Source organism: Bombus huntii, unplaced genomic scaffold (genome assembly GCF_024542735.1).
Source record: "Bombus huntii isolate Logan2020A unplaced genomic scaffold, iyBomHunt1.1 ctg00000097.1, whole genome shotgun sequence".
In the NCBI taxonomy this organism is placed as follows: Eukaryota; Metazoa; Arthropoda; class Insecta; order Hymenoptera; family Apidae; genus Bombus; species Bombus huntii.
This window is the reverse complement of record NW_026099352.1, coordinates 1-267,437: the sequence shown is the minus strand read 5'-3', so window position 1 is coordinate 267,437 and position 267,437 is coordinate 1. Positions and strand designations below refer to the sequence as shown.

General features: G+C 36.4%; 8 protein-coding genes, 6 long non-coding RNA genes and 2 pseudogenes across 21 annotated transcripts; 8 read left to right on the top strand and 8 right to left on the bottom strand.

The window, feature by feature from the left end:
- Positions 1-6: 6 nt before the first annotated feature.
- On the bottom strand, positions 7-2,923 carry LOC126876824 (venom serine protease Bi-VSP-like). 2 transcript variants are annotated; one of them, XM_050639689.1, is made up of 4 exons: positions 2,778-2,923; positions 1,161-1,358; positions 895-990; positions 7-823 (listed from the first exon to the last, which is right to left on the bottom strand). In XM_050639689.1, the coding sequence occupies exons 1-4, from the start codon at positions 2,878-2,880 to the stop codon at positions 627-629; spliced, it is 594 nt and encodes a 197-aa protein (XP_050495646.1). In that variant the 5' UTR covers positions 2,881-2,923; the 3' UTR covers positions 7-626. The 2 variants fall into 2 exon arrangements, with proteins under 2 accessions (XP_050495646.1, XP_050495648.1); XM_050639691.1 differs by lacking the exon at positions 2,778-2,923 and adding an exon at positions 1,430-1,583.
- A 1,338-nt stretch (positions 2,924-4,261) lies between these two features.
- On the top strand, positions 4,262-5,970 carry LOC126876828 (omega-amidase NIT2-A-like). Its single transcript, XM_050639700.1, has 4 exons — positions 4,262-4,440; positions 4,841-5,009; positions 5,284-5,517; positions 5,669-5,970. The coding sequence occupies exons 1-3, from the start codon at positions 4,357-4,359 to the stop codon at positions 5,415-5,417; spliced, it is 387 nt and encodes a 128-aa protein (XP_050495657.1). The 5' UTR covers positions 4,262-4,356; the 3' UTR covers positions 5,418-5,517; positions 5,669-5,970.
- Positions 5,971-21,846: 15,876 nt separating this feature from the next.
- LOC126876826 (venom serine protease Bi-VSP-like) lies at positions 21,847-26,582 on the bottom strand. Of its 3 annotated transcripts, none has more exons than XM_050639694.1 (5): positions 26,369-26,522; positions 24,752-24,949; positions 24,486-24,581; positions 23,590-24,413; positions 23,070-23,179 (listed from the first exon to the last, which is right to left on the bottom strand). In XM_050639694.1, exons 1-4 carry the CDS (start codon positions 26,469-26,471, stop codon positions 24,391-24,393), a joined length of 420 nt encoding a protein of 139 aa, XP_050495651.1. In that variant the 5' UTR covers positions 26,472-26,522; the 3' UTR covers positions 23,070-23,179; positions 23,590-24,390. The 3 variants fall into 3 exon arrangements, 2 of the variants coding, with proteins under 2 accessions (XP_050495651.1, XP_050495653.1); XM_050639696.1 differs by having other exon boundaries at positions 23,096-23,172; positions 26,369-26,582; XR_007694542.1 differs by lacking the exons at positions 24,486-24,581; positions 24,752-24,949; positions 26,369-26,522 and adding exons at positions 21,847-22,050; positions 22,127-22,222 and having other exon boundaries at positions 22,435-23,179; positions 23,590-24,475.
- On the top strand, positions 23,143-29,561 carry LOC126876833 (uncharacterized). The gene is made up of 5 exons (XR_007694547.1): positions 23,143-23,181; positions 27,847-28,031; positions 28,432-28,600; positions 28,875-29,108; positions 29,260-29,561. It is a non-coding gene; the product is annotated as an uncharacterized LOC126876833 (long non-coding RNA).
- Positions 29,562-47,312: 17,751 nt separating this feature from the next.
- Positions 47,313-50,105, bottom strand: LOC126876827 (venom serine protease Bi-VSP-like). 2 transcript variants are annotated; one of them, XM_050639697.1, is made up of 4 exons: positions 49,891-50,105; positions 48,274-48,471; positions 48,008-48,103; positions 47,313-47,935 (listed from the first exon to the last, which is right to left on the bottom strand). In XM_050639697.1, exons 1-4 carry the CDS (start codon positions 49,991-49,993, stop codon positions 47,913-47,915), a joined length of 420 nt encoding a protein of 139 aa, XP_050495654.1. In that variant the 5' UTR covers positions 49,994-50,105; the 3' UTR covers positions 47,313-47,912. The 2 variants fall into 2 exon arrangements, with proteins under 2 accessions (XP_050495654.1, XP_050495655.1); XM_050639698.1 differs by lacking the exon at positions 49,891-50,105 and adding an exon at positions 48,543-49,265.
- Positions 50,106-73,996: 23,891 nt separating this feature from the next.
- LOC126876823 (venom serine protease Bi-VSP-like) lies at positions 73,997-78,248 on the bottom strand. 2 transcript variants are annotated; one of them, XM_050639687.1, is made up of 6 exons: positions 78,049-78,248; positions 76,432-76,629; positions 76,170-76,265; positions 75,944-76,098; positions 75,274-75,615; positions 73,997-74,863 (listed from the first exon to the last, which is right to left on the bottom strand). In XM_050639687.1, exons 1-5 carry the CDS (start codon positions 78,149-78,151, stop codon positions 75,460-75,462), a joined length of 708 nt encoding a protein of 235 aa, XP_050495644.1. In that variant the 5' UTR covers positions 78,152-78,248; the 3' UTR covers positions 73,997-74,863; positions 75,274-75,459. The 2 variants fall into 2 exon arrangements, with proteins under 2 accessions (XP_050495644.1, XP_050495645.1); XM_050639688.1 differs by lacking the exon at positions 78,049-78,248 and adding an exon at positions 76,701-76,814 and having other exon boundaries at positions 74,732-74,863.
- On the top strand, positions 74,827-81,241 carry LOC126876832 (uncharacterized). The gene is made up of 5 exons (XR_007694546.1): positions 74,827-74,865; positions 79,527-79,711; positions 80,112-80,280; positions 80,555-80,788; positions 80,940-81,241. It is a non-coding gene; the product is annotated as an uncharacterized LOC126876832 (long non-coding RNA).
- Positions 81,242-98,249: 17,008 nt separating this feature from the next.
- LOC126876822 (venom serine protease Bi-VSP-like) lies at positions 98,250-101,752 on the bottom strand. Of its 2 annotated transcripts, none has more exons than XM_050639685.1 (6): positions 101,607-101,752; positions 99,990-100,187; positions 99,688-99,783; positions 99,462-99,616; positions 98,792-99,133; positions 98,250-98,381 (listed from the first exon to the last, which is right to left on the bottom strand). In XM_050639685.1, exons 1-5 carry the CDS (start codon positions 101,707-101,709, stop codon positions 98,978-98,980), a joined length of 708 nt encoding a protein of 235 aa, XP_050495642.1. In that variant the 5' UTR covers positions 101,710-101,752; the 3' UTR covers positions 98,250-98,381; positions 98,792-98,977. The 2 variants fall into 2 exon arrangements, with proteins under 2 accessions (XP_050495642.1, XP_050495643.1); XM_050639686.1 differs by lacking the exon at positions 101,607-101,752 and adding an exon at positions 100,259-100,292.
- On the top strand, positions 98,349-229,255 carry LOC126876821 (organic cation transporter protein-like; the record flags this gene model as incomplete). Its single annotated transcript, XM_050639684.1, has 8 exons — positions 98,349-98,383; positions 218,256-218,439; positions 219,273-219,531; positions 225,568-225,866; positions 226,473-226,585; positions 226,777-226,991; positions 227,617-227,965; positions 228,251-229,255. Coding segments are annotated over 8 exons (1,635 nt in total), but the record flags the coding sequence as incomplete, so codon positions are not given.
- Positions 123,479-130,781, top strand: LOC126876834 (uncharacterized). Its single transcript, XR_007694548.1, has 2 exons — positions 123,479-123,572; positions 129,498-130,781. It is a non-coding gene; the product is annotated as an uncharacterized LOC126876834 (long non-coding RNA).
- Positions 164,735-165,487, top strand: LOC126876830 (uncharacterized). Its single transcript, XR_007694544.1, has 2 exons — positions 164,735-165,139; positions 165,215-165,487. It is a non-coding gene; the product is annotated as an uncharacterized LOC126876830 (long non-coding RNA).
- On the bottom strand, positions 170,702-171,947 carry LOC126876831 (uncharacterized). The gene is made up of 2 exons (XR_007694545.1): positions 171,211-171,947; positions 170,702-170,951 (listed from the first exon to the last, which is right to left on the bottom strand). It is a non-coding gene; the product is annotated as an uncharacterized LOC126876831 (long non-coding RNA).
- LOC126876825 (hematopoietic prostaglandin D synthase-like) lies at positions 202,975-211,377 on the top strand. Of its 2 annotated transcripts, none has more exons than XM_050639692.1 (4): positions 202,975-203,033; positions 208,889-209,092; positions 210,154-210,321; positions 211,267-211,377. In XM_050639692.1, the coding sequence occupies exons 1-4, from the start codon at positions 203,015-203,017 to the stop codon at positions 211,302-211,304; spliced, it is 429 nt and encodes a 142-aa protein (XP_050495649.1). In that variant the 5' UTR covers positions 202,975-203,014; the 3' UTR covers positions 211,305-211,377. The 2 variants fall into 2 exon arrangements, with proteins under 2 accessions (XP_050495649.1, XP_050495650.1); XM_050639693.1 differs by lacking the exon at positions 202,975-203,033 and adding an exon at positions 203,511-204,217 and having other exon boundaries at positions 211,267-211,374.
- Positions 229,256-234,763: 5,508 nt separating the features above from the next.
- On the top strand, positions 234,764-246,363 carry LOC126876819 (carcinine transporter-like; annotated as a pseudogene).
- Positions 241,710-243,884, bottom strand: LOC126876829 (uncharacterized). The gene is made up of 3 exons (XR_007694543.1): positions 243,798-243,884; positions 242,067-243,470; positions 241,710-241,849 (listed from the first exon to the last, which is right to left on the bottom strand). It is a non-coding gene; the product is annotated as an uncharacterized LOC126876829 (long non-coding RNA).
- A 2,838-nt stretch (positions 246,364-249,201) lies between the features above and the next one.
- LOC126876820 (carcinine transporter-like) lies at positions 249,202-266,112 on the bottom strand (annotated as a pseudogene).
- Positions 266,113-267,437: the final 1,325 nt, after the last annotated feature.

The window sequence follows — 267,437 nt, the reverse complement described above, 5'->3', positions numbered from 1 at the left end:
AAGTCGTGGAGGTTTATCGTGCGTAAAAAATTAGTGTCGTTTCAAAGTTACATTTCGTACATTTTAAGCCTATAATTTGTAACGTACAAAACAATGTAAATTTGAGCTGTTTCTTATCTCCACAATAAGAAAATCCAACTTTACGTTTTTTACACAATGATATTTATGGAACAGTAATATCATATTATTGCATCGCTTGGAGAATGAAGTCAAGGTACGATGTGACCCTAGTGTAAACGCTGGGATACCCAGCTGTGCCGCACTTATAAGCATAAGACACAATACTTATTAAATACGAGGTTAATTCATGTTGTATCAGCAGTGGTCCGCCGCGGTCAGCCTGAAAGGATCGTTAAATTTTTAATCAAAGATACTGAAATATATCGATCGAATTGTATTGAAATTATACTTATATACAGTAATAATCTTCTATTGATTTGTGTATTGAAATACTCCAATTTATAACGTACATGTTATATGTATTTTGAGCAAAACTAAGATTAGAAGGAAATTAGATTAAATACCATAACGAGGTGTGAGAAGTGGGCAAAACTATTAAATTGTGTTTATCTATTATTTTTAATGTTTAAGACGTCGATTTGATGTTAATTCGAATCGACGTGTCTTCAGATACCGTATAGTTTGTAGTAACTCTGTAACTTAATTACCGTACAAGAATCCTCTCCACCCTGAGCATGTTCGGCGCATATTATACCATCAGTGATATCAGGTGCATTAGGAAATTTGGAATAAGCTATTTTGCATTCGGCGTTCTTAATCACTGGCATTTGTACTTCCATTAATGCATTACGTCGTGGTCGTCCTACGAAGAAAATAAGAAAGATATTTAAGACTGGAACTATTTAATTTTATTATAAAATTGATATCACTTACTATATCTTAATGCTCCCGATCCAGCAACAAGGGGGTTATAGCCGACGAAGTTGCTCTTTCGTAGGGGCTCTTTCGTACAAATGGGATATACGTACCCTGAAAAATAAAAAAATAAATGAAAATGCAGGAAACCAATGACCAAAAGTATGAGAAAGAATTATACACGCTTTATGACACAATATATGTGTACAGTAAGAAATTTCAGGATATGATACTTCAGTAATACTCAATAGCATATATATATATATATATATTTGAGGACTTACTCGAAAATGGCACCTCCTCCACCAATCTAAGAATGGCAATATTATGATTGTGTATGTTTTCTATTCCATCCATATGTGCACAATGTGCTGCGGTCAAAACATGCCTAGCCGATATCAGGGAACCTCCGCACTTCCATAGTGGTTTGTCTGGGTTTCGGGGATTACGAAAACCTAATGCAGCGATCCATGGCCAAGCGCCTAAAATGCAATAGTCATAGTTGTGAATATACATAATTTTTTCTCACATAACGGGTAACAACGATTATTACCTATTCGATATTCGATCATACAGCAGACGATAAGTACATACGTACAAATACTCTGAAATAGAGATTTGATAAAGACAGAAATTAAATTTTTATTCCAGTGGAATACAAATTATTAAATAATTCTATATAATTTCTATTTGAACTATACTGAACTATAAAGTTCAAACGTGTAATTTCTGCCCTAACAGTTTTTGATCTCTATCCATATTATTACTCCTATATCAATTTTTTATTTCAAGCAAAAAGATACTCTTCCTAACATGAAGTAAAAGAAAGAAATAATTCAAGTTAATAAGTAAAGTTACTACCGATAAAATCATAGCATTATTATTTAGTCTAATTGAAATGTACATTGATGTGCTGTTTAATGCCTTTAAAGTTCATTCTTTGCAGTAAATGGCTTATTATTAATCGGAAAGAAAGACATAAAACGTACCAAGTTCAGCTGGTTTACCATCGACCACCCTGGTATGAGAGACGTTGCTAAAACCACAGTATGGTGGTCGCAAAGCCTTATACTTATACACAGTTTTTATTAAAATTTCTCTCTTCTCTTTGTTTGGATCGTTCGGACAGCAAACGATCGTAACATTGCCCTGGTATCTGCACACTGATCGTCTATAAAAATCGGTGGCTGTACGGTACTGTATCTGCCATATTTCTTGCAGAGGTTTACATTTTCTGTAGTCAAGGCACCTGCCTTCTTGATTGTCCGGTGTGGTACATTCTGGATCAAACAATTTTAAAACATTTATACAGTTCAAAGATGCGTAAGAAAGCGACACCGATTACTCAACTTTCGAAGTAAAAGGCCGATCAAGTCCACCGGATTGCCCTACAGACACGTATTAATCCGTAAGAGTTAGTCATCATGTTGATAATAATTATCTAAAGAAACTTTTCACGTGAAAATATAAAATTTTAATTGATTAGATATTGTGTTAGCCATACTTAAGAAAGAAAATGAAAATGAATGAAATGAAAGAAAAGGACTACCTTCAACCTCATGTTTTAAATAAACACTTTGTCAGTTTTGCGGTAAATAAATTCTTAGGAATTCAGGACAGTTTTTAGTGTGAATCATTTTGTTTCGACCGTTCGCGGAGAGACGCGATCGCGAGATAGCACGTCAACGAGAGTTGTAAGTTCCCGTTACGATTAAATAATCGACGCCACGAACTGATCGATCCCCTTATTTCGATTATGATAATAAGGGTAGTTCAACGAAATTCCACAGAATTAACACAAATAAATTAATGTTTATTTCAACAACTTATTAACTAGAAAGATATAAATGGAACAAAAAAAATGTAACTGCGTTTTGGTTGATAAGTAATGCGCGACATACCACATGTGTTGACGGTTCGACATCTCGAAAAGTTCTGAACGCCTTTCGATTTTTTTCGTTTTTTCTGGAAGGCGACCCCCACTACGTTCGGATCACGCCACATTCTTTTACGCGAGGTAAAATACGGGCCACGAGTCGACGTTTCTGGAAGTCGCCCTGCTTAATGAACCATGCGCTTGCCACTACAATGTTTGTTTGCCGGGCAGACACGACGATCCGTCTGCGACATTATAGTGCCGCGATCGATAGTTAAGAATATGACCTATGGTAAGCCGCATGGCGTAACATTCTCCCCCCGTTGAGAGGGTACCGATCAAACTAGGGAGGTGTGGTTGAAGTTCCCATCTTATTTCGTCTCGGTGGCTAGTTGTTCGGGTTTCTCGAGATCGGGTTGAATTGGCAGTGGGACAAGCCTTTTGACGCCCCGATCCAAAATGCTCTTTGCCGTCTGAACTGTAGCTGTCCGGATGACACCATCGGCGCCTGGATGAATCTTGATAACTCGGCCCAGAGGCCAATGCATGGAGGGAACGTTGTCCTCTCTGAGGATGACGATTGTGCCCTTTTGGATGCTGTGTCCACCCTTGCTCCATTTATTGCGGTTGGTTAGCTCGTTCAAATACTCCTTATGCCAGCGGTTCCAAAAATGTTGTTTAAGCTGTTGGATATGCTGCCATTTGGAGAGTCGGTTCGATGGAATGTCCCTGAAATCTCGATCACGTAAGCACATTAATGAATCGCCAATGAGGAAATGTCCGGGAGTGAGGGCTAGGAGATCATTTGGATCGGTGGAGATAGAAGTTAGAGGGCGGGAATTGAGGACTGCTTCTATTTCTATGATAAGAGTATTACGGTGTTAAGCTCATATGTTTCTGTTTCTCCACTCGCGCTGCGCCATAATATCCTTTGATATTTCCGATCCTCTGGTCGTACGAGGAATTGCCGATACAGGAATTTTCTCGATGTCGCCAGTGAGTACGTACTGATGAGCGCGGAATCTAATTAATATGCAAAATAAATTGTGAATTGATTCGAGAATATAGGATTTCCCCATTTTCATGATTATCGTGATTTTTGTATAAATATATTTTTTAAGATACTAATAATTAGGTACTTATAAATTAGTATTATCAATTATTTTGCATTTATAATTCCGCCTCTAGTATAAGTGTTAATTGAAAACTAACTTTATGTTTGAAAAAGTACTAGCAAAGTCGTTGAGTAACAAGCCACTGATGCTAACACAAATAGCATTGTCGTAATTAAATATTTCTAAATATTCATTTTTCATTTTGAACCTGTAGAAACAATTTATTATATATACTATTAGCTAAGTAATTGCATATTTAATTAAGTCGAAATATAAAACTTAGTTATTTTAATAATTTAAAAAATAAAAAACTGACAAACATTTCAATTTAATTTATGGTTGGAACAAAAGACAGTTATTTTTCATTAATTGAAATATTGCAATGCAGAGTACTTTCCAAAATACGCCGAGAGTATTCCTGATGGTGAAACGAGCGTTGCTTCATCGAACGCAGCTAAAGAAAACAACATCTATGTAGTTGGTGGTACGATGCCTGAAATAGGGGGCGATAAATTGTACAATACCTGTACTATTTGGGGTCCCGATGGAACTTTGATAGCAAAACACCGAAAGGTAAGTAATATATTCCTTTATGGCTTTGAATTTGAAAATATTGGGGCGAAGAAAGTGACTCTATCTAGGAATAATTTAGGAATATACATATGTACATACGTATACTATAACCAATTCTATAATTTACGGTTTATAAAATACGTTATGATACGGGAAACGCCCATTTTTGTTGTAATGTGTTTGTGTTGTATAAATTTTTCACATACTTAAAATATTATTATACTTATTTTTTCTCCTTTTTAAACATTATTAAATGATAGGATTTTTTAATAAAAGAAAGTGATAAAAACGCTGTCAGTTATTAAATAAAAAATAATTAAAGTTTAGGAGTTGGTAACTTTGATATTAAATTACAAAAGTTGCAGCAATAGAATTAGCGACTACATTTTTATGTTATTAGGTACATCTATTCGACATCGACATTCCTAATAAGATTACTTTTCGAGAGAGTGATTCACTCAGTCCTGGTAACTCCCTAACGACGTTCGATGTGAAGGGCTGCAAAATAGGTATTGGCATTTGCTATGATATTAGATTCGAGGAAATGGCACGCATTTATCGGAACAAAGGTACAGTAACTTAATCGATCAATACTTAACTAGCAAAAAATTAAATATCTTTCTTAAATATATTCTATATAAAATTAATATAATCTGTAACTCTGTATAAAAAGAAGCTTAATTTAAAAAACCAGTATATTTGCTGAAAATGAAACAAATAAAAGAATTAAAAGCACAATAAGAGGACTGTCCTCGCATATTCAGAAATGATGGAATGTGAATCGTGCAACTACGAAGTTAATTGGTATTCGGTGGCTTCATATTTCCTGCTTCTCTGGGTTAGGTTGCCAAATGCTGATATATCCAGCGGCATTCAATATGACCACTGGACCACTGCACTGGTCATTACTTCAGCGTTTCAGAGCGAATGATAATCAATTATACGTTGCCTGCATATCACCGGCTCGTGTTCCTTAAGCAAGTTACGTCGCATGGGGACATACACAGTTGACCAATCCCTGGGGAAAGATTCTTTACGATTTGGAAACTCAAGAGAATATGGCAGTCACCGATATCGGTAATTTACAGCTTAAAATTAAAAGCGAGAGATCCATGATGTAATTAATTTTTAGTCTCGTTAATTTATCGATTTAGCCATCTTCCTCTGTATTTGTTGAATTTATTAGTAAGCATTACTTATTACTTCGTATGTTTCTTTTTTCTATCAGATCTAAAAGTTGTTGAGGAAGTAAGGGCTCAGATACCTACATTTTCTCAGAGACGTACAGATTTGTACGACACTGTCTGTAAGAAGGAGTAACTCTACACTAAAACAGAAAATGTTTTTTTATAATATTTCTACTACGATATCCTTTTTTTGTGAATTATTACTAATTTCTTATCATTTGTACTAAATGAATGACTCAATTAAGAAAACCAAAACGTTATAAATAATAATCTGTATATCTTGTGTATCAACATGTAATTGGATATTATAATAATATAGGAATGCTATAATAATATAGGATAATAATATAGGAGAATAGTAATATAGAAAAAAACTACATGCTTTTAAACACCTTTAATATCGATCACATAAATTGTTATAATTCACAATGATTACGCATACATAAAAGACCCCTTGATAGTAAAATTTACGATCAAAAGGCAATTACGTATCGTTTAACAACATTTAATTTATAACACCTTTTAAACATTTAGACAGATTAACACATAACACTTCTTATATAGAAACATCAATTCGAAGTTATCAGCTTGGAGAAATTGGTCGATTAATACCTGTAGATTGTCTGTCTCGATGAAAGACTTAAAGAGAGCAAAAACATGATAATGCCGCTAATATAATATTCCTTCTTTCTTGTATCTGTCTGCCTCTCAGGTCGATTTACTAATTACAATAAGTAATTTCGCCTTCTTTGCGCTCTCTTTTAACGCATTCGAGACCGAAAGAAATTCATATCAGTCAGTAGGCAAGGGTATAATATACATATTTTATATATAACTTACGTAGTAATGTATATATCATGTTAATTTCATATTTTTTTCAATATAGAATTATTATATATATATATTTAACTGTACATAATACATTATAGAATAACATAGTATATAATTTTATATTTTAAAAATATGAGGCATACTATTTAAGATTGTCATCGATTTAAAATCAAAGTATGAAAAGGATACCCTGGAGAGAGTAAAACACAGAATCATTCTAACTAAACATTCAAATCGTAGCGACACCTAGGTATCGTCTTACAATTAAATCTCGGTCTCGAATGGATTAAAATGAAATACATACTTGCAGCTTCAACATCTTCAATATCGAGGAGATTCAAACTTTACAAATAAATGTAAATTGCGATGTAAAACAAAGCGATGTAAAAAGGGAAAAGGAGGAAAGAAGGAACAGGGAAGCAAAGAGAAGAAACGAATTTTTCATTTTCTCGAAACTGGATCAAGTTTCAGGAAGGCCATCCAAGTAATTGATGTCCTCTGTACTTATTTGTTAATCATGCGCGGAATCAGAACGATTCGACCTCGTTCCAAAGCAAATCGTTACTAGAGTAGAGACGGGAATTAATAATTCGTGTCAATTGTTCGATCGTGTTCACAAATTCAAATGCGGTTGAGTAGCGGAAACCATTTATAACACGTCCCATACAGCGTAGATCGCATACACGTCTTAGGATGTATTTTTGGTACTTATATATACTCTATATATATTCTTACTCTATATATACTTATATGTACTCTATGTATATTCTCTATCTTATATATACCATAAAATATTTCGTGAAATCGCGTATTCGTGTCTAATGTCAGGGATTCTCTTTCCATAAGTCTGCGTTTTCTATATTATCTTTCTTCCTTATCAGTAGGCATTCTCACAATTTGTGATTAATACTGCTCGTACAGGAATGTTAGGTTTTTGACGTTGTAAAATTTCACGTGAAATAATAATGCCTATATATTGACTAATTTATCAATTAATTAAATCCGTGTATATCAAGTTTTCTATAATTTAGTACTTTCGTGTAACTACAGAAATTTGATGCAATATAAAACTTGATTAAAACAGCGATTCATTAGGAAACGAGAATAATGATGCAAATATTTTTTGTAGCCATTATATAGGATTTCGATTGCATAATTAATCAGTATCAACTTACCAATCTTTAACTGAAGAATGTGAAGAAGGGCTGGCGGTATATAGACCGCAATTATGATCGTTTTCATGTAAATTGCCAAGCTGCTGTACATGTTTGTTATTCGTAAAAAGTTGCGATGACAAGCGGAAAGAAATAAACAATCCAGAAGTATCTGCAACAGAAATCAGAATACACTCAGAATACACGTTTTCGCATGGTTGGATCAATTTCGCGTGGGACTAACCTGATTGAACCTAACGCGGGATAATTGCTCAACTCACGACCTTAACCAGCCCGCTTGATTCTCTGTAAATGCTTGAAATTGACGCTTGGATTCTTTCCAGATTAACTAGCTTTGCCCCTCCCTCCCTTTATCTATTTTCTTAGATCAACTTAGAATGGATCGAACAAAGGCACAAAAGAATTCGAAGAAAACAACAACTTATTATCCAAATTGTTCATCGAGGGTAATCAATGCTGTATACTTCCTAGAATTAGGATGAATAGGGATTTGGAGAAACCCACCGGCCATGTCCAGAATAATAAAATATCTCGCTTTTGCAATCTCGCGACTTGATCCGCAGTGAGGGGTAAAGGATACCGATCCGCGACCGTATATTTATTTAGTTCTCGAAAATCTACCTATCATCTATCTGAACCATTGTTCGTCTTCACGAGTAACACGGGGCTCGCGAACGGTGAATTACTAGGCTTTATGATTTTTGGCTGTAATTAAGTCGCTTGTTCTATCACGTACTACTCTGCGCTCGCGAAGTCTATTAGGACTCCTTGTACGGCGATGTTAGGATCAATTAATTGTACTTCTAACTGTCCTGTATTTTTTTTGTACGAGTACGTAGGGAACCCGTAACGGATGAATCTCTGAATTTTCGAAAAGAAAGATTAATCGACTTTTATCACTACCACGTACCTCATTGTCAACTTCATTGACATCGATCTCGTTTTCAGCGGTTTTATTACGGGCATGAATTATTTTTGTTTTACACATAGCGAGGCTAGTTTGTGTAATATTACGTCAAGATCTTGGCTTAAAATTTGACGAGCAATCGCGATATCGTATTTTTAAATAACTATCAGTCAGGACATGAAAAATTTATCTCTAACCACTAAAAAGAAAAGAAAAGAAAAGAAAAGAAAAGAAAAGAAAAGAAAAGAAAAGAAAAGAAAAGAAAAGAAAAGAAAAGAAAAGAAAAGAAAAGAAAAGAAAAGAAAAGAAGAAAGATAATATGTTGTGGCAGTCTAAGTCGATCTAAGAAAATAGATAAAGGGAGGGAGGGGCAAAGCTAGTTAATCTGGAAAGAATCCAAGCGTCAATTTCAAGCATTTACAGAGAATCACTATTGAAAGTTCAAAGGCCGACTAGTGAGCTTCATCCTATCTCATTTTTTAATCAGGCGATGGATCGACGAATCGTATTGATTTCGAGGATTATTATAGTTCTGTGGGGATTTTAAAGCGTGGTTTGTCTAATCTTGTCTCGTTAGCTACAGACTCTTTGGCGAGCAGCCTGAAACTTGATCCAGTTTCGAGAAAATGAAAAATTCGTTTTTCCTCTTTGCTTCCCTGTTCCTTCTTTCCTCCTTTTTCCCTTTTTACATCGCGTTAAGACCCGTTAAATAATATTGACTGCCGTGGACGCTGGCTGAGAAGTGCACTTTATAACTAGCTTTAAAATCACTGACGTCGATGAGGACAAAGGTAAGTTAGAGGGTCATTTATCTGAGCTGGTGTTTCAAACTATTTCCGGCCAGTACCTTTTATGTACTTTCGCTTCCGCTAACAAGCAACGCGCCATGTCCATCACTGTTCTATTATACCTTTCCGCTGTCCCGTTTAATTCATGTACGTATGTTGGGCAATTATTTATTCTTATACCTTTATCCCTAGCAAATTTATAAATTCGATTATTTAAATATTCTTTACCATTATCGCATCTTAATATTTTTAACCTCTTGCCCGTTAAATTTTCGGCTTCATTTACGAACTGTACGAAAGAATCAAAGACCTCATCTTTTGATTTTATACAATAGATCCTAGCTATTTTACTATAATCATCGATAAATGAAATGAAATATTTTTCTCCATTGAATCCGGTAGTCTTAAAGGGACCACATACGTCCGTATGAATAATTTCCATTATTTCCCTAGCCTTAGTTCGATTATTTTTGAAAGGTAAGTTATGCATTTTGCTTTCTATACACACCCTACATTTCAAAAGTTCCTTTTCAAATTCATTCGGTATGCCAGTCACTAGCTGCTCTTTACCCAAAATCTCTAAATATTTAAAATTTACGTGTCCTAGCATCCTATGCCATCTTTCCTTTTTACTCATACCACTACGTTCGGCGCTGTTTACTAAGTGCTTCTTCCCTTTCAATATACTTTTTATTCTATATGTCCCATTCTCTTTGAACGCTACAGCTGTAAGTATATTATCCTCATCTATTACTTTCGCAATATTTCGTTTGGAAATAACCGTATTCTTATTGTCTGTTAGTTTACCTAAACTAATCAAATTTGCGGACATTTCTTTCGCGTAAAATACTTTCCTCATATTTATTTTATTTTGTTTTCCGAATGCTTCAAAATAACTTATAACATTCCCAACTTTTGTCGCTTTTATCGGTCTATTATCGCCTAAATATATATTTACCGGTTCTTTTAGGTCGATAGATTTATCGAAATAATTTATATTATTAATTATGTGATCGGTACAACCGCTATCTAATAGCCACACTATTTCGTTCTTACTTATTTCATTCGTCTCACTGCTGTTTGCTGCGTGCGCCGTTGCTGTCCATATGCCTGCTCTTGAGTTTCCATGCTCGCCCGTGCCGGTTCTTGATTGACGATGAAAGTTTCCACGTCCTCTGCTCGTATTGCCTTTGTTCTCTCTTCCTCTGTTTCGACCACGTGTTGGCCCATGCCAATAGCCGTTACTGCTTCCCGCTTGGACGCCATTTTGACACTCTCTCGCAAAGTGTCCTAATCTTCCACATCTGAAGCATCCTTCCTTTTTTGCAGAAAAGGCGTTGGTTTGCCTTTCTCCTCGATTGGATTTATTTTTCTTCTCTGCTATTTCTATTTTATTTTTCACATACGCTACCGTTTGATTCTCTTCTTTCAATGCGTCTATTATGTCCGCTATGTAGCTGTATTCTTCGGGTAACGTATTCAGCATGTAATTCAGCTTTTCCCTCTCACTTACTTGTGCGCCCGCACTTTTTAATTCATTTATTAATTTTTCGAAATCGTTAAAGAATGATGCTGAATCAGTGTAGTTCTCCAGTCTTATGTTTTCCAATCTCCTTCTGCATACGATCTGCAGTGCCGTCGACTCTTTCAAGTACATTTCATCGAACCTTTTTATTATATCATACGCCGTTTTTCCTTCCCTAACATACTCCAATTGTCTGTTCGATATTGCACTATAAATTATATTTATCGCCTTCAAATCCTTTTTGTCCCAGTCTTCATCGTCTCTTTCGTTCTTCATTCTAGTTGTAACAACCTCGCATTCCTTATATTTGAGAAACATCGTGATTCTTTGCTTCCACATTCCATAATCCTCACCATCGAATATAGGTATCATGATTTCCGATCTCTCCATTTTAATTGATTCTTCTTTTTTTTTTCTTTTCTTACTCAAGCGTTCCTACGTGCTCGAAGTATATTTTGTTCCTCTGAAAGTTTTTTTTTCTTTACTGAAAACTCACTCGCAAGATCGTAACCACGCACTAAATATCTTGCAAAACTAGTAACCACGCTCTGCTACCATGTTAAGGAAATTCGAGGATTTGGGAATACAAATAATTGACTATATTTCCCACGCAACAGTTATACATCTATATTACACTCTGAAGAACGTCTTGCACGCACGCTTGTCGCCAACCGACTATACTAGATTCTTCTAACATCTGGCAACAGTCTTTTGTCTCCACTAAGACCTTGACGCCCTCTGGCCCTTACACACACACTCTCATGTACAGTGTAAATGTATCACTTCCCTAACACAATTATCCCGCGTTAGGTTCAATCAGGTTAGTCCCACGCGAAATTGATCCAACCATGCGAAAACGAGTGTATTCTGATTTCTATTGCAGATACTTCTGGATTGTCTATTTCTTTCCGCTTGTCATAGCAACTTTTTACGAATAACAAACATGTACAGCAGCTTGGCAATTTACATGAAAACGATCGTAATTGCGGTCTATATACCGCCAGCCCTTCTTCACATTCTTCAGTTAAAGATTGGTAAGTAGATACTGATTAATTATGCGATCGAAATCCTATATAAAAACTATACAAAGATATTTGCATCATTATTCTCGTTTCCCAATGAATCGCTGTTTTAATCAAGTTTTATATTGCATCAAATTTCTGTAGTTACACGAAAGTACTAAATTATAGAAAACTTGATATACACGGATTTAATTAATTGATAAATTAGTCAATATATAGGCATTATTATTTCACGTGAAATTTTACAACGTCAAAAACCTAACATTCCTGTACGAGCAGTATTAATCACAAATTGTGAGAATGCCTACTGATAAGGAAGAAAGATAATATAGAAAACGCAGACTTATGGAAAGAGAATCCCTGACATTAGACACGAATACGCGATTTCACGAAATATTTTATGGTATATATAAGATAGAGAATATATATAGAGTACATATAAGTATATATAGAGTAAGAATATATATAGAGCCAAACCAACCAATTACTTTAATTAATGCAAGCTGTACTCGAGATTCGCGCATCTTGTGTATACACACCGGGTCAGACAAAAGTTTTCATTCATCCCAGTAGAACTTTCGTAGTCCTTGAATGAGTGGACTGATTCTTCGTGCGAAAACAAATTGGAAGCGCAGAGGGATGTATTGTTTCAGCGTATATCGATTTTAAAGCACGGTTTTAAAGCACGGTATAATCAATTCTTTTACATAAAATTATATTGTATAGGCTATTGTTATTTAAACACTTTAAATTGGATGGTTTTTACATATGCTAAAAAAATGGAAAATGATGATGATGAATCAATGACACGTAGAAAATTATAATCTATTGTATTGCTGTTATCTAATGGTGTTGTAATTGACTGTATGGTGGATGTATCTAATGGTGTTGTAGTTGACTGTATGTTGTTCAATATTGCCATGAAACTCTTCTGATTCATTGTCACTTATACGAAGTATGGAAGTATACGAAATTGATAAAATTATTAATAATATTTACGAAGAGAAAGTAAACTGTTGGATATATGACAAAATAATTCTATTTTAAATAAGAGACTGGTCAGCGTGGTTATTTTGTTTACAAAATCAAACGAATTTAATGAATGTAATGGTAAGGAAGTAACTATAAATGGCTGTTAAACTATTTTTATGCTTGAAAAGTAATTCGCAAAGTAATGTAAAGCAGTACTACTGAGTTGTACATAACCTCTTTCAGAATTTGTTCTTAACCTCTTGCTTCATAACTTCCTTAATTATACTCTTCAAACTTATTGACTACTTCGATGTTGTTACGAACAGAAACTGATAAAATATTAATCTTAAATATAGATTGAAATGAAAGCTTGTCACGTAAATATATATATATATATGTACTACTTACTCAAACTATGGATCACATAACCTATAAAAAAAAAAAAAAAAAAAAAAAAAAAAAATTATTGTACACTATAAAGCAAGAGGTTAAATCTTTAATCTGTTAAGAATTAAATTTTTTATTGTAACTGCGAAAATTATAAAAGTACCAAGCGAAGCAAGTACGGAATATATGCGGAATATGAATCGCTCAACTAACCAAAGAGCGGCACAGTGACAAAATTAGTAAAGTAAAGACCACAAATATTACAACATTATATTCTACCACAAAATAATTCTCTATACAAAAAAGGTACACAACGAATCGATTTTTCACAACGATAAGAGTCAACAGAACCAATCAAGACCAGGCGAGACTCTCATAAGACAACGATATCAGAGGGATCAAATCAGCGACTTCAATCTATGTTACAGAGTATAGTTATCAAGAAAAATTGCTCTTTTCATGAAAAGTATGGTAATGATACTCTTATAACACATTGTATATCTGGCAGTCGGGTGTGCCCGTGGCCATCGGAAATGTAAAGACGACGCTTTTAGAAAGTGATAGCGCCATCGCGTTTTAAAAACGCGTTAGAAGAAGGTCGGTTTCGCTATCCAAGGCGAATCGAAAAGTGTGCGTGTTGCGAGAATCAGAGTTGATCGAGACGTCGAAGCATAGAGCCGTTAGAATTGAGTTGCGAGTGTTGTCGAGTGTTAGAGTTGCTAGTGAGAGAGAGAGAGAGAGAGAGAGAGAGAGAGAGTTACCAAATAGTTGTCAAGTTATTTGTTGTAAATACGAGCGTTGCATTTAGTTTTCCTGTTAATCAAACATCGTTTCTCTGTCTAACTAATATCTGTATTTTCAATCCATTATTAATATATTCCGATATTACAAGTGGGGGCTCGTCCGGGATTGAATAAGACAGAGAAACGATACGATTTAACGGAGCTATTTCTGCGGGAGTAGAAAAGAATAGAATAAAATGGCAAACGTTGAAGACGAACGATTGTCGGGTGAAGAGGATTTGACGCTGGAGGAGCTGAGGAGTAAGCTCGCACAGATGAATCTGCCTATATCCGGTGCGAGATCAGTGCTGGTTGCCAGGTTGAACAGAGCGTGCAAACCTGGTCGATCTACTCCTAAGGATTCGAAGCGTGGCGAAGAACCAACAAACCAGCGAGATCTAAGAAGCAAGCAGAGAGCCGAACGCAGTCAAGAGGGAGAGGAAGACCTCGAGAAGCTGAGGACGAAAGAGCTGAGAGCGCGTCTCGTTAGCTTGGGGTTGAAGGTAACGGGAAGAAAATCCGAACTACGCGCGCGGCTACAGGCGGCCCTAGAAGGGGACGATGTATCGTCGGAAGAAGAGAGCTCCGACGAAAGTGAAGGCGAGGACGATAAACAAGGCGCGCGAGAATACAGGAGAGGCACGCGAGCGGTGTATCAGGACCGCGATGAGTAGCAGCAGAAGGTATGCGTCGGTTCGATGTTGAGTCTTAAAGACGTGGAAGACTCATTAGAGAAATTCAGCGGGGATGATCTGCTGAGGGTAAATCAGTGGGTGGAAGACTTCGAGGAAATGGCAGAAGTGTGGGGTTGGTCAGACGCCCACATGGTGGCCTATGCTAAGAAATTACTCGCAGGCTCCGCTCAGGCCTTCGTACGACAAAAACGATGCGCGAAGTCCTGGGCAAAGCTAAAAAAGGCGTTGAGGAATGAGTTTGAAAATGTAGTAAGCGACCAACAGATACATGGCGAGTTATCCCATAGAAAGAAGAAAGCAGATGAGAGTCTGCAACAATATATGTATCACATGTGCGGGATTGCAAAACAAGGAAGGGTTGATACGCAATCCTTGATAGACTACATTATTCAAGGCATTCCCGACGAGGTCGCGAACAAGACTGTGCTATACGGAGCCAGGAATATCGAGCAATTAAAAGAGCGTTTCAGGCGCTACGAAGCGATAAAAAGAGATATGGAGATGAGGACGAAATTTGAGGAGCCGAAGAGTAACAGGGTAAAGCCGGTGGCGAAGCTGTCCGAAACCGAGAGGAACAAGGAACCCGGTCGATCTGGAGATGCGAGGAAGACGCGATGCTACAATTGCGGTGATGCGGAGCACGTGTGTGCGGAGTGTCCGAGCAAGTCGAGAGGACCTAAATGCTTCAAATGTAGGGAGTACGGACACATCGCATCAAGTTGCGACAATTTGGGTGAGCCCTCAAAAAAAGTTTACAGCGTGTTTCGGTCGTTAAAAACAAGGCGTGGTAAGGATGTTAAGATGGAAAATTTCGAATTGAGCGCGTTGATAGACACCGGTAGTGAGCTGACTCTAATGCGAGCAGATCAGCATGTGAAAATCGGAGCGCCCAGATTAAGTCGGGAAATCGTTGGATTTCGCGGTGTCGGTTCCGGAAGGAATTTTACGCTCGGGAAATTTTCGACGAACATTATTATAGACAATGAGTCGTACTGTATAACCATACACGTAGTTCCAGACACAGTGATGCAACATTCGCTTATTATTGGCGCAGACTTTTTGGACACTGTTGAAATAAGTATAAAAGGGGGAGAATCTTTTATTAGTAGAATAAAGGACGAAAATCCCGATGAGTGTCCGGAAGTCCTCAAGATAGATGTAGAGACACAGGCGAGTGAGATAGATTTGTCACACGTTAAGGACATGCAACATAGGCTAAAAAGAGATTTGAAGAGAACCAAAGCATTGCTAAGAGACGCTCAAACGATGCTGGAGAGATCGAAAGGTGACTCGACGGGTAAAGCAGCTTTACGACAGCTGAAGAACCAGTTAGAAGATGCAGAATGCGCTAGAGCAGTTGCAGTTAAAGCGAAACAGGCACTGGAGCAAGAACCGAATGAGACGCTGGCTTCGTTGCAGGAAGTACTGCGGCAACGTTCCGAAGCAGAAGATCGTGTTAATGTAGCTAGTCGCGAACGAACTGAGCTACTGTCGCAATTGGAAGAAAATAAAGAAGAGTTAGCAGAAGTTTTGAAGAAGTATCGGGCAGCTGTGCAGCAAGTGTCGGAGGAACGGAGAATAGTGGCAAGACACGTGGTGATTGGTAAAGTGGACCAAGAGATGGTGTCCTCGTCGGATTCTTGCGGCCAGCAGGAGGACTTAGCGAACATCACGAGGAGGAAGAATCTGGCTAAGGATGTTGTTGATGATATTTGCGAATTTACTGAGAAGGATAGCGTTGCGGGTGCGAGGGTTGTTTCAAGTTTTCGGATAGACTCGAAGAGAGTGAATGCAAGGCGAACGAAAAGACAAGGGAAGTCGCACGTGCGGAATCCCTCCAATAATATCGATATACAGAGGATGTGGATGACGAGGACGACGATGGGATTGTCGAGGACACGATGAACATGAAGACCTTCGAAAAAGAAGAGATCATAGTCTCGGTAGATGGTAAGTTGTTAACGTCTTCCATGTACGAACCGAGCCTACGAAAATGTCACGATGCTGCCACGACGATCAAAGCCCCTGACAAGAGTGAAATGGGTAAACAAACAACGGAGAGGAAGATAGAGGAAGAGCGAAAGAGGAGCAGTAGCATCGAGGACGAACAGGCCGCGGTGTTCCAAGAGGAACGAGATCAGCTGCGTGCGGACGCAAAGAGACGGATTGAGGAGATCCAAATCCGAAACAAGCGGGCGTATAACAGGAGACGCAAGAAGGCGACAGCATACAGGACGGGAGATCTAGTGGCAATCGAGAGGATGCAGAGGGGTCCCGGGCTAAAGCTGCATCCGAAGTTTCTTGGACCGTATCGGGTGATAAAAGTCCTGCGAAATGACCGATACATAGTGCAGCGAGAGGGGGAGCACGAAGGGCCACGTACAACTTCCACGGCAGCCGATCACATGAAATGGTGGAATGCTGACGATAGTGATGTAAGTGCGAGCGGCGCTGATGAGCACATCTGAGGGCAGATGTGATTGTCAGGAAAGGCCGATTGTAATATCGTAGAATAGCTTTGATTGGAGATCGGCTGAAAATAGAAAAACCGTGTACGTCGTGTTTCTGTGGTTCGTTTACATTTAAGAGTGCCTACGTGACTAAAGGCACGTAGTTGGTAGTTCTTACATAGGTATGAGGGAAACAATAGACAACGTTAGAAGAAGGACGGTTTCGCTATTCAAGGCGAATCGAAAAGTGTGCGTGTTGCGAGAATCAGAGTTGATCGAGACGTCGAAGCATAGAGTCGTTAGAATTGAGTTGCGAGTGTTGTCGAGTGTTAGAGTTGCTAGTGAGAGAGAGAGAGAGAGAGAGAGAGAGAGAGAGAGAGAGAGAGTTACCAAATAGTTGTCAAGTTATTTGTTGTAAATACGAGCGTTGCATTTAGTTTTCCTGTTAATCAAACATCGTTTCTCTGTCTAACTAATATCTGTATTTTCAATCCATTATTAATAAATTATAATTAATCGAACAAAATTACACCTTTAATATATTCCGATATTACATTACCGTGATGTAATATTTATCATGCTTATTTTGTACGTAAAACGAATCGTTGGAATATTCCCGAAGCTAACGAAGCATTTCCCAAAAGTTAAACCGAAGAGATTAACGCGAATAGTTAAGTGAAATTTTTCCATTAACTTGCTGACCAACCGGCAAATAAAAAATCATAAAAATTGTTTCAATGTGTTGAGGTCACGCATAACTTCTTTTTTCATTGACGATTACCAAACAGGTAATTTTCGAAATTGTACGAAGGCCACGTGACCAGATCGTATTGGAATTTGAAGTGCATGGAAAAAGACAACTCGAAGTACAAACCTTGAGCTGTACTACTCGAAGTACAAACGTGAACTAATGGATGCAGAAAAGCAATTAACGCCAAACATCCGAACAGCATCTTGGAGCCCGTCATTGTTCTGAAATAAAAGAAGTGACGAATTAAAAAGACGCAGGACTAATAATAATAAAGGAAACTTAGTTCGTATTATAAATTGAATTTACATCAGAAAAGAAGCACGATCAAGCGAAACAGATCGTAGAAATGACAAATATCATCGATATACGTTTCAGTGTAATTTCACTTTTGAAAATTATTTAGTTTAATACGATCGTATTCATCGCTCCGAAACTTTCATTGTGCTGCAATTTGTGCTGCGTCTTTTTAATTTCTCTATCTTTCTGTGTTTTCGGAAAAATTACTTGAAAGATTAAGAATTGCTTGCCTTATTTTATTTTCGATTAGTTAGGATTTGATTATTCCAGGTAAGGTTTATTATTTATAACAGGTTTTATCACTTGTTTATTATTTAGGAGTTTGTTATTTTAGGATTAGTACCTTTTAGGATTTCTTATCCTTCGAGTTTCTGTTTCAGATATCTAGGTCTATTTCAAGATGTTTTATTACATTAGGATTATTTATTCGATTAAGATAATTTAAGAGTTTCACAATGTACAAAGAAATAATCGCGTGAAATTTAGATTTATGCTTTAAACGTATTAAACACGCGGTAATTTCAATGTCTATAGCCTCGAACGTGTTCTGATTAGTTGTGTCATTGTCTGTGACATTGAAATCACAAAAATCCATTGCAAGTGTGCTGTCATGCAATGTGGATGTAATTGGGTTTTTTGGGGTTAGGTTGGGGTTAGGTTGTATCATCTGATTTGTACAGTACTATTTTAACGCAAGGACAGGAAAGTTATTATATATTTCCCGTCCATTATTTGAATCGTTGTGAAGTGTAACGAATTATATTCGATTCGAGGAGATGTTAATGAATTACCCATTTCATATGTAATTACATGGAAATAAAAATCATTGCAAAAGTAATTGATCTAATGACAACGGAATTTCCAATATTTTTTTGTTTCGTCACCTCTTTTTCGTAATATATCTTTTATAGGTACGTGATTTATTAATCGTTCGAATGGAAATAATTATTCGTATAATATTCAAACGATTCTAGCCATAAAATAAATTAAAACGATACCTGTCAATGATATGCAATCTGCGTATGACGTCAACCTCGATCTATGCTTATACAAGAAATTTTATCAATCAATGACTAGATATACAATAATCAAATATTATAAAATTTCCTGAAAACCTTTAGGTGTTAATATCTTTAATATTTGCAAGTTATTGTTTAGCGCTAATTAGTTAGAATGTAACAAGTGGTGTACCAGAATTGAGATAATTAAGCCACACGAACAATCTTATTTAGATCTTTTTAATTTTTTAATTCTCTTTTACTCTAACACTTCGTAAAATTAATCTTCATTAGCTACTACACTTCATAGAATAACAAGAGATAATTTTTCTTATATAACGTTTCATTCATAAAATCTATCATTAAAGTATATCTTCATAAAAATATCATTCCATACTAACGGTATATTTGGCGTCATACGAGATAACAGTTACCAGTGATGACATATGTAACTTTATAAAGATATCTCGTTTTATTATATATTAAAAGAATGTACTCATTGCTGCTATATTTCAGATGAAAAAAAGGAGGCAATGATTTTACAGTAAAATCGTTCGTTTACAACTGATTCATTTACATTTCATGATAATACTGTGCATTCTGAATATGCTATGATTTGGTTTAAAATAATAAATAGTCCATTCTTGCATACTATTGCTCCAGCTTTACTTGTATTTTCGATATTGGTATAAATAGAAAGACAATTAATGTCGTTCGAGTCTATTTTCGGATCATTTATATTACGTTTAATCCATATAGTTATCATATGAGACATAGTATCGTAAAATTTGGAAGAATAAAACGTTCGTACAGGAAGTACATTTTATAAGAACTCCAACAAATCTGCGTGTGCACCTAAAATACAAACTGATAGTGATAGTGATTGTTCATAAGTTTATATACATTATCTAATGTCAATCGAAGGTATCAATTCTTTTTCTCCATAAGAGTACTTTTTCATTTATATGTGTTCAAAAATACATGTGTTCAACCGTGAAGCATATGTCACCTACAACGAAAAAGAGTTTTCCTATACTTAATATTTCCTTTATATACCTATGAAAGTCTATTCTTCGCGTAGTATGAAATTATGAATAAATCTGGAATATTGTTCAATCTGAAAAGAAAAATAACTTATTGACATCATTCATTGATACGAGATTCAGAATGTTTGTTTTGTCTTGCAGAAAAAGAAGGCAGCCCTCCCTTTCTTTTAATGTGAAATAGAAAGCGAAAATTTGAAAACAGATTTTTTGGAAATTTACTTGCAAATATCGTTTTCAATATCGTGATTTTCTTCCCAATGGTACTGTACTTTCAAATTTTCCAGTATCCCTCTAAAAACAAAAAGTCGAACCTCATTATTGTTAACGTAGGCATTACAAGGAAGCGAAGTATTAGAAAGCAGCTCCTTTTTATTATGGATTTCTCTATAATCATGTAAATAAGAAATTCCGGAAATTTTTTCCTCAAGAATTTAATTCTTGTGTTTTGATTGATAATTATTACACTGCATACTAACTTTTCGCATACTGTTCGCGTCTAACAGTTTCCTAATAATAACTACTTCAAAATTACATATGTTCTTGCACGAATTCAAAAGTACGTATGATACAATTACAATTGATTCTAAAATAATAATTATTTAAAGATATTAAGATACTAATTAAACGTTTCACTGTATTTCAAAATCTGGAACAACAAATTTTTATTTATAAAAAATGAAACTGTCTTTATATATTCTTTGTCATGATGCTATTTCTTATTACCGTGTCGACATTTTTTAAAATTCATTTTGTTATCTCTACGCAATAGGAAAATTCATATACTGCTTAATATTTTTTGCATATTATCCATCCACCGCATGATATCTTCTGAAAAATCAAAATATTAATGTTATATTATTACAATGCTTCTTAAATATCAATTTTTGACAAATTTGAAATCCAATATATTTTGCACAATTATTATTTATCAAAAAATTCCAAGTTAGTAACTTTCTTTTCAAATGGCAAATAACATATACTTTGACTTACCTGTAAGTTTTTGTTCCTAATCATCATTTCCTCTTATAGAACATCATTATTGTTCTTATAATTACTACCAGTGTCATAGATATTGTAGTGGCTACAACTGAATTAATAGAAAATGATAAATAACTGTGTATAACACTAACACATAATTGTGTATAACAATGACAGATAACTTTTACTTACATATCTGTCGATAAGGGATTACTTACTGTGATATCCTGTTGATGTTTCTTAAGGCACTTGATTAGGTGCGATACGGTATCATTCCTTATGGTATACTGTAGATAAGTATTTTAGAAAATAACAAGAATAAATCTAAATTATTCAGAGGTTCCAGTTTCGGCTTAGACATAAATACAGGACCATTTGCAAAGAAGAAAGGGTGCGTTTCTACAGCCTCGTTATAGTAACCATGAATACCAATCTCTGAATTACTGGTTACTAAACATAAATATCCTATAAAATTTAATATATTTCTTTAATTTTTAATACATACATGAGTTAGTAGTTCTAAATTATGAATCATCCTACCTGTGATATTACGCTTTTCCTTATAATATCATCACTCGAGTGAACAACATTAAGATCATGTAAACCATGTCATCCTATCTTACTGTGAAGATACTTAGTTATGTTATCTAACATTATAAAAATATCATCAAATTCAAGTCCTTTTATTCACATCACATGGCCACGACGATCTGGTTCTTCGTTATATAATGTTCTAAAATTTGTCGTATATATAGGATGTACAAACCGTGATATCAAGGTATCAGTTCTTCCTTCCCAAGGGACAGTTTCATTAAAATTCTGATAGAATTAAAAATTAATTATTAATATTCTAACAATCATATATGTTAAATACGTTATAGTCAACGATATATACCTGAGCGAATGTAGGGGTGATTCCTTGATAATTATAAATGTCATCAGCCCACATCATTGTGCCACTTCTTTGTACTCCAGCCTCTAGATTAACAGCCTAAACAAACATACGAAATTTTATAGAAGCTGTACAAAATATAGTATATATGCGCAATATTGAAGCGTTCAAGGGGATATAAAGGTAATGTACATCACATACACGTGTACTCTCATGCAACAAAATACAATTAGATTTAATAGTATAAGCTCTTTTATTCATCATAATAGATTGGAAATTTAAGTGTCTTACGAGGGTGAGTAAAAAGTTACCCGCTCTGTCGGTGTAGAATTTATTTTAAGCAATTGTCAAAAAAGACATACATCATTTTTTGACATAATCACTCGATTTCTGTATACACTTTGTCCATTTGCCGAAGGACCTTTGTATTTTCTCATTAAAAAATGTTTTGGGCTGAGCTGCGAACCACGAATGCATCGTCGTCTTCACCTTTTCATCAGCTTTTTCGGCATCCATCTCGCACAAACTTTTTAAAATCCAAATCTGTCCTGCACTATTGCATAAGCAGAGCCGTGGCTGATTTGCAAATGATTTGCCACATTATCCAGTGTCACTCGTCTATTCCATAGAGCATAAGTTCATGAGCACGTTCAATGTTGTCATCGTGGATGTGGACGGGCGTCCAGCTGTTTTTTCATAACACTCGTGCGATCTTCTTTGAACTTTTGTGCCCATTCAAACACACTTCGTGACAAAACACTTTCTCCATAATGTGCATTAAATCTTTGATAAATATAGGCATCAAACATAACCTCCGACCACAAGAAACGAATCACAGCATCCTGCACTGTTTTCCTGCAAATCACCATTGCAAAGCGCCATTACTCGCGCAACGGTCACAAACGAATTGACGTAACACAAAGAAACCTGCGCAGCAGCACTGAACAGATATTGACGTCATACGAAGAGTGCAGATGGATCAATACGGTCGACAGAAGTTTTAACTATCTGGAGTGCGGATAAATTTTTACTGAGAGTCGTATAGGAATCTATAATCTGTAAGTACACCTTTGGCTGAATGGAAATTTCTCTTACATATAGTCAAAAATGCTGAAACTGTGTATTGAATTGGAAAGTGATAAAAAATAAGTGAAGTTTCGAGGTTGCATGTGATTGCATGAGTACACAGGACGTTTTTAGCGAATAAAAAATAATTTTGAAAGACACGAGACTTATCTTGTATTTTATGCACTCTCTGTGTCCGAATTTCCAGAAGCTCTCTATCTTATGAAGTGTTTTAGATTAGCCGGAAAATTTTGTACGTACGTACAAGAAGTATACGATCTAAGTGGAATATTCCATTATTCTCTTGATACAACAGAAACGAAATTTACAGAACTTCTCAGAAAGTTGGTTTATTATTACCAAATTAATAGAATTAATACACGTTTATCATCTTTACATACCTAAGTCGTGGAGGTTTATCGTGCGTAAAAAATTAGTGTCGTTTCAAAGTTACATTTCGTACATTTTAAGCCTATAATTTGTAACGTACAAAACAATGTAAATTTGAGCTGTTTCTTATCTCCACAATAAGAAAATCCAACTTTACGTTTTTTACACAATGATATTTATGGAACAGTAATATCATATTATTGCATCGCTTGGAGAATGAAGTCAAGGTACGATGTGACCCTAGTGTAAACGCTGGGATACCCAGCTGTGCCGCACTTATAAGCATAAGACACAATACTTATTAAATACGAGGTTAATTCATGTTGTATCAGCAGTGGTCCGCCGCGGTCAGCCTGAAAGGATCGTTAAATTTTTAATCAAAGATACTGAAATATATCGATCGAATTGTATTGAAATTATACTTATATACAGTAATAATCTTCTATTGATTTGTGTATTGAAATACTCCAATTTATAACGTACATGTTATATGTATTTTGAGCAAAACTAAGATTAGAAGGAAATTAGATTAAATACCATAACGAGGTGTGAGAAGTGGGCAAAACTATTAAATTGTGTTTATCTATTATTTTTAATGTTTAAGACGTCGATTTGATGTTAATTCGAATCGACGTGTCTTCAGATACCGTATAGTTTGTAGTAACTCTGTAACTTAATTACCGTACAAGAATCCTCTCCACCCTGAGCATGTTCGGCGCATATTATACCATCAGTGATATCAGGTGCATTAGGAAATTTGGAATAAGCTATTTTGCATTCGGCGTTCTTAATCACTGGCATTTGTACTTCCATTAATGCATTACGTCGTGGTCGTCCTACGAAGAAAATAAGAAAGATATTTAAGACTGGAACTATTTAATTTTATTATAAAATTGATATCACTTATTATATCTTAATGCTCCCGATCCAGCAACAAGGGGGTTATAGCCGACGAAGTTGCTCTTTCGTAGGGGCTCTTTCGTACAAATGGGATATACGTACCCTGAAAAATAAAAAAATAAATGAAAATGCAGGAAACCAATGACCAAAAGTATGAGAAAGAATTATACACGCTTTATGACACAATATATGTGTACAGTAAGAAATTTCAGGATATGATACTTCAGTAATACTCAATAGCATATATATATATATATATATTTGAGGACTTACTCGAAAATGGCACCTCCTCCACCAATCTAAGAATGGCAATATTATGATTGTGTATGTTTTCTATTCCATCCATATGTGCACAATGTGCTGCGGTCAAAACATGCCTAGCCGATATCAGGGAACCTCCGCACTTCCATAGTGGTTTGTCTGGGTTTCGGGGATTACGAAAACCTAATGCAGCGATCCATGGCCAAGCGCCTAAAATGCAATAGTCATAGTTGTGAATATACATAATTTTTTCTCACATAACGGGTAACAACGATTATTACCTATTCGATATTCGATCATACAGCAGACGATAAGTACATACGTACAAATACTCTGAAATAGAGATTTGATAAAGACAGAAATTAAATTTTTATTCCAGTGGAATACAAATTATTAAATAATTCTATATAATTTCTATTTGAACTATACTGAACTATAAAGTTCAAACGTGTAATTTCTGCCCTAACAGTTTTTGATCTCTATCCATATTATTACTCCTATATCAATTTTTTATTTCAAGCAAAAAGATACTCTTCCTAACATGAAGTAAAAGAAAGAAATAATTCAAGTTAATAAGTAAAGTTACTACCGATAAAATCATAGCATTATTATTTAGTCTAATTGAAATGTACATTGATGTGCTGTTTAATGCCTTTAAAGTTCATTCTTTGCAGTAAATGGCTTATTATTAATCGGAAAGAAAGACATAAAACGTACCAAGTTCAGCTGGTTTACCATCGACCACCCTGGTATGAGAGACGTTGCTAAAACCACAGTATGGTGGTCGCAAAGCCTTATACTTATACACAGTTTTTATTAAAATTTCTCTCTTCTCTTTGTTTGGATCGTTCGGACAGCAAACGATCGTAACATTGCCCTGGTATCTGCACACTGATCGTCTATAAAAATCGGTGGCTGTACGGTACTGTATCTGCCATATTTCTTGCAGAGGTTTACATTTTCTGTAGTCAAGGCACCTGCCTTCTTGATTGTCCGGTGTGGTACATTCTGGATCAAACAATTTTAAAACATTTATACAGTTCAAAGATGCGTAAGAAAGCGACACCGATTACTCAACTTTCGAAGTAAAAGGCCGATCAAGTCCACCGGATTGCCCTACAGACACGTATTAATCCGTAAGAGTTAGTCATCATGTTGATAATAATTATCTAAAGAAACTTTTCACGTGAAAATATAAAATTTTAATTGATTAGATATTGTGTTAGCCATACTTAAGAAAGAAAATGAAAATGAATGAAATGAAAGAAAAGGACTACCTTCAACCTCATGTTTTAAATAAACACTTTGTCAGTTTTGCGGTAAATAAATTCTTAGGAATTCAGGACAGTTTTTAGTGTGAATCATTTTGTTTCGACCGTTCGCGGAGAGACGCGATCGCGAGATAGCACGTCAACGAGAGTTGTAAGTTCCCGTTACGATTAAATAATCGACGCCACGAACTGATCGATCCCCTTATTTCGATTATGATAATAAGGGTAGTTCAACGAAATTCCACAGAATTAACACAAATAAATTAATGTTTATTTCAACAACTTATTAACTAGAAAGATATAAATGGAACAAAAAAAATGTAACTGCGTTTTGGTTGATAAGTAATGCGCGACATACCACATGTGTTGACGGTTCGACATCTCGAAAAGTTCTGAACGCCTTTCGATTTTTTTCGTTTTTTCTGGAAGGCGACCCCCACTACGTTCGGATCACGCCACATTCTTTTACGCGAGGTAAAATACGGGCCACGAGTCGACGTTTCTGGAAGTCGCCCTGCTTAATGAACCATGCGCTTGCCACTACAATGTTTGTTTGCCGGGCAGACACGACGATCCGTCTGCGACATTATAGTGCCGCGATCGATAGTTAAGAATATGACCTATGGTAAGCCGCATGGCGTAACATTCTCCCCCCGTTGAGAGGGTACCGATCAAACTAGGGAGGTGTGGTTGAAGTTCCCATCTTATTTCGTCTCGGTGGCTAGTTGTTCGGGTTTCTCGAGATCGGGTTGAATTGGCAGTGGGACAAGCCTTTTGACGCCCCGATCCAAAATGCTCTTTGCCGTCTGAACTGTAGCTGTCCGGATGACACCATCGGCGCCTGGATGAATCTTGATAACTCGGCCCAGAGGCCAATGCATGGAGGGAACGTTGTCCTCTCTGAGGATGACGATTGTGCCCTTTTGGATGCTGTGTCCACCCTTGCTCCATTTATTGCGGTTGGTTAGCTCGTTCAAATACTCCTTATGCCAGCGGTTCCAAAAATGTTGTTTAAGCTGTTGGATATGCTGCCATTTGGAGAGTCGGTTCGATGGAATGTCCCTGAAATCTCGATCACGTAAGCACATTAATGAATCGCCAATGAGGAAATGTCCGGGAGTGAGGGCTAGGAGATCATTTGGATCGGTGGAGATAGAAGTTAGAGGGCGGGAATTGAGGACTGCTTCTATTTCTATGATAAGAGTATTACGGTGTTAAGCTCATATGTTTCTGTTTCTCCACTCGCGCTGCGCCATAATATCCTTTGATATTTCCGATCCTCTGGTCGTACGAGGAATTGCCGATACAGGAATTTTCTCGATGTCGCCAGTGAGTACGTACTGATGAGCGCGGAATCTAATTAATATGCAAAATAAATTGTGAATTGATTCGAGAATATAGGATTTCCCCATTTTCATGATTATCGTGATTTTTGTATAAATATATTTTTTAAGATACTAATAATTAGGTACTTATAAATTAGTATTATCAATTATTTTGCATTTATAATTCCGCCTCTAGTATAAGTGTTAATTGAAAACTAACTTTATGTTTGAAAAAGTACTAGCAAAGTCGTTGAGTAACAAGCCACTGATGCTAACACAAATAGCATTGTCGTAATTAAATATTTCTAAATATTCATTTTTCATTTTGAACCTGTAGAAACAATTTATTATATATACTATTAGCTAAGTAATTGCATATTTAATTAAGTCGAAATATAAAACTTAGTTATTTTAATAATTTAAAAAATAAAAAACTGACAAACATTTCAATTTAATTTATGGTTGGAACAAAAGACAGTTATTTTTCATTAATTGAAATATTGCAATGCAGAGTACTTTCCAAAATACGCCGAGAGTATTCCTGATGGTGAAACGAGCGTTGCTTCATCGAACGCAGCTAAAGAAAACAACATCTATGTAGTTGGTGGTACGATGCCTGAAATAGGGGGCGATAAATTGTACAATACCTGTACTATTTGGGGTCCCGATGGAACTTTGATAGCAAAACACCGAAAGGTAAGTAATATATTCCTTTATGGCTTTGAATTTGAAAATATTGGGGCGAAGAAAGTGACTCTATCTAGGAATAATTTAGGAATATACATATGTACATACGTATACTATAACCAATTCTATAATTTACGGTTTATAAAATACGTTATGATACGGGAAACGCCCATTTTTGTTGTAATGTGTTTGTGTTGTATAAATTTTTCACATACTTAAAATATTATTATACTTATTTTTTCTCCTTTTTAAACATTATTAAATGATAGGATTTTTTAATAAAAGAAAGTGATAAAAACGCTGTCAGTTATTAAATAAAAAATAATTAAAGTTTAGGAGTTGGTAACTTTGATATTAAATTACAAAAGTTGCAGCAATAGAATTAGCGACTACATTTTTATGTTATTAGGTACATCTATTCGACATCGACATTCCTAATAAGATTACTTTTCGAGAGAGTGATTCACTCAGTCCTGGTAACTCCCTAACGACGTTCGATGTGAAGGGCTGCAAAATAGGTATTGGCATTTGCTATGATATTAGATTCGAGGAAATGGCACGCATTTATCGGAACAAAGGTACAGTAACTTAATCGATCAATACTTAACTAGCAAAAAATTAAATATCTTTCTTAAATATATTCTATATAAAATTAATATAATCTGTAACTCTGTATAAAAAGAAGCTTAATTTAAAAAACCAGTATATTTGCTGAAAATGAAACAAATAAAAGAATTAAAAGCACAATAAGAGGACTGTCCTCGCATATTCAGAAATGATGGAATGTGAATCGTGCAACTACGAAGTTAATTGGTATTCGGTGGCTTCATATTTCCTGCTTCTCTGGGTTAGGTTGCCAAATGCTGATATATCCAGCGGCATTCAATATGACCACTGGACCACTGCACTGGTCATTACTTCAGCGTTTCAGAGCGAATGATAATCAATTATACGTTGCCTGCATATCACCGGCTCGTGTTCCTTAAGCAAGTTACGTCGCATGGGGACATACACAGTTGACCAATCCCTGGGGAAAGATTCTTTACGATTTGGAAACTCAAGAGAATATGGCAGTCACCGATATCGGTAATTTACAGCTTAAAATTAAAAGCGAGAGATCCATGATGTAATTAATTTTTAGTCTCGTTAATTTATCGATTTAGCCATCTTCCTCTGTATTTGTTGAATTTATTAGTAAGCATTACTTATTACTTCGTATGTTTCTTTTTTCTATCAGATCTAAAAGTTGTTGAGGAAGTAAGGGCTCAGATACCTACATTTTCTCAGAGACGTACAGATTTGTACGACACTGTCTGTAAGAAGGAGTAACTCTACACTAAAACAGAAAATGTTTTTTTATAATATTTCTACTACGATATCCTTTTTTTGTGAATTATTACTAATTTCTTATCATTTGTACTAAATGAATGACTCAATTAAGAAAACCAAAACGTTATAAATAATAATCTGTATATCTTGTGTATCAACATGTAATTGGATATTATAATAATATAGGAATGCTATAATAATATAGGATAATAATATAGGAGAATAGTAATATAGAAAAAAACTACATGCTTTTAAACACCTTTAATATCGATCACATAAATTGTTATAATTCACAATGATTACGCATACATAAAAGACCCCTTGATAGTAAAATTTACGATCAAAAGGCAATTACGTATCGTTTAACAACATTTAATTTATAACACCTTTTAAACATTTAGACAGATTAACACATAACACTTCTTATATAGAAACATCAATTCGAAGTTATCAGCTTGGAGAAATTGGTCGATTAATACCTGTAGATTGTCTGTCTCGATGAAAGACTTAAAGAGAGCAAAAACATGATAATGCCGCTAATATAATATTCCTTCTTTCTTGTATCTGTCTGCCTCTCAGGTCGATTTACTAATTACAATAAGTAATTTCGCCTTCTTTGCGCTCTCTTTTAACGCATTCGAGACCGAAAGAAATTCATATCAGTCAGTAGGCAAGGGTATAATATACATATTTTATATATAACTTACGTAGTAATGTATATATCATGTTAATTTCATATTTTTTTCAATATAGAATTATTATATATATATATTTAACTGTACATAATACATTATAGAATAACATAGTATATAATTTTATATTTTAAAAATATGAGGCATACTATTTAAGATTGTCATCGATTTAAAATCAAAGTATGAAAAGGATACCCTGGAGAGAGTAAAACACAGAATCATTCTAACTAAACATTCAAATCGTAGCGACACCTAGGTATCGTCTTACAATTAAATCTCGGTCTCGAATGGATTAAAATGAAATACATACTTGCAGCTTCAACATCTTCAATATCGAGGAGATTCAAACTTTACAAATAAATGTAAATTGCGATGTAAAACAAAGCGATGTAAAAAGGGAAAAGGAGGAAAGAAGGAACAGGGAAGCAAAGAGAAGAAACGAATTTTTCATTTTCTCGAAACTGGATCAAGTTTCAGGAAGGCCATCCAAGTAATTGATGTCCTCTGTACTTATTTGTTAATCATGCGCGGAATCAGAACGATTCGACCTCGTTCCAAAGCAAATCGTTACTAGAGTAGAGACGGGAATTAATAATTCGTGTCAATTGTTCGATCGTGTTCACAAATTCAAATGCGGTTGAGTAGCGGAAACCATTTATAACACGTCCCATACAGCGTAGATCGCATACACGTCTTAGGATGTATTTTTGGTACTTATATATACTCTATATATATTCTTACTCTATATATACTTATATGTACTCTATGTATATTCTCTATCTTATATATACCATAAAATATTTCGTGAAATCGCGTATTCGTGTCTAATGTCAGGGATTCTCTTTCCATAAGTCTGCGTTTTCTATATTATCTTTCTTCCTTATCAGTAGGCATTCTCACAATTTGTGATTAATACTGCTCGTACAGGAATGTTAGGTTTTTGACGTTGTAAAATTTCACGTGAAATAATAATGCCTATATATTGACTAATTTATCAATTAATTAAATCCGTGTATATCAAGTTTTCTATAATTTAGTACTTTCGTGTAACTACAGAAATTTGATGCAATATAAAACTTGATTAAAACAGCGATTCATTAGGAAACGAGAATAATGATGCAAATATTTTTTGTAGCCATTATATAGGATTTCGATTGCATAATTAATCAGTATCAACTTACCAATCTTTAACTGAAGAATGTGAAGAAGGGCTGGCGGTATATAGACCGCAATTATGATCGTTTTCATGTAAATTGCCAAGCTGCTGTACATGTTTGTTATTCGTAAAAAGTTGCGATGACAAGCGGAAAGAAATAAACAATCCAGAAGTATCTGCAACAGAAATCAGAATACACTCAGAATACACGTTTTCGCATGGTTGGATCAATTTCGCGTGGGACTAACCTGATTGAACCTAACGCGGGATAATTGCTCAACTCACGACCTTAACCAGCCCGCTTGATTCTCTGTAAATGCTTGAAATTGACGCTTGGATTCTTTCCAGATTAACTAGCTTTGCCCCTCCCTCCCTTTATCTATTTTCTTAGATCAACTTAGAATGGATCGAACAAAGGCACAAAAGAATTCGAAGAAAACAACAACTTATTATCCAAATTGTTCATCGAGGGTAATCAATGCTGTATACTTCCTAGAATTAGGATGAATAGGGATTTGGAGAAACCCACCGGCCATGTCCAGAATAATAAAATATCTCGCTTTTGCAATCTCGCGACTTGATCCGCAGTGAGGGGTAAAGGATACCGATCCGCGACCGTATATTTATTTAGTTCTCGAAAATCTACCTATCATCTATCTGAACCATTGTTCGTCTTCACGAGTAACACGGGGCTCGCGAACGGTGAATTACTAGGCTTTATGATTTTTGGCTGTAATTAAGTCGCTTGTTCTATCACGTACTACTCTGCGCTCGCGAAGTCTATTAGGACTCCTTGTACGGCGATGTTAGGATCAATTAATTGTACTTCTAACTGTCCTGTATTTTTTTTGTACGAGTACGTAGGGAACCCGTAACGGATGAATCTCTGAATTTTCGAAAAGAAAGATTAATCGACTTTTATCACTACCACGTACCTCATTGTCAACTTCATTGACATCGATCTCGTTTTCAGCGGTTTTATTACGGGCATGAATTATTTTTGTTTTACACATAGCGAGGCTAGTTTGTGTAATATTACGTCAAGATCTTGGCTTAAAATTTGACGAGCAATCGCGATATCGTATTTTTAAATAACTATCAGTCAGGACATGAAAAATTTATCTCTAACCACTAAAAAGAAAAGAAAAGAAAAGAAAAGAAAAGAAAAGAAAAGAAAAGAAAAGAAAAGAAAAGAAAAGAAAAGAAAAGAAAAGAAAAGAAAAGAAAAGAAGAAAGATAATATGTTGTGGCAGTCTAAGTCGATCTAAGAAAATAGATAAAGGGAGGGAGGGGCAAAGCTAGTTAATCTGGAAAGAATCCAAGCGTCAATTTCAAGCATTTACAGAGAATCACTATTGAAAGTTCAAAGGCCGACTAGTGAGCTTCATCCTATCTCATTTTTTAATCAGGCGATGGATCGACGAATCGTATTGATTTCGAGGATTATTATAGTTCTGTGGGGATTTTAAAGCGTGGTTTGTCTAATCTTGTCTCGTTAGCTACAGACTCTTTGGCGAGCAGCCTGAAACTTGATCCAGTTTCGAGAAAATGAAAAATTCGTTTTTCCTCTTTGCTTCCCTGTTCCTTCTTTCCTCCTTTTTCCCTTTTTACATCGCGTTAAGACCCGTTAAATAATATTGACTGCCGTGGACGCTGGCTGAGAAGTGCACTTTATAACTAGCTTTAAAATCACTGACGTCGATGAGGACAAAGGTAAGTTAGAGGGTCATTTATCTGAGCTGGTGTTTCAAACTATTTCCGGCCAGTACCTTTTATGTACTTTCGCTTCCGCTAACAAGCAACGCGCCATGTCCATCACTGTTCTATTATACCTTTCCGCTGTCCCGTTTAATTCATGTACGTATGTTGGGCAATTATTTATTCTTATACCTTTATCCCTAGCAAATTTATAAATTCGATTATTTAAATATTCTTTACCATTATCGCATCTTAATATTTTTAACCTCTTGCCCGTTAAATTTTCGGCTTCATTTACGAACTGTACGAAAGAATCAAAGACCTCATCTTTTGATTTTATACAATAGATCCTAGCTATTTTACTATAATCATCGATAAATGAAATGAAATATTTTTCTCCATTGAATCCGGTAGTCTTAAAGGGACCACATACGTCCGTATGAATAATTTCCATTATTTCCCTAGCCTTAGTTCGATTATTTTTGAAAGGTAAGTTATGCATTTTGCTTTCTATACACACCCTACATTTCAAAAGTTCCTTTTCAAATTCATTCGGTATGCCAGTCACTAGCTGCTCTTTACCCAAAATCTCTAAATATTTAAAATTTACGTGTCCTAGCATCCTATGCCATCTTTCCTTTTTACTCATACCACTACGTTCGGCGCTGTTTACTAAGTGCTTCTTCCCTTTCAATATACTTTTTATTCTATATGTCCCATTCTCTTTGAACGCTACAGCTGTAAGTATATTATCCTCATCTATTACTTTCGCAATATTTCGTTTGGAAATAACCGTATTCTTATTGTCTGTTAGTTTACCTAAACTAATCAAATTTGCGGACATTTCTTTCGCGTAAAATACTTTCCTCATATTTATTTTATTTTGTTTTCCGAATGCTTCAAAATAACTTATAACATTCCCAACTTTTGTCGCTTTTATCGGTCTATTATCGCCTAAATATATATTTACCGGTTCTTTTAGGTCGATAGATTTATCGAAATAATTTATATTATTAATTATGTGATCGGTACAACCGCTATCTAATAGCCACACTATTTCGTTCTTACTTATTTCATTCGTCTCACTGCTGTTTGCTGCGTGCGCCGTTGCTGTCCATATGCCTGCTCTTGAGTTTCCATGCTCGCCCGTGCCGGTTCTTGATTGACGATGAAAGTTTCCACGTCCTCTGCTCGTATTGCCTTTGTTCTCTCTTCCTCTGTTTCGACCACGTGTTGGCCCATGCCAATAGCCGTTACTGCTTCCCGCTTGGACGCCATTTTGACACTCTCTCGCAAAGTGTCCTAATCTTCCACATCTGAAGCATCCTTCCTTTTTTGCAGAAAAGGCGTTGGTTTGCCTTTCTCCTCGATTGGATTTATTTTTCTTCTCTGCTATTTCTATTTTATTTTTCACATACGCTACCGTTTGATTCTCTTCTTTCAATGCGTCTATTATGTCCGCTATGTAGCTGTATTCTTCGGGTAACGTATTCAGCATGTAATTCAGCTTTTCCCTCTCACTTACTTGTGCGCCCGCACTTTTTAATTCATTTATTAATTTTTCGAAATCGTTAAAGAATGATGCTGAATCAGTGTAGTTCTCCAGTCTTATGTTTTCCAATCTCCTTCTGCATACGATCTGCAGTGCCGTCGACTCTTTCAAGTACATTTCATCGAACCTTTTTATTATATCATACGCCGTTTTTCCTTCCCTAACATACTCCAATTGTCTGTTCGATATTGCACTATAAATTATATTTATCGCCTTCAAATCCTTTTTGTCCCAGTCTTCATCGTCTCTTTCGTTCTTCATTCTAGTTGTAACAACCTCGCATTCCTTATATTTGAGAAACATCGTGATTCTTTGCTTCCACATTCCATAATCCTCACCATCGAATATAGGTATCATGATTTCCGATCTCTCCATTTTAATTGATTCTTCTTTTTTTTTTCTTTTCTTACTCAAGCGTTCCTACGTGCTCGAAGTATATTTTGTTCCTCTGAAAGTTTTTTTTTCTTTACTGAAAACTCACTCGCAAGATCGTAACCACGCACTAAATATCTTGCAAAACTAGTAACCACGCTCTGCTACCATGTTAAGGAAATTCGAGGATTTGGGAATACAAATAATTGACTATATTTCCCACGCAACAGTTATACATCTATATTACACTCTGAAGAACGTCTTGCACGCACGCTTGTCGCCAACCGACTATACTAGATTCTTCTAACATCTGGCAACAGTCTTTTGTCTCCACTAAGACCTTGACGCCCTCTGGCCCTTACACACACACTCTCATGTACAGTGTAAATGTATCACTTCCCTAACACAATTATCCCGCGTTAGGTTCAATCAGGTTAGTCCCACGCGAAATTGATCCAACCATGCGAAAACGAGTGTATTCTGATTTCTATTGCAGATACTTCTGGATTGTCTATTTCTTTCCGCTTGTCATAGCAACTTTTTACGAATAACAAACATGTACAGCAGCTTGGCAATTTACATGAAAACGATCGTAATTGCGGTCTATATACCGCCAGCCCTTCTTCACATTCTTCAGTTAAAGATTGGTAAGTAGATACTGATTAATTATGCGATCGAAATCCTATATAAAAACTATACAAAGATATTTGCATCATTATTCTCGTTTCCCAATGAATCGCTGTTTTAATCAAGTTTTATATTGCATCAAATTTCTGTAGTTACACGAAAGTACTAAATTATAGAAAACTTGATATACACGGATTTAATTAATTGATAAATTAGTCAATATATAGGCATTATTATTTCACGTGAAATTTTACAACGTCAAAAACCTAACATTCCTGTACGAGCAGTATTAATCACAAATTGTGAGAATGCCTACTGATAAGGAAGAAAGATAATATAGAAAACGCAGACTTATGGAAAGAGAATCCCTGACATTAGACACGAATACGCGATTTCACGAAATATTTTATGGTATATATAAGATAGAGAATATATATAGAGTACATATAAGTATATATAGAGTAAGAATATATATAGAGCCAAACCAACCAATTACTTTAATTAATGCAAGCTGTACTCGAGATTCGCGCATCTTGTGTATACACACCGGGTCAGACAAAAGTTTTCATTCATCCCAGTAGAACTTTCGTAGTCCTTGAATGAGTGGACTGATTCTTCGTGCGAAAACAAATTGGAAGCGCAGAGGGATGTATTGTTTCAGCGTATATCGATTTTAAAGCACGGTTTTAAAGCACGGTATAATCAATTCTTTTACATAAAATTATATTGTATAGGCTATTGTTATTTAAACACTTTAAATTGGATGGTTTTTACATATGCTAAAAAAATGGAAAATGATGATGATGAATCAATGACACGTAGAAAATTATAATCTATTGTATTGCTGTTATCTAATGGTGTTGTAATTGACTGTATGGTGGATGTATCTAATGGTGTTGTAGTTGACTGTATGTTGTTCAATATTGCCATGAAACTCTTCTGATTCATTGTCACTTATACGAAGTATGGAAGTATACGAAATTGATAAAATTATTAATAATATTTACGAAGAGAAAGTAAACTGTTGGATATATGACAAAATAATTCTATTTTAAATAAGAGACTGGTCAGCGTGGTTATTTTGTTTACAAAATCAAACGAATTTAATGAATGTAATGGTAAGGAAGTAACTATAAATGGCTGTTAAACTATTTTTATGCTTGAAAAGTAATTCGCAAAGTAATGTAAAGCAGTACTACTGAGTTGTACATAACCTCTTTCAGAATTTGTTCTTAACCTCTTGCTTCATAACTTCCTTAATTATACTCTTCAAACTTATTGACTACTTCGATGTTGTTACGAACAGAAACTGATAAAATATTAATCTTAAATATAGATTGAAATGAAAGCTTGTCACGTAAATATATATATATATATGTACTACTTACTCAAACTATGGATCACATAACCTATAAAAAAAAAAAAAAAAAAAAAAAAAAAATTATTGTACACTATAAAGCAAGAGGTTAAATCTTTAATCTGTTAAGAATTAAATTTTTTATTGTAACTGCGAAAATTATAAAAGTACCAAGCGAAGCAAGTACGGAATATATGCGGAATATGAATCGCTCAACTAACCAAAGAGCGGCACAGTGACAAAATTAGTAAAGTAAAGACCACAAATATTACAACATTATATTCTACCACAAAATAATTCTCTATACAAAAAAGGTACACAACGAATCGATTTTTCACAACGATAAGAGTCAACAGAACCAATCAAGACCAGGCGAGACTCTCATAAGACAACGATATCAGAGGGATCAAATCAGCGACTTCAATCTATGTTACAGAGTATAGTTATCAAGAAAAATTGCTCTTTTCATGAAAAGTATGGTAATGATACTCTTATAATACATTGTATATCTGGCAGTCGGGTGTGCCCGTGGCCATCGGAAATGTAAAGACGACGCTTTTAGAAAGTGATAGCGCCATCGCGTTTTAAAAACGCGTTAGAAGAAGGTCGGTTTCGCTATCCAAGGCGAATCGAAAAGTGTGCGTGTTGCGAGAATCAGAGTTGATCGAGACGTCGAAGCATAGAGCCGTTAGAATTGAGTTGCGAGTGTTGTCGAGTGTTAGAGTTGCTAGTGAGAGAGAGAGAGAGAGAGAGAGAGAGAGAGAGAGAGAGTTACCAAATAGTTGTCAAGTTATTTGTTGTAAATACGAGCGTTGCATTTAGTTTTCCTGTTAATCAAACATCGTTTCTCTGTCTAACTAATATCTGTATTTTCAATCCATTATTAATATATTCCGATATTACAAGTGGGGGCTCGTCCGGGATTGAATAAGACAGAGAAACGATACGATTTAACGGAGCTATTTCTGCGGGAGTAGAAAAGAATAGAATAAAATGGCAAACGTTGAAGACGAACGATTGTCGGGTGAAGAGGATTTGACGCTGGAGGAGCTGAGGAGTAAGCTCGCACAGATGAATCTGCCTATATCCGGTGCGAGATCAGTGCTGGTTGCCAGGTTGAACAGAGCGTGCAAACCTGGTCGATCTACTCCTAAGGATTCGAAGCGTGGCGAAGAACCAACAAACCAGCGAGATCTAAGAAGCAAGCAGAGAGCCGAACGCAGTCAAGAGGGAGAGGAAGACCTCGAGAAGCTGAGGACGAAAGAGCTGAGAGCGCGTCTCGTTAGCTTGGGGTTGAAGGTAACGGGAAGAAAATCCGAACTACGCGCGCGGCTACAGGCGGCCCTAGAAGGGGACGATGTATCGTCGGAAGAAGAGAGCTCCGACGAAAGTGAAGGCGAGGACGATAAACAAGGCGCGCGAGAATACAGGAGAGGCACGCGAGCGGTGTATCAGGACCGCGATGAGTAGCAGCAGAAGGTATGCGTCGGTTCGATGTTGAGTCTTAAAGACGTGGAAGACTCATTAGAGAAATTCAGCGGGGATGATCTGCTGAGGGTAAATCAGTGGGTGGAAGACTTCGAGGAAATGGCAGAAGTGTGGGGTTGGTCAGACGCCCACATGGTGGCCTATGCTAAGAAATTACTCGCAGGCTCCGCTCAGGCCTTCGTACGACAAAAACGATGCGCGAAGTCCTGGGCAAAGCTAAAAAAGGCGTTGAGGAATGAGTTTGAAAATGTAGTAAGCGACCAACAGATACATGGCGAGTTATCCCATAGAAAGAAGAAAGCAGATGAGAGTCTGCAACAATATATGTATCACATGTGCGGGATTGCAAAACAAGGAAGGGTTGATACGCAATCCTTGATAGACTACATTATTCAAGGCATTCCCGACGAGGTCGCGAACAAGACTGTGCTATACGGAGCCAGGAATATCGAGCAATTAAAAGAGCGTTTCAGGCGCTACGAAGCGATAAAAAGAGATATGGAGATGAGGACGAAATTTGAGGAGCCGAAGAGTAACAGGGTAAAGCCGGTGGCGAAGCTGTCCGAAACCGAGAGGAACAAGGAACCCGGTCGATCTGGAGATGCGAGGAAGACGCGATGCTACAATTGCTTCAAATGTAGGGAGTACGGACACATCGCATCAAGTTGCGACAATTTGGGTGAGCCCTCAAAAAAAGTTTACAGCGTGTTTCGGTCGTTACAAACAAGGCGTGGTAAGGATGTTAAGATGGAAAATTTCAAATTGAGCGCGTTGATAGACACCGGTAGTGAGCTGACTCTAATGCGAGCAGATCAGCATGTGAAAATCGGAGCGCCCAGATTAAGTCGGGAAATCGTTGGATTTCGCGGTGTCGGTTCCGGAAGGAATTTTACGCTCGGGAAATGTTCGACGAACATTATTATAGACAATGAGTCGTACTGTATAACCATACACGTAGTTCCAGACACAGTGATGCAACATTCGCTTATTATTGGCGCAGACTTTTTGGACACTGTTGAAATAAGTATAAAAGGGGGAGAATCTTTTATTAGTAGAATAAAGGACGAAAATCCCGATGAGTGTCCGGAAGTCCTCAAGATAGATGTAGAGACACAGGCGAGTGAGATAGATTTGTCACACGTTAAGGACATGCAACATAGGCTAAAAAGAGATTTGAAGAGAACCAAAGCATTGCTAAGAGACGCTCAAACGATGCTGGAGAGATCGAAAGGTGACTCGACGGGTAAAGCAGCTTTACGACAGCTGAAGAACCAGTTAGAAGATGCAGAATGCGCTAGAGCAGTTGCAGTTAAAGCGAAACAGGCACTGGAGCAAGAACCGAATGAGACGCTGGCTTCGTTGCAGGAAGTACTGCGGCAACGTTCCGAAGCAGAAGATCGTGTTAATGTAGCTAGTCGCGAACGAACTGAGCTACTGTCGCAATTGGAAGAAAATAAAGAAGAGTTAGCAGAAGTTTTGAAGAAGTATCGGGCAGCTGTGCAGCAAGTGTCGGAGGAACGGAGAATAGTGGCAAGACACGTGGTGATTGGTAAAGTGGACCAAGAGATGGTGTCCTCGTCGGATTCTTGCGGCCAGCAGGAGGACTTAGCGAACATCACGAGGAGGAAGAATCTGGCTAAGGATGTTGTTGATGATATTTGCGAATTTACTGAGAAGGATAGCGTTGCGGGTGCGAGGGTTGTTTCAAGTTTTCGGATAGACTCGAAGAGAGTGAATGCAAGGCGAACGAAAAGACAAGGGAAGTCGCACGTGCGGAATCCCTCCAATAATATCGATATACAGAGGATGTGGATGACGAGGACGACGATGGGATTGTCGAGGACACGATGAACGTGAAGACCTTCGAAAAAGAAGAGATCATAGTCTCGGTAGATGGTAAGTTGTTAACGTCTTCCATGTACGAACCGAGCCTACGAAAATGTCACGATGCTGCCACGACGATCAAAGCCCCTGACAAGAGTGAAATGGGTAAACAAACAACGGAGAGGAAGATAGAGGAAGAGCGAAAGAGGAGCAGTAGCATCGAGGACGAACAGGCCGCGGTGTTCCAAGAGGAACGAGATCAGCTGCGTGCGGACGCAAAGAGACGGATTGAGGAGATCCAAATCCGAAACAAGCGGGCGTATAACAGGAGACGCAAGAAGGCGACAGCATACAGGACGGGAGATCTAGTGGCAATCGAGAGGATGCAGAGGGGTCCCGGGCTAAAGCTGCATCCGAAGTTTCTTGGACCGTATCGGGTGATAAAAGTCCTGCGAAATGACCGATACATAGTGCAGCGAGAGGGGGAGCACGAAGGGCCACGTACAACTTCCACGGCAGCCGATCACATGAAATGGTGGAATGCTGACGATAGTGATGTAAGTGCGAGCGGCGCTGATGAGCACATCTGAGGGCAGATGTGATTGTCAGGAAAGGCCGATTGTAATATCGTAGAATAGCTTTGATTGGAGATCGGCTGAAAATAGAAAAACCGTGTACGTCGTGTTTCTGTGGTTCGTTTACATTTAAGAGTGCCTACGTGACTAAAGGCACGTAGTTGGTAGTTCTTACATAGGTATGAGGGAAACAATAGACAACGTTAGAAGAAGGACGGTTTCGCTATTCAAGGCGAATCGAAAAGTGTGCGTGTTGCGAGAATCAGAGTTGATCGAGACGTCGAAGCATAGAGTCGTTAGAATTGAGTTGCGAGTGTTGTCGAGTGTTAGAGTTGCTAGTGAGAGAGAGAGAGAGAGAGAGAGAGAGAGAGAGAGAGTTACCAAATAGTTGTCAAGTTATTTGTTGTAAATACGAGCGTTGCATTTAGTTTTCCTGTTAATCAAACATCGTTTCTCTGTCTAACTAATATCTGTATTTTCAATCCATTATTAATAAATTATAATTAATCGAACAAAATTACACCTTTAATATATTCCGATATTACATTACCGTGATGTAATATTTATCATGCTTATTTTGTACGTAAAACGAATCGTTGGAATATTCCCGAAGCTAACGAAGCATTTCCCAAAAGTTAAACCGAAGAGATTAACGCGAATAGTTAAGTGAAATTTTTCCATTAACTTGCTGACCAACCGGCAAATAAAAAATCATAAAAATTGTTTCAATGTGTTGAGGTCACGCATAACTTCTTTTTTCATTGACGATTACCAAACAGGTAATTTTCGAAATTGTACGAAGGCCACGTGACCAGATCGTATTGGAATTTGAAGTGCATGGAAAAAGACAACTCGAAGTACAAACCTTGAGCTGTACTACTCGAAGTACAAACGTGAACTAATGGATGCAGAAAAGCAATTAACGCCAAACATCCGAACAGCATCTTGGAGCCCGTCATTGTTCTGAAATAAAAGAAGTGACGAATTAAAAAGACGCAGGACTAATAATAATAAAGGAAACTTAGTTCGTATTATAAATTGAATTTACATCAGAAAAGAAGCACGATCAAGCGAAACAGATCGTAGAAATGACAAATATCATCGATATACGTTTCAGTGTAATTTCACTTTTGAAAATTATTTAGTTTAATACGATCGTATTCATCGCTCCGAAACTTTCATTGTGCTGCAATTTGTGCTGCGTCTTTTTAATTTCTCTATCTTTCTGTGTTTTCGGAAAAATTACTTGAAAGATTAAGAATTGCTTGCCTTATTTTATTTTCGATTAGTTAGGATTTGATTATTCCAGGTAAGGTTTATTATTTATAACAGGTTTTATCACTTGTTTATTATTTAGGAGTTTGTTATTTTAGGATTAGTACCTTTTAGGATTTCTTATCCTTCGAGTTTCTGTTTCAGATATCTAGGTCTATTTCAAGATGTTTTATTACATTAGGATTATTTATTCGATTAAGATAATTTAAGAGTTTCACAATGTACAAAGAAATAATCGCGTGAAATTTAGATTTATGCTTTAAACGTATTAAACACGCGGTAATTTCAATGTCTATAGCCTCGAACGTGTTCTGATTAGTTGTGTCATTGTCTGTGACATTGAAATCACAAAAATCCATTGCAAGTGTGCTGTCATGCAATGTGGATGTAATTGGGTTTTTTGGGGTTAGGTTGGGGTTAGGTTGTATCATCTGATTTGTACAGTACTATTTTAACGCAAGGACAGGAAAGTTATTATATATTTCCCGTCCATTATTTGAATCGTTGTGAAGTGTAACGAATTATATTCGATTCGAGGAGATGTTAATGAATTACCCATTTCATATGTAATTACATGGAAATAAAAATCATTGCAAAAGTAATTGATCTAATGACAACGGAATTTCCAATATTTTTTTGTTTCGTCACCTCTTTTTCGTAATATATCTTTTATAGGTACGTGATTTATTAATCGTTCGAATGGAAATAATTATTCGTATAATATTCAAACGATTCTAGCCATAAAATAAATTAAAACGATACCTGTCAATGATATGCAATCTGCGTATGACGTCAACCTCGATCTATGCTTATACAAGAAATTTTATCAATCAATGACTAGATATACAATAATCAAATATTATAAAATTTCCTGAAAACCTTTAGGTGTTAATATCTTTAATATTTGCAAGTTATTGTTTAGCGCTAATTAGTTAGAATGTAACAAGTGGTGTACCAGAATTGAGATAATTAAGCCACACGAACAATCTTATTTAGATCTTTTTAATTTTTTAATTCTCTTTTACTCTAACACTTCGTAAAATTAATCTTCATTAGCTACTACACTTCATAGAATAACAAGAGATAATTTTTCTTATATAACGTTTCATTCATAAAATCTATCATTAAAGTATATCTTCATAAAAATATCATTCCATACTAACGGTATATTTGGCGTCATACGAGATAACAGTTACCAGTGATGACATATGTAACTTTATAAAGATATCTCGTTTTATTATATATTAAAAGAATGTACTCATTGCTGCTATATTTCAGATGAAAAAAAGGAGGCAATGATTTTACAGTAAAATCGTTCGTTTACAACTGATTCATTTACATTTCATGATAATACTGTGCATTCTGAATATGCTATGATTTGGTTTAAAATAATAAATAGTCCATTCTTGCATACTATTGCTCCAGCTTTACTTGTATTTTCGATATTGGTATAAATAGAAAGACAATTAATGTCGTTCGAGTCTATTTTCGGATCATTTATATTACGTTTAATCCATATAGTTATCATATGAGACATAGTATCGTAAAATTTGGAAGAATAAAACGTTCGTACAGGAAGTACATTTTATAAGAACTCCAACAAATCTGCGTGTGCACCTAAAATACAAACTGATAGTGATAGTGATTGTTCATAAGTTTATATACATTATCTAATGTCAATCGAAGGTATCAATTCTTTTTCTCCATAAGAGTACTTTTTCATTTATATGTGTTCAAAAATACATGTGTTCAACCGTGAAGCATATGTCACCTACAACGAAAAAGAGTTTTCCTATACTTAATATTTCCTTTATATACCTATGAAAGTCTATTCTTCGCGTAGTATGAAATTATGAATAAATCTGGAATATTGTTCAATCTGAAAAGAAAAATAACTTATTGACATCATTCATTGATACGAGATTCAGAATGTTTGTTTTGTCTTGCAGAAAAAGAAGGCAGCCCTCCCTTTCTTTTAATGTGAAATAGAAAGCGAAAATTTGAAAACAGATTTTTTGGAAATTTACTTGCAAATATCGTTTTCAATATCGTGATTTTCTTCCCAATGGTACTGTACTTTCAAATTTTCCAGTATCCCTCTAAAAACAAAAAGTCGAACCTCATTATTGTTAACGTAGGCATTACAAGGAAGCGAAGTATTAGAAAGCAGCTCCTTTTTATTATGGATTTCTCTATAATCATGTAAATAAGAAATTCCGGAAATTTTTTCCTCAAGAATTTAATTCTTGTGTTTTGATTGATAATTATTACACTGCATACTAACTTTTCGCATACTGTTCGCGTCTAACAGTTTCCTAATAATAACTACTTCAAAATTACATATGTTCTTGCACGAATTCAAAAGTACGTATGATACAATTACAATTGATTCTAAAATAATAATTATTTAAAGATATTAAGATACTAATTAAACGTTTCACTGTATTTCAAAATCTGGAACAACAAATTTTTATTTATAAAAAATGAAACTGTCTTTATATATTCTTTGTCATGATGATATTTCTTATTACCGTGTCGACATTTTTTAAAATTCATTTTGTTATCTCTACGCAATAGGAAAATTCATATACTGCTTAATATTTTTTGCATATTATCCATCCACCGCATGATATCTTCTGAAAAATCAAAATATTAATGTTATATTATTACAATGCTTCTTAAATATCAATTTTTGACAAATTTGAAATCCAATATATTTTGCACAATTATTATTTATCAAAAAATTCCAAGTTAGTAACTTTCTTTTCAAATGGCAAATAACATATACTTTGACTTACCTGTAAGTTTTTGTTCCTAATCATCATTTCCTCTTATAGAACATCATTATTGTTCTTATAATTACTACCAGTGTCATAGATATTGTAGTGGCTACAACTGAATTAATAGAAAATGATAAATAACTGTGTATAACACTAACACATAATTGTGTATAACAATGACAGATAACTTTTACTTACATATCTGTCGATAAGGGATTACTTACTGTGATATCCTGTTGATGTTTCTTAAGGCACTTGATTAGGTGCGATACGGTATCATTCCTTATGGTATACTGTAGATAAGTATTTTAGAAAATAACAAGAATAAATCTAAATTATTCAGAGGTTCCAGTTTCGGCTTAGACATAAATACAGGACCATTTGCAAAGAAGAAAGGGTGCGTTTCTACAGCCTCGTTATAGTAACCATGAATACCAATCTCTGAATTACTGGTTACTAAACATAAATATCCTATAAAATTTAATATATTTCTTTAATTTTTAATACATACATGAGTTAGTAGTTCTAAATTATGAATCATCCTACCTGTGATATTACGCTTTTCCTTATAATATCATCACTCGAGTGAACAACATTAAGATCATGTAAACCATGTCATCCTATCTTACTGTGAAGATACTTAGTTATGTTATCTAACATTATAAAAATATCATCAAATTCAAGTCCTTTTATTCACATCACATGGCCACGACGATCTGGTTCTTCGTTATATAATGTTCTAAAATTTGTCGTATATATAGGATGTACAAACCGTGATATCAAGGTATCAGTTCTTCCTTCCCAAGGGACAGTTTCATTAAAATTCTGATAGAATTAAAAATTAATTATTAATATTCTAACAATCATATATGTTAAATACGTTATAGTCAACGATATATACCTGAGCGAATGTAGGGGTGATTCCTTGATAATTATAAATGTCATCAGCCCACATCATTGTGCCACTTCTTTGTACTCCAGCCTCTAGATTAACAGCCTAAACAAACATACGAAATTTTATAGAAGCTGTACAAAATATAGTATATATGCGCAATATTGAAGCGTTCAAGGGGATATAAAGGTAATGTACATCACATACACGTGTACTCTCATGCAACAAAATACAATTAGATTTAATAGTATAAGCTCTTTTATTCATCATAATAGATTGGAAATTTAAGTGTCTTACGAGGGTGAGTAAAAAGTTACCCGCTCTGTCGGTGTAGAATTTATTTTAAGCAATTGTCAAAAAAGACATACATCATTTTTTGACATAATCACTCGATTTCTGTATACACTTTGTCCATTTGCCGAAGGACCTTTGTATTTTCTCATTAAAAAATGTTTTGGGCTGAGCTGCGAACCACGAATGCATCGTCGTCTTCACCTTTTCATCAGCTTTTTCGGCATCCATCTCGCACAAACTTTTTAAAATCCAAATCTGTCGTGCACTATTGCATAAGCAGAGCCGTGGCTGATTTGCAAATGATTTGCCACATTATCCAGTGTCACTCGTCTATTCCATAGAGCATAAGTTCATGAGCACGTTCAATGTTGTCATCGTGGATGTGGACGGGCGTCCAGCTGTTTTTTCATAACACTCGTGCGATCTTCTTTGAACTTTTGTGCCCATTCAAACACACTTCGTGACAAAACACTTTCTCCATAATGTGCATTAAATCTTTGATAAATATAGGCATCAAACATAACCTCCGACCACAAGAAACGAATCACAGCATCCTGCACTGTTTTCCTGCAAATCACCATTGCAAAGCGCCATTACTCGCGCAACGGTCACAAACGAATTGACGTAACACAAAGAAACCTGCGCAGCAGCACTGAACAGATATTGACGTCATACGAAGAGTGCAGATGGATCAATACGGTCGACAGAAGTTTTAACTATCTGGAGTGCGGATAAATTTTTACTGAGAGTCGTATAGGAATCTATAATCTGTAAGTACACCTTTGGCTGAATGGAAATTTCTCTTACATATAGTCAAAAATGCTGAAACTGTGTATTGAATTGGAAAGTGATAAAAAATAAGTGAAGTTTCGAGGTTGCATGTGATTGCATGAGTACACAGGACGTTTTTAGCGAATAAAAAATAATTTTGAAAGACACGAGACTTATCTTGTATTTTATGCACTCTCTGTGTCCGAATTTCCAGAAGCTCTCTATCTTATGAAGTGTTTTAGATTAGCCGGAAAATTTTGTACGTACGTACAAGAAGTATACGATCTAAGTGGAATATTCCATTATTCTCTTGATACAACAGAAACGAAATTTACAGAACTTCTCAGAAAGTTGGTTTATTATTATCAAATTAATAGAATTAATACACGTTTATCATCTTTACATACCTAAGTCGTGGAGGTTTATCGTGCGTAAAAAATTAGTGTCGTTTCAAAGTTACATTTCGTACATTTTAAGCCTATAATTTGTAACGTACAAAACAATGTAAATTTGAGCTGTTTCTTATCTCCACAATAAGAAAATCCAACTTTACGTTTTTTACACAATGATATTTATGGAACAGTAATATCATATTATTGCATCGCTTGGAGAATGAAGTCAAGGTACGATGTGACCCTAGTGTAAACGCTGGGATACCCAGCTGTGCCGCACTTATAAGCATAAGACACAATACTTATTAAATACGAGGTTAATTCATGTTGTATCAGCAGTGGTCCGCCGCGGTCAGCCTGAAAGGATCGTTAAATTTTTAATCAAAGATACTGAAATATATCGATCGAATTGTATTGAAATTATACTTATATACAGTAATAATCTTCTATTGATTTGTGTATTGAAATACTCCAATTTATAACGTACATGTTATATGTATTTTGAGCAAAACTAAGATTAGAAGGAAATTAGATTAAATACCATAACGAGGTGTGAGAAGTGGGCAAAACTATTAAATTGTGTTTATCTATTATTTTTAATGTTTAAGACGTCGATTTGATGTTAATTCGAATCGACGTGTCTTCAGATACCGTATAGTTTGTAGTAACTCTGTAACTTAATTACCGTACAAGAATCCTCTCCACCCTGAGCATGTTCGGCGCATATTATACCATCAGTGATATCAGGTGCATTAGGAAATTTGGAATAAGCTATTTTGCATTCGGCGTTCTTAATCACTGGCATTTGTACTTCCATTAATGCATTACGTCGTGGTCGTCCTACGAAGAAAATAAGAAAGATATTTAAGACTGGAACTATTTAATTTTATTATAAAATTGATATCACTTATTATATCTTAATGCTCCCGATCCAGCAACAAGGGGGTTATAGCCGACGAAGTTGCTCTTTCGTAGGGGCTCTTTCGTACAAATGGGATATACGTACCCTGAAAAATAAAAAAATAAATGAAAATGCAGGAAACCAATGACCAAAAGTATGAGAAAGAATTATACACGCTTTATGACACAATATATGTGTACAGTAAGAAATTTCAGGATATGATACTTCAGTAATACTCAATAGCATATATATATATATATATATTTGAGGACTTACTCGAAAATGGCACCTCCTCCACCAATCTAAGAATGGCAATATTATGATTGTGTATGTTTTCTATTCCATCCATATGTGCACAATGTGCTGCGGTCAAAACATGCCTAGCCGATATCAGGGAACCTCCGCACTTCCATAGTGGTTTGTCTGGGTTTCGGGGATTACGAAAACCTAATGCAGCGATCCATGGCCAAGCGCCTAAAATGCAATAGTCATAGTTGTGAATATACATAATTTTTTCTCACATAACGGGTAACAACGATTATTACCTATTCGATATTCGATCATACAGCAGACGATAAGTACATACGTACAAATACTCTGAAATAGAGATTTGATAAAGACAGAAATTAAATTTTTATTCCAGTGGAATACAAATTATTAAATAATTCTATATAATTTCTATTTGAACTATACTGAACTATAAAGTTCAAACGTGTAATTTCTGCCCTAACAGTTTTTGATCTCTATCCATATTATTACTCCTATATCAATTTTTTATTTCAAGCAAAAAGATACTCTTCCTAACATGAAGTAAAAGAAAGAAATAATTCAAGTTAATAAGTAAAGTTACTACCGATAAAATCATAGCATTATTATTTAGTCTAATTGAAATGTACATTGATGTGCTGTTTAATGCCTTTAAAGTTCATTCTTTGCAGTAAATGGCTTATTATTAATCGGAAAGAAAGACATAAAACGTACCAAGTTCAGCTGGTTTACCATCGACCACCCTGGTATGAGAGACGTTGCTAAAACCACAGTATGGTGGTCGCAAAGCCTTATACTTATACACAGTTTTTATTAAAATTTCTCTCTTCTCTTTGTTTGGATCGTTCGGACAGCAAACGATCGTAACATTGCCCTGGTATCTGCACACTGATCGTCTATAAAAATCGGTGGCTGTACGGTACTGTATCTGCCATATTTCTTGCAGAGGTTTACATTTTCTGTAGTCAAGGCACCTGCCTTCTTGATTGTCCGGTGTGGTACATTCTGGATCAAACAATTTTAAAACATTTATACAGTTCAAAGATGCGTAAGAAAGCGACACCGATTACTCAACTTTCGAAGTAAAAGGCCGATCAAGTCCACCGGATTGCCCTACAGACACGTATTAATCCGTAAGAGTTAGTCATCATGTTGATAATAATTATCTAAAGAAACTTTTCACGTGAAAATATAAAATTTTAATTGATTAGATATTGTGTTAGCCATACTTAAGAAAGAAAATGAAAATGAATGAAATGAAAGAAAAGGACTACCTTCAACCTCATGTTTTAAATAAACACTTTGTCAGTTTTGCGGTAAATAAATTCTTAGGAATTCAGGACAGTTTTTAGTGTGAATCATTTTGTTTCGACCGTTCGCGGAGAGACGCGATCGCGAGATAGCACGTCAACGAGAGTTGTAAGTTCCCGTTACGATTAAATAATCGACGCCACGAACTGATCGATCCCCTTATTTCGATTATGATAATAAGGGTAGTTCAACGAAATTCCACAGAATTAACACAAATAAATTAATGTTTATTTCAACAACTTATTAACTAGAAAGATATAAATGGAACAAAAAAAATGTAACTGCGTTTTGGTTGATAAGTAATGCGCGACATACCACATGTGTTGACGGTTCGACATCTCGAAAAGTTCTGAACGCCTTTCGATTTTTTTCGTTTTTTCTGGAAGGCGACCCCCACTACGTTCGGATCACGCCACATTCTTTTACGCGAGGTAAAATACGGGCCACGAGTCGACGTTTCTGGAAGTCGCCCTGCTTAATGAACCATGCGCTTGCCACTACAATGTTTGTTTGCCGGGCAGACACGACGATCCGTCTGCGACATTATAGTGCCGCGATCGATAGTTAAGAATATGACCTATGGTAAGCCGCATGGCGTAACATTCTCCCCCCGTTGAGAGGGTACCGATCAAACTAGGGAGGTGTGGTTGAAGTTCCCATCTTATTTCGTCTCGGTGGCTAGTTGTTCGGGTTTCTCGAGATCGGGTTGAATTGGCAGTGGGACAAGCCTTTTGACGCCCCGATCCAAAATGCTCTTTGCCGTCTGAACTGTAGCTGTCCGGATGACACCATCGGCGCCTGGATGAATCTTGATAACTCGGCCCAGAGGCCAATGCATGGAGGGAACGTTGTCCTCTCTGAGGATGACGATTGTGCCCTTTTGGATGCTGTGTCCACCCTTGCTCCATTTATTGCGGTTGGTTAGCTCGTTCAAATACTCCTTATGCCAGCGGTTCCAAAAATGTTGTTTAAGCTGTTGGATATGCTGCCATTTGGAGAGTCGGTTCGATGGAATGTCCCTGAAATCTCGATCACGTAAGCACATTAATGAATCGCCAATGAGGAAATGTCCGGGAGTGAGGGCTAGGAGATCATTTGGATCGGTGGAGATAGAAGTTAGAGGGCGGGAATTGAGGACTGCTTCTATTTCTATGATAAGAGTATTACGGTGTTAAGCTCATATGTTTCTGTTTCTCCACTCGCGCTGCGCCATAATATCCTTTGATATTTCCGATCCTCTGGTCGTACGAGGAATTGCCGATACAGGAATTTTCTCGATGTCGCCAGTGAGTACGTACTGATGAGCGCGGAATCTAATTAATATGCAAAATAAATTGTGAATTGATTCGAGAATATAGGATTTCCCCATTTTCATGATTATCGTGATTTTTGTATAAATATATTTTTTAAGATACTAATAATTAGGTACTTATAAATTAGTATTATCAATTATTTTGCATTTATAATTCCGCCTCTAGTATAAGTGTTAATTGAAAACTAACTTTATGTTTGAAAAAGTACTAGCAAAGTCGTTGAGTAACAAGCCACTGATGCTAACACAAATAGCATTGTCGTAATTAAATATTTCTAAATATTCATTTTTCATTTTGAACCTGTAGAAACAATTTATTATATATACTATTAGCTAAGTAATTGCATATTTAATTAAGTCGAAATATAAAACTTAGTTATTTTAATAATTTAAAAAATAAAAAACTGACAAACATTTCAATTTAATTTATGGTTGGAACAAAAGACAGTTATTTTTCATTAATTGAAATATTGCAATGCAGAGTACTTTCCAAAATACGCCGAGAGTATTCCTGATGGTGAAACGAGCGTTGCTTCATCGAACGCAGCTAAAGAAAACAACATCTATGTAGTTGGTGGTACGATGCCTGAAATAGGGGGCGATAAATTGTACAATACCTGTACTATTTGGGGTCCCGATGGAACTTTGATAGCAAAACACCGAAAGGTAAGTAATATATTCCTTTATGGCTTTGAATTTGAAAATATTGGGGCGAAGAAAGTGACTCTATCTAGGAATAATTTAGGAATATACATATGTACATACGTATACTATAACCAATTCTATAATTTACGGTTTATAAAATACGTTATGATACGGGAAACGCCCATTTTTGTTGTAATGTGTTTGTGTTGTATAAATTTTTCACATACTTAAAATATTATTATACTTATTTTTTCTCCTTTTTAAACATTATTAAATGATAGGATTTTTTAATAAAAGAAAGTGATAAAAACGCTGTCAGTTATTAAATAAAAAATAATTAAAGTTTAGGAGTTGGTAACTTTGATATTAAATTACAAAAGTTGCAGCAATAGAATTAGCGACTACATTTTTATGTTATTAGGTACATCTATTCGACATCGACATTCCTAATAAGATTACTTTTCGAGAGAGTGATTCACTCAGTCCTGGTAACTCCCTAACGACGTTCGATGTGAAGGGCTGCAAAATAGGTATTGGCATTTGCTATGATATTAGATTCGAGGAAATGGCACGCATTTATCGGAACAAAGGTACAGTAACTTAATCGATCAATACTTAACTAGCAAAAAATTAAATATCTTTCTTAAATATATTCTATATAAAATTAATATAATCTGTAACTCTGTATAAAAAGAAGCTTAATTTAAAAAACCAGTATATTTGCTGAAAATGAAACAAATAAAAGAATTAAAAGCACAATAAGAGGACTGTCCTCGCATATTCAGAAATGATGGAATGTGAACCGTGCAACTACGAAGTTAATTGGTATTCGGTGGCTTCATATTTCCTGCTTCTCTGGGTTAGGTTGCCAAATGCTGATATATCCAGCGGCATTCAATATGACCACTGGACCACTGCACTGGTCATTACTTCAGCGTTTCAGAGCGAATGATAATCAATTATACGTTGCCTGCATATCACCGGCTCGTGTTCCTTAAGCAAGTTACGTAGCATGGGGACATACACAGTTGACCAATCCCTGGGGAAAGATTCTTTACGATTTGGAAACTCAAGAGAATATGGCAGTCACCGATATCGGTAATTTACAGCTTAAAATTAAAAGCGAGAGATCCATGATGTAATTAATTTTTAGTCTCGTTAATTTATCGATTTAGCCATCTTCCTCTGTATTTGTTGAATTTATTAGTAAGCATTACTTATTACTTCGTATGTTTCTTTTTTCTATCAGATCTAAAAGTTGTTGAGGAAGTAAGGGCTCAGATACCTACATTTTCTCAGAGACGTACAGATTTGTACGACACTGTCTGTAAGAAGGAGTAACTCTACACTAAAACAGAAAATGTTTTTTTATAATATTTCTACTACGATATCCTTTTTTTGTGAATTATTACTAATTTCTTATCATTTGTACTAAATGAATGACTCAATTAAGAAAACCAAAACGTTATAAATAATAATCTGTATATCTTGTGTATCAACATGTAATTGGATATTATAATAATATAGGAATGCTATAATAATATAGGATAATAATATAGGAGAATAGTAATATAGAAAAAAACTACATGCTTTTAAACACCTTTAATATCGATCACATAAATTGTTATAATTCACAATGATTACGCATACATAAAAGACCCCTTGATAGTAAAATTTACGATCAAAAGGCAATTACGTATCGTTTAACAACATTTAATTTATAACACCTTTTAAACATTTAGACAGATTAACACATAACACTTCTTATATAGAAACATCAATTCGAAGTTATCAGCTTGGAGAAATTGGTCGATTAATACCTGTAGATTGTCTGTCTCGATGAAAGACTTAAAGAGAGCAAAAACATGATAATGCCGCTAATATAATATTCCTTCTTTCTTGTATCTGTCTGCCTCTCAGGTCGTTTTACTAATTACAATAAGTAATTTCGCCTTCTTTGCGCTCTCTTTTAACGCATTCGAGACCGAAAGAAATTCATATCAGTCAGTAGGCAAGGGTATAGTATACATATTTTATATATAACTTATGTAGTAATGTATATATCATGTTAATTTCATATTTTTTTCAATATAGAATTATTATATATATATATATATGACTGTACATAATACATTATAGAATAACATAGTATATAATTTTATATTTTAAAAATATGAGGCATACTATTTAAGATTGTCATCGATTTAAAATCAAAGTATGAAAAGGATACCCTGGAGAGAGTAAAACACAGAATCATTCTAACTAAACATTCAGATCGTACCGACACCTAGGTATCGTCTTACAATTAAATCTCGGTCTCGAATGGATTAAAATGAAATACATACTTGCAGCTTCAACATCTTCAATATCGAGAAGATTCAAACTTTACAAATAAATGTAAATTGCGATGTAAAACAACGCGATGTAAAAAGGGAAAAAGGAGGAAAGGAGGAACAGGGAAGCAAAGAGAAGAAACGAATTTTTCATTTTCTCTTGCCAGGAATATAAGATGCTAAGTAATCTTCCTAAGTAATCTCCTCCAGCTTTTTCTAGTTTGATCAATAATTATTAGTACATGTTAGGAAAACAAATAGAATTTTTGTTCTCAAGCGAGGTATAATCTAAATTTTGTATGTACACAAAAATGTTAAATATCTGTAATAAACATGGTATAATCAATTTTTTTACATAAAATTATATTGTATAGGCTATTGTTATTTAAACATTTTAAATTGGATGAAGAAAAAAAATGACGCAAATAAAACGTAGGACATTTTAATTAAAGAGACTAATATAGAGATTTATCTACTTAACTGTGATTAAATCATCTCCACTTAACGCTCTACCTCTTCTATTAATTATGCTTCGTTAAACTATGATTACAGAGGATGGGTTTTTTGATAAAATGACATTCTGACAAATATATATAGATCGATATATATAGATATAGATAGACAAATATATAGATTCTTACAACAGTAGTTATGAATGAACAGTAGTTATTGTATCAATTCCGTTCTTCAGAAGCTTCATTTGTGAAAAGACAATTCGCCAGAATATGGATTCACTGTAGTTATAGCTGTAGGATTTCAATCTAGTTGACAGACTTGCTTTACGTAGAGAATATCTGTCTCTTGTTCTACCTTATCGCGATTCTCTCCTCATCTTATACGCTTTGTCGAGCAAAGTAATATTGGCATATATCTCGGCTCTGGTTACAATCATTAGTTTCCGCCTAAACGGTTAGAATCACATAGCTCGCGCTCTACTCTCGTTTATTCAACATTCAGGCCATATGGTCGCATGCGACGAGTTTTATGTTAATTCCGACCGATTACAATACCTTTCTTTCGTTTACAAGGAACGACGAGACTGGCAGTTGCGTGATTTCCAATGCAAAAGCCGCGATATCTGCACGATAACCTAACCTCAACCGATTTTGTTGTACTATTCTTACGTGGACTTCGTTTGTACCACTTTCGTAACAAAAATAGAATACGTAGAACACAGCATTCCGTTATGCGATATTGTCGATTCCTAACATCCGAAAAATCAGAGATAATTATTTCCCTACAGTTGTACATTTGTGTGAAAAATTACGAACGTAAAGTTGTTTGGTGCATGCACAGTCCTCCCCTCCGCTGCATTTGCGTGGACATGCTAGAAAGATTCACTTTTCCACGGTGAAACTGTATGTATTATAATTTCATTTTTACAAAGGTCGAACATCCTACTATGCATAAATTTAATATTAATATAAGCAGGTTTCGTGTTAAGTATTACATCTGACGTATAAGCACACGTGTGTACGAGCCTTGGTTTTAAATGTCTTATAGTAGACACCGAAAAGATTATTCAGTTGGATATCTGACTCAATATCAATATTTTACTAGGAGATAACATGTTAAGAACACGTTGGTGGATGGCATGGGAGATGATGAATGAAGACATACTTCTGTGAGATACATAAAATAGTAGTCAGAACGTATTTTGGCGCTTGGGGACAGCAACAGCTTTTTTTTTTTTTTATTTATTTGTTGGAATTACAATCAATTCTCGCGTTGAGAATTTTCAGTAATTTTTCTGGCGTGGCGCAGTGACATGGCTGTTTATTTACAATAAGTTAATACTTATTATAGATAGGTATAATTTATAAGTATTATAAGTAAGTGCATTAGCTTAATTTGGATAATTAAATGAATCTAACGTTTAGGTCTAGCGGGTAGTGCCTCTTCAGCCTGCGAATCTGGTCCGTCGTATCGAGTAGTCCAGTGATTAGGGGGTTTCGGTGTTTCTTGACTCTTTTGCTATATCTGTCGCTATATTTTGCTATTTCCTCTTTGACTGTAGGTATCTTGAGGTCGCGATGGATGGTTTCGTTGGTAACATACCAAGGTGCGTCTATTAAGGCTCTTAGCGTTTTCGATTGGAATCGTTGTAGTATTTCGATGTTGGAGTTACTTGCTGTTCCCCATCGCTTCCTATATCCCTATATTCCGTACTTGCTTCGCTTGGTACTTTTATAATTTTCGCAGTTACAATAAAAAATTTAATTCTTAACAGATTAAAGATTTAACCTCTTGCTTTATAGTGTACAATAATTTTTTTTTTTTTTTTTTTTTTTTTTTTTTTTTTTTTTTTTTTTTTTTTTTTTTTGTATAGGTTATGTGATCCATAGTTTGAGTAAGCAGTACACACACACACACACACACACACACACACACACACACACACACACACACACACACACACACACACACACACACACACACACACATTTACGTGACAAGCTTTCATTTCAATCTATATTTAAGATTAATATTTTATCAGTTTCTGTTCGTAACAACATCGAAGTAGTCAATAAGTTTGAGGAGTATAATTAAGGAAGCTATGAAGCAAGAGGTTAAGAACAAATTCTGAAAGAGGTTATGTACAACTCAGTAGTACTGCTTTACATTACTTTGCGAATTACTTTTCAAGCATAAAAATAGTTTAACAGCCACTTATAGTTACTTCCTTACCATTACATTCATTAAATTCGTTTGATTTTGTAAACTAAATAACCACGCTGACCAGCCTCTTATTTAAAATAGAATTATTTTGTCATATATCCAACAGTTTACTTTCTCTTCGTAAATATTATTAATAATTTTATCAATTTCGTATACTTCCATCCTTCGTATAAGTGACAATAAATCAGAAGAGCTTCATAGCAATATTGAACAACATACAGTCAACTACAGCACCATTAGATACATCCACCATACAGTCAACTACAACACCATTAGATAACAGCAATACAATAGATTATTATTTTCTACGTGTCATTGATTCATCATCATCATTTTCCATTTTTTTAGCATATGTAAAAACGTATCTGACGTAATCTTACCTCGCTCTTTGAGTACAAAAATCCATTCAAATGAAACAAAGGGAAAAGAAATAAGAAAACAAACACTCACATACGAATCTTCATTACATAACTGTATGTACTCCTCGAGGTATAATTACTCAGACACGTTACAGCGTACCTTCTTCGTTCCCTGATGGCTGATGTTGATCGTTGACGTTTATAGTGAAAGAATTTCGTCAACGGCGCCATCTGGATCCCTGTTGAAAAATTAAACTAGCCGCAACAGCACCATTAAGCTCATCACCCAGAGTAGCTTTTGTTGCTGAGTCGTGGAGGAATTATTATCATCAACGACATAAACTTTACCAGTTCCGGTAATGTTCTTCATGTGGTCCAGGCATTCGAACTCGCAACATCGCTTTCCAAGACGAAATTTTTTGCATGTCTGTAGTAAAAAGAAATCGATCAATTGTACAGATCAATCGTCACTCGACTGCTCGAGAATTCAGATCATCCAGAGAATAGAATAGAGACGTGGAAAAATGTAGTGCGATCATCGCAGTGGGAGGAAATAGGGGGATAGGGACCAAATGAATGAACGAGATGTTAAGGACAACTGACGATAAGTTCTTCTTTTGTCGGGAATTGCATGTTTGTGAATGGTTTGTGGGTGGTTAGGTGGAGAGAATTGAAGAGTTTGGAGGTGACTGGAAGAGTGTTTTGGGCAAGGTAGATTGCAGAATGGTTGCGGTAGCATTGTGTTAATTATGGGTTTGTACATGTAATCTTTGTATGTATCACTACATACAACCTAACGTATATTTTTAATAATACATCAGAGTTTTAGTTATTTCATAGCTATGAATTTTATACTCTATAATCTTGACGTTTTATTTCACAGAAGCGTTTGAATATCCATAAAAATTAAATGAACCAATGTATTCATTATCTTATAGAGAAGATATATTATTTTTAATTATGTTCCAATTATTTATCATGATCCTGATTTCCTTATTCTGAAAATTTGAAAGGAAGTTTTGTAGTTTGATACTTTCAGCGACAAAGGGTCAATATTGCTTTAGTATATTTCGTCACATATACATGTATATCTATATGAATTGAGGACTGCTTCTATTTCTATGATAAGAGTATTACGGTGTTAAGCTCATATGTTTCTGTTTCTCCACTCGCGCTGCGCCATAATATCCTTTGATATTTCCGATCCTCTGGTCGTACGAGGAATTGCCGATACATTTTCTCGATGTCGCCAGTGAGTACGTACTGATGAGCGCGGAATCTAATTAATATACAAAATAAATTGTGAATTGATTCGAGAATATAGGATTTCCCCATTTTCATGATTATCGTGATTTTTGTATAAATATATTTTTTAAGATACTAATAATTAGGTACTTATAAATTAGTATTATCAATTATTTTGCATTTATAATTCCGCCTCTAGTATAAGTGTTAATTGAAAACTAACTTTATGTTTCAAAAAGTACTAGCAAAGTCGTTGAGTAACAAGCCACTGATGCTAACACAAATAGCATTGTCGTAATTAAATATTTCTAAATATTCATTTTTCATTTTGAACCTGTAGAAACAATTTATTATATATACTATTAGCTAAGTAATTGCATATTTAATTAAGTCGAAATATAAAACTTAGTTATTTTAATAATTTAAAAAATAAAAAACTGACAAACATTTCAATTTAATTTATGGTTGGAACAAAAGACAGTTATTCTTCATTAATTGAAATATTGCAATGCAGAGTACTTTCCAAAATACGCCGAGAGTATTCCTGATGGTGAAACGAGCGTTGCTTCATCGAACGCAGCTAAAGAAAACAACATCTATGTAGTTGGTGGTACGATGCCTGAAATAGGGGGCGATAAATTGTACAATACCTGTACTATTTGGGGTCCCGATGGAACTTTGATAGCAAAACACCGAAAGGTAAGTAATATATTCCTTTATGGCTTTGAATTTGAAAATATTGGGGCGAAGAAAGTGACTCTATCTAGGAATAATTTAGGAATATACATATGTACATACGTATACTATAACCAATTCTATAATTTACGGTTTATAAAATACGTTATGATACGGGAAACGCCCATTTTTGTTGTAATGTGTTTGTGTTGTATAAATTTTTCACATACTTAAAATATTATTATACTTATTTTTTCTCCTTTTTAAACATTATTAAATGATAGGATTTTTTAATAAAAGAAAGTGATAAAAACGCTGTCAGTTATTAAATAAAAAAAAAAAAAAAAAAAAAAAAAAAAAAAAAAAAAAAAAAATAATTAAAGTTTAGGAGTTGGTAACTTTGATATTAAATTACAAAAGTTGCAGCAATAGAATTAGCGACTACATTTTTATGTTATTAGGTACATCTATTCGACATCGACATTCCTAATAAGATTACTTTTCGAGAGAGTGATTCACTCAGTCCTGGTAACTCCCTAACGACGTTCGATGTGAAGGGCTGAAAAATAGGTATTGGCATTTGCTATGATATTAGATTCGAGGAAATGGCACGCATTTATCGGAACAAAGGTACAGTAACTTAATCGATCAATACTTAACTAGCAAAAAATTAAATATCTTTCTTAAATATATTCTATATAAAATTAATATAATCTGTAACTCTGTATAAAAAGAAGCTTAATTTAAAAAACCAGTATATTTGCTGAAAATGAAACAAATAAAAGAATTAAAAGCACAATAAGAGGACTGTCCTCGCATATTCAGAAATGATGGAATGTGAACCGTGCAACTACGAAGTTAATTGGTATTCGGTGGCTTCATATTTCCTGCTTCTCTGGGTTAGGTTGCCAAATGCTGATATATCCAGCGGCATTCAATATGACCACTGGACCACTGCACTGGTCATTACTTCAGCGTTTCAGAGCGAATGATAATCAATTATACGTTGCCTGCATATCACCGGCTCGTGTTCCTTAAGCAAGTTACGTCGCATGGGGACATACACAGTTGACCAATCCCTGGGGAAAGATTCTTTACGATTTGGAAACTCAAGAGAATATGGCAGTCACCGATATCGGTAATTTACAGCTTAAAATTAAAAGCGAGAGATCCATGATGTAATTAATTTTTAGTCTCGTTAATTTATCGATTTAGCCATCTTCCTCTGTATTTGTTGAATTTATTAGTAAGCATTACTTATTACTTCGTATGTTTCTTTTTTCTATCAGATCTAAAAGTTGTTGAGGAAGTAAGACAAGACGAAATTTTTTGCATGTCTGTAGTAAAAAGAAATCGAATCTGGTCCGTCGTATCGAGTAGTCCAGTGATTAGGGGGTTTCGGTGTTTGTTGACTCTTTTGCTATATCTGTCGCTATATTTTGCTATTTCCTCTTTGACTGTAGGTATCTTGAGGTCGCGATGGATGGTTTCGTTGGTAACATACCAAGGTGCGTCTATTAAGGCTCTTAGCGTTTTCGATTGGAATCGTTGTAGTATTTCGATGTTGGAGTTACTTGGACAGCAACAGCTGGTGATACTGTCATACACCTCCATTTATAAACTTTCGAAAATCGATGTGACCTTCAAACTTTAGTGTATTCTGTTTCACAGCACAAAATGTTTCCGAAACGTACGTTTATTGTTACAATAAACTTGACTAGTGGCTCTGAAATACTATCCTTGAAAAAACAATGGGGAAATTGGAGCAAAAGCAGAAGGAAATAAACAAAGACCTTGTTGGTTCGTAAAAATAAAATATGCTACAGGAAAAACTTTTTCCAACGGATTGAGATGCGACAAGCTTTAAAAGCTATGACGCGAATCGAGCGTTTGTCTACAAGAGCGCATTTTCGGTGGATATATATGTCGGAATGACATTGGGGATAGGGTTGTCGGTGTTTGAGGAGTCTTCATTGAAGGTAGCCATCGTTGCGGTGTAACGAAGATACGATTTATTGACACAGGTATGAATAACACAGGTTTGACAATCTACCACGGCGGTGAGACGTCCGCGACACTAGTGACAATGGTCTCCGGTTCGATAACGAATCCGCGGCCAACGGGATGACAGATGGGCGTTCTCGCTGAATCTAAGTCTGATTCGTAAAAATAATTGCTGAGCGTAAAGACGTTACTCTTTGGTCGACGGGAGCGCGTAAAAGAATGCCCGTCCCGTCCCGATGATGCCACAGAGGAAAACTATAATGGGGTGTGTCTAAGGACACGAGATCATCGGATTCGTCGAGGAAAGCCTTCGTTTAGGAAGTAAGGGAAATTGACGTTGCTGCTAATTGGTCAATCTCCATATCGGTGGTTAGAAAAAGATGGTAGCCGCCCTCGAGGGAAAGTTGCTAGTGGGAGACGTCGCTCGTTGAAAAATATGTCTCCCCTATCTTCCCGTAGTTGGGACAAAGACTGTTTGTCTGTTTGAAGGACTTTAGTTAACTAAACCTTAAGATTTATAACGGGCCCTCGGGCTAGCCGAACATGTACTGCGGAGACGCATCGACATCTGGCAATCATCTTACTCGAAGAATAGGGTCTGCGTGTGGCGAGCCACGGGACAGAAACCGTGGGAATGTTTACTGTCGCGTGTCGCCACGAATATTTCTTTTAAGGAGAGCTATAGAATTACTCCATACCTTTGTTAGGCAAAGCGTTCATCCTTTGACCGCGGCTACGTTGGGCGACAGACTGTCACCTCGAGCCAAAGCTCACCGTCACTAATCTCGAACAATTACAATCGGATTGAATAACTACAATAGTTTAGTTACAGTTATAGTAGACTTTAGATTGCAATGTTGCGGGGCTATCCAAAGGTTCCGGTGTCCTTTCATCTCCGACATATAGATATACATGTATATGTGACGAAATATACTAAAGCAATATTGACCCTTTGTCGCTGAAAGTATCAAACTACAAAACTTCCTTTCAAATTTTCAGAATAAGGAAATCAGGATCATGATAAATAATTGGAACATAATTAAAAATAATATATCTTCTCTATAAGATAATGAATACATTGGTTCATTTAATTTTTATGGATATTCAAACGCTTCTGTGAAATAAAACGTCAAGATTATAGAGTATAAAATTCATAGCTATGAAATAACTAAAACTCTGATGTATTATTAAAAATATACGTTAGGTTGTATGTAGTGATACATACAAAGATTACATGTACAAACCCATAATTAACACAATGCTACCGCAACCATTCTGCAATCTACCTTGCCCAAAACACTCTTCCAGTCACCTCCAAACTCTTCAATTCTCTCCACCTAACCACCCACAAACCATTCACAAACATGCAATTCCCGACAAAAGAAGAACTTATCGTCAGTTGTCCTTAACATCTCGTTCATTCATTTGGTCCCTATCCCCCTATTTCCTCCCACTGCGATGATCGCACTACATTTTTCCACGTCTCTATTCTATTCTCTGGATGATCTGAATTCTCGAGCAGTCGAGTGACGATTGATCTGTACAATTGATCGATTTCTTTTTACTACAGACATGCAAGAAATTCCGTGTTGGAGAGCGATATTGCGAGTTCGAGTGCCTGGACCATCTGAATAACGTTACCAGAACTGGTATAGTTTATGTCGTTGATGATAAGAATTCCTCCACGACTCAGCAACAAGAGCTACTCTGGGTGATGAGCTTAATGGTGCTGTTGCGGCTATTTTAATTTTTCAACAAGGATCCAGATGGCGCCGTTGACGAAATTCTTTCATTATAAACGTCAACGATCAACATCAGCCATCAGGGAACGAAGAAGGTACGCTGTAACGTGTCTGAGTAATTATACCTCGAGGAGTACATACAGTTATGTAATGAAGATTCATATGTGAGTGTTTGTTTTCTTATTTCTTTTCCCTTTGTTTCATTTGAATGGATTTTTTTACTCAAAGAGCGAGGTAAGATTACGTCAGATACGTTTTTACATATGCTAAAAAAATGGAAAATGATGATGATGAATCAATGACACGTAGAAAATTATAATCTATTGTATTGCTGTTATCTAATGGTGTTGTAGTAGACTGTATGGTGGATGTATCTAATGGTGTTGTAGTTGACTGTATGTTGTTCAATATTGCTATGAAACTCTTCTGATTCATTGTCACTTATACGAAGGATGGAAGTATGCGAATTGGGAGAAGTCAGGTTGAGAGATGCAAGATTTATACGCTCGTTCTGTCAGTTATCCCAGTGTCTGTTACGCGATAGAAAATGAACGAACTGAATAATAAATGCATTATCGGCATGAAGATTGCTTGATGTAGGCCACCGCTTTTTTTCTATCCTTCCGATACCATTTTTCTTTTTTTTCTTTTTTTGCGAAACACTTTGCTAGTCGTGAGAAGCAGCAATTCCCTTCTGCGAATCAATTACGGTTCACGAGAAATTGTATTATAGCCTGGAACGTATTCAAATTATCTTCAATTATTCTCGGCTGTTTCCATTTCCATTCGTCTCTTACGTAAGTACTCGTTTGATGTACGTACATAGTGAGACAATAATCGTTAACACCTTTAATGTCTTCAGTATTATAGAATAAGACGCGAAAATACGTTGAAACCTGACTTTTAGATTCGCGAGACTCTATAAGGCTTCGAAAGTCTCTTGTTTCAGGCCGAATAAAAAATTGTAGATGAAGAATTACATTGCGAGGTCTGTTAAGGAAAATTTTAAATCGTATCGTTGTAATAGGATTATTTCAGCGAGGGAAATTACGTGTTGCGTGCGAAGCCACGAGCTTTCTTTCAGGCTAATATACATAATTGTCCTATCGAACTTTCCATCTAAACCGTTGCGCTCACACGTGGATTTTGCATTTCAATTTTCTTACTTACAGTCCAGTCCAGTGAGACCAAGTTAAATTTTTCAGCCCTCCGAGGTAGAATATGTTTTATAGAGAGACGTACAACGCCATGAAGGGGAGACAGATCAATAAATTGGGTTATCTTTAAATTACTGACAATCATTTCATCGACGCGGTTTCACCGACACCGAGTCCCCCGGCAACGTCTGTCAAAGCTTATTTACCGATACACTGAAATCAACCACAATCATTTTACCGACCTCTTCCTTTGCTGACAGTTATTATACTCGCTGTCATATGTTATCGTTGATTATACATCTTTATTTACAAATTCGTTCCTGTGTATAACGAAACAAAGGAAGAAACGAAAATGATACGTTTCATGACGCATTGTTAAATTATTAATTAACGAGAGTTACATATCTACATGAATGCTTTGAAATGTCAGTTATAATTCATGAAAATGGATACAAGCCATTTTACTATACATAAATAGAATTATAAAGACATGTTACGTACTAATGCTTTTACGAAATATATTTCTGTATACGTTTGACGTTTCTGTATTATTCCTTATGTGCTTTCTGCTCTTGTGTTTAGCTCGTCGGAAGTAAAAATACGTTAAGCGAATCAGCTAATCTATTCGAGCGTTTCAACGGCTCAGTCTTCTCTTATGCAACTACCAAAAGAGAAGATAAGTCTTTGGTTATACAACATTTCATAACGTCCAAAGTAACGGGGCACTAATTAGTTGCAACTTTAAGACAGACCAGATATCAGTCATCGTCCGTAAATACATTTATTACGATCGTTTAAAGTTTAAAGAAACACCGTTATAAAGTCGTAATACGAGACAAAGCGAAGAGAAAGTAAACTGTTGGATATATGACAAAATAATTCTATTTTAAATAAGAGACTGGTCAGCGTGGTTATTTTGTTTACAAAATCAAACGAATTTAATGAATGTAATGGTAAGGAAGTAACTATAAGTGGCTGTTAAACTATTTTTATGCTTGAAAAGTAATTCGCAAAGTAATGTAAAGCAGTACTACTGAGTTGTACATAACCTCTTTCAGAATTTGTTCTTAACCTCTTGCTTCATAACTTCCTTAATTATACTCTTCAAACTTATTGACTACTTCGATGTTGTTACGAACAGAAACTGATAAAATATTAATCTTAAATATAGATTGAAATGAAAGCTTGTCACGTAAATATATATATATGTACTACTTACTCAAACTATGGATCACATAACCTATAAAAAAAAAAAAAAAAAAAAAATTATTGTACACTATAAAGCAAGAGGTTAAATCTTTAATCTGTTAAGAATTAAATTTTTTATTGTAACTGCGAAAATTATAAAAGTACCAAGCGAAGCAAGTACGGAATATATGCGGAATATGAATCGCTCAACTAACCAAAGAGCGGCACAGTGACAAAATTAGTAAAGTAAAGACCACAAATATTACAACATTATATTCTACCACAAAATAATTCTCTATACAAAAAAGGTACACAACGAATCGATTTTTCACAACGATAAGAGTCAACAGAACCAATCAAGACCAGGCGAGACTCTCATAAGACAACGATATCAGAGGGATCAAATCAGCGACTTCAATCTATGTTACAGAGTATAGTTATCAAGAAAAATTGCTCTTTTCATGAAAAGTATGGTAATGATACTCTTATAACACATTGTATATCTGGCAGTCGGGTGTGCCCGTGGCCATCGGAAATGTAAAGACGACGCTTTTAGAAAGTGATAGCGCCATCGCGTTTTAAAAACGCGTTAGAAGAAGGTCGGTTTCGCTATCCAAGGCGAATCGAAAAGTGTGCGTGTTGCGAGAATCAGAGTTGATCGAGACGTCGAAGCATAGAGCCGTTAGAATTGAGTTGCGAGTGTTGTCGAGTGTTAGAGTTGCTAGTGAGAGAGAGAGAGAGAGAGAGAGAGAGAGAGAGAGTTACCAAATAGTTGTCAAGTTATTTGTTGTAAATACGAGCGTTGCATTTAGTTTTCCTGTTAATCAAACATCGTTTCTCTGTCTAACTAATATCTGTATTTTCAATCCATTATTAATATATTCCGATATTACAAGTGGGGGCTCGTCCGGGATTGAATAAGACAGAGAAACGATACGATTTAACGGAGCTATTTCTGCGGGAGTAGAAAAGAATAGAATAAAATGGCAAACGTTGAAGACGAACGATTGTCGGGTGAAGAGGATTTGACGCTGGAGGAGCTGAGGAGTAAGCTCGCACAGATGAATCTGCCTATATCCGGTGCGAGATCAGTGCTGGTTGCCAGGTTGAACAGAGCGTGCAAACCTGGTCGATCTACTCCTAAGGATTCGAAGCGTGGCGAAGAACCAACAAACCAGCGAGATCTAAGAAGCAAGCAGAGAGCCGAACGCAGTCAAGAGGGAGAGGAAGACCTCGAGAAGCTGAGGACGAAAGAGCTGAGAGCGCGTCTCGTTAGCTTGGGGTTGAAGGTAACGGGAAGAAAATCCGAACTACGCGCGCGGCTACAGGCGGCCCTAGAAGGGGACGATGTATCGTCGGAAGAAGAGAGCTCCGACGAAAGTGAAGGCGAGGACGATAAACAAGGCGCGCGAGAATACAGGAGAGGCACGCGAGCGGTGTATCAGGACCGCGATGAGTAGCAGCAGAAGGTATGCGTCGGTTCGATGTTGAGTCTTAAAGACGTGGAAGACTCATTAGAGAAATTCAGCGGGGATGATCTGCTGAGGGTAAATCAGTGGGTGGAAGACTTCGAGGAAATGGCAGAAGTGTGGGGTTGGTCAGACGCCCACATGGTGGCCTATGCTAAGAAATTACTCGCAGGCTCCGCTCAGGCCTTCGTACGACAAAAACGATGCGCGAAGTCCTGGGCAAAGCTAAAAAAGGCGTTGAGGAATGAGTTTGAAAATGTAGTAAGCGACCAACAGATACATGGCGAGTTATCCCATAGAAAGAAGAAAGCAGATGAGAGTCTGCAACAATATATGTATCACATGTGCGGGATTGCAAAACAAGGAAGGGTTGATACGCAATCCTTGATAGACTACATTATTCAAGGCATTCCCGACGAGGTCGCGAACAAGACTGTGCTATACGGAGCCAGGAATATCGAGCAATTAAAAGAGCGTTTCAGGCGCTACGAAGCGATAAAAAGAGATATGGAGATGAGGACGAAATTTGAGGAGCCGAAGAGTAACAGGGTAAAGCCGGTGGCGAAGCTGTCCGAAACCGAGAGGAACAAGGAACCCGGTCGATCTGGAGATGCGAGGAAGACGCGATGCTACAATTGCGGTGATGCGGAGCACGTGTGTGCGGAGTGTCCGAGCAAGTCGAGAGGACCTAAATGCTTCAAATGTAGGGAGTACGGACACATCGCATCAAGTTGCGACAATTTGGGTGAGCCCTCAAAAAAAGTTTACAGCGTGTTTCGGTCGTTAAAAACAAGGCGTGGTAAGGATGTTAAGATGGAAAATTTCGAATTGAGCGCGTTGATAGACACCGGTAGTGAGCTGACTCTAATGCGAGCAGATCAGCATGTGAAAATCGGAGCGCCCAGATTAAGTCGGGAAATCGTTGGATTTCGCGGTGTCGGTTCCGGAAGGAATTTTACGCTCGGGAAATTTTCGACGAACATTATTATAGACAATGAGTCGTACTGTATAACCATACACGTAGTTCCAGACACAGTGATGCAACATTCGCTTATTATTGGCGCAGACTTTTTGGACACTGTTGAAATAAGTATAAAAGGGGGAGAATCTTTTATTAGTAGAATAAAGGACGAAAATCCCGATGAGTGTCCGGAAGTCCTCAAGATAGATGTAGAGACACAGGCGAGTGAGATAGATTTGTCACACGTTAAGGACATGCAACATAGGCTAAAAAGAGATTTGAAGAGAACCAAAGCATTGCTAAGAGACGCTCAAACGATGCTGGAGAGATCGAAAGGTGACTCGACGGGTAAAGCAGCTTTACGACAGCTGAAGAACCAGTTAGAAGATGCAGAATGCGCTAGAGCAGTTGCAGTTAAAGCGAAACAGGCACTGGAGCAAGAACCGAATGAGACGCTGGCTTCGTTGCAGGAAGTACTGCGGCAACGTTCCGAAGCAGAAGATCGTGTTAATGTAGCTAGTCGCGAACGAACTGAGCTACTGTCGCAATTGGAAGAAAATAAAGAAGAGTTAGCAGAAGTTTTGAAGAAGTATCGGGCAGCTGTGCAGCAAGTGTCGGAGGAACGGAGAATAGTGGCAAGACACGTGGTGATTGGTAAAGTGGACCAAGAGATGGTGTCCTCGTCGGATTCTTGCGGCCAGCAGGAGGACTTAGCGAACATCACGAGGAGGAAGAATCTGGCTAAGGATGTTGTTGATGATATTTGCGAATTTACTGAGAAGGATAGCGTTGCGGGTGCGAGGGTTGTTTCAAGTTTTCGGATAGACTCGAAGAGAGTGAATGCAAGGCGAACGAAAAGACAAGGGAAGTCGCACGTGCGGAATCCCTCCAATAATATCGATATACAGAGGATGTGGATGACGAGGACGACGATGGGATTGTCGAGGACACGATGAACGTGAAGACCTTCGAAAAAGAAGAGATCATAGTCTCGGTAGATGGTAAGTTGTTAACGTCTTCCATGTACGAACCGAGCCTACGAAAATGTCACGATGCTGCCACGACGATCAAAGCCCCTGACAAGAGTGAAATGGGTAAACAAACAACGGAGAGGAAGATAGAGGAAGAGCGAAAGAGGAGCAGTAGCATCGAGGACGAACAGGCCGCGGTGTTCCAAGAGGAACGAGATCAGCTGCGTGCGGACGCAAAGAGACGGATTGAGGAGATCCAAATCCGAAACAAGCGGGCGTATAACAGGAGACGCAAGAAGGCGACAGCATACAGGACGGGAGATCTAGTGGCAATCGAGAGGATGCAGAGGGGTCCCGGGCTAAAGCTGCATCCGAAGTTTCTTGGACCGTATCGGGTGATAAAAGTCCTGCGAAATGACCGATACATAGTGCAGCGAGAGGGGGAGCACGAAGGGCCACGTACAACTTCCACGGCAGCCGATCACATGAAATGGTGGAATGCTGACGATAGTGATGTAAGTGCGAGCGGCGCTGATGAGCACATCTGAGGGCAGATGTGATTGTCAGGAAAGGCCGATTGTAATATCGTAGAATAGCTTTGATTGGAGATCGGCTGAAAATAGAAAAACCGTGTACGTCGTGTTTCTGTGGTTCGTTTACATTTAAGAGTGCCTACGTGACTAAAGGCACGTAGTTGGTAGTTCTTACATAGGTATGAGGGAAACAATAGACAACGTTAGAAGAAGGACGGTTTCGCTATTCAAGGCGAATCGAAAAGTGTGCGTGTTGCGAGAATCAGAGTTGATCGAGACGTCGAAGCATAGAGTCGTTAGAATTGAGTTGCGAGTGTTGTCGAGTGTTAGAGTTGCTAGTGAGAGAGAGAGAGAGAGAGAGAGAGAGAGAGAGAGAGAGAGAGTTACCAAATAGTTGTCAAGTTATTTGTTGTAAATACGAGCGTTGCATTTAGTTTTCCTGTTAATCAAACATCGTTTCTCTGTCTAACTAATATCTGTATTTTCAATCCATTATTAATAAATTATAATTAATCGAACAAAATTACACCTTTAATATATTCCGATATTACATTACCGTGATGTAATATTTATCATGCTTATTTTGTACGTAAAACGAATCGTTGGAATATTCCCGAAGCTAACGAAGCATTTCCCAAAAGTTAAACCGAAGAGATTAACGCGAATAGTTAAGTGAAATTTTTCCATTAACTTGCTGACCAACCGGCAAATAAAAAATCATAAAAATTGTTTCAATGTGTTGAGGTCACGCATAACTTCTTTTTTCATTGACGATTACCAAACAGGTAATTTTCGAAATTGTACGAAGGCCACGTGACCAGATCGTATTGGAATTTGAAGTGCATGGAAAAAGACAACTCGAAGTACAAACCTTGAGCTGTACTACTCGAAGTACAAACGTGAACTAATGGATGCAGAAAAGCAATTAACGCCAAACATCCGAACAGCATCTTGGAGCCCGTCATTGTTCTGAAATAAAAGAAGTGACGAATTAAAAAGACGCAGGACTAATAATAATAAAGGAAACTTAGTTCGTATTATAAATTGAATTTACATCAGAAAAGAAGCACGATCAAGCGAAACAGATCGTAGAAATGACAAATATCATCGATATACGTTTCAGTGTAATTTCACTTTTGAAAATTATTTAGTTTAATACGATCGTATTCATCGCTCCGAAACTTTCATTGTGCTGCAATTTGTGCTGCGTCTTTTTAATTTCTCTATCTTTCTGTGTTTTCGGAAAAATTACTTGAAAGATTAAGAATTGCTTGCCTTATTTTATTTTCGATTAGTTAGGATTTGATTATTCCAGGTAAGGTTTATTATTTATAACAGGTTTTATCACTTGTTTATTATTTAGGAGTTTGTTATTTTAGGATTAGTACCTTTTAGGATTTCTTATCCTTCGAGTTTCTGTTTCAGATATCTAGGTCTATTTCAAGATGTTTTATTACATTAGGATTATTTATTCGATTAAGATAATTTAAGAGTTTCACAATGTACAAAGAAATAATCGCGTGAAATTTAGATTTATGCTTTAAACGTATTAAACACGCGGTAATTTCAATGTCTATAGCCTCGAACGTGTTCTGATTAGTTGTGTCATTGTCTGTGACATTGAAATCACAAAAATCCATTGCAAGTGTGCTGTCATGCAATGTGGATGTAATTGGGTTTTTTGGGGTTAGGTTGGGGTTAGGTTGTATCATCTGATTTGTACAGTACTATTTTAACGCAAGGACAGGAAAGTTATTATATATTTCCCGTCCATTATTTGAATCGTTGTGAAGTGTAACGAATTATATTCGATTCGAGGAGATGTTAATGAATTACCCATTTCATATGTAATTACATGGAAATAAAAATCATTGCAAAAGTAATTGATCTAATGACAACGGAATTTCCAATATTTTTTTGTTTCGTCACCTCTTTTTCGTAATATATCTTTTATAGGTACGTGATTTATTAATCGTTCGAATGGAAATAATTATTCGTATAATATTCAAACGATTCTAGCCATAAAATAAATTAAAACGATACCTGTCAATGATATGCAATCTGCGTATGACGTCAACCTCGATCTATGCTTATACAAGAAATTTTATCAATCAATGACTAGATATACAATAATCAAATATTATAAAATTTCCTGAAAACCTTTAGGTGTTAATATCTTTAATATTTGCAAGTTATTGTTTAGCGCTAATTAGTTAGAATGTAACAAGTGGTGTACCAGAATTGAGATAATTAAGCCACACGAACAATCTTATTTAGATCTTTTTAATTTTTTAATTCTCTTTTACTCTAACACTTCGTAAAATTAATCTTCATTAGCTACTACACTTCATAGAATAACAAGAGATAATTTTTCTTATATAACGTTTCATTCATAAAATCTATCATTAAAGTATATCTTCATAAAAATATCATTCCATACTAACGGTATATTTGGCGTCATACGAGATAACAGTTACCAGTGATGACATATGTAACTTTATAAAGATATCTCGTTTTATTATATATTAAAAGAATGTACTCATTGCTGCTATATTTCAGATGAAAAAAAGGAGGCAATGATTTTACAGTAAAATCGTTCGTTTACAACTGATTCATTTACATTTCATGATAATACTGTGCATTCTGAATATGCTATGATTTGGTTTAAAATAATAAATAGTCCATTCTTGCATACTATTGCTCCAGCTTTACTTGTATTTTCGATATTGGTATAAATAGAAAGACAATTAATGTCGTTCGAGTCTATTTTCGGATCATTTATATTACGTTTAATCCATATAGTTATCATATGAGACATAGTATCGTAAAATTTGGAAGAATAAAACGTTCGTACAGGAAGTACATTTTATAAGAACTCCAACAAATCTGCGTGTGCACCTAAAATACAAACTGATAGTGATAGTGATTGTTCATAAGTTTATATACATTATCTAATGTCAATCGAAGGTATCAATTCTTTTTCTCCATAAGAGTACTTTTTCATTTATATGTGTTCAAAAATACATGTGTTCAACCGTGAAGCATATGTCACCTACAACGAAAAAGAGTTTTCCTATACTTAATATTTCCTTTATATACCTATGAAAGTCTATTCTTCGCGTAGTATGAAATTATGAATAAATCTGGAATATTGTTCAATCTGAAAAGAAAAATAACTTATTGACATCATTCATTGATACGAGATTCAGAATGTTTGTTTTGTCTTGCAGAAAAAGAAGGCAGCCCTCCCTTTCTTTTAATGTGAAATAGAAAGCGAAAATTTGAAAACAGATTTTTTGGAAATTTACTTGCAAATATCGTTTTCAATATCGTGATTTTCTTCCCAATGGTACTGTACTTTCAAATTTTCCAGTATCCCTCTAAAAACAAAAAGTCGAACCTCATTATTGTTAACGTAGGCATTACAAGGAAGCGAAGTATTAGAAAGCAGCTCCTTTTTATTATGGATTTCTCTATAATCATGTAAATAAGAAATTCCGGAAATTTTTTCCTCAAGAATTTAATTCTTGTGTTTTGATTGATAATTATTACACTGCATACTAACTTTTCGCATACTGTTCGCGTCTAACAGTTTCCTAATAATAACTACTTCAAAATTACATATGTTCTTGCACGAATTCAAAAGTACGTATGATACAATTACAATTGATTCTAAAATAATAATTATTTAAAGATATTAAGATACTAATTAAACGTTTCACTGTATTTCAAAATCTGGAACAACAAATTTTTATTTATAAAAAATGAAACTGTCTTTATATATTCTTTGTCATGATGCTATTTCTTATTACCGTGTCGACATTTTTTAAAATTCATTTTGTTATCTCTACGCAATAGGAAAATTCATATACTGCTTAATATTTTTTGCATATTATCCATCCACCGCATGATATCTTCTGAAAAATCAAAATATTAATGTTATATTATTACAATGCTTCTTAAATATCAATTTTTGACAAATTTGAAATCCAATATATTTTGCACAATTATTATTTATCAAAAAATTCCAAGTTAGTAACTTTCTTTTCAAATGGCAAATAACATATACTTTGACTTACCTGTAAGTTTTTGTTCCTAATCATCATTTCCTCTTATAGAACATCATTATTGTTCTTATAATTACTACCAGTGTCATAGATATTGTAGTGGCTACAACTGAATTAATAGAAAATGATAAATAACTGTGTATAACACTAACACATAATTGTGTATAACAATGACAGATAACTTTTACTTACATATCTGTCGATAAGGGATTACTTACTGTGATATCCTGTTGATGTTTCTTAAGGCACTTGATTAGGTGCGATACGGTATCATTCCTTATGGTATACTGTAGATAAGTATTTTAGAAAATAACAAGAATAAATCTAAATTATTCAGAGGTTCCAGTTTCGGCTTAGACATAAATACAGGACCATTTGCAAAGAAGAAAGGGTGCGTTTCTACAGCCTCGTTATAGTAACCATGAATACCAATCTCTGAATTACTGGTTACTAAACATAAATATCCTATAAAATTTAATATATTTCTTTAATTTTTAATACATACATGAGTTAGTAGTTCTAAATTATGAATCATCCTACCTGTGATATTACGCTTTTCCTTATAATATCATCACTCGAGTGAACAACATTAAGATCATGTAAACCATGTCATCCTATCTTACTGTGAAGATACTTAGTTATGTTATCTAACATTATAAAAATATCATCAAATTCAAGTCCTTTTATTCACATCACATGGCCACGACGATCTGGTTCTTCGTTATATAATGTTCTAAAATTTGTCGTATATATAGGATGTACAAACCGTGATATCAAGGTATCAGTTCTTCCTTCCCAAGGGACAGTTTCATTAAAATTCTGATAGAATTAAAAATTAATTATTAATATTCTAACAATCATATATGTTAAATACGTTATAGTCAACGATATATACCTGAGCGAATGTAGGGGTGATTCCTTGATAATTATAAATGTCATCAGCCCACATCATTGTGCCACTTCTTTGTACTCCAGCCTCTAGATTAACAGCCTAAACAAACATACGAAATTTTATAGAAGCTGTACAAAATATAGTATATATGCGCAATATTGAAGCGTTCAAGGGGATATAAAGGTAATGTACATCACATACACGTGTACTCTCATGCAACAAAATACAATTAGATTTAATAGTATAAGCTCTTTTATTCATCATAATAGATTGGAAATTTAAGTGTCTTACGAGGGTGAGTAAAAAGTTACCCGCTCTGTCGGTGTAGAATTTATTTTAAGCAATTGTCAAAAAAGACATACATCATTTTTTGACATAATCACTCGATTTCTGTATACACTTTGTCCATTTGCCGAAGGACCTTTGTATTTTCTCATTAAAAAATGTTTTGGGCTGAGCTGCGAACCACGAATGCATCGTCGTCTTCACCTTTTCATCAGCTTTTTCGGCATCCATCTCGCACAAACTTTTTAAAATCCAAATCTGTCCTGCACTATTGCATAAGCAGAGCCGTGGCTGATTTGCAAATGATTTGCCACATTATCCAGTGTCACTCGTCTATTCCATAGAGCATAAGTTCATGAGCACGTTCAATGTTGTCATCGTGGATGTGGACGGGCGTCCAGCTGTTTTTTCATAACACTCGTGCGATCTTCTTTGAACTTTTGTGCCCATTCAAACACACTTCGTGACAAAACACTTTCTCCATAATGTGCATTAAATCTTTGATAAATATAGGCATCAAACATAACCTCCGACCACAAGAAACGAATCACAGCATCCTGCACTGTTTTCCTGCAAATCACCATTGCAAAGCGCCATTACTCGCGCAACGGTCACAAACGAATTGACGTAACACAAAGAAACCTGCGCAGCAGCACTGAACAGATATTGACGTCATACGAAGAGTGCAGATGGATCAATACGGTCGACAGAAGTTTTAACTATCTGGAGTGCGGATAAATTTTTACTGAGAGTCGTATAGGAATCTATAATCTGTAAGTACACCTTTGGCTGAATGGAAATTTCTCTTACATATAGTCAAAAATGCTGAAACTGTGTATTGAATTGGAAAGTGATAAAAAATAAGTGAAGTTTCGAGGTTGCATGTGATTGCATGAGTACACAGGACGTTTTTAGCGAATAAAAAATAATTTTGAAAGACACGAGACTTATCTTGTATTTTATGCACTCTCTGTGTCCGAATTTCCAGAAGCTCTCTATCTTATGAAGTGTTTTAGATTAGCCGGAAAATTTTGTACGTACGTACAAGAAGTATACGATCTAAGTGGAATATTCCATTATTCTCTTGATACAACAGAAACGAAATTTACAGAACTTCTCAGAAAGTTGGTTTATTATTACCAAATTAATAGAATTAATACACGTTTATCATCTTTACATACCTAAGTCGTGGAGGTTTATCGTGCGTAAAAAATTAGTGTCGTTTCAAAGTTACATTTCGTACATTTTAAGCCTATAATTTGTAACGTACAAAACAATGTAAATTTGAGCTGTTTCTTATCTCCACAATAAGAAAATCCAACTTTACGTTTTTTACACAATGATATTTATGGAACAGTAATATCATATTATTGCATCGCTTGGAGAATGAAGTCAAGGTACGATGTGACCCTAGTGTAAACGCTGGGATACCCAGCTGTGCCGCACTTATAAGCATAAGACACAATACTTATTAAATACGAGGTTAATTCATGTTGTATCAGCAGTGGTCCGCCGCGGTCAGCCTGAAAGGATCGTTAAATTTTTAATCAAAGATACTGAAATATATCGATCGAATTGTATTGAAATTATACTTATATACAGTAATAATCTTCTATTGATTTGTGTATTGAAATACTCCAATTTATAACGTACATGTTATATGTATTTTGAGCAAAACTAAGATTAGAAGGAAATTAGATTAAATACCATAACGAGGTGTGAGAAGTGGGCAAAACTATTAAATTGTGTTTATCTATTATTTTTAATGTTTAAGACGTCGATTTGATGTTAATTCGAATCGACGTGTCTTCAGATACCGTATAGTTTGTAGTAACTCTGTAACTTAATTACCGTACAAGAATCCTCTCCACCCTGAGCATGTTCGGCGCATATTATACCATCAGTGATATCAGGTGCATTAGGAAATTTGGAATAAGCTATTTTGCATTCGGCGTTCTTAATCACTGGCATTTGTACTTCCATTAATGCATTACGTCGTGGTCGTCCTACGAAGAAAATAAGAAAGATATTTAAGACTGGAACTATTTAATTTTATTATAAAATTGATATCACTTACTATATCTTAATGCTCCCGATCCAGCAACAAGGGGGTTATAGCCGACGAAGTTGCTCTTTCGTAGGGGCTCTTTCGTACAAATGGGATATACGTACCCTGAAAAATAAAAAAATAAATGAAAATGCAGGAAACCAATGACCAAAAGTATGAGAAAGAATTATACACGCTTTATGACACAATATATGTGTACAGTAAGAAATTTCAGGATATGATACTTCAGTAATACTCAATAGCATATATATATATATATTTGAGGACTTACTCGAAAATGGCACCTCCTCCACCAATCTAAGAATGACAATATTATGATTGTGTATGTTTTCTATTCCATCCATATGTGCACAATGTGCTGCGGTCAAAACATGCCTAGCCGATATCAGGGAACCTCCGCACTTCCATAGTGGTTTGTCTGGGTTTCGGGGATTACGAAAACCTAATGCAGCGATCCATGGCCAAGCGCCTAAAATGCAATAGTCATAGTTGTGAATATACATAATTTTTTCTCACATAACGGGTAACAACGATTATTACCTATTCGATATTCGATCATACAGCAGACGATAAGTACATACGTACAAATACTCTGAAATAGAGATTTGATAAAGACAGAAATTAAATTTTTATTCCAGTGGAATACAAATTATTAAATAATTCTATATAATTTCTATTTGAACTATACTGAACTATAAAGTTCAAACGTGTAATTTCTGCCCTAACAGTTTTTGATCTCTATCCATATTATTACTCCTATATCAATTTTTTATTTCAAGCAAAAAGATACTCTTCCTAACATGAAGTAAAAGAAAGAAATAATTCAAGTTAATAAGTAAAGTTACTACCGATAAAATCATAGCATTATTATTTAGTCTAATTGAAATGTACATTGATGTGCTGTTTAATGCCTTTAAAGTTCATTCTTTGCAGTAAATGGCTTATTATTAATCGGAAAGAAAGACATAAAACGTACCAAGTTCAGCTGGTTTACCATCGACCACCCTGGTATGAGAGACGTTGCTAAAACCACAGTATGGTGGTCGCAAAGCCTTATACTTATACACAGTTTTTATTAAAATTTCTCTCTTCTCTTTGTTTGGATCGTTCGGACAGCAAACGATCGTAACATTGCCCTGGTATCTGCACACTGATCGTCTATAAAAATCGGTGGCTGTACGGTACTGTATCTGCCATATTTCTTGCAGAGGTTTACATTTTCTGTAGTCAAGGCACCTGCCTTCTTGATTGTCCGGTGTGGTACATTCTGGATCAAACAATTTTAAAACATTTATACAGTTCAAAGATGCGTAAGAAAGCGACACCGATTACTCAACTTTCGAAGTAAAAGGCCGATCAAGTCCACCGGATTGCCCTACAGACACGTATTAATCCGTAAGAGTTAGTCATCATGTTGATAATAATTATCTAAAGAAACTTTTCACGTGAAAATATAAAATTTTAATTGATTAGATATTGTGTTAGCCATACTTAAGAAAGAAAATGAAAATGAATGAAATGAAAGAAAAGGACTACCTTCAACCTCATGTTTTAAATAAACACTTTGTCAGTTTTGCGGTAAATAAATTCTTAGGAATTCAGGACAGTTTTTAGTGTGAATCATTTTGTTTCGACCGTTCGCGGAGAGACGCGATCGCGAGATAGCACGTCAACGAGAGTTGTAAGTTCCCGTTACGATTAAATAATCGACGCCACGAACTGATCGATCCCCTTATTTCGATTATGATAATAAGGGTAGTTCAACGAAATTCCACAGAATTAACACAAATAAATTAATGTTTATTTCAACAACTTATTAACTAGAAAGATATAAATGGAACAAAAAAAATGTAACTGCGTTTTGGTTGATAAGTAATGCGCGACATACCACATGTGTTGACGGTTCGACATCTCGAAAAGTTCTGAACGCCTTTCGATTTTTTTCGTTTTTTCTGGAAGGCGACCCCCACTACGTTCGGATCACGCCACATTCTTTTACGCGAGGTAAAATACGGGCCACGAGTCGACGTTTCTGGAAGTCGCCCTGCTTAATGAACCATGCGCTTGCCACTACAATGTTTGTTTGCCGGGCAGACACGACGATCCGTCTGCGACATTATAGTGCCGCGATCGATAGTTAAGAATATGACCTATGGTAAGCCGCATGGCGTAACATTCTCCCCCCGTTGAGAGGGTACCGATCAAACTAGGGAGGTGTGGTTGAAGTTCCCATCTTATTTCGTCTCGGTGGCTAGTTGTTCGGGTTTCTCGAGATCGGGTTGAATTGGCAGTGGGACAAGCCTTTTGACGCCCCGATCCAAAATGCTCTTTGCCGTCTGAACTGTAGCTGTCCGGATGACACCATCGGCGCCTGGATGAATCTTGATAACTCGGCCCAGAGGCCAATGCATGGAGGGAACGTTGTCCTCTCTGAGGATGACGATTGTGCCCTTTTGGATGCTGTGTCCACCCTTGCTCCATTTATTGCGGTTGGTTAGCTCGTTCAAATACTCCTTATGCCAGCGGTTCCAAAAATGTTGTTTAAGCTGTTGGATATGCTGCCATTTGGAGAGTCGGTTCGATGGAATGTCCCTGAAATCTCGATCACGTAAGCACATTAATGAATCGCCAATGAGGAAATGTCCGGGAGTGAGGGCTAGGAGATCATTTGGATCGGTGGAGATAGAAGTTAGAGGGCGGGAATTGAGGACTGCTTCTATTTCTATGATAAGAGTATTACGGTGTTAAGCTCATATGTTTCTGTTTCTCCACTCGCGCTGCGCCATAATATCCTTTGATATTTCCGATCCTCTGGTCGTACGAGGAATTGCCGATACAGGAATTTTCTCGATGTCGCCAGTGAGTACGTACTGATGAGCGCGGAATCTAATTAATATGCAAAATAAATTGTGAATTGATTCGAGAATATAGGATTTCCCCATTTTCATGATTATCGTGATTTTTGTATAAATATATTTTTTAAGATACTAATAATTAGGTACTTATAAATTAGTATTATCAATTATTTTGCATTTATAATTCCGCCTCTAGTATAAGTGTTAATTGAAAACTAACTTTATGTTTGAAAAAGTACTAGCAAAGTCGTTGAGTAACAAGCCACTGATGCTAACACAAATAGCATTGTCGTAATTAAATATTTCTAAATATTCATTTTTCATTTTGAACCTGTAGAAACAATTTATTATATATACTATTAGCTAAGTAATTGCATATTTAATTAAGTCGAAATATAAAACTTAGTTATTTTAATAATTTAAAAAATAAAAAACTGACAAACATTTCAATTTAATTTATGGTTGGAACAAAAGACAGTTATTTTTCATTAATTGAAATATTGCAATGCAGAGTACTTTCCAAAATACGCCGAGAGTATTCCTGATGGTGAAACGAGCGTTGCTTCATCGAACGCAGCTAAAGAAAACAACATCTATGTAGTTGGTGGTACGATGCCTGAAATAGGGGGCGATAAATTGTACAATACCTGTACTATTTGGGGTCCCGATGGAACTTTGATAGCAAAACACCGAAAGGTAAGTAATATATTCCTTTATGGCTTTGAATTTGAAAATATTGGGGCGAAGAAAGTGACTCTATCTAGGAATAATTTAGGAATATACATATGTACATACGTATACTATAACCAATTCTATAATTTACGGTTTATAAAATACGTTATGATACGGGAAACGCCCATTTTTGTTGTAATGTGTTTGTGTTGTATAAATTTTTCACATACTTAAAATATTATTATACTTATTTTTTCTCCTTTTTAAACATTATTAAATGATAGGATTTTTTAATAAAAGAAAGTGATAAAAACGCTGTCAGTTATTAAATAAAAAATAATTAAAGTTTAGGAGTTGGTAACTTTGATATTAAATTACAAAAGTTGCAGCAATAGAATTAGCGACTACATTTTTATGTTATTAGGTACATCTATTCGACATCGACATTCCTAATAAGATTACTTTTCGAGAGAGTGATTCACTCAGTCCTGGTAACTCCCTAACGACGTTCGATGTGAAGGGCTGCAAAATAGGTATTGGCATTTGCTATGATATTAGATTCGAGGAAATGGCACGCATTTATCGGAACAAAGGTACAGTAACTTAATCGATCAATACTTAACTAGCAAAAAATTAAATATCTTTCTTAAATATATTCTATATAAAATTAATATAATCTGTAACTCTGTATAAAAAGAAGCTTAATTTAAAAAACCAGTATATTTGCTGAAAATGAAACAAATAAAAGAATTAAAAGCACAATAAGAGGACTGTCCTCGCATATTCAGAAATGATGGAATGTGAATCGTGCAACTACGAAGTTAATTGGTATTCGGTGGCTTCATATTTCCTGCTTCTCTGGGTTAGGTTGCCAAATGCTGATATATCCAGCGGCATTCAATATGACCACTGGACCACTGCACTGGTCATTACTTCAGCGTTTCAGAGCGAATGATAATCAATTATACGTTGCCTGCATATCACCGGCTCGTGTTCCTTAAGCAAGTTACGTCGCATGGGGACATACACAGTTGACCAATCCCTGGGGAAAGATTCTTTACGATTTGGAAACTCAAGAGAATATGGCAGTCACCGATATCGGTAATTTACAGCTTAAAATTAAAAGCGAGAGATCCATGATGTAATTAATTTTTAGTCTCGTTAATTTATCGATTTAGCCATCTTCCTCTGTATTTGTTGAATTTATTAGTAAGCATTACTTATTACTTCGTATGTTTCTTTTTTCTATCAGATCTAAAAGTTGTTGAGGAAGTAAGGGCTCAGATACCTACATTTTCTCAGAGACGTACAGATTTGTACGACACTGTCTGTAAGAAGGAGTAACTCTACACTAAAACAGAAAATGTTTTTTTATAATATTTCTACTACGATATCCTTTTTTTGTGAATTATTACTAATTTCTTATCATTTGTACTAAATGAATGACTCAATTAAGAAAACCAAAACGTTATAAATAATAATCTGTATATCTTGTGTATCAACATGTAATTGGATATTATAATAATATAGGAATGCTATAATAATATAGGATAATAATATAGGAGAATAGTAATATAGAAAAAAACTACATGCTTTTAAACACCTTTAATATCGATCACATAAATTGTTATAATTCACAATGATTACGCATACATAAAAGACCCCTTGATAGTAAAATTTACGATCAAAAGGCAATTACGTATCGTTTAACAACATTTAATTTATAACACCTTTTAAACATTTAGACAGATTAACACATAACACTTCTTATATAGAAACATCAATTCGAAGTTATCAGCTTGGAGAAATTGGTCGATTAATACCTGTAGATTGTCTGTCTCGATGAAAGACTTAAAGAGAGCAAAAACATGATAATGCCGCTAATATAATATTCCTTCTTTCTTGTATCTGTCTGCCTCTCAGGTCGATTTACTAATTACAATAAGTAATTTCGCCTTCTTTGCGCTCTCTTTTAACGCATTCGAGACCGAAAGAAATTCATATCAGTCAGTAGGCAAGGGTATAATATACATATTTTATATATAACTTACGTAGTAATGTATATATCATGTTAATTTCATATTTTTTTCAATATAGAATTATTATATATATATATTTAACTGTACATAATACATTATAGAATAACATAGTATATAATTTTATATTTTAAAAATATGAGGCATACTATTTAAGATTGTCATCGATTTAAAATCAAAGTATGAAAAGGATACCCTGGAGAGAGTAAAACACAGAATCATTCTAACTAAACATTCAAATCGTAGCGACACCTAGGTATCGTCTTACAATTAAATCTCGGTCTCGAATGGATTAAAATGAAATACATACTTGCAGCTTCAACATCTTCAATATCGAGGAGATTCAAACTTTACAAATAAATGTAAATTGCGATGTAAAACAAAGCGATGTAAAAAGGGAAAAGGAGGAAAGAAGGAACAGGGAAGCAAAGAGAAGAAACGAATTTTTCATTTTCTCGAAACTGGATCAAGTTTCAGGAAGGCCATCCAAGTAATTGATGTCCTCTGTACTTATTTGTTAATCATGCGCGGAATCAGAACGATTCGACCTCGTTCCAAAGCAAATCGTTACTAGAGTAGAGACGGGAATTAATAATTCGTGTCAATTGTTCGATCGTGTTCACAAATTCAAATGCGGTTGAGTAGCGGAAACCATTTATAACACGTCCCATACAGCGTAGATCGCATACACGTCTTAGGATGTATTTTTGGTACTTATATATACTCTATATATATTCTTACTCTATATATACTTATATGTACTCTATGTATATTCTCTATCTTATATATACCATAAAATATTTCGTGAAATCGCGTATTCGTGTCTAATGTCAGGGATTCTCTTTCCATAAGTCTGCGTTTTCTATATTATCTTTCTTCCTTATCAGTAGGCATTCTCACAATTTGTGATTAATACTGCTCGTACAGGAATGTTAGGTTTTTGACGTTGTAAAATTTCACGTGAAATAATAATGCCTATATATTGACTAATTTATCAATTAATTAAATCCGTGTATATCAAGTTTTCTATAATTTAGTACTTTCGTGTAACTACAGAAATTTGATGCAATATAAAACTTGATTAAAACAGCGATTCATTAGGAAACGAGAATAATGATGCAAATATTTTTTGTAGCCATTATATAGGATTTCGATTGCATAATTAATCAGTATCAACTTACCAATCTTTAACTGAAGAATGTGAAGAAGGGCTGGCGGTATATAGACCGCAATTATGATCGTTTTCATGTAAATTGCCAAGCTGCTGTACATGTTTGTTATTCGTAAAAAGTTGCGATGACAAGCGGAAAGAAATAAACAATCCAGAAGTATCTGCAACAGAAATCAGAATACACTCAGAATACACGTTTTCGCATGGTTGGATCAATTTCGCGTGGGACTAACCTGATTGAACCTAACGCGGGATAATTGCTCAACTCACGACCTTAACCAGCCCGCTTGATTCTCTGTAAATGCTTGAAATTGACGCTTGGATTCTTTCCAGATTAACTAGCTTTGCCCCTCCCTCCCTTTATCTATTTTCTTAGATCAACTTAGAATGGATCGAACAAAGGCACAAAAGAATTCGAAGAAAACAACAACTTATTATCCAAATTGTTCATCGAGGGTAATCAATGCTGTATACTTCCTAGAATTAGGATGAATAGGGATTTGGAGAAACCCACCGGCCATGTCCAGAATAATAAAATATCTCGCTTTTGCAATCTCGCGACTTGATCCGCAGTGAGGGGTAAAGGATACCGATCCGCGACCGTATATTTATTTAGTTCTCGAAAATCTACCTATCATCTATCTGAACCATTGTTCGTCTTCACGAGTAACACGGGGCTCGCGAACGGTGAATTACTAGGCTTTATGATTTTTGGCTGTAATTAAGTCGCTTGTTCTATCACGTACTACTCTGCGCTCGCGAAGTCTATTAGGACTCCTTGTACGGCGATGTTAGGATCAATTAATTGTACTTCTAACTGTCCTGTATTTTTTTTGTACGAGTACGTAGGGAACCCGTAACGGATGAATCTCTGAATTTTCGAAAAGAAAGATTAATCGACTTTTATCACTACCACGTACCTCATTGTCAACTTCATTGACATCGATCTCGTTTTCAGCGGTTTTATTACGGGCATGAATTATTTTTGTTTTACACATAGCGAGGCTAGTTTGTGTAATATTACGTCAAGATCTTGGCTTAAAATTTGACGAGCAATCGCGATATCGTATTTTTAAATAACTATCAGTCAGGACATGAAAAATTTATCTCTAACCACTAAAAAGAAAAGAAAAGAAAAGAAAAGAAAAGAAAAGAAAAGAAAAGAAAAGAAAAGAAAAGAAAAGAAAAGAAAAGAAAAGAAAAGAAAAGAAAAGAAAAGAAGAAAGATAATATGTTGTGGCAGTCTAAGTCGATCTAAGAAAATAGATAAAGGGAGGGAGGGGCAAAGCTAGTTAATCTGGAAAGAATCCAAGCGTCAATTTCAAGCATTTACAGAGAATCACTATTGAAAGTTCAAAGGCCGACTAGTGAGCTTCATCCTATCTCATTTTTTAATCAGGCGATGGATCGACGAATCGTATTGATTTCGAGGATTATTATAGTTCTGTGGGGATTTTAAAGCGTGGTTTGTCTAATCTTGTCTCGTTAGCTACAGACTCTTTGGCGAGCAGCCTGAAACTTGATCCAGTTTCGAGAAAATGAAAAATTCGTTTTTCCTCTTTGCTTCCCTGTTCCTTCTTTCCTCCTTTTTCCCTTTTTACATCGCGTTAAGACCCGTTAAATAATATTGACTGCCGTGGACGCTGGCTGAGAAGTGCACTTTATAACTAGCTTTAAAATCACTGACGTCGATGAGGACAAAGGTAAGTTAGAGGGTCATTTATCTGAGCTGGTGTTTCAAACTATTTCCGGCCAGTACCTTTTATGTACTTTCGCTTCCGCTAACAAGCAACGCGCCATGTCCATCACTGTTCTATTATACCTTTCCGCTGTCCCGTTTAATTCATGTACGTATGTTGGGCAATTATTTATTCTTATACCTTTATCCCTAGCAAATTTATAAATTCGATTATTTAAATATTCTTTACCATTATCGCATCTTAATATTTTTAACCTCTTGCCCGTTAAATTTTCGGCTTCATTTACGAACTGTACGAAAGAATCAAAGACCTCATCTTTTGATTTTATACAATAGATCCTAGCTATTTTACTATAATCATCGATAAATGAAATGAAATATTTTTCTCCATTGAATCCGGTAGTCTTAAAGGGACCACATACGTCCGTATGAATAATTTCCATTATTTCCCTAGCCTTAGTTCGATTATTTTTGAAAGGTAAGTTATGCATTTTGCTTTCTATACACACCCTACATTTCAAAAGTTCCTTTTCAAATTCATTCGGTATGCCAGTCACTAGCTGCTCTTTACCCAAAATCTCTAAATATTTAAAATTTACGTGTCCTAGCATCCTATGCCATCTTTCCTTTTTACTCATACCACTACGTTCGGCGCTGTTTACTAAGTGCTTCTTCCCTTTCAATATACTTTTTATTCTATATGTCCCATTCTCTTTGAACGCTACAGCTGTAAGTATATTATCCTCATCTATTACTTTCGCAATATTTCGTTTGGAAATAACCGTATTCTTATTGTCTGTTAGTTTACCTAAACTAATCAAATTTGCGGACATTTCTTTCGCGTAAAATACTTTCCTCATATTTATTTTATTTTGTTTTCCGAATGCTTCAAAATAACTTATAACATTCCCAACTTTTGTCGCTTTTATCGGTCTATTATCGCCTAAATATATATTTACCGGTTCTTTTAGGTCGATAGATTTATCGAAATAATTTATATTATTAATTATGTGATCGGTACAACCGCTATCTAATAGCCACACTATTTCGTTCTTACTTATTTCATTCGTCTCACTGCTGTTTGCTGCGTGCGCCGTTGCTGTCCATATGCCTGCTCTTGAGTTTCCATGCTCGCCCGTGCCGGTTCTTGATTGACGATGAAAGTTTCCACGTCCTCTGCTCGTATTGCCTTTGTTCTCTCTTCCTCTGTTTCGACCACGTGTTGGCCCATGCCAATAGCCGTTACTGCTTCCCGCTTGGACGCCATTTTGACACTCTCTCGCAAAGTGTCCTAATCTTCCACATCTGAAGCATCCTTCCTTTTTTGCAGAAAAGGCGTTGGTTTGCCTTTCTCCTCGATTGGATTTATTTTTCTTCTCTGCTATTTCTATTTTATTTTTCACATACGCTACCGTTTGATTCTCTTCTTTCAATGCGTCTATTATGTCCGCTATGTAGCTGTATTCTTCGGGTAACGTATTCAGCATGTAATTCAGCTTTTCCCTCTCACTTACTTGTGCGCCCGCACTTTTTAATTCATTTATTAATTTTTCGAAATCGTTAAAGAATGATGCTGAATCAGTGTAGTTCTCCAGTCTTATGTTTTCCAATCTCCTTCTGCATACGATCTGCAGTGCCGTCGACTCTTTCAAGTACATTTCATCGAACCTTTTTATTATATCATACGCCGTTTTTCCTTCCCTAACATACTCCAATTGTCTGTTCGATATTGCACTATAAATTATATTTATCGCCTTCAAATCCTTTTTGTCCCAGTCTTCATCGTCTCTTTCGTTCTTCATTCTAGTTGTAACAACCTCGCATTCCTTATATTTGAGAAACATCGTGATTCTTTGCTTCCACATTCCATAATCCTCACCATCGAATATAGGTATCATGATTTCCGATCTCTCCATTTTAATTGATTCTTCTTTTTTTTTTCTTTTCTTACTCAAGCGTTCCTACGTGCTCGAAGTATATTTTGTTCCTCTGAAAGTTTTTTTTTCTTTACTGAAAACTCACTCGCAAGATCGTAACCACGCACTAAATATCTTGCAAAACTAGTAACCACGCTCTGCTACCATGTTAAGGAAATTCGAGGATTTGGGAATACAAATAATTGACTATATTTCCCACGCAACAGTTATACATCTATATTACACTCTGAAGAACGTCTTGCACGCACGCTTGTCGCCAACCGACTATACTAGATTCTTCTAACATCTGGCAACAGTCTTTTGTCTCCACTAAGACCTTGACGCCCTCTGGCCCTTACACACACACTCTCATGTACAGTGTAAATGTATCACTTCCCTAACACAATTATCCCGCGTTAGGTTCAATCAGGTTAGTCCCACGCGAAATTGATCCAACCATGCGAAAACGAGTGTATTCTGATTTCTATTGCAGATACTTCTGGATTGTCTATTTCTTTCCGCTTGTCATAGCAACTTTTTACGAATAACAAACATGTACAGCAGCTTGGCAATTTACATGAAAACGATCGTAATTGCGGTCTATATACCGCCAGCCCTTCTTCACATTCTTCAGTTAAAGATTGGTAAGTAGATACTGATTAATTATGCGATCGAAATCCTATATAAAAACTATACAAAGATATTTGCATCATTATTCTCGTTTCCCAATGAATCGCTGTTTTAATCAAGTTTTATATTGCATCAAATTTCTGTAGTTACACGAAAGTACTAAATTATAGAAAACTTGATATACACGGATTTAATTAATTGATAAATTAGTCAATATATAGGCATTATTATTTCACGTGAAATTTTACAACGTCAAAAACCTAACATTCCTGTACGAGCAGTATTAATCACAAATTGTGAGAATGCCTACTGATAAGGAAGAAAGATAATATAGAAAACGCAGACTTATGGAAAGAGAATCCCTGACATTAGACACGAATACGCGATTTCACGAAATATTTTATGGTATATATAAGATAGAGAATATATATAGAGTACATATAAGTATATATAGAGTAAGAATATATATAGAGCCAAACCAACCAATTACTTTAATTAATGCAAGCTGTACTCGAGATTCGCGCATCTTGTGTATACACACCGGGTCAGACAAAAGTTTTCATTCATCCCAGTAGAACTTTCGTAGTCCTTGAATGAGTGGACTGATTCTTCGTGCGAAAACAAATTGGAAGCGCAGAGGGATGTATTGTTTCAGCGTATATCGATTTTAAAGCACGGTTTTAAAGCACGGTATAATCAATTCTTTTACATAAAATTATATTGTATAGGCTATTGTTATTTAAACACTTTAAATTGGATGGTTTTTACATATGCTAAAAAAATGGAAAATGATGATGATGAATCAATGACACGTAGAAAATTATAATCTATTGTATTGCTGTTATCTAATGGTGTTGTAATTGACTGTATGGTGGATGTATCTAATGGTGTTGTAGTTGACTGTATGTTGTTCAATATTGCCATGAAACTCTTCTGATTCATTGTCACTTATACGAAGTATGGAAGTATACGAAATTGATAAAATTATTAATAATATTTACGAAGAGAAAGTAAACTGTTGGATATATGACAAAATAATTCTATTTTAAATAAGAGACTGGTCAGCGTGGTTATTTTGTTTACAAAATCAAACGAATTTAATGAATGTAATGGTAAGGAAGTAACTATAAATGGCTGTTAAACTATTTTTATGCTTGAAAAGTAATTCGCAAAGTAATGTAAAGCAGTACTACTGAGTTGTACATAACCTCTTTCAGAATTTGTTCTTAACCTCTTGCTTCATAACTTCCTTAATTATACTCTTCAAACTTATTGACTACTTCGATGTTGTTACGAACAGAAACTGATAAAATATTAATCTTAAATATAGATTGAAATGAAAGCTTGTCACGTAAATATATATATATATATATGTACTACTTACTCAAACTATGGATCACATAACCTATAAAAAAAAAAAAAAAAAAAAAAAAAAAAAATTATTGTACACTATAAAGCAAGAGGTTAAATCTTTAATCTGTTAAGAATTAAATTTTTTATTGTAACTGCGAAAATTATAAAAGTACCAAGCGAAGCAAGTACGGAATATATGCGGAATATGAATCGCTCAACTAACCAAAGAGCGGCACAGTGACAAAATTAGTAAAGTAAAGACCACAAATATTACAACATTATATTCTACCACAAAATAATTCTCTATACAAAAAAGGTACACAACGAATCGATTTTTCACAACGATAAGAGTCAACAGAACCAATCAAGACCAGGCGAGACTCTCATAAGACAACGATATCAGAGGGATCAAATCAGCGACTTCAATCTATGTTACAGAGTATAGTTATCAAGAAAAATTGCTCTTTTCATGAAAAGTATGGTAATGATACTCTTATAATACATTGTATATCTGGCAGTCGGGTGTGCCCGTGGCCATCGGAAATGTAAAGACGACGCTTTTAGAAAGTGATAGCGCCATCGCGTTTTAAAAACGCGTTAGAAGAAGGTCGGTTTCGCTATCCAAGGCGAATCGAAAAGTGTGCGTGTTGCGAGAATCAGAGTTGATCGAGACGTCGAAGCATAGAGCCGTTAGAATTGAGTTGCGAGTGTTGTCGAGTGTTAGAGTTGCTAGTGAGAGAGAGAGAGAGAGAGAGAGAGAGAGAGAGAGTTACCAAATAGTTGTCAAGTTATTTGTTGTAAATACGAGCGTTGCATTTAGTTTTCCTGTTAATCAAACATCGTTTCTCTGTCTAACTAATATCTGTATTTTCAATCCATTATTAATATATTCCGATATTACAAGTGGGGGCTCGTCCGGGATTGAATAAGACAGAGAAACGATACGATTTAACGGAGCTATTTCTGCGGGAGTAGAAAAGAATAGAATAAAATGGCAAACGTTGAAGACGAACGATTGTCGGGTGAAGAGGATTTGACGCTGGAGGAGCTGAGGAGTAAGCTCGCACAGATGAATCTGCCTATATCCGGTGCGAGATCAGTGCTGGTTGCCAGGTTGAACAGAGCGTGCAAACCTGGTCGATCTACTCCTAAGGATTCGAAGCGTGGCGAAGAACCAACAAACCAGCGAGATCTAAGAAGCAAGCAGAGAGCCGAACGCAGTCAAGAGGGAGAGGAAGACCTCGAGAAGCTGAGGACGAAAGAGCTGAGAGCGCGTCTCGTTAGCTTGGGGTTGAAGGTAACGGGAAGAAAATCCGAACTACGCGCGCGGCTACAGGCGGCCCTAGAAGGAGACGATGTATCGTCGGAAGAAGAGAGCTCCGACGAAAGTGAAGGCGAGGACGATAAACAAGGCGCGCGAGAATACAGGAGAGGCACGCGAGCGGTGTATCAGGACCGCGATGAGTAGCAGCAGAAGGTATGCGTCGGTTCGATGTTGAGTCTTAAAGACGTGGAAGACTCATTAGAGAAATTCAGCGGGGATGATCTGCTGAGGGTAAATCAGTGGGTGGAAGACTTCGAGGAAATGGCAGAAGTGTGGGGTTGGTCAGACGCCCACATGGTGGCCTATGCTAAGAAATTACTCGCAGGCTCCGCTCAGGCCTTCGTACGACAAAAACGATGCGCGAAGTCCTGGGCAAAGCTAAAAAAGGCGTTGAGGAATGAGTTTGAAAATGTAGTAAGCGACCAACAGATACATGGCGAGTTATCCCATAGAAAGAAGAAAGCAGATGAGAGTCTGCAACAATATATGTATCACATGTGCGGGATTGCAAAACAAGGAAGGGTTGATACGCAATCCTTGATAGACTACATTATTCAAGGCATTCCCGACGAGGTCGCGAACAAGACTGTGCTATACGGAGCCAGGAATATCGAGCAATTAAAAGAGCGTTTCAGGCGCTACGAAGCGATAAAAAGAGATATGGAGATGAGGACGAAATTTGAGGAGCCGAAGAGTAACAGGGTAAAGCCGGTGGCGAAGCTGTCCGAAACCGAGAGGAACAAGGAACCCGGTCGATCTGGAGATGCGAGGAAGACGCGATGCTACAATTGCTTCAAATGTAGGGAGTACGGACACATCGCATCAAGTTGCGACAATTTGGGTGAGCCCTCAAAAAAAGTTTACAGCGTGTTTCGGTCGTTACAAACAAGGCGTGGTAAGGATGTTAAGATGGAAAATTTCAAATTGAGCGCGTTGATAGACACCGGTAGTGAGCTGACTCTAATGCGAGCAGATCAGCATGTGAAAATCGGAGCGCCCAGATTAAGTCGGGAAATCGTTGGATTTCGCGGTGTCGGTTCCGGAAGGAATTTTACGCTCGGGAAATTTTCGACGAACATTATTATAGACAATGAGTCGTACTGTATAACCATACACGTAGTTCCAGACACAGTGATGCAACATTCGCTTATTATTGGCGCAGACTTTTTGGACACTGTTGAAATAAGTATAAAAGGGGGAGAATCTTTTATTAGTAGAATAAAGGACGAAAATCCCGATGAGTGTCCGGAAGTCCTCAAGATAGATGTAGAGACACAGGCGAGTGAGATAGATTTGTCACACGTTAAGGACATGCAACATAGGCTAAAAAGAGATTTGAAGAGAACCAAAGCATTGCTAAGAGACGCTCAAACGATGCTGGAGAGATCGAAAGGTGACTCGACGGGTAAAGCAGCTTTACGACAGCTGAAGAACCAGTTAGAAGATGCAGAATGCGCTAGAGCAGTTGCAGTTAAAGCGAAACAGGCACTGGAGCAAGAACCGAATGAGACGCTGGCTTCGTTGCAGGAAGTACTGCGGCAACGTTCCGAAGCAGAAGATCGTGTTAATGTAGCTAGTCGCGAACGAACTGAGCTACTGTCGCAATTGGAAGAAAATAAAGAAGAGTTAGCAGAAGTTTTGAAGAAGTATCGGGCAGCTGTGCAGCAAGTGTCGGAGGAACGGAGAATAGTGGCAAGACACGTGGTGATTGGTAAAGTGGACCAAGAGATGGTGTCCTCGTCGGATTCTTGCGGCCAGCAGGAGGACTTAGCGAACATCACGAGGAGGAAGAATCTGGCTAAGGATGTTGTTGATGATATTTGCGAATTTACTGAGAAGGATAGCGTTGCGGGTGCGAGGGTTGTTTCAAGTTTTCGGATAGACTCGAAGAGAGTGAATGCAAGGCGAACGAAAAGACAAGGGAAGTCGCACGTGCGGAATCCCTCCAATAATATCGATATACAGAGGATGTGGATGACGAGGACGACGATGGGATTGTCGAGGACACGATGAACATGAAGACCTTCGAAAAAGAAGAGATCATAGTCTCGGTAGATGGTAAGTTGTTAACGTCTTCCATGTACGAACCGAGCCTACGAAAATGTCACGATGCTGCCACGACGATCAAAGCCCCTGACAAGAGTGAAATGGGTAAACAAACAACGGAGAGGAAGATAGAGGAAGAGCGAAAGAGGAGCAGTAGCATCGAGGACGAACAGGCCGCGGTGTTCCAAGAGGAACGAGATCAGCTGCGTGCGGACGCAAAGAGACGGATTGAGGAGATCCAAATCCGAAACAAGCGGGCGTATAACAGGAGACGCAAGAAGGCGACAGCATACAGGACGGGAGATCTAGTGGCAATCGAGAGGATGCAGAGGGGTCCCGGGCTAAAGCTGCATCCGAAGTTTCTTGGACCGTATCGGGTGATAAAAGTCCTGCGAAATGACCGATACATAGTGCAGCGAGAGGGGGAGCACGAAGGGCCACGTACAACTTCCACGGCAGCCGATCACATGAAATGGTGGAATGCTGACGATAGTGATGTAAGTGCGAGCGGCGCTGATGAGCACATCTGAGGGCAGATGTGATTGTCAGGAAAGGCCGATTGTAATATCGTAGAATAGCTTTGATTGGAGATCGGCTGAAAATAGAAAAACCGTGTACGTCGTGTTTCTGTGGTTCGTTTACATTTAAGAGTGCCTACGTGACTAAAGGCACGTAGTTGGTAGTTCTTACATAGGTATGAGGGAAACAATAGACAACGTTAGAAGAAGGACGGTTTCGCTATTCAAGGCGAATCGAAAAGTGTGCGTGTTGCGAGAATCAGAGTTGATCGAGACGTCGAAGCATAGAGTCGTTAGAATTGAGTTGCGAGTGTTGTCGAGTGTTAGAGTTGCTAGTGAGAGAGAGAGAGAGAGAGAGAGAGAGAGAGTTACCAAATAGTTGTCAAGTTATTTGTTGTAAATACGAGCGTTGCATTTAGTTTTCCTGTTAATCAAACATCGTTTCTCTGTCTAACTAATATCTGTATTTTCAATCCATTATTAATAAATTATAATTAATCGAACAAAATTACACCTTTAATATATTCCGATATTACATTACCGTGATGTAATATTTATCATGCTTATTTTGTACGTAAAACGAATCGTTGGAATATTCCCGAAGCTAACGAAGCATTTCCCAAAAGTTAAACCGAAGAGATTAACGCGAATAGTTAAGTGAAATTTTTCCATTAACTTGCTGACCAACCGGCAAATAAAAAATCATAAAAATTGTTTCAATGTGTTGAGGTCACGCATAACTTCTTTTTTCATTGACGATTACCAAACAGGTAAAATTTCGAAATTGTACGAAGGCCACGTGACCAGATCGTATTGGAATTTGAAGTGCATGGAAAAAGACAACTCGAAGTACAAACCTTGAGCTGTACTACTCGAAGTACAAACGTGAACTAATGGATGCAGAAAAGCAATTAACGCCAAACATCCGAACAGCATCTTGGAGCCCGTCATTGTTCTGAAATAAAAGAAGTGACGAATTAAAAAGACGCAGGACTAATAATAATAAAGGAAACTTAGTTCGTATTATAAATTGAATTTACATCAGAAAAGAAGCACGATCAAGCGAAACAGATCGTAGAAATGACAAATATCATCGATATACGTTTCAGTGTAATTTCACTTTTGAAAATTATTTAGTTTAATACGATCGTATTCATCGCTCCGAAACTTTCATTGTGCTGCAATTTGTGCTGCGTCTTTTTAATTTCTCTATCTTTCTGTGTTTTCGGAAAAATTACTTGAAAGATTAAGAATTGCTTGCCTTATTTTATTTTCGATTAGTTAGGATTTGATTATTCCAGGTAAGGTTTATTATTTATAACAGGTTTTATCACTTGTTTATTATTTAGGAGTTTGTTATTTTAGGATTAGTACCTTTTAGGATTTCTTATCCTTCGAGTTTCTGTTTCAGATATCTAGGTCTATTTCAAGATGTTTTATTACATTAGGATTATTTATTCGATTAAGATAATTTAAGAGTTTCACAATGTACAAAGAAATAATCGCGTGAAATTTAGATTTATGCTTTAAACGTATTAAACACGCGGTAATTTCAATGTCTATAGCCTCGAACGTGTTCTGATTAGTTGTGTCATTGTCTGTGACATTGAAATCACAAAAATCCATTGCAAGTGTGCTGTCATGCAATGTGGATGTAATTGGGTTTTTTGGGGTTAGGTTGGGGTTAGGTTGTATCATCTGATTTGTACAGTACTGTTTTAACGCAAGGACAGGAAAGTTATTATATATTTCCCGTCCATTATTTGAATCGTTGTGAAGTGTAACGAATTATATTCGATTCGAGGAGATGTTAATGAATTAGCCATTTCATATGTAATTACATGGAAATAAAAATCATTGCAAAAATAATTGATCTAATGACAACGGAATTTCCAATATTTTTTTGTTTCGTCACGTCTTTTTCGTAATATATCTTTTATAGGTACGTGATTTATTAATCGTTCGAATGGAAATAATTATTCGTATAATATTCAAACGATTCTAGCCATAAAATAAATTAAAACGATACCTGTCAATGATATGCAATCTGCGTATGACGTCAACCTCGATCTATGCTTATACAAGAAATTTTATCAATCAATGACTAGATATACAATAATCAAATATTATAAAATTTCCTGAAAACCTTTAGGTGTTAATATCTTTAATATTTGCAAGTTATTGTTTAGCGCTAATTAGTTAGAATGTAACAAGTGGTGTACCAGAATTGAGATAATTAAGCCACACGAACAATCTTATTTAGATCTTTTTAATTTTTTAATTCTCTTTTACTCTAACACTTCGTAAAATTAATCTTCATTAGCTACTACACTTCATAGAATAACAAGAGATAATTTTTCTTATATAACGTTTCATTCATAAAATCTATCATTAAAGTATATCTTCATAAAAATATCATTCCATACTAACGGTATATTTGGCGTCATACGAGATAACAGTTACCAGTGATGACATATGTAACTTTATAAAGATATCTCGTTTTATTATATATTAAAAGAATGTACTCATTGCTGCTATATTTCAGATGAAAAAAAGGAGGCAATGATTTTACAGTAAAATCGTTCGTTTACAACTGATTCATTTACATTTCATGATAATACTGTGCATTCTGAATATGCTATGATTTGGTTTAAAATAATAAATAGTCCATTCTTGCATACTATTGCTCCAGCTTTACTTGTATTTTCGATATTGGTATAAATAGAAAGACAATTAATGTCGTTCGAGTCTATTTTCGGATCATTTATATTACGTTTAATCCATATAGTTATCATATGAGACATAGTATCGTAAAATTTGGAAGAATAAAACGTTCGTACAGGAAGTACATTTTATAAGAACTCCAACAAATCTGCGTGTGCACCTAAAATACAAACTGATAGTGATAGTGATTGTTCATAAGTTTATATACATTATCTAATGTCAATCGAAGGTATCAATTCTTTTTCTCCATAAGAGTACTTTTTCATTTATATGTGTTCAAAAATACATGTGTTCAACCGTGAAGCATATGTCACCTACAACGAAAAAGAGTTTTCCTATACTTAATATTTCCTTTATATACCTATGAAAGTCTATTCTTCGCGTAGTATGAAATTATGAATAAATCTGGAATATTGTTCAATCTGAAAAGAAAAATAACTTATTGACATCATTCATTGATACGAGATTCAGAATGTTTGTTTTGTCTTGCAGAAAAAGAAGGCAGCCCTCCCTTTCTTTTAATGTGAAATAGAAAGCGAAAATTTGAAAACAGATTTTTTGGAAATTTACTTGCAAATATCGTTTTCAATATCGTGATTTTCTTCCCAATGGTACTGTACTTTCAAATTTTCCAGTATCCCTCTAAAAACAAAAAGTCGAACCTCGTTATTGTTAACGTAGGCATTACAAGGAAGCGAAGTATTAGAAAGCAGCTCCTTTTTATTATGGATTTCTCTATAATCATGTAAATAAGAAATTCCGGAAATTTTTTCCTCAAGAATTTAATTCTTGTGTTTTGATTGATAATTATTACACTGCATACTAACTTTTCGCATACTGTTCGCGTCTAACAGTTTCCTAATAATAACTACTTCAAAATTACATATGTTCTTGCACGAATTCAAAAGTACGTATGATACAATTACAATTGATTCTAAAATAATAATTATTTAAAGATATTAAGATACTAATTAAACGTTTCACTGTATTTCAAAATCTGGAACAACAAATTTTTATTTATAAAAAATGAAACTGTCTTTATATATTCTTTGTCATGATGCTATTTCTTATTACCGTGTCGACATTTTTTAAAATTCATTTTGTTATCTCTACGCAATAGGAAAATTCATATACTGCTTAATATTTTTTGCATATTATCCATCCACCGCATGATATCTTCTGAAAAATCAAAATATTAATGTTATATTATTACAATGCTTCTTAAATATCAATTTTTGACAAATTTGAAATCCAATATATTTTGCACAATTATTATTTATCAAAAAATTCCAAGTTAGTAACTTTCTTTTCAAATGGCAAATAACATATACTTTGACTTACCTGTAAGTTTTTGTTCCTAATCATCATTTCCTCTTATAGAACATCATTATTGTTCTTATAATTACTACCAGTGTCATAGATATTGTAGTGGCTACAACTGAATTAATAGAAAATGATAAATAACTGTGTATAACACTAACACATAATTGTGTATAACAATGACAGATAACTTTTACTTACATATCTGTCGATAAGGGATTACTTACTGTGATATCCTGTTGATGTTTCTTAAGGCACTTGATTAGGTGCGATACGGTATCATTCCTTATGGTATACTGTAGATAAGTATTTTAGAAAATAACAAGAATAAATCTAAATTATTCAGAGGTTCCAGTTTCGGCTTAGACATAAATACAGGACCATTTGCAAAGAAGAAAGGGTGCGTTTCTACAGCCTCGTTATAGTAACCATGAATACCAATCTCTGAATTACTGGTTACTAAACATAAATATCCTATAAAATTTAATATATTTCTTTAATTTTTAATACATACATGAGTTAGTAGTTCTAAATTATGAATCATCCTACCTGTGATATTACGCTTTTCCTTATAATATCATCACTCGAGTGAACAACATTAAGATCATGTAAACCATGTCATCCTATCTTACTGTGAAGATACTTAGTTATGTTATCTAACATTATAAAAATATCATCAAATTCAAGTCCTTTTATTCACATCACATGGCCACGACGATCTGGTTCTTCGTTATATAATGTTCTAAAATTTGTCGTATATATAGGATGTACAAACCGTGATATCAAGGTATCAGTTCTTCCTTCCCAAGGGACAGTTTCATTAAAATTCTGATAGAATTAAAAATTAATTATTAATATTCTAACAATCATATATGTTAAATACGTTATAGTCAACGATATATACCTGAGCGAATGTAGGGGTGATTCCTTGATAATTATAAATGTCATCAGCCCACATCATTGTGCCACTTCTTTGTACTCCAGCCTCTAGATTAACAGCCTAAACAAACATACGAAATTTTATAGAAGCTGTACAAAATATAGTATATATGCGCAATATTGAAGCGTTCAAGGGGATATAAAGGTAATGTACATCACATACACGTGTACTCTCATGCAACAAAATACAATTAGATTTAATAGTATAAGCTCTTTTATTCATCATAATAGATTGGAAATTTAAGTGTCTTACGAGGGTGAGTAAAAAGTTACCCACTCTGTCGGTGTAGAATTTATTTTAAGCAATTGTCAAAAAAGACATACATCATTTTTTGACATAATCACTCGATTTCTGTATACACTTTGTCCATTTGCCGAAGGACCTTTGTATTTTCTCATTAAAAAATGTTTTGGGCTGAGCTGCGAACCACGAATGCATCGTCGTCTTCACCTTTTCATCAGCTTTTTCGGCATCCATCTCGCACAAACTTTTTAAAATCCAAATCTGTCGTGCACTATTGCATAAGCAGAGCCGTGGCTGATTTGCAAATGATTTGCCACATTATCCAGTGTCACTCGTCTATTCCATAGAGCATAAGTTCATGAGCACGTTCAATGTTGTCATCGTGGATGTGGACGGGCGTCCAGCTGTTTTTTCATAACACTCGTGCGATCTTCTTTGAACTTTTGTGCCCATTCAAACACACTTCGTGACAAAACACTTTCTCCATAATGTGCATTAAATCTTTGATAAATATAGGCATCAAACATAACCTCCGACCACAAGAAACGAATCACAGCATCCTGCACTGTTTTCCTGCAAATCACCATTGCAAAGCGCCATTACTCGCGCAACGGTCACAAACGAATTGACGTAACACAAAGAAACCTGCGCAGCAGCACTGAACAGATATTGACGTCATACGAAGAGTGCAGATGGATCAATACGGTCGACAGAAGTTTTAACTATCTGGAGTGCGGATAAATTTTTACTGAGAGTCGTATAGGAATCTATAATCTGTAAGTACACCTTTGGCTGAATGGAAATTTCTCTTACATATAGTCAAAAATGCTGAAACTGTGTATTGAATTGGAAAGTGATAAAAAATAAGTGAAGTTTCGAGGTTGCATGTGATTGCATGAGTACACAGGACGTTTTTAGCGAATAAAAAATAATTTTGAAAGACACGAGACTTATCTTGTATTTTATGCACTCTCTGTGTCCGAATTTCCAGAAGCTCTCTATCTTATGAAGTGTTTTAGATTAGCCGGAAAATTTTGTACGTACGTACAAGAAGTATACGATCTAAGTGGAATATTCCATTATTCTCTTGATACAACAGAAACGAAATTTACAGAACTTCTCAGAAAGTTGGTTTATTATTACCAAATTAATAGAATTAATACACGTTTATCATCTTTACATACCTAAGTCGTGGAGGTTTATCGTGCGTAAAAAATTAGTGTCGTTTCAAAGTTACATTTCGTACATTTTAAGCCTATAATTTGTAACGTACAAAACAATGTAAATTTGAGCTGTTTCTTATCTCCACAATAAGAAAATCCAACTTTACGTTTTTTACACAATGATATTTATGGAACAGTAATATCATATTATTGCATCGCTTGGAGAATGAAGTCAAGGTACGATGTGACCCTAGTGTAAACGCTGGGATACCCAGCTGTGCCGCACTTATAAGCATAAGACACAATACTTATTAAATACGAGGTTAATTCATGTTGTATCAGCAGTGGTCCGCCGCGGTCAGCCTGAAAGGATCGTTAAATTTTTAATCAAAGATACTGAAATATATCGATCGAATTGTATTGAAATTATACTTATATACAGTAATAATCTTCTATTGATTTGTGTATTGAAATACTCCAATTTATAACGTACATGTTATATGTATTTTGAGCAAAACTAAGATTAGAAGGAAATTAGATTAAATACCATAACGAGGTGTGAGAAGTGGGCAAAACTATTAAATTGTGTTTATCTATTATTTTTAATGTTTAAGACGTCGATTTGATGTTAATTCGAATCGACGTGTCTTCAGATACCGTATAGTTTGTAGTAACTCTGTAACTTAATTACCGTACAAGAATCCTCTCCACCCTGAGCATGTTCGGCGCATATTATACCATCAGTGATATCAGGTGCATTAGGAAATTTGGAATAAGCTATTTTGCATTCGGCGTTCTTAATCACTGGCATTTGTACTTCCATTAATGCATTACGTCGTGGTCGTCCTACGAAGAAAATAAGAAAGATATTTAAGACTGGAACTATTTAATTTTATTATAAAATTGATATCACTTACTATATCTTAATGCTCCCGATCCAGCAACAAGGGGGTTATAGCCGACGAAGTTGCTCTTTCGTAGGGGCTCTTTCGTACAAATGGGATATACGTACCCTGAAAAATAAAAAAATAAATGAAAATGCAGGAAACCAATGACCAAAAGTATGAGAAAGAATTATACACGCTTTATGACACAATATATGTGTACAGTAAGAAATTTCAGGATATGATACTTCAGTAATACTCAATAGCATATATATATATATATATATATATATATATATATATATATATATATATATATATATTTGAGGACTTACTCGAAAATGGCACCTCCTCCACCAATCTAAGAATGACAATATTATGATTGTGTATGTTTTCTATTCCATCCATATGTGCACAATGTGCTGCGGTCAAAACATGCCTAGCCGATATCAGGGAACCTCCGCACTTCCATAGTGGTTTGTCTGGGTTTCGGGGATTACGAAAACCTAATGCAGCGATCCATGGCCAAGCGCCTAAAATGCAATAGTCATAGTTGTGAATATACATAATTTTTTCTCACATAACGGGTAACAACGATTATTACCTATTCGATATTCGATCATACAGCAGACGATAAGTACATACGTACAAATACTCTGAAATAGAGATTTGATAAAGACAGAAATTAAATTTTTATTCCAGTGGAATACAAATTATTAAATAATTCTATATAATTTCTATTTGAACTATACTGAACTATAAAGTTCAAACGTGTAATTTCTGCCCTAACAGTTTTTGATCTCTATCCATATTATTACTCCTATATCAATTTTTTATTTCAAGCAAAAAGATACTCTTCCTAACATGAAGTAAAAGAAAGAAATAATTCAAGTTAATAAGTAAAGTTACTACCGATAAAATCATAGCATTATTATTTAGTCTAATTGAAATGTACATTGATGTGCTGTTTAATGCCTTTAAAGTTCATTCTTTGCAGTAAATGGCTTATTATTAATCGGAAAGAAAGACATAAAACGTACCAAGTTCAGCTGGTTTACCATCGACCACCCTGGTATGAGAGACGTTGCTAAAACCACAGTATGGTGGTCGCAAAGCCTTATACTTATACACAGTTTTTATTAAAATTTCTCTCTTCTCTTTGTTTGGATCGTTCGGACAGCAAACGATCGTAACATTGCCCTGGTATCTGCACACTGATCGTCTATAAAAATCGGTGGCTGTACGGTACTGTATCTGCCATATTTCTTGCAGAGGTTTACATTTTCTGTAGTCAAGGCACCTGCCTTCTTGATTGTCCGGTGTGGTACATTCTGGATCAAACAATTTTAAAACATTTATACAGTTCAAAGATGCGTAAGAAAGCGACACCGATTACTCAACTTTCGAAGTAAAAGGCCGATCAAGTCCACCGGATTGCCCTACAGACACGTATTAATCCGTAAGAGTTAGTCATCATGTTGATAATAATTATCTAAAGAAACTTTTCACGTGAAAATATAAAATTTTAATTGATTAGATATTGTGTTAGCCATACTTAAGAAAGAAAATGAAAATGAATGAAATGAAAGAAAAGGACTACCTTCAACCTCATGTTTTAAATAAACACTTTGTCAGTTTTGCGGTAAATAAATTCTTAGGAATTCAGGACAGTTTTTAGTGTGAATCATTTTGTTTCGACCGTTCGCGGAGAGACGCGATCGCGAGATAGCACGTCAACGAGAGTTGTAAGTTCCCGTTACGATTAAATAATCGACGCCACGAACTGATCGATCCCCTTATTTCGATTATGATAATAAGGGTAGTTCAACGAAATTCCACAGAATTAACACAAATAAATTAATGTTTATTTCAACAACTTATTAACTAGAAAGATATAAATGGAACAAAAAAAATGTAACTGCGTTTTGGTTGATAAGTAATGCGCGACATACCACATGTGTTGACGGTTCGACATCTCGAAAAGTTCTGAACGCCTTTCGATTTTTTTCGTTTTTTCTGGAAGGCGACCCCCACTACGTTCGGATCACGCCACATTCTTTTACGCGAGGTAAAATACGGGCCACGAGTCGACGTTTCTGGAAGTCGCCCTGCTTAATGAACCATGCGCTTGCCACTACAATGTTTGTTTGCCGGGCAGACACGACGATCCGTCTGCGACATTATAGTGCCGCGATCGATAGTTAAGAATATGACCTATGGTAAGCCGCATGGCGTAACATTCTCCCCCCGTTGAGAGGGTACCGATCAAACTAGGGAGGTGTGGTTGAAGTTCCCATCTTATTTCGTCTCGGTGGCTAGTTGTTCGGGTTTCTCGAGATCGGGTTGAATTGGCAGTGGGACAAGCCTTTTGACGCCCCGATCCAAAATGCTCTTTGCCGTCTGAACTGTAGCTGTCCGGATGACACCATCGGCGCCTGGATGAATCTTGATAACTCGGCCCAGAGGCCAATGCATGGAGGGAACGTTGTCCTCTCTGAGGATGACGATTGTGCCCTTTTGGATGCTGTGTCCACCCTTGCTCCATTTATTGCGGTTGGTTAGCTCGTTCAAATACTCCTTATGCCAGCGGTTCCAAAAATGTTGTTTAAGCTGTTGGATATGCTGCCATTTGGAGAGTCGGTTCGATGGAATGTCCCTGAAATCTCGATCACGTAAGCACATTAATGAATCGCCAATGAGGAAATGTCCGGGAGTGAGGGCTAGGAGATCATTTGGATCGGTGGAGATAGAAGTTAGAGGGCGGGAATTGAGGACTGCTTCTATTTCTATGATAAGAGTATTACGGTGTTAAGCTCATATGTTTCTGTTTCTCCACTCGCGCTGCGCCATAATATCCTTTGATATTTCCGATCCTCTGGTCGTACGAGGAATTGCCGATACAAGAATTTTCTCGATGTCGCCAGTGAGTACGTACTGATGAGCGCGGAATCTAATTAATATGCAAAATAAATTGTGAATTGATTCGAGAATATAGGATTTCCCCATTTTCATGATTATCGTGATTTTTGTATAAATATATTTTTTAAGATACTAATAATTAGGTACTTATAAATTAGTATTATCAATTATTTTGCATTTATAATTCCGCCTCTAGTATAAGTGTTAATTGAAAACTAACTTTATGTTTGAAAAAGTACTAGCAAAGTCGTTGAGTAACAAGCCACTGATGCTAACACAAATAGCATTGTCGTAATTAAATATTTCTAAATATTCATTTTTCATTTTGAACCTGTAGAAACAATTTATTATATATACTATTAGCTAAGTAATTGCATATTTAATTAAGTCGAAATATAAAACTTAGTTATTTTAATAATTTAAAAAATAAAAAACTGACAAACATTTCAATTTAATTTATGGTTGGAACAAAAGACAGTTATTTTTCATTAATTGAAATATTGCAATGCAGAGTACTTTCCAAAATACGCCGAGAGTATTCCTGATGGTGAAACGAGCGTTGCTTCATCGAACGCAGCTAAAGAAAACAACATCTATGTAGTTGGTGGTACGATGCCTGAAATAGGGGGCGATAAATTGTACAATACCTGTACTATTTGGGGTCCCGATGGAACTTTGATAGCAAAACACCGAAAGGTAAGTAATATATTCCTTTATGGCTTTGAATTTGAAAATATTGGGGCGAAGAAAGTGACTCTATCTAGGAATAATTTAGGAATATACATATGTACATACGTATACTATAACCAATTCTATAATTTACGGTTTATAAAATACGTTATGATACGGGAAACGCCCATTTTTGTTGTAATGTGTTTGTGTTGTATAAATTTTTCACATACTTAAAATATTATTATACTTATTTTTTCTCCTTTTTAAACATTATTAAATGATAGGATTTTTTAATAAAAGAAAGTGATAAAAACGCTGTTATAGTCAGTTATAGTCGCCAGTTGTCCTTGCTAATGGTTGCTTGTTGTCGCTAGTTAGTTCTCGTTATCGTTATGTATTCCATCAATCACGCGAAATTTAACGTATGGGAATTTATTCTTCTTTATTCTTTCTGTAGGGAGATTTTTTAAGACGAGGAAAATATAGAATATTTTAAGACGACGGTAAGGTTTGAATTTAAGTAACTGTTTTATGATACAACAAAGTGGAAAGACGATTTAATTTTATAAAGTTTAGGGTAATTTTTTAAAAAACTTCGAATTTAAAAGATTCAAATAGATATCTTAAACGTAATTAAACCCTCCATATCGTAAGAAATTAAATGAAACTGCGCAACAAAGTTGATACATTTAATGTATTATTTTAAACATTTATTTAAAAACATTTATTTAAAATTTAAGTGTAGGCGTCGACGCGCGCGCGCCATTCGAAGCATTTGTCAGTTCGTTACATCTGCGGTAAAAGTTGTAACTACGAAGAAGCTTAACATATGGTGCGTCTCAAGACGACAGTAAAAAGTATTAAGAGATTTTTCGAGATTTTTTCTTTTAAGTTTCCAAGTACTTTTTCTATTTAACTTCTTTTTTTTTTTTGTTGCATTTTCTAACAATATTCGATAAATAGAGACGAAATATGACAGTTCTTAGTTCGGGGATTTATTGGTTCGAAAGTTACTTGAAAAGTGTTTCTGGAGTTCGTGCGGTTAATACTTTTAAACTTTTACCGAGTACGACTTATTCCGTATGGCTGGACAAATCTTTGTTGATACTGTAAGCGTAACTGTAAGCGTCCGGATATTGTCTTGTGGAGATAGAAAAATACACGAAGTATTGATTGAACTACATATTTTTTTAATTCTTTTTTAATTCTTTTAGTTCTTCATATATTGATAATAAAACGATATTCCGCTACTTTGAGCACAATATAGTAATGTTTAAATAAATAATAAAATTTACGCATTTCGTCTTCATGCGTCGATAAGAAAATGCAAAAAAAGTTAAAGAAAGATGATGCGCAGACGCGAAGTTTAGTCAGCAATAATATTTAAAACCTCTAAAATATATTGTACACATTTATTTGCAAATAAGCTCAATGAAATTGAACTGTAACTGTGTTTCCAATAATGTCTTCGATGTATTGCTCGCCATTATGTCGGATTAACAGCTCTAAGTGATCGACCTTAATCACTAAATGTCGGCCGTGATTCAGTGGTATAGCTTTACATATGACGGACATCGCAGGCGCTTGTAAGACGTCCATTGTGAAACGTTTCCAATAGCACCGTTTATGCACCGTTTATGTGATGGTGAAATCTGAATATATATATCGCTGAAATATATATCGCTTATCACTTGAGTCTGACACGATCGTTTTTAAATAGAATCACAATTTTTTATTCTTTACAAAATCAGTCTTTAAAGATTATGTGCAAATAAAATAGATAAATAGATAAATGGTTGTAGAAACTTATAAAACAGATATTACAAGTATATCTAAATAAATGATATATTTATAAATTGTAATATTTGATCTAAAGTTTAAATAAATAAAAGAGATACTCGTGACTTACAATAAACGTATTTTTTTTTTCAATTTTTAAACAAAGCAAAAGTGGATAACAATTTTTCAAAATGTAAAAATCAACACAATGGTTGGTTTCTTTAATTAATCAATAACGTTTAAAGTTAATTAATGTCCAGAGTGGTTTGTACATTTTGTATTTCGCCGTATTTCAACGTTCGATGTGTAAATAGAACTTGATGCCTGAAATATCGAAAAAATAATTAAATCCGATCGTTCCGTCGAATTTGCAAATTGTATACTCGTGTAAAATCGAGTGCGCTTGTGTATGCTGATACGAAAAGTGGTAGTATATTTTTCTTTTTTCGATTATCGTTATCACTTTTTGTGTGGAAAAATTAATTCCGTGAAATGGAAGTGCAATCAATACGGCTTATCACGAAATAATAGCACAACGACGGTACATATTGGTATTGACGTCAGCTTCACAAAATTTCCCGAGTATCGCGGTCGACTATTTGGGTTAAGAATTCATTTTCAAGGTTCTACAAGCACGAGTATCTTATGGATATGAAATTTTCAGTGTACATTTTAATAACCATATTCCATATTGCATGCTGCGGTCCAAGAAAAATCCGCAGTTAATATTCTGCTAATCCCTGCTGCTTTTAAAGACCATAAGTAGTCGTCCGTAAGGTTTAAAAGATTTCGAGTAGATTTGTATTACGTATTTTATCTTCTAATTTTTAAAGAGAGGATCGTGTTTAATTAATTGAAAATGACGAAACTGTAATGGGACATTATTATCAAATATTAAACGTGGTTCCATTGGGTACTTTTATGGTCTTTGCGAGATATATATGCATTATACGTTGCTATTGGCAACGCGTAGCGATGAACGATGGAGAGCAATACCTTCGTTATCTCGTCTCGGTTGTGTACATATCAGTAATGCACAGTACTCGTACTAAATATCTTACAAATTCCATACAGATTTTCAGATTAGTTTCGAATAATACCAACACGACCATGATAGTCACAGTACAGTATTAAATGGTGCCACTATGCATAATACACTCCTAAAATGTTTCTACAAATATATTTGTCCGAATATTTTTGTCAGCTACTATATCCTAACCACGATTTATTAAACAATATATAGATTTAAAAAAGAATATATAACGACATTACTTGTTTAGGCTAGATTGGTTTAACTTGTATAGTTTTAGTAACTGTGTAAGATCAAACAAGAACTTATCGTTAGTTTGGCGAGATTTGATTACACGAAGCAACATAATTGCTTTGAAACTCAGGACAGAAAACAATGTCAACCGGTAGACGCGTTTGTCTGGTGAACGTGTAACGCGTGAATAATAGATAGCGACAATCACGCGAACGCTAGTTACAGCTGACTTGGCTTACATTGTAGCATTCAAACTAGAGTATACGAGCCGTAAGCACTATTGAAAGTTCAAAGGCCGACTAGTGAGCTTCATCCTATCTCATTTTTTAATCAGGCGATGGATCGACGAATCGTATTGATTTCGAGGATTATTATAGTTCTGTGGAAATTTTAAAGCGCGGTTTGTCTAATCTTGTCTCGTTAGCTACAGACTCTTTGGCGAGCAGCCTGAAACTTGATCCAGTTTCGAGAAAATGAAAAATTCGTTTCTTCTCTTTGCTTCCCTGTTCCTTCTTTCCTCCTTTTTCCCTTTTTACATCGCGTTAAGACCCGTTAAATAATATTGACTGCCGTGGACGCTGGCTGAGAAGTGCACTTTATAACTAGCTTTAAAATCACTGACGTCGATGAGGACAAAGGTAAGTTAGAGGGTCATTTATCTGAGCTGGTGTTATTCGACCTGAACTCTGCAGCTTTTCACAGTTTCTTTCGTTTTTCTTTTAAGAGCAGAGATGTTAACTGGTCTCTTGTTACGTGTAAGAAAGTACGTGTATGTACTAAAGCTTATTTATCACCAATTGGTTGCTCAAAGTCGAGATATACATACCTATATTATATTAATACGTTACAGAAGATTACGCGTTAGTTAGCTTATGAGAATTTATAGTGTGTCACAGATCACAAAAGCAGAATGACTACTTTTTCATAAACGATATATGTATATGAATTGAAAGTTTAACTATTACGTCACATACTTCTCTCGATAAACGTCGTCGAGTGCATATTGTTAAAGAATATTAGCCATTTGAATTCAATAGTTTCGAAGATACTAATGCTTCTGTGAAGTTTTTGCAGGCTGTTAATTTTTTATTCAGATACTACAAATTTTAAATAACTTCGATTAGAAATAAAAATCACATTACATTAACGCGTAGAATGTAACGTAACGTAGATAATGTAAATATAAATTATATTACAAGGAAACAATACGGTAATTGTAGGTAATGTGAAACATTCTGGTTAAAATTGCATCCTTTGAAGGCTAGGACACACAGTACTTACGAAGTAGATTAAGTAGCAAATGGGGTACTTAAGAAAATTCATGTTGTCATTGTTTAATAAACATCTTCAGCTAATAGCTTTCTGCAAAAGCTGGTTTAAGTTATGCTAGCTTATTCCTTATTAATTGCAATTATATTGTTCGTATCTCCTAGAGGATTAACAATCCATTTTTATAATGGATAATAAAAGTAAATTCCTATTAGGTTGTCCCAAGTTTCTTTCGCTTTATAAAGAAATGACAGTTATGTTATTCTATATTATTTTATATTAAATTGGAAAAGTGCTAAAATATTTGATAAAAATGTTAAGAAATTCTGATATTGATTTAAGCGTATCGATTTATCTGCTCTTCATATTTGATCAAACAGAAATTGTTAATTATGATTTCCACTTAAAAGCGGATTGCATATTATGAGGATAAATTATCAAATTCATCTCTAATATACACATTAGAGAATCATTCATAGCCGTAATCCTGTTTACCGCTAACATTCCTGGTACTCAATCATTCATTAGGAGACTGCTCTAGCCGCACAGAATACACCTGTAAATAATTAATCGCCATTAATATTCCATCGACTTTTGAAAATCCCTCATGTGATCTATTTCATGCGATGAGAATATGTATAAATTGAGATTGCGATCGACCATCCTCAGTCGGATAAATCGAGTGATTCAAATTATAACACAAAAAAAAGTTAAAACTAGTTACATTATCTTTTTCAATTTTTATGTATTATTTGGCGGAAGAAACTTTGGTAATTAGTAAGTAAAGTTCACCTCCTTAATGTTAATGATTTTAATATGTTATTAAGCTCAAAGTTCTAAGGAATTTTCTATATATATATACATATACATAACTGTGTGCGTATATATATAATATACGTATAACAGCCAAAGTTCAGCTCTCAAGTGTACGCAAAACTTTTATGTTCATTTTACGCTATACCAGTATGTTTCATGAATTTGTTTGCTAACAGTATCGAAACAAATAACAAGCAGAGGACGAGCTATTCATGAATTGTTTTGCCAGCGTGTACGCTCCCAATATTTTCTATTTGAGAAAACATACTTGTTGCTATTGCAACTACAAATATTTTTACAGTCGACGCTTTTGCCGTGAATCATTGGCTAACATGTAAAATCGAGAAAAAACATGGTTTATTGTGATGGAAATGTGGAAAACCGCAAAACCGATATAGAAGGGAAAATAAAGGAAAGGAAGGTAGGGATAAGTAGAAGCTTGGGGCCAAGTTTAATTCACTGAAACCGAGCTGCTTGTATTATCACAAAACAAAATTGCCAGTACGTCATTTCCGTACTCTCGTCCTCGCGAAAATGGTTTTGCTCGTGAAGAAAAAAACGAAGAGACAGGGAAGAGAGGAAAAAGCAAACGGAGAGCGCTTTTAAAAAGCTGGCGAACCGTGTGTTACCACAACGAGACACGCGGTGCTATTTGTCGCTTTAAATTGTGTCGCAACTCGTTTTTGAGATCTTTGCCAGGGACGCGTTAAAACACGCTGCAAATATATTTCTGGCTTTTCTGGGGTTTAACTGAAATATGGCAAATAACGTTGTAAAACATATGTACTTATGACTTACAGAGTAATTGAGTGTACAAAATATAATAGCCAGCGATTTAGGGCTTTAAAAGATCAAAAGAAAAGAAAAGAAAAGAAGAAAGATAATATGTTGCGGCAGTTTAAGTCGATCTAAGAAAATAGATAACGGGAGGGGAGAAGGGCAAAGCTAGTTAATTTGGAAAGAATCCAAGCGTCAATTTCAAGCATTTACAGAGAATCAAGCGGGCTGGTTAAAGTCGTGAGTTGAGCAATTATCCCGCGTTAGGTTCAATCAGGTTAGTCCCACGCGAAATTGATCCAACCATGCGAAAACGAGTGTATTCTGATTTCTGTCGCAGATACTTCTGGCTAGTGCACTTCTTTTACGCTTCTCATCGCGATTTTTAACGACTAACGAAGATGTACGGCAGTCTGACCGTCTACATGAAAATGATCATGATTGCGGTCTGTGTACCGCCTGCCCTTCTTTATGTTCTTCCGTTAAAGACTGGTAAGTTGATACTGATTAATTATGCGATCGAAATCCTATATAATGGCTACAAAAAATATTTGCATCATTATTCTCGTTTCCTAATGAATCGCTGTTTTAATCAAGTTTTATATTGCATCAAATTTCTGTAGTTACACGAAAGTACTAAATTATAGAAAACTTGATATACACGGATTTAATTAATTGATAAATTAGTCAATATATAGGCATTATTATTTATTATATTATATATTATAGGCATTATATATTAGTAATGTATATATACACTTTTGAATTTTAGCTTTCTATTATTCTTATATCCTTTAAACGTCATTTCAAGCTACACGCGACTTTAACTCAAATAGCTCGATTTCAAGTTCTAACGTATACTGTAAAGCACACTTGCGAAGTGAAACAGTAAACACGATATGAAAACTCTCTCCCCAGTAAGAAATCGAATATCCAATTTCAATCGTGCTTCATCGATGAAGCATCAATGCTACGTAGAAGCATCGTGGCAGCCGCAATGCGGATCCGTTGCGGATTCGAACAAAAATTTCCTGGCACGATCGTTTTCGTAACGCTATTAACCGTTTCAGTATCAGGGATGTTTTAAAAATCCGTATCGGATTGTACCATGAAGCGCAATAGCGCTTCGTTTATTTATTTACGAGAAGTGCCGATCAACTCGATTGCACTGCTCTTTTTTTTTGTCGAAACATACCGTTCAACGCGTTCACGCTTCACTTCATCAGTTATATCAGAAACGTTACACTAAAGAGTCAAAAGGTTGCCAAATATTCGTGCTTTACCTTTTGTTTGTGTGACGTTCTGTAATTGGTTTTCCAATTCAAGAGGTAATTTATACATTAGTTTTTTCTTTATTTGGTTTACGATTATTTGAAAGAAAAGTAATTACGAGAGGAAACTCTGATAGACTAGCGGCAAGCTACGTTCGGAACCGAGCGCGTTGTGAATTGACAATCGTAACCAAACATCGCGACACAGTTCACCACACTAGCGTACAGCATGATCACGCTGAGTGGCGTTGAAACGGTTAACGTAACTGCGCGTACGACCGTCGAATGGCAAAGATATTCAAGCTGAGAATCGTTTTCAGATGCTATAAACAACAGCTGTGCTGACTTTCAAGGAGAAACCATTCGACATCATCTTACGTTTGAGCCGGGACCTTCGGTTTGCAGTTTCTGCGTCTGCTATAATTCGAGGCTGAAGTGGTGCCAGTCGATCGTATACGACCCGCCCGTAGTGAGTATATGCTCATTACTTAAACACTTAACACAACCAGAGAGAAACTAAAGCACACCGTTAACGCTTGCACGCTGGTCGTTAAAGCACATGCTACGCGAATAGGGTACACAACGATTCATCTAACTTGCCTTGAATTACTTTTACAAAGAGAAACATGGACAGGAATAATTTTTTGTTACGAGTCGTTTAATTTATTCGTTCGTTAGAACGATTGGTCTGACAAATTCAAAGTCTTGTTCCGTATAAATATTTTTAAACAAGTACGTCATAAGCTTTGTATATTTTTTTTATCGCAACGAAACTGTTCAGAGAAATGTTGAAATTATTAATTACAAAAGAAGACATTTACGTTGTAAAAATGTTAGCGAAAACATTTGTGAAAAAGTTACTTTGTTATAAATTCTACAAAAAGAAATATTGAAAACCACGCCCCATTTATTCAGTTGCACGTATGAAAAGTATTTTGCATTCGCGCAAAAAAATCCCTTAAGGATACATATTTTATAATAATTGGAGTGTCAAAGTTATTACGCGGATTGGCGTACACGTGCCTTTTAATGAAACTAGGTTATTCATTTGTTATTCGTTCCTAACTTTCAACTTTATGATTTTTGCGGAATAAAATTTTATATTCCGGTTCAGTTTATAAATGATTCATTTTGAATTTAATAAAATTAGAGTTACAGCAGTGCAATTTAACAAAGAACAAATAATCATTTGTACTTTATTAAAATGTTCTTTTAGCGTCTCGTTTTAATATTTCTCTAATAATATTTTGTTAATCGTTATATTTAAATGAAGGTTTTCAAAGCAGAGACGTACATTAACGTAGGAAATGGACGTACATTTATAATGAGAATTCAGAAGCAAAAATATTTCATACAAAAATAAATATTCCCCATGTGTAAATAGCTACGTTATGACTTTTATATGTATCTAACGTTTTTCCATGCAAGGTAACGTATATTTGCTTCTTCGCTTCTTCGCTTCTGAGTAGTAAAACCTGGCATTCATGAGGCTGATAGGTAGTTACGCGCTGACAACGAAAAACATAAAATGAATAAAAAACATGAGCCATCCTATAAAAAAAATAAAACTGCTTTTATCTTCCATTACATATTCGTCAGAATATTGTTAATAAATATTTAAGTTCAGATTTCAGCTTAAATAAATGCATAGGATTGGACATTTATTTATATATGTATCTGTGAACGCTTTTTGACATAAAATTTTTATAACGACTAAAATGACATATTCCGATATTAAATTAATTTGATGAGAATAAAAACTGAATTTTTTAAACGAGATTTTGTATGAAGTTACATTTATTGGGAAAAATTCATTCTTTTATAATATGATAAAACGAGACTCATAATAGACTCTGTATAAATCATTTCATGGAATATTATGTGTATGTGCATGTGTTCTACGCTTTTATTATAAAAATGCTAAATGAACGTAACGATCAAATGCATCGACAAATGCATTGAACATATCGATTGTTATTTTGAAAAATTGATTATCTTTTATTTGTTTCGAACTACAAATTGATTGAGACATTCGTGTTTGCTAAATTGCGAATTTAACGCAATGAAGTCGTCTGAATCCCTTGCGAGCATGTAAATATAGCGTCGAATTAACAGGTCAATTACTTGAGGTTGGAACTGAAAGAAAGAGAAAGATGGAGGAGGTCTTGCCTTTAAATGCTGGACACTTCTAAAGCCCACAGTTCGCTGAAATTGCCAGAGAATTCAATTAAATGGCAAATTAAACCATTGAACTGAATCTGTTTCCAATCGTGAGCTTGGAGGTTCTACCCTTTGAATTTTTAAACTAGTCACCCTTCTTTTGTACGTATGGTAACGAATATAATTCATAAACTAATGAAGTGTGTAATTCAATTGAAAGCTCTTTTCACTGAATTCAGTTTAGACTAAGAAAAATGATATAATAACGAAATTATCAATTTACAATTTATAGAGCGTATACTTTATTCGAAAGTGAAGTTTATTACTGCAAATATTAGTTGGCTATTTATAGCCTGTTTGAAAAGGTGATTTAATTTCGATTGATTTTCGATAAGTTTTTGTTGGTTTACTCAGGTTAATTAATCTCCAATAAAATAGAAATACCAATCCGGTAGTATAATTGCTTTCTTGCTTATTACCTTTTTACTAATTAGCGATGCACGATTCCAGACCAGTAAATATTTTTCCATCGGGAGAAGTCAGGTCGAGAGATGCAAGATTTATACGCTCGTTCTGTCAGTTATCCCAGTGTCTGTTACGCGATAGAAAATGAACGAACTGAATAATAAATGCATTATCGGCATGAAGATTGCTTGATGTAGGCCACCGCTTTTTTTCTATCCTTCCGATACCATTTTTCTTTTTTTTTTTTTTTTTTTTGCGAAACACTTTGCTAGTCGTGAGAAGCAGCAATTCCCTTCTGCGAATCAATTACGGTTCACGAGAAATTGTATTATAGCCTGGAACGTATTCAAATTATCTTCAATTATTCTCGGCTGTTTCCATTTCCATTCGTCTCTTACGTAAGTACTCGTTTGATGTACGTACATAGTGAGACAATAATCGTTAACACCTTTAATGTCTTCAGTATTATAGAATAAGACGCGAAAATACCTGAAACCTGACTTTTAGATTCGCGAGACTCTATAAGGCTTCGAAAGTCTCTTGTTTCAGGCCGAATAAAAAATTGTAGATGAAGAATTACATTGCGAGGTCTGTTAAGGAAAATTTTAAATCGTATCGTTGTAATAGGATTATTTCAGCGAGGGAAATTACGTGTTGCGTGCGAAGCCACGAGCTTTCTTTCAGGCTAATATACATAATTGTTCTATCGAACTTTCCATCTAAACCGTTGCGCTCACACGTGGATTTTGCATTTCAATTTTCTTACTTACAGTCCAGTCCAGTGAGACCAAGTTAAATTTTTCAGCCCTCCGAGGTAGAATATGTTTTATAGAGAGACGTACAACGCCATGAAGGGGAGACAGATCAATAAATTGGGTTATCTTTAAATTACTGACAATCATTTCATCGACGCGGTTTCACCGACACCGAGTCCCCCGGCAACGTCTGTCAAAGCTTATTTACCGATACACTGAAATCAACCACAATCATTTTACCGACCTCTTCCTTTGCTGACAGTTATTATACTCGCTGTCATATGTTATCGTTGATTATACATCTTTATTTACAAATTCGTTCCTGTGTATAACGAAACAAAGGAAGAAACGAAAATGATACGTTTCATGACGCATTGTTAAATTATTAATTAACGAGAGTTACATATCTACATGAATGCTTTGAAATGTCAGTTATAATTCATGAAAATGGATACAAGCCATTTTACTATACATAAATAGAATTATAAAGACATGTTACGTACTAATGCTTTTACGAAATATATTTCTGTATACGTTTGACGTTTCTGTATTATTCCTTATGTGCTTTCTGCTCTTGTGTTTAGCTCGTCGGAAGTAAAAATACGTTAAGCGAATCAGCTAATCTATTCGAGCGTTTCAACGGCTCAGTCTTCTCTTATGCAACTACCAAAAGAGAAGATAAGTCTTTGGTTATACAACATTTCATAACGTCCAAAGTAACGGGGCACTAATTAGTTGAAACTTTAAGACAGACCAGATATCAGTCATCGTCCGTAAATACATTTATTACGATCGTTTAAAGTTTAAAGAAACACCGTTATAAAATCGTAATACGAGACAAAGCGATTCAGAACTCGAATTCATTTGTTGGAACGACGCCATGGGCAAAAGTAGATAATGGAAAACTTTCTTCCAAAGACCATTTGATAGCGCCGACGTAATCAAGAGTGTGACGATATTGCCAGAGACGTTTCTGCAAATAGAAGACTAACTTATTTACGAATTGCCGTAACACGATTGCCGCTGGTAGTATGGTTAGTAATCGCTTTATTGAATTTTCGCTTGATGTGACATCGTCGAGAGTTTCTAGCGAAATTCTTCTCCCTGTAAAACTATGTTTCTACAGCAATGGCTGTAATTTTCGAGTTACCGTTTGCGAAGAAATCTTTTTCTTTGTTACGTGTAATAGATTATTTTTAAGTTTTAAGTTTTAAATTACATTGGTAACCTTCTATAATTTATTACTCGAAGGTGGTAATTTTTTCTTAAATAGTTTGTTTTTCCTATAATTTATTATAATATATTTTACTACAGAATCCTCAAAAACATGATGTATGTATATATATCCTGAAATATTATCAGTCTATTGTCAAGTTATAGAACATTATGGAAATTGCCAATTAAAGTCATAAAAAACAAAAAATAAGGAAGTTCGTTAAAATATGTGATTTTCCAATCAAGATATAGAATTTATTCGAGTAATATAGATTACGGTAGAGATGGTGACGGTAACAATGAGTGGACTGATTCTTCGTGCGAAAACAAATTGGAAGCGCAGAGCGATGTATTGTTTCAGCGAATATCGATTTTAAAGCACGGTTTTAAAGTACGTGTGCGTTTGACTAGGTGTGTTAATTAATATTGCTGTCTGATTTTCGATATGTAAATACAATATCTACATATCTTTAAACTTATGATAATTGAACTAACAATTATTTTAAATTTAAATTAAACATGATAATTGAACTAACAATTTTTTTAAATTTAAATTAATATTTATCCTTTTAAATGCAACAATTTTTTTTAATAATAATTTCACGCGTAAGTCAGCTGCGCACATATTTGATCGTTCTTTAAAGCTTGAATCTCTGCGAAGAGAAAAAATCTTTCAACCAACAAGAACTGGTTCTACGTTTTCTATCCATTTCCTTCCAGATAAATCTCTCTCTATCTAAAATCCTTATTTCCGTATTTCCTTGAAAAGGTTAAAGTCGTTTTGTATAAAATCCAACGTAGAGAAGAAGGAAAATCCGCAAAAGATTCTTTCAGCTTTCCCTATGTTTGAGCTCGAATCAAAGCAATCCTATTCCCAATAGGGTGACTATGCGTTTAACTTCTCATAGAATCTCTCTGATTCCGTGTGATACCTTCGGTGTTTTTGAAGTATGTAATTGATGTCGTAACGTCGACGCTTTGCAGTGCGAATTCAATTTTGAGTTGCAATTTCCCTGTTTGCGTGGCAAAAGCATAAAGTCGATAGCGCACGTTTCGATAAACACGTTTTCTTTGCTGATGGCGCACTGTAAATATAAATATTTGAATAAATATCGCGAATTTCATGTTGCTAAAAGATTTATACTATTTATTCGTAAATAACTGTTGGATATGTTTAAGTTGAAACCACTGCATTAGGTCTTTTTTCTTGTTTAAAATTATTTGTATTGGTAAATTGAATGAAAGTTCTAACATGTAATTTGTTCTTCTTTTATAAATAGTTTACAGAGGATAAAGCGTGGGTAACTCACGACTGTCGCGATCATGACACTATACATACCTATGTATAGCACGTATACTAAGCTAACTAAAATAGCAAGTCAGAGAAATGGAAACTTTGGAAAATCTAAAGGAAGATAAAACGTTCGAGCCTTGCCAGGAATATAAGATGCTAAGTAATCTTCCTAAGTAATCTCCTCCAGCTTTTTCTAGTTTGATCAATAATTATTAGTACATGTTAGGAAAATAAATAGAATTTTTGTTCTTAAGCGAGGTATAATTAAAATTTTGTATGTACACAAAAATGTTAAATATCTGTAATAAACATGGTATAATCAATTTTTTTACATAAAATTATATTGTATAGGCTATTGTTATTTAAACATTTTAAATTGGATGAAGGAAAAAAATGACGCAAATAAAACGTAGGACATTTTAATTAAAGAGACTAATATAGAGATTTATCTACTTAACTGTGATTAAATCATCTCCACTTAACGCTCTACCTCTTCTATTAATTATGCTTCGTTAAACTATGATTACAGAGGATGGGTTTTTTGATAAAATGACATTCTGACAAATATATATAGATCGATATATATAGATATAGATAGACAAATATATAGATTCTTACAACAGTAGTTATGAATGAACAGTAGTTATTGTATCAATTCCGTTCTTCAGAAGCTTCATTTGTGAAAAGACAATTCGCCAGAATATGGATTCACTGTAGTTATAGCTATAGGATTTCAATCTAGTTGACAGACTTGCTTTACGTAGAGAATATCTGTCTCTTGTTCTACCTTATCGCGATTCTCTCCTCATCTTATACGCTTTGCCGAGCAAAGTAATATTGGCATATATCTCGGCTCTGGTTACAATCATTAGTTTCCGCCTAAACGGTTAGAGTCACATAGCTCGCGCTCTACTCTCGTTTATTCAACATTCAGGTCATATGGTCGCATGCGACGAGTTTTATGTTAATTCCGACCGATTACAATACCTTTCTTTCGTTTACAAGGAACGACGAGACTGGCAGTTGCGTGATTTCCAATGCAAAAGCCGCGATATCTGCACGATAACCTAACCTCAACCGATTTTGTTGTACTATTCTTATGTGGACTTCGTTTGTACCACTTTCGTAACAAAAATAGAATACGTAGAACACAGCATTCCGTTATGCGATATTGTCGATTCCTAACATCCGAAAAATCAGAGATAATTTTTTCCCTACAGTTGTACATTTGTGTGAAAAATTACGAACGTAAAGTTGTTTGGTGCATGCACAGTCCTCCCCTCCTCTGCATTTGCGTGGACATGCTAGAAAGATTCACTTTTCCACGGTGAAACTGTATGTATTATAATTTCATTTTTACAAAGGTCGAACATCCTACTATGCATAAATTTAATATTAATATAAGCAGGTTTCGTGTTAAGTATTACATCTGACGTATAAGCACACGTGTGTACGAGCCTTGGTTTTAAATGTCTTATAGTAGACACCGAAAAGATTATTCAGTTGGATATCTGACTCAACATCAATATTTTACTAGGAGATAACATGTTAAGAACACGTTGGTGGATGGCATGGGAGATGATGAATGAAGACATACTTCTGTGAGATACATAAAATAGTAGTCAGAACGTATTTTGGCGCTTGGGGACAGCAACAGCTGGTGATACTGTCATACACCTCCATTTATAAACTTTCGAAAATCGATGTGACCTTCAAACTTTAGTGTATTCTGTTTCACAGCACAAAATGTTTCCGAAACGTACGTTTATTGTTACAATGAACTTGACTAATGGCTCTGAAATACTATCCTTGAAAAAACAATGGGGGAATTGGAGCAAAAAAAAGAAGGAAATAAACAAAGACCTTGTTGGTTCGTAAAAATAAAATATGCTACAGGAAAAACTTTTTCCAACGGATTGAGATGCGACGAGCTTTAAAAGCTATGACGCGAATCGAGCGTTTGTCTACAAGAGCGCATTTTCGGTGGATATATAGATATACATGTATATGTGACGAAATATACTAAAGCAATATTGACCCTTTGTCGCTGAAAGTATCAAACTACAAAACTTCCTTTCAAATTTTCAGAATAAGGAAATCAGGATCATGATAAATAATTGGAACATAATTAAAAATAATATATCTTCTCTATAAGATAATGAATACATTGGTTCATTTAATTTTTATGGATATTCAAACGCTTCTGTGAAATAAAACGTCAAGATTATAGAGTATAAAATTCATAGCTATGAAATAACTAAAACTCTGATGTATTATTAAAAATATACGTTAGGTTGTATGTAGTGATACATACAAAGATTACATGTACAAACCCATAATTAACACAATGCTACCGCAACCATTCTGCAATCTACCTTGCCCAAAACACTCTTCCAGTCACCTCCAAACTCTTCAATTCTCTCCACCTAATCACCCACAAACCATTCACAAACATGCAATTCTCGACAAAAGAAGAACTTATCGTCAGTTGTCCTTAACATCTCGTTCATTCATTTGGTCCCTATCCCCCTATTTCCTCCCACCGTGATGATCGCACTACATTTTTCCACATTTTCTACATTTTTCTCTATTCTATTCTCTGGATGACCTGAATTCTCGAGCAGTCGAGTGACGATTGATCTGTACAATTGATCGATTTCTTTTTACTACAGCCATGCAGAAAATTTCGCCTTGGAAAAGAATGTTGTGATTTCGAATGTCTGGATCACCTGAAGAACGTTACCGGAAGTGGTAAAATTTATGTCCTTGATTATGACGAATCCTCCAGCTCCTCGACTCAGCGACAAACGCTACTCTGGGTGATGAGCGTAATGGTGCTATTGCGGCTTGTTTAATTTTTCAACAAGGATCCAGATGGCGCCGTTGACGGAATTCTTTCGCTATAAACGTCAACGATCAACATCAGCCATCAGGCAATTTCATATTTGTGACATTTCTTCTGTGTTATTTCTTCTAATTTTATTGTTAGTTCTTCAATTTGTATTCCAAAAGATTGAACTCTTTTTACGTGCGTGTGTGTTTTTCTTTTTTTTGTAACTCGTCGAGTTGCAATTCTAATTTTTGCACTTCCTCCTTCATGTCCTCTATGTGTTTCTCGAACTCTTGTGTCGTCCTGTCTTTGTCGGAACATTCTACTTGAAGATCAGCGAGTTGATGCTCGGGATCGTAATTCAATTTTTGGTCGTTAGCAGTAATAAGCTCACGTAACTTCACTTTTGAACTTGATCTTGTTTGGTCTTGATTGTGTTTTCGTGGTGCTTGTGGTGTTCTAAAAGTAATCGTCACGTTACTTGCATTTTTAGTGCACATTGATACACTGCACTCTGCAGTTCTCCTATTTTCAAACTTGCTTCATTTAAGGTAACTTTATGAATTTCCGATTGATGCTTTAACATTTGATGTAAGCCTTCTATTGCTGTTTCACGTTCTTTCAACTGTTCATTAAATTCGTTGTTTAGCATATCCACTCGAGAAATTCCGAGTTCTTGAGCATCGTTTCTTCTTTTAGAAATTTGGCCTATTTTCTCTCGCCTGCTGCTACATGTTGCTGTCATTTTATCAACTTCTTTCTTCTTTTTTTTTCTTTTTTTTTTTTCTTGAACTTAAAATCTTGATTTAAGGTTTGTGTTTCACTATATGATTTATTATTATTAACTAGTTCAACATTATTTTCAGTAGATTTTTTTTTCGCGTGATTTTTATACTTATTTAAATAGTTTTACACGAACAAATGCATCGTACGTCAGATATACCATTTTTAATAAATTGTCGCCTTTACAACTCGAGTTACCTCTGAACGAGTCGCATGATTGATCAATAAGCCATGAGTAATTATGCAAATTCAGTTTTTTTTTCATCTATCTATCTGAATATTATAACAAAGACTTTACATTGAATATTTTATTAAAATTGTAAGTTTTTCATAAACGCTTCAAAATCCACAGTCTATTGATCAACTCCTCTATCCTTTCTCTTTCTCCTCACTAAAATAGATAAATTCCTAATGTAGTTTGTGGATAATATTTCTTTTTTTTTTTTTTTCTAAAGCAAATCACATTTATCATCTGATATATTTTTTTAAATAATTTCTGTCTGTACATTTTCTTCTTTTCCCTTACTCCTCTTTCTCTTTCTAATGAATTCTTTTTATTCCGTAAAATAGTTTTTGTATATTCAATTTTGTTAAGTGCAATCCTTATTTCTGATAACTTACTTTTATTAGATAATTCTTGTGAATCTTCTACTACATCTTCCATATCATTTTGAGTGCGGCTTCTACCTTCAGTAAATTTAATATCTTGAACCGTATCATTAATTTCAATAGCTCTTTCGGTATCAAGTAAATCGCACTTATTATTTAATATACCTTTTGAATTGACTTCTGTCTCTGTAGTTTCTTCTTCTGTATCTTCTTCGAGTTTTCTTCGTTCTTCTAATCCACCTTTCTCATTTTCTAGGATCTTCCTTGTTGTTACGCCGCCTAAAACATCTGCACGCCAGCCCGCGCCAGCTCGCACCACCGGACAACAACCAGCCTGCGTAACGTCACTTCGACCCTCAATAAACCTAAGGACCCACCATAACTTTCACTTCCCTGTAGTGTTTCGCCATGTGTCTTCAATCCGTTTGTCTTGAAGAATTTCTAAAGCTTAAAAATATTCTCGAAACACAGTCGGTTTTTAGAGAGGTCCTTGGGTTTATTAGACGTACTTAAAACACGGAGAAAACGGGTATGCACCCATTAGGAAAATCCGAATAGCCCTCTAATAAAACAAGCTATGTTTTCCTCACGCACACAGTCATCTATCCACCACGATGGTAGGAGACTTCCTACTCATCCCTTCGAGCAGTAGTGCAGGTCATGACCAATCGACACCGCGGTTCGTTACCCTCACTTTTCCTAACGAAAGTGGGGACAACGAATCCGCGTTCTTTAGGCACAGGGGCATATCCACACCGAACTTTTCTTCTGTATTAGAAAAAGAGCGACAGTCAGTCTAAAAACTAACGCCTAACGCGGCAGTCTACACATAGCGCGAGAGTCGCATACTTTACGAAAATCTTTTGTCGGTTCTCGGTGTTGTCGAACATACATCTTCTCTCCTAAATATATTATAGTGCTAAGTACATTAATACATTAATCTCCATTATAAGAGCCCTGCTCTAGCGTACATATCTATCACATCTTCGTGCGACAAGTTGTTAACTATTTATTTCTCTACGTCAGTGTAATCTGTAAAGTGTTGGAAATATATAATTTATAATTCAGTGAATCACAGTGTTATACAAACTCAATCACCCCTATTATCACGGAAATCAGGGGATCGATCAATTCGTGGTGTCGATTGATATAATCGTACGACCCCCGTTGACGTCTCTCCTCGCGGTTACGTCTCCCCGCAATTGGTCGGAATTTACACTTGTATTTTCATCTTCTTTAACTTCGACTTTATCCGATCTCCTAGGTCTGCCTCTATGTTTCGCTTCATCAGTTGCTATTACACCCGTTACTGCATTATCATTTTCTACAGATTTATACCTATCGCTATCACTAGCTGTGTTCGTTAAAAGAACTTCCCTTCGTTGACGAACTTATCAGTTGTTTCGTTTTCACTATCTGAAATTGATTTTTGTTTAACACCTCTTTTTTCTTCTTTGGCAAATTTATTTTCTACATTTTCCGATGCCTTTTGTTTATTAATTATTTCAGACTTGTCTTCGATTAATTTCGTCTTTAAAGCGCTTCGCAAAATTTTATTTGTGTTTGATTGTCTGGTTTGATTATAAACAATTTCTTCAAATTTTGGCGAAGTAGCAGGCTTTGCAGCAACATTATAACGACTGCTCCGTTTACTACTATCTAACATAGATGGAGATGGATTCTTGTCATCTTTATTCTCTAAAGACTTCTCTTGTGTATTAGCATCTAAATTTCTCGACATAAGATCTGCTGAAGTTTTTTATTCTGTAGTGTCACACGCATTTTTCGCTGTCATCATTTGGTCTTCTTCTATAAGCAAATGTTCATTATTGTAAGCATTATCTCTTGCTTTTTGTATGGATTCTAATGATATATTTTGTTCAACGTTGTCTATTGATTTTGTATCATTTTCAGCAGTTGATTTACTAACTGCTTCTAATTCCTTCGTTTCAATTTGGTTTTCTTTATTTGTATCGCCGTCCAAAATATTTCTCATTGAAATATTATCCTTCTTGTTATGATCTTTTTCTGCTTCTCCTAAACTTTTACTTTTTTTGTCGAACCGTTCTTGTAAATTTTGAGTATCTTGTGACGAAGATGGTGACAAATCATTATACAATACTGCAATATCTTCTTTCCTTCGTTTCACAGACTCTTTCTGGTATTCTGTTGAGCTATTGACATCAAACATTAAGTCTGTTTTAATGAAAATATAATCCTGTGAAGCGGTGTCAATTGATACTTTCTTTTCATAAGAATTTTCTACATTAGACTGCAATTCTTTTGAAAATTCTTTCAAAACCATTTCTTCATTTCCTACAGTAACGTCTGTTTTCTCCAAGCTTTTGTTCAAATTATTAGAAACTAAACTACCCTGATAACTCCGACTAGTCGCTGCTTTAATAGTCTCCTTTAACAGTTTTCTTAACTTGATTTCGTTCTGCTTCTGCATAGCGTCTAGTATGGCCCGAATACTTGGATCCACACCAGTAGCCATAGGGCTAACAGAAGATGTGTCTTCTGATTTTTTGCTCATAGTGGTTATTGTACTGTTGTTGGAGTCTGTACTAGCGAAGCTATTGCGACGAGTACGATAATATTTAAAAGAATCCAGTTCTTTACCTGAATATTCTTCTTTTCGTGACCAGTTTCAATTTTGGTGATGACCGTAGTCCGCTTTCCGTAGAAGTCGTTTTCACGCAAAGTGAGCTGATCTGCAGAGGTCCGCTGATCCCTCAATCTTCAATGATGCACGTATGCCGAAATGCGTAATTTCGCTTTCTTGAAGTTGATGGATCCTGGCACGGATCGCCAAAATGTCACGTAAAGTTGGTACTTGGGTGGTAGTAAGAAGGCTGCGTCGTAACCCAACTACTTATTTTCCTTTATAAAACTTTATTATAAACACAAAATAACACCGAATCGGAGAATAGGGGTTGTATGAGCACAGCAACTAGAAGAGGAACAAGAACTGTCCAAGCTGGGTGAAGTCTCGGTTTATATACGTTTTGGTTTTAGGATGTTGAGGGGCTAGGTGTAGGTTATGATAGTCGGTCGCCTCGATCGCCTCGCGCTCGTCGCAGGCTTCGATGGCGTCCAGGGGTAAGAGGAGGAGAATAGCAGCAACAACCCCGGAGGTGTCCGAAGAGTTGGAGGCGCAGATGAGGACGAGCTCCCCGGCGGACATCAGCGCGAGCCTGACGATGCACGTGTCCGAGATAATGCACGTCGCGACGACGTCGTCAAACCTCAAGGGGACCTACATCAGATCCCTGAAGAACGCGGCGAGCTACATCACCGCCGCCTGGAACACGGAATCCTCGAGGAGGACGAGGCCAGCGCGAGACACCGACACGAGGCTGTCCGTGCTGGAAGAGGAGAACGCAGCCCTCCGCCAGGAACTGAGGAGACTGGCTGCACGCGTCCACGAGTGCCCGCGATGCACCGACGCGACGCCCGAATACGTCCGTCCTCCGCGGGAAGGGGGAAACGACAGGACGCGTCTAGACGCCCTGGAAAGAGTAGTCCGAGAACTAGGACCTTCCATTCTCAGGATCGTGGAGGAACGATTCGGGGGCACGCGATTGCAACACACCCCCGAAGGACGACCGAGCAAGGACCGCTCCGTCGATCCCCGCGCTGCCCAAACAACGTCGCCCCCAAGGGAGCATGTAGTCTGGTTCTTGGTGTCGGGTACTTTCCTGAGATTTAGTATCGTATACAGCACCCGGGCAACCCTAGAAGCCATCGGAGTTGGGATACGCCCAACCAGCGCACTCGGTACACAGTACCGGTTACCTCAAATAATCGCCCGCAGGAGGCACTCTCGTCTCAGGTCGAACGGGGCCCTTTCCAAGCCCTTCCGTCTGCCGGGACGGTATCCGGAGCAGGTGGGACGCTGCTCACACGCCGAAGGCCACTCGGAGGACTTTGTCCCCCTTAAACCAGCCCTCTTGCCAGCACTTGGCCACAACCACTGCCACCACGAGTCCATACCCATAATTGGTCGAGCCGAGGGTTCGCTACTCCCTCAGAGCTAACACTCGACCGCCCGTGGTACCGTTCATATGTCAACGGTGGGACCGCGCGTGTGGATGTACCGCCACGTCTCTGCTGCACGGTTTACTTGCACACCGTGCAGTCAGACCCAGATGAGACTCACGTAAGCGGGAGTTGAGGAAACGTACCTCGGCGGCTCTCCCGACGGTCTCACCCTTGGCATCAGGATCGTGGGTGCGCTACTACCCAAGGCTCCGTGGGGAAGATCTTTGTCTTACACCACAGCAACCTTCCTTGCGGTGTACATAGAGGACTCACGTAAGCGGGACGCTTGTCCCGACGGTCCTCCCTGGCTGCGGGACCGTGGGTTTGCCAGCCCCCATAGACTCGCAAAAGCGAATCCTCCCTGCGGAGTCCCCCAAGGGAGCAGGAGGACGGGGGATGGGAACTGGCAGAGACGAAGAAGAAAAGAAGGAGAAGGGGGAAGAAGACGAACGGGACGAAGACAGCAGCCGCCGCCGTCGGAGGAGAGGCGGCGAGGAAAGGATCGACCGCGCTACCACCGACGCGAGCACAACGGCAGCAGCCCCAGCCCGGCAGGACTACAGGCGCACCGAAAGCGAGCGCCCCCGCAACGCAGAAAGGACCACCGCGGACACCCAAGGCGGTCACGCCCCCTCGCGCACCGCGAACATCCGCGGTGACCCTGACGTTGAACGAGGGAGCGAGAATGTCGTACGCCGACGTCCTGGAAGCAGCCAGAACGAGGATCCCGCTATCGGAGCTCGGCATGGAGCGCTTAGAGATGAAGAAGGCGATGACGGGTGCCATCATAATCCAAGTCCCCGGAAACAAGGACAGGGGAAAGGCGACGCTACTGGCGACGCGTCTGCCCGAGACGCTGGACCCGACGGCGGTGAGAATCGCCACACCGACCAGGATGGTGGAGCTACGCGTGACCGGTATAGACATCTCGGTCAAGAAGGAGGAGTTGCGAAGAGCATTGGCCTCAGCGGCAGGATGCGGCAGCGCGGAGGTGCAGGTGGGCGAGATCGGCGCCACCAGAGGCGGCCTCGGGTCGGCATGGATCAAGTGTCCGGCAGCAGGAGCCCGCAAGCTGGCCCAGGCGGAGAAGATAGCCCTGGGCTGGTCAACCGCGAGGATAAGGGCCATCCCGAAGCGGCCGTTGCAGTGCTTCAGGTGCCTGGAACTGGGGCACGTACGCGCCACCTGCGTATCCGGCGAAGACCGAGGACACCTGTGCTACAGGTGCGGCGGGAGCGGACACCGCGCCAGAGACTGTCCCGCGTCCGCTCCCAAGTGCCCCCTGTGCGAGTCGCTCGGAGCGCCCGCGAATCACAGGATGGGCGGAGAGGCATGCACCCCCCCCCCCCCCAAAGTCAAGAGGAAGAGACCGATCCGCCAACCAGCAGCAGCAGCAGCCGCGGAAGGGACGCCAGGAAGCGCCGCCGAACCAGCAGCGGCGGATGGCCGGGAGGAGGCCATGGAGGTGACCGCATAATTCAAGCGCCTGCTGCAATGCAACTTCGGTAGGTCGAGAAGAGCGCAAGATCTGCTCCTCCAGACCATCCGGGAGAACGAGGTCACCCTGGCGGCGGTGGCCGAACCGCATCGCATTCCCGACTCGCCCAACTGGATCGGGGACCTGGACGGATCCGCGGGGATAACGTGGACGTCAGCCTCGGGCGTCCTGCTGGACCGTGGCAGCGGCTTCGTCTCGAGTGGCGGGGAGCAGCGGTGGTGGCGGTATACGTCTCCCCGAACATCGACCTGGCCGCGTACGGGGACTTCCTGGATCGAGTCGGCGAGTGCATCGGAAGATGCCTCCCCCGCCAGGTACTCGTCCTCGGGGACTTCAACGCCCACTCGACGCAATGGGGAAATCCCAGGACCAACTCCCGAGGAAGGATGCTCACCGATTGGGCAGCGGGTCTGGGGCTCCTGCTGGCGAACAGGGGCTCGGCGAGCACCTGCGTGGCGTGGAGAGGATCCTCGGCAGTGGACATCACGTGGGCTACCCCGGAGCTGCTCAGGCGAATTCACGACTGGAGAGTGGCCGAGGGGGTGGAAACGCTGTCCGATCACCTCTACATACTGATGGAGGTGACCCTGGGGGCCGAAGACGACGCCGGGAGACGACGACGACCGGGAGAAAACCGTCGCCGCCCGCCACCGCGATGGCGTCTCAAGGAGAGGGACAAGGAGATGCTACGGGCGGCCACGATCGTGTCCGCCTGGAGCTGGGACGCCCGACGGACGACCGAGCAGGGAAGCATCGACGAGGAGGCGGAGGAGCTCCGAAGATACATGACCGCGGCGTGCGACGCCTCGATGCCACGCTCCGTCCCGGGGGGTGGACGCGACCAGGGAACGTACTGGTGGACTCCGGAGATCGCGGAGATGCGAGAGAACTGCGTTCGGGCCCGCAGCAGATTCCTAAGGGCCCGTCGTCGCAGACTGACGCGCGACGAGGAAGAGATCTCCAGCTGCTGCGAGGAGTACAGAGAGACGAGACGCACGCTTCAGCGGGACATCAAGACCGCGAAAGCTCGGTGCTGGACGGAACTGATCGAGGAGGTCGAATCCGACCCGTGGGGACGGCCCTACAAAATAGTCACGAAGAAGCTACGACCTTCGGCGCCCCCGCTGACCTCGGACATGGATCCGGCGTTGTTGGACAACGTCATCGGGACGTTGTTCCCGCCGGAAGACACGGACGCGAGCCAACCGGCGCCACCCTCCCCCTCCGTCAACGACGACGACCGCAACGGGATGGAGCGAAGAACTGCAAGTGACCGACGAAGAACTCTTCGAAGCAGCCAGGATGACGGCATCCCGCGACGTGGCGCCGGGCCCCGACGGAATACCTGGCAGGGCGTGGGTGGAGTCGATCGTCACCATGGCTCCCCGCCTGCGACACCTGTTCACCAGATGCCTGGAGGAGGACGCCTACCCCCGGACATGGCGGACGACCAGGTTGGTCCTGCTGCGGAAAGAGGGCCGCCCGCCGGACTCGCCGTCCGCGTACAGGCCGATATGCCTGCTGGACGAGGTGGGCAAGATGCTCGAAAGGATCATCGCCGCCCGGCTGGAGGCCCACATGACCGAGAGGACGCCCGGATGGCACGACAGCCAATACGGATTCCGCCGCGGCCGCTCGACCGTGGACGCGGTGAAGAGGCTGAAGACCATGGCCGAGGACAAAGTCTCCCGAGAAGGGGTGGCGGTGGCGGTATCGCTCGACGTCACCAACGCCTTCAACTCGATCCCCTGAGCCAGGATCGTGGAAGCCCTGCGACACTTCAAGGTCCCGGCGTACCTAGTAGGGATCATCCGAGCGTACCTGACCGACAGATACATCGTCTACGCCGGGAAGTACGGGGAGGAAAGAAGACGGATCGAGCGCGGCGTTCCGCAGGGGTCGGTGTTGGGACCGATACTCTGGATCACGGCCTACGACTCCGTCCTCCGATGTCCGATGCCCCCGGGAGCAGGCATGGTGTGCTACGCCGACGATACCCTGGTCCTGGCCGGGGGACGGTGGTGGCACGACGCGGCGAATCGCACGGAGGACGCCGTGGCATGCGCGGTGGGCGCAATTCGGAGGCTCGGCCTGACGGTGTCGCCGGCCAAATGCGAGGCACTGTGGTTCTTCGACCAGCGACGAAGAGGAACATCTCCTCCCGGACTGTCGGTGAACATCGGCGGAGAAGAGGCGGACCTTCGTCCCGAAGGCGACGGCCGCAGCCAACGCCTTGTGCGGCCTCCAACCGAACATCGGCGGAGCAGGATCGAGAGTCCGCCGACTCTACGAGGGAGTAGTTCGGTCCCGAGTCCTCTACGGGGCACCCGTCTGGGCCAGAAGCTTGACGGCCAGTCGCCGCAGCCTGACACTGCTGCGGAGGCTGCAGAGGACGACCGCCATCCGCATAGCGAGAGGCTACAGGACGACGTCGTACGCGTCGGCGACCGTGCTGGCGGCGTCCCCTCCGTTCGAGCTGCAAGCCCTGGCGCTCGAACGCGTATACGAACACCAGAGGAGCCCGACGCCATCCACCGCCAGCCAGCCGGCCCCGAACATCCGGGAGGAAGCGAGGAAGGAGACATGGGAACGATGGCGCTCGCAGCTGATCCAGGAGGACGCCGTGCGGCCGCACCGGGCCGTTCGCGCCGTGCTTCCCAACTGGGAGGCCTGGAGGGATCGAGGCGGAGCGCCACTGACCTTCAGGATGACGCAGGTGCTCACCGGCCACGGAGTATTCGGCGAGTACCTGCTAAGGATTCGGCGAGAGGCGACGTCCATCTGTCACCACTGCGAGGAAGAGGAGGACACGGCGCAACACACGCTGGAGTTCTGTCCGGCGTGGGCGGAACCACGACGCGTCCTACGACTCGAAATCGGCGAGAGCTTAGCCCCCGAAGCGGTCGTCGCGGCCATGCTCAGAGGGCGCCAGGAGTTCGCCGCCATCCGCACTTACTGCGAGCAGGTCATGCTGGCGAAGGAGCGGGCAGAAAGAAACCGGGAACGAGCCCGCGATCCGTCCAGGACATCGCAGCACCCGAGAAACACAACGCGCCACAGGGGCGCGACGCCGCCACCGGCGCCGCCGCGGCCACCGTAGAAGCGCGAAGAACCAGGAAGAGGCGTCAGGGGACGGGGTCCCCAGGATGACGCAGCAGGAGCGAGGCGCTAGGGGGCGTGGTCCCCCCCCCCCCCCCCCCCCCCCCCTAGCGGTCCAAGAAGAGCAGGACGCCTCCCTTCGAGGAAAGGAGAGATAGACGCCCGGGGGTAACCGGTAGTAATTCGGGAGAGATCCCGGGTGCATCTCGACTCAGGCGTCAGGACAGGCCACCGTGGAGTTTTAGTCGGTAAGAGTCCGACACTACCCGCTAGCGGGTGTCCGTGAGGATTTCTCCACGAAAAAAAAAAAAAAAAAAGGTGTAGGTTATGATGTAGAAAAGTGTCCGAAGGTCGGGGGTCCATATCCTATCTCTGATGTGGACGGAGGTGCGTCACAGCCTTGGTGTATGCTATGATGATAAGGTGGTGATGTGTCCAAAAGTGTCCGAAGGTCGGGTGTCGATGTATTATCACTGATGTAGGTTGAGATGTGATTGATGTCACAAGAGCTTGGTCGAATATTAACTTTCAACAACTCTTTTCAAACTCACCAGTCACAAGCCACGGTTTACTGAATACATCTTTTTGGAAAATCCTTTTTAGATTTTCGTACAAGGAACATGGTTTGTTTGACAAGGGATTTTCTTTTGAAGCAATTTGGGGTGACAAAAAGGTCTTTTTGTTAGGTAGCTTATCAATAAAAATGTTTTATTAATGACGTAACTGGAACGAATACTAACGAATTTAAATAGAATCGACGACCAAATGGAATATATCTTCTTTTCAATTTTCATAAATCGAAAGCCCTATGGATACGTATAAATGTTTCTTTTACTCGTAGTAAATTATTATTATTCTATTATACGTGTGTATACTACAGAAGGACCATACTAATAGGCACCAACAGCTTTCATCTAACATAATATTTTCATGGAATCTTATAATCATCTTCGCCTCATTGTCTCCGAATAAGTCGTATTTAACAACATTTCGAATTTCGATTTGTTGAAAAAGCCGCTCAAATTGATGCACAAATTTGACTTCGCAAATCGCCTTTTTGCACTCCCCGTACTGGCGAGAACGAAGATAAATGTTCGGCACTGAGCTACTGCTCAGTTGCTACGAGTTAATCCTCGTTTTGCTTCAAGTAAATGAAACGCTCTAATCTGTAAGACGTCCATAAGATTCGGTTGACGGTGGCTGTTTCGTGTTAATCGGTGTCTCAATTTTCTAATTTAATTATTGTGCTCGATTTAATGACATGGCGATCTGGTCCAAAAAAAAAAAAAAAAAGTGACTCCTTTTTTTGCTTTGATATAAGATTTTTATTTTTACGTATGAAATATGGCGAAGAAGTAGTGACCTCTCTTTTATCGATGTAATCATATTAGGGGAACGCAGTAAATGGCTTCTGCAATATCATGGAACTATTCGTATCCCTCGATTAATCAAGTTCCCCTAGGTCAGTGGTTCTCAATTCTTGAAGCGTTTATCGATTAAAAAATAGTTCTAAATCTTCTTCGATTTTCTCCAAAGAATTTTCAAATTGAATATTTAAGACAACATTTAATGAATTCAAATTGAAACGCCTTATTTTATCACGTAAACGATAATTAGGAAAGAGAAAGAATTCGTATTCTATATAGAATATATATTCCATGCAAAGTGTTCCAACAATTTTTAAACCTTTACAAATTTTCCATAACATACTAAAGGAATGTCAGTAATTTGTCATCTCAGTATGCCAATTTCCTTAAATTATGCCAATTGCCAATGTATGCCAATTTGTATAAAATTTAAATCCACCTTTTATTGGTAATCTAAAAATCATTACTTTCTTCAATAATATAGGAAATAATACCTTAAAAATTGCTCAAGAAATACGCAAAATGCGTCGAAGGTAACCGAGCCAAAAAGATAATAAATAAATAAATAAAAAAGAAATAAATGAATTTAATAGTAAACACGTGGATACTTGTTGAAATTTGCACCATTTGACGCGAGCAAACCGTTCGAAAGGAAAACACGTTCAGCCGCCAAAGCTGTGGAATTGAGATCACTTAATTCCGTTTGAATCCATCCATTCTCGTTTAATGGCCTATTTGTTTTCAATATCATATCATTTCCAAACATATCGTTCCTGAAAGGCGAAACAAAATGGCAAAACAAATGTACAAAGGTGTATATCAACGTAAGTGTACCAGTATGTCTATATTCGAGATTATTTATCTATTCAAGATAGCAAAGTAAAAATACCATATAGAGGATTTAATTAACGTGTATATCTACGTATATATCATTATATGTAACAGTAACATTATGTGCATATGCGTATAATATTGGTTAAATGTTAAATGTTAATATTGGTTAAATGCGTTAAAGTGAAATGTTATTATGTTAGTTTTTTGCTAGTTAAGTATTGATCGATTAAGTTACTGTACCTTTGTTCCGATAAATGCGTGCCATTTCCTCGAATCTAATATCATAGCAAATGCCAATACCTATTTTGCAGCCCTTCACATCGAACGTCGTTAGGGAGTTACCAGGACTGAGTGAATCACTCTCTCGAAAAGTAATCTTATTAGGAATGTCGATGTCGAATAGATGTACTTAATAACATAAAAATGTGGTCGCTAATTCTATTGCTGCAACTTTTGTAATTTAATATCAAAGTTACCAACTCCTAAACTTTAATTATTTTTTATTTAATAACTGACAGCGTTTTTATCACTTTCTTTTATTAAAAAATCCTATCATTTAATAATGTTTAAAAAGGAGAAAAAATAAGTATAATAATATTTTAAGTATGTGAAAAATTTATACAACACAAACACATTACAACAAAAATGGGCGTTTCCCGTATCATAACGTATTTTATAAACCGTAAATTATAGAATTGGTTATAGTATACGTATGTACATATGTATATTCCTAAATTATTCCTAGATAGAGTCACTTTCTTCGCCCCAATATTTTCAAATTCAAAGCCATAAAGGAATATATTACTTACCTTTCGGTGTTTTGCTATCAAAGTTCCATCGGGACCCCAAATAGTACAGGTATTGTACAATTTATCGCCCCCTATTTCAGGCATCGTACCACCAACTACATAGATGTTGTTTTCTTTAGCTGCGTTCGATGAAGCAACGCTCGTTTCACCATCAGGAATACTCTCGGCGTATTTTGGAAAGTACTCTGCATTGCAATATTTCAATTAATGAAAAATAACTGTCTTTTGTTCCAACCATAAATTAAATTGAAATGTTTGTCAGTTTTTTATTTTTTAAATTATTAAAATAACTAAGTTTTATATTTCGACTTAATTAAATATGCAATTACTTAGCTAATAGTATATATAATAAATTGTTTCTACAGGTTCAAAATGAAAAATGAATATTTAGAAATATTTAATTACGACAATGCTATTTGTGTTAGCATCAGTGGCTTGTTACTCAACGACTTTGCTAGTACTTTTTGAAACATAAAGTTAGTTTTCAATTAACACTTATACTAGAGGCGGAATTATACATGCAAAATAATTGATAATACTAATTTATAAGTACCTAATTATTAGTATCTTAAAAAATATATTTATACAAAAATCACGATAATCATGAAAATGGGGAAATCCTATATTCTCGAATCAATTCACAATTTATTTTGTATATTAATTAGATTCCGCTCTCATCAGTACGTACTCACTGGCGACATCGAGAAAATGTATCGGCAATTCCTCGTACGACCAGAGGATCGGAAATATCAAAGGATATTATGGCGCAGCGCGAGTGGAGAAACAGAAACATATGAGCTTAACACAGTAATACTCTTATCATAGAAATAGAAGCAGTCCTCAATTCCCGCCCTCTAACTTCTATCTCCACCGATCCAAATGATCTCCTAGCCCTCACTCCCGGACATTTCCTCATTGGCGATTCATTAATGTGCTTACGTGATCGAGATTTCAGGGACATTCCATCGAACCGACTCTCCAAATGGCAGCATATCCAACAGCTTAAACAACATTTTTGGAACCGCTGGCATAAGGAGTATTTGAACGAGCTAACCAACCGCAATAAATGGAGCAAGGGTGGACACAGCATCCAAAAGGGCACAATCGTCATCCTCAGAGAGGACAACGTTCCCTCCATGCATTGGCTTCTGGGCCGAGTTATCAAGGTTCATCCAGGCGCCGATGGTGTCATCCGGACAGCTACAGTTCAGACGGCAAAGAGCATTTTGGATCGGGGCGTCAAAAGGCTTGTCCCACTGCCAATTCAACCCGATCTCGAGAAACCCGAACAACTAGCCATCGAGACGAAATAAGATGGGAACCTCAACCACACCTCGCTAGTTTGATCGGTACCCTCTCAACGGGGGGAGAATGTTACGCCATGCGGCTTACCATAGGTCATATTCTTAACTATCGATCGCGGCACTATAATGTCGCAGACGGATCGTCGCGTCTGCCCGGCAAACAAACATTGTAGTGGCAAGCGCATGGTTCATTAAGCAGGGCGACTTCCAGAAACGTCGACTCGTGGCCCGTATTTTACCTCGCTGTAAAAGAATGTGGCGTGATCCGAACGTAGTGGGGGTCGCCTTCCAGAAAAAACGAAAAAAATCGAAAGGCGTTCAGAACTTTTCGAGAAGTCGAACCGTCAACACATGTGGTATGTCGCGCATTACTTATCAACCAAAACGCAGTTACATTTTTTTTGTTCCATTTATATCTTTCTAGTTAATAAGTTGTTGAAATAAACATTAATTTATTTGTGTTAATTCTGTGGAATTTCATTGAACTACCCTTATTATCATAATCGAAATAAGGGGATCGATCAGTTTGTCACGACCGGCATACTTCAAATCCGACGGACTGACGATAGAGATAAAGATGTGGCGGCACTCGGCGACAATGTATATCGCTGAAGTGCCTAATGAACCATCAACATCCCAACGGTCCTTCCACCGAAGGTTCTAGAAGAAAGAGCACGTGGCAACGATCGCGGACGCCTAGCAAATGCATGGACGGTGGGGATGTTGAGGGGTGACAAAAGAAAGTAATCGGATCCGATCGAAAGTAAAATCATAAGAGTCAGTCTTAGAAAGTCACGCCTAGAGTTCGGAAGTAAATTGTAAAGTGTATTGATGTTAGAAAAAAAATAAAGTTTTCTTTTTTTATTTTTTACCTCAAATTCCTTTTTTTATTTTGTTATTTTACGTGACATTTTGGCGATCCTGCCAGGATAGTGAAAAGTGTTTGTTCGGAAACCAAAAGACATTCATCATCTACGGAAGATCGAATTATTTGGGACTACGGTCATCCGCAACAACAAAGTAACTATCACGAACCAAGTGAAGTAACAATAAAAGGTAAACTGAATTCCTGTGTACGTTACCGTGAAAGAAAATTTAGCTTCAGTAGCCAAGACTCGTCTTCGTCTGAAAATTATAAATCAGCGCAATAATGTCTAAGGCAAACGAATCTCAAACTTCAACCTCAACTGACCCAATGTTGCGAGCAATATGGGACAGTATTCAAAAACAGAACGAGAACATTGCCCTTTTACGAGAGGAAATGTTACGTTTGTCTATGCAAAATGACGAAGAGAACAGACACAGGGCAGCAGAAATCGAGAATCTCGGGAAAACCGTCGCAGCGCTACGGACTGGGTTCGGATCCCCTGCGACCGATGAATTTGCTTCCATTATCACCGAAGACAATGAAAGTGCGTCGACAGCAATCAATCGTACTGTGAATATGGCAAAAGCACGCAAACTGTCAGGGTTAGCAGCTTCAGACACCCCACCTGTCCACCTCGACAGCGAACAACCCGAGGTGGAAGAAAGAGGCTATTTTTCGCCCGCTCCTCCCACTCTACGAGCTAAGGATGCAATACGCTACATCCCAACGCTCAACGGAGATGATGATGTAGGAGTTGAAGACTTCATCAAAGAAGTGAGAAGTATGAAGGATCGCTGTATGGAGCAAGATCTATTGCTAAAAGCAATAAAAGTGGAAAAAATCGTGGGGAAAGCAGCCCAAAGTATTCGCAACATTCCTATTGAGTGTTACAGTGATCTGTACGACGCACTGAGAAATAACTTAGCAGCACAAGTGACTTCGGATGAGTACCAAGAACAATTACGAGAGTTGAGACAGGGACGCGAGGAATCAGTGCAAAGTTTTAATATTCGGTTTAGAAGAATACTCAACCGTTTGCTGTACGCAGTAACCAATGAGTACCCACAACCACTAACACGTAAAATTATGACTGAAGAAATCACGAAGAAGACTGTTCGTGTGTACCTAAAGGGACTCAGACGCGACATAGGGCGAATACTATTAAGCAGTGAACCCTTGAATCTTCCGGAAGCTGAAAAAAAGGCAGCCGATGTAGAACGCTACTTGCGAGAAGAACGACAACCTAATTGGTCATGTAATCGCTTACCTTCGGTTAGTAATCGCCCCGACAACCAGCATATGCAGGTAAGACGATCTAATGTACCATCAAGATCGCCTAACACGCCAGTAGCTCAGAAACCTGCTACATTTAACCAAGTAGAAAATAGATCACCTGCTGAACGCGCGCAGATGAAGTGCTTCAAGTGCGGAAAGCTGGGACACATTGCCAACAAGTGTCAAAATTTTCTACCACCGAGCCAGCGCGATCGACCACCCGCAAGGATTCCAGGCAGTCCAGGAATGGGACGAAATACAAGAAACAACATCGAACCAGGAGATGGACGAACCGTACGAGACATACGAGTCAACATCGCCACGGGAAGATTACTCGCAATACCTTTGTCAACCCGAACCGAAGAGCGAGTATTTCTGGTCGACACAGGAGCAGGGATAAACCTGGTGAAACGTAACAAAACTGTCAACGCGATACAAATAGGGCCTAAACAAAAATTTTCTATGGGACGAGACAAGTACGAAACTAACGAATACGTAACGAAACGAATTTTTGGACAAAATCACATTTTTCACATAGTACCGAACAATTTCCCTATTATCGAAGACGGAATCATTGGGCTACCATGTTTAGAGAAGTATAACTATTCAATATCCAATGACAAAATCCGATTAAACGACAAAACCATTTTATTTCAGAAACCAATACATTTGACTCCTGGAGAAAACAGAGTTCAAACAATCTATTTGGAAGGCAAACCAACTAAAGTATGTTTTATCAACACTGGAGAGCAAAACGTTGAAATTTCTAGCAATATTCAAAATTCTCATGACTTTTCCAACGTATCAAAACTAAAAAGCCTAGTGAGAACAGATCACATTGAAAAACCAATCCGTGAATCCATCGAAAAGATTATCCTTCATTATATTGACATCTTTAATTTAGAAACCGATCTTTTACCCTGTACTAATTTAACTCAGCACACAATTTCGTTAACCAAAGACAAAATTATTAACACACGATCGTATAGACCACCGGAATGTCACCGTGACGAGATTTCGCGACAAATAGGAGACATGTTGAAGAAAAATATTATAGAAGAATCCGAATCCCCTTATAACTCTCCGGTATGGGTAGTTCCGAAAAAATTAGACGCCTCAGGAAAACAGAAATGGAGGATAGTTATCGATTTCAGGAAACTAAATGAACTCACAGAACAAGACGCTTACCCTTTACCTGATATAGACGACATTTTAACACAACTAGGAAACGCAAAATTCTTTTCGGCGCTTGATTTATCCTCAGGATTCCATCAAATTCCAATGAACGAGAAATCTAAAAAATATACCGCTTTTTCGACACCGCAAGGGCATTTTCATTTCAATCGAATGCCATTCGGACTTAAAAACGCACCCGCTACCTTTCAAAGATTAATGGACAGAGCCTTAGCTGGACTTGTAGGAAAATACTGCTTTGTTTATTTGGATGACATAGTGATATTCGGAAAAACGATTCAAGAACATAACGAAAACCTCGCGATAGTATTTCAGAGACTCAGAGAATTAGGACTTAAATTGCAACCGGACAAATGTGAATTCGTAAAACCGGAATTAGAATACTTAGGCCATGTAGTTTCATCCGAAGGAGTCAAACCAAACCCCAAGAAATTAGACGCTGTAAAAAACTTTCGATTACCCCGCAATGCCACGGACGTGAAATCATTCTTAGGTTTAGCAGGTTATTATCGCAAATTTATTCGAAACTTTTCCAAAATCGCGAAAAGCCTTACAGACTTAACAAAAAAGGACACACCATTCCATTGGACTGACAAACACCAGATTAGCTTTGATACTTTAAAAGACAAACTCTGTAATTTCCCAATATTAGCTTATCCAGACTTTAACAAAACCTTTACCTTAACTACCGACGCAAGTAACGAAGGACTAGGAGCAATACTGTCGCAAGACGGTCATCCTTGTTGTTACATTTCAAGATCACTGAATCCACCCGAACGAAACTATACCACGACAGAAAAGGAACTCTTAGCCATCGTATGGGCCGTGAAAAGATTAAGACAATATTTGTTAGGACGACGCTTCATTATTCGAACCGACCACCAAGCTCTTAAGTGGCTACACAATTGCAAAGACCCTTCTAGCAGACTGATTCGTTGGAGACTTAGACTCGAAGAATATGACTATGAAATCGAATATACAAAGGGTAAAGATAACACAGCTGCAGACGCTTTATCTAGAGTTCACGCAGTAACTCGCGACGAAGTAGTTAACCTCGACCTAGTAATTGATCACACTAATTCATTCAACGCATGGAAAGACAACAACGAGAATCCGAAACTCTTAGAAATTAAACCAAATGACCAAACATTTTACCAATTAACTCGAAACGACTTAGGAGAATACGACGAGACACTTTGGATCAGAAGACTTTACAAAATTCTTAAAGATACAACAAAAATCGGCATAGGAAATAACGACTTCACTGAATTAGAGAAAACACAGATTAAACTCATGCTAATATATTTTAACGACACGTACAAGAAAATTACTTATGCACCTAATCCCATCTTAAAACTAGACGAAAACGAAATAATACAAGCAATAAAGGAAAACCATAACGACACCGTAGGACATTTAGGGATACAGAAAACGTATCAACGGATCAAGGATAAATTCAAAATTTCCGGACTTTTAGAAAGAGTAGAAAACTTTGTGAAAACATGCGACACATGTCAAAAGGAGAAACTAACACGTATCAGACCCAAAGAATCCCCACAAATCTCAGACACGCCACTTAACCCTAACGACAAAATCGCTATGGACATCATAGGACCGATGACGAAAACCAAACGCGGAAACCAATACATACTTTCAATACACGATGAACTTACGAAATATCTGATACTAGTTCCCCTTAAAACGCAACGAACTGAATCCATAATTAACGCGCTTATTGAACACTATATTTACATATTTTCGGCACCAAAAACGATCCTAACAGATCAGGGACAAAATTTTGTTAGTGATTTAATGACGAAATTTGAAGAAGCTTTTAAAATCAAACACATCAAAACAACTTCATTTCACCCACAAAGTAACGGATCCCTCGAAAGAACGCATGCCTCAGTTAAAGATTTAATTCGTACTGCATTACACGACAATGACAAAGAATGGGATGAAGTACTTAATTTCATTTGTTTAGGGTACAACACCGCGAAACATGAAGGAACAGGATTCTCTCCCTTTGAATTGACCTTTGGGCGAAAAGCTAACTTACCTTCCGCAATATCCAAATTTCCCACACTTACCTATGATGATATGTACTCACTTTGGCAAAAACAGTTGAATAAATATTGGGAAACAGCTCACAAAACACTTATTCAGAATAAGCAACGATACAAGCGAGACCAAGAAAGAAAGATTGTTAAAACTCAGACTGTGTTTAGGAAAGGAGACTTTGTTTTAATTCACAACGACCATAAAAGAGATAAGTTGGACATTGAATGGTTAGGACCCTACAGAATTAACGATGTGAAAACTCCTTATTACATTATTTCTATCGACAATGCTAAGAAAAAGATACATGGTAACCGATTGAAAGCGTACTTTTTTCAGGATAATGCTGACCCTAGCACTAGTAACAATACCCTTAATTAGTTGCCTTAAATTCACGGGATAGGAATTACGCTTTGTAAACAAACCCAACCAATTCACGATCGAAAACTACAACATGATTACGCCTCTGAAATTATTAGCTTCTCGAACACTAACAAATATTGTAAAATTGCTATATTTAAGATTAACGAAATAACTTTTGTACCATAACATGCAGAAAATCAATTCATAGCGATTCCTGAAAAAAAAGCATAAACATATCCTTTGATCTACATTTAAATAATTCCATTCTACTACGATCTTAGAGGACCAAGATCAATCTAACCAGGGGGGTATGTCACGACCGGCATACTTCAAATCCGACGGACTGACGATAGAGATAAAGATGTGGCGGCACTCGGCGACAATGTATATCGCTGAAGTGCCTAATGAACCATCAACATCCCAACGGTCCTTCCACCGAAGGTTCTAGAAGAAAGAGCACGTGGCAACGATCGCGGACGCCTAGCAAATGCATGGACGGTGGGGATGTTGAGGGGTGACAAAAGAAAGTAATCGGATCCGATCGAAAGTAAAATCATAAGAGTCAGTCTTAGAAAGTCACGCCTAGAGTTCGGAAGTAAATTGTAAAGTGTATTGATGTTAGAAAAAAAATAAAGTTTTCTTTTTTTATTTTTTACCTCAAATTCCTTTTTTTATTTTGTTATTTTACGTGACAAGTTCGTGGCGTCGATTATTTAATCGTAACGGGAACTTACAACTCTCGTTGACGTGCTATCTCGCGATCGCGTCTCTCCGCGAACGGTCGAAACGCCTATTTTTTAATGAACGACGTCTCCCACTAGAGACTTTCTCTCGAGAGCGGCTAGCATCCTTTTCTAACCACCGATATACAAATTGACCAATTAGCAGCAATGCCAATTTCCCTTACTTTCTGAACGAAGATTGTCCTCGACGAATCCGATTTTTCCTCTGCAATATTTTTAAAGCTACACATTTCGAATTTTCCAATTATGCCGAAACAATTGCGTGAACCACTCTATATATTCCATACAATAAACTATTTTTTGCGTTTTAAAGTAGTTGAATATTTTATTAAAATACTCTGAGCAATTCTCAGGTTTCTGTGAAAACAAGATAACCCAAATGTAGTTGTGTTTCCTTCAGAATTATGCAGATTTTATTTGAAATATGTGAGGTGTAAGTGACCCCGACGTGATCGAGCTAATGAGATTTCAATTATAGTGATTCCGGGCGCGCTAACGATATGTCAAACAAGAATAAAACAGTTACGACCAGTGAAGAGTCCGCGTGCCTTTGACGATGCCCTAGAAAATAGTGCTATGGTTCTCCTTACTAGAGAGATAGCTCGCGGCGGCGAGCATCGCGGGCGATGAAGAAAAATCTACCGCCCTCCAAGGGTGTCTAGAACCTGAGTACTTAGAGCGAATCGAGGACATAGCGTTGAATCCCCCGGCCACCACAATATGATAAACTCAAGGACGAAACACTTCTCTCTCCTTTTCCTTTATTTGTCGGCTCTACATCCATCCCCCTTGCTTACTCAAGTTGTTGTTTGTCTATATACGATTCAGCAGCTATGGAACCACATATGGGCAAGATGGATTGACAGAAAGGAAGCGGAGGATTTTCGCGATGGAGGATGTAATTGAAGGATGAGCGTTGTAATGAATTGGTTTTGGTTTGTAAATATATTTGTTATGTTCTTGCAGCACTTCTTCTTTGCATTCTCAAGTGCCTTGGACGGCCTTTAGGAGAGAACAAAGACACAAATGATAATTGTAGCTGCTGGCTGTAGATGTCGCTGCTAGGGTACTGCTGTATTTTCTTTTCATTTAAGAATCGTGGAAGAAAAATCGGACTACGGTCGCCGGGATTTAAGAACCCAGATCCCGAACGTTCGTAACTTGAGGCGCTAACCACTGCGCTGCCGTTGTCTGGTATTAGTTAGTGTCGAGTTGTCGTATTTGTGCTGTCGAGTGCCGCCATATATGTATGCATTTATGAATTGAGTGGTTTACAAGTAATTACAATCGATATACATTACAAGTAATTACAATTTATTACAAATGACTCGCTGTGCATATTACTATAACAGTCAGTACTAATTCTATAGATCAGCAGCATTATAACTTTCCAATAAACAACCGAAAATCACGTCGTTGAATAATAAATGCATTCACTGTAGAACGAAATTATTATTACGAATATAAGAGAAACGATTTAAAAACCATGTATTTTTTCATTTAAATTATTTGCATTTGCAAAGGGAGATACAAAATTTTAACAACGTTGCAAATTATAAAGACACAAATTACAGTTTCGTGTTTAAGTTATTGTTCAGAGTTTGTTGGAATACAACGATATTAATCGCATACAGATGAGGTGATTGATCGAACGGATTCTTTCCTTCGTTGTTCAGCGATATCCTCATTAGCGTGCGTTCGTGAGATGTACCACGGCGGCTAGCACGTGCATGCTCTTTCGAGAATTCGGCGGAAGAAGCGTAGGAATATGGATGGAACATTCCCGATGGGCACGTCGAGAAGCTACTAGAAGGTTCTGTGGCACATGTGACGCCACACAGACACCCACACAGGTCACACTCATTACTGCATAGAGAGTGGGGTTCAAAACCTTTTCAAGGGCCATGGGTCACTAAGCCAGTCAGTCTGTGAATAACTAGCCAACTGACTACATTCCAGAACACACACACTTATAATTCCTGTAATAATTGTTTAATAAATATCACATTATATTGTTTCAACACAAACATTGTGTCTTCCACAGATTATTAATCTTAATTCCAAGATTAAATTCTAACAGAGCTTCCTAATAATTATGGTACAATTGGTAAAATGATGATTTTACATGAAAAAAGTAAAAAATATATTAGATAATTGAAATAACGCGATATAAATATAATTGAAATAACATCAGTAAGAACGGATGTTTTAAGCTTTCGATTTTGAGAAAACAGGGTATGAATATGTTTAGTTAAAAAGCAATCCGTGTTTATTCGAGCATTCGCGGAGAGACGCGATCGCGAGAAAGCACGTCAACGGGAGTAGTAAATTCCCGTTGCAATTAGATAACCGACGCCACGAACTGATCGATCCCCTGATTTCTGTTACGATAATAGGGGTGGTTCAATGAATTTAACACTGTATTAACAAGTTAATATAGCTTGTATATTTAAAAATAATGAATGTAATAATAAAGACGTCACGAATTATTTAGCGATAAATACAGTTGATATGTTATAGGAATTCGACCCGACTTTGCGATATCTCTCAATGAATTCGTTAGACTAAGCAATTTATAACGTTTGACTCTTCAGAAGGGACCGATTACTCTTCGATCCTTTTCGTTGTCTTCTCTGGAAGACGACCCCCACTACGCTCGGATCACGTCACCGTTCGCACCTATGATCACGTATACCAGCTTCTTTCTTTATGCGGATAAAATAACGCACCAAAGGCGAATAGATGTTTCTGGAACTCGTTGCTTGACGACAACTATGCGTTTATCGCTACTTTGTGTATATCTCGACGGTCATGTAAGACGATCTGTTTGCGACGGTTAGGAACACGGCCTATAGTAAGCCTTGGGGCGTAATAAACGGAGAGAATAGAATAATCTACAGGATTATCAACGGTGAAGTATATAAATATACTAACGACTCAGAAAACATAATTGAAGTGAGTTGCTTAGATATGAAATTATTGTTAATAACTAAAAGAATAATAGTACAAGTTAGATTAGCAGAGAGACAAACGTGATTGTGCAGTGAGTCTAGGAAACAGGATAAAATATAAAACAAATAAAAATGGAATATGCAATACGTCCTATCCAAGAAGATTGGATACCAACTAATGCATAATAAAAGAATGTCCGCAATATTTGGAATTAAGAACAAAATTCTTAAAATAAACAACCACCATCTTTACGAACAGAGAAAATTGATTATTGAGACTAAAGAATTTTATTAAGAAACAACATGACGCTCAGAGCATAATAACTGAAGTTATAATAACCTGAGCACAACTCAAAAACTTAGCTATGACCCTTTTGTAATAACTAACAAACAAACATTTCAAACTTAATTAATTATAAACAAGCTACAGATAATTTGAAGTTAGATATGAACAAGCTTAATAACAAAATTACATAAATAGAATTTTTCTTATTTAAATGCGACAGTTCGTAGTACAAAACAAATTTTGTTCAGGAATAAGGTTTTCTGAAAATTTCCAGCGAAAATTTTTGCAAAAATTTCCTAAAGGAATTATAATCTATGAGATAAATGAAATAAAAATACAAAAACCAACTGATATTAAAAGAAGAATGATTATTTTACAAGATAATATGAAACTGTGTAAGGGATTACATATGTAACATATTGTCCCGATGTACACATATTTGCGAAGCAACTTATTACCCTGTATATTCCAGAAACTTCTTAGTTTGCCCCAGCCTTAGCAATTTGAAACTATTTTATTAAAATTAAGAATTTTCCACATTAGATCGAACGCACTTCTAATAGGTACCAAACAGTATATATATATATATATAGCAAGATTTCACATATCTCTAAATTATTCACAGAAAATTAATACGGCACATAAATTAGACTTCGGATTGTAAAAGTTAAGAATAAATAACCGATACAGTCTCACAAAAATAGAAGGATAAAGATAGAGATAAGGGATCAAAAACAACAGTTATTTTTCAAATTTGTATGAAAAGCCCTTAAGAAAATAAGTTCCTCCTTAAATTGAAAACAGTTATATGTATAGAAATCAAACTTGCGATAAAAGTAAAAAAGATAGAAAATAAGAAAATTGTATTTGTTTTTATGACTCACTTTTACATGTAGTATAATTTCCACCGCTATTTTAGCATAGAACGCTATTTTCAAACACGAACTGTTCCAACTCGATAGTCCCTTGCTTTATTGTAAACGGAAAATTCTTTCGTGTTCTCAACCAAATTTATCAAATTCCAGCAATGACACATGCTATGTGATTGTCAGTAGAACATGGAGAAATGTTTCCAGTAAAGTTTCGAGCGACTTATCGCCGATTTTCAGGAGACACTGCGACGATATCGCGTGTACAGTGCTTCTATCGGTGTTGATGCGCTTTAATACATAGTGCAAGAGAACACTAATAAGATTTCCCAGTGGGCCTGTAAATCCTTATAAATCACTCAAAAATATATCATATTGTTTGTTTCAACTACTAGCAATTTAAAACGTCGTCTACATATATTTAGAAAGTTAGCAAAGACATATATTTGTTCCTGAGCATGATTTCTATCAGTTGAGCGTTGTAGCAAAATGTCCGATACAATTTAATGTTGAATTTGTCTTTTTTTTAGGCTAGCTTGATTGGATTACAGGTAGATTTAAACGATCCGTGTGTTGCATCTCCAAGGCATCTTCGACTCATCGATACGCAGTGATACCTGGCAAACTTCTAGTGGACAAGCGACGTTGCTTGCAGGCAGTTTATATACATGTTTTGGCATGTGTTGTCGGCAGGCAATGTCTACAGACGCCTGTAGTCTGCCCGTACGCGCCTTAAGTTTCACTGGCAGACATTGTCCGCCGATTACTACGACATCTGTCTGTGGACAATAGGCCGTCAGTGTGGAGTTATCTTTACCCGAATAATTTAAGAAATATAAAATAAACTTCAACGAAAAGTTGCTAGCTTCGATATCTTACTAATACAATGTTATCGAAATTGAATAAACCTCGTTACTGTATTTAAAAGGAAATTGCATTTATATTTCAAGTTTATAGAGACAACAACAACAACCAAACAAAGAATCGCAACGAAGAAATAAACGGATACAACAGAACACTGGATCGAAGATAGAACAATAAACAAGATAGAACCAAGAAAACAACAGTAACGAAGAACCGGGGCGCAGAAAAAAGCACGAAGCGTGCGAGCTGGAGAGGAAACCTGTGACCGTCGGTGCAAGCGGTAAGCATACAAAATGGTTGTCGAGCAGGAATAATCGGCTGGAGAGCCAACCTGCTGGGACCGAGCTATATGGTGGCAGGTATCGCGTGGCGCCAGCTAAGCGAGCTGCCGCCCGAAAGGGTAGGTTTAACTTGTCCAATGATCCGCAAGGAGAGGGCAAGTCGCACGCCGACCATCTATGCGCGCCATTCCCAAGTCGAACGCGAACATCTAAATGCGAAGCCAGTATGCGTTTTTACTGCAGGTATGGCGCGGTCGACCAAAAGGTCGGGCCCTCAAACGCACACATTACTTGTACAATTCGAGTGCTGCAGATACGGAAAAGCAATTTATAATTTATCGTAATTTATCGTAATGCGAATTTTGGCGCGTCGTCATAAATAGATTTTTATTTAAAACGAAATTGTTAAATATCCTTTTGTATCAATTCACATAACGTTAATAAATCAATATTAGACATATTACTCATAAATTGTACATATCTTTGTGCATATACGCATAGTTTTCGTGCATATATCAATATTTGTATATTTTATGTGTATAACTTTCATATGCTTTTCGCAAATTTTACATTCATAAACATCTGGAATCTACACGTTACGTTTTTCGTTGTATTTACAAGTACGGACATTAGATATTCTATTACATTCTTTTATTATAATCTTTTGATATATTTATAGTTGTTTAATTATTAGGTCATCCCATAAGTTCGTGCCGTTTTTCGAGAGGTTATATATGTTAAGATCGTTTACATACCTTTCAGTTTCATGAAAAAATGTAATCCCCCTCTCGTTGTACAACTTCTTCCCATTTTTCTGGTAGGTTCCGTCTCGATAAAAGTTCTCTTGTTTTTCTTTAAAATAATTTTCTATGCTATTTTTGAGAGTGTCAATATTTTCAAATTTTTTAGCTACTAAAAAGTGTTGTAATGCTCTGAACAGGTGGTAATCAGATGAGGCAATGTCTGGGGAATATGGGGGATGTGGTAAAATTTTTCAATTAAATTCAGACAATTTTTTTGTAACGCTTTTCGCGACATGCGGTTTAGCATTGTCGTGATGGAAGATAACGTTGTTCCTATTCACTAAACCTGGCCGTTTTTCAGCTAGTGCTTCTCTTAATTTTTCCAACTGAGCGCAATATTTGTTTGAATTAATGGTATCACCACTAGATAAAAGTTCAAAATAGAGTATTCCTTTATAATCCCACCATACACACAAAAGAACTTTACGTGGATGTAACCCTGGTTTTGCACAGCGTTCAGGTGGCTGATTTCGTTGGGATCAGCTACGTTTCCGTTCAGGGTTTTCGAAAAGTATCCACTTTTCATCACCAGTTACCAGGGACGTTTAAGGAATGGTTCACGTTTATTACGTGCAATTAATGACATGCACGCTGTCGTTCGTTCAACGAACCGTTCCGTTCCGTTTCGGTTCCGTTCCGTAAGTTTATGGGGCACCCAAACGTTCAACTTTGACACCATCCCCATTTTTTTTAAACACCTATGAATCGTTGTCTTAGGTATTTTCAGGACATTTGACATCTCTTGAACTGTCAAACTTGGTGATTTTTCAACAAGATCCCGAATTTTATCTCCGTCTGTCTGAGGAGGACGCCCGGAGCGTACCTCCTCTTCTAAACAGAAATTCCCAGCTCTAAAACGTTGGAACCACTTCCTACAGGTGCGAGATGAAAGCGTATTTTCTCTGTAAACAGCACATATGTTTTTCCTGGCAATTGTTACCGAACTTTCTTTCCGAAATTCATATAACATGAGATGTCGAAAATGGATACGCATTTCACTCGTGATTTTTTACTGTTAGAAGTCACTGTGTTCACTATATTACGATCTTATGCCCACGAAGATCTACTCTAGCCTGTTCTCGATCAGCTAAGCTCAAGTGCATTGGTCCCGTATCGCCGTATGTTTAGAAATCGACACATGAAATATATACACAAAAGTGTATAAATATATACACAAAAACTTATGGGATCACCTAATATGTAAACGATTTTGAACTATTTAATTTAATAAAGACCTTAGATCGACGGATTTTAATTGCTGTCACATAATCGTTAATTCATTACTTTTCCTCCAACTGTCACGAATTTTCACAAAGTGTGTATTTCGGATCGTTAATCTCATACGGATGTAAACTTCATTTTCTTAATAATCTTGGTCAATCATGTATCACATTTTCTATAAAATCTATAAGATCAGCAAGTGCTCTAATACTTGTGAACAATCATATATCTTAATTTGTGCCTTTTGTATTAATACAGAAGCTTCATGCGAGAAAGAATTTTCGATATAAATGTTCTCAATGTTGTAAATCGAGTTCTGCCAGAGCAACCGAGCCAAACGGACGTGTAAAACAGTGCTTCAGAAAAAGTGCGGCAAGTGGGGAAGAGAAAGTTACGAACGGCAACGCCCATAGCTAAATGGTGGAAACTCGTGTCTTCTACTAAGAAGACTACAAGCAAAACTAAAATGAAAAAGCACATCCCACCGATAAAAATAATTAACAAAGACGAACAATACTACATAAATAAAACAACAAACACATCAAAACCAAGCCAACCAATAAACGAAGAACAGGAATGCTCAGCTACAAACGAAGTTGATATGGAAACAATACCAAACAATGAAGAGAATATTACCAATAACGAATTAACCCAACAGGATGAAAGCTGGAAGGTGGCAAGTTATAACAAGAAACGAAAAATAACAGGAAATTCAGATACAGAAAAGCAGCGATGGCTGCAAGAATTACCATTAAGAAACTCCTTCAGCTCACTTACGGAAGAAATAGACGACCCAACAACCAAAAACACAACTAAATCAACGCAAACTACAAAACCACCACTAATATTTGTCGACGCCCAGATAATAGACCCGCTTATTGATCGACTAAACGATATAGTTGGGAAGGAAAACTACACAATAAAACAAACAAAATTAGAACAAGTAAAAATTCAAATAAACACCCCAGAAAATTATAGGAAAGTGATAAAAGAATTAAAAGAAAAAACGCTGTGTACCACACATACCAGCTGAAAACGGAAAGGAGCTACGAAATAGTTATAAGAGGACTACATTCAAAAACTAACACAAAAAAAAATTAAGTGACGAATTAGCAAAAATTGGTCACCAAACAAGAGCAATAAGCAATATGACAAGATACGATACGAAGCATTTAACAACACACTGTCCATACGTAGGGAAAATAAATGAAGTAAATGTTAAGGAAATTCGAGGATTTGGAAATACAAATTATTGACTACATTTCCCACACAACAGTTATACATCTATATTACACTCTGAAGAACGTCTTGCACGCACGCTTGTCGCCAACCGACTATCCTAGATTCTTCTAACATCTGGCAACAGTCTTTTGTCTCCACTAAGACCTTGACGCCCTCTAACCCTTACACACACACTCTCATGTACAGTGTAAATGTATCACTTCCCTAACACGCCTCCTTACATTTATACTGTACACTTAATTTTATTTACATACTTGTCGAATTAACAAAATATTTAACATTTATCGCTTTATTTACATTTCTCTTATTTTACATTCATCCATGACCTAAACCTTTCAAATTTCTCTCTACACAGTGCCTTCGTAAAAATATCCGCAGTGTTTTCTTCTGTACTTACTTTTATTATGTTTATCTTATTTTCCTTTACGTACTCGTGAACGTAGTGGTAATGAACTTCGATGTGTTTAGAATTTTTTGTAAAAGTTCCGTATTTTGCTATACTCATTACTCCAGAGTTATCCTCATAGATTTTTACAGGGTTATCGTCTACATTTACATCGAAGATTTTCATTAGTTCTCTGATAGTCATTACTTCGCTCACCGCTTCCGATAGAGCAACATACTCTGCATACGTCGAGGCTTTTGTCACACACCTTTGTTTTTTAGACTTCCATCCAATTACATTTCCATACCATCTAATTACATACCCAGAAGTCGATTTCCTATCTATATGATCTCCTGCCCAATCAGCGTCCACATAACAATCTATCGTTTCGCACTTTTCATTTCTTTTATAATGTAGCCCTAAATCTCTAGTCCGGTACAAATATTTCAATATTCGCAAGGCATATTTAAAATGTGTCTCGTTACAACAATCTTGAAATCTGCTCAGATAATTCACACTATAACTTATATCGGGTCTGGTATTTACACTAATATACAGCAATGCGCCAATTAAATTCTTGTATCCAATGTCCTCTCTATTTATCTCAGCTTTTTCAATTTTTAAGTTGGTCTCCATAGGTGTACAGTACAATTTGCTGTTATGTAATTTATATTTGTTTGCTAATGATTCTATGTATTTCTTTTGGCTTAATCTCATTTCATTTTTTAAATAATCATACTCTATATTTATTCCAAGATATTCTTTTACTTCACCTAAATCTTTCATTTCAAATTTATCAGTTAATAATTTTTTTTACACTATGTATCTTCCCTTTGTTTTTACTACAAATCAACAAATCGTCTACGTATATTAACAAATAAACAACATTTTCTCCCTCTCCATAAGTATATAGGCACAGCTCTATATTGTTCTTTTTAAAACCTAATCTCGTCACATACTTATCAAAATACTCATACCAGTCCCTCGGACTTTCTTTTAACCCATAAAGCGCTTTCGATAATTTACAAACTCTATTCGTTCCGTCCGCATATCCCTTTGGTTGATTTACATATACCTCCGAGCTTACTTCACCATTTAAAAAGGCAGTTTCTACATCCATTTGCTCAATTATTAATCCATTTTGACAACAATATGATAGCAATATCTTAAAGGTCTGATTACTCGCCACTGGAGAATATATGTCATCGGCTACGTTTCTTTGTTGAAATCCCCTTACCACTAATCTAGCCTTATACCTGTCCTCTGATTTTTTTCGTGTAAACCCATTTTACATCTAATACTTCTTTGCCTTTTACCCTTTCTACCAATTTCCAAGTTTTATTCTTATAGAGACATTCTATTTCCTTATCCATAGCCTGTTTCCAAACTTCATTATTTTCGCAAACAATCGCCTCCTCAAATGTACGAGGGATATCTACTTTACAATAATTTGCATGAATCTCGCAAATATTTTCCTTTTCTGGATACCTTACTGGAGTTTTCTTAATACGTGTAGATCTCCTAGGAGTGTTTGAGCTTTTAATACTACTATTATTTTCATCTTTCCTACCTTCTAACTCTTCCTTATCCATACCATCCAATGAATAGTTATCTTCGCTATCATTTCTATCTGCCTCTAATGAATTTTCCTCAAAACCGATACATTTAGTGTCTGTCTCTATGACCTCTACATGTCTAGCTATTGTTATTTTCCCACCTAATAAGACTCTGTATCCTACTTCACTATATCCTAATAGAATTCCCATATCTGCCTTCTTGTCCCATTTGGAAACTCTTTTTTGTTCTGGCCTTCTTACAAAAGCTTTACTTCCATATAGATGTAGATTTTTAACACTTGGTTTTTTCCCGAAGAATATTTCAAAAGGTGTCTTTCTTTCTATAGTATTCGCTAATATTCGATTTTTCAAGTATGCCGCTGTACAAACTATTTCCGGCCAGTACCTTTTATGTACTTTCGCTTCCGCTAACAAGCAACGCGCCATGTCCATCACTGTTCTATTATACCTTTCCGCTGTCCCGTTTAATTCATGTACGTATGTTGGGCAATTATTTATTCTTATACCTTTATCCCTAGCAAATTTATAAATTCGATTATTTAAATATTCTTTACCATTATCGCATCTTAATATTTTTAACCTCTTGCCCGTTAAATTTTCGGCTTCATTTACGAACTGTACGAAAGAATCAAAGACCTCATCTTTTGATTTTATACAATAGATCCTAGCTATTTTACTATAATCATCGATAAATGAAATGAAATATTTTTCTCCATTGAATCCGGTAGTCTTAAAGGGACCACATACGTCCGTATGAATAATTTCCATTATTTCCCTAGCCTTAGTTCGATTATTTTTGAAAGGTAAGTTATGCATTTTGCTTTCTATACACACCCTACATTTCAAAAGTTCCTTTTCAAATTCATTCGGTATGCCAGTCACTAGCTGCTCTTTACCCAAAATCTCTAAATATTTAAAATTTACGTGTCCTAGCATCCTATGCCATCTTTCCTTTTTACTCATACCACTACGTTCGGCGCTGTTTACTAAGTGCTTCTTCCCTTTCAATATACTTTTTATTCTATATGTCCCATTCTCTTTGAACGCTACAGCTGTAAGTATATTATCCTCATCTATTACTTTCGCAATATTTCGTTTGGAAATAACCGTATTCTTATTGTCTGTTAGTTTACCTAAACTAATCAAATTTGCGGACATTTCTTTCGCGTAAAATACTTTCCTCATATTTATTTTATTTTGTTTTCCGAATGCTTCAAAATAACTTATAACATTCCCAACTTTTGTCGCTTTTATCGGTCTATTATCGCCTAAATATATATTTACCGGTTCTTTTAGGTCGATAGATTTATCGAAATAATTTATATTATTAATTATGTGATCGGTACAACCGCTATCTAATAGCCACACTATTTCGTTCTTACTTATTTCATTCGTCTCACTGCTGCGTGCGCCGTTGCTGTCCATATGCCTGCTCTTGAGTTTCCATGCTCGCCCGTGCCGATTGTTGATTGACGATGAAAGTTTCCACGTCCTCTGCTCGTATTGCCTTTGTTCTCTCTTCCTCTGTTTCGACCACGTGTTGGCCCATGCCAATAGCCGTTACTGCTTCCCGCTTGGACGCCATTTTGACACTCTCTCGCAAAGTGTCCTAATCTTCCACATCTGAAGCATCCTTCCTTTTTTGCAGAAAAGGCGTTGGTTTGCCTTTCTCCTCGATTGGATTTATTTTTCTTCTCTGCTATCTCTATTTTATTTTTTACATACGCTACCGTTTGATCCTCTTTTTTCAATGCGTCTATTATGTCCGCTATGTAGCTGTATTCTTCGGGTAACGTATTCAGCATGTAATTCAGCTTTTCCCTCTCACTTACTTGTGCGCCCGCACTTTTTAATTCATTTATTAATTTTTCGAAATCGTTAAAGAATGATGCTGAATCAGTGTAGTTCTCCAGTCTTATGTTTTCCAATCTCCTTCTGCATACGATCTGCAGTGCCGTCGACTCTTTCAAGTACATTTCATCGAACCTTTTTATTATATCATACGCCGTTTTTCCTTCCCTAACATACTCCAATTGTCTGTTCGATATTGCACTATAAATTATATTTATCGCCTTCAAATCCTTTTTGTCCCAGTCTTCATCGTCTCTTTCGTTCTTCATTCTAGTTGTAACAACCTCGCATTCCTTATATTTGAGAAACATCGTGATTCTTTGCTTCCACATTCCATAATCCTCACCATCGAATATAGGTATCATGATTTCCGATCTCTCCATTTTAATTGATTCTTCTTTTTTTTTCTTTTCTTACTCAAGCGTTCCTACGTGCTCGAAGTATATTTTTTCCTCGGAAAGTTTTTTTTTCTTTACTGAAAACTCACTCGCAAGATCGTAACCACGCACTAAATATCTTGCAAAACTAGTAACCACGCTCTGCTACCATGTTAAGGAAATTCGAGGATTTGGGAATACAAATTATTGACTATATTTCCCACACAACAGTTATACATCTATATTACTCTCTGAAGAACGTCTTGCACGCACGCTGGTCGCCAACCGACTATCCTAGATTCTTCTAACATCTGGCAACAGTCTTTTGTCTCCACTAAGACCTTGACGCCCTCTAACCCTTACACACACACTCTCATGTACAGTGTAAATGTATCACTTCCCTAACAGTAAAATGTTACAACTGTAATGGAAACCACCCAGCCAGCTATAAAGGATGCGAAATCAGAAAACAATCACAACGTAAACAGTTTCCACCACTTGGCAATAGATCAATCAATAACTACCAACCACAACAAAGTATAACGGATAATTAAGCAACATTGAAAGCACAAAATGAACCAAAAGCTATAAACGGAAACACCGATCCCCAAGGAAACCGCAGCTACGCGCAAGTAACCCAAAACATTAGACAAACAACGCCCACAAACAAACAGAATCAAAGCAACAACACCGAAGACGATACAGAAATCAAAGAAATGCTCAAACAATCCATTAAAGGTACAGAGATATTAAGAAAAATGGTAAGTGAGAGAAACACAATACTAAGGCAACAAGTACAACAAACAACAGTCATGTTACTACTCACAAACTTGCTAAGTAAAAAATAAAAATGGACATGCTTGAAATAGCAGCATGGAACTCTAACGGACTATAACAAAGGGCCCTAGAAACTAAAACATTCCTGTATAATAATAATATCGACATACTACTCGTATCGGAAACACACTTCACTATAAAAAGTTAGATAAAAATACCGTACTACACAATATATGATACCAAGCATCCCTCAGGAAAATCACACGGAGGGACCGCAGTAATAATAAGAAACGACATTAAACACCACTAACACAGCCAAGCTAGTAAGGAATATATACAAGCAACCACTGTTACTGTACAAACTAGCAGCAACCATTTACAGTTGTCAGCAGTATATGTACCACCGCGACACAAAATGACATCACAAACGTGGGAAGAGTACTTTCAACACTTAGGTGACAAGTATATCGCAACGGGAGACTACAATGCAAACCACGCGCTATGGGGATCAAGAATTACCACACCTCGAGGTAGAACCCTGGAAAAATACATTAACAACAACCTCAATATATTATCCACAGGAAGACATACTGGCCGACAGACCTGAGCAAAATACCTGGCCTACTCGATTTTGCAGTTACAAAGGGACTAAACGCAAATAAACTAAAAATAACACCCAGCCTCATTGCATACAGCCCAATTGCTTACAGAAACAAATTAATACTTTATAGCAATCCAGGGACACTATGCAACAGAACAACCAAATGGCAAATTTTTAAAGAAATAATCGAGAGCAAAACCAGTTGCAGCATCCTATTGGAAACACCCGAACACGTCGAACAGGCAGTAACACCATTGACAGAAACTATCCAAGAAGCATCATGGACAACCACTATACCTGAACCAACCAACAGACAAACAAAAATAATTCCATCAGACATACTTGAAAAAATTAGAGAAAAAAGAAAAGCGAAAGCAAAATGGCAAAAACATAGAACATGAGAAAACAAAAAACACCTAAACAAACTTGCAAAGGAAATAAAAAACAAAATAAAAGTGCACAACAATAACGAATTCACAAAATTCATAGAGTCACTCTCTGCTCACGAGAACTCCAACTACTCCCTATGGAAAGCCACGAAAAATGAAGAAACCAATAAAACTAGTCACAGCAATCAGGACGGCAGACAACACATGGCCAAGAAGCAACGAAGAGCAAGCTGAAGAATTTTCCAACCACCTTTGAAACATATTTATACCACATAATATCAACAACAGCAACCCCAAATGTCATACGGACGAGGATGCGTTTACCACTAGTACCTCAACTGACAACCACTATACCATACCTAAAACAACAGCACAAGAAATTAGAAACATAATCGAGAAAACAAAAAACAATAAAACACCACGAATCGACCTAATCAATGGTAAAATCTTGAAAAACCTTCCGCCAAAAGCGATAACACTAATGACAATAATATTCAATGCAATACTAAGAATCCAATACTTTCCTAAACTGTGGAAACTAGCACAGGACATAATGTTACCTAAACCAGGCAAAGAACCACACCAAACTGCATCTTACAGACCAATATCACTACTTCCTGTGTTTTCCAAAATACTAGAGGAAATAATATGCAACCGCATAAAACCAATAATATAGAAGGAAAAATTAATACCAGATCACCAATTTCGATTCAGAAACATACACTCCACTATAGAGCACATGCACAGGCTCATTAAAGAAATAATACTAGCATTAGAAAACAAACAATACTGTACAGCCCTCTCTATGGACATAGATAAAGCATTTGACAAAATAAACCACGAAAGCCTACTACAAACAATCAGGAAACAATTTCCGGAGCAAATATACCAATTAATAAAATCTTACTTAAGCAGCAGAACCTTCGTAATAAAAATCAAGGACACATACTCTGAAGTTAAAGACGTCAAGGCAGGGGTTCCGCGAGGAAGCGTCTTAGGATCAATACTATACACAAAACATACCAACAACTACCAATAGCAAAATACTGACACTCACGGACGACACAGCTGCACTAGTCAGGCACACTAACCCAGAAATAGCAGTCAAATTACTACAAGAACATATCACAAAAATAGAAAAGTGGCTGCAAGATAAACAAATAAAAGCAAACCCCGATAAATGCAACCATATTACACTCACACTGCGAAAACAGACACCATCAAACATCCTACTGAACGGCACGCACATACCGCAAACAAGGCAAGTCAAATATCTAGGACTAGACCACCTAGAAACACAACTCACATGGAAACAGCATACTAAATCAATAATAGACAAAATACAGACAACAAGGAGACAAATGCATTGGCTAACAAGTCGAAAATCCAAATTAAGCATAGAAAATAAATTAAAAATATACAAAACGATCATAAATCCAATCTGGACGTACGGAATACCACTATGGGGGGCAGCGGCAATGAGCCATATAAACAAAATAGAGACAGTACAAGCTAAAATTCTTAGAACAATAGTAAACGCCCCATGGTACGTTAGAAACGAAGGCATACGGAAGGACCTGAGAATACCAATGGTCAAAGAGAAAATTAGCAGACACGCAGAAAAATACAAAGAAAGAATAGGAACACAGCCAAACTGGCTAGCTGCGGAAACGATCAACACCTCAAACATGGATAGAAGGCTGAAAGGGAAATACCCAGCAGACCTCACAAAGGACACAACCAAACAAACACGAAGATGGTATCCCACTGGGGGTAGCTACCCACATAATAATCTAACAGCTAAAAAATTCTACCAAATGTCCAAACTGGACAAATTGTGAATCTAATCTATAAAATAAAAAAAAACCTGTGATCTGAGTTTAGATCTCAGTTTAGAGTGATACATCTCCTAAAAGGATTAAGAGATTTTTTAACAAATTCCCAAAATAACAGTGAATTTTAGAACAAAGATAATGGAAATACATAAACATCTTGTTAATAACGACGTGGGTATACTGATAGGAACTAATATCTGCAGAATATATGAATGTCTTAAACATAACGTAATGCTAAAAAACGTTCTCTTTGTCCAACGACCTCTTGATTCCTATACAACCTCTCCTAGTTATCTTGCGCACGCGTAACATTCACGTACCGTTACATGCATTGCCATTCCATACTTTTCGTATCCTTTTTATACTGTTACTTGAATATAGAATTATATAAAAAATACAAGAGCACAAAGATATAGAAAATATAAAAATATAAAAACAAAAGATTACAAAACTGTCAAAATTACAGAAAATCAGATTAAACATTAGTACCTATATTCTACATTCTTTTTGTATTACATATACATTTTTTACATTATAAATGTCGGGTTTACATTAGAATTAGGGTTAGGGGCGTGAAACGAATCTTCATTTGGATTACACATTGTCGTTGTGCAATAGGGAAGACATTGACTAGTGCAACTGCGATTATTATAGAATCGGACAAGTAACCGTGGTAATTAGATACTCGAGAAACTAATGACAATGATCCTAAGTGCAATAACGAATCCGCGGTCAACGGAATAGTGGATGTACGGGCTCACAAAATCTAAGTCGGACGCGTAATATTCACTGGTCGTAAAGGGTTACTCCTTTCATCAGTGAGATCGCGAGCGAGAATGCCTTTCCCGTCCCGATGATGCCACAGAGGAAAACTATAATGGGGTGTGTCTAAGGACACGAGATCATCGGATTCGTCGAGAAAAGCCTTCGTCCAGAAAGTAAGGGAAATTGGCGTTGCTGCTAATTGGTCAATCTCCATATCGGTGGTTAGAAAAAGATGCTAGCCGCCCTCGAGGGAAAGTTGCTAGTGGGAGACGCCGCTCGTTGAAAAATAGGTCTCCCCTATTTTCCCGTAGTTGGGATAAAGACTGTTTGTCTGTTTGAAGGACTTTAGTTAACTAAATCTTAAGATTTATAACGGGCCCTCGAGCTAGCCGAACATGTACTGCGGAGACGCATCGACATCTGGCAATCATCTTACTCGAAGAATAGGGTCTGCGTGTGGCGAGCCACGGGACAGAAACAACAAAGCGTTCATCCCGTAACCGCGGCTACGTTCGGCGACTGACTGTCGCCTCGACCCCAAGCTCATTATCACAACTCTCGAACAATTACAATCGGATTGAATAACTACAATTGTTCAATTACAGACTCCGGTGTTCTTTCATCTCCGACATATATATATGTCGAGTCAAGTTCCGAGTCTGGGCCCGAGTCGTCCTCGTGGCGGGGGCTTGGGACCGGTAAAGATTCCTCACTGAAGCTATCCATGTTTTCTTTTACACTGAAGTTATTTTTATTGACACACACGAAATTGTTACAGAGTTGACACAAACTCACAATGACCACATACTCGCGACGCTAGTGACAATGGTCTTAGGTTCGATAACGAGTCCGCGGACAACGGGACGGTAGTCGTACGCACTCGCAAAAATCTAAGTCGGATTCTGTGTTGATATTCACTGACCGTAAGGCGTTAATCTCTTTTTGTCGGTGAGGTCGCAAGAGAGAATGACTTTCCGTCCCGGTGATACCCCAGAGGAAAACTATGACGGGGTGTGTCTAAGGACACGAGATCATTGGATTCGTCGGGGACATCCTACGTTCGGAAAGTAAGGGAAATTGACGTTGCTGCTAATTGGCCAATCTCCATATCGGTAGTTAGAAAAGTATGCTAGCCGCCCTTGAGGGAGGGTTGCTAGTGGGAGACGTCGTTCGTGGAAAAATAGGTCTCTCCTGTCTTCCCGTAACTGGGACAAAGACTGTGTATCTGTTGAAGGATTTTAGGTAACTAGATATTAGTGTTTATGACGGTCCTCGGGCTAGCCGATCACGTACTGTGGAGACGCGTCGACATCTGGTAAACATCCTGCCCGGAGAATAGGATCTGCGTGTGGCGAGCTACGGGACAGAAACCGTTGGAATGTTTACTGCCATGTGCCGCTACAAATCTTTCTTTTAAGGATAGCTATAGGATTACTTAATGCGTTTGTTAGATGGGGAGTTCGTCCCGTTGACCGCGGCTACGTTCGGCGACTAATTGTCGCCTTGAGCCCAAGCTCATTGTCACAAGTCTCAAACAAATACAATTGGTTAGAATGACGGCAAATCGTTTAGTTACAACTGTAGATTTTAATTACAATGTTTTTATGGATTTTCCCGAGGTTTCAGAGGGAAGGCACCGGTGTCCTCTTATCTCCGACATATATATATATATATATATATATATATATATATATATATGTCGGGGTTGCATTGAGGATCAGGTTGGGGGCGTTCGGCGAGTTGCCCTGAGGGGCAGCCATCGTTGCGGTATCACGCAAACACCGTTTATTAACACAAATATCGAGAGTACAGAACCGGCGATCAACCTGGGGATTAGATGCTCGCGGTACTGGTGACGATGGTCTCCGGTTCGGTTACGAATACGCGGCCGACGGGGTGATAGATATGCTTAGTAGAACTCAAACGTGCACTGCTCCTGATCGTAAGACGCTCCGTGCTTCCTCGCTCAGATCTCTAGCAAGAATGCCCCAGTGCCCGTCCCGAGGATGCCCGACCCCCGTGTCTCCATCGGTCGCTTTTGGGACCAACCTGCCTGTCCATTAGGAAACTCTTAATTGCCGGAAGTGACCTAGGTTTTATGGCGGGTCCTCGGGCTAGCGGTACTCGTGTCGCGCAAGTGCCTCAACTTTGGGTATTCATTGTCTGAGGGGCCCGTTGGAATGTTTTACTGCCCCGTACTTCCTGTACTGGAGGTCATACTATCGCTCTATACCTTTGCTAGACAAAGCGCCCGTCCCGTCGACCGCGGTTACGTTGGGCGACGGGCCGTCGCCCCGAGCCAAAGCTCACCATCACCAGTCTCGAACGATTACAATCGGATTAGCTAACTGTCATCGTTTGACTACAACTATAGTAGACCCTGGAGTACACTGTTGCTGGACTATCCCAAGTTCTAGGTGTTCCGGTGTTCTTATCTCTCCGACATATATATATACATTTTAAATGTTAAGGTTATCTATTTTATGTTTGTTAAATATATTTAATTTTATATTTCCCCCTTTTTTTTAATTAATAATGTAATATCGTAGAATAAATTTGAATTAGAGATCGGTTGAAAATAGAAAAAACCGTGTACGTCGTCCTTCTGTGGTTCGTTTACATTTAAGAGCGCCTATGTGACTAAAGTCACCTAGTTCTTACAGAGATATGAGAAAAACAATAAAGAACGCTAGAGCAGAAGGACGGTTTCGGGTTCGAGGAGCGATGACCGAGAGATCAGAGTATGCGAGTCGAAAAGCAAGTGTGTTGCGAGAGTCAGAGCTAATTGAGTCGTTGAAGAGTAGAGTCGTTAGAGGTTTCGAGTTGTCGAAGAGTAGAGTCGTGAGAATTGATAGAGTTGTTAGAGAGAGAGAGTGTGTGTGTTAGATTCGTTGTGACGAGAGTGATCAAATAACTGTAAAGTTATTTGATATAGATACGAGTATTGCATTTAGTTCCGTTAAATAAATATCGTTCTCTGTCCAATTTATATTTGTATATTCAATTTAATATTAATAAATTGTAAGTAATCGAAAAAAAAAAAAATTTCTATCCTTATTTTCCGATATTACAATAATATATCTATATATATATTTTTTTTTTACATTTGTATTTGACAGTGTAGTTGCGCATAGAATTTATTAAAGAAAAATGTTAACAATGTGTTTTCATGATTTGTTTCTCGCGCCTGATTTCCATTAATCCCTAATATTCCTGTCGCCATGACGCGCGTTAGTTGTTCCGATGCGCACGTGTAAATCTAACATGGCTGCTCATAAATGTCATTAGTAAAGTTATAGTGGCGGGTCTTTAGTTTTGTTATCGAAGTAATTTTCCGTCTGTCGCTCGTTTTTCCTTATTCTACCGCAATTAGAACATTTATTTATTAATATTGTTTAAAGTGACAATAGTATTGTTCGTGTGAATATATATATATATATATATATTTATGTTGTGTGTCATTTTAATATGACTAATGTTTTGTAATTCTTCGATAGCGTTATTTATTGTTTTGAGTAGTTTATTTTATAGAGTGTTCGATAATATAAAACATACGCACACACACACACACACACACATATATATATATACGTATTCATATGCATATTTCTTCTGGCAGTGTAGTATTCATACGAAATGAAATGTCAATTATTTATTTTATATTAACTTCATTTAACAAGATAGAACACGCATACGCACACGTATATATGTATATATTTCTGGCAATGTGATTTTCATTTAGATTCCTTAGCGATATAATGTGTATTTGAGGTTATGTGTCAATCATTTGATTTCATATATACATATATATCTTGTATTGTGGCAACATAGTATTGAAGGTTTTGTTTCTAGATTATTGTGTGTTTAATGTGTGTTTACATACTTGTGTTTGATGATAGAATTCCTCAAGTCGTTGCGGTGTTAATTATTTTGAGCGTTTGGCCTATCGATAGGTTGTCGCTTAGTCCCAAGTGTTGCGTTGTGTGTTCTATTTCTTTTGTAGATTATTAGTAGTGGTTTAGTTTAGAATATAGATTATTTATATATTTATGTAGAGACATGCATGTTTCGTAATGTAGTTCTTATTTTATAACTCTTTACCGGAATGTAGGCTAGTTTTAAGTATGTATCTTAGATTACTAATTTGATTTAATAATGTAGAATGCGCACACATTAGTAGTAATTTAGTTTAGAATATAGATTATATATATTTATATATAGACATGGATGTTTCGTAATGTAGTTCTTATTTTATAACTCTTTACCGGAATGTAGGCTAGTTAAGTATGTATCTTAGATTACTGTTTGATAGAATGCGCACACATATATATATGTTTCTGACAATGTAACTTTTATTTCTTTAATAATACAATATTGTATGTTTTATGTATTCGTTAGACTATTAGTTTTTGACTTCATATATACTTATATTTCATAAATTGATAATATTGTATTTGTTGCATAGTATTGGAAGTACTGTCTCTAATATTTACTAGTTTATTACATGTCTGGCATATATGTTTATACTTATATGTAACTCTCCAAGTTGATTGATTAAAATATATTTATATATACATGTATTCCTGGCGTTTCAATTATTTCCCCTTTTGTAGTTATTCTTATTTCCTGGTTTATTTGCTTGGTTCATAACTCGTTCAATCCATTAGCTGGTTCTATTTATTTTATTTTATACTAGTTGGATTTATATTATATTGAACCACAAGTTTTCAAATTGCAAGTCGGTTATTGGTAGGTTTATTTAGAGTTGTGTGTATATGTGTTTTGTTTATTGGTTGGATCTATTAGTCGCCCTCGTTTTGTTAATCCTTCCTTTAGTTTCGTAGCGCCGTGTGTTCGTTTGTGCATTCAAATCCTTATTCGCGCGTTTTGTATAGAATGGTTTTCTTGTTCTTGTTACGGCGCGTGCGGAGCGCGGGACGTGACACCCCCGCCCTTGGAGTTCAAATTTCCAAAGGAAATTTGACTGGTGGTGTCTCTGAGTTCGCTCAAGGCGGACGTAGATGTCGTTGGTTGTTGAGTGACTACCGGTGTTATCGATATCCCTTGAGGTTGTGCTGTTTGATCATCGATATTTCGTCTTCCTTTGAGGTATAGTAGCAGGTGGGTGACTGAGCCGCATATTGCTCCTAATAGGGCGATTCCACATCCGTAAGTTTCACTTAACTGGTATCCATATATGGCTATATCTATTATCGTCTTGATTAATTTAAACATTACGAGTATTCCAAATATTGCTGCACTGACAGTTCCAAATTCCATGAAACCAGTCCATAAGCTTGATACGATATTTTTCGCTATTGTCGTTAATGTGTTTTCGTCCATCATTCCCAGGATGTTTACTGTTCCAAGGACGATTGTTTTTCCTGTCGCTCCTCTGGCCAATGTGTTCAAGACTGCAGATTTTTCTGCCGGGAACATGACGTGGTCCCGTAGTGCGTCGAGGTCTTTTTGGGTATATATTCCGCTCGTGGCCAACGACGATGGTGCTGAATATCGCCACGTTTGGCGCACGTCCGGGCGGAGTTCCTGTGGTGTGATTCCCTTGCCAAACGGGTAGCTCCGAGTAGCATTCTGTTGTATGTCGTACCTTTACTTGTACCGGAATGCATTCGACTATATGGACCGCTTCTCCTGTGATCAGAGCCATGTGTCCTGGGTTTTGGTTATGGTGTATGCAAATTCGTCGGGCGGTAAGTTTGCCAAGCTTAAAGCGTTCTCTATTAGTTTCTTCTGTGTGGTGCGTCTTTGTGTCGGTATATCATGGTATAATGTTGTCATTTGTCATTTTACTTTCGAGTTTATTAGAAATAAGAATAACCTTTTATTATTATTAATATATATATATATAGAAAAAGAAAATTTTTATATTTATATGTATTTTTTTCTCTTTTTTTTTCTTATTGTTAAAACCTTTGTTTTATTTTAGGTTTTACGTACATGTTATCAGTGAAAATAAATATTATGAATGCTACTTGGGTTATAATTATATACATATATGCATACGTATTGGTAAGTAGTATAGATGAGATTTGTTTTATTGTTATGAATATATAAGTATATATTATCAATAGGAATAGATATTACAAATATAGCTTGTCTTTGAATATATATATATGTGCGTGTAATGGTAAATATGACGGCTTATTTTTATGAGTCACTTGCATTATCAATGGAAGTGAGTGTTATAAATATCGCCTACTTTACAACATGCGTGTATATATATATTGGTAGATATAAGTGAGAATTATATGTATAGTTATAAATGTTGTTTGTTTACAGGTGGATAGCAAAAGTATTTGGTTTCGTGGGTGGCTTACAGGTGCCTTACAGTTCTACGGTGCGGATTGCTATTCCTTGGACTAAAAAAATTTCTTTCGAGATGAGTCAGATTATTGTAACGATCATGCATGGGAGGATTTTCTGCAGAGATTCCAAATGCTCTCTGGATTCCTCGTGAAACGTCTGGACAACGCCTACATGTACTTCCATCCGTCGTTCAGAGAATGGTTGATGAATTCGCCATCCGTTCTGCACGCACATACAAAAATAGTTAATGTATATATATATTATTTATTTTTATTTTTTATTTTTTTTTTTATAAGTTTCGTTCGGACCTGTTCCTTTGTACGAAGACTGTATCCCTGTATATAATATAATATATATAATATGTTATGATTATGTTAGTTGTTATTTATTATATATATATTTTCCTTATCTCTCTCTTTTTTGTTTGTTTTTTTTTTATTAGTACCTAACATTGCTATTATGATGCTGTATTACATTGCATTGGCTATTATTTGTATGTGCGACGAATTTTTCAACATGGCCGCTCGCGTGTCTCTTTGGTATGGCGTTGGTTTAATGTCAACAGTAACGTGTTGTTGAAATAACTAATTAATTGTTAATCATTATAATTTTATTTAGTAGTTTTTTTGTAATATTGTTTTGTATTTCATGATATTGTCTGTGTCAATACCGTGTGCTACTTTAATGTGATAGCATGGATTGTATTGTCACCGAATTTCAATAGTCATTGTTTTGATTATACGTGACTTGCATTTATGTAAGTCTTGTTTAATTTAGTTAATGTTTTGTGTATTGTGTTACCAGTTATTTTCGTGTAGCATAACTTTATTCCTCTGCACCGAGTTCAGTCATGTCTTGTTGTTAATATTTAGTTAGTCTATCAATTTCTAACCTATTTCTGTGTTTATTGACTTTTCTTATTTTCCCTATTAATTTATTATTGCATGTACTTGCTATTTGTTATTATTTTGTGTATGATATAAATTAGTTTCCTTATTACTGATTAAATTTTATTTGTTAGATTGACATTGTAATTTCTAACCCATTTCTGTGTTTATTAACCTTTCTTATTTTCCCTATTAATTTATTATTGCTTGTACTTGCTATTTGTTATTATTTTATGCATGATATGAATTAGTTTCCTTATTAATGATTAAAATTTATTTGTTAGATTAACATTGTCTGTAATTCTTCAGATTCTGCTCTTTCGATGCTGCGTCACTTACCTGGATCGTTCCCACAACATCATCCGATTCTTTGATATGCCTTGGATACTTACTACGGCTGCCTTCTACTACGGCTGCCTTCAATCGTCTTATATCTGTGGTCATAAAGGTGGTGTTTAATTTATTTAATTCAATATGTGTATAATACATTGTATGCGCGACCGCTATTGGGCATTACAAAATAACATAACAATACTACGTAGATTAATGCATAACAAAATATCCTTTTACTCCAGTTATATTTATTACTAACTCTCAATTAATCTATCTTGATTATTTTCTAACCGCTTTCTATACTTTATCAGCTATTTTATTTCTTCTTATTAACCTGCGAAATTCATGCATGTACACTTCCTTGTATAGTGATTAATTGTTCACGAGGTAGGTTGCACTTTCACTGTTTTAGTTATTCATTGAACTAACACGTTTTACGTTCAAACAGTAATTGGAGCACTCGTAATAAACCTTTTCTTTTCAAGTTTCCGCTATCTGTGTTATTCAACGAACAGTGCCATGCTTCCACAGTATTGTTATAACATTTAGTACTGTTGTATTTTGCATTAAGGCAATTGAAGTTAATTTGTTCATTTATTTTTCAGCTGGCTGTTGTACATGGTATTCCGCAAACAGGGAGCCATAACCTATTTTGCACGTAAACCTTCTCGTATGATGATTACTTGTTCACAAGGTAACTTTCACTTTCACTCTTTTAATTATTTATTGAATCAACACGTTTTATATTCAAACAATGATTGGAGTACACATGATAATTTTCTTTTTTTTCTTTTTAGGTGTTCACTATCTGTATTATTCGACGAACAGTGTCACACCTCCTTTTGATTTATCCACAATATAGTTATAACATTTAGTAACCTTGTATTTTGCACTGAGACGATTGAAACTAATTTATTCACTTATTTTAGGTAGCTGTCGTACATTATGTACCACGAACAACGATCCATAACCTATACTTGCACGTACACTTTCTTGTATGTTGATCACTTGTTCACAAGGTAACTTTCACTTTCACTAGTTAATTATTCATTGAGTTAACACGTTTTATATTTAAACAATAATTGAAGCACATATAATAATTTTCCTTTTTTTTTCTTTTATGTTTTCGCTATCTGTGTCATTCGACGAACAGCACTACAACATACACTACTGCACTACGTTGCCCACTGAAATCACTTTATTCATTGTTTATTTCGATTATGCGCTAGTTTTAACTTGTTTAAGTGCACCGTTCGCGGAATCCCTTTTTTACTTCAATCTTGACGTTTTGGTTCTGCAAGATTTCTAGCACTTTGTGTGGTCCAGTATATTGATCGGAGAATTTTCCTTTACTAGGTTCTTTTAGTAAATATATCGAATCTCCTATTTTAAAATCTTGAGGGTTGATTCGTCGATCGTAATATTCCTTTGATCTTAGTTTGGATTTTATCAAATTTTCTCTTGCCATTCGTTGTACGGTGTAAATTTTATTGAACAGATCTTCGAGATATTCTGAGTATGTTGGTTCCATGTTCTCTTCGATTATTACTTCACCAGTAGGTTCTCTGGCTAGATGTCCAAAACTAATTCGTGCGGGGAGAATTTCGTTCCTTTCCTTCATTTTAGTTTTTATTTTGCGCCAAGACGCAAGTTTACTGACATCGATCCAATTATCCAATTGCTTGCTAATAGCATTCAAAATACAAATTTTTGAAAGTGCTGCAGCCATATTAACCCAAAAATATTTTGTATATAGTATAGTGTGATACTATCTATATTTTCCTGGGGGAATCATAAGATCAGCACTACCTACTATGTTACCTACGTCAAATATTAGATGTAGTAACCAATAAAGTATTTTTAATCCAATTATAATCCAATGGCTAGCGTATTCAAGTTTTTATATATATCTTCAACTGGTGATTCCCTATTTTCTCCCTTTTGATTTCTTTGGGCTCGTTGAACTTGCGTTTCTTCAGCTTGAAAATGTTTAGAATCCTTTTCCTTAGTTACCCTTTTTCCTTCTTTATTTACTTTATTCACAACACCTTTATTTTTCTCTACCTTTTCAGGATGAATAGTTTCACTGGAAGTGCTTATTATAATTAAATTATTATTTATTTGTATGGAACGTTTAGGAATATTTTTGGTAGATTTGGAATTATTCTTTGAATTTTTATTACAAACCTTTTTGCTTATAGATTCTGTTTTGGATTTAGGGATAGCTATATTTTTATTTTCTATAGTGTGATCTTCCTTGCAATTTAATGATTTGGCTTTGAGTTCGATAAAGTTTCCTTCTGATGGTTTTATAGAAGTTTTTGAGTGAGATACACTCGCTATCTCTTTTCCTATTATGATTGAGACATTCACGAAATTCGTGGAGTCTTGCTTTTGTATCTTTGCCAAGTTGAACGTGGAGAGGCAATTCGCACTTCCCAGCGGGTCCAATATCTCTGTGATATTATGCAGTGGATAAGCATTGCCTGTCGTCTCGTCGTTCAATTTCCTAGTTTCTGCTTCGTCTGAAAGTTCTTTGGCACTAATATTATTTATCTTGTTTGGTAACTCAGGAAATTTCTCACTCATGATCCTGTCTATGGCACCGTGCGTCCTCTTATTATTTAACGTGACATTATCCCTTATCACAGCAACGGAATGGTGTTTGCATTGAAAAGTTGATTGGTTGAAATGATCAGCATCTCTCTTTTGATTTAGATCTCTATCGAGGTGTTTATTTATGCATTTTTCTTCCCAAATTATTGCTCTTGCTTCTTTTCTAACATTTTCTTCTATTCCCGGGTTGTTTAGATGTTTCCGCGACGGCGGTACAAATCTCCAGTTCTGGCGGTTGTTTCGGTTATAATTATTCGAAGGTGTCGAATGTTGGTATCGAATTCTATTGTTCACTTGTTTTAGTTCTCGTGTTGCTTTCACGGCTTGGCGGTACGCATCGTCCAAGGATTGGTATCCTGCTATCTTTACTCGTAAATACACCTCGTTTGGAAGCCCCTTAACGAAAGCTTCCCTCGTGTCTCGATCTATCCTATCTTAAAATACGGTGCCGTACTCGTACCTTTCCCCGTTCATTATCGCCAGTCTGAGATCTTTGACGCGTCCTATGTAGTCCAAAATATCTTCTCCTGGTCGTTGAAATATTGTAGCTAATTCCCCTTTATATTCGTTAACCGTTTTTCCCGGACCGAACATATCTTTTAATTTATTCCCGAAATCGTTTAAACTTATTACTTCTGTGTCTTCTATGGCGAGAAATGCGTGTCCGCGAAGCTTATTCGTTAATAATTTTATTAACTGAGATTCTTGATGCCTAGGAACCATGTTTCGTGCGCGCTCGCATGCTCTTAAAAATCGAAATACCGAGGGTCGATGTCCGTCGAACACTGGTACTGTCTCTATTGCATCTTTTAACTTAATTGGTTGGGGATTAACTTCTATCGGTATTGTCGCTTGGGAAATTATCGGCAATGATACGGGTGTCTTGATTTCTTTTTTTATTTTCAGTGAACGCACATCGTCTTGTAATTTATTCATTGTTGTACTCATGTCGCGAAAATTCGCATCCCATGCTTTAAGTTTTTCCGACAACATCAAGATCATGTCTTTGTCCAACGATTCTAATTTAGTCGATATTATTTCTTAGGTATATATTTTATCGATAATCGTAACAACTTTAATTCTTTGTGGAGCGAATCGAACCGTTTAAACCAACTTTAATCCTCCGTGAAGCGGATCCCACCGCTGCCACCAAAAATTTAAATCTCTAATGTTACGTATCAATTTGTTTGTTTAAATCGATCAAATCTTAAGTTTAAATTTTACTGAAAAATTTTTTTTTTCGTTTGAGTTTGAATTTAATCTGAAGGGAAATAAACTGAATTGATATTATTGTGTATGTAATACTGATTTAGATTTCTAATTAATACGATAGTTGCTGCCACCAGAAATAGTCTAAGGACTATTTCAAAATATTTTATTTTTTATTATTTTTTTTTGTTTAATGGGTAGCGTTAACTGACACTTAATGCAACTGGTAAACGATTTCCACTTTTCGGCTAACCTACTATGTGCAGGGATATTGGCACGGGAGAGGATTAAAGCTGGGAACAATAAATATTTGTCCTCGTTAAACGGATTTTTATTTGAATGTAGAATTGCTTAGATTATTACCTTTATATATATTTTATTAGTCGGATATATATATTTTAGCGTTGCTGGATTGGATAGGAATGTGAGATTTTTCGTTGTTTTATATAAATTTATTTTTACTTTTGACTTCTTCTTCTCTTTTAATTTCGCTGTAGTAGTTTGCCGTTAGAACCGAAACTCAATTCATTTACTACGATGGATTCTGTTACCATGATTTCCTTGCCTTTTGAGTTTAATAATCGAGGATGATTCTAACGATCCTCTCTGTGTGGGACTCGTGTGATTTCGCAAGCCTTGCCCAAAGACGGGTAATATTTTACCAACAGTGGGAGGAGGAATGCGAAGATCGATGGGTGTTTTCGATAATCGAAAACACCGTTTGCACAAGCCAACACAGCGAACGATCCTTTGGTTAAATTTTCGAAGGGAAATTGTTCTGCTATTTCTCTCTTACAATCGCATGCAATGATGGCACGAATATCGGTTAATAGCAATGCCGGTATTGCTCTTAATTTTCGATTGACCCCGACGATGTATTTAATGGTCCTCTCTGTGCGGGACTTGTGTGATTTCGCAAGCCTTGCCCAAAGACGGACAATATTTTGCCAACAATGGGAGGAGGAATGCGAAGATCAGTGAGTGTTTCAGTAGCTGAAAATACCGTTCGCACAAGCCGACACAGCGGACAACTCCTTTGTTTAAAGTTTAAACAATGATTCTATCTTCAAAACCGTTCACGAAAATAAAACGAGATCGATGATAGGAAGTTCTAATTCGATTCTCGAGGGCAACGAGATTATCAGAGAAGAAGGAAATTTTCAAAATTAATTTTCTTACCTTGAGGAGTAGGTGCTGTCTGGTGCCATTACCTTAGCTGCTCCGGTGGTCGTCGAAGTTTTTGTTGGGTTTATTACTTGAACTCGAATATAGTTTACTATCAACTTTTACTTTATTTATCTATTTCGATACAGACTGAACAATTTACTAACTGGATTAATACCGCAATTACAATGCGCGTTTCTGTCTAAGCGATGAAATGAGGACTTCAAAGATAAAATCTTTCTTTTACTTAGTCGCGGTTCTCTTTCCTTGACCGAAAAACTAAAGACCCCGAAACGCAAAATACTATACAAAATTTCTAAATGCAATGATGAGCGCAATAACGAACGTAGTAACAATGAACACAAAATATAATGAGCACAAGAATAATGAACGGTAATAACAATGATCACTATAATAATGAACGCAAGAATAATGAACGTAATACGAATGATCCGTAATAACAATGAACACAAAATATAATGAGCGTAATAAGAATGTTCACCAGAATAATAATGAGCGCTGCTCTATGTTGCTTCGCTTATTTATAATGCCATCCCCCACGGGGTGGTGGTCCACTGGGGGTACGCTTCCGTGGGAATCGGGATGTTGCAGTTTGGGTTTCTTGGAATCGTACGTGACAAAATGTAAATTCCGTATTTCGACTTAGTTTTTATCGGTCCTGTGCTTCTGCTGAGCTAGCGTCTAGGAGGTTTGAAGCATTCCATGCTGATCTAGTCTTTTCCGCGAGAAACTTCTATGTTTTGTACCGTGGGAATTACCCGTGTTTCTTCGGCGCGTGCAAGGGCCGGCGGCTGCAGCATCATTATCACCTCGATGTTTGCTCGGGCAACACGCGCAATTCCGCTGCTCTCCCACAACAAGGACCTCCTTCTTCGAGTTATTTTTCGTAAGTTTGGATATTCGCATATTATGGTTGTTTTTGCGATTTTAATGTTTTTTCCTTTTTTGTTGTTTCCCTAGGCTTCGGTGATCGTCGTTCGGACAATGTTTGCGGAGGCATTTCCATCAGAGGTTCCTTATTATTATTATTTTTTAGATGTATTTTGCTTTATGTACGATGTGTGTATATATATATATATATATATATATATATATATATATATATGTCGGAGCGGACATTAGAATTAGGGTTAGGGGCGTGAAACGAATCTTCGTTTGGGTTACACGTTGTCGTTATGCAATAGAGAAGACATTGACTAGTGCAAATACGATTATTATAGAGCCGGACAAGTAACCGTGGTAGTTAGGCACTCGAGAAACTAATGACAATGATCCTAGGTTCAATAACGAATCCGCGGTCGACGGGATGATAGATGAACGTACTCACAAAATCTAAGTCGGACGCGTAATATTCACTGATCGTAAAGAGTTACTCCTTTCATCAATGAGATCGCGAACGAGAATGCCTTTCCCGTCCCGATGATGCCACAGAGGAAAACTATAATGGGGTGTGTCTAAGGATACGAGATCATCGGATTCGTCGAGAAAAGCCTTCGTTCAGAAAGTAAGGGAAATTGACGTTGCTGCTAATTGGTCAATCTCCATATCGGTGGTTAGAAAAAGATGCTAGCCGCCCTCGAGGGAAAGTTACTAGTGGGAGACGCCGCTCGTTGAAAAATAAGTCTCCCCTATTTTCCCGTAGTTGGGACAAAGACTGTTTGTCTGTTTGAAGGACTTTAGTTGACTAAATCTTAAGATTTATAACGGGCCCTCGAGCTAGCCGAACATGTACTGCGGAGACGCATCGACATCTGGCAATCATCTTACTCGAAGAATAGGGTCTGCGTGTGGCGAGCCACGGGACAGAAACCGTTGGAATGTTTACTGTCGCGTGTCGCCACGAATATTTCTTTTAAGGAGAGCTATAGAATTACTCCATACCTTTGTTAGACAAAGCGTTCATCCCGTGACCGCGGCTACGTTCGGCGACTGACTGCCTCCTCGAGCCCAAGCTCATTATCACAACTCTCGAACAATTACAATCGGATTGAATAACTACAATTGTTCAATTACAGACTCCGGTGTTCTTTCATCTCCGACATATATATATGTATAAGATTTATAAAATGAATGCTCGGTAAAATGTCTGTGATAAATAATTCCAATTAAAATGGAAAAATTTTTAATTGCATTGCTTCGACTATACATATACATATACTTAATGTGACTTACTTTGCATGAGAAAAATTCTGTTTGTCAATTCGATATCGAGAGCTGATAATGCTAACATACGATGAAACGATAACAGAAGAATCCGAATATTCAGAACTTTTCACGATATATGTTAAATAATATTATGAAATAAATTAAATAATTACCCCGCATTGCTTCCAGCGTACGTGTTCACGATTCTCGGCGAAACCGAATATGGCAGCAGGAAATCAACCAATCACAATGTTTATTCGACCAATCGCGGGGAGACGTAGTCGCTAGGAGAGACGTCAACGGGAGTCGTAAATTCCCGTTACGATTATAACAATCGACACCACGACTTGATCGATCCCCTGATTTCCGGTGAGATAATAGGGGTGATTGAGTTTGTATAACACTGTGATTCACTGAATTATAAATTATATATTTCCAACACTTAGATTACACTGATGAGCATAGATAGAGAGATAATCACTTATCGCACGAAGATAAGATAGATATGTACGTTAGAGCAGGGCTCTTGTAATTGGATTCAATGTATTAGTGGACGTAGCACTATAAGATATTTAGGAGAGGAAATGTAGGCTCGACAATACCGAGACCGACTCTCGCGTTATGCTTAGACTGCACGATGGGCATTAGCGGTAGACTTAGTAGTTGACTTTTCCAACGATGTAGAAGAAGTGAAGTTGAGTGACGATGTTGTGTCGGAGGAAAGCTAAGGGTGGGTGTGTCTAGCGCACGGGACCATCGGATCTGTTGGTGACGATTTTAGTTAGAAGAGTGAGGGAAATAGTCTTCGTTTTTAATTGGTTAAACGAAGGGTCTTAACCGCCCTCGAGAGAAAGTGGTTAGTGGGAGGAAAGTTGCAGCATACGTGAGAAAAACTAACTTTCCCTTGTCACGCCGTGGTAGACAAGAGTCTTTAGAAATTCTTCGGAAACAGACGTTTGTTTGGTTTGAAGGGCCTCTACTAGGAAATTCCTGAGATTTATGGAAGATACTTAAGGCTATTGAGGGTACGCCGTACGGAAGAGCGGACATCTGGTGTCCGTCTGGCCCGCGGTGTGTGACCTGGGCCAGGCAGAGGGTCGCCTGGCGTAACACACAACTTCGAAAGAAAGTAAAGCGCGGGAAGAAATCGCGGCATCCAGCTTCCTGCGAATCTATTCTTGATCTCGATGTAAGCAGTAATCTTTCGATAATCGTTTTGCAAAATGGCGTGTCTTAAACGAAGTGTATAGTAAAATTCGTATTTGAGAGACGCATAAATAAACGATATCAGGCTATTTCCCGCGAGAAATTCACGTTCGGTTGCAACATAACATGTCACGTATGTATTTTCGTCGAAAACTGATTTCGAGGGACGTGTATATGTACGTATCAAGTTACTTGGCGAAAGTTCAACGACAGACTGTGACTTTAAAACAGTAAGTATGTAAGCCTATGTTTGTTGTCCGAGAATTGGAAGAATCTGTCATGTTTTGTTTACGTCGGCTGTAATGGAGTGGTGTTTTTGTCTTGTGGTAACTGAATATCTCAAACAACAAACTCGAGATTTCAATCGATCTTCGAAAAGAAGTCATACCCATTGGCCTTGGGTGAGTTGTGATTTCATTAACTTTTTAATTCATAATTGATAACATAAGGTTATTGTAAGACCGATGAAAATATGGATAGCAACCAATTGCAATTGAATATCTGGCCTGTCTTGCACTATTGAAATTTTGCAAGTCACTAAAGTTACCAGCATTAATATGTTCCCTTGTACAAGTTTGACGATAAAACAAATTAAATTTTACTAATTGCAAGTTATTTGATTATTCTATTTAACGAAAAATTATAAAATCATAAAATAGAATTCTATATAACCTGTAAATCGTAACTTGTCAATCTACTAGTACATATATTATAAATTGGTAAACTTTTGTGTGTGGGGGAGGGGGTGCTAGATGTAACACTGATGCGACATTTTGAAAAAATATTTAATTATAATCATGAAAGGCGTTATTGAAATATTGAATTTTTATTAATGTTCCTTGCAACTTCGAGTTTGCGTACTATATTTAAAATGTACATAAGATATAAAGTATATTGACAAGTAACAGTCACAAAATTGTTTCAAATGAGGATAATCATCCTAATATCAACTTATCAATTGTGATCTGATAAACAAGAATTCAAAATACAGTTAAACTGTGTTCTACATACAATAATCTTTTTCGGAGGAGATTTAAATATATGAACATATTGTGATATTTTGTCCATAATAACATGAATAATATAAAGTTTCGTATTACATATACTCTATTTTTTAATATATTCTGCATATCTCATTTTATGACAACTATATTCCCATTATAAGCTTCGCTCTAATTTCGCATCGTTTCACCTGAATATATCGTGAAATTTCATCCCGTCAAAATTTTGCGTCAATCTTTTTTATCTTAAAGAATTAAAGACAGTTGCAAAACGCCACGGTGTTTCGGGGTTTGTTTAAATTTCCGCCAAATGAAAAAGAAGTTTCGCGAAAAATGGTAGTTACTAACGGCACGTCTGGTTACAATTTTCGTTTACAATACTTTTGGCGAGTAAATATGACGTACTGGGTCGATACTAAGTAGTCGGTTGTCCCTGAAATTTGAACTGTTGAGAACGAGGTAATAACAGGGTGACTGGTTTGTTGCTGTGTAACGTATACACGTTTCTGAATAGTTTTCTACTTTAAATGAAATTAACTGCTACCCGACGGAGTTTCGACGTAGCGATAAACACGTCACTGAAAAAAGCGACGAATGGGAATGGAAAATACGTAAAGATTTTTTTGACAAAATAAAGAATCATTTTGTCAGATTTCAAGAAGAGTTTGGGTAAATTCAATTTATGCTCTTTGCTACTTGACTTATGTTTATAACACTAAAAGTTATCTTTACAAGCAGCGAAGTGATTTAGTTTCATCCGTAGTTCGGTTGCTTCCAATTTTTTCATTTTCACATTGCGTATTACAATATTGATGTTAAAATATTATTATAGAAAAACATGTTAGCAACTTAATTTTCTATTTGTTCTTTTCTCTGTTTTCCTTATTCTGTTTTTGGATTTGTGGTAGATGATTTAAATAATGACGTGACGAGTTGATACTTGATATTGTCAAATATATTTAAAATTATTCCAAATACAGAATTAATCGCACGGGAGACAAAGATTTTGTAACGAATCCTAGCGGCTGCCATTTGTCGTTCACGCGCTGTTGCCGATACCGGATGCGCTAATGTCACGTAAAATAACAAAATAAAAAAAGAAATTTGAAGTGAAAAATAAAAAAAAGAAACTTTATTTTTTTTCTAACAACAATTCACTTTACAATCCACTTCCAAACTCTAGGCGTGACTTTCCAAGACTGAAGCTCTTATGATTTGACTTTCGATCGAATCCGATTACTTTCTTTTGTCATCCCTCAACATCCCCACCATGCATTTGCATTTGCTAGGCGTCCGCGACCGTTGCCACGTGCTCTTTTTTCTAGAACCTTCGGCGGAAGGACCGTTGGGATGTTGATGGTTCATTAGACACTTCAGCGATATTGCCGCCGATTGTCGCCGAGTGCCGCCACATCTTTATCTCCATCGTCAGTCCATCGGATTTGAAGTATGCCGGTCGTGACACTAACATTGTGGCGTCAGAGACGACGCGTTTTGACTCGCGAAAGGCGTTTTCGGTTTGCTTCGACCACTCGATTCGCCGCGAACAGCTCGTACGTATCTTTGTTCGCGGATCCGCGTAGTTTGTTGCACGGGTATACGTTTATATTGACACCGGTGTTCACGAGGAAAGAGATCCTTGGTGCCCTGTCCGTCACGAAAATGCGACGGGATACTAAAGCCATCGCCACATGCCGCGTTTACGGACGGCTGGTCTCGTTTCACTGGGTCCAGTTTCAAGGGGCCCGGCACTTCCTTGCGCGGTCTCGAAAGGTCTCGTGGTAATAGCAGAGACCAGACATCTGCGGTCTGTCCTTCGAACTTGATATCAATCTTGCCTTCCGTATGTAGAATAACGATGTGAGGTGGATAGTGGGTGAAGAAAGAAATACTCTTGATGTTCAACAAAAAAGTTAATTAAATTATTAACAATCAACAGTCAACAATTTATGATCAACAATTAACGACTAACGATTAACTGTCAACAACAATTAACGATTAACGATGAACGATCAAAAACAATTAATGATTAACGATGAACAACAATTAACGATTAACGATTAACTATCAAGAGTCAATAATTACGTATCTCTAATTGCGTTTGCTTCGCTATGACGCTTATCACATAACCTATAAAAAAAAAAAAATTATTGTACACTATAAAGCAAGAGGTTAAATCTTTAATCTGTTAAGAATTAAATTTTTTATTGTAACTGCGAAAATTATAAAAGTACCAAGCGAAGCAAGTACGGAATATATGCGGAATATGAATCGCTCAACGAACCAAAGAGCGGCTCAGTGACAAAATTAGTAAAGTAAAGACCACAAATATTACAACATTATATTCTACCACAAAATAATTCTCTATACAAAAAAGGTACACAACGAATCGATTTTTCACAACGATAAGAGTCAACAGAACCAATTAAGACCAGGCGAGACTCTCATAAGACAACGATATCAGAGGGATCAAATCAGCGACTTCAATCTATGTTACAGAGTATAGTTATCAAGAAAAATTGCTCTTTTCATGAAAAGTATGGTAATGATACTTTTATAATACATTGTATATCTGGCAGTCGGATGTGCCCGTGGCCATCGGAAATGTAAAGACGACGCTTTTAGAAAGTGATAGCGCCATCGCGTTTTAAAAACGCGTTAGAAGAAGGACGGTTTCGCTATCCAAGGCGAATCGAAAAGTGTGCGTGTTGCGAGAATCAGAGTTGATCGAGACGTCGAAGCATAGAGTCTTTAGAATTGAGTTGCGAGTGTTGTCGAGTGTTAGAGTTGCTAGTGAGAGAGAGAGAGAGAGAGAGAGAGAGAGTTACCAAATAGTTGTCAAGTTATTTGTTGTAAATACGAGCGTTGCATTTAGTTTTCCTGTTAATCAAACATCGTTTCTCTGTCTAACTAATGTCTGTATTTTCAATCCATTATTAATAAATTATAATTAATCGGACAAAATTACACCTTTAATATATTCCGATATTACAATAACTTACTTTTTTCTACGTCAATGGACACGAAAGACGTTGAGTGAGGAATTAGAACAAGTGTGGATCGTTGGAAACCACTATGCTGCGGTCTACCATTCGTTTTACCCTATATATACCACGGAACAAAGGATAATTTTCACCGGTTTCATCAAGAGCACATTTTCTAAGCTTTATTATTTATTATTACACCCATTATATTATATTATTACGATATTATCTAATTAATTGTTGTTTATTTATTTTGATGCTTATATTAACTGTTATTTGAAACATACTTTCAACAACATAATAAATACAGAGTAAAGGTTAATGAAATTTTAAACAGCTTTTTCTAAAAGAACATGTTATATCCGTGTAAGGACTATAACATTTCTGTTTCCTCGTCATGAGAACTTTATGACGCAATAAAAACTGTTGTCCTTGAAAATTATACTCCAGATCAATTTTGTGATCCATTTTTTCTAACAGATCACCATCTCCCACGGCTATAACAAGTAAGTTTTTAACACTCTATACACATAGAAAACACGTATTGATTACGATTCTGCTGATTAAAACACGGAACGTCAATATATTTATTCACTATGCCAACACAGATAACATTTACCACTGACGAATATAATATATATTTGAAAGGATGGAAATTTTATTTAACCGACTATATGACCATACTCGGTCAAGTATCAACAGCGACTATCTATCAAAAAGATTAAAAATTTTAGCCATGTGATTTGGTCCCTTAAAGCGGGGATTTTAGAAGTAATATTTTTATACTAAAAGAATTCATGAAAAAGTTGTATTATCATAGAACTAATGATAAAATGCCACCAAAACCTTTAAATTTGTAATATTCGAAAGAAACTTGAAATCTCGTTTATTTACTCGGCAACAAAATCTGATTTACCTTCAGGGAATACCTATACAATTTTTGCGTAACTCTCTCTTTTAAACAAAACATCAAAGCGTGTTGTTCCTAGCTTCAAAGGGCTTAACTCAATTTTTTGATCAATTTTTTCTCGTTCCATACGGTCGTTTCAAAGCTTATAATACCATTTACACCTTTGCCTTGTATTCCATCCATAGTTCCCATGCAATTTTATTATTATCGTTCCGAAGAACCTTCGCACTTCTGCTTCGCTCGTGATATGTATTCACATTTGTTTTGCCATTTTGTTTCGCCTTTCGGGAACGATATGTTTGGAAATGATATGATATTGAAAACAAATAGGCCATTAAACGAGAATGGATGGATTCAAACGGAATTAAGTGATCTCAATTCCACAGCTTTGGCGGCTGAACGTGTTTTCCTTTCGAACGGTTTGCTCGCGTCAAATGGTGCAAATTTCAACAAGTACCCACGTGTTTACTATTAAATTCATTTATTTCTTTTTTATTTATTTATTTATTATCTTTTTGGCTCGGTTACCTTCGACGCATTTTGCGTATTTCTTGAGCAATTTTTAAGGTATTATTTCCTATATTATTGAAGAAAGTAATGATTTTTAGATTACCAATAAAAGGTGGATTTAAATGTTATACAAATTGGCATACATTGGCAATTGGCATAATTTAAGGAAATTGGCATACTGAGATGACAAATTACTGACATTCCTTTAGTATGTTATGGAAAATTTGTAAAGGTTTAAAAATTGTTGGAACACTTTGCATGGAATATGTATTCTATATAGAATACGAATTCTTTCTCTTTCCTAATTATCGTTTACGTGATAAAATAAGGCGTTTCAATTTGAATTCATTAAATGTTGTCTTAAATATTCAATTTGAAAATTCTTTGGAGAAAATCGAAGAAGATTTAGAACTACTTTTTAATCGATAAACGCTTCAAGAATTGAGAACCACTGACCTAGGGGAACTTGATTAATCGAGGGATACGAATAGTTCCATGATATTGCAGAAGCCATTTACTGCGTTCCCCTAATATGATTACATCGATAAAAGAGAGGTCACTACTTCTTCGCCATATTTCATACGTAAAAATAAAAATCTTATATCAAAGCAAAAAAAGGAGTCACTTTTTTTTTTTTTTTTTGGACCAGATCGCCATGTCATTAAATCGAGCACAATAATTAAATTAGAAAATTGAGACACCGATTAACACGAAACAGCCACCGTCAACCGAATCTTATGGACGTCTTACAGATTAGAGCGTTTCATTTACTTGAAGCAAAACGAGGATTAACTCGTAGCAACTGAGCAGTAGCTCAGTGCCGAACATTTATCTTCGTTCTCGCCAGTACGGGGAGTGCAAAAAGGCGATTTGCGAAGTCAAATTTGTGCATCAATTTGAGCGGCTTTTTCAACAAATCGAAATTCGAAATGTTGTTAAATACGACTTATTCGGAGACAATGAGGCGAAGATGATTATAAGATTCCATGAAAATATTATGTTAGATGAAAGCTGTTGGTGCCTATTAGTATGGTTCTTCTGTAGTATACACACGTATAATAGAATAATAATAATTTACTACGAGTAAAAGAAACATTTATACGTATCCATAGGGCTTTCGATTTATGAAAATTGAAAAGAAGATATATTCCATTTGGTCGTCGATTTTATTTAAATTCGTTAGTATTCGTTCCAGTTACGTCATTAATAAAACATTTTTATTGATAAGCTACCTAAGAAAAAGACCTTTTTGTCACCCCAAATTGCTTCAAAAGAAAATCCCTTGTCAAACAAACCATGTTCCTTGTACGAAAATCTAAAAAGGATTTTCCAAAAAGATGTATTCAGTAAACCGTGGCTTGTGACTGGTGAGCTTGAAAAGAGTTGTTGAAAGTTAATATTCGACCAAGCTCTTGTGACATCAATCACATCTCAACCTACATCAGTGATAATACATCGACACCCGACCTTCGGACACTTTTGGACACATCACCACCTTATCATCATAGCATACACCAAGGCTGTGACGCACCTCAGTCCACATCAGAGATAGAATATGGGCCCCCGACCTTCGGACACTTTTCTACATCATAACCTACACCTAGCTCCTCAACATCCTAAAACCAAAACGTATATAAACCGAGACTTCACCCAGCTTGGACAGTTCTTGTTCCTCTTCCAGTTGCTGTACTCATACAACCCCTATTCTCCGGTTCGGTGTTATTTTGTGTTTATAATAAAGTTTTATAAAGGAAAATAAGTAGTTGGGTTACGACACAGCCTTCTTACTACCACCCAAGTACCAACTTTACGTGACATTTTGGCGATCCGTGCCAGGATCCATCAACTTCAAGAAAACGAAATTACGCATTTCGGCATACGTACATCATTGAAGATTGAGGGATCAGCGGACCTCTGCAGATCAGCTCACTTTGCGTGAAAACGACTTCTACGGAAAGCGGACTACGGTCATCACCAAAATTGAAACTGGTCACGAAAAGAAGAATATTCAGGTAAAGAACTGGATTCTTTTAAATATTATCGTACTCGTCGCAATAGCTTCGCTAGTACAGACTCCAACAACAGTACAATAACCACTATGAGCAAAAAATCAGAAGACACATCTTCTGTTAGCCCTATGGCTACTGGTGTGGATCCAAGTATTCGGGCCATACTAGACGCTATGCAGAAGCAGAACGAAATCAAGTTAAGAAAACTGTTAAAGGAGACTATTAAAGCAGCGACTAGTCGGAGTTATCAGGGTAGTTTAGTTTCTAATAATTTGAACAAAAGCTTGGAGAAAACAGACGTTACTGTGGGAAATGAAGAAATGGTTTTGAAAGAATTTTCAAAAGAATTGCAGTCTAATGTAGAAAATTCTTATGAAAAGAAAGTATCAATTGACACCGCTTCACAGGATTATATTTTCATTAAAACAGACTTAATGTTTGATGTCAATAGCTCAACAGAATACCAGAAAGAGTCTGTGAAACGAAGGAAAGAAGATATTGCAGTATTGTATAATGATTTGTCACCATCTTCGTCACAAGATACTCAAAATTTACAAGAATGGTTTGACAAAAAAGTAAAAGTTTAGGAGAAGCAGAAAAAGATCATAATAAGAAGGATAATATTTCAATGAGAAATATTTTGGACGGCGATACAAATAAAGAAAACCAAATTGAAACGAAGGAATTAGAAGCAGTTAGTAAATCAACTGCTGAAAATGATACAAAATCAATAGACAACGTTGAACAAAATATATCATTAGAATCCATACAAACAGCAAAAGATAATGCTTACAATAATGAACATTTGCTTATAGAAGAAGACCAAATGATGACAGCGAAAAATGCGTGTGACACTACAGAATCAAAAACTTCAGCAGATCTTATGTCGAGAAATTTAGATGCTAATACACAAGAGAAGTCTTTAGAGAATAAAGATGACAAGAATCCATCTCCATCTATGTTAGATAGTAGTAAACGGAGCAGTCGTTATAATGTTGCTGCAAAGCCTGCTACTTCGCCAAAATTTGAAGAAATTGTTTATAATCAAACCAGACAATCAAACACAAATAAAATTTTGCGAAGCGCTTTAAAGACGAAATTAATCGAAGACAAGTCTGAAATAATTAATAAACAAAAGGCATCGGAAAATGTAGAAAATAAATTTGCCAAAGAAGAAAAAAGAGGTGTTAAACAAAAATCAATTTCAGATAGTGAAAACGAAACAACTGATAAGTTCGTCAACGAAGGGAAGATCTTTTAACGAACACAGCTAGTGATAGCGATAGGTATAAATCTGTAGAAAATGATAATGCAGTAACGGGTGTAATAGCAACTGATGAAGCGAAACATAGAGGCAGACCTAGGAGATCGGATAAAGTCAAAGTTAAAGAAGATGAAAATACAAGGAAGATCCTACAAAATGAGAAGGGTGGATTAGAAGAACAAAGAAAACTCGAAGAAGATACAAAAGAAGAAACTGCAGAGACAGAAGTCAATTCAAAAGGTATATTAAATAATAAGTGCGATTTACTTGATACCGAAAGAGCTATTGAAATTAATGATACGGTTCAAGATATTAAATTTACTGAAGGTAGAAGCCGCACTCAAAATGATATGGAAGATGTAGTAGAAGATTCACAAGAATTATCTAATAAAAGTAAGTTATCAGAAATAAGGATTGCACTTAACAAAATTGAATATACAAAAACTATTTTACGGAATAAAAAGAATTCATTAGAAAGAGAAAGAGGAGTAAGGAAAAAGAAGAAAATGTACAGACAGAAATTATTTCAAAAAATATATCAGATGATAAATGTGATTTGCTTTAGAAAAAAAAAATATTATCCACAAACTACATTAGGAATTTATCTATTTTAGTAAAGAGAAAGAGAAAGGATAGAGGAGTTGATCAATAGACTGTGGATTTTGAAGCGTTTATGAAAAACTTACAATTTTAATAAAATATTCAATGTAAAGTCTTATAATATTATAAGACTATAATATTATAATATTCAAATAAATAGATGAAAAAAAAATTGAATTTGCATAATTACTCATGGCTTATTGATCAATCATGCGACTCGTTCAGAGGTAACTCGAGTTGTAAAGGCGACAATTTATTAAAAATGGTATATCTGACGTACGATGCATTTGCTCATGTTAAACTATTTAAATAAGTATAAAAATCACGCGAAAAAAAATCTACTGAAAATAATGTTGAACTAGTTAATAATAATAAATCATATAGGGAAACACAAACCTTAAATCAAGATTTTAAGTTAAAAAAAAAAAAAAAAAAAGAAAAAAAAGAAGAAAGAAGTTGATAAAATGACAGCAACATGTAGCAGCAGGCGAGAGAAAATAAGCCAAATTTCTAAAAGAAGAAACGATGCTCAAGAACTCGAAATTTCTCGAGTGGATATGCTAAACAACGAATTTAATGAAGAGTTGAAAGAACGTGAAACGGCAATAGAAGACTTACATCAAATGTTAAAGCATCAATCGGAAATTCATAAAGTTACCTTAAATGAAGCAAGTTTGAAAATAGGAGAACTCTCTGATAAAATAAAATGTTTTAAAGGAAAAGATAGTCAGATACCGAAACGTAATGAATTACTCGAAGAAGAACAGAATAAATGGAGAAGTTTAGAAAAAATGATTACAGAAAAACTTGAAGAAGAAAAATCCCGTTAGGAAACAGCTGAAGACGAAGTGAGAAAGCTTTCCAAATATAACGAGCAACTTCTAAAAGATTATCAAGAAATCCATAAAAAAAAAAAAAAAAAAAGGTAAAGAATTAAACATGTACCTCAACTGAAAGATAAAATCAATCGACAGGATTTATATGCGAAGAACATAAGAACACAATATATAGAACAGCACAAGATGATCGAAAAATTGAGAGCAAAAGGAAAACGTGTGCATAATAAAGGTAAAGAGAACACATAATGTATCTTCACCAGGGGCGCATGATCCAAAATTAAATAATAAAATAAAAGGTTTTGTTACTGAAAAGTTAGAGAGATTTCATGACAACAAAAGCATTGCCTGTGCAGAGTGCAGTGTATCAATGTGCACTAAAAATGCAAGCAACGTGACGATTACTTTTAGAACACCACAAGCACCACGAAAACACAATCAAGACCAAACAAGATCAAGTTCAAAAGTGAAGTTACGTGAGCTTATTACTGCTAACGACCAAAAATTGAATTACGATCCCGAGCATCAACTCGCTGATCTTCAAGTAGAATGTTCCGACAAAGACAGGACGACACAAGAGCTCGAGAAGCACATAGAGGACATGAAGGAGGAAGTGCAAAAATTAGAATTACAACACGACGAGTTACAAAAAAAAAAAAAAAAAAAAAAAGAAACACACACGCACGTAAAAAGAGTTCAATCTTTTGGAATACAAATTGAAGAACTAACAATAAAATTAGAAGAAATAACATAAGTCACAAATATGAAGTTGACTTGCTGGAACAAAAAAAAAAAAGGCCAAACTTAATTCATGTGTTAGTAATTCAGTGGAGGAACGTGAAGCTGGAGCTAAAGATGCAAAAGAGATAAAATGTAGTTCTTGAACCACAAGGACAAATAATCTGTCCTTCAATGTGAACTAGACGAACTAAAGGGTGAATATAAAAAAGTGGGTGATTTTGGATATAAATATGAAGAAGAAACTAATAAATTGAAACTGGATTTTGAAAAATAAGAAAAATGATCCTTGTCAATGAAAATAAATTTGAAATATTGCGTAGGGTAGAAATTGAAGGTAAAGTAAAAGATATGAACGAACAAAATAATTTTCTTAGAAAAGAACTGGAAAACGTCCAAAAACTTTCCAAAGATGTTAATAATCGCTTACTCGAGGCGAACCAAGAATTAAAAGATTCACATAGAAAACACACTCTTATTTGAAAATTGAAAAAAAAGAAAAAAAAACATCAGGAAGAATTAGGTGATATAATAAAACTTCATGATGAAGAAAAATATAAACTGATACAGCATTGGTGTTCTGTAGAATGTCAAACTGCCATAAAGGGTTACATTGATGGAAAAGTGCAGTAAATATTTAAATAACAATCCATGACTTCTTAAGTAATTGTAACAATCTTGATGTTTTACTATGGAACAACTAGATAAAGTGCGCAGTGACATTAATAAAGTAGAATCATCGATAAAAGTAGATGTATCTTCTTCATTAATATCAGAATCAACGACTGATATTATAAAGAATGTGCATGATATTCCAGAAAATCAAAAAAAAAAAAAAATAAGTCACAGGAATGTACAGATAATACAATTCAAGATGGTTTAGTAGTAAATAAATGTGATGTAACAAATTTAAATAAAAACAAAAACAATTTCTAAAGTAAGGAAAGTAGTGAGACAGAGAGCATAAAGAACGCTGCGATTAATGAAGTAGAACAAGAAATAATAAATAAGGACCCACAAATTGATGATCAATGTAAAAAAAAAAAAAAAAAAAGATGAGAAATTTCAAGAAGAGCAAGCAGAGAATACAACTGAGATTGGAGATCATTCAAGATATGCAGGTGACACATCTTTAGATAAAGAATCTTTTATAAAGGAAAATAAGTAGTTGGGTTACGACTCAGCCTTCTTACTACCACCCAAGTACCAACTTTACGTGACACTCTCGACCCTTCCATCCCGATAATCCCAATCAAAATTCGAATGAACCACCCAACGGAACGAGCATCGATCCCTATAGAATCTCTTTGAGCATTCTTTACTAAGGAATTGTCGTCTTTTACCCCATTACGTTCTTCCATCACAATCTTCGTAATGGTAAATGAAAAAGTAAAAGTTTTTAAAACGCGATGGCGCTATCACTTTCTAAAAGCGTCGTCTTTACATTTCCGATGGCCACGGGCACATCCGACTGCCAGATATACAATGTATTATAAGAGTATCATTACCATACTTTTCATGAAAAGAGCAATTTTTCTTGATAACTATACTCTGTAACATAGATTGAAGTCGCTGATTTGATCCCTCTGATATCGTTGTCTTATGAGAGTCTCGCCTGGTCTTGATTGGTTCTGTTGACTCTTATCGTTGTGAAAAATCGATTCGTTGTGTACCTTTTTTGTATAGAGAATTATTTTGTGGTAGAATATAATGTTGTAATATTTGTGGTCTTTACTTTACTAATTTTGTCACTGAGCCGCTCTTTGGTTCGTTGAGCGATTCATATTCCGCATATATTCCGTACTTGCTTCGCTTGGTACTTTTATAATTTTCGCAGTTACAATAAAAAATTTAATTCTTAACAGATTAAAGATTTAACCTCTTGCTTTATAGTGTACAATAATTTTTTTTTTTTTTTTTTATAGGTTATGTGATCCATAGTTTGAGTAAGTAGTACATATATATATATATATTTACGTGACAAGCTTTCATTTCAATCTATATTTAAGATTAATATTTTATCAGTTTCTGTTCGTAACAACATCGAAGTAGTCAATAAGTTTGAAGAGTATAATTAAGGAAGTTATGAAGCAAGAGGTTAAGAACAAATTCTGAAAGAGGTTATGTACAACTCAGTAGTACTGCTTTACATTACTTTGCGAATTACTTTTCAAGCATAAAAATAGTTTAACAGCCACTTATAGTTATTTCCTTACCATTACATTCATTAAATTCGTTTGATTTTGTAAACAAAATAACCACGCTGACCAGTCTCTTATTTAAAATAGAATTATTTTGTCATATATCCAACAGTTTACTTTCTCTTCGTAAATATTATTAATAATTTTATCAATTTCGTATACTTCCATCCTTCGTATAAGTGACAATGAATCAGAAGAGTTTCATAGCAATATTGAACAACATACAGTCAACTACAACACCATTAGATACATCCACCATACAGTCAACTACAACACCATTAGATAACAGCAATACAATAGATTATAATTTTCTACGTGTCATTGATTCATCATCATCATTTTCCATTTTTTTAGCATATGTAAAAACCATCCAATTTAAAATGTTTAAATAACAATAGCCTATACAATATAATTTTATGTAAAAAAATTGATTATACCGTGCTTTAAAACCATGCTTTAAAATCGATATTCGCTGAAACAATACATCGCTCTGCGCTTCCAATTTGTTTTCGCACGAAGAATCAGTCCACTCATTGTTACCGTCACCATCTCTACCGTAATCTATATTACTCGAATAAATTCTATATCTTGATTGGAAAATCACATATTTTAACGAACTTCCTTATTTTTTGTTTTTTATGACTTTAATTGGCAATTTCCATAATGTTCTATAACTTGACAATAGACTGATAATATTTCAGGATATATATACATACATCATGTTTTTGAGGATTCTGTAGTAAAATATATTATAATAAATTATAGGAAAAACAAACTATTTAAGAAAAAATTACCACCTTCGAGTAATAAATTATAGAAGGTTACCAATGTAATTTAAAACTTAAAACTTAAAAATAATCTATTACACGTAACAAAGAAAAAGATTTCTTCGCAAACGGTAACTCGAAAATTACAGCCATTGCTGTAGAAACATAGTTTTACAGGGAGAAGAATTTCGCTAGAAACTCTCGACGATGTCACATCAAGCGAAAATTCAATAAAGCGATTACTAACCATACTACCAGCGGCAATCGTGTTACGGCAATTCGTAAATAAGTTAGTCTTCTATTTGCAGAAACGTCTCTGGCAATATCGTCACACTCTTGATTACGTCGGCGCTATCAAATGGTCTTTGGAAGAAAGTTTTCCATTATCTACTTTTGCCCATGGCGTCGTTCCAACAAATGAATTCGAGTTCTGAATCGCTTTGTCTCGTATTACCGCTCGTATTACCGCTCGTATTACCGAATTGCTGCTTCTCACGACTAGCAAAGTGTTTCGCAAAAAAAAAAAAAAAAAAAAAAAGAAAAAAAAGAAAAAAAAAAAGAAAAAAAAAGAAAAAAAAGAAAAAAAAAAGAAAAATGGTATCGGAAGGATAGAAAAAAAAGCGGTGGCCTACATCAAGCAATCTTCATGCCGATAATGCATTTATTATTCAGTTCGTTCATTTTCTATCGCGTAACAGACACTGGGATAACTGACAGAACGAGCGTATAAATCTTGCATCTCTCGACCTGACTTCTCCCGATGGAAAAATATTTACTGGTCTGGAATCGTGCATCGCTAATTAGTAAAAAGGTAATAAGCAAGAAAGCAATTATACTACCGGATTGGTATTTCTATTTTATTGGAGATTAATTAACCTGAGTAAACCAACAAAAACTTATCGAAAATCAATCGAAATTAAATCACCTTTTCAAACAGGCTATAAATAGCCAACTAATATTTGCAGTAATAAACTTCACTTTCGAATAAAGTATACGCTCTATAAATTGTAAATTGATAATTTCGTTATTATATCATTTTTCTTAGTCTAAACTGAATTCAGTGAAAAAAGCTTTCAATTGAATTACACACTTCATTAGTTTATGAATTATATTCGTTACCATACGTACAAAAGAAGGTTGACTGGTTTAAAAATTCAAAGGGTAGAACCTCCAAGCTCACGATTGGAAACAGATTCAGTTCAATGGTTTAATTTGCCATTTAATTGAATTCTCTGGCAATTTCAGCGAACTGTGGGCTTTAGAAGTGTCCAGCATTCAAAGGCAAGACCTCCTCCATCTTTCTCTTTCTTTCAGTTCCAACCTCAAGTAATTGACCTGTTAATTCGACGCTATATTTACATGCTCGCAAGGCATTCAGACGACTTCATTGCGTTAAATTCGCAATTTAGCAAACACGAATGTCTCAATCAATTTGTAGTTCGAAACAAATAAAAGATAATCAATTTTTCAAAATAACAATCGATATGTTCAATGCATTTGTCGATGCATTTGATCGTTACGTTCATTTAGCATTTTTATAATAAAAGCGTAGAACACATGCACATACACATAATATTCCATGAAATGATTTATACAGAGTCTATTATGAGTCTCGTTTTATCATATTATAAAAGAATGAATTTTTCCCAATAAATGTAACTTCATACAAAATCTCGTTTAAAAAATTCAGTTTTTATTCTCATCAAATTAATTTAATATCGGAATATGTCATTTTAGTCGTTATAAAAATTTTATGTCAAAAAGCGTTCACAGATACATATATAAATAAATGTCCAATCCTATGCATTTATTTAAGCTGAAATCTGAACTTAAATATTTATTAACAATATTCTGACGAATATGTAATGAAAGATAAAAGCAGCTTTATTTTTTTTATAGGATGGCTCATGTTTTTTATTCATTTTATGTTTTTCGTTGTCAGCGCGTAACTACCTATCAGCCTCATGAATGCCAGGTTTTACTACTCAGAAGCGAAGAAGCGAAGAAGCAAATATACGTTACCTTGCATGGAAAAACGTTAGATACATATAAAAGTCATAACGTAGCTATTTACACATGGGGAATATTTATTTTTGTATGAAATATTTTTGCTTCTGAATTCTCATTATAAATGTACGTCCATTTCCTACGTTAATGTACGTCTCTGCTTTGAAAACCTTCATTTAAATATAACGATTAACAAAATATTATTAGAGAAATATTAAAACGAGACGCTAAAAGAACATTTTAATAAAGTACAAATGATTATTTGTTCTTTGTTAAATTGCACTGCTGTAACTCTAATTTTATTAAATTCAAAATGAATCATTTATAAACTGAACCGGAATATAAAATTTTATTCCGCAAAAATCATAAAGTTGAAAGTTAGGAACGAATAACAAATGAATAACCTAGTTTCATTAAAAGGTACGTGGTTAAGGTACGCCAATCCGCGTAATAACTTTGACACTCCAATTATTATAAAATATGTATCCTTAAGGGATTTTTTTGCACGAATGCAAAATACTTTTCATACGTGCAACTGAACAAGTGGGACGTGATTTTCAATATTTCTTTTTGTAGAATTTATAACAAAGTAACTTTTTCACAAATGTTTTCGCTGACATTTTTACTACGTAAATGTCTTCTTTTGTAATTAATAATTTCAACATTTCTCTGAACTTTCTTCGTTGCGATAAAAAAAATATACAAAGCTTATGACGTGCTTGTTTAAAAATATTTATACGGAACAAGACTTTGAATTTGTCAGACCAATCGTCCTAACGAACGAATAAATTAAACGACTCGTAACAAAAAATTATTCCTGTCCATGTTTCTCTTTGTAAAAGTAATTCAAGGCAAGTTAGATGAATCGCTGTGTACCCTATTCGCGTAGCATGTGCTTTAACGACCAGCGTGCAAGCGTTAACGGTGTGCTTTAGTTTCTCTCTGGTTGTGTTAAGTGTTTAAGTAATGAGCATATACTCACTACGGGTGGTTTGCATGAGATCACCTGGCACCACTTCGGCTTCGAATGATAGCAGATGCAGAGACTGCAAACCGCAGGTCCCGGCACAAGCATAAGACCATGTCGAATGGTTTCTCCTTGAAAGTCAGTACAGTTGTCGTCTATAGCATCTGAAGACGATTCTCAGCTTGAATATCTTTGCCATTCGACGGTCGTACGCGCAGTTACGTTAACCGTTTCAACGCCACTCAGCGTGATCATGCTGTACGCGTAGTGTGGTGAACTGTGTCGCGATGTTTGGTTACGATTGTCAATTCACAACGCGCTCGGTTCCGAACGTAGCTTGTCACTAGTCTATCAGAGTTTCCTCTCGTAATTACTTTTCTTTCAAATAATCGTAAACCAAATAAAGAAAAAACTAATGTATAAATTACCTCTTGAATTGGAAAACCAATTACAGAACGTCACACAAACAAAAGGTAAAGCACGAATATTTGGCAACCTTTTGACTCTTTAGTGTAACGTTTCTGATATAGCTGATGAAGTGAAGCGTGAACGCGTTGAACGGTATGTTTCGACAATCCGATACGGATTTTTAAAACATCCCTGATACTGAAACGGCTAATAGCGTTACGAAAACAATCGTGCCAGGAAATTTTTGTTTGGATCCGCAACGGATCCGCATTGCGGCTGCCACAATGCTTCTACGTAGCATTGATGCTTCATCGATGAAGCACGATTGAAATTGGATATTCGATTTCTTACTGGGGAGAGAGTTTTCATATCGTGTTTACTGTTTCACTTCGCAAGTGTGCTTTACAGTATACGTTAGAACTTGAAATCGAGCTATTTGAGTTAAAGTCGCTTGAAGCTTGAAATGACGTTTAAAGGATATAAGAATAATAGAAGGCTAAAATTGAAAAGTGTATATACGTACATATACATTTCAATAAAAATAGCAGATAATCTCAAGTAAAAAAAGTAGATTCGCGCTAGTAAAATAGTTTCAAAATACTTGTGAAAAGTCAAACGACTTGACTAATTAAAAATGGATGTAAGAGCTTAAAGGACAAAGGCGTATAAGAGTATCAATTAAGTAACAAATTCACAGTGACAAAGAGGTTTCCAGTCGATCGAATTCAAATAAATCGGCTAATTTGAACGAAACTTTAGATGCACGAGAAGCGACACTCGTCCTCAAGGACTACGAAAGTTCTACTGGGATGAATGAAAACTTTTGTCTGACCCGGTGTGTATACACAAGATGCGCGAATCTCGAGTACAGCTTGCATTAATTAAAGTAATTGGTTGGTTTGATCAAATTAATCGGTTTAAGCAAATCACTTTGAGTCCAATTACCGGATGTCATCGATGCTACGTTGAAATGGCGAACACCATCCAAGTAATTGATGTCCTCTGTAATTATTTGTTAATCATGCGCGGAATCAGAACGATTCGACCTCGTTCCAAAGCAAATCGTTACTAGAGTAGAGACGGGAATTAATAATTCGTGTCAATTGTTCGATCGTGTTCACAAATTCAAATGCGGTTGAGTGACGGAAACCATTTATAACACGTCCCATACAGCGTAGATCGCATACACGTCTTAGGATGTATTTTTGGTACTTATATATACTCTATATATATTCTTACTCTATATATACTGTAATATCGTAGAACGACGAACGATTGTCGGGTGAAGAGGATTTGACGCTGGAGGAGCTGAGGAGTAAGCTCGCACAGATGAATCTGCCTATATCCGGTGCGAGATCTGTGCTGGTTGCCAGGTTGAACAGAGCGTGCAAACCTGGTCGATCTACTCCTAAGGGTTCGAAGCGTGACGAAGATCAGAGCTAATTGAGTCGTCGAAGAGTAGAGTCGTGAGAATTGATAGAGTTGTTAGAGAGAGAGTGTGTGTGTGTTAGATTCGTTGTGACGAGAGTGATCAAATAACTGTAAAGTTATGTGGCGGATCGGTATCAATGGGACGCAGACAGGTCGAGGCATCAACGCGGCGCGACACCTCCCGGGCGATCCGCTGGTACCAACCGCCAACACTAGAGGGCTACGACGACAACGAGTCTGTCTAACTCGCTAGCGGTCGAATATACGAGCGATTGATACAAATACCGCACCTAGCGAGACTCCCTCTACGTCTAAGGCAGGGACTACCGGGCATAGCCTTACTGACGAGTCCACCGGTAGTCCCGGGACGAAACGCACAACTCTCTTTCCATCCGCCACAGTTATTTGATATAGATACGAGTATTGCATTTAGTTTCCGTTAAATATCGTTCTCTGTCCAATTTATATTTGTATATTCAATTTAATATTAATAAATTGTAAGTAATCGAAAAAAAATTTCTATCCTTATTTTCCGATATTACATATACTTATATGTACTCTATATATATTCTCTATCTTAGATATACCATAAAATATTTCGTGAAATCGCGTATTCGTGTCTAATGTCAGGGATTCTCTTTCCATAAGTCTGCGTTTTCTATATTATCTTTCTTTCTTATCAGTAGGCATTCTCACAATTTGTGATTAATACTGCTCGTACAGGAATGTTAGGTTTTTGACGTTGTAAAATTTCACGTGAAATAATAATGCCTATATATTGACTAATTTATCAATTAATTAAATCCGTGTATATCAAGTTTTCTATAATTTAGTACTTTCGTGTAACTACAGAAATTTGATGCAATATAAAATTTGATTAAAACAGCGATTCATTAGGAAACGAGAATAATGATGCAAATATTTTTTGTAGCCATTATATAGGATTTCGATCGCATAATTCATCAGTATCAACTTACCAGTCTTTAACGGAAGAACAGAAAGAAGGGCGGGCGGTACACAGACCGCAATCATGATCATTTTCATGTAGACAGTCAGACTGCTGTACATCTTCGTTAGTCGTCAAAAGTCGCGATGAGAAGCGTAAAAGAAGTGCACTAGCCAGAAGTATCTGCGACAGAAATCAGAATACACTCGTTTTCGCATGGTTGGATCAATTTCGCGTGGGACTAACCTGATTGAACCTAACGTGGGATAATTGTGTTAAGGGAAGTGATATATTTACACTGTACATGAGAGTGTGTGTGTAAGGGCCAGAGGGCGTCAAGGTCTTAGTGGAGACAAAAGACTGTTGCCAGATGTTAGAAGAATCTAGGATAGTCGGTTGGCGACAAGCGTGCGTGCAAGACGTTCTTCAGAGTGTAATATAGATGTATAACTGTTGTGTGGGAAATATAGTCAATTATTTGTATTCCCAAATCCTCGAATTTCCTTAACATGGTAGCAGAGCGTGGTTACTAGTTTTGCAAGATATTTAGTGCGTGGTTACGATATTGCGAGTGAGTTTTCAGTAAAGAAAAAAAAACTTTCAGAGGAACAAAATATACTTCGAGCACGTAGGAACGCTTGAGTAAGAAAAGAAAAAAAAAGAAGAATCAATTAAAATGGAGAGAACGGAAATCATGATACCTATATTCGATGGTGAGGATTATGGAATGTGGAAGCAAAGAATCACGATGTTTCTCAAATATAAGGAATGCGAGGTTGTTACAACTAGAATGAAGAACGAAAGAGACGACGAAGACTGGGACAAAAAGGATTTGAAGGCGATAAATATAATTTATAGTGCAATATCGAACAGACAATTGGAGTATGTTAGGGAAGGAAAAACGGCGTATGATATAATAAAAAGGTTCGATGAAATGTACTTGAAAGAGTCGACGGCACTGCAGATCGTATGCAGAAGGAGATTGGAAAACATAAGACTGGAGAACTACAGTGATTCAGCATCATTCTTTAACGACTTTGAAAAATTAATCAATGAATTAAAAAGTGCGGGCGCACAAGTAAGTGAGAGGGAAAAGCTGAATTACATGCTGAATACGTTACCCGAAGAATACAGCTACATAGCGGACATAATAGACGCATTGAAAGAAGAGGATCAAACGGTAGCGTATGTAAAAAATAAAATAGAGTTAGCAGAGAAGAAAAATAAATCCAATCGAGGAGAAAGGCAAACCAACGCCTTTTCTGCAAAAAAGGAAGGCTGCTTCAGATGTGGAAGATTAGGACACTTTGCGAGAGAGTGTAAAAATGGCGTCCAAGCGGGAAGCAATAACGGCTATTGGCATGGGCCAACACGTGGTCGAAACAGAGGAAGAGGGAACAAAGGCAATACGAGCAGAGGACGTGGAAACTTTCATCGTCAATCAAGAACCGGCACGGGCGAGCATGGAAACTCAAGAGCAGGCATATGGACAGCAACGGCGCACGCAGCAAACAGCAGTGAGACGAATGAAATAAGTAAGAACGAAATAGTGTGGCTATTAGATAGCGGTTGTACCGATCACATAATTAATAATATAAATTATTTCGATAAATCTATCGACCTAAAAGAACCGGTAAATATATATTTAGGCGATAATAGACCGATAAAAGCGACAAAAGTTGGGAATGTTATAAGTTATTTTGAAGCATTCGGAAAACAAAATAAAATAAATATGAGGAAAGTATTTTACGCGAAAGAAATGTCCGCAAATTTGATTAGTTTAGGTAAACTAACAGACAATAAGAATACGGTTATTTCCAAAGGAAATATTGCGAAAGTAATAGATGAGGATAATAAACTTACAGCTGTAGCGTTCAAAGAGAATGGGACATATAGAATAAAAAGTATATTGAAAGGGAAGAAGCACTTAGTAAACAGCGCCGAACGTAGTGGTATGAGTAAAAAGGAAAGATGGCATAGGATGCTAGGACACGTAAATTTTAAATATTTAGAGATTTTGGGTAAAGAGCAGCTAGTGACTGGCATACCGAATGAATTTGAAAAGGAACTTTTGAAATGTAGGGTGTGTATAGAAAGCAAAATGCATAACTTACCTTTCAAAAATAATCGAACTAAGGCTAGGGAAATAATGGAAATTATTCATACGGACGTATGTGGTCCCTTTAAGACTACCGGATTCAATGGAGAAAAATATTTCATTTCATTTATCGATGATTATAGTAAAATAGCTAGGATCTATTGTATAAAATCAAAAGATGAGGTCTTTGATTCTTTCGTACAGTTCGTAAATGAAGCCGAAAATTTAACGGGCAAGAGGTTAAAAATATTAAGATGCGATAATGGTAAAGAATATTTAAATAATCGAATTTATAAATTTGCTAGGGATAAAGGTATAAGAATAAATAATTGCCCAACATACGTACATGAATTAAACGGGACAGCGGAAAGGTATAATAGAACAGTGATGGACATGGCGCGTTGCTTGTTAGCGGAAGCGAAAGTACATAAAAGGTACTGGCCGGAAATAGTTTGAAACACCAGCTCAGATAAATGACCCTCTAACTTACCTTTGTCCTCATCGACGTCAGTGATTTTAAAGCTAGTTATAAAGTGCACTTCTCAGCCAGCGTCCACGGCAGTCAATATTATTTAACGGGTCTTAACGCGATGTAAAAAGGGAAAAAGGAGGAAAGAAGGAACAGGGAAGCAAAGAGGAAAAACGAATTTTTCATTTTCTCGAAACTGGATCAAGTTTCAGGCTGCTCGCCAAAGAGTCTGTAGCTAACGAGACAAGATTAGGCAAACCACGCTTTAAAATTCCCACAGAACTATAATAATCCTCGAAATCAATACGATTCGTCGATCCATCGCCTGATTAAAAAATGAGATAGGATGAAGCTCACTAGTCGGCCTTTGAACTTTCAATAGTGATTCTCTGTAAATGCTTGAAATTGACGCTTGGATTCTTTCCAGATTAACTAGCTTTGCCCCTCCCTCCCTTTATCTATTTTCTTAGATCGACTTAGACTGCCACAACATATTATCTTTCTTCTTTTCTTTTCTTTTCTTTTCTTTTCTTTTCTTTTCTTTTGATCTTTTAAAGCCCTAAATCGCTGGCTATTTTGTATACTATATATTGTGTACACTCAATTACTCTGTAAGTCATAAGTACATATGTTTTACAACGTTATTTATCATATTTCAGTTAAACCACAGAAAAGCCAGAAATATATTTGCAGCGTGTTTTAACGCGTCCCTGGCAAAGATCTCAAAAACGAGTTGCGACACAATTTAAAGCGACAAATAGCACCGCGTGTCTCGTTGTGGTAACACACGGTTCGCCAGCTTTTTAAAAGCGCTCTCCGTTTGCTTTTTCCTCTCTTCCCTGCCTCTTCGTTTTTTCTTAACGAGCAAAACCATTTTCGCGAGGACGAGAGTACGGAAATGACGTACTGGCAATTTTGTTTTGTGATAATACAAGCAGCTCGGTTTCAGTGAATTAAACTTGGGCCCAAGCTTCTACTTATCCCTACCTTCCTTTCCTTTATTTTCCCTTCTATATCGGTTTTGCGGTTTTCCACATTTCCATCACAATAAACCATGTTTTTTCTCGATTTTACATGTTAGCCAATGATTCACGGCAAAACCGTCGACTGTAAAAATATTTGTAGCTGCAATAGCAACAAGTATGTTTTCTCAAATAGAAAATATTGGGAGCGTACTAGTGACGAGGGCCTCAGGCTTGATAACGAATCCGTGACCAACGGGAGGACAGGTTCCCTTGCTCTAACTCACACGTGCACTACTCCCTGCTCGTAAGGCACTCGACTTCCTTCACCGATCAGCTCTCTAGCAAGACTGCTCGTCATCCCAACGACGCCACCGAAACAAGACTCCGGTCGAGTATCTCAGTACACACGATCCTCCGATCGACGTACGATTGCTATCGGTTTGGATACTTGCGATTGTTTCGTTATGGCTATATTAGGCTCTAGGTTGCAAGGTTAGGGTGTTCTCCTAAAGTTCCAGAGGGGCCCCGGCGTCCTTTCGTCTCCGACTCGGCCATACTGACACTTACACGTCCTCGTGTGTGGCTTGCTGGCTTAGTCTACCCGTCGGGGCTTCCACCACGCAGGCATCGACCCGGCGCTCGTCCTCGGGGCAATGTTTTTCTTCTCGCCGCGATGGACAGCGAGACGCGATGTGTCCCGGCATGTGGCAGTGAAAGCACAACGCTTTTGGTGGTGCAGCCGGTCGGCTTTCCTCCGGGTGTCGGGGGTCCTTCTTCGGTTCCCACTTCGCCCTCTTGCGGCATTCGAATGTCGGATGTCCGTAAATACCGCAGTGGCCACACCTGGTCCAGGGGGCGGGTGACCTGCCTCGTTTGTTTCCGGAGCTCGCTAATGACCTCCACGACGGGGGCGTTGGCCACTCCGTGTATAGGAAGGGCTTCATTTCTCTTTGGAATTGTTTCACCGACGTGATGTCATTCGTGAGCGCTAGTCGTTTAAAACGTTCATCGCGCGAGCCCAGCAGATGGAGGGCGGTGGCGGCGAGTACCTCTTCCCTGGTTGAATTTCGCCACTTCGACCCCAGGAGGGTGATGATACGATTTCCGTACGCTCCTGGTGTTTCGCCGTCCCGCGGTAGTTCCTCGGCTACCTTGATTAGCGACGCGGCTGCTACTTCTTGGCCACCGAAGTGCGCGGCGAATTGTTCCTTAAAATCTGGCCAGGTGAGCTCGTCGCCGTTCATTATCTGCGTAAGCCAATACGCTGCCGGACCCTCTAGGGCACGGTTTAGGGCAGAATACAGTGCGCTGTTTTTCAGGCGGTGGTCCCTCATGAGCAGGCCGACGGCTGTGCACCAGGCGGCTGGATCTGCGTCCGCGGCTTCGGGGTTGAAGCGCGGTAGCGATACCCAGGTTGCCCGGTGTCCTTTCTTCTTCTTCTTCTTCTTCTTCCTCTTCTTCTTCCCTAGCGACCGCTTTAGTGCGCGCACGATACTCTTACGATCCCGTGCCGACAACGTGTGTTCGGATGCCACTTCTGATGTCGAGTCTGAATCCGAATCCGAGCTCGAGTCACATTCCGAGTCCGAGCTCGAGGCGTCCTCCCGGGCAGGGCTCGCGGGAGATTGCGATTCCGTGTTGGAGTTCTCCATCGTCTGGTCGCGGGTGGGGTACCTTTATTGTCGACAGTGACACTAGTGACGAGGGCCTCAGGCTTGATAACGAATTCGCGGCCAACGGGAGGACTATCATATAAAAAGCAACAGGATACACGAAATAATATAATTCTGACTAGGACAACATAAACGCAAGAAGTGTTGATATTGAAAAAAATATTTAATTTTGTATATAAATATTTTCATATTTAAAAAAGTTTCCGGAAGCAAACAAATAATATCATAAACCGAATGTTTCATGATCCTTTTCTAATTAGAGTGTGTCACAGCATGTGAGAACGTTTCTTAAAAATATGACTTATTGCAAATACTTAATCGCAATTATAAACGATTAAGACCTTCTCACAACGAGGCAATCTATCCAAAGTATAAAACTCGTTATACTTGATGAGAAAACAAATCTCTACTTAGGTTTCATTTCGTTTCATCGCGTTTATAAAAAGTGAATTTGTATGAACACATCGTGCAATTTAGTAATTAGGACCGTTGATCTCGCTGCAACATAGATGGATAGAAAAAAGCCATTTAAAATGATACAACGTCGGGAAGACAATTATGAAAATTATAAATGGAACACAAGATAAAATTGTTTAAGATTAATTCTTCTTTTTTTTTTTTTTAATCGCGAGTGTTTGCAAACGAAGTTTCAATCTGTTTACAATGATAGCAATGAGAGGAGGATGTCTATGAAAGTTATAAATGCGATATTGAATAACATTTCTGCGAGTGGGTTTGTTTTTCGCTACAAATGTTTTTTAAACGAATCTGCAATCTGTTGGAAACAACGGAACAGTAACGGGACGACTGATAGGGAAATAAAAAGGATCGCGTTTTATTTGAACAGACAAATCTTTGAAATCTATTCGAAAGTCTATTTGAAATGGTACGAGCTCGAAAAGAACGGTGAATACTATAGAAGAAGGATTAATTAAAATTCTTATTAATCTGTACGCTTTGTATATTAAATACCCTGATCGATGCCAAGATAACAAATTATTATACAAAACAGTGAAGTATCCACGTCTGACATTAATATTGAGTATTACCATTACTGTAATTTAATTTTTAACCGATCCTGAAAATTCCTTAGAACGTAAAAAGTATAAAATGTTACTGTGCATTTCATGATTAAATGCACTGTAATTTAGAAACAGTTATGAAGCGGAAACAAATAATTTATTCAGAATAAGAATTCTACGTAATCATGTTAAAAAAAAAACGTACTTATAACGCGTTTAAACTCCAAATATGTAAAGACAATAAGGGAAAAGAATTAAACGAAGAATCGTATTTTTTGTAAATTCACACAAGATTTTATCTAAAAAAAAATTAAGATTTTTTGAAGAACGTACAAGACGGAACACGAACAATAAAAAAGGGATGTTAAATACAAAAAATAGATTGAAATTTAGATTATGAAATATAAAAAAAATGATATTGCATAATTTACAATTATTTTCGATAGCTTACGTCAGTATGTTGGAGTGTAAACTATAAAATATTCAAAAACTGATACCATTCAGACATAATTTAGAAAAACAATAAATTGCGGAAACCGATAGTTAAAACTCGATACGATCGATACTCCAAAGCTCTAATCCTAATAATTACTCAGCAATAATAACCGATAATTCATGTTGATTAATGTTTGAACTCCGTTTTTTTTCTGTATGTGTATACAAATTTTGTACAGTTTGATAAAGCGAAATTAAATTATCATCCTTTTGTACTACTTCAAACATTGAGATTTGTCATCTTCAAGGTCGATCACACATAGTTTCAGATTGCGGAGTTGCAAGGGTAATTAATTTTGCAATCGGTTTTCCTTTGATATAGATGTGCATACAAATAGCCATTGATTGACAATATACCGAAGCAATTCTAGTTTAATTTGAAGTCATCGATCCTTTGATATTTTTGGAAGAATAGTAAAAGTACAGAGAAAACAAGAAAAAATGGCGTTAACTAAAAGATAGCTCCAATGTATCTCATAAATATTATCTATATATCATTTGTAAGATGTAAGTGACCAAGATATCGAATTATAGAAAAATTGTATGTAATGATCAATACTTGAACGTTACTTACATTTATGTACATGAAAATTTGATCTTTTATTAACTAAGTTATTGATCGACAAAATGACTTCCTACATAATTCTCCGCCTGAACTGAAATGCATATTTTTTTTTACGCAAGCCTTATGTGTAGCTAGCAACGAGCAAACAGATTAATTACTTTACACACGGTCGTATCTTGTTTGCTGTAGGCGAGTTCTCTCGTGTATTCAACGAAGTACTCAACTTTAAAGCGATAACAGAAGAACATTATTGTATCGATAAAAATCATGCTTTTTTCAAAGAAATATGTAACTCGTATTTTTTTTAAAGCAACCCTCATAATGTATTAAATAAAATAATCATACATTTTTTTTGTTCAACATTTGTAAAATACGATATTATCAAGATCACCAAGGAGGTAATCTTCAATTCTTAATGAATATAATAAAAAACATAATTAATGATTGTTTGATGGTTTTATTATTATCTCTATAATACAAAAGCACAACATCGTGTCAACAGTTTATATAGTTCGTATGTTTCTGTAGGAATACACAAATAATAGTTCTCTATCACAACGTAATCTAAAGGGAAAACCCTGACTAAATGACAAAAATATCGGTAATAACTGGAACTAATGAATGTTAAAAGCAATCAGTATATTCCATACAAACTTCCATCAACACGATTCGTTCTTCATTCTCTCAACACACTAAGACCGCAATCTTTAAACGCTTATAAAACCATAAGCAATCGTGAAGTTTAGAATTCGCTAACTGGGCGTCTCTCAATCCAGTTTTTGATCTTGGGCAGAAGGAGGACCTTTTTCTCCAGCAGCTTCAGATTCTCGTAATTCTCGATCAGATCAGACTTGTACATAAAGTTCAAATAATCGAGCAGAGCAACGAATGTTAAATCAGCCCAAGAGAGAGTACCATCGTAGAAGTAGCCGTCATTTTCCTTCACTTGCTGGTCCAAACGTTCTAAAATGAACGGCAGCGTCTCTTCAGCAGCCTTGCGTTTTGCAGCTTTGACCTTCTCGTCCTCCTCATAGTGGAAGGCGGCAATTTCTGAAAATTTGTTTTCAGTTAAATACTATTCGCTAATGTTATACTAATTTGAATACAGTGTTGTGCGAAATTTAAATGATACTGAAGATAGAATTACAATCCTTTTTAATCCTTTGTCTTGTATTGTTGACATACGTGTATCGTTCGATTAAATCAAATATTAAATCGGATTTCAACTAATAAATACCTGAACAGATATGTACTATCTGTTATCAAGATTCTCATAAGATTTATGCAAAACAGCACTGGATACTCACTATGACGAATATCATGAATAGTATCAACAGTGGCATCAATAAGGGCATTGTCTCTTTAACAATACCTATTGTTCTCCCATATATATTATAGAGCAATGGAGATTAAACAATAATCTCTGTTATACTCTGCATAATTGTGTTCTACTTTATTTAGCTACTTTAGTTAAATTAGGAAAGATGAGATTTAAGAAACAGAATTTCTTTAAATTTTAAGCTTACAGGGCTTTATTTCTGGCCAGACGTCCTTTTTGATACGTTCATCTTCAAATGGAATACTAGCATAGCTGAAGAAGAACGGATTGGTTCTGCCAATGCCGTAACTGGGAAGTAAGTCAATTTATAGAGCGGCATCTTCCTGGAAGTATAATATATACAAAGTAAAAACAAAGAATCATTGATGATAAGAATTATATTATTACAAATTATGAAGTATAAGACAATTTAAGTAAAAAGCATCAACTACTAACTACTCGCATAGCTATTTGTATCTTTATATTTTAATATAGCTTAGATATAAAAAGAATATTATTTTTGGATGTAATAATGTATAAACTTGCGCCAAATATTATAACAAAATATTGCACTTTCTATTTAAGTAGGATAGACATATTACCGGCATTTATCTTTTTTCTATAGCAATGAAATTGTTTATAAAAAAGTTTATAAGAAAACTATCAATTAATGCAAACAACGCATTTCAAAATATTAATTACATTCGCACGATTCGTTATCTCTAGTATTAATTTAACCATATGGTTCTATACACCCAAGACCCTCTAACAGTAATTTAGTACCATTACTAGTCGTATGTACAATGTATGTTTGTATACAACTTTCGTAACTACAAAACATTCAGCATGATTATATATTCTTCCAAACTTAAGAAACATTTTCTAATTGTATATTTAAATTTATCGATCAATTATGAACATGTAATAACATTTATTTCTTTCAACTACTAATTTTTAAATCATCTGCTGTTCGGTTAATTGAAGGATGTCGGCTTTCTGTAGAAGTATTTCATATTTATTATTTAATTATGAATAAGGAAAAAACATACAAAATATAGTTTTTAAACGGTTTATTATTTATAAAGAGAAACATTGACTCGGGATATATATACTATATATATACTATTTACTTACAATTTTTTTTTTAAGACTTCAAAGTCGAAACAAGCACAGGAAATTTCCAAGCCGGTTAACAGAAACTTGAATGAGACAAAAATAACCTTTAGATCAATATATGTTCTTCTTCCCCCCTGTTGCTTCCACGTAACTCTTATCCTATTGGTGGAGCTGTGCTGTTATGTGAAATTATGACTACATAAAAACATCCGGAAAGACTCATTGAATGATTTTATAGTTTAAGGTTAATAAATTTCCATAAATTAAAGTTGAAAATTTATGAGAACATGTTTTCTGTAACAAAACTTAGTAAAAACAAACTAGTAAGGTTTATAGATTCTTTAATGATTATGTATGTATTCATAAACTAGTTCGATAAACATCGTTCGATAAAACGTCGAACAACACACAACATTGAAGCGCGAAATTTCAAATTCAAGGAAAGATAAATAACAAATATTGCGAACAAATGATATTAAATTTACAATAATCTCATGTAAGAAAAAATAAAAGGGATAAAAGTAGTACAGAAGATAGAAAAATCTATAAAACTGGTGGCTGGGAAATAGAAAATATATAAATTTATGTTATTAGAGTTTAGTACTTCTGTCGATCAATGTGTTACGACCGTTCGCGGAGAGACGCAGTCGCAGTAGCGAGAGGCGTAAATTCTCGCTACGATTCGGTGAATCGACGCCGCGAAGTAATCGTTCCCCTGTTTCGGTTAAGATAAGAGGTGGTTAAATGAATATGACACAGTATAGTAAGTTATATTTCACCGTTTATTCCAACAACTTATAACGAAGGCAGTTACGCTGATGCGTATGTACGAGATGAATAAGTGACTGATCTGTGGGTGTGTCCTACCCGGTGGAAGGATATTGGCCGTTCGAAGGATGTAAAATCAGAACTGTCTTGGGAGACGATGCTGTCTCGGAGGAAAGCTAAGGATGGGTGTGTCTAGCGCACGGGACCATCGGATTTGTTGGTGACGATTTTAGTTAGGAGAGTGAAGGAAGTGGCTTCGTTGTTAATTGGTTAACGAAGGGTCTTAACCGCCCTCGAGAGAAAGTGGTTAGTGGGAGGAAAGTTGCAGCATACGTGAGAAAAACTAACTTTCCCTTGTCCAGTCGGGGTAGACAATAGTCTTTAGAAATTCTTCGGAAACAGACGTTTGTTTGGTTTGAAGGACCTTTTCTAGGAAATCTATGAGATTTATGCAAGGTACTTGAAACTATGGAGGATACGCTGCGAGTATCCGGTGACATCTGGTTGCCATATTGCTCGCGGTGCGACGTAACAAAATGGAATAGAAAGATTATACCACAGACGAAATTATACTTTATACTTTATTATACTTTATACTTTATTATACTTTATACTTTATTATTACATTACATCAATTGACATCTTTGGAATTACAACGATTCGATACACATTTTAACGTTTTAAACGTTTTAACGTTTAACATTCTAACATTCAGTTAGAACTTTGTATTGATTAGAGATATTGTAACGACCAGAAATATCGATACATATATCAATACTTTTACCTCGAAATTCGTAGATTCGTACTCTTCATTGTCCATACAAATTGTGTCATATATGTCCAAACCAAATTTAATTTCCAATTTAAAACCAAAATTCTTTTTCGAAAATGGCACTTCCAATTCTTCTTATTCTCACTATTTAATTGCTAGCCGTATCAAGTAACAACGAAAAAAATAATAATATCTAAACGTTAAGCAGGTCCATATTTTTGGGGATACAATTAAAAAAGTAAATCGTCGGTGGAATATTGTTTCACCTATCAAGAATTTTGGAAGATATAATTAGAAAGGTACAACCTGGGTAGAAAATTGTACTCCTTATCGAGCATTTTTGAAAATATAATTGAGAAAGTGGAATCTGGATAGAAAATTGTTTTACCTACGAAGCATTATAAAAAGTAAGTTTAATAAAACTATACCTTGGATATTTCATATATTTTTTCATATTATACGCATTCGTTAAAATTTTACACTCCCAAACATCCTGCTATACTTGCACAAAAAAGCGCAGTCTAGTAATATCCCCCTCACTGCTCCTCGCATTTTCTTTCTAATCATCTCTCGTTCGCTTTTCCTGATATTATTCTCAGCGTAAGTTCAGAGTGGCGGTTTTTAAACTCAGGAACGCGCGGCTGTTCGTTAAATGAAATATCAAACGTAAGAATTGCCGCAGTCTTAACGCGAGATAATTCATTTCGTGGCACAGAGCGCACGTCGTTGAATATTAATTCATATCTCATATAAGTTGCGAATAAAAAAAGCAGATAAAAGAGGACAAAAATCCGATAATTACCGCGAATCTTTACGCAATTTCAAGAAATACAAAAGAAATTTGTTTGTAAGCATGCTACTAAGTATTATTAGAAGTACTGTACTTTCGATATTTTACATATTCTTGCATATTTTCTACATTTTTCTGTATTTTTGTATCCTTAAACTTTCCGTAAACGCGTAAACGTCTGCGCTCTGACAATGACAAGGAAGATTCTACTGATAAAAATAAAGCATCGAATTTCACCGAACTCTCAGAAATGTAATTCTCAGATCACATAAATTAAAAAGAAAGAACAAAAGAAAATACAAATATATATATATATACATACGTAGCCACAAATCAATTTGGATCACGACAGATAAAATAGGTAGCAATAATGTCTCCACGAACATTATCATAATTTATTGGAATTTACATAAAAGCCAAAGAATGCTATTGTTTCAATGACACGGCGTTTTGTCGAGTTAGATAAATATGAATTGTGTGTTTGAACAAGTGTTCGGTCGTGTTTCACGCGACGAAAAAGGAAATCACAAGACAAGGTGTCGCCTCGTTGGAAGCAACAAATCGCAATACGAGGGTGGAAATTGGGTGACACCGGGAGGATTACGAGGGATAAGAAATCTGTCGAGAGCGTGAAAGGCTCGCGGTCACCGGGTTTCTCCAGTTCTGTCGCTTTTAACGCCGAGTTCTTCCGCTTCGAGGATAGAAGCTGCGAAATATCGAGGCCATTGTCCAAAGATTTTCAAGAATATCCGATGCAACGTCTTGAAATTTACGAGAGCAAGTCTGATAAATTCTTATCTCTGGTCCATTCGTGGCCAATTTTTTAATACCCTCGTAACTTGTAACGACAAATAAAAATATTGGTACAGGCCAATTTTTTTTTTGGATAAAATCTTGTGTGAATTTACAAAAAATACGATTCTTCGTTTAATTTTTTTCCCTTATTGTCTTTACATATTTGGAGATTAAACGCGTTATAAGTACGTTTTTTTTAACATGATTACGTAGAATTCTTATTCTGAATAAATTATTTGTTTCCGCTTCATAACTGTTTCTAAATTACAGTGCATTTAATCTTGAAATGCACAGTAACATTTTATACTTTTTACGTTCTAAGGAATTTTCAGGATCGGTTAAAAATTAAATTACAGTAATGGTAATACTCAATATTAATGTCAGACGTGGATACTTCACTGTTTTGTATAATAATTTGTTATCTTGGCATCGATCAAGGTATTTAATATACAAAGCGTACAGATTAATAAGAATTTTAATTAATCCTTCTTCTATAGTATTCACCGTTCTTTTCGAGCTCGTACCATTTCAAATAGACTTTCGAATAGATTTCAAAGATTTGTCTGTTCAAATAAAACGCGATCCTTTTTATTTCCCTATCAGTCGTCCCGTTACTGTTCCGTTGTTTCCAACAGATTGCAGATTCGTTTAAAAAACATTTGTAGCGAAAAACAAACCCACTCGCAGAAATGTTATTCAATATCGCATTTATAACTTTCATAGACATCCTCCTCTCATTGCTATCATTGTAAACAGATTGAAACTTCGTTTGCAAACACTCGCGATTAAAAAAAAAAAAAAGAAGAATTAATCTTAAACAATTTTATCTTGTGTTCCATTTATAATTTTCATAATTGTCTTCCCGACGTTGTATCATTTTAAATGGCTTTTTTCTATCCATCTATGTTGCAGCGAGATCAACGGTCCTAATTACTAAATTGCACGATGTGTTCATACAAATTCACTTTTTATAAACGCGATGAAACGAAATGAAACCTAAGTAGAGATTTGTTTTCTCATCAAGTATAACGAGTTTTATACTTTGGATAGATTGCCTCGTTGTGAGAAGGTCTTAATCGTTTATAATTGCGATTAAGTATTTGCAATAAGTCATATTTTTAAGAAACGTTCTCACATGCTGTGACACACTCTAATTAGAAAAGGATCATGAAACATTCGGTTTATGATATTATTTGTTTGTAAATCTTCCTGCTTCCGGAAACTTTTTTAAATATGAAAATATTTATATACAAAATTAAATATTTTTTTCAATATCAACACTTCTTGCGTTTATGTTGTCCTAGTCAGAATTATATTATTTCGTGTATCCTGTTGCTTTTTATATGATAGTCCTCCCGTTGGCCGCGAATTCGTTATCAAGCCTGAGGCCCTCGTCACTAGTGTCACTGTCGACAATAAAGGTACCCCACCCGCGACCAGACGATGGAGAACTCCAACACGGAATCGCAATCTCCCGCGAGCCCTGCCCGGGAGGACGCCTCGAGCTCGGACTCGGAATGTGACTCGAGCTCGGATTCGGATTCAGACTCGACATCAGAAGTGGCATCCGAACACACGTTGTCGGCACGGGATCGTAAGAGTATCGTGCGCGCACTAAAGCGGTCGCTAGGGAAGAAGAAGAGGAAGAAGAAGAAGAAGAAGAAGAAAGGACACCGGGCAACCTGGGTATCGCTACCGCGCTTCAACCCCGAAGCCGCGGACGCAGATCCAGCCGCCTGGTGCACAGCCGTCGGCCTGCTCATGAGGGACCACCGCCTGAAAAACAGCGCACTGTATTCTGCCCTAAACCGTGCCCTAGAGGGTCCGGCAGCGTATTGGCTTACGCAGATAATGAACGGCGACGAGCTCACCTGGCCAGATTTTAAGGAACAATTCGCCGCGCACTTCGGTGGCCAAGAAGTAGCAGCCGCGTCGCTAATCAAGGTAGCCGAGGAACTACCGCGGGACGGCGAAACACCAGGAGCGTACGGAAATCGTATCATCACCCTCCTGGGGTCGAAGTGGCGAAATTCAACCAGGGAAGAGGTACTCGCCGCCACCGCCCTCCATCTGCTGGGCTCGCGCGATGAACGTTTTAAACGACTAGCGCTCACGAATGACATCACGTCGGTGAAACAATTCCAAAGAGAAATGAAGCCCTTCCTATACACGGAGTGGCCAACGCCCCCGTCGTGGAGGTCATTAGCGAGCTCCGGAAACAAACGAGGCAGGTCACCCGCCCCCTGGACCAGGTGTGGCCACTGCGGTATTTACGGACATCCGACATTCGAATGCCGCAAGAGGGCGAAGTGGGAACCGAAGAAGGACCCCCGACGCCCGGAGGAAAGCCGACCGGCTGCACCATCAAAAGCGTTGTGCTTTCACTGCCACATGCCGGGACACATCGCGTCTCGCTGTCCATCGCGGCGAGAAGAAAAACATTGCCCCGAGGACGAGCGCCGGGTCGATGCCTGCGTGGTGGAAGCCCCGACGGGTAGACTAAGCCAGCAGGCCACACACGAGGACGTGTAAGTGTCAGGATGGCCGAGTCGGAGACGAAAGGACGCCGGGGCCCCTCTGGAACTTCAGGAAAACACCCTAACCTTGCAACCTAGACCCTAATATAGCCATAACGAAACAATCGCAAGTCCAAACCGATAGCAATCGTACGTCGATCGGAGGATCGTGTGTACTGAGACACTCGACCGGAGTCTTGTTTCGGTGGCGTCGTTGGGATGACGAGCAGTCTTGCTAGAGAGCTGATCGGTGAAGGAAGTCGAGTGCCTTACGAGCAGGGAGTGGTGCACGTGTGAGTTAGAGCAAGGGAACCTGTCCTCCCGTTGGTCACGGATTCGTTATCAAGCCTGAGGCCCTCGTCACTGGTGTAACTATCGACAATAAAGGTACCCCACGCGCGACCGGACGATGGAGAACTTCAACGCAGAACCGCTACCTCCCGCGAGCCCTCCCCGGGAGGGCGCCTCGAGCTCGGACTCAGAGATTCAGACTCGACATTTATATTATTATATATATTATATATACTATTATATCTATATAATATATGTATTTATATCTATAAATATATGTATAAATATATCTATTTAAAAAGATAAAGTTGACCTTCATATATCGCCAATAATATCGCGTGCGTAAAAAGAAACTAATTACATTTAATTCTTTTTTTACATTTATTTATTTTTTATTATTATTTTTTTCACAACTAATTACATTTAATTATTACATTTACATACATTTAACTATTATTACATACATTTACATACATTTAATTATTATTTTTTTCATAATTATATCTCGTTTGAAATATTTTTCGACATAATTAATTGTTTCAAAAACACATATTCCAGCCTTCTAAATGATTTATTTTGCGTATTATACGAATTATTCCATCTATAAATAAATTGTTCTCTATACACACAAACACGCACACAGTCTGTTAATTACACGAGTTAATTGTATCATTTTTCTCGATAAGTTGACAGAGCAAGGAAAATGAGCGACGAACCTACCTACAAACTAATCTACTTCAATGCCCGTGGTCGTGCCGAACATATACGGTACATATTTGCATATACTGGCATCGAGTATACCGACGAGAGGATCCCCGAAGAACTCTGGCCTGAATACAAGGATTGTAAGCGTGAAGAATCGATTTTTACTTTCATCGTTCAACTCTCAGGTATCTACCATTTACTCAAACTTTTCTGTATATAAAACTTTCGTTTCACGTGCAGGCTAAACTTACTTAAAGTAAAATTTCATACGGAATAAAGTCGAACTTTTCATTAAGTTTTGCTTCCGTAATATCGTGTTTATCGAATACCAACTTAATTCACTTACGATTCTCGAATTTTTGTGTTGCAATCTTTATTGTTTTCAATGAATCGAAGCATTTCGAATATTTTGAGAAAACCGTAAATAGGTGACTTAAAATAGGAATACAAAAATACTTCTACGTTTCTCGTTAATTTAAAAACTTTTTAGGACTTGTCGGAAAAAAGGATAAAAAATTGAAATCAGTTCGGATATGAACAAGAACATAGCTAAAAAGTCGAAAGAACAAAGCAGACATAAAATTCGATCTTCCGTTGCGACATTTCTATCGTAAATAGTATAATAAAAGTTTTACGCAGCATAGTCTTCGATATAATCTTATATGTCGCTTGCAGATAGAGAAACCAAAAATCAACGTAAGTCTGTAAATCAATCCTGTCGGTGTAAAACACAAAATTACGTTCGCAAGAGACATTCGATTTATATTCCTTGCATTTCAATTTTCATTACAAGAACCGTGTACATTTTCTAATATTTTTTCCGTGTCTGGTATTATGCGACGTGAATTTTTTATTCGCAGTTGTAAGTCCACTATCATTGCATAAGGTCTTCCCGCAAAACGATACTGATCGTTCCTCGTACATTCAGTACACCGCATCAGACAGATTCGTTCCTTTCCGTGAGAATTACAAATTTTATACTCGATCTTTTATCCTTGATTTTAAAAACTTTAGGTTCTTCTCAACAGTCAAAAACACGCGATACCCTGTCCATCGTAATCATAAGAAAAGAAAAAAAGGAGAAAGAAGACATTTCTGTATTTCTTTACTAGGCCATGTTGATTAAAACCGAAATGATTTCGATTCATCTATTCACAAGAACGCAACGGCCTCGGAAGCTGTGTTGTGATTTCCTATCGTTCGTTTCCCTCTACACAGTGTTCATATGAGCCATGTTTGTTCTTAGCAATGCCTTATAAAAAGCTGCCTGTGCTGGAGATAGACGGGAAACCGGTAGCGCAGAGTAACGCTGTGGCGCGATACTTGGCGAGGAAGTACGATCTAATGGGAAAGGACGAATGGGATGCGATGATATGCGACGTGCTCGTCGATACTCTTGAAGATTTGGAGCAAGGTGAGTAACTGATGAGATGACTTTGCGTTTGTCTCACCATAGAGACAGACGTTCAAGAATTCATTGTGAAAAGACGAGTACAAACAAGATACGTATGTCTTTCCGTTAAGCGAATGTTACAGTTTGTTTGCAAAAGTCAGTTTTTAGATTATAGAATCGTAGATAGAATTTAGAGGATAGAAACTTTTAGTAGTCACTTTTAGTTTAGTAATGTCTTATCGACAATAAGCAGACTACGTTATGATACAACGATTCCAACTGAAGATTTCTATCGACATCACAAATTCGATGGCTTCCAAATTTTCTTCTCTGCAATCTCAGACGCTCAACTCGAAAGAATCTTTTAGATCCCCCGACAAACACTCGACTCAGGTTATCTATTATCATAATCTTCCTACGGGATTTTTTTTAACTGCGTTGCGTTAACGAATAACGGGATAACATCACGTTTCTCTCAACGCCTTTCAACGTTCTACAACTTTTATTCTTTGCAAATCCCTGTCTCTATATGATAAACGCTGGTTATCCGCGGAATTTACGATTTCAATTTCTTTAACGAGATATTTATCATATTACACAATTCCTGTAAATATATTTGTAATTATATCGCCGAAGAATTGTATTTAATTAAGCTATGAAGTTGTGGAATCGTGAGAAGGCTTATTTTTATAGAACTGTCTAATTTCCATTCGACATTGATTCAGGATACACATTACTCTTTTTTACATAATACCAGTTTTGTCATTTTTAATTAACAAATACCTCCAAAGGTTGAAATTTCTAAAATTATCCATTAAATTCTGACAATAAAATAAAAATCCAAATTCTTCCTAAAAAGCTAGTGATCTTTAGTTAAGAGTTCGATTTTTCACATTTTTCAAGGTAAATTAAAAAAATTGTTTAATAGAGGAGGTACAAAATAAATGTATACAAACCTTTTTTCAGACGACATGGGCGGACTTCGTGTTTGCAGCGGCCCTTGAAAATTTCGAGTATATGTTTGGGGCATCAGCTTTGGATAAATATCCAGCTCTTCGAGCATTGAAGAAAAGGATTCATAGAATACCGGCTATTTCTGATTGGCTGATTAGGCGCCCATACACAAACAGCTAAAAAGCTAAAAACGTGTGGAAAAAAGATGACCAGTACACCACTACATATATGTAGTATCGTGGACGAAAGGCCTAAGAAATATCGGGCGAACTATGAACAATGTCGCGAGAGCCGAGGCGCCGTTGGGTCCATCAATGTGTCATCGGTCTTTTCAAGTGCATAGTTTCGTGGAAAAGACCTACGTGACCCTGGCTACGAGCGTCTGCAGAACACGTGTGCGGTGGGCCTAGGAAAAAGGGCCTAGGAGTGTGAGTCGAGAAACAGAGTGTGAGTCGAGGAGCCGAGTGCGAGTTGAGCGGAGACAGAGTTTGCGAGTGGCGTTGCCAAGAGAGTGTTGATTGCGTTTTGGTAAAAGTCGAGTCGCTATCTAGTTATTTAGTTGCGCTGTTTTCTGTACGTTTGGCGTGAATAGTTCAGGTTGAACAACAATCGTCTTTTTCTGTCTGATTAACATCTCTATTGTCCACTCCTTGTAAATACATTATATCACGATATTACATATTTTTGGGGGCTCGTCCGGGATTGGACAAGACAGAAAACGAAACGGTTTAACAGAGCTATTCGAGCTAGTTGTGAATTTACCGGTACGCGGTGCGGTAAAAGACGATATCGTTGACTGTTTAAGTTTGTGTAGTGTGAAAAATGGCAAACGTTGGGGACGAACGATTGTCGGGTGAAGAGGGTTCGACGCTGGAGGAGCTGAGGAGTAAGCTCGCGCGAATGAACCTCCCTATATCGGGTGCGAGGTCAGTGCTGATTGCAAGGCTGAATCGGGCGTGTAGGGCTGGACAATCGTATCCTAAGGGATCGACGGGCGGTGAAGAGCTAACCGGTCAACTGAGGATGAAGATGACAAGAAAAACGCAAGAGGATACAAGAGAGATACGCGAAGGGTGTATCAGGACCGTGATGAATATTGTCGAAGGGCATGTGTTGGTTTGACACTGAGTTTTAGAGACGTCGAAGATGCATTAGAGTCGTTTAGTGGCGACAAAGGTGAAAATGTCGAACGATGGTTCGAGTCGTTCGAGGAAGTCGCTGATACGTGCATGTGGTCGGATGGGCAGAAGGCAGTCTACGCCAGGAAGCTGCTGAAGGGATCAGCGAAAATATTTGCGAGCTTCGAGTGTCATGCCAGGACTTGGCATGAGTTGAAGAGGGGGCTAGTGAAAGAATTTTCGAGGAAAGTCAACAGTAGGCAAGTACATCAGAAACTTGAAGAAACAAAAAAGGAGAGTGATGAAACATGTTTGGCTTACATGTACCGCATGCTCGAAATAGCCAGCCATGTGGACATAGAGGAGGAAGCAAAGGTGGAATACATAGTGGATGGAATAATAGACGACGAGAACAATAAGGCTATATTGTACGGCGCTACGTCAATCAAAGAGTTGAGGAAGAGGTTAGTGATGTACGAAGAGCAGAAGAGTCGCAGAGCAAAGTCGATTGTGAAGCCGGCTAAAACCCAGAAGAACGGGAAGCCCAGTCAATCTGTAGATGCAATGAAGAAGGGAAGATGCTTCATTTGCGGTAGTGAGGATCATCTAAGTGTTAAGTGTCCGGAGAGGGGAGAAGGTGTTAGGTGTTCCGAGTGCAGCGGATTTGGACATATTGCAGCGAGGTGTACGGCACGACCGAAAGAGACTTGCGTAGTGTCAAGATCCGAAAAGGGGAAGTATGTGAAGGAAGTAATCGCAGGAATTAAGCTTCTATTCTCTGAAATTACTCTCAAATCTCAGAGTCAACCCTTCAAATTCTCCACACTGGATCTTCGATTCTTAATATTTGTAATATCGTAGAATAGCTTTGATTGGAGATCGGCTGAAATTAGAAAACACCGTGTACGTCGTCTTTCGTGGTTTGTTTACATCCAAGAGCGCCTAGTAACAGTGACGCGAGAAAAGATAAGCAGCGTCAAAACAAAAGTACGGTTCCACATTTCAAGGAGTGGCAATCGAGAGGCCAGAGTATGTGAGCCGAAAAGTGTGCGTGTGTGTGTGTGTGAGAGGACGAGAGCAAGAGCGAGCACGACCGAGCAGGAGTGTATTGGCGAAGATCAGAGCTAATTGAGTTGTCGAAGAGTAGAGTCGTTAGAGGTTTCGAGTCGTCGAAGAGTAGAGTCGTGAGAATTGATAGAGTTGTTAGAGAGAGAGTGTGTGTGTGTGTTAGATTCGTTGTGACGAGAGTGATCAAATAACTGTAAAGTTATTTGATATAGATACGAGTATTGCATTTAGTTTCCGTTAAATAAATATCGTTCTCTGTCCAATTTATATTTGTATATTCAATTTAATATTAATAAATTGTAAGTAATCGGAAAAAAATTTCTATCCTTATTTTCCGATATTACATATTTGAAGCATAAATTAAAAATCGACACATTGACTACTTCAAAGAAATTAGCCCGAACGAGACATAACTCGTTCATCGTGGTTTTCGCGCGAAGTAAATATGCGGTTTCTCAATCGTTGTGAGATTCCAACGACGTTAATTCTGTCGAAACGGCGATGCGCGACGACGATCGCACATTCTGTTGCTAGCGAGTGCTTGCAAATCGCGACGATATCGAGCGTAAAGACTAAGCGCAAAAATGGAGGACACTCGGGGGGGATTGGAAATGCTCGATGACGAAAGGTATTTCAAGGTCTAATTACATCCACATCCAATTGGATCGCACCTTCGTTCGGTTGCTAGGTCAACAACCTTCGATGTTATTCAAATAATGCAACGGCTGGAGCAGCCGGTAGCGAGTCGTAAAAGTTTCAATAAAACACGTTCCTGCTAGTGAACGTATGTTAAGACTTACACCGAGTTTTATTTCGCTACGCTGTTTACTAGTTCGAAACGATCGATTGCATAATAGTAGCTGTTTCTTTCATCTCGGAAACACGATCGTAAACGGTGACAACGATCCAGCTTATTCCTGATCGTGTTAATTTCCACGCAAACTTTGTAAACATTATACGTCGCGACGCTCTCGTTAACGCGTCATTCCCTCCAACTCGAAAGTCTTGCAACTTTGGTGATCCGTTTTCTGTGTAAAATTGGTTACGAGCATCAGGGGACTTATCGTCGTAATCGGTAAATTGTTTATTAAGGATCTACAGCTTTTAAGGATTTCTCTCTAGAGATTTAGAGATTAGAAGTTTCATTAAATCGTTATCGTGTCCCTAACTCGATCTTTTTTCGTGTAAATTGGTCACGAGACTTACGAGCTTCGTTGTAAATAGAAGATTAGTAATATTTCGTAGTTTCGTGATAGTATATAGACATTTTAGTGCTTAAACGCGCAATTTTTAGTTCACTTTTCGCTCGCATCGGCGCTATGAAACGGATCAATATCTCAACACTTTCCTTTAGTTTTACGAATCATCTTTCGACCGGCTTTTCTTGGCCTACCGTTTCCTAACGCTGTCCTAATACTATCGTCTTGCTGAGATCCTTTTTCCGATTGTATCTTCTGCTTATTTTATTATAAATCCGAACTTTCATTCACGTCGTATGTTTTACAGCGTAAAATCCGCTAGAGCGTTCCAATAGATGTAACCAGTAGGTGCTCTAATACTCAAACGCACCTGTGCGTATCTCTGCATATTTGCTGAAAAAAAAGATGAATCTTACGTTACATTTTCAATATGCGTAATAAGCCGAAAATTTCTCTGATGCTAATCCTTCGTAACAAAAGGATGGCATCACTATATGCATGAAAATAGCATTTGGCAATCGTTAGAAACACAATACATGGATATATATGTAGTTGCCAAATTAACCTTCGCGGTGTTCAAAGTGAACGGCTAGAAACGATTGCTTTTTGCTATACGCGCATGGTTCGATTGCACCATAATTCGTTATTAAGACGTTTCGAGAGAGGCAAAGGATGTGGTGTCGCAACGTGTTGCGCTCGCACAATGCTCCTTGGATAAAATTCCCGGAGCGCGTATTATCGCGTACGCCGCGCGAACGCGTTAAACCTTCGCGCAAACAATGAGAGCGTGAACGCGAAAAAATAGCGTTGAGCACGTAACATTCGGCCTGATATCGTTGATTGGCCGCGAATCGTCAACATGCACGGGACAGTTTTACGTAAAGACATTCGATCCGTACAATTATGTTAAGACGTCGACCATAGAACGTACTACGTTGATGCAATTAAAATTTCAATGAAACAGGAGAACGCGCTAATAACTAGTCACCCCGTTGTTGACCATAACGTACAAATACTTTTGTTTAAGAGCTGCTCGTTAGTGTTTACCGCGTGCAGCGATTAAGTGACGAACAAATTACGTTCAAAGGGTATAGAGATCGTTCTCGATTAAAATTCTCCTAACTTTCTAATGGTATTAGAAATTATAACTTGAACGTATGTACGCGACTGGCAATAAATATCAGGACAGCCGCGGATATTTAGTATAAATCGAATATGTGTTCCATTGTCCTTAATTTCTTTTATTATCGATTATTATTATTATAATTTTTATATTAATATTAATATTATTTAATATTTTAATATTAATATTATTTAATATTTTAATATTAATATTATTTAATATTTTAATATTAATATTATTTAATTTATTCTATTATTGATTCGTTCCATTCCGTTTACGTCATAATACGTAGCCTGCGGATTTTTACGCATATTTTTCAGAATATAAAGGAAGCGAAAGAAAAAACTAGAAGCTGGATAAAAAATTGTTTTACCTCGATTAAACGTTACAAAGCGTGCTACTTTCCGATGTTTTATATATTTCCACGTGTCACACGTGTACTTTGCAATTTTGCTCTTTCAGATTTCACAGAAATGCATAAAACTTCCGTGACCTAATTTTTTGGCACGTGCACGTGCTTCAAAATAAATTCGATGATATTAAATACCAGATTATAGGAACCAGAAATGAAGAGTTCTACAACGATGGAATGGGTAAATGATTGTCGATCAGACGAAAGACAATAGCAAACAACGATATAGCGATGATTAATTAATGGAAGATTTTTTCCTTTCAGCAAACAAAAATAGAACTTAACGAACTCAGTAATTGATAAATGATTACGTATAAGATAAGTGCATTTTCCAACTGTGAGTCATAGTTAACGTTTAGTTTAGCCTAGGTAGGATCTTAGCTTTGGAGTAAATAAGTATAATAGTAGCAAAAAATCGATAGAATTGTTAAAAGGCTGTGACTAATCCTGGTCGACTGGTCAGTTATCATCTGAATCTATTGTTATTTTGCTAGTATACTTTTCGAATCATTTTCAGCTATTCTATGGGCAAGCATTCGTTTCTTTCGCGCATGCCACGTATCGTTCGCTCATTAACTCGTTTTTGAAAGCTTTTACCGGCGAATGAAAAACGTAACGTACACTTGCATAATGCGTTCGAAGTGTTCGTTCGTTCAATATTCATGTAAAGGTTAGGCGATACGCGTGATAAGTCGCGATGCTACGAGATGTGATTAGATGCGGATGTTAATATCTTGTAAATACCTTTCCTCGACTATGATAATCATCGAACACTAAGAATTTCGCAAATCGATGCAATTAATCGGTGATCTTGTGGGAAGAAATTTCGATATCACGATAATGTTAACGATAGTATGTTAATTACGACTAGTACCGTTACTGTTACATTGTTTCATAATTAGTATTAGTTTAATATAGTCAACGACTCCTCCGCAAGCATCCGTGCAAGTGTTATTTATTATTATGCTCACCTTCTATTGGAAAGTTCTTGCCTTGCTCAGCAAGTCTTTTTGATTTTTTTCCTGTAGAACTTCCGCGTGTTACCGATTTTTATGCTATGTACGTGTTTGTAGGAGAACTTTCTCTGAGCCGCGAAGTTTTCTTTCGACGATTCAACGATCGAAAATCAAAGAGAACCAATGTTCTCTCTTTCGATAAAGTATGTGATGATAGCCATTGCTAAAATTATTGATATATTTATCTGGTTGAAGACAATCTAGCAAATTATACAGCAAGCCTAATGAAATAATAATAATCTTTATCATTAAATTGCGCCATTATTTCATAATTTCATTGAAGGATAATAGAAATTCACGAAGCCTTCAAATTGGATTTCATATTATAATAATGTAAACATCGTTTGACGGTATTATCTGGTTGTGAATAGGGTTGATTTGATTCAGACAGCGCCAGTCATCATGACATCGACTTCCTATCTCGTTATGTAACATTCATCAGAATAACAGACGCAATTACCGTCACTGAATTATCTTAATGACATTCGTTATTAATGAGTAAGTGTTTTCGACATACGTCGGAGGTCGCAAATCTTGGATCATCTTTCTTTATTATCTGTTTAGATCCAATCCAGTTCCTTCACAGAACTTCTTTCCCTTCAATTTACCTAATTTAATAATTCTTCAAAATTTTCTCATTTTCATTTCTCATTGCATTGTTTATTATATATTCTACAAACCCGTATGAACACAACGCAATAAATTGACACGATAAAAGCGTTGAGATAATAACCACGAGACAATACTCGACAATAATAATACGAGACAATAATAATCGAAAAGGCTGATGAAACAAAGGAATGAGTAATTTGTAAAGACAGGAAAACAGCAATTAACGTACATCCAGCTACAATTGAAAATAACTTTCTTCGCTTTAAATGAAATTCCAATCAAATACGTTTTATCAGACTCGACTAACAATCAATATTATTAGCTCAACAAATACTCGAGATTCCCAATGTTTTTTGTCGAGTTTCAAATAGAACGTTAATTACTCGCTTGTCGGAACGTCCATCGGCATCGAAGACCGTGAACCAATCTACGTTATCTTCTCCTTCGTTTCAGGCTGTCGCTGGCGATACCAGTCAACCGCGAAGGTTACTCGAGATGCAGCATGTACGATGTAAATTACACGGAAATTTTGCTAAATGGAAGCCACGTACCGGACCCATCGTGGCCAACGAAAGATTGCCAACAAGGATGGGAATTTAATTATACCACCGTCCCTTATGCGTCTGTGGCATCCGAGGTGACAGAAAATGTTCGACTTGTAATTTCCTGCTTTTTGAATATTTTATTTGTTCCTATCAATCAATCCCTTTATACTGTGTATGTCGTATTCGATTATTTGCATGATCTATTTCGATAAAAAATAAGCGTAGTGTACAATTTTTGGAAAGAAAGAAGAACGATGAAAAGGGTCGAATAAACGTTTGTGGAAAGATCGATAGTTCAGAAGTGGGAAAATTAACAATGTCGATTTCCACAGAGGAAAATTATAGTACGTAACAGAATTACTAGTACATATTGCAGTAATAATTAGTGCATGTAGTGAAATTACAGAGTACATTCTAAATTCAAGCGTTACATTGCCAAATAAAATACAATCGAATAAATATTTATAAAAATACTTAAAGAAAAAAAAGGATAAAAAATTTCGAATTATGAAAGCTGATAAAACTAGGTTGCGATAAAACTGAAAATGAAAATATCGGATTGAAAAGAAACTTTAATAAAACGTTATAACGAGCAACAGCGCGAACACGCAGATTTGTTCGACATAAATTGCAAGACTTTTTGCTCCAGTGGATTTCCATGAACTTTGCGTCGCTCGTCAGGAGGAGAATTATTCATCGAGGGGTAGGAAGCATCCAGAAGAAGGACGCGAGAACGCGCAGGGTCTTAAGCTTCTCCTTCTTTTTTCCTCAAAGGGAAAGAAAAAAGGACAGAGGCGCGCTTCATTAGGAATTTCGAAACTTTGATCGAAAATTCGTTTAATCGAGGCGTTGAAATTGCTATAAGATTTCCGTGATGCTGATCGTGATCAGAAGTAAATCATTCGACTGTAGTTTTCTGTTGCAGCTGGGATGGGTTTGTCAGTATGATGCATTGCCAACCATAGCTCAAAGTATCTTCTTCATCGGCGCTATCTTCGGAGGATTAATTTTTGGATGGGTTGCTGATCAATATGGAAGAATACCAGCTTTGCTCGGAGCTAATTTAATGGGATTTCTCGCTGGGGTGGCTGCTGCGTTCACGGGTAGCTTCTGGCAGTTCACTTTGTGTCGTTTTTTCGTTGGATTCGCCTTTGATAATTGCTTCACTATGATGTACATATTAGGTAACCGTTTTTCAATAATTTCTTTTTTGCCCTGGAATTGAGTTTGAAAGCCACACAATGGCTACAAAAAGTACTTGTACGTATGTATCCTTATTTCCCAATGAAGCGTCTCTCTTCCTTTTTTTTAAATCAGTTTTTACGTTTCATTTTGATAGCATTAATTATTTATAAGCATGTATGAAAGTATTACAAATGATACGAAAGCTAATATTTTAATCAGTCTTATCTTAAGACTTAGTCTTAATTAATTGGTATATATATAAATGCTGTTCTAAATACGATGGTGTACAGTTACTTTTTGTAATTACTGTAAGCAGGAAGATCTCTAAGTTTAAATAACAAAGTAATCTCTACAACATACTGTAAAACTGTTGTTATGCTTGATTTACGACTGACGTTTCTACAAGTATATGAATTTTGCAACAGAACTCACGTTGCCATGCAACAATTTAAATGAAATTGAAAACCATTCAAAGTTACGAAGAAAGATGCTTAAATACATATGAATATACATGAGGTCATACATATTTATTTTTTAACTGCGGCGTTTATATCAAAGAGAGGGAGAGAGACAGAGAAAAATTAATTTTCCTGTTTTATAAGAATTTCATGCAAGATAAAAATATGAAACTTTAAGATATTTGGATTTATATATACCATTGAATATTTATAATATTTAAAGGTAGTTAGTTCGCAATCATTTTCTATACTAATATTTTCCCTCTATACTCGCGATCAATTATGTTTTCGCGATCAGTTATGTATTAATTTTGTTTTCTCTTTTAACGAGACAATATTCTGATTACAAAGGATTAGTTGTTCAAAATTGCTTTTCATTTCTGGACAACTATAGCATACCAGGGTTTTCATAAATTTTCACTTCCCAACGGAAAGCGAAGGTAACGAATGAATGGTTCTACAACGAACGCTTCCACAACTATAAATCTATGTATATATATACATACATACATGTATATGGTTTAAATTAAAATGAACATCTTCTTCTAGCAAACTTATTTAAAATTCGTAAAAATATCACATAATAATATAAAACAATCAAGTAACATTTTAAATATTCCATTGAAAATTCTAATAAATTGTTTAATATAAGATCGATATAATTCATGCTGAATTCATTGTCTGATATCCATAATACAGGCAATTTATAATACAAAATTTTATTATAACTCTACATGAAAAAATTTCAATTATAATACTGTAGAAATATATTTTCCAGTTATTGTTCTAATATCAATATACTGAAGAGAAAATCTAGACTAGTCTCTGTCTTGAAAGATATTTTATACCCTGAAAGTACAGCGTTAAGACCCTGATTGAAACTTTTGAAGAGACTCTGTTGAAACGTAAGAACGCTGATTGAAAGTTCATCAGACGAGTCATTGAAACGAGTTTTCTTGATCGAATAGCAAGTTTGTCCTGCAGACAGCATTCCAATTGTGAAAATCGAGACCAAAGAAACTCAGGTGACGTGCATTAACCCTGAATCGATGACTCAAGCCGAGGTTGGAAAAATTTACAATTTGTTCGACAAAACAAGGCCAAGTTGACGAGATTCGTGAGCAAGTGGCTGGTTCGTTAATGATTTGGCGTTCGAATTTTCTTATTTCTATTCTAATTATCAAGGTCGATTAAACGATTGATCACGAATATTCGACGGAAATATTGAGAAAGAAGGCTCGATCTGTACGAGTGTAAATCGTATTTTAATCAATGACTTGAGAAAGTGAGGTATTGATTGAAACTAAGATAAGTGATACTAATTCGTTTCGAGCGCGTAACAAATTACATCATCGGATTCATTGATTTGCAAATAATTCTATATTCAGTTCCGTATTTATAATCGAGCGTAGCGAAGATAAAATGAAAGGGACGTGATTATCCGAGGGTCTCACAACTAGAGGAAAATCGATGGGAACGAGGAAATCCTTAATTGTAGAAACTGCGTAGAAAATACCGTGGAAAATATCATATATATTTTAATAGAAATATTTTTGTACTTTTTTTTAAACATTAAAACTTTAGAGCTTTAGAAGCTTTATGTATTAGTATACGTATTTATACAGACTTTGAAATTCATAACAAATTTCTCTAGATAGATGCGGATATTTTGTATTGTTTCGTATGTATACTTGTGTCACTTTTCTTTCTAACGATATTTAGTTAAAAAGTTCGTCTATATCATTTATAATAGATTTTGTTTTTATTTATATTAATGTTAATTTTATATTAATAAAAATCACTGAAATTTTCAGTATCATCATTATTTAGTATCATCGAATTTCTTTCTTCTTTATGTTCCATATTATTATTAAAATTCTCTAATAAACATTCAAATATCCTATAGAATATTTCCATTATTTTTCACGTATTATTTGCAGTCATATTTTCCATATTTTATTATCGATAAAGTTTGAGTTGGTTCTTTAAATTCCTATTCAACATTCCAGCTAACCAGTCGATATCAATAACACGTGCCTTTCTTCCTGCCAGGATTTATAACTTATTCAAGCAGAACCTCACTCGACCAGCTCGTTGAAAGCGTAGAATTCGATCAACTTCATACAACTCACATACAAACTGCAGATAATGCTAACAGTGGGAGGAAAATATGAGACTGCAAAGCGTATAAACCTAGTAGTTTATAAAAGCATTTACATATTTGCCACAGAAAATTTATATGTATGTAGAATATGTGTTATATAAAACATTCTGAAATTTCATTAGCATTGTAATGATTATATTGGTAAAGTTTGAAGCATTTCTGAAGATACACATAGAAGTTACGAGATATTTAATGCAAACATTTATTTAGTACAAATATACAGCATAAATAGTTATCTTAAACATGTAATAAATGGTTATCAAATATCGGGATTTATTAATATAATAAATGTTTGACTATTTTTATAATTAAATATTTTTGTAATTACTGTGAAATATATAATTACGCTAAATAATTTTGTATCTTGTATATAGATTTTTAAATTTACTTAATTGAAACTCTGCATTATAATAACCGTATTTATAATTCTGACGTCATATTCGATATAATTATTATATGACTTTATTACGATCCTAATGAAATTCCAATATATTCATGAATATATAACAGAAACGTAATAATACTTTGTTGTACTAATTATGATACCATCATATATAATAAATATAAATAAATAAAAAATGTCTATAAATGCTAAGATACTTTTACGAGCTAACAGGCGAGAAGGAAGAAACGAAAGAAAAGAAAGAAGAGAACGAACGTTAATCAGTTTCGAAACGTTAACAACGTCCTTGCGTTGGACGGTGCTCGCGTTTATCGATTGGTCGCATTGCGAGATATCGGTCAGATTATTATTATTAATACGATCGTCTGTAATTTATCTTTGCTAATTGTGCCGCACGGAATCTTCGTTTACAATAAATGAGTTGTCGCTTTTGATCGAACGGTAACACGATATGAAATTACAGGGTGACGGAAACAGCTGGGAGAAAAGCGAATACTTTTTCTGCGCGAATAATGTAATGTTAAAGGCAGTAAACCTTGAGAGGCGAAGTGATGAAACGAGTGGTCTCAGAGAAGCTTCTTTACGTCTTCTTCTCCTTTCTGTATCCTTTCTATGAGAATAATATCTCGTCTTCAGAAGAGATCTCCTCGCCCTATCTACGCGTTGTAAAGGCAATACAAACTGAATGATACATATATTTAAAAAACGATATTTTGTTGGTTTTATGAATATTGATTTTTATAACGTGAGGTTCTTCTACTCTTAGTTTCTATTAAATTAATGATACATATATTTTAGAATGGCTGTCGCAATGGTGATGATGATGATGGTGATGATGATTTGCGAAAGAAGATGTTGAAAATTACAGACAGCATAAATAATATTTAGATTTCATGGAAGTTGATTTTTGTAATGCGAGGTTCTTCTATTCTTATTTTTCATTAAATTTCTATGTAGAAAATTATTAAACATTTGGATATAACTGGGAGATTATTTCCGTTCATGCGTACCGGAGTTACTCGATGGTCTCGTACCGAAGCTGATAACCAACCCAGATTTTCAGGAAAGCGATTAATAGCTTAAAATTTATTCGTGCGAGATAATAATCCAAAATGTAGTTAAAGTTTTTAAGCATTGTTTGTTAGGATTACGAGAAAATGATGAATTAACAGTTATGTATAGACACGTTATATATATGTAGGAGGTCCAGAGCGTATTGGGAAAATTTACGGCGAATTAAACAGGAAATTCCGAGATATCTGCTCAAAATATCTGATTTGTGGAATTATCCTATAGCTATTTTATTTAATAAAAATTAATTCAGGTAATTTTAGAGAATAGAAATATCTGAAACTCGTGATTTAAACGAACGTTCGTCATTTTGGTTTATTATGAATTATAAATTGGTTCATTATGAAGCATGAAAAGTAAAAATCAATGGTACAAAGTGATCTTAAATAAGGAAGCGAGTTCCATGCTAAACATGGTTCGAGCATCGCAATTATAATAAAGCAAAAAAAAAAAAAAAAAGAAATAACCACTGAGCGGTAATTATCAGGAAGCCACTAGTTACAACTAATTGAAGGTGATTCCGGATTAGAAGCAAGCCACTATTAAGTGGCTAACACGGTTGCTTCATTAAGAGCAATTATTCCCTATTTTACGGCAACTACAAATAGACGTTGTTCACTATGATATATTTCCACGTGTTTATCGCATCTTGTCCTGTTATGCGATTAAAGAGTTACAACCTTGCGTTTCTAATTTATTGGACGTATACGCACCAGACATTAATTTCGTCTACGTATTCGTGAAATTGCGAGATTCATTCATCGCGAAGGTCAGTTCAATTGTTCAAGATAACTTCTCATCGTTTTAATCTGTTTTCTTGTACGAAAATAGAGTAATATTTACTTGTCATTGCACTGTGGATATATATCGATATGTTCGTTCAGGAAGTCAATTGTTTTCATCGAATTAGACTCGACTTTCCGTAGAGAATGTTCGTTTCGACATAAATATGTGTCTCAGGCTTATCGATCTTTCAATATCTACCATAAATAGCTTAACAAGGTAACACACGCTCGTGTTTGAATTATGTAAATGATCCTTTGACTCTAACGATCCGTTTATTCACAGTTAATTTATGATATTGCTAGTTACGCGTGATTCTACCTTTTGTATCTTTAAGAAATACAGGGTGATTGGTAATTGGTGGTACAAGCGGAAAGGGGGTGATTCTACGCGAAAAAAGAAGTCGAAAATATAGAATAAAAATTTAAAAATTTAAAAATTTAAAAATTTAAAAATTTAAAAATTTTAAAATTTTAAAATTTAAAAAATTTTAAAAATAACGTCAATTGAGACAACGATCTACAGTGAGATCCGTTATAACGAGACGTGATAAAGTGCACGCGTACCGAGCGAAAATTCAAAATCGATTTTCTCGAAAACAAAGCCTCAAACGAAAAATTTTTATTCTATATTTTCGACTTCTTTTTTCACGTAGAATCATCCCCTTTCCGCGTGTACCGCCAGTTATCAACCACCCTGTATAATTCGTAAATAGAAACGTATTCTTGTCGATAAGTATCGAAACACTTACGGAAATTTAAATGGGCTTGAACAATCATCGGGAAATTATTAAAGTCCTTGTTATTAGATCTAAACACGATTTAATCGTAGAACTAAACACGTTTGTTAAATTAATCTATATATTGTATATCTACTTTTTATATATTTGTAACTCAAATTTTTCTTCTTCATATTGCGTTAAGTTGCCCCAAAAGTTTCTTTCGTTTTATATTATTTTATTGAATTACGTATGATCTATTTTGTCCCAATGAATATAATTCAATAAAATAATATAAAACAAAAAATAGTATGCGTCTATTATCTCCTTACGAGACGAAAGAAATTTCTGCGACAACCTAATATATTGTTCCATTCTTTATTCACAGAATATTTCTTTCACAGATGATTCTTCTAAATATTATGTTTTTTATTCCAGTATTAGAATACGCTGGACCAAAGTGGAGGACATTCGTGGCGAATATGTCGATCGCAGTATTCTTCATGTTTGCAACTTGCATTCTACCCTGGATCGCCTATTATTTGGCCGACTGGAGGATGACCTGTATTGTCACCTCAGTTCCTCTTGTTCTAGCCGTAGGTACGCCATGGTTGATACCGGAAAGCGCTCGATGGCTGGTCAGCCAAGGTCAGATAGACAGGGCCATTAAAATCCTTGGTAAATTCGAGCGAATCAACGGCACCAAGGTGCCCGATGACATCTATAGACGATTCCGGGTAAATAAACCGAATACCGCAATCTTTTCCGTATTTTCTACTTTTATGATCTTTCCTGCTTTATGTGCGTTCTATAAATACCAATTTATATGCCTTTAAGCATATCATATAATCATTTTCTTTGAATAGAAGTCTAATTGGGTCTTTTACGTAATGAAAATTTGTTTACAATCTAGTAATTTTATATCTTATTCATCACCTAAATTGCCAGCGATAAATTGCTGTCAATTTCTGTTATTGTCTGTTATTGTCTATTTCTGTAATGTTATTTATTGAATTTGTATATTGTTTTTATCTTTGAAAATTTTTATACAAATAGATTAAACATTTGGAAACTGCTCAGTCTATGAATAGATCATGGCAATATCAACATTAATGTACGATATAAGGAGATAATCGACTTTTAGAGGTTTGATGTTTTATAAAGTAAAATGAAAAAATTTGCGAACGTCCAAGTAAACTATTTCGAAAGGATCGTCTCATACAAATATAACATAAACTTTCTTCCGGATTTTATCGTAATCTTTGTACACATAACAGATTCACATAAATTTGTAAGAAAAACAGACAAACGACATTAACTAGTTAAAAATTTGCTAATAACAGGAAACCTGTGCCAGAATCTGCAAAGAGGAGGAAGCAGACAAAACGTACTCCGTGTTGGATCTATTTAGAACGCCACGACTACGGAATATCACGATTCTATTTATTGTTATTTGGTTCGTATCGCTATTAAACAGATATCAAATAGATTGACGTAAAATCGGAATTGTATCTTGTAAAAATCTCACGAACAGTTTTATATCTTTTGTCTAAAAATACTTCATTTCTGAAGCAAGGAATTTGCTTCTCACATGAAATATGATAGCGTGCTTTTCTTTATCATATGAAATTGTTTTACGAAATATAGGATGGCGATTTCTTTGGTGTTCGATGGTCACGTACGAAACGTCGATAATTTAGGCCTGGACGTGTTTGTTACGTTCACGATTGCTGCAGCAACCGAGCTGCCTGCTGACACGTTCTTCACGCTCGTTCTTGATCGATGGGGCAGAAGATGGCTGGCATGTGGTTCCCTCGTCATTTCTGGTATCTTCAGCATCTGGGCTTCTGCCGTTTCCAATAGTTCGTACATTTCGTTTTTATATATTCACCCTTCTATATTACTGATCAATCTTCTAAATAACCTAAGTCGATAATTCTGACTTAATCAGACGAATATTTTTCATTCGTATAACATTGTGCTTTTTGAAAGAAAGAAAATGTATATTTTGGAATATTTATAACATGCAAATGCTTGTAGATTATTTGCTACATTGCTAGAATAGTTTCCAAGCCCTATCATGTATCCGTTGTATAGATATTTTATTTCCCCTTCTACTGCTTTGATCATAAGATCGCTTCGTATTTCCGCATATATCAAAGGGCGTTGGCAATAGTCCTCAAAATGATGGGCTTCAGCGCTCCAGCAGTGCTATATGGCTTTCAGTAGCCGTAATCCATAATACAATCCCTTAGATTCAAATTGGCTAGATTAACGTTTTATAGATAAGAAGCTTATTGCTTGTGCTTAGCTTAGAGCTAAGCACGCTTATATTAAGCTTAGCAAATGCTTGTATCAACTATTGCAGACAACCAGACAAATTACAGACAGATAAAATAATTTCTTCCCTTTTTATTCCTTAAAATTTTCTAAAATTATTTCATGAAAAATTAGAATTAAAAACTAATGCTAAAAATTTTTTTTCAGGTATATATACAGCTTCTCTGGCAATTCTCGGTAGATTTTGGATAAACATTTCATACAATATCGGTCTCCAATATGCGGCTGAAGTATTACCAACTGTGGTTAGAGCTCAGGGTGTAGCTTTGATACATATAATGGGATACGTTGCTAGTATCCTCGCACCCTTCGTAGTCTATCTCAATGTTGTGTCCTCGTTCCTACCTCTTCTTGTGCTGGGCACACTCGGAATTATGGACGGTCTTCTGACTCTCTTTTTGCCGGAAACATTGAATAAGGATCTTCCGCAGACGCTGCAGGACAGCGAGGATTTTGGAAAAGATCAGAAGATGTGGGATGTACCTTGTATCGGAAGGTAAAATCATATAAAGGAACTTTCGGTCTCCTTTTTTCAAAGATATTCACAGATCTTCAAGCTCGAAGTTCAAGATTCTCAAGCATTCTGTTAGATCTACATCTTCGTATGCTTTCGTATTATTTTCTTCTTAAAATCTGTTAAATCTCTCAAAAGAAAACTGGACTATCTTCTTTCTTCAAATGCTTTTTAAATCTTTTGAACAGAAGAGAAGGATCGAGTTGGGAAGTTATTCAAATCTTTAAGCGATTGGATTCAATATTTTTAAACGCAATGTTTTGACAGGAAACGCGAGGACGAGGAGACACCACCGGTCGCCATGTTCCGATCATTTTCTAGATGCAGTGCGAGGAATTCGATGAGAGCGTCGCTTCGCGGTGAACCTTTAAGGAGTAGCATGCTACGGAGATCGAGTATAAAATCGAGGAAAAGCGAAAACTCGATCACAGAGGTCGAAAGGCTGTAGCGAAACGTTCACCACGAAGTACAATATTTGTCGCGTTGATCTCGAGCAAAGAATCTTTAGTCTTCCAAAAACGTGCAATACATGTATTAGAGTAAGACAAGTTACTGAATCCAGGAATCTTAAATTCCACCGTCATTAATATTCATTATCACAAAACAGCGGATTTTTATGCAATTATGGGTGATTCGAAGATACGAAAATTTATAGAATGCGTATGACGCAAAATTTTGTAAAATATCCAAAAGTACAGCACTATCGATGATATTTAATGGATAGAAACATACTTTTGCCCAAGTCCTTTCGATTGTATCAAATCTTTCAATTGTATTATTGTATCCACGAAAATATGCATTTGCATAAAGATCCGCAATGCAATTATCATAGCAATTTTTCATCAACAATGATTGATTAAAAATTCAATCATTAGGCGAGCGAATAAAAATTAGGGTAAGAACGTAGGTTAAAGTAATTGTCGTAAATTGTCGTGGGTAGTTAATGTTAAAAATTAGTACTTTCCTTTGTTATAAAAGTTCCTGAAATTGTTCGTACAAAAGCTCCATCTTATAGAATATAGTGCAATAATCGTTATACTAGTAAAATAATAACATCATAAATATACAAAATATATTAACGAGATGAAAATAATATGGACAACGTGGTGTATGGCCACGAGTTTTGTACATATGTACGTGTAAGTATTTGTAGATCGATTAGCAATCGCAGAGACCTCGTGCGCATGTCACGCGACGAGATAGCGCGATTATTTTTATTATGATGTAAATCGTTCTTAGATGTTTTGTAATAAAACTTGCCAGTAAAACCTTCCCTGGATTCTGCTAATAGTTCTTCACCACTTGTTCCTTAGTCGATTGAATTAACGATACAAATAAGTATGAGATTATCTTAGGAAATCTCATTAATATTTTTGTCGACATCTGCGACGTAAAAGCGGGGTAATAATATTTTGAAGTTTTGACGACGCGTTGCTTACTATAGATATTGTCTGTACAGGATTCATCAATTTTTAGAGAGCCTAGTCTCGCCAAGATGGAGATAATCCTCTTTAAAGCTGAACGTTTTAACACGTAATCCCACTAGCAAGCCATTGCAAAAATGATATTTCGATTAATGATGGAAAATCGCTTTTGAAGACAGAAAAATCTTCTTCGAAGGAAAAATTTGACCTAAATCTTTCGAATAAAATTAACGTAAAATTTGTGTTACGCCACGAGGCTTACCACAGGCTGTATTTTCTAATCGTCGCTCGCGGCCCTACAGTGTCGCAGGCAGACCGCCCTATCTGCCCGTCGGATCATATACAATGTATCGACGAGAGCATAGTTGTTGCCAAGCAGCGAGCTCTAGAAACGTCGATTTTTGACCGTTACGTTTTTCACGCAAGAAGAGGCATACGTGATCATAGGCGCGAGCGGTGGCGTGACCCGAGCATAGTGGGGGTCATCTTCCAAATGAGACAAAGGAATAATCGAAGGGGATCAGTTCCTTCTGACGAGTCAAACGTGACACTTCGACAAATCTGACGAGCAAACGAATTTATCTAGAGATATCGTAAAGTCGAGTCAAATTTCTGTAACATATTCATCATATTATTGTAAAATATATCATTCTATGTTAACCTGTTAATACAGTGTTACATTCATTAAACCACCTCTGTTGTCTTAACCGAAACAGGGGAACGACTATTTCGCGGCGTCGATTAACATAGTCGTCGCGAGAATTTACGCCTCTCGCTGACGCGTCCTCGCGACCGCATCTCTCCGCGAACGGTCGTACCAACTGTAACAAAGCATTTATTGACAAATTTAATATCTTTCTCCATAATCTCCATAAATCTGCAATACCCTTCCTTTGTATTTGTGTGCGTTATTGAATTGAATAAGACACCGATATAACAAGTTATAAATCACAGTTTATTCCAACAACGTCTCTCCGCGAACGGTCGTAACAATCTGTATATAAAATCGATAATTTCAGCATTCAACATGCTGTATATTATAATGCCAAGTTCGCGTTATGTTCATAAAGAGTACAGAGATAATCTTCCAAGAAATTTCTCCCTAGAAGTGCTTGAAATCTCTTCTTGGAGAATCTTAGAAATGCGCGAAGAATATTCCAATTTCAGAGTGTTTTTCGAGAAATATCGTCGAGCTACAAATACCTGGAATTCGAATCGCAGCGAGTATTCGACGTATGCGTGGGAGTCGTTCGTGCTGTTACAGTGGAGAAACATGTTTTTGTTTTTACGGAGGTACAATTCAAGACTAATTGTAGATGTAACGCGATTTAAAGCTATAATAAGCGTGGAAAAACCATTCGCGATCGGCCAATTACTTTTTCCACTGTCAATTTATTAATTACGATTGCTTCTGAAAGTTTTCCTACGCGTAACTGCTAAACGAGAATTTTCCCATAGATCCCAGAAATTTCGTACACTTACTTTGCCATACCAGCTACCACAAGCAACCAAGAAAATATCGATGTCTTAATTTTCGCAACTTTCAGACATTCTTGAAATTTAGATAAATACAAATACAAATGCAAAACAATGCCGTTATAGATAAATACAAAAATTTCGAAGTTTTCCGCTTCTCAGAGAAATTTTGCTTGCATGTGTACGCAGTGCTCAGAAACTCGGCAGATTTAAGCCTAAAAGGATTAAAATTCGATGAAAAGATTACGAGATAATAAACTTCAAAGTCGATTACCACGGAAGTTTACATCGTGTGAAAGATTTGTGGCGGATCGGTATCAACAGGACGCCGACAGGTCGAGGCATCAACGCGGCGCAACACCTCCCGGGCGATCCGCGGGTACCAACCGCCAACACTAGAGGGCTACGATGACAACGAGTCTGTCTGTCTAACTCGCTAGCGGTCGAATATACGAGCGATTGATATAAATACCGCACCTAGCGAGACTCCCTCTACGTCTAAGGCAGGGACTACCGGGCATAGCCTTACTGACGAGTCCACCGGTAGTCCCGGGACGAAACGCACTCTCTCTCTCTTTTCATTCGTCACAGATTAAAAGGAATATTCTGACGAGCAGCTCTTAATAGTTTCAGCGTCTAATCCTCTAAAAACGTGACATTAATTGTTCGTGCCAAAGAGGCAGCTACGAATTGCAAAATATCGCGAGAATTCGATCTCGACGGGCGTAGAAAAGGCAGGGACGGGAGAACAAAAGAGGATAACGTCTCAGATTTAAAAATGCACTTGTCACATGATTTTTAAAACTTGTTTTTTTCGGTATCTAAAGCACACTTACAAACACGATTTTTTTTTTTTTTAATTCGGCGAGCCGCGGAGAGCTGAATACGACTTTCGTATGGAAAGTCACGAAGGTACGATACGTTATATTTTTGCGAACTACTTACTTCATCTAGTCGGTTTTTTTCTTCTTTTTTCTTGAAGGAACGCATGGATCTATATCGCTCTCTTTCTCTTCTTCTTCTTCAATGTAATTTTCACGTAGGAGACTTATCCGCCTCAAGTACGTATTATAATCTTTTATTGTAGACCATCGACGAAATGATTCTTCTCGATACCGTTTAGTAGCATCGTTATGGAAAATTCTTCTCTCTTCTCATTTTAATTCCCTTAACAGTCAATGGAATCCGATGCTATGCGCACAGCTACGTACGTGCAGTGCTATATCATCTCTACTCCATAAATATCGTTTACTGCCCCAATGTTAAGGTTCAACATACGAGAGTTCGCGACCTTTATCGTAGTTTCTGTTGCTAATTAATATTAACGTGATGCAATCTGAAGCGACGAGTAATGAATATGCCCCTCTAGCGTGACGAGTTATCAATCATACATGTTACTAGACGATTGTACCATTATTCGGTGCCAACTAGTAAGGTTGCGGAGAAGCATGTTGTCGACGACAGACGAGATTAATCTTACTGATTGCAGTCTTGACACAGACACGCACATATGTAAATGGGACACTTGTAAAGTTTCTATCACGATCGTTGTATTCTTTTTTTGCTTACGTAAAATGTGAAAGGCATTGTGACTCGTTTGCGATCATTGATAGTTTGTTTGGTGAGTGTGCTGTTATGAGTGGGATTAGTAGATGAAAAGATGATTTAACGTGGCGATTTTTATGATTGTAAATATTGACATCTTTTGACGCCGATTTGTATGTTTTTTTAATATTAATATAGAGTGGAATAGATACACCATTGGGGATTAAATGTTTTTAATCTTTCGTTTCTAAGCTTTAATTAATTACGTTTCAGAGTTACTCGAATGAACTATATCTTAAAGAATAAAATTCGAGTTTGATTATGCGTTCGTAAAAATTGGATTAAATTTGAGTTATTGCCACTTGAAGACACTTCGTTACAATAATCATTGTAAATAAAATTAAGAAGTTAAGTAAAACTAGGAACATTATATTTGTCTACGATTTTTTACATTTCTGCGAGACGCACATGTTTCATTGCTAACGAAATAATTAAGTTTATTATAAAATATGAAGGTAAATACGCTTCGTATTAGCAAGTTAATTTTCGAAAGCTAAATGTAGATATTATTATTTGAATGTCATAAATACCCGATACAACAAGTACATACATGAAGTGACACACACTTGTGTATTCATGAGTTTTTAATTGCCTTCTACGAGTTTACGAATTATAAAATTTTATAATTACAAATTACACACTCGAATGATAGATTATTTAAATATTTAAATACGTGTAATAAAATTTCGATTTATTCGATAAATATTATGTTCAGATAAACTCTCCGTTTTGTCTACTTTTCATATCTTTTGGAATCTTGTTAAAAAATAATGAAAAATGGGGTTCGTTATAAATTCATGATTTAGTTAACGATGTTCAAGGACGTTTAATCTGAAGGATCAGAAGGAAAATCACGATCGTTACGAGACAACGTGAGAAAATTCAATGCCGCAGATTGTCTGAAATCAGCCATAATCGCATTGTTACTTACTGAGCGATTCTTAGATCCTTTAGTTCTGTTTGTTTTGCCGACGAAACACGTATAACATAATCTGTTACCGATACTAGGTGATAAATGAACAATAAGGAAGTGAAACTGGTAAATTCCATGAAGGAATACATTATCAGTTTGGAAAAGATAGATGATCAAGATAGATCACGATCATTATGTATTAGTATGGCAAAATGAAGACTGAAATATTTGTACAATATTACAGTAAATAATTAATAACAGATTTCGTGTTAATAAAATGATAAAAAATATTAAATTTAGGTTTAATATTTTAAGCATTTAAAAAAGATGGAACAGAAAACTGTGATAGGCTTTGATCTTTGAGTATTAGATGGTACGATAAGTATCGTTTTCGAAAAAAGAGTATTAATAAATGTAAAGCATTTTAAAAATGAAAATTTTCCATTAGCAAATTTCTCGTCTCCTCTAGTCAGAAATTAAAATTGAATGAACTGTTTTTGGGTAATATTATGGAATTCTCTTTAGTTACGTGTTTATAATACATAACAGAAATGTATCTATTATTCAAGATCCATCGTTCTACTGTTATGGAAACCAGAAGCGAACACAGATTTCCCTCAGTCCGACCTCTACACAGTCAGTGAAAGCATTTTCATACAACAAAGTAAAGATAAAAAATTTTCCTTCGACGACGCAATGCGATTCCAGTCACGTTGCTTAATGATCTATCAAGGTAGACAGGATTCTTGAGGAACCAATGTAATTACGTGACTACGATCATAATTTTTCTAAGGTCTCTGTACCCATAAACAATATTGTGATCCCGTTTGTTATTTAATATAATTACTTATATCTAGTTATATTTAGTTATTAAATATTAGCATGGTTTACTATATGTAATTCAGTAAATCGGTACAAGATCTAAAGAAAATATTTCTTACGTATGATTTTGACGAACTTTGTGTAAAAATCTATAAAACTAGAAGTTGCTTAGTTTATATACAGATAAAGAAAAGCATCGTTTATATCGTCGAGATATCACATTTATATCATTTTAAAAATAAAAATTCTTCATCAATGCGAAGAACATTTTCATAAAAAATTACGAACAGAATATCTCGATTCTACAATCTACTGTAAACAAGATAAGTATCGATAATGAATAAATCTTGACATTGAATTTTATTCAAAAAGTTTTATTCAAAAGTGATATCAAATAATCCGTAATGACATTTATTACTCCAATCATATCAGTCAACTACTACCTACCGCGTAATACGCGATCGATTTTCAAACGCACCCTCCCCGCCCCCCGCCCAAATAGAGTTTCCAGTGTAATTCTGTTATTCTTGAATTTTTGGCTTGTTTTTCATTTTTTAGCTCACTTTAAAATTTCTTCTGGCTTCAATTGTGCTACGATTTAAAGTTTTCCGTGTATACGTTTAGGACGTTACTGCGTGCGGAAATAGTACAGAAGGCCTCTAATTATACCGTCTACAATATTATTTATAGACTTTGAACCATATAGTACATAAGTATGTAATTGTATATCTGTCGTGGTTCATTTTATCCTTCTCTGTTGCGTGAACCAGCGGTTAGGAGCGACACTAAATCAAGTGGGAATGAAACTCGTTGAAACAACGCTAGACATGGTAACGGATCCATGACTGTGCTTCTGTTATTATCAACGCCAGTAACGGTTAAACCTATTGCATGTGTGTAAGTTGGAAGTTACGTACATAACTTATGCACACCCGTTGTGTGTTTCGCGATCTCATATTTCTTTTAATTTGAATTTTATGAAACTTTTTGTTCGATAATTGATGTGCCATATTACATCCGTCACATTCAATGTTATATGGTGTAATTTCTTCAGTTGTGGTGTTATGTAAGTTACGAGGTCATTCCTGTGTTTGGACATGTGTTTGGAATGTAGTGTGTATCTTTCTCTTCGTATGTACATAGTGAGTAGAGACTGTCTGTCTTTCGCTAGAAGAATATTCTGCATATAGTTATTTACTGTTCTTGATATTTGATTTTGGAAATTTAATTTTCGCTTTGCTTGTATCTTCGAGCGTAAGGTGAAATTTGTACAGACATATCTAGTAATTTGTTAATCGTACTGTTCGAAATTATTGTGTGTGTGAATATTTCGGTGAATATAAACTACGAAAACCTGTCCTTGATTTTTTATGGTAACAAAGCAGTCTTTTCAGAAGAAACAATATTCATAAATCAGTCCCTTCGCAAAAAGCTAATTCTACGAATCTTGTTAGAAGAAACCGGTTGACGAAACTACGTGTCCCTTCAGGAGAGGTCTAATTTATAGAGGTAGCTTGCAAGAAAAAACCAATCTCACAAAAAGCTTGAGCATTCTTAATTAATCCTCTTTAGAATTCAATTACATTTATGCCTTTTGTAAATATTAATTCTAAAATAACGATGCTAACATTTCTAACCTACAGAGTATCAACAAATAACATAACGCAATTCCCCATTTCAATTAAATATGAAAAATATACTAGAGTCGATCCAAGATCAAACCCGGTAAAACAAACGACAAATTTACCTGAAAAATCCACTGAATTCGTTTCAATACATCCGTTATTTAAATTGCAAAAATCAGTTGTGTTTCAACGTCAATTTTTAACACCGTCCATATATCGCAATTTTAGTATGCGACAAGACGACAATACAATTCATTTCAACACCATTGAAAAGTATGGCTGGCTTCGGACAACCGGTTTCCGGCGTGGCGCCACTATGCTTTGGAGAAACAAGGAAATACATATGTATGCACCTTGCTTTTTGTGAGACAGAAGAACTCTGTGTTTCTGTTCTACCAACGTCGCTGTTGCGACGATTTGCCGCAAACCTAAATGGAGTTCGATCAATGGCAACGCGAGCACGTAGTCCTCGATGTTCGCGATCGGAAAATCGAGTTTTCCAAACTATTTCTAGTTTCGCCGGTTCCACTGTCAATCAACGTTTCTTCCTTTGGTTCCGTTTCTCTTCGATTTTCTCCTTTTTTATTGGCAAACACGTGTCACCGAGTATAGTGTTCGTCTTCGCTAAGCAAGCTTCTATATCAGCGATACGCGAGCCGGTTTCCCCTTCATATTTGTACAAGACTTCGTGAACATCGGACGTTTTTCTCCTCTCTTTTCGAATAAGAAAATCCTATCGTTGTTTAACTAACAATTGCATTTCTTTAAATGGAAATGTGGTCGTGTCTCCTTTATATTTTCAATTAGCCAGGGAATTTAGGTTTATTGCCGTGGAAACTTGATCGGTCGTTTACGTAAGGATCTGCGACTTTGCTTCATCTTCGAGGAAAATTTCATCGAATACAATCGTTTCACTCAATGATTGGATCAGTCGAGAGGGAGATTCCGTGACTGCCTGTATAAATATTGATCATAGCGTCTCTTGAAGGGAAGCTGTACCAATCTTGTTGATTTAACTACTGATCCTACTTTATCCTCGAGAAAAATTACTTACTTTGATTGTTTGACCATTAATTTTAGCGTTTCTTCGAGGGAAACAGTGTTGATCGCTCGAGTCTGCTTCTTTCTCAAGGTAAATTGTATTTACTATTTACTCGATCAGCTATTTTATTTTCTTTTCCCGGAGAAACCTTGTTTCTCGCCTGTTTGACCATCCGCGCTATTTCTTCTTTGAGATAAACTGCAGCGATTATTCGTGTAATCAACAAATCTACTTTTTCTTTCTTTACGAAGGAAATCGTGTGTTTAACGAAATCTCGCTTGTTTAGTCATTGATTCCGCTAACTTTTCCAAATAAATCGTCAATCATTCGCTCGATTGCCAATTCTAATTTTGCTTCGAAGCAAACTGCGTTGATTATTCGTATAACCTTTTTAATAGAAACTGTTTTTCGCCTATTTTATCGCCAATTTCCTTTTCAAAATAACATGTATTAATTATTCGTTTAATCGCAGATTTTATTTTATTTTATTTCTATTTCTATTTCGTTTTATCATCGATTTTCCGCCGTCTTCAAAGAAACCCACGTGAATTACTTTAATTACTTTTCCAAACTAATTTTATTTCTTTACTTTTAAATTAAGAAGCAGCAACGAAAATGCTACAATAACGGAAAAATTCTTCGGTTATCTCCACAAAGAACACGAAGGTATCGAACTTAGTGTATTGAGACATTTTGTTCGTTGGAAGTTAGTCGACGACATTTGGAACGGAAAGATACATTTGACATGATTTAGTGTGACGTTGAGAGAGAAAAATGGTTTGATCGAGGGTGCCCTTAATTACTAATTTCATAACTTGCTGTTAATCGATCTGACAGTGATATTAGTGGATGTGGTTGGTAGTGCCTGATTAATCGTGATCGATATTTTGAACAAAGAGCAACGAGAAACGATCAGTTTGGAGTTTCACTTTGACGTCGTGATAATTATTATAGCGATAATTATTAGTTCTACCTAAGAATGTTACTAATAAATTAGGAAAAAGAAATTTTGATTGGATTCTTGATAATGAGTGAAAATTAATTTAAAAGATTGTATTTGGAATTTTGAGAATCGATCGAGTCCTCAGTTTCAGTGCAATGTAACGTTATCAGTCGCGTGAGTTTGGCTCATATGTGATTTATGTGCAAGCTAAATGTTTCCAACAAATTGTAGCATATTGATTTCTCAAAGTCCTGTATCAAATGTCTTGTAATTATAAGCAATTGTTTCGTTTGGACGATCAAGGGTAATATACTCTATTTTTGATTTTAAAAATGCCGCCATTTGTGTAGACGTACACACGCAAGTATTTATTATGTAGACACGATGGCTCGTAGACACGAACGTTTCTCGTTGTCGTATTTTCCAAACAGGTTAGTTATTTCGAGCACTCGACCACTTTCTCGCTCCTGACAATGACATTAGTCATTCTAATCGATGTCTCGAAATCGATGGTTCTTCTGTCAGCTGTTTCGTTTCCGTGTTTATTCCATATGATAATATTGTTTCACGTATTCGCTTAAATTTAATTGGCAAATGATTAATTTCCCTGAATCCATTTTCAAGTAAACATATCAGTTTAACCTTTTGCTCTATCTGATACGAAAATGAACAATTTGATATAAAAATTTTGCGAAAGATCGATATATTATTTTACTTTTAACTTGGAAATCGTTCTTTTAATTTTTCAATATCTAATTAACCACCTCAGTCCCTAAGACCGTCTGTTTTAACGAATGGTAAATAATCAAATAATTGCGTTGATACATCAGAAGTACCATCTTCTTATATCCCTGATATTAGTGTTAAAACAGATTTGAAAAACCTTCAATTATTTCATTTATTCTTAGCCTTCGATGGCTTAAAATTTTCTCGGTTATTTTCCAATAGAGTTCAATATATTGATCGAAAACTTAGTTTAGTTAAGCACTGTAACCGGAAGTCACCCTTAAGTCGCCGGGTAAGAGGATTACGAGTAATAAACAAACAATATTAATCAGAAAATTATTCCATTCAATTTTTCTCCTGCATTTAATTAAATATGACAGAGTCAACAAACTTTCCTTCGGTTCTTCTATCTCATTTGCAAATCTATAATATCGATATCCAAACGATAACTCGAACACCATTAACCAGCACTCGAGGCTATTTCTTTCGTCGAAACTTTCCTCAGACATGCAGATATCACGTTGACATCGCCGCGTATACCGAATCAGCCCTTTTTAAAGATGATCTCGCGAGCGTGGTTCGTATGCAATTCAATTTGAACGAGTCGCGTGTCACGATTCACTTGACTCCCGGCACAGTAATTGGCCGGCACTCGAGCAAACACTTACACTTAATTTAACGTTTAACCGAATCGAAAACAAAGCGAACAGTTGCCGGACTTCGCTCGTTCTTTCAGTTCATTTCCGAACGTCTTTCGATCAGCATATCGGGTCTCCTCTTTCATCTCCGTTGCCTTTCAAAATCTAAAATCATAATTGAGACTTTGCTGCTCGAACTATGGAAGGGGAAAACGTGAATGACGGGTAAGATTGTTCCTGCGTTCTGTCAGAAAATAATTTCCTGTTTGTGGGAGAGGAAAGGAGCATTGTAATTGGAATCACAGAATGTGAAACATCAAAGGAACTGCCGAATGACATTTATTTCAAAGACTAGAAGACTGAAAACTTTGTTATACGACTTTTATACTGCTACGCCTGGAAATCAAGGATGGATTCTGTTTCAGCGAAATGAAGGACGAGAAGAGTAACTCTATATTGCCCACTGAAGCGACTCGATTGAGACCAAGATTGGAAAATTTCGATGATGTTCTGCCGTATGTCGGTGACTACGGGAGATATCAATGGCTGTTGTTATTGTCGTTACTACCTTATGGCGCGACGTACGCGTTTCTGTATTTCTCGCAATTTTTCATTACGATTATTCCCACGGAACACTGGTGCAGGATAGACGAATTAGTAAACTCGAATTTCACCGAAGAAGAGAGGTAAGTATGTATAATGAAGGAAAGAAAGAAAAGGAGATATACGTAGCGACGAAAGCTCCTTTAAACTTTAAACGATATTTTTGATTGTTCGTAGAAAGTGACTTTAAAATATTGTGAAAAATATGCGAGATATCGCGATTTCTGGAATTTCTCGAATTTTCGAACATTTCGAAAATTATTAGAAAATATTGTAGAAAAATTTCACGATAAGATACAAGATATTTTTGGATTACTCTGTCTGGACTTTGGTTCTTATTTTAATAATTAAAATGATCAATCATCTATCGTATGGGGTGTTTAGGATTAAGATAGCGATTCCAGTGACGAACGTTTATCCTTATTACGAACAATGTCAACGGAAGGACGTAAACTTCACAGAGCTGTTGAAGAGCGATAAGAGCCTGAGCTCATCGGGCTTCCAAACAAACAAAACGATAAAATGTACTCAATGAGAGTATAATTTTACGCAGATTCCATATCCTAGTATAGGAACTGAGGTGAAGTATTCACATCGTTGTCTGAATCGCATGCTTCGAAATTCTTACACTTCTGCTGCGTTCTTTGGGTCATTTCCGATCTACTCTAACCTTGTTATAGTAAATTTCTTAAGTTTAAAGAAAGTATAAGACGATAATTGTTAGTACGGATAATTCCTCGTTCCGATTTTACGCGAACGTTTTTTTCAGAGCATAAAGAACTCTTTCATTCATCGAACTGCGAGCAGAATCGAGATATAAAAATTCGAAGACCGCAGCAGGATTAAAATTATATTCTGAAAAATATGAATCTGGTTTTTCGCTGACTAACTCTTAACCTTGGTGATTAGCTAGATTGGGTATGCGACCGAGAATACCTCGTATCAACGGCGCAGGCCATCTTCTTCTGCGGATCCATCATCGGTGGTTTCCTAGTCGGTTGGATCGCCGATCAGAAGGGTCGTATCCCAGCTTTAATGTTCTGCAATGGTATCGCCCTTTTTGCCTCCATTTTCACTGCCAGCGCAAATAGTTTTTGGTCATTCGCCGTCTGTAGGTTTCTCACTGGACTGGCGTTCGATAACTGTATCAACATTCCTCTGATTATCGGTAAGCCTTCTACGAAGTAGAAAGTGCGAGAGGTTCGACCGATAAGCCAATGTTTCAGTCACGCGAGAGACAACGTTAGTATGAAGTCAATGTTTCTATTACGTGAAAGATGATGTTGCGTGAGAAATTTTTGATGAATTGTTCCTCGAAGATAATTTTGACGTTGCTGTACTCGATTGAACTATACGGTTCGAGTTCTTGATTCAAGAGCTTTTGCCACCACCAGAGATGAATATATTGATTTTGTTATTGTTAAAGATCGTTTCATCGATTTTCATGTCGTCGAGGATAGTTATATCTTGATATTCTTAAATCGAGTTATACAAGGTGGTTGGTAACTGGTGGTACAAGCGGAAAGAAGTCGAAAATATAGAATACAAATTTTTTTTTAATTCTTCCATCGAGACAACGATCTACAGTGAGATCCGTTATAACGAGACGCGATAAAGTGCACGCGTATCGAGCGAAAATTCAAAGTCGATTTTCTCGAAAACAAAGCCTCGAACGAAAAATTTTTATTCTATATTTTCGACTTCTTTTTTCGCGTAGAATCACCCCCTTTCCGCTTGTACCACCAGTTACCAACCACTCCGTATATTCGTTCGAAATGAAAATTATCACAAAATTTTCAACACGTAATTCGTTTAAATACGTTAGAAGCAAAACACGTGCATTATGTAGCGCTTTTTGTTATACGGACCAGCTCAAACTCGGAACATTCACGTTTGCAGAGTAAACGGATTAATTTAAAATCGGAATTATATTTATAATCTTACAATTATCCTACAATTATGTTGATGGTATCGTTCATTCGGCTCGTCATCAATTGCTCCATATTAATAATAACCGGTTTCACTCGATAAATCTTCCATGTTCTATTACTGCAACATAAAGAATAATCGTCGTTAAGTATCTTGATATAATAATCAGTTATTCCGAGAGTCATCGACGATCAATTATCCCGCAGTACTCGAATATATGGCTGTTTCGAAACGAACGTTGGTCGTGAATATCGCCTTTGGCGTATACTTCGCAGTGGCCAGTACAATTTTACCATGGATAGCCTATTATATCGCGAACTGGAGATATTTTACTTACGTTACTGCCATACCGCTGTTATCTGTCGCTATCACACCGTGGATTCTTCCCGAGAGCGCCCGGTAAGTAAACTCCTAATCGTTCGATTATTCGAATTCTCAACTTGCGCTTTGAGATTTATGCAAATTTACTTATCGATCCATATCACTCGTATTTGCTCTGTTCAAGCTGGTACGTTTCCAACGGGATGATGGACAAGGTTGTTGAGAAACTACGGAGAACAGCTAGGATCAATCGCAGAAATCCAGACTCGCGTATTTGCAATATATTCGTCGTAAGTTCGATCAAATAGAATTCTAGAAAGCTTACGCGAAATCATACGGTACAGTGCTTGAATCTGTGCTGACAGATATATTTGATTCACGTCGAAAACACACAGACTCGCGAATGTATTTTAACATGCATAGACAGGTTTTAAAAATGAAACGCGATGAAAAATGAAATATGAAATGAAACTTGACTGTCGCGATTCCATTGTGGTATTATATCGATCTCGTACAAAATTTGAAGTAAATCTGGGAATTTATATAGAAATTATAAAATATTTACAATTTACAAGTACAATCGGGGATAAAAATAAGCTGCTATAGTTAATGGAAATAGATGTGAAGAAAGTATAATCAAATTAGTATCAGCCTCATATACTTGAGTTTTATTTATTATATTTCCTTCTAATAATATGCAGATAGTTCAGCAAATGATTGAAATGAATTTTTACATTTTCTCCACTAATCCACTTAGTTTTGTTCCCGACTGTATTTCGGATCAGAAAAGTATTTAATCAACCAACCACCCATTATATTAATAAATCTCGATATCAAAAGCCATGCCGACTAATTCCATAAAACAGAATGCAAAGTGCCACTGTTCGTGCTATCTATTAATGACGAATAAAATGAAAATAAAATTTCTTTTCAGTGTGTTATGAATTTTGAACTGTGTAAGGGCTAAAGGCACGACTCGTATTATATCTTTCGTTAATTATTCTCGAAATAAATTCTTGCAGAGTAACATGGAGGCACTGGACAAAATTCAAGAATCAGCGACGCTGCTCGATCTGTTCAAAACGCCACGGTTGGCGAGAAACACTATTCTTCTAGTTGCATTCTGGCAAGTATAAGATACGAGTTCATGTTGCGAGAAAACCTTCATAAATAACCGATACAATCTTGTAGGTGTTTCACCCTGATCTCGTTCGACGGTCACGTGTATTCATTAAAACTTATCCAGAGCTCGGTGTTCGTGTCGTTCTCGATCGCCTGTGCCACAGAACTTCCAGCTGGGTTATTACTCGCCCTGTTGCTCGACCGATGGGGTCGTAGACTCTGCGGATTTCTCACGATGGCAATGACCTGTGTACTCAGTATCGCTGAACTTATGCTGCATTCCAGTAAATATATCGATCTGTTTATTAAAGTAAAATTAAAACGATTATAATGACGTATTATTGAGAAAAATCTGAAATTAAGTTGATGATGAATGTAAAAGAATTTTGGCAACTTCGAAGGTATTAATCTTGGAAAATAATTATTTTGATGGAACTAGAATTTAGGAATTATTAGGAATTAATTTAGTGGCGAAATTGAAAGAGGTGTGCACATTTTAGAAGCAATAATTTTCTATATGTTGGTTTTCTAGAATTTGGAGATTTATAGAAGTTTAAAGTTTGTGTGAAATTTTAATTTGATTTTGATTAAGCTTCGATCGGACTATATTTTTAATTAAACTTACAATCAAGTATTGTGTACCCAGGATTAATTTTGTATTTTTTAATTTATTCCCCAGTGCTCGCGAAATTAGTAATGTCAATATTGTCTGTCTGAACATGGCAGCCAATGTTGGTCTTCAGTATGCAGCAGAACTTCTGCCCACGCCAGTCAGATCGCAGGGCGTATCTTTCATTCATATTTTCGGAATAGTTGCACACTCTTTGGCGCCATATATCACTGACTCGGTAAATAAATATTTATACTACTATTGTTGTTACAACATTTTTGAAACACCGCTAAGTACATCCACGTTCAACTTCTCTTTAATTTATTCCAAAAGATACAATAAGCGCTATTAGAAATTATGAAAAAGTTCTCATGTAAATTTTCTCATGAAAATGTAAAATAGTTTTTTTCTTATCTTAAAACAAGTTGTTTCCTGAAGAAGTTAAATATTATAAAAATCTGATCAAAATATTTCTCACTTTCTAGAAAGCCCGTTTTGGAAGTTGCAACCAACGCTTTTCTTTAACTGATCTTTAATCAAAAAATTGAAATTTAAAATAAAAAATGATGGAATAACTTAAGATATGAAACTATATTGGTTGAAACTTTCTAATGAAACTTTTTAAATGAGAAATACTTTGACCAGATTTTCATGGTATTTAACCTTTGCTCATATAAATTAATATTTGTTCATTAGGCTGCAATTTGGGAGGGATTTCCAATGCTCATTATCAGCACGGTGTCCTTTTTTGGCGCTGCACTGGTTTTGTTCCTGCCGGAAACTATCGGCCAGAATCTTCCTCAGACTATCAAGCAAGGCGAAGAATTCGGAAGGGACCAACATTTCTGGTCGTTGCCTTGCTACCATAAGACACACTTCAATGGACATCAACACTATCACTCCTGTGAACGATAATTATCTGATTTTTAATAATAATTCAATTAAAAAACACGAAGGAGGATTCGTGTTTTTTTAGAAGTAACAATATTACAAGCGGATCAGTCTGACGATTTTTGTACGAGAAAAAATCGGAACATATTATTTTTCTATTCTCCTACATTAATTTTTATTTTTATCGTTTACGTTTAAGAATTTGTAAGCCTTAATTCTAAAAAGAGCGAGCTTAGAAATCGTGTTCCTATATAATTTTTATTATTATCTTTTAAGAGCTTTTATAATTTTAATGCTAATTTTCACTTGCGTTACGCACGTTCGAATCGTTCAGCGGTTGGTGCTAATTTGATATTCAAAGATATTACGTAGAATAATATCGAAAATGTTACGTAAATTAATAATTACGTAATTTATTAATTACGTAATTTATTAATTACGTAAATAATAAATTAGGGAGATATAAATTTTTGATTCCTTTAATGTTTTTAACATTTTTCACTGGAATATATTGGACAAAATCTTATTTAAAAAAATAGTACGTTTAGATAATTTGTCTTTGTGAAAAGAAACAGTTTTATATCTTTTGAACGATTATCCACGTATTTTTAACGATTATTTATCTATTCGTTATATTTTTTTGTACGATTTTAAATAACGTACAATATTAATAAAATCCAAGCTTGAAGACTTTTTAAATTATTGTTATAATTTCTTCAGCACCAACTGCTGGACTTTTATTTATCTAAAACGAGTTGTGCGTACATTTAAAAAAAATAACTCTAATTGACTGTTTCTATGGTTTAGGAAGAAGAAAAAAAGAAAGGAAAGAATATTGTAAGCAAATCGTACCATCGTATGACGATCAGTGTTCGTCGTTGTGCCAATAACAACGCAATCAATCTGAAGAAACCTATTCATAGTATTCATAATCATCACTCACGTATACATACGCGTATACACTCACGTCCATAAGATTGATTCATCGAATAAAACTTCCATAAACCTTAATATAAGAAACAATTCTACTTTTTATTTGCACACACATCGACGAATCCCCCGAACAAAAATAAACTGCTAAATATCTCTATAATTAAATACATTAATGCTCGATGATCCTCGTTCATCATTATACGTCTAATCTAACTCCATCCTATAATTAGGAGTTCTACGATAACGATCACTTATGTTACAATGTATTAACCCTTAACAGCCGAACTTAATTATAATTAATTATAGAAAATGAAATGCTTCATTATACGGATATTTGAAGTAATATTCTGTATTATACAGGGTGTCTGGTAATTGATACTGTGATAACCAGTGGTTAGTTAATGTGGTTAATAACCAGTGGTACAGGATAATACTATGTGAAAGGATCTGTTGAAAATATAGAACGAGAGATTTTCGTACGACGTTCGAGAGAATGAAATTCTGAAGCTTTGTCAACTCGTGTTCACACGACATTCACGAAACATATTCAAAATTTATTTTCTCGAAAATACGAAGAATCATCAGTTACGAAACACTCTGTACTATATCACATTATTATATCACTATCGTATTGATAAGAAATGTCGATATTATAACTCCTTAAGACTCCCTTAATATTTATTTGCGATTCAGCTTAATATGTATTGGCCCTGTGTAGTTTCAAGATTAAAAATATAAAAGAATTCATTCCTGATTACGATATCGTACGTGATTTACAAAATCATCGACCGTCAAGGGTTAAATGAGAATTCTCTCGTCCAGAATTATTTTCCAGACGATCGAATTATATCCATTGTATCACGAGGATCGAACTAACTTGTAGCCTTGAACAATTATGTACAGTTGAATCTCTAGCGTAGGAATATTTCAAAGAATCTCAGGTTTTGAGGAACGATAGCTGATACTTGCAACGAACAATAGTATGTCTTTTTAATCGGTAACTGAAAGCAGGGGCTAGTCTCATAAGCACGCGAATGATTCTAACGATCGAATGATTCTAGTTGCTAGAATCATTGTTTAAAGGTGGTATAACGGAGATTGTGCGCTTAAGACGAACAGGTCGGAGGATCTAAAGGAACGAGATTGGAAATATTCGCGTCTCTTCACGAATCAGAATTTTACTATTTCTAATTGAACACGTGACGGAGTTTCGATCTGTTTCAAGTAACATTTAAACCTGAGTGTTACGCCGGGCGACTCTCTGCCTGGCCCAGGTCACACACCGCGGGCCAGACGGACACCAGATGTCCGCTCTTCCGCACGGCGTACCCTCAATAGCCTTAAGCATCCGTCATAAACCCGAGTCACTTGCCTGCTAAGGTCCTTCAAACAAACATCTGTTTCCGAGGAATTTCTCGAGACTATTGTCTACCACAGCTTAACTAAGGAAAGTTGGTTTTTCGCACGTACGCTGCAACTGTCCTCCCACTAACCACTTTCTCTCGAGGGCGGTTGAGACCCTTCGTTTAACCAATTAGAAACGAAGACTATTTCCCTCACTCTTCTAACTAAAATCGTCACCAACAGATCCGATGGTCCCGTGCGCTAGACACACCCACCCTTAGCTTTCCTCCGACACATCATCGTCTCCCAAGACGGTACTGATTTTACATCCTTCGAACGGTCAACATCCTTCGAGCGGGTAGACACACCCGCAGATCAGTCACTCATTCATCTGGTACATACGCACCAGTGTAACTGCCTTCGTTATAAGTTGTGGAATAAACGGTGAAATATAACTTACTATACTGTGTCATATTCATTCAACCACCTCTGTTATCTTAACCGAAACAGGGGAACGACTACTTCGCGGCGTCGATTCACCGAATCGTAGCGAGAATTTACGCCTCTCGCTGACGCGTTTTCCTCGCGACCGCGTCTCTCCGCGAACGGTCGTAACACTGAGCATTTTCAAAATTAACTCATTATCTATCAATTTTTCTTCTAAAATTTGTATATAATTCTATAAATTATTTACTTCTTTTTCCATTGGATTTAAACAGAACAATTTCGGAAGAATGTCGAACATTATGTTAATATCCTTTGTATTAAAAAAAATTCCTGCTTAAAAAGATCCTACAACTTTCATTTTATAATCTCAATTGGGTATGATGGTAGCTAATGAACGCTTAGCAATTAATTGTTTTAATGCATTCCATTTTATGTATGATCAGTAATTACGAATTCAAGGATACTTATTAGAAGTAATATTCTTATTATATCTAAATATATCAAATAGAGATATTTCTCGTATTAATACTGAAAGATCATAAAAAAGAAAATATCATAAAAGAATTTCAATCTTGATGTTTCATTAGAATAATATATATATATATATATGTATGTATATATTTAAATTAAATAACAGAGATCTCAGAGTTTTCAAAGCATTCAACGTGTTGATGCATAAATGGATGATGAAAAAAAGCCACGTTGATCGAGCGAACGCAAAATACACTTCGGTTTAAAAGTCGATCGAAACTCTCATTTCAAGTGTCGGCGATTTATGAATCACCTATATTGATACAAAGGCGATTCGTAATAAAGGAGACAAGTTGAAAGCTTGACAATGCGCGAAGACAGCTCTCTTTTTGTGTTTCGAGTCTCGTGGCAATCCTTTGTTATTCACGGTATTTCATAGTTAAATCAATTCAACTAGAGTATTCCTTCAACGAGAAAAGAAGAAAAAGAGCAAGAAGAAAAAGATATAGATCTTTCTTTTCGATTTTTAAAGCGAAAGATGCATAAATACTATGGTATATTATTTCCTTATATATCGTTTCCTTTGATACGTATATCCAATACTGAATTTAATTGTACATTTACATAAGATACTCGAATCGTTTCTCATTTCCAACACTTTACCGACGTTATAGTACGCGAAATAATTACATCGCAATATGTGAACGCAACGTACTTTAAATGCCGCGTTCTGAATTCTTTAAATTTCTTCACATTTTTATACAGTCATTCCAATTGAAAAAAGATACACTTTAAAGAAAATTATCTTGTGTGCAACAAAGCTACTTCGTCGATGAAGCGTCAATTAATTGCTTAAACGTATACTTTGTGTAATTTGACGATTCTTGTCTCTTTCACTGCAATAATCGATACTTCCTCCTAGTTTCTCTCAATAGCTCTCCAATCTCAATACGTTCGTAATATCTTAACATCTAACATCACATGCACACGTTTAATAACTATATTTACAACAAATTTGGCAAGTTTCACGCCACTGGCAATTTCATGTCACTGACAAGTTTCATGTCATTGACAAGTTTCATGCCATTGACAAGTTTCATGCCACTGGTAAGTTTTACCCTACTGGCAAGTTTCGCGCCGTCGCCAAATCTAACCACTATAACCTAGTACAATCCATTTTTTGAACACTTCCAGTAAACGCTGGATTTGAAAGGCCTTTCTTCTTTCTATAAGATTTTTTCAGCATTTTGCTCCTGTCAAATTGAAATAAACGATTATTAGTAAATTTATATTGACATAAGGCGGAGGAAGAATATTATAGAATCTATACTTACGAGGATATACACGGAACCCACCAGAAACTTTGTTCCTTGCCGAAGTCGTTACCCTCCTGTAGGGTTTCTGGTAATTCCTGGTTCAACGTTTCTGGCAAGCCAAGGGTCAGGAAGGCGTGTCCAAAAGACAGCAAACCGAGGGCAACCAGCGGTAAAGATGGATCAATGTCAACCTAAATTAAACGAAAAATATTCTCCCTTTTATACGCTTCCCTTTATACCTCTTTTAGAAGTAATAGCGATTAATTCCGCTTTCCGCTAATTCCTTAATTTCCCTTCGATTTTCGGGAAATAAATGGATACTTCCATAAGTTCATTTTCAGTAATAACATTACACAAATAGTAGTATACTTTGATGTAAATTTATAATTCAAAACAGAATAACTTACACATTAATCAAGAGTGTCCTCGCAAATATTCCTCTTCGTATTTTCTGTATACTTAATATTCTTTTAAATATTAATAAAGAATATTGGTTAAAGACAGAATTTGAAGAAGTTGTCAATATACAAAGGATCATTGATGTTACCTGTATAACGAGATTTTGTAAACATTCGTTTCATTTAGAAACGAAGCTATAGTGTAGTATCGCAAACCTGTAAATAATTACAGACAATAGAAAAGTTACATTTCCTTCGCAAAAAAACGAAACGAAGGAAAATATATCGAAAATCCATCTTGTTTCCGTGATTCGTAAGATCACAAGAAGAATCCATGGCCGACAAGGAACATAATTTTTCTACAAATTAAACCAACTTAAAAAAACGTATTTCAATAACAAATAATATTAGTCGTAAATTAAAAAAGAGGTTGAGTAATTTTCGGATCGTAGAAATACGATGTCGTTAACAAAAATTTCGATTCACTTATCAGATAAATAATGTAAGGTCCCAAAATGTGGGCGATATAACCGATGATATGGATTAAAAACACGCCCTGAGCTCTCACCACAGTCGGCGGCATTTCCGCTGCATATTGGAAACCAATATTCGCGGCGATATTCACCCCAAGACGCGCTATAATCGCCATGGCAACCGTTGTCGAACCTTGAATAAGTTGAGAAATATGTAAATGCCACGATCGCCGCATTCCACGCACGATACATACGCCCGATGCGCGCATGGTCCAATTAAAAATTAAATGTCATCCCTGTCGAGTATGTGACGTTGAGAAATAAATGTCAATCGTTAATGGAATAGGATTTAAAGGCGAAAAAGAAAAAGAAAAGAAGAGAAGAGGAATATTTGTATAAAAAGATTTTATAAGATTCGATTATTATTAATACTAAGTAAAATGACCGGATTGTATAATTGTAAATTCTCTATAATATGATTTTAAATAATACGGGTCTATATTATTATGTCGTTCAAGTCTGTTGTCTATAAACGATAAAAGAGAATTCGAAGGAAAATTTTGTTGCAAGATGAGGAAATAAAAATAGTAAATTGTTTTATAACTACAACGTTCTATTCTAAATACGGATTAAAAAATGTCTATTTTCCACTCCTTAATGTCCTTGAAAACGCGGATATCCCCTAACGCCACCGCTTATCTCCTTACTATCTAACAAAAACATTATTCTTGCATCAAGCACGAGCTTTCATTTCTCAATCTCCCAAAGCTTTCACTGGAGAAGCTTCAGAAAAGCGCTTTTTAAAACGACCGTCGATCGATAAAACCGGATTTTTTCTATAAAATTCACCCCCGCTTTCTCACTGCTATTCACACGTTCCTGCTATTTTATTGAATAATATCGATTGACAAGTCATTTATCAAGAAATAAAAAAAAAAAAAAAAAGAAAAAATGTTACCAGAGGGGGTAGCGATGGCAACGAAGGAGAAAATGCCACAGAGGAACATCGATGCGAAACCCATCCATCGTCTGCCCCATCTGTCGAGGAAAAGGGCGAGTAGAACAGCGGCCGGAAGTTCCGTGAGGGACGCTAAAGAGAACGACGTGAAAACGTCGGGGTCCAGAAGTTTCATGTTCCAAACGTGGCCGTCGAACACCCACACCATCAGCAACCTAGAAAAGAATCAGCCGAGTCATACATAAATCACGCTGGACTTCAAAATCGTTTATTAATCCTTCGCATACTCGTTCCCTCGCGTTTGACGTTTATCGATGCTAATTATATACTTAAGCAGATTCTTAATGACCCACATAAAATGCCCCATATACTCTCTTAATGTTCATTCGAGTAGTTTGTATCTAGTTTATGGTAATTTGTGTCTATTTTAATACTGGTTTTATAAAGACAGGGAAGTAGCGTCGAGGCTGATTGGTAACTTGGTTGAATTAACGGTGTAATATAATTGGAATATCGTGAGGCTGAGAGTTAAGAACATATTCTTAGTTAATTTTATTTTAGGAAATGCAGGAAGATTCAGAATTATCATAGTATTAAAAACAAAGAAAATATAAGAAACGTAAAGGAAGTATAAAATTGAATACCTTTCCTATCTACAGGGTGGTTGGTAACTGGTGATACAAGCGGAAAGCGGGTGTTGTACGCGAAAAAAGAAGTCGAAAATATATGTCGGGTTATGGTTAGAATTTTGTAACAACTCTTCACGTGAATTAGCCATTGTTCCACAAAGCCGAGATTATATTTACACGTATATACAGGACTATCACAAAGCTTAACAAATAATAAGTCTAATGAATAATAAGTTTAACGAATGATAAAATTAGTGAATAATAAATTGTATGAATAATAAGTTTAATGAACACTATTAACAATGTCTTTGGGTTCAAACGAATCCACAGTCAACGGGATAACTCTTCACTAAACGTAAACTAATCTTAGGCGCAAAATACGATTGTTGAAAATGCTCGATGTATCACTCTCCAAAGCAATCACACGAATGCCAGCCTCGTGGAATTTTTCTCGCTGTACGATTGCATTTGTTTTCTATACCCGTTTGGAAGCATCGAGAAGGTTCCAAACGCCGTTGCTAGGCAGTTTCTGCCTGAAGTTTGATTATTAATACAACGTATGTCCCATTGTATCGACACCTCCGAGGCAACATCACACGTGGCTAGGCCCGACATATAGAATAGAATTTTTTTTTAATTTTTCCGAGCGAAAATTCAAAGTCGATTTTCTCGAAAACAAAACCTCAAACAAAAAATTTTTATTCTATATCTTCGACTTCTTTTTTCGCGTAGAATCACCCCCTTTCCGCTTGTACCATCAGTTACCAACCACCCTGTATATCTTTTCGTATATGATTATAAGTTTCTCTGGTGTCTTAGTTTTTTCTAAAATAATATTGTAATCATTGCTGAGAATTTACAAGTAAAAAGTTCTAGCTGTGTAGTTTGTTCGATTGATGTTGGAAAGGTTAACTTACCAATAAATGATGAGCATGATAGTGATACGACCAAGTCGTGGCAGCTTGAAGAGATGTAGGACAGTGTATTGATTATGCGATTGATCCTTCTCATTCATCGCCTTGCAACTTTTCTCAAATTCGTCGAATATTTCTTGCTTCACCTCTTTACCGTTCACTTTAGCGAAGTTTTTCAGCATCTCGATCGCTTTGTCCACCCTGCCACTGGTTATGTACCAACTACGGAAGTATATGAAATACGCAAACGTTATAAAAGCCTGTAAGAAATTTTCAAAATCATCACTTTCACCAACCTTTTGTATCGACAAACTTTTTGTGCAAATTTGAATAGAGCTGTCTAGTTACGCATCAATCATTTATTTTGCACAGCTAAAAATGTGATGGCTTATCGAGAGAAAGATGTTGACCTTGAGATGTTTTATTATGTTTTATTTACGAGACAGAGGAATCGATGTAATAACCGATCCCAAGATAGTATGTATTGCTGGATAAAATATTACCCAATTTAATTCAGCTATAATTTTGGAATTTTTATGGTCCGGTCTCAAAGGACTTTTGATGTTTTAAGAGAAACTTTAACGTAAAAGAAATTTCTTATATTTCTTTGAGGATTATTTTTAAAGAATTTTCCGATGATACGAAGATACAAAAATAATCCAAAGGACGAGGTAAGATTAAATGTCTACTATACTATCGTATACTAATTTACTTACGAAATTTCTTTGTATTATATTTTTATAATGAAAAAGAAATTGGAATTAAACTACCGTGCACTTTCAGGAACAATCCATGGTCCTACAAACGCAACCACCATAGGACATGCGGTGACCATGCTGAGGATCCTCCAATTTGAGATCCAATATGCGATCCAAGGCAAAAGACTCGAGGCTGCCGCGAAATAAAGTCCAAACGACATGTTCGCTACCAGAGTTCGATATTTCGGACCGACATATTCGATCACTGAAAGAATAATTCGTGATATCGTTATTGTATTACATCGTTATAGAAATCTTCCCAAATGTTTCGTCAATTTCGTTTCTTCATTTGATATAATAATATTGTTTCCTTATTTCCTTTAGGTTTGTCCTTTCTTCGTTTTTTACCAATCTAATTTCAAATATTCAGACTTATTTGTAGATTTTATAAATCATTAACATCGACAATGTAAGATCGTTTTGAATTAAAAAGAATTTTAAAAGGAACACTGCTTTCATCTCAATATCGAACGGAGAGTGCCTCAGTAATCGTGGTATAACCGAAGATTATTCTCCATAGGGAAATAGGTCACTCGAAAGATATAATTTCATACCAGAAAAGTATACAGAATTAAGTATCCTGTCGTTTAAAATAAAATATCTTAAAGTATCCCTAGACACATGTAATTTTAATACCAAACTAGATATACAATTACACAACAAATTTCAAATTACGAGATATAATTCCAAAATATAAAGTTTCAGTAAAATCATTTACCATTAAATATCTTAAAATTGATATCGTAAAATTCGAATAAAAATTTGACTTAAGAAAAAACAAACCGACATAGGGCAATAAACATTTATTCAAACACGTCATAAATAGTTAATCGTTACGTAAAACGGGACCGATACCGGCGCCTCATTATTAGGTCATAAATTATAGTTTTCCTATTCTCAACAGCTTTTTCTCTCTTATAATTTTCTCGATGACTCACCGATAATGAAAAGCACGTTGAAGCAGTTATCGAACGAGGTACCGACGACTAATCTCGCCAGACAGAAGCTCCAGAAGCTGTTGCAAAACGCAGTGCCGACAGACGCGATGAAACCAACCGCGTTGCACGCAACCAACGCTGGAATTCTGCCACAATGGTCGGCTATGTAACCGAATATTAAGCCTCCAAGAATGCTGCCGACGAAGAAGGCCGATTGTGCTGCTGAGCCAAGGAATGCGTGGTCGCATACTCATTCCAGCTGAAACAGAAAAGGGGGATGCTTTATAATTGCGGCTAGTTATGAAAAAACACCGCGTGGTTAGAAAATCGATAGAAGGTGAAGAGAATAAGGAAGACGACGAAAGGACGAGTAATAAATTCCGTAGTTTTTTAATATCATCAGAATTGAAAACCTGAGTCGTAGGTTAGTTAATTGTAGTCTTTTGGTAATATTTTTAGTAATAAAATAGTAGAGGTAGTTTGCATAATTCTTGGATATGATTAGAGAATTTGTCATAGTGGAAGGAATATAAATTTGTTAAGTAGAAGATAGTATCTCCCGATTTAAGTAGGACTTTTTTAGTAATAAAATAGCAGAAATAGAAATTAGAAATGTAGTATCGGGAAGAAGGGCCTAGGAAATGTCGAGCTAACTACAGACAATGTCGCGAGAGCCGAGGCGCTGTCGGTTCCATCAATGCATTACCGAGTCCTTCAGGTAAATAGCTTTGCCGAAAAGACCTACGTGACCCTGGCTACGAGCGTCTGTAGAACACGTGTGCGGTGGGCCCAGCAATAGACAATAGAGTGCTACAACGGCCAGAGAGGCAGTCGAGAAGCAGAGTGCGAGTTGAGCGGATACGGAGTGTGAGTCGGCTTGCGACGATATCGTAGTCTGTCCTTTTGTTATCGAATATCACTCATTAAAATACATCAAACTTTAAACTCTACCATCATCACTTATCACTTACTCTAAGAATCCACAAGTTACTACAGAAATAATAATAATAACAATAAATATTCGATAAAAATGTCTTGAGTCGTAAGAAGTTACCAAGTGCGTATTTATACGTTCAATTCGAAATATCTGTCTATTGTACAGTTGTAACTTTCACTTTTCGATTTATGCGATATTATATAAACGGATTCATGTTCGTGATTTAATACGCCGAGACGTACAAATAATTAAGGATGACAAGGTTAATTTTATGTTCCGTTATAAACGAGCTCTGTTAAGATGCAAACAGCATAACAAGTAATTACACCTACGTCTAAGTTCGTGCAACCAACAAGGACTTCTTTTATAATGACTGCATTATATGCTATCGTCAGCAGCTTTATGAAAGACCGTAAATATTTATAGAACGACGGTTCCAACAGTTTTAATTTAAATAAAAATTTGTTAATCGGTGTTTGAAGTTACTTTATATAAAGAATATAATTTTCTCTTGTGATTTTACCTCGACAGCTATAGATTTGTATGGTATCATCGTGTGATTAAAGGTCCATCCATATTGGCATGGTTTTATTGGCCAGGATGGGTCTGCCTCTCTGATACCACTCTCCAATATGTCGGTATAGTTCACATTGTACATGTTACATCGCGAAAACGAAGTCGCACCTTCCGCCAGCAATTCCTCACTCGACGCTGGAGGGATCGATAGTGCAATCCTACATAAAACAAGAATACGTTACATTAACGATGATGAAATTTGCAAGAAGTATTTTTAAGAATACTAATTTTCCTTTGATTTTCTTATCTTTTTTTAAATAACCAAGGAAAAATGACAGCAAATGGTAGAGAGAGGGAGAGAAATTGGAAAACTAAGATGAAATTTCTACTCAAAAGTGCATAGTTTTTAATCCTAATCTTAAATTAGTCCAATTCCTTGAAACTTAATTCGAATCCTGTTTAAATAAAAAATGTGACAAAAGTAATATACATAACAATATAAAAATCTATAATAATTTCTCTAATAAAGAATAACGACGATATCAGTAACAGTAATAACACATTATCTTTAATAGTGTTTACATTTTCGCATTTTTAAATTTTCTGTAAAAATAAAATTCGCATAAAAATCCGCGGCCTATTTATTATTTATAAATCTGCTTTTTCAAAAAAAAAAAAAAAAAAATCAAAAATGAGAAAGGTGAAAAAATAAAACAACAGGAAAACAAAAGCACAAAATATAAAAGAGGAAAAGAGACAATGACCGTAAAAATAGGAACAAAGGCAAGAGCTGGAAGGACGATCGTCCCGTATCTGTTGCACTCCGAGGCATTCGAATTGTGTTGGGATTTAATTACCGATCGCTGCACGTATCGGTGAGTCTATTTCCAGACAAATAAACGGTACGCGGGGAGATTCGAGAAATTATGCGAAACGAAAAAGAATTTCCTAGCCGATCAGTTCGCGGAACACGTGAACGTCTAGAATCTGCCGGAGGTCGTCGACCAAACTGGTTTCCGGCGGGCCCCCGGAACGCTAAGAAATCGTCGATCTACAAAGCGATAGTTTCGCCTTGGCCAGGGTGATTCAATGGAAAACAAGCGTAACGAACGATTTTCCTCGTTGACGCATCGTAGAAAACCAGATCTCGCATGCGTCGTCAAGAATGGTAACACGATTCGTTGGAATCGTGCCATCCAGACTTCCTATCCTTTCACAAGTAATTCCTTACGTTCTTGAAATAGAACACGTGAAAAAGACGTTGATAATAGTATAACTATGGAATCGCGATTTCCAACTATTTTTATCTCGTCGCAAACTGGTTATAGGTATCTCCCCCACTCCCGTACGACACGATATTTACATATGCATTTACATATACAACGCGATACTTGGGTTTTCCTGATTCAATAAACACAGTTGTTTCGTGCAAGTTATCAGATATTATATTGTGGTTTTAAAGAAACAAATTGTCGCGATGCGATACGCTATCACAGCTGAGAAAATGGAAATCTCCGTGCAAGTGGAAGATTCTGTCGTCGAGAATATTTATTGCGACCTGCATGGAAAACAAACAGGCTTTCGAGAAGCCTGGTTTAAACTACGTGCACGTGACTTGAACAGATATGTACATATGCATATAAATTGTCTCCTATAGAAGGTGGTTAATTCTAGACATCGAAAGGAACGTCTTTAATGAAAACATGTATTGATTTGTTATACGATCAACATGATTATTGACCATTTCGATCTGCCCGAGCTGAAAATGTCTATCGCGTAACAGGGTAAATTCGAACATAAAGAAACTATGTAGGATCGTTCGTTACGTATAACTCAATAATTCAAATAAGACAAATTGCACATGAAGTGTCACTTACTTTTGTTTGTCTGTGAGGTTCCATCGTTCGAGTTCCGGAACGGTACACCAGTGTTCAGCTGGCAATAGCGTGATGAAGAAATGCGTGAAGTAGAGGAACGCGTAGACGAAGGTGAAGGAGCATGATGAAAAGGAACCATTGGTAGCGGCTGGCCTCGCCAACGTACGGTAGTATGTCGTCGAAGGTTTCGATCTTCGGACGTTCGCCCTCCTCGGCTTTTACGGACTCCACCATGACTGTCATTATCTCGATATCTGCGAATCAATGATCCTCGATCACCTACTTAACTCAAATTACACGTTACGAGGAAACTAAGTTCAAGGTGAATGGGGTCTTATTAGGTCGCCGAATAAATTCGTGTTGCAATGCGTTCATACCTTTTTATGTGTTTTAGGAATACAGATCGATAAACGATCAAGGTGATCGATCTTATGATATACAGTGGCTCACGGAAGTACTCGAACACTTTCATATCACGAAACGTTCTATAATTTCGTTAGCACTCTAACGAGATACGATTATCGAGATTATAATAGTAAAATTTGGAATCAATCTGAGATTGTATATTGAAGATATATATACATGAGACAATGTATATATATTTCGCAAATATATATGTTAAATGAAAAATTAATATGTATATAACACATGATGATGATTTTACTACGTACATCGTGGCTTATTATTCTTATTAATTTAGCGAATAATTGACTGCTCAAATACTCTGGTAATTTTTATATATAAAATAACAATAATATATGTTTCCAATAAATATATGAAATTTCTATATACACGTTTAGATCTGTTTCAAATTTTCTCAATGTAATTACGACGATCGTGTCTCACTTCAGTGTCAATGAAATCTCAAAGTGTCTCGTATAAAAATCACCAAAGGTTTGTTTAAGTGCCCGAGTACTTTCACGTGAGCGACTGTTGTTTTAGTAGCAAGTTCTCTTATGTCTATCTCTTCGTTACATTTAGCCGGATAATTTCTCATGTTTATCAACGTGTTATGATGTTTCTCTTATTAAGCGGAGAAATCTCTTCTTCGCTAAATTTTCTTAAACGGGTTCAAGGTGAGGTGAACGACATTGTTGAAATCAAGATGAAGAAGATGAAATCTAAAGTCGAGATGAAAGGAAGTAGATGTTTGTATTGTCTAGATATATTGCCATGCTACTTTTTGACACGATATAATCTTAGGTAAAGGCTAATTCAAGGTGATACAGAGTGTACTGGAAAAAGTGATTTGAATTTGCTAGAGAGGAAGAGAAAAGGAAAGATCCTTGAACATTTTTGCAAGGTTATTGCAAAAAGGAGGATACTATCGAAGGCTTATTGCTGTCACTTGTACGTTCTAACTGGAGTGTCCTTTAAATAATTTGCTTCTTATTAGATCCTTTTTGCAAATAGGAAGATAATATTTTTGAGACGTGAGGATTGTTAAATAAAAATGTAATGTAATCAGATGTAAATTGTCATTGGAATAGAAGAGTTTGTTTAGAAGAAATGATCATGAAATACACAAAATGTATCGTGCGTAATGTGTAAATAATAATTAATTCTAAAGACAATTAATGAAAATTTTAAATAATAGAGCACCATACCTCCGGTTCCTGCTTATTTTGACACTGTGCAGAATGTCACACGATTGTTGCCTTTTTTTTTTAAAGATTATTCAGTTAAGAAACAAGCACCAATAAAAAAGCAATTATAGTTAATTATTAAAAAATCCAAGTAGGTATTACATAAATAAAATTATCAAGGAAGATATTTATCGTAAAGATTGTGTGCTTATGAAAGAAGTAAACGAAATTATTGTAGCTCCATAGTAATTTGTATTAATCTTTGAATCTTGTTTAAATAAAATTTTCGATAAAAATTTGATTCTATCAGTGAACGATTACTACAGTTAATTACTGGATAATTAAAACAAGTAAGTAAAATTATTGTTACAATAATCCCGACAAATTCGTGATATTATTCAACTAGAATCGTTAAGAAAAAATTCGACACCGTTAGCGAACGCCATTTTACTTTTACTTCACGAAGGCTAACGTTATAAACGTTGAATCAAGAGCAATCATTTTCAATATAAAATATACGCGCGAAAGCTTTTGCTCCCTTTGATAATTGAATCCTTAATTTTCCGCCAATTAAACTCTTTCCCAACCACCTTCGTCTTCTAAGAAACCTTTCATACCCCAAAGAGAAATCCCCTTTTGCACAAACTCGCTTTTTTTCAACCATCGTACAACACGATATGATATTTACACCGTGCAATTTACACGATTCAGATCTCAATCTTGCAAATCATTTCGAAAATAGATCGATGATTAAATCGATTATAAAATCGTTCCTGCAAGTTTTAATTGATTAATTATTTCTTTATTTGATGAAATATTATTTATTATTTAAATATCGTTAATTTACTAGCGTTCAATGAAATTTCTCGTAGAATTAAGTTCGTTTAAAATATTATTAATTTAATGACATTTTTTGTAAGATAATTGCGGTTAGATTTGATCTTTAACGAAATCTACGAGATGATCGCGTTCGATTAATAGTCCATACATAGATGTTTCATAAGTGTAGATGGTTATTTATTACGGTTCTGTGTAATTAATGTTCGTTGCGATTACCACGAACTTAGATAAAACAAAGAGTATTAATGACGAGAGAACCGGAAGTGACCAGTCCGTGACATAACTGTTATTTTCTAGGGTCTTGGTAACATTTGCATAAATTATTTCGCGTATACTGTAACGCACTTTACGTTACAACGGTATGTCGATGGACACGAGAAAAGAATTTTTCTACCACAAATTGAATGGCATTTTTGGCGATAATGATTATGTGGAATGATGACTACTTTAATTGAGATTCTAATCGAGATTCAAGTGATATATGAAGTTTGTACTTTCCAATAGGATAAATTGAGAAAAATGTCTTCGAAAGAGAATATGCTATTTTTGAATACACCATTTTTTAATAAGTCTAACAAATTCTGGATCTTTTAATTCACAAGGTTGCAAATCTCCAAATTGTTCAGTCTAAATTTTCGAATCTTCTAATCTCACGATCTTCGAATTTTCTAATCTTCGAATCATTAAAAATCCTAATTTTCATAGAATTTTCAAGGAAGCTATAAAATAAAAATATAAAATATAAAATAAGAAAATTTGAAAAAGATACATAATGCGTTCGATCCAACACCATTTGCTCATAGTAAAAAAAAAAAAAAAAAAGATAAAAGAAATTGTATGCAAAATAGGTAAACGTATTATAGTAAGTATTAGTCAATTATAGCAGATTGCTATCATTAATCAGTAATTATCCGAGTCGTAGCTGCATCTGTATATACATGAAGTATACAACACTAAAAATACATTTTCCTTAACAAAAATACTGAATAAACACATTCCTACGTAGCAACTAGTCAGTTGTGATAAATTGTTCGCTTTGAACAACGATCGACTAAGTTAGCATTGATTTCCGGATTGTGCGTAAAGCGTGCAATAAAACGAACACGTGTTTATCCCTAACGTTAAGCCAGGACCACCTAAATTAATACGAATTTTCCCATCAGGTACCGTCCTTATTCTGACAAAAAAATGCAAGCGATATTTGTGCATGTAAATAATTTGTCTGTGTGTATATATAATAACTTATATGAAACAAGTATTGCGATATTTCTCGTGCATTGCTAGATATAATGATTTTAAATAATTCTGGCTCAAAAATTCGATTAAGAATTACATTGCAATTTCTAGAAAATTGTTACAACATTAAAAAAGCGAGATCTCTTAGAATATGGTATATCAAAAAAATCTTACAACCAATAATTTTACGATTAAAAAATGTAAGAAACCTCCCCAAAGTAATCGATCCGTGAAATTAATGAGAAACGTATGCTCCAGCAAAAGCTACGCGTGAATATTGAACACAGCTTCAAAACCGACCTTTCCCGATTGAAAACGCATAGCAGAGTAGCAATAACTCGTCCACCGACGCACCAATGAAAATGGAGGCTCGTAACGATCGTCATAACTCGAGTGTCAAACGTTCTCGGTAACCGGTTACACAAAAGTGCGCACCTTGAACAACTATTACATCCCAGAACTAATTAATAAGAGCGATCATGGCTAGCATGGATACATATAGTTTGCATACGTGATTTTTCCCTGCGGGGCCAGTTTTCTCGCCTTCGAATCGATCAGGGAAAGCGATCGTGATCGCGATCGAGCCATTGAAATTCATTCGATGCACACGAGATACAGCATAGCGTTTTGATCTCGCGGAACTCGCACAAACTACAAAGTCAAACTTACAGACTCGTAACAATACAAAGTGGAACGATCGTTTGGTTTCACTTCCAACCGTAAGTCTTCCTATTGATTGGTGTTCTTCTTGGTCGTAAGGCAAAACGAAGAAAAGAAAGGAAAGAAATCTGTTATTAATATTGGAATACCATCGTTTTCGAGGAATTATCGTTCTATTTATTTATTTATAATGGCGTTATCGAGTTAATTGTTTCTTAATATGATACATTAAAACACTTATTGTAGTCGATAGAAACAGACATTTTATTTAAGATTGCAATCCCAATTATCTGATTTTCCTGACGGACAATTTATATGGATCGATTGGAATTCATATAACAAGAGTTCACCAATTTTCTTCGCTACTCATCATTTTTCGCGTGATACGAGCTCACGTTCAAGTGAGTGCTTCAAATCGGTAAAAGTTCGATTAATTAATCGAGTTCTACCATATTTAACGCGAATAAGCTTTTGCATAATAAGCAACGAATGAAATAAAAATTTGTTGTAATACACAATGAGTAAGTTAGATTAATTATCGCTTTATATGATAAAAGTCCATGGTCCAGCGACAACATTGGAATTATTTTTTTCTTATTCATCTTGGAATTTATGATTGTTTACGGCGTTCTTTTTTGCGACAAATTGAGCTTATGGAAGTAATTTCTCTTCTAGAAAAATTGAACGCTTACGCCGTGTGCCAGGATAATGCGCAAGAACTAGTGTACAAAGAGTTAATCATTTTGGCTTCTGAAAGACTATATGAGTCACGGTTGTCCTATTCTTGTTGCTTAATTGCAGTGTTTGACCACCTGTTCTAGAATAGTGAGTTTACCTCTCACTGATCGGCACCGATTGGTATTTTGTAGTACAGTGCTTTGTTAGTCGATCGTGGCATTTAAACATACCAAGTTCATAGAGAAGAAGGCAGTTTTCTAAGTTTACGTTCTTTAGAAAAACATAATTTTATCATTAAAACGTCCGACCTTTTGATACCCATCTAAATATGTTATACATAGTCTCGATAAATATCACGATAATGGATAAGTATATATAGTCGCGTTTCTGTTCCAATAAAAGTGAACACTATCGATGAACACTAAGTGATGCTATCGAAAACACTTGTATATTTTTAGAAATTCCAAAAACAACAAATCCGATGTCAGTGATTTTGTCTGATTTGCTAGTTTCTAGCGTTAAGATTGAATACACAGCTGGCAAATTTTCTATTTCAAAGATCTATTTAACTTTGTGATTAAACAGCTTTCTACAAAGTTTTGCGGATTTGTTAGTTATCTTCGAAAGAATAAGCAAGCTTTAAAGGACTTTGATCTAGTAAGTTTATTCCTCTTCAACTTTATACTTAATCATCAAGTAACGCTATAATTAGAAAATCAACATAAATGGATTTATCATATTTCTTCTGTCTAACCTTCTTTAAAATAATTAGCTGTTAAATGAGCCAGAGTTCTAGGAAATCTCCGATGCTGTTGATCTTCAACGAGATACAGATATCTGACAGATACTATCAAAATTCTATAGACGTCTATCCTTCAACTCTCAGCATACCAATATTTATGCCATCATCGACGTTTCTTCACAAAGGGTCCTTAAAGAACTTTATGATTCTGTTACTCCTAAGTTACTTTGTACTGTTATATTTTTGTCATAATAGTGCCTACTAGAAATGTTTACCTAGTATATAAGTTTCACTATTATTACCATTCTATCGTATGTTGTACTCGGAGTTAGTCACAGTTTCTCAGAAACGTCTAACTTACTCTTAGTTATTCTGGCACAGACGCTGTGTTTCACTTACTGAAAAAATAAACAAAAGAAGCAAAATGATGTACGTAATATACTAAAACATTCTAAGATACCGTGGTAATTTTTCTATTTCTTGTGTAAATCATTTCAACTTGTTTTTTTAATGTTTTTATTCCTAATTGGTACACCGAAATGGATGTAGCAAATGTATATCACGGTATTATCCAAATAGCCTAATATCCGAACGTTCTATTATCCAAACACAATATTTCTTCGTAACGAATGCCCTTTTCCGTTTCAAATATGTACATACGTATGTCGTCAGTGTTCATACACAATGTACTCTTTCCTTGATTTGATTCATTGAATTGTGATTATACGAATTTGGTATGAAACTAGGAAGCGTTCTAACTATCGCAGGAAAATACGATGTAAACGAGAAAACTGGAAAGTGATGTAAGCGCAACAAAATTAGCAAAAATACACGATATTGGAGAAGCCAGAATCACAGACATTAAAGGAAGAAAAACATAATTGAAAATTCTTCAAAGCACGTAGATTCCTCGGATGTTGGCAACGGTAGAAAAGCCGTAAGTATTCTGATGTAATGAAATGTTTCACGTAGACGATAATAATGGCGATTTTATATAAATGAAAACAGCAGACGAAAAAGCTAATGAAAAGATATCTTCTCATGCCGAAGCACTCGTGGCACTCGTAGAAGAACTTCGATGATTCGAAGTACGATAAAGAACGTAACTCTGTGTAGTTATTTACGTTGAAAAAATTATCTGATTATGGATTCATAAATATTTAAAGAATCTGTCGATTACTCTTAAACTGTATTTGGATAAATGAAATTTCGTCTTCCTATTATTTCAGAAAAGAGAGGCTCTACTACATTGTCTGCAGTATGTTTCTAATAATTAGTAAAATATCTGAACTAAATAAATGTAGACGTGAAAGTCACTGCACATCAGTATATTAAGGGTCAGCACAAATACACTGACTGTCACATCACGAAGACATTTTAAAGAACTAATAAGGACAAAATTGTTTATTTAACAAATCAAAATCTCGATCAATTAACGGACCACCATTATATCGTGATACTTAACGAAACTTCCAATCTTAAGAGCCATATATTATTATATTATAGCAGTGTTATAGCAGTCATTGGCTCGGATTTTAATTAAATTGGTCGTGAAAGTGAGAAGAAGTAAAGAGACCGATTAATTACGAAGAAATGGTATGTATGTAACTTGATCGGAGCAAATACCAAACTTTTAGTTGTTATCTTCAACGAGGGAAATTTGGTCATCTAAGTAGGTTATCGACGCAAGTGTTAATGAAAGATAAAACACGATTGGAGCAATGAAAGAACTTCATTCTTTTTCCTTCTTCGCGAAATAGCAAATATACAGTAGCTTACGTGAAAATATCTGAATATTTGTGCAAACATTTTGTAAATATATCATGTGTATTATGTTCGCGATCAATGAATATCACAGTAGTTCCTATATGAGTTTTCAGATTGACTAAAAATTTGACTGACCTACAATAGTCATGTCTCATTCCGATACTAAAGAAATTTTTAAATATTTTATGTAACGCATACAATAAAGATACGTAAGTTATCTATGCTAAATGCTGAAATACTTATAGAAGTCCTTTATGGATATAGTAGATATTATAATATGTGTGTTAGGCGAAACATTTTGAAGTTTAATTATCACCGTAATGAGACACGGCTAAGATAACACAGGTACGGTTATATCGAACAAGTTTTTCCCGATATGCTTCATAATGTTTCGTGTAACAGATAACATACATTATGCACCAAAGCCTTTTACGACCAGCGTTCAAATACTTTCACGACGAACCACTGTACCAAAATTCAAGTCTCACGCGACACATCGATACGAATGATCGGTGCAAACAAACGTTTACCTTTTCCACGATCGTTCGAGAGCAACGCGAAACTTCACTCGGCGTATCACAAATCTCGTCGTGGTTTTGTTTCTAAAACGAGAAACTCTCTGCAGAAGTCACAGAAATAAAATGAAATCTAGCTTCTTCACTTTTGTCCGACTCGATAAGTCGATTTCGAACAAACTTTACTCTTTTCTTCTTCTTCTTCCGGATGTCTTTTCACTGTTTCAACAGGATAAAACTGAAATTGGAAAAATAACAAAAAAAATCGCGGATCGCAACGACTCTCGTGATCCTGTGATCCAAGTCCAGGACACGTGCTCGATCTCGATCGTCACAATGATCTTGGGTGCACGGATCCTCGATTTTTCGGACGCCGCGCTACATCGTCGTTTAAAAGGGGGCACGCACCGACTGTTCGCCGCGTGGACAATTAGCGGGGCTTTATAGCGTGTGCAAACGAAAGCGGAGCCCCACCAGCGTCGTGTGTGCGGCTATTGGACGATGACTTTGGTTCCCGTGGATCGTCCCGTCGACAGCAACGCCGAAGTCGAAGACGTCACTGGAGAACTGCGGGGATTTTACGATTCCAAAGAGCCGCTTCTCCTGCTTCACCGCGACCGTTGGGTTTTCTCGTGACTCGTTTGCACGCTTTTTTCCCTTCTCGCTCTTCTCACTACCATCGCAATCTTCCTTCTCCCTCGTCGCTTTGTCGCGACACGTATACGCGACCGGAAAGCGAGAGACATAAACTGGTGACGCGCAGGTGAGTGTACCTGCCGAGAACGTTGCGACGTTGTTGCATGGTTTGATATGTTTCCCCAAACTGTGTTTGGTTAACTAACTTAATTCGCCTGTTGGTGACTCATGGAAATTTGAGTGATATTACGAGGTGCAGTTGCGGAGTATTTGGAGTGAGAATTTGTGAATTTCCTGTGTTTCACCATGTTACGTATGGTAATTTACAGTGTTGTTTGTATAGTATAGTACAGATTGGAAGAGATACAATAATAAGCAGACAGCTAGGCTGGTTAATTGATCAGGAATATTAATTGAGTATGAATTGTTTAGCAAGGAAAAGAAAAAAGTATAATTCTAAGTTGCTTTGCTGCGTACATTGGGATTTATGATATACGAAAGATCGATTTCTTCCAGGTAGGAAAGAATGATTATAAAATAGAAATTATTACGTAATTTTTAGTATCGCAGGTTTACCGTGGTATTGAATTCGGCTAATGATATGTGAACTGGAAAAACAATGATCATGTGAATTAAATGTTGATTATCCATCCGTCGAAGCGTTAGTCAGATATCGTGTAACTGATAGTTCCTTGAGTGGTTTTCAAAGTCGAACGATGAAACAATTTGAAATAATCGTTCCATTATCGACGAAATGAACGAATTTATCTAATGGGGCTCGTTAATTTATTCGACTTTTAATATTAATTACTAATTGTTATAGAAATTGATTTAACAAATTTGATATAAATTGATTTACCATTAATTAATCGATGGTAGAAAAGAAAAAATGGTTAGTTTTACAGATTTTACAAAATAAATGTTACTATTTAAGAAAAAATAAATTTGATGGGGTAAAAGCTATATGGAAATATACTAACGACTCAACGAATTTAAATTTAAAGGACTTTAGAAACAAAGAAACAGAGACAAACTTTAGTTCTCGATGATACTTGACACGTGAATTGATTAACAGCTTGTCTTGCGTGATTAAATTTAATAGGATTAATTGAAAAGTTCGTATACCGTGTGTGAATCATGATAAAGTTGGTTTCATCGTAATTCACACGGTACTCGCAATGATCATTCAATCGGC

Excerpts from the sequence above, each read along its gene's own strand:
- LOC126876822 (XM_050639685.1), bottom strand. The coding sequence starts at position 101,709 with ATGTGGCGTGATCCGAACGTAGTGGGGGTCGCCTTCCAGAAAAAACGA. Across the intron at positions 99,784-99,989 it reads GGAGGAGGTGCCATTTTCGA|GGTACGTATATCCCATTTGT; the intron begins GTAAGTCCTCAA and ends TTTATTTTTCAG. Across the intron at positions 99,134-99,461 it reads GTGGAGAGGATTCTTGTACG|GCTGACCGCGGCGGACCACT; the intron begins GTAATTAAGTTA and ends CGATCCTTTCAG.
- LOC126876827 (XM_050639697.1), bottom strand. The coding sequence starts at position 49,993 with ATGTGGCGTGATCCGAACGTAGTGGGGGTCGCCTTCCAGAAAAAACGA. Across the intron at positions 48,472-49,890 it reads TCGAACCGTCAACACATGTG|GCGCTTGGCCATGGATCGCT; the intron begins GTATGTCGCGCA and ends ATTGCATTTTAG. Across the intron at positions 47,936-48,007 it reads ATCGGGAGCATTAAGATATA|ACGACCACGACGTAATGCAT; the intron begins ATAAGTGATATC and ends TTTCTTCGTAGG.
- LOC126876825 (XM_050639692.1), top strand. Across the intron at positions 209,093-210,153 it reads TTTCATCGTTCAACTCTCAG|CAATGCCTTATAAAAAGCTG; the intron begins GTATCTACCATT and ends GTTTGTTCTTAG. Across the intron at positions 210,322-211,266 it reads TCTTGAAGATTTGGAGCAAG|ACGACATGGGCGGACTTCGT; the intron begins GTGAGTAACTGA and ends ACCTTTTTTCAG.
- LOC126876823 (XM_050639687.1), bottom strand. The coding sequence starts at position 78,151 with ATGTGGCGTGATCCGAACGTAGTGGGGGTCGCCTTCCAGAAAAAACGA. Across the intron at positions 76,630-78,048 it reads TCGAACCGTCAACACATGTG|GCGCTTGGCCATGGATCGCT; the intron begins GTATGTCGCGCA and ends ATTGCATTTTAG. Across the intron at positions 75,616-75,943 it reads GTGGAGAGGATTCTTGTACG|GCTGACCGCGGCGGACCACT; the intron begins GTAATTAAGTTA and ends CGATCCTTTCAG.
- LOC126876824 (XM_050639689.1), bottom strand. The coding sequence starts at position 2,880 with ATGTGGCGTGATCCGAACGTAGTGGGGGTCGCCTTCCAGAAAAAACGA. Across the intron at positions 1,359-2,777 it reads TCGAACCGTCAACACATGTG|GCGCTTGGCCATGGATCGCT; the intron begins GTATGTCGCGCA and ends ATTGCATTTTAG. Across the intron at positions 824-894 it reads ATCGGGAGCATTAAGATATA|GACGACCACGACGTAATGCA; the intron begins GTAAGTGATATC and ends TTTTCTTCGTAG.
- LOC126876826 (XM_050639696.1), bottom strand. The coding sequence starts at position 26,471 with ATGTGGCGTGATCCGAACGTAGTGGGGGTCGCCTTCCAGAAAAAACGA. Across the intron at positions 24,950-26,368 it reads TCGAACCGTCAACACATGTG|GCGCTTGGCCATGGATCGCT; the intron begins GTATGTCGCGCA and ends ATTGCATTTTAG. Across the intron at positions 24,582-24,751 it reads GGAGGAGGTGCCATTTTCGA|GGTACGTATATCCCATTTGT; the intron begins GTAAGTCCTCAA and ends TTTATTTTTCAG.
- LOC126876828 (XM_050639700.1), top strand. The coding sequence starts at position 4,357 with ATGCCTGAAATAGGGGGCGATAAATTGTACAATACCTGTACTATTTGG. Across the intron at positions 4,441-4,840 it reads TGATAGCAAAACACCGAAAG|GTACATCTATTCGACATCGA; the intron begins GTAAGTAATATA and ends TTATGTTATTAG. Across the intron at positions 5,010-5,283 it reads ACGCATTTATCGGAACAAAG|GTTGCCAAATGCTGATATAT; the intron begins GTACAGTAACTT and ends TCTCTGGGTTAG.